Source organism: Phyllobates terribilis, unplaced genomic scaffold (assembly GCF_046119375.1).
Source record: "Phyllobates terribilis strain yellow unplaced genomic scaffold, ASM4611937v1 Scaffold_2__4_contigs__length_985480577, whole genome shotgun sequence".
Classification (NCBI taxonomy): Eukaryota; Metazoa; Chordata; class Amphibia; order Anura; family Dendrobatidae; genus Phyllobates; species Phyllobates terribilis.
This window is the reverse complement of record NW_027362762.1, coordinates 958501395-958789752: the sequence shown is the minus strand read 5'-3', so window position 1 is coordinate 958789752 and position 288358 is coordinate 958501395.

Genomic DNA, 288358 nt, shown 5'->3' with positions numbered 1-288358 from the left:
GCTCGGGGGTATAATACAGGATGTAACTCAGGATCAGTAATGTAATGTATGTACACAGTGACTCCACCAGCAGAATAGTGAGTGCAGCTCTGGAGTATAATACAGGATGTAACTCAGGATCAGTAATGTAATGTATGTACACAGTGACTGCACCAGCAGAATAGTGAGTGCAGCTCTGGGGTATAATACAGAATGTAACTCAGGATCAGTAATGTAATGTATGCACACAGTGACTGCACCAGCAGAATAGTGAGTGCAGCTCTGGGGTATAATGAGGATGTAACTCAGGATCAGTACAGGATCAGTAATGTAATGTATGTACACAGTGACTGCATCAGCAGAATAGTGAGTGCAGCTCTGGGGTATAATACAGGATGTAACTCAGGATCAGTAATGTAATGTATGTACACAGTGACTGCACCAGCAGAATAGTGAGTGCAGCTCTGGAGTATAATACAGGAGGTAACTCAGGATCAGTAATGTAATGTATGTACACACTGACTGCACCAGCAGAATAGTGAGTGCAGCTCTGGGGTATAATAAAGGATGTAACTCAGGGTCAGTAATGTAATGTATGTACACAGTGACTGCACCAGCAGAATAGTGAGTGCAGCTCTGGGGTATAATACAGGATGTAACTCAGGATCAGTAATGTAATGTATGTACACAGTGACTGCACCAGCAGAATAGTGAGTGCAGCTCTGGGGTATAATACAGGATGTAACTCAGGATCAGTAATGTAAAGTATGTACACAGTGACTCCACTAGCAGAATAGTGAGTGCAGCTCTGGAGTATAATACAGGATGCAACTCATGATCAGTAATGTAATGTATGTACACAGTGACTGCACCAGCAGAATAGTGAGTGCAGCTCTGGAGTATAATACAGGATGTAACTCAGGATCAGTAATGTAATGTATGTACGCAGGGACTGCACCAGCAGAATAGTGAGTGCAGCTCTGGAGTATAATACAGGATGTAACTCAGGATCAATAATGTAATGTATGTACACAGTGACTGCACCAGCAGAATAGTGAGTGCCGCTCTGGAGTATAATACAGGATGTAACTCAGGATCAGTAATGTAATGTATGTACACAGTGACTGCACCAGCAGAATAGTGAGTGCAGCTCTGGAGTATAATACAGGATGTAACTCAGGATCAGTAATGTAATGTATGTACACAGTGACTGCACCAGCAGAATAGTGAGTGCAGCTCGGGGGTATAACACATGATGTAACTCAGGATCAGTAATGTAATGTATGTACACAGTGACTGCACCAGCAGAATAGTGAGTGCAGCTCTGGAGTATAATACGGGATGTAACTCAGGATCAGTAATGTAATGTATGTACACAGTGACTGCACCAGCAGAATAGTGAGTGCAGCTCTGGAGTATAATACAGGATGTAACACAGGATCAGTACAGGATCAGTAATGTAATGTATGTACACAGTGACTGCACCAGCAGAATAGTGAGTGCAGCTCTGGAGTATAATACAGGATGTAACTCAGGATCAGTACAGGATCAGTAATGTAATGTATGTACACAGTGACTGCACCAGCAGAATAGTGAGCGCAGCTCTGGATTATAATACAGGATGTAACACAGGACCAGCAATGTAATGTATGTACACAGTGACTGCACCAGCAGAATAGTGAGTGCAGCTCTGGAGTATAATACAGGATGTAACTCAGGATCAGTACAGGATCAGTAATGTAATGTACGTACAGAGTGACTGCACCAGCAGAATAGTGAGTGCAGCTCTGGGGTATAATACAGGAGGTAACTCAGGATCAGTACAGGATAAGTAATGTAATGTATGTACACAGTGACTGCACCAGCAGAATAGTGAGTGCAGCTCTGGAGTATAATACAGGATGTAACTCAGGATCAGTACAGGATCAGTAATGTAATGTACGTACAGAGTGACTGCACCAGCAGAATAGTGAGTGCAGCTCTGGAGTATAATACAGGATGTAACTCAGGATCAGTAATGTAATGTATGTACACAGTGACTGCACCAGCAGAATAGTGAGTGCAGCTCTGGGGTATAATGCAGGATGTAACTCAGGATCAGTACAGGATCAGTAATGTAATGTATGTACACAGTGACTGCACCAGCAGAATAGTGAGTGCAGCTCCTGGAGTATAATACAGGATGTAACTCAGGATCAGTAATGTAATGTATGTACACAGTGACTGCACCAGCAGAATAGTGAGTGCAGCTCTGGAGTATAATGCAGGATGTAACTCATGATCAGTAATGTAATGTATGTACACAGTGACTGCACCAGCAGAATAATGAGTGCAGCTCTGGAGTATAATACAGGATGTAACTCAGGATCACTAATGTAATGTATGTACACAGTGACTGCACCAGCAGAATAGTGAGTGCAGCTCTGGGGTATAATACAGGAGGTAACTCAGGATCAGTAGTGTAATGTATGTACACAGTGACTGCACCAGCAGAATAGTGAGTGCAGCTCTGGAGTATAATACAGGATTTAACTCAGGATCAGTAATGTTATGTATGTACACAGTGACTGCACCAGCAGAATAGTGAGCCCAGCTCTGGAGTATAATACAGGATGTAACACAAGATCAGCAATGTAATGTATGTACACAGTGACTGCACCAGCAGAATAGTGAGTGCAGCTCTGGAGTATAATACAGGATGTAACTCAGGATCAGTACAGGATCAGTAATGTAATGTATGTACACAGTGACTGCATCAGCAGAATAGTGAGTGCAGCTCTGGAGTATAATGCAGGATGTAACTCAGTATCAGTAAAGGATCAGTAATGTAATGTATGTACACAGTGACTGCACCAGCAGAATAGTGAGTGCAGCTCTGGAGTATAATGCAGGATGTAACTCAGTATCAGTAATGTAATGTATGCACACAGTGACTCCACCAGCAGGAAAGTGAATGCAGCTCTGGATTATAATACAGGATGTAACTCAGGATCAGCACAGGATCAGTAATGTAATGTATGTACACAGTGACTGCACCAGCAGAATAGTGAGTGCAGCTCTGGAGTATAATACAGGATGCAACTCAGGATCACTATAGGATCAGTAATGTAATGTATGTACACAGTGACTGCACCAGCAGAATAGTGAGTGCAGCTCTTGAGTATAATACAGGATGCAACTCAGGATCACTATAGGATCAGTAATGTAATGTATGTACACAGTGACTGCACCAGCAGAATAGTGAGTGCTGCTCTGGAGTATAATACTGGATGTAACTCAGGATCAGTACAGGATCAGTAATGTAATGTATGTACACAGTGACCACACCAGCAGAATAGTGAGTGCAGCTCTGGAGTATAATACAGGATGTAACTCATGATCAGTAATGTAATGTATGTACACAGTGACTGCACCAGCAGAATAGTGAGTGCAGCTCTGGAGTATAATGCAGGATGTAACTAAGGATCAGTACAGGATCAGTAATGTAATGTATGTACACAGTGACTGCACCAGCAGAATAGTGAATGCAGCTCTGGAGTATAATACAGGATGTAACTCAGGATCAGTACAGGATCAGTAATGCAATGTATGTACACAGTGACCGCACCAGCAGAATAGTGAGTGCAGCTCTGGAGTATAATACAGGATGTAACTCATGATCAGTAATGTAATGTATGTACACAGTGACTGCACCAGCAGAATAGTGAGTGCAGCTCTGGAGTATAATACAGGAGGTAACTCAGGATCAGTACAGGATCAGTAATGTAATGTATGTACACAGTGACTGCACCAGCAGAATAGTGAGTGCAGCTCTGGAGTATAATGCAGGGTGTAACTCAGTATCAGTAATGTAATGTATGCACACAGTGACTCCACCAGCAGGAAAGTGAATGCAGCTCTGGATTATAATACAGGATGTAACTCAGGATCAGCACAGGATCAGTAATGTAATGTATGTACACAGTGACTGCACCAGCAGAATAGTGAGTGCAGCTCTGGAGTATAATACAGGATGTAACTCAGGATCAGTACAGGATCAGTAATGTAATGTATGTACACAGTGACTGCACAAGGAGAATAGTGAGTGCAGCTCTGGAGTATAATACAGGATGTAACTCAGGATCAGTACAGGATCAGTAATGTAATGTATGTACAGAGTGACTGCACCAGCAGAATAGTGAGTGCTGCTCTGGAGTATACTACTGGATGTAACTCAGGATCAGTACAGGATCAGTAATGTAATGTATGTACACAGTGACTGCACCATCAGAATAGTGAGTGCAGCTCTGGAGTATAATACAGGATGTAACTAAGGATCAGTACAGGATCAGTAATGTAATGTATGTACACAGTGACTGCACCAGCAGAATAGTGAGTGCAGCTCTGGAGTATAATGCAGGATGTAACTCAGGATCAGTAATGTAATGTATGTACACAGTGACTGCACCAGCAGAATAGTGAGTGCAGCTCTGGAGTATAATGCAGGATGTAACTCAGGATCAGTAATGTAATGCATGTACACAGAGACTGCACCAGTAGAATAGTGAGTGCAGCTCTGGAGTATAATACAGGATGTAACTCAGTATCAGTAATGTAATGTATGTACACAGTGACTGCACCAGCAGAATAGTGAGTGTAACATCCCTGGCGGCGTGCTTGCATAGTGCACCACCTCCCACTATGCAAGACCGCAATCTTACCTGTCAGTCCAGCCTGCAAATCTTGCTCCAGTTCATGCTGTGTACTTGTCTCTTGACTGACTGCTTAGGGCGGTGGCCCGGTTACTTCCTGATTCTTATAGCTGCTGTGGGCGCACCCCTAATGCGTCTCCAGCCTATTGCTGTGAGTCACTGGATATTTAAACCTCCTCCACCCAGTAGGAGCTGCCTGAGCAACACCTTCACTCAGTTTGTCTTTGCAACTGTATTGCCAGGTCCTGTCCTGTTATCTCTGCTTCTTGTCTGTGTCCACCTTCTCTGGGGGCTGCATACCCAGACCTGTTATCTGTGACTTCTTGTCCGTTTCCGCCATCTCTGGGGGCTGTATACCCAGGCCTGTTATCTCTGACTTCTAGTCTGTTCCGCCATCTCTGGGGGCTGTATACCCAGGCCTGTTCTTGTATCTCTTTACAGTAGCAGTTCCTGTCTGAACTGTATCCTAGCCTATTAACTGTTTGTCTCTATGTCCGTACCTTCCCTTTTTCTGCAGTATCTGAACCTGCACCTAACTCCAACTTGTAGTCTCTGTACTTCTGTTTGTGAGTTTTGTGTCCACTCGCTACTTTATAGGAAGTACCTTGTGTGTATCTGGTTCTGCTTGTCCCTTTTCGCTTCCTCCGTATCTTCCAGTATTTTCCAGTCTGTTCCATGTGAACAGAGCCCTGTCCTCTCTGCTTTGTCCACCGCACCTGCGGTTTCGCTCCGCTCTGTCTTGCCCACCGCTCCGGCGGTTTCCCTCTGCTCTGCCTTACCCACCGCTCTGGCGGTTTCTCTCTGCTCTGCCTTGCCCACCACTCCGGCGGCTTCCCTCTGCTCTGCCTTACCCACTGCTCCTGCGGCTTCTCTCTGCTCTGACTTGCCCACCGCTCCGGCAGCTTCTCTCTGCTCTGACTTGCTCACCGCTCCGACGGCTTCTCTCTGCTCTGACTTGCCCACTGCTCCGGCGGCTTCTTTCTGCTCTGCTTTGCTCACCGCTCCGGCGCCTTCTCTCTGCTCTGCCTTGCCCACCGCTCCGGCGGCTTCTCTCTGCTTTGCCTTGCGCACCGCTTCGGCGGCTTCTCTCTGCTCTGCCTTGCCCACCGCTCCGGCGGCTTCTCTCTGCTCTGCCTTGTCCACCGCACCTGCGGTTTCTCTCTGCTCCGCCTTGTCCACCGCCCCGGCGGTTCCGCTCTGCTCTGCCTTGCCCACCGCACCTGCGGTTTTCGCTCCGCTCTGCTTGCTCACCGCACCAGCAGTTCCTCTCTGCTCTGACTTGTCCTCCGCTCCGGCGGTTTCGCTTTACTCTGCTTGTCTACCGCATCTGCGGCTCTGTACCTGTCTCCCAGTCTGTACTGGACCCTATCCAGCCTGCGCTCCAACCTGCTAGTACCTCCCGGTCTGCACTCCAGCCGTGCTTGCCAGTATCTCCCTGTCTGCATACCAGCCATGCTTGCCAGTGCCCACCTGTCTGCATACCAGCCGTGCTTGCCAGTGCCCACCTGTCTGCATACTAGCCGTACTTGCCAGTACCCACCTGTCTGCATACCAGCCGTACTTGCCAATACCCACCTGCATATATGCCAGTCTAACCTGCCTGTTCCTGCATTCCCCGGTGTGGGTCAACAACTGTGACCGGGGTCTGACCTGGAGTTGCACCTGGTCCCTCTGCTCGGTTCCTCCTTGGTCCACGGAGTCGACTAGCCGCCGTGCGACCTTGGTCGGATTGGGTTGATACTTAGTTACGCCCCTCCAGGCACTCCTCGGTTCATGGTACAGTGGGAGCACTAATCACGCTCACGCCAGTCAGTCCGGGCGCGAGCGTAACAGTGAGTGCAGCTCTGCTGTATAATACTGGATGTAACTCAGGATCACTACAGGATCAGTAATGTAATGTATGTACACAGTGACTGCACCAGCAGAATAGTGAGTGCAGCTCTGGAGTATAATACAGGATGTAACTCAAGATCAGTACAGGATCAGTAATGTAATGTATGTACACAGTGACTGCTCCAGCAGAATAGTGAGTGCAGCTCTGGAGAATAATACAGGATGTAACTCAGGATCAGTAATGTAATGTATGTACACAGTGACTGCACCAGCAGAATAGTGAGTGCTGCTCTGGAGTATAATACAGTAACAATCTTACAGTATATGTAGAGTAACTCTGTTTATATTCTGTAATATGAGGATCCTATGCTGCGAGTTATGTTGAGATTTGTAGGCCATTGCAGGCGTTGTGTTTCTGGATAGCTACGTGTATAAAGTATGGTCTTTATGTTACATTACTCAGCATGGTCCCTGTGTACAGAACATTGAAGTGTGTGTATCCCAGCACTATGGGCTGATTCATCTCAGGAAGGCTCAGGGGGAAAATGTGGGGGAAGCGAGGAGTCTTGTGTAAAGTTTCTCTGTCTCCAGTGGTGAACTTCCCCTTGATGGATGAGGCGGTGTGCGCCAGGAGTCAATGTTAGAACATTTGGAAAGTGAAAATGAAGTATGCCAAACCTGAGCCGCAATCCCCTGCCTGTGTGAGCTGCCATCAATGCGAAACCCACTGAGCCCCTGGAGCCGAGCCACGATGTGGGGGGATATAACAGAATAGATAATAAGGTAAGAGGAGAGGCCATTAATAGAGAGCGATACAGACAGCGACAGAACAAAGGAGCAAAGACACCGACAGATGTGCTGCTCATATCTATCTGTATATAATCTATCATCTATCTATCATCTATTATCTATCATCTATCTATTATCTATCTATTATCTATCTATCATTAGTGTTGAGCCACCCCCGTAGTGTTCGAGTTCGGTTCGGTTCGTCGAACACCCGTGTGTTCGCCGAACTGTTCGTCGAACACCTTCGAACACCGTTAAAACCAATGGCAGGCAAACAAAAACACATAGAAACACATAGAAAACACCTTCAAAGGTGTCCAAAAGCTGACAAACTGCTCAGAAGACACAACTAACACATGGAAAAGTGACAAGTACATATAGTCATGCGAAAAGAAAAGAGGTGGAGGAGTAAAAGGAGGGGGAGACACAGATATAGGCATGTCATGCCCTTCTAAAATCCAAAAAGCGAGAAGCCGAGACGGCCAGTCCGCTCCTGCCCGTGCCACCTCCGTGTCGCCGGGTTTGTGCCAGAGCCGCGGTGAACCCTGACGGCCAGCCCCCCTCTCCCAATACTGGTGCCTGTCCGCTGGTGGGTCGAGCGAGCCCCCCTGTGGTGGAGGCAGCTCTAAGCTTTTTAATTTAAATTGTCTCTCTAATTTGAATGAATACACTTTAAATCCATTTACAAGGATCTATTGGAGGGCAAGTCTCATGCCAGCAGCCGCGTAATTCCAGCTCCAGTAGCGTCCACTAAAGCTGCTGCAGTTAAAAAGCTTTTATAAGGATCGAGCTCGGCTGTCCACCGCAAGGCATCCTACCGCCAGTCCCAGCCCCTATGCCTTGGGGTGCCTCCTGATGCTCTTCACTGAGTATCCCGTGGTCCCGAAGCATTTCCTTTGAAAAAATTAAGTGTCCAAACTACAGGTGGTGTAGCTTGCTTAACAGCCGGGATAATCCGCTGACTAGCAGACACTGCTACTAGGCACAAAGTATTTCCTGGGCTAGATGCAGTTAAAAATTTGTAATTAGATACTCTCGTTGGATGCTGAGAAAGCATTCCATAGAGTCTCCTGGCACGCCATATATGATTCTCTTAAAAAGCTTGGGGTAGGGGTCTAGGGGACCCTTTTATAGCCAAAATCACGGCCCTGTATCGCAATACGTCACCTAGGCTGAAGATAAATGGAACTGTAGCACCCTGAGGGCTCGGTTGCTACAGAGGTATTGCACCTCACCCAGAGGTGTGATATCTCACTCTCAGGTAAGGATGGAGTGTGGATCAGGACCCGACACCTGCATGCATTACACCACGTTGCCGTGGGGCAGGGCGACCAATATGCCTCTGAGATGGGGACGACAGTCCCTGTCCCTGGCTGGAGTGGGGGGAGGGAACACTGAGGAAGGGGAACCCTGTAGTGCAGGAGCAGGGAGGAAGCAGTTCCTGGGTGCATTGAGAAGGGAGTATAAAAGGTGGGCACCATGTTAGTTCAGTGCAGAGAAGTCTGAGCAGAAGTGGCAGGGAGCAGGGGCTCTGCATGAGCTCTGCTCCGGAGGCGGGCCTAGTAACAGAGGCCCAGGCCTGGAAGAGGGAGAAGGAAGGAAGAGGAGCGGAGAAGGCTCCAGGAACGAGGAACGAAGGGATCCCAGGGGTGCGGACGGGCGAGTCGCCACCGCACGCCCGAATCCACCTGCATTGAGGGGTCAGGCCAAAGGGGGAGACCGGTCCCCGAAACTAGTGGAGGCAGGAAACGACCCTCAGCTAGAAACCGGAGGCTGTGACATTTTATGTGGCGCAGCCCCTCGCTACACCCGCTAGGAAGGCACCACATAGGGTCAGGGAAACTGGCGCCAAGTTTACCAAGAGGAGGCCCGAGGCAGCCGGACAGAAGGGTTGGTAAGAAAGGCCAGACAAAGGACACACAAAGGGGGTCCTGTGAAGCGCTCCAAAGTTATCTGGGAGTTGTCTGAGCCCCTCACCTGGTGAGCACAGTACGACGTGGGCAGCCGTTACCTGCAGACGTGGTCTGGATAATAAGAACTGTGAGTAAAGGCCCTGGACTGCATCACTGACTCCGTGTCGTTACTGCTGCTGCCCTGCACCATCAACCCCATCCTCCGCATACACTGCCCTGAGGCTATACTCCTCCCGTGGGGAGTTATGCTACGCTCTGCTGCATCCACAACACCAGCCTCAGCGGTCTGCCCTGGAGCGGCGGTTCACTCTGACCGCAATCCACGGGTGGCGTAGTCGGACATTTAAACATCAAAACCACATAAATAGTTCCGCCACTGGTTTGACCGCCCTGAGCCACGGAACCGGGTCGCCGCCACGAAGACTACAACCACCAGCATCCACCAAAAAGGGTCCGGCTCCGGGTGTCCCAAGGCCCAGGGGGTGCGTCAGAACATTTTCATCACCTTTCACAATCACCAATGGGACAAGGCAGGGATGTCCTCTGTCCCCTCTCTTATACATCCTAGTGACGGAGCACCTGCTCTCATCAATTCACCATAACCCCAATATTAGGTGGATTGAGGTGGGAGGCACCGAGTACAAGTGCTCTCTATTTGCTGATGATGTCCTAGTATATATCACTCAATCACATATATCCATCCCTGCTGTTATGGCTGAAATAGATCACTTTGTTACATGGTCAAATTTTAAAATGAAGTCTGAGGCCCTCGATGTCTCCCTCCCCAAATCCATATAGGATTCCATCCAGTCCAACTTTCCCTTTGCCTGGCCCTCACAGGGTATCAAATACTTAGGAATTCCTATTCATAGAGACCTCTCCCATCTATGTTATCTTAATTTTGGGCCCTTTATTGAACAACTCCATACAGACCACGGTTGGCAAGTTAGAACTGTAAGATTCACTACGTGAACCACTGGTGTTTTGTGGAAAAGCACATGTACACCGCGTTCCAAATTATTATGCAAAAAGTGTTTAGGAGTGATAAGGGAAGAATTTGTTTGTTTGTCAGTTAAACTCATTGATGGTGATGTGTGTCAGGGCTCTTTATATCACTGTAAGCAATTGCAGACACCTGTGCTAATTAGTTTGGCAGGTGTGTCCAATGAAAGGCAAGACTACTTAAGAAGGCTCTCTCACATTATTAAGCAGCCTACATTTTCTGCCAAAATGGGAAAGAAAAAGGATGTGTCGGCTGCTGAGAAGCAACAAATTGTGGAGTGTTTAGGTCAAGGCATGACTACAATCAACATTGTGCGATGATCAGGATGAAGTGTCTTGGCAATCAAGAAGTATGTAGCTGATTCACAGTACACACGTGTGCATGCTGATAAGGGCAAATTGAGGACTCTTTCCTACAGGCAATTACGTCAGGTTAAAAGAGCAGCAGCAAAAAAGCCTTGTCATAGCAGCAGACAAGTTTTTGAAGCTGCTGGTGCCTCCAACGTCCCCCGAACAACAAGATGCAGGGTCCTTCAGAGGTTTGCAGCTGTGCATACGCCATCCTGTCGACCTCCTCTATCCACTTCACACAAGCAGAAACGGCTCCAGTGGGCCAAACATTACATGAAGACTGATTTCAAAACTGTTTTGTTCACGGATGAGTGCCGTGCAGCGCTCGATGGTCCAGATGGATGGAGTGGAGGATGGCTGGTTGATGGACACCCCACGCAAACACGGCTACAGCGCCAACAAGGAGGAGGTGGAGTAATGTTTTGGGCTGGAATCATGGGGAGAGAGATTGTCGGCCCCTTTAGGATCCCTGAAGGCGCTAAAGATGAACTCCATAATGTATGTGGATTTTCTCAAACAGCACTTCCTGCCATGGTTCAAGAAGGAGAACCATGTATTTCACAGCAAGATCATTTTTTTGCATGATAATGCACCATCTCATGCTGCACATAAAACATCTGCATCTCTGGCTGATATGGGCATAAAAGGGGACAAACTTATGGTGTGACCCCCATGCTCCCCTGACCTCTACCCCATTCAGAACCTCTGGAGCATCATCAAAAGGAGTGTCTATGATGGCGGGAGGCAGTTCACATCTAAGCAACAGCTCTGGGAGGGTATTCTGTCCTCATGCAAAACAATTGAAGCAGAAACCATCCAAAACCTGACAAATTCAATGGACGAGAGAGTTCAGAAGCTCCTTTCGAACAAGGGGTCCTATGTGAAAATGTAACATCACCTAGAATAAAGTTTTGAGTTGAAAACTGTTTGATTTCAGTTTCTAATAACCTGCTAATGCTTATAATTTCAAAAATGACCATTTTTTTGTCTTTATTAAAATGAAAAGGTTGATCGAAAAGTTTGGGGGATCTAAGAGTGTGGCAACCCAGTAGTCATGATTACTTCGAATTCTGACAATATGAGGGTCATGCTGCAGGTAGTGCAGCAAGAAGGCACTTATGTGTCTTGCGCATCTCGGAGCCCCAAAATTATTTTCTGGGCTAGATGCAGCTAAAAATTATTATTAATTTTAAATCTGGTGGAGCTTAGTATAGATGGCCTAATAGGATCAGTGCTGCACACTGCTACAAAGCCCAAATTATTTTCCAGTCAAGATACAGATAAACATGATTAGTAATTTTAAATCTGGTGGAGCTTATTATAGATGGCCTAATAGAATCAGTGCTGCACACTGCTACAAAGCCCAAATTATTTTCCAGCCAAGATACAGATAAACATGATTAGTAATTTGAAAGCTTAAAACGGTTGGTAGGGTGATTTTAACCAATCATCAAGCTTTTACTCTCCCCAGGATGACACAGGGGTAGAAAAGTCGTTTCGGATCCATGATTTGTTCATCTTTATGAACGTGAGTCTGTCTACATTATCAGTGGAGAGCCGCGTGCGCTTATCTGTCAGCACACCACCAGCAGCGCTGAACACACGTTCAGACAGAACACTGGCTGCGGGGCATGACAAGATCTCCAAGGCGTAAGTGGCTAGCTCCGGCCATTTATCCAGATTGGAAGCCCAAAAAGAGCAAGGGTCCAGTGACACAGTCATGGCTTCAATGTTTACTTGGAGATACTCCTGTACCATCGTCTCTAGGCGTTGACTATGTGTCAGACTTCTTGTCTCCTGTGGCCTTGCAAAGGATGGGCTAAAAAAGTGGTGAAATGATTCCGCAAAATTGATGTTACCAGCAGATACTGTGGTTCTGTTACGGTTTGAGTGCTGAACACTTGACGGTCCCACGGTTGGCAAGTTGGAACTGTGAGATTCACTACGTGCACCACTGGTGTTTTGTGGAAAAGCACATGTAAGATTCTGCAACAGTCTCTGCTGATACTCCTGCATGCGTGCATCCCTTTCTATGGCAGGAATAATTTCTGCAAATTTACTTTTGTACCGGGGATCTAACAGTGTGGCAACCCAGTAGTCAGGATTATTTCTAATTCTCACAATTCGAGGGTCATGTTGCAGGTAGTGCAGCAAGAAGGCACTCATGTGTGTTGCGCATCCAGGAGCACCAAGTCCCTGTTGTGTTGGTGGCGAGGTAACAATCATGCTTCCTTCCTCTGTCCTCTCCCCCCAACCTCGCACAACAGAAATGTGATCAAGGTCTCCCTCATCTGATGAGTCTTCCATCAGTTCGTCCTCCACTTCTTCCTGGGCTCCTGCACCTTCCTCACTAGTTTGGCTGCAACCATGTGCCCTGGTAAAACCATCTCCCCCACCCTCACATGCCTGCCGCCTTGGTGCTGCCGACCGTCTGGACCTTGCAGATGTTAGCCCTTCCGCATACAACTCCTCCTCCTCTACTTCCTCCACCTCCTCTTGTGCCACCACCTGACTCCGAATTCTGTTTAACATGTGCTCCAGCATGTAAATCACCGGAATAGTCATGCTGATAATGGCATCGTCAGCACTAAACATCTTCGTCGCCATTTCAAAACTGTGCAGAAGGGTGCATAGGTCCCTGATCTGAGACCACTCCTCCCGCGTGATTTGCCCCACCTCCGGATCTCGTTGGCCCAGGCTATACGTCAGAACGTATTGCACCAGGGCTTGTCGGTGCTGCCACAGTCGCTGCAACATGTGCAGAGTTGAATTCCACCGGGTAGGCACATCGCATTTTAGCCGGTGAAGTGGCAGGCCCAACGACTTCTGTAGAGATGTAAGTCGCTGAGCTGCGGGATGCGAACGGCGGAAGTGAGCACACAGCGACCGTGCCCTCTGCAGAAGGCCATCTAGTCTGGGATAGTGGGCTAAAATTTGCTGGACAACCAGGTTCAACACGTGAGCCATACAAGGCACGTGTGTGACATTGCCCCGGCGAAGGGCCGCACCCAGGTTTGCAGCATTGTCGCACACGGCCTTCCCTGGTTTCAGGTCCAGTGGAGACAACCATTGAAATTGGTTCTCCAGAGCTGACCACAACTCCTCAGCTGTGTGACTCACATTTCCCAGACATTTCAAAGTAAAAACCGCCTGATGTCATTGAGCCCTACTGCCAGCATAGTAAGGAGGTGTGCAGGATCCCTTCTGCGCAGTTAGAAAGCTTGTGGCATGACCAGACAGGCTTTGGGTGCAGGTAGAAGACCGAGAGGAGGTTGAGGAGGCAGAAGCAGTGGAGGAACTTTGACATAAAGAGGATTGACGCACAACTCGTGGGGACGGCAAGACTTGGACAGCAGCCCCTTGTCCTGCTGTCACCATAGTTACCCAGTGCCCAGTCAGCGACATGTAACGCCCCTGTCCATGCCTACTCGTCCAAGTGTCTGTGGTGAAATGCACCCTGTCACACACAGAGTTTCTCAAAGAAGCGGTGATGTTGTGTGCGACATGCTGGTGGAGTGCAGGCACACCTTTCTTTGAGAAGTAGTGCCGACTGGGCATCTGGTACTGGGGCACTGCGACGGACATAAGGTCTCGAAAATCCTCTGTGTCCACCAGGCGGAAAGGCAGCATTTCTGTAGCCAAGAGCTTGCAGATGGTGAAATTCAACCTCTTAGCTTTCTCATGGCTAGGAGGAAATGGTCTTTTACTTGTCCACATCTGAGGGTCCGAGGGCTGGCTTAGCACCCATGCGACCTGAAGAGCCACCACGACTTGTGGTGAGAGGCAGAGTTGTGTTTGAGGATGCAGTTGTTGACGTGCTTCCAGTACTACGTCTCTGTCCAGGAAGGCGCAACCTGACCTCGTCGTCACTAGCATCTTCCTCCACCTCCTCTGCTGACCTCATCTCTTGGCTGACTGTGGGTTGACAGTAAGTGGGATCTCCAACCTCATCATCATCACCCTGTGCGTTATCACACCCGTCGTCCTCAGAGCCAACCTGTTCCTGCCCTGACAAAAAACTAAAGTTGTCGCTCCAATCAGGTATTTGAGTCTTATCATCGTCTTCCTCATTGTCTCCACCAACAGGAGTTACAGTTTGGGAATGAGGGTCTACATTATGGTCAGAACCTTCTGCGTCTGGTCCTGGATCCGACTCATAAAGATTCTGGGCATCAGTGCAGATCATTTCCTCGTCTGGATTCACAGAAGCGCTGGAGTCGACCTCTGATTCCCAGGCTATAGTATGAGTAAACAGCTCTGCAGACTCAACCATCTGTTCTACCTCATACTCAGACGGGCAGCTGGAGATTTGGGAGCTGTGAGGAAGCAAGTGCGATTGGGGTGACACCTTTGAGGACTGGAGTATTTGTGATGTTGAAGTTGATGTGGAGGAGAGCCCACTTAAAGGAGCACTTGATATCCGTTGAAGCACCTGCTGTTTTTGTGCCTCATCTGGAATTTGTAGCGATTGGCGTGGCCGTAAGAAAGGGATCTTATCACATTGTCCGCTAAAAGAAGTAGACATTTTAGTTTGGCTGGAAGATGGTCTTTCTTCTGCAGATGTTACTGTTGCTTTAACACCTACCCCACGGACACAACCTTTTTTCCCCTTCCCAACACGCCTATTCCCCTTTCCACCAGCAGCAGGCCTTTTTCCACTCATTTTGGTGGTTAACTAATTCACAACTCTGGAGTTGTTTGCACAAAAAAACAATGGATGGGAACCGAGCAGAGCTGAGTGGCCAAACTGTGGTATTAGGCCAAAACTATTGGCTGGGTTAGATGCAGAAAAAAATATATTCAGTTTGCAACCTGATGGAGGTCAGTATAGATGGACTAATAGACCAAGTCCCACACACCGCTAGAAGCCCAAATATTTTTTCAGAGGTAGATGCAGAAAAAAAATATATTCAGTTTGCAACCTGATGGAGGTCAGTATAGATGGATTAATAGGACAAGTCCCACACACAGCTAGAAGGCCAAATATTTTTTCAGAGGTAGATGCATAAAAAAATTATATTCAGTTTGCAACCTGATGGAGGTCAGTATAGATCAGGGGTCTCAAACTCGGCTGGGTATATGGGCTGCACATGGAAAAAATTTGAATTTGGGGGGCCGCATTCTTTGTTCAATGTGACATTTTTAGTGATACCATTTTTTTTGTATACACCTTTTGAACATTTTTGCCGTGTTTATTTTTTTATGGCTTGGGTCGTTATGGATGTGGCGATAATAAACGTGCACTTTTTTGTGTTTACTTTAGTTTACATATAAAACAGCATTTTTAGTGCCCAATATTTTTTCATGCTTTATTTTATTTTTTATACAATTTTATTTCCCCCAATTGGCCACATACAGTAATATTGTCTTACAATTAGCATCATATAGTAATAATGGAAAACATCTTGTAGTAATGTTCCCCATCCAAGTCCCCATCTTGTACTAATGTGCCTCATCCAGGTCCCCATCCTGGGGCTATGTGCCCCATCCAGGTCCCCATCCTGTGGCTATGTGCCCCATCCAGGTCCCCATCTTTTGGCTATGTGCCCCATCCAGGTCCCCATCTTGTGGCTCTGTGCCCCATCCAGGTCCCCATCTTGTGGCTCTGTGCCCCATCCAGGTCCCCTCTTGTGGCTCTGTGCCCCATCCAGGTCCCCTCTTGTGGCTCTGTGCCCCATCCAGGTCCCCTCTTGTGGCTATGTGCCCCATCCAGGTCCCCATCCTGTGGCTATGTGCCCCATCCAGGTCCCCTCTTGTGGCTGTGCCCCATCCAGGTCCCCTCTTGTGGCTATGTGCCCCCTGTGTTGTTCTTCACACACATAAAATAGAAAAAAAAAAAGATGATTCTCACCTGTCCTCCGTTCCCTCGGCGGCCTTCCTGCAGATGTGGCCCGCAGGCACCACAGAGTCCGACCCCTTGACGATCCCGACCTGGTCCAGGAGGAGCCGCCGACAGCAGCGCTGAATTGCCGCACAGAGACTGTTTCCCAGCACTGCATACCAATGTCAGCCGCCGGCCAATCAGAGGCCAGCAGCTGACATCTGCATATGGCAATGACGTCATACTCGCTGCGCCGACACGCAGATATCAGCTGCTGGCCTCTGATTGGCCAGCGGCTGGCATTGGAAATGCAGTGCTGGGAAACAGTCTCTGTGTGGCAATTCAGCGCTGCTGTCGGCGGCTCCTCCTGGACCAGGTCGGGATCGTCAAGGGGTCTGTGCCTGCGGGCCGCATAAAGCAGCCTCAGGGGACGCATGCGGCCCGCGGGCCGCGTGTTTGAGACCCCTGGTATAGATGGACTAATAGAGAAAGTCCCACACACTGCTAGAAGGCCAAATATTTTTTCAGAGCTAGATGCAGACAAAAAATTATTTTCAGTTTGCAACCTGATGGAGGTCAGTATAGATGGACTAATAGAACAAGTCCCACACACAGCTAGAAGCCCAAATATTTTTTCAGAGGTAGATGCAGAAAAAAATTATATTCAGTTTGCAACCTGATGGAGGTCTGTATAGATGGATTAATAGAACAAGTCCCACACACAGCTAGAAGCCCAATATTTTTTCAGAGGTAGATGCAGAAAAAAAATATATTCAGTTTGCAACCTGATGGAGGTCAGTATAGATGGATTAATAGAACAAGTCCCACTCACTGCTAGAAGGCCAAATATTTTTTCAGAGGTAGATGCAGGAAAAAAATATATTCAGTTTGCAACCTGATGGAGGTCAGTATAGATGGACTAATAGAGAAAGTCCCACACACTGCTAGAAGGCCAAATATTTTTTCAGAGGTAGATGCAGAAAAAAAATATATTCAGTTTGCAACCTGATGGAGGTCAGTATAGATGGACTAATAGAGAAAGTCCCACACACTGCTAGAAGGCCAAATATTTTTTCAGAGGTAGATGCAGAAAAAAAATATATTCAGTTTGCAACCTGATGGAGGTCAGTATAGATGGACTAATAGAGAAAGTCCCACACACTGCTAGAAGGCCAAATATTTTTTCAGAGGTAGATGCAGAAAAAAATTATATTCAGTTTGCAACCTGATGGAGGTCAGTATAGATGGACTAATAGAGAAAGTCCCACACACAGCTAGAAGCCCAATATTTTTTCAGAGGTAGATGCAGAAAAAAAATATATTCAGTTTGCAACCTGATGGAGGTCAGTATAGATGGACTAATAGAGAAAGTCCCACACACTGCTAGAAGGCCAAATATTTTTTCAGAGCTAGATGCAGAAAAAAATTATATTCAGTTTGCAACCTGATGGAGGTCTGTATAGATGGACTAATAGAACAAGTCCCACACACAGCTAGAAGCCCAAATATTTTTTCAGAGGTAGATGCAGAAAAAAATATATTCAGTTTGCAACCTGATTGAGGTCAGTATAGATGGACTAATAGAGAAAGTCCCACACACTGCTAGAAGGCCAAATATTTTTTCAGAGCTAGATGCAGATAAAAATTATATTCAATTTGCAACCTGATGGAGGTCAGTATAGATGGACTAATAGAGAAAGTCCCACACACAGCTAGAAGCCCAATATTTTTTCAGAGGTAGATGCAGATAAAAATTATATTCAATTTGCAACCTGATGGAGGTCAGTATAGATGGACTAATAGAATGATGCTATGCCCAAAAGATTTTACTTCACTAGGTGCAGTAAAAAAATTGGTATTCTATACACAGGTGGTGTATCTTGCAACACAGATAGGCTACTCCACTGACTAACACACTCTGCAATAGGCCAAAAAGGATTAGCTTTGCTAGATTCAGCCAAATGCTGTGAAAAAAACTTGCACAGCACTGGCAAAGACCTGCCTGGCAAAAACTGATAGGAACTGATGTAACCTAGTCCTGAAAAGGACTGCAATTACAATTAGTCTTTACTCCCACAATCTATCTATTTAAGAGCACAGACCTGCCTGATAAAAGTCGTAGGAAATTCTGTAACCTAGTCCTTAAAAGGACTGCAATCACAACTATTCCCTACTCCCAAGCTATCTGTAGATTTGTGCGAAAATTGGCTTGAAATTAACAAGGTATAGCGCACACAGCAACAGCGGTGCCGTCTAACACGCAGCTGCAGCAGTGAGAAAATGGTGGCGACGGGGAAAATGGCTGGGTCTTATAGGGCAAGGACATGTGACATACACTGCCAATGACACATGCCCTTGCTTGTGTGAAAAAAAGCACTTCGCTCCGTGTGTGCGCTGCTGATAGGCTGACAGATTGCACCTCCCCACTGTAAATGCGGGAAAGAGAAAAAAAAATGGAGATCTTCATTGTTCCTGCAGAGATCCATCCCCTGCCCCTCCCCCCGCCCCGCTGTACACTCAAACTGCGTATTAACATTAATTTTCATCATTACTGAGAAAAAATCCAGTTATGATTTTGGTGCACGAACAGTTATCGAACATAACCTCGAACAGCCGAATTTTTCTCAAATCGTTCGTGTTCGCCGACCGGCTCGAACACCGCCCAAAACAGCTCGAATTTGAGATTGGCGAACAGTTCGAGTAGAACAACGCTCATCTCTATCTATCATCTATCATCTATTATCTATTATCTATCTATCATCTATCTATTATCTATCTATTATCTATCATCTATCTATTATCTATCTATTATCTATCTATCATCTATCTATTATCTATCTATTATCTATCATCTATCTATTATCTATTATCTATTATCTATCATCTATCTATCATCTATCTATTATCTATTATCTATCTATCATCTATCTATTATCTATCATCTATCTATTATCTATTATCTATCTATCATCTATCTATTATCTATCATCTATCTATCTATTATCTATCATCTATCTATCATCTATCTATTATCTATCATCTATCTATTATCTATCATCTATCTATCATCTATCTATTATCTATCATCTATCTATCTATTATCTATCTATTATCTATCATCTATCTATTATCTATCTATTATCTATCATCTATCTATTATCTATCTATTATCTATCTATTATCTATCATCTATCTATTATCTATCATCTATCTATTATCTATCTATTATCTATCTATCATCTATCATTTATCTATTATCTATTATCTATCTATTATCTATCTATCATTTATCTATTATCTATCTATTATCTATCATCTATCTATTATCTATCTATTATCTATCATCTATCTATTATCTATTATCTATCATCTATCTATTATCTATCTCTCTATCTATCTATTATCTATATATTATCTATCTATTTTCTATCTATTATCTATCATCTATTATCTATCTATCATCTATCTATTATCTATCTATTATCTATCTATTATCTATCTATCATCTATCTATTATCTATCATCTATCTATCATCTATCTATTATCTATCTATTATCTATCTATCTATTATCTATCTATCTATCATCTATCTATTATCTATCATCTATTATCTATCTATCATCTATCTATTATCTATCTATCTATCTGTATATAATCTATTATCTATCTATTATCTATCTATTATCTATTATTTATCTATCTATCATCTATCTATCATTTATCTATTATCTATCAATCATCTATTATCTATCTATTATCTATCTATCATCTATTATCTATTATCTATTATCTATCAATCATCTATTATCTATTATCAATCTATTATCTATCTATTTATCTATCTATCATCTATCTACTATCTATCATCTATTATCTATTATCTATCTACCTATCTATCTATCATCTATCTATTATCTATCTATTATCTATCTATCTATCTATTATCTATCTATCATCTATCTATTATCTATCTATTATCTATCAATCATCTATCATCTATTATCTATCTATTATCTATCTATTGTCTATTATCTATCTATTATATATTATCTATCTATTATCTATCTCTCATCTATCTATTCTCTATCATCTATCTATTATCTATCTATCCATTATCTATCATCTATCTATCATCTATTATCTATCTATTATCTATCTATTATCTATCTATTGTCTATTTTCTATTATCTATCTATCATCTATCTATTATCTATATATTATCTATCTGTCCATCAATTATCAATCTATTCTATCTATACAATGGCATGCGAAAGTATTCACCCCCTTGGCTTTTTCCTATTTTGTTACATTACAACCTGTGTGTAAATATTTTTGTAATCCGCCGTGTGTGATGCATTAGAGCTAAAGAGTCTAAGTTAGTGAAGTGAGAAAAATATAAGTATAAATAAAACTTATGGGATCAAATTACTAATAATTGTCATGTTCATATGTATTCATTCCTTTTGCAGTGAAGCCCGTAAAAATTTCTGGCGCAAGCAATTCCCTTCATTAGTCACATGCTTAGTGACAGGACGTCCCCCTGTGTGCAATCTAATGTCACATGTCTATCAGTATATACACTTTACCTTTTCTGAAAAGTCACAGAGGCTGCAACACCATTAACGAGAGGCTCCACTAACCAAACACCATGAAGACCAAGGAGATCTCCAAACAACACCATGAAGACCAAGGAGATTTCCAAACAACACCATGAAGACCAAAGAGATCTCCAAACAACACCATGAAGACCAAGGAGATCTCCAAACAACACCATGAAGACCAAGGAGATCTCCAAACAACACCATGAAGACCAAGGAGATCTCCAAACAACACCATGAAGACCAAGAAGATCTCCAAACAACACCATGAAGACCAAGGAGATCTCCAAACACCACCATGAAGACCAAGGAGATCTGCAACAAGTCAGGGACAAAGTTGTTGAGAAGTACAAGTCAGGGTTGGGTTATAAAAAAAAACATCCCAATCCCTGATGATCCCCTGGAGCACCATCAAATCCATTATCATCAAATGGAAGGAACATGGTACTATAACAAACCTGCCAAGAGTGGGCGCCTACCAAAACTCTCAACCCAGGCAAGGAAAGTATTAATCAGAGAGGCAGCAAAGAGACCAAAAATAATACTGAAGGAGCTGCTGAGTTCCCAAGCAGAGACTGGAGTATCTGTCCATACAACCACAATAAGCCATACACGCCATAGAGGTGGCCTTTATGGAAGAGGGGACAGAAAAAAACCTTTACTCACACACAAAAATTGTAAGGCTCGTTTGAGTTTTGCCAAAAGACATGTGAGAGACTCCCCAAATGTATGGAGGAAGATGCTGTGGTCAGATGAAACCAAAATTAAACTTTTTGGCCACAAAGATGAATACTATATCTGGTGCCAAACCAATACAGCTCATCACCCCAAGAACACCATCCCCACAGTGAAACATGGTGGTGGCAGCATCATGCTGTGGGGTTGTTTTTCAGCAGCAGGGACAGGGAAAATGATCCGAGTCGAGGGGAAGATGGATGGTGTGAAATACAGGGATATTCTTGAGCAAATCCTGTTTCAGTCTGTCAGTGATTTGAGACTGGGCGGAAGGTTCACCTTCCAACAAGATAATGATCCAAAGCAAACTGCTAAATCAACAAGTCAAGTGGTTTCAGGAGAAATGTGTAAATGTTCTGGAGCGGTCGAGTCACAGCCCAGAAGTTAATCCAATGGAGAATCTGTGGTCAGACGTGAAGATCGCTGTTCACCAGAAGAAACCATCTAACCTGAAGGAGTGGAGCAGTTTTGCCATGAGGAATGAGGAAGAATCCCAGTGGCCAGATGTGGAAAGCTCATAGAGACATATCCAAAGCGAATTGTAGCTGTAGTTGCTGCAAAAGGAGGCAGGCTCCACAAAGTTTTAATTATTTACTTACAGCAGGCAGGGTACATCTTCATTTTGGTGATGGATCTAATGTCTAAAAGTGAAGCAATTGCTGAGTCTCACAATTCTAATTTGTGCATCTGAATATTGGAAGCCTGAGAATCAAGTCCTGGCAACTGGGTTCCATTCAAGATTTGGGGGAGCTTCTGATTTTATTTTATTTTTTCCTATTAAGTAGACGTATTTCAGTGTCTATTGTGTAACACAGTATTATTGACTTTTGGGTCTGTCAAGAAAACCAAAAAATTGCAGAGAATGTTGATTTCAGCTCTGAAGCCTGCAGCTTTGTAAATGCATGCCTGGAGTTTAATATAAGCAGTAACCGAGCCTTTTACGTATCATCATTTATGCTCTGAAAATTCTACAACAGATGTTCGGAACTCAACCATCTAGATCATCTCCACGTTACGTTCCTCCTCATATGATTTCTTCAAGGTCAAGATTTTTCGGAAGACGCTTCATATTATTAGATGAGGAGGGAAATGATCAAGATTCCTGTAGAAGAACTTTAAAATTTTCACAAAGCTCTGTCGGAGATTGAAGAAAAAAAGAGACCCATCGGGGGAATTAGCGCAACCTCATTATAAAGGCAGAATTGAGGTCATGATAGGCAGGGATTGAAATAACGCGGAGAATGAGGCTCTCCGCTCGGCTGAGCTGGGAATGATGCTTGTGTACAATGTAGCAAAGCAGAAACCAGTTATGTGAGCCTAATGGACCGGAGTTGTTGTTTTTCATATGTTCCTGTGGATACTTTTTAAATTTTGTTTTGTAACTTTTTAGTTTGTTTAATTTACTTTATGGTTTTTCTGCTTTAGAATATTTTTTTTCAACCGTGGTGTCTTTTTTTTTTTTTTTTTGTTTAAGCATTAACCCTTTGATGACCAACAATACACCTTTTAATTGACATGAGATATAAGAGCATAGCCTTCCCTGATGGGTGAAAGTGCAGCTGATGTCAGACGCATGCTATAGCCGACATCCTGCTGTATTGGCCACTATCAGTGTTGGCACCAATCATTGTCAATTGACCCCCTAAAACCTGCTGTCAATAGCAACAGCAACTCCCTCTTTAACCCCATTGGCACCCTTAGATTAGGATTATACAATCTTAATGATTCCCATGGCAATACGTGGCCACCTAATGGCCTCAGGGTCTTCCACCAATGGTGACCTGTTAGGGTGTAAGTGGAAAAAAAATATAATATTCCATTCAATCAAATCTGCATTAATCCCTGTGAGGCACCTGAAGGGTTAACTACCTTATAACAATTTTGAATACTTTGAAGGGTGCTGTTCTTAAAAGGGTGCTAATTTTTGGGGGTTTGTCCAATATATAGGCCTATTAAAGTCACTTCAAAACTGAAAACAATAAAAATTTTGTTCTCTTGTGTAATCTGCATGGAACAGCAAATGCAATAAGGGGTGAGCTGCAGTACCCAATAATGGCCACTGTACGAAGTATAAAGCTCTGGTGCTTGTGAAAGTTTCACGTCTGGTACCAGCTGATGGCTGGGTGGTAATTCCATTGATCCAATGATGACCTATCCCAATGCTAAGTCATCAATATCAAAGTCCTGGACCACCCCTTTAATGTAACACGGATGGAGAACAGAGAAAAGAAGAGTACACAAAGCACCTGCAGTCAAAGCTGCCATCTCTGTCCTCACCTTTGGACAGGTGACGCCAGCTGTGGCTGCTCTCTGACTTCCTCTTGATGTTCCTATGGCGAAAGGCGGGAAAAATGATACCGGAGCTGATTGGGCGCAGGGCTCACGTGACATAACAACCTCATGTGAGCCCAGGGAAGGCGATTGCCGACACCGCTGGAACAATGTATGCACAGGAGGTGAGTATAGGTGTTTTTATTTTAATTGAGGCAAACACTCAGATTGAGAAGAGGTTGAATAAGTAGTGGACAATTCCTTTAAATGTGTTATCAGGCTCCCCATAGAAGCCTATAGAGTAAAAAAGCTCACACAGTTCAACAATGTCTATCAGATCCATCGACTTAGACAGTTAAACGCAGCAGATTTCTTCAAAAATAAGCAATATTTATGCTATGTGGGAACATGGCCATAAAAGGGTTTTAAAGGTAGAACAGAAAAAAAGTGTGGCTGACTGTAAGAAGTTCCCAAAATTCCTTTACCTTTTATTCTTTATTTTTTTCTGCTCTCACACTCCCACCCTCAGTGGCCGTACACTCCTCTTACAAAGCACCATCCTGAGACTTCTGTACAGTCTCATGATGGATGACATTGACCAGTTTCTCCTTCCTAACATTCTTCCCACTTAGTATATGCTACCCTGAGACGCTCCTGCAGTCCAGAATCTTCCCAATGATCGCTGCTCACACCCCCATGACATTCCCATTCAATGCAGCTGCTGGCTGAGCCCCGCCTCCTGCCTGCAGGGCTGTGTTTGATTGACAGGTTACATTCCATTCTAAGCACAGACAGGAAATCTCTGTACTCTGTGCTTTGACAGGAGGTCACATGACCACATATGAAATCTCAGGCACACAGCAGAATTCTAAAGGTAAGAGTAAATTCTGAAGTTTCTTCATTCGAGAAAGGTCGAACTTGATGGAACTAGGTCTCTTTTCAACCTATGTAACTATGTAACATTTCTCACGCACTTTACAATGGTTTAATAATCCATGTACCCAGAAAACCCTTTTAAGTAATACATTATATGATACAGTCAGACAGGAGCAGCAGGTGGGGAGCGGTTCGGCAGCGGTGTCCATAGACAAGCAGTGACCCCGAGTTCATCGCTTACAATGGATAATTTGCTGTTGTCAGGGAGCGGGCGGAGAGCGTGAGCGGTGCGGAGATGAAATGGGACAGATCCAGGTAATGGGAAATATAGAGACGGTCACTTTACCTAAGAGACAACATTAGGGAGAGGAGGACAGAATCCTCTCTGTAATGTCTCCGGGCCGCCCACGCACCGCGCCATTCATGCTCCAACAGAATTATCCGTGCTGAACAAGCAAATAATCCACCTCCTCCCGACGGCTCTTATTTATACTCCGTACATGGGAGGAAATGAGAAATCAGGGACATAAATCCATTCACTTATTTGGCTTATTTTGCTACAATTTCACAGCAATCGGTCTGAACTCGCTACTGGCCGCTTCACATTTACATTTACTAAAGTCTTTCTCAGAGTTTCCATTAATATCTGCCGCGCCGCTCTCATTAATACGTCACGAAGACCCAAAACACAGCGGTACATGGATACAGGGAAAAGAATAGTCACAGGTTAACACAATATCTATGGGACAGGCGTCCAGAAACTGTCTCCTGCAAATGAAGACCCGGCGTGGCTTATCACTACCTGTCCAATATATAGGGGTGCTAGATACAACCTCCAGGAACATAAAGGAAAGGAGACCCTGTCTACCTCCAAGCTATGCACTGGAAATGATAGAGTTAAAAAATTCCACAGTTGGCAGAAAAATATCTCTATAATTAGAATATTTATTATCAGGGATGTCAGATGGATGACATCGGGGAGATCACGCAATATCCCACCGCTGCCGTCACTCTGTCAGGATTTGTCAGGGACGTCAGGGATTCGCGCACACACGATCCCGATTACTCACTATGTAGCTATTGGCAAGCAAGCAGAAAGAGTATCGCGTCACACCTCCGGATTCCAACGCATGGAATATGTGTATACGCCCCCATACGGTCACTGTCGGCTTCATGATAGCCCAATTAATATTATTCGCTGCCACCACCGATCGATTTTAAGATATAATACAGGCCTGATCGGACGCCTGCTTTCTGGTAGTGTATGGCTTCAGGGGAGGGAACGATTACAGAGCAAAAGAAACAAAACTATTACATTTTATATTTAATAAAAAAAGGGAGGCAGTGTTTCTGAAAAATATATAAAAGGTTTTACAAAGAGAGACATTACAACACATATGCAGTTACACGAAAATAAATGGGGTTAAAGACGATCTTACTTGACAGATCGTAGAAACGATTCAGTTTAGCTGGAGGGAAGCGCTCCTATGCCCGTTCAGCGAACGTTACCCTGCTTACACAAATATGTAACTTCCAACATGAGTACTGACCCATCCTCGGCTGAGTCTTTTATGTCGAACCACACCCCCTGTGACAACATCACATGGGCTGGGCTCCACCCTTCATATTTTTATTAAAATCTCTAACTTCTGGGATAACTTCTCGCTGGTTGATCGCAGAAGTTTGCAAGTGACACCATATTCTTTATTATGAATTTACCTTTCCTTAGAGACTACACATGGTATAGCTGCGGTCCGTTATTCAGGTACTTTTGCGCCACAGCTCACCGAAGTGGCCCACAGCTACGGAAAACTATGCATATTGTTCCTTAGCTGACCCTGCCGCTAAAAATGTGTCCCATTATTATCGAAAGTATAGAACTTCCGATATTCCATATTTCGTGTCGGTGCCAGCGAGACTGCAGATTGAATGCATATGCAAATGGAGATGTCTTGGTGTGAGGGAGGACTCCTTTGAAGCATAGAAGCTGCATCCTCCTCACCCAGGTGTAGTAGCTCTGCTACTACAAGCTCCATTAGTATGGTAATGAGTTTGCCACGTCTGGCCTGTTCTGCTATTTGCATTGAAGCAACTGGTTAAAGTGTCAGCTCTTCTACTCTGACAAATGGTAGAAGGGAGAGGGAAGAGCGATTTGGTGGAAAAAAGAGAGGGAAGGATCACAGGGAGAGAGAGATTTTCAATATTTCTATGACATTTATCTATTATCCATCTGAGGTGAGGCCAGGGACTGGAAATTCATATTCCCAGTTATGAAGGTCTCAGCTGGAATGCTAGTCTGTCTGACTTCAAAGGACCCCAGGGGAAATGGTGTATTCCCCACAGTCCGGATATGACTTAATTACCATTACGTTACTATGCCGGCTCCAAAAGGCCATTACCAAAAGGATGCTATTCCCAGGAGAGAATTGAATACAGGTTAGCTAGGATATATACCTTTGTAGTGCAAAAGCCTATTCCTGACAAGAGTATGGGGGAGCTAATTGAATCATGGCAATGAGGAATAGCTAATTGAATTACCTCTGAAGTGAGGGGAAGCTCCTGTGTTAGATCAATTACCATGCGCACCTTACAATGAGAAAATTGCTGGGAAATGGATTATGAAATGTCTGATAGAAGGGAAGAGGAGATTACATGTAAATCGCCTATTTTCTGCCCTGCCCAAGGTACATATAAATGTGTCCCTCTGTGAGAGAGGAGGGGTCTTCTGTTGAGGGTCACCTGTCGCTACAGATGAGCAGAAAGACATAAGGAACCACCCTGGACCCATGACAGCACCCTTCCTGCCGTGTCCAGAGACCTTAGATGAAAGTGTGGTATATTCACTTTTATTCCTTTTAATTTTACTGTATCGTATTACTGCTTCCTTACTGTATTTGTCTGACTAGTGTATATATATATCTTGTAACCGCTTGTATATATTGTACCTAGCATCGCTCTTTTGAGTAAATAAATATATAAAATTTATAAGCTCGCTTCACATTATCCTAAACCTGGAACTCATGGAAGTTGTGAGGAAGGATCAGGGGCACGTGGCTCCGATCGGTTCGTGACAATTGGTGGCAGCGGTGGGATTTGGATATCTGTGAACTGAGCTCGGTGCTAGTTAGTAGATCAGACATAGTATAGAGTGAAAGCGTGTGTACGATACTGTACCCTTCCTCCTCTTAGTTTTCTGTCCTATCTTTTATTTGGCTACGGTCTCTGGTGGATGGCATACTGCCTCAGAAGCAAAGGTTCCCAGATGAGTGCTACCAGAGGGGACGCTGAGCAGATGGAAGGTGGCAGTGTGGTGCCAGTCGCTGATCAGACTGAAGTGTCAGAGGAGGGTGGAAGTGCCCCCGACACCCACAAAAATCCTGGACATTCTGTTATGCAATCCACAGCTCCAGCTGGAGGGGCCAGTATCCCGGCCCTGGACGCTCTTATGCAGGCCTACCTCCAGGCTCTGAGAGATGGACAGCAGGAGCAGAGCCAGGCCGTGCTCCACATGTGGCAAGCTGAGCGAGATGCCCAGGAAAGAAAGGACGAGAGGCAGTACCAGCTACAGTTAGCCCAGCTGCGGAGCCGGCAGGACCCATCGGCTCAAACAGCACAGACTCCAGCAGCCCCAAAAGCTAAGCTGCGCTCAGAGGATCTGCCTGTCCTGGAATCGGACGGAGACCTGGACCTTTTCCTGAAAGGATTTGAACAGGTGTGTCTCCAGTACCAGGTACCCAAGGCAAACTGGGCACGCACCCTGTCCACCAGGCTAAGAGGGAGAGCCCTGGACGCTTTCTCATCTCTCCCTGCAGCCCAGCACCAGGACTATGACCTCATTAAAGCTGCGCTGATCCTGAGGTACCGTCTCACGCCCGAGGTGTACAGAGTGAAATTCCGCAGCCTGAGGAAACGACCGACCGAGAGCCACCTAGAGACTCTGCTCCAGATGAGTGTCCAGCTTCACAGATGGGCAGAGGGAGAGATAGACAATCCCGACGAAGCAACCTTGGATCTGTTCCTCAAGGAGCAATTCTTAAACATTTGCTCGGAGGAAGTGCAACAATATGTCCTGGACCGGAAACCCTAAGATGCCAGAACTGCTGCTGAGCTAGCGGATGAGTACGTCGCCAACCGGACGTCCTGGAGACCCGTCAGCACCGGCTGGAGGGGGAGTAACATCAATTCTGTTGCGGGTAACCCTGCAATTTCCCCTGAGACTACCCCCGCCCAAAAACCTATGGGCCCCATTGTTCCCCCTTCCAAGCCCCAGGGAGAACCCCCTCGATGTCACGCCTGCAATCAGCCGGGACATTACAGGGCGAACTGCCCTAGCCGGAAGAGGAACCCCCCTACTTCCCAAACCCCAGCAGCGGGTCCAACAGTTTATGTGGTGGGGAGGGGTGGGGCCAGGCCCAATGACAATCTCCAGCAAGTGACTGTGGGGAATAAAGTGGTTATGGGACTAAGGGACACGGGGGCCAATGTGACCCTAGTACAGCCTGAACTGGTACCCCCGGAGAGTATCATCCCTGGAAAGACGCTGACCATCAGCGGGGTTGGTACGGAGAAGATAACTCTACCCATGGCTTGTGTGCATCTGGATTGGGGTGTGGACAAGGGGCTGGTAGATGTCGGGGTTACATCTCGTCTCCCTGCTAATGTCTTGTTGGGGACAGACTTGGGGCCTCTCACCTCTCAGTATGGGAAGAGAGCAACCCCACTGCCCCGTGGTAATGTATCTGTAAGTGATATTATACTTTGTGGTACCATACATGCTGATCCTTGTAGTGACGTGCCAGCTGACTGGAGTGCAGCTGGGGGGGATTTAGCCCCTCTTCCTGCTCTCTCAGCTGACATGTCCAGCTCTGAACTTTTCAGTGAGAATGCTAATGTAATTCATTGTCGTGCTAATGAACTCTCTGGCTTGGCTGAGATGCTGGTGGGGGCCTTGCTTGCCCCTCCCAAGTGTCAGCTTGCACATGATCCCTCCAGCAGCTCAAAACCTAGTGAACCTGTCAAGTGTGTATCACATGTTGGGGCAAACCACAGTGACCCCACAACCCATCCAGGTGAGGGAAGGGGACCGGGACTCCCTGAGTAGACCCCGGGCATTGCTGTGGTCACCCGCAGCAGGAGGGCTCAGGAGGCAGAGGCCGCTTTGCACCCTGACTCCTCCACCCCATCACCTGGGTCTGGGCCCACTGGTGTTAACCCCCCAGCACCGTTCCCTGAGGGTTCCGGCGAGCATGCGGCCTTCAGGTCCCTGTTAGCGGGCTCCAGCCAGAAGTTCCAGGCGGCTGTCCAAGCCGACAGCAGCCTGGAAGCCTTGAAGGAACGCGCAGGTAAGCCCCCCTTGGAGACAGACAAGGACCGCTTGTTCTGGGACCAAAGGAGGCTGCTTAGGGAAACACTGCCCACAGATGGACAAGAAGGTTGGCGCGGCGAGAGGCACCTAGTGGTACCTCGGCCGTACCGGGCTGAGCTGTTACGGCTCGCGCATGAGATTCCGTTGGCTGGTCACCTAGGGGTCGCTAAGACCAAGGCTCGGCTAGCCCACTTGTTTTATTGGCCTAAGATGGGGACAGCAGTAGCTGCCTACTGCCGTTCATGTGTCACCTGTCAGAGGATGGGGAAGGCGGGGCTAGGCCCTAAAGCCCCATTGATACCTCTGCCCATAATAGGTGAGCCTTTCCAGCGGATTGCTGTGGACCTCATTGGGCCGCTGCCCATTCCCAGCAGCTCCGGGAAATGCTACATACTAACGGTAGTGGACTACGCTACTAGGTACCCAGAAGCTGTCGCGCTGTCCTCCATCCGGGCAGACGTAGTGGCCAAAGCCCTGCTGGAAATCTTCACCCGTGTTGGTTTCCCCCAGGAGATGCTCACGGACCGAGGGACCCAGTTCATGTCTGACTTGATGCAGAGCCTGTGTAAGCAAACGGGTGCAACATCTGGTGTCCAGCCCGTATCACCCACAGACTAATGGCCTGTGTCAACGGTTCAATGGCACGTTGAAACAGATGATCCGAATGTTGGTCGAGTCCCAGGGAAGCGACTGGGAGCGACACCTCCCACATCTGTTGTTTGCTTACCGGGAAGTGCCTCAAGCCTCGATGGGGTTCTCCCCCTTCGAGCTCCTGTATGGAAGACGGGTACGGGGACCCCTCGCTCTCGTGAGGCAATCCTGGGAGGAAGAAGCAGCCACCCTGGGCGTTTCAGTCGTGGAATTTGTCTTGCGATTCCGTGACAGAATGCAGTCTCTGACGCAGCTGGTGCATGACAACATGGTCCAGGCCCAGGCAGAGCAGAAGCGCTGGTATGACCAGAATGCTTGAGAGAGGACATACCAGGAAGGGCAGAAAGTATGGGTCCTAGTCCCTGTGCCCCAGGACAAGCTTCAGGCAAGATGGGAGGGCCCTTATGACGTGCATCAGCAGCTCAGCAAGGTCAATTACCTGGTCACAATTGACCCGGTCCGGAACAGGCAGAAGGTCTTCCATGTCAACATGATGAAAGCGCATCATGGCAGGGAAGCCTGTGCCTTTCCGGTGTGCAGCCTGCCGGAGGAAGGGGAGGAGGAGGACCTCATGGATCTGCTCGCACATGCCCGTGCGGGAGGGTCCATGGAGGATGCCCCATGAACATCCTTTTGTCTGAGGACCAACGGTCCCAGCTGAAGGAGGTCATGCGCCCTTTCCATGGCCTCCTCTCGGGAAAGCCCGGGCGGACAAAGCTGGCAGTCCACCGAGTGGACACGGGGAATCACGCCCCTATCCGGCGAACGGCATATCGCGTCTCCTTGGAAGTACAGGAGCAAATGCGGAAGGAGATTGCCGAGATGCTGGAGCTGGGGGTGATCCGCCCGTCCACCAGAGCATGGGCCTCACCTGTAGTCCTCGTACCCAAAAAGGACCGGACGACCCGGTTCTGTGTGGATTACAGGGGGCTCAATGCCATTACCGCCGATGACGCGTTCCCCATGCCGCGCATCGACAACCTGCTTGACCGGTTGGGCAAGGCTCAGTACTTGACCATCATGGACTTGAGCCGAGGATACTGGCAGATTCCCCTGTCCCCAGAGGCACAGGAGAAATCAGCCTTTATCACTCCTTTTGGACTGTATGAGCTCACTGTCATGCCATTTGGCATGAAGAATGCCCCCGCCACTTTCCAGCGGATGGTCAACACCTTGCTGTCAGGGTGCGAAGGGTTCGCAGCTGCGTACCTGGATGACATTGCCGTCTTCAGCCCCACTTGGGAGGAGCACCTTCGGCACCTGTCAGAGGTGCTGGGGCGGATCCATCGGGCAGGCTTGACCATCAAGCCGGGAAAGTGTCAAATGGGCATGACCGAGGTCCAATACCTGGGACACCGGGTAGGTTGGGGGGAAACTGAGACCAGAACCCGGGAAGGTGGATGCAATCACGACCTGGCCCGCCCCAAGGACCAAGAAACAGGTGATGTCTTTCTTGGGTACGGCCGGGTACTATAGGAAGTTCGTACAGGACTATAGTGCCCTGGCCAAGCCCCTGACAGACCTCACCAAGAAGAAGCTGCCGCAAGCTGTCAACTGGACAGCGGACTGCGAGCGCTCCTTCCAGGCCTTGAAAGCTGCCCTGGCGGCAGCCCCTGTACTCCAGGCGTATGACGACTCCCGGCCGCTTGTAGTACAGACTGACGCCAGCACCTACGGACTCGGTGCGGTGCTGAGCCAACCTGACTCAGCAGGTCAAGAGCACCCTGTTCAATACCTCAGTCGGAAACTTCTGGCGAGGGAAGTGGCCTACTCTACGGTGGAGAAGGAATGCCTGGCGATCGTGTGGGCTCTGCAGCATCTGCAGCCATATGTGTATGGGCGCCATTTCACCATGGTGACGGACCACAACCCCCTCACTTGGCTATCTCGAGTAGCCGGTGAGAACGGAAGGTTGTTGCGTTGGAGCCTAGCTCTCCAACACTACAACTTTGATGGTTGGTATAAGTCTGGCCGGGCCCACGGTAACACAGATGGGTTATCCAGGCAAGGGGAGGCAGCTGAAGTGCTTGCGGATGATGACCGATGAGGTCTTCCTCCGAACGCACTCTAAAAGGGGGAGGTGTGGTGAGGCCAGGGACTGGAAATTCGTATTCCCAGTTATGAAGGTCTCAGCAGGAATGCTAGTCTGTCTGACTTCAAAGGACCCCAGGGGAAATGGTGTATTCCCCTCAGTACGGATATGACTTAATTACCATTACGTTACTATGCCGGCTCCAAAAGGCCATTACCAAAGGATGCTATTGCCCAGGAGAGAATTGAATACAGGTCAGCTAGGATATATACCTTTGTAGTGCAAACGCCTATTCCTGACAAGAGTATGGGGGAGCTAATTGAATCATGGCAATGAGGAATAGCTAACTGAATTACCTCTGAAGTGAGGGGAAGCTCCTGTGTTAGATCAATTACCATGCGCACCTTACAATGAGAAAATTGCTGGGAAATGGATTATGAAATGTCTGATAGAAGGGAAGAGGAGATTACATGTAAATCGCCTATTTTCTGCCCTGCCCAAGGTACATATAAATGTGTCCCTCTGTGAGAGAGGAGGGGTCTTCTGTTGAGGGTCACCTGTCGCTACAGATGAGCAGAAAGACATAAGGAACCACCCTGGACCCATGACAGCACCCTTCCTGCCGTGTCCAGAGACCTTAGATGAAAGTGTGGTATATTCACTTTTATTCCTTTTAATTTTACTGTATCGTATTACTGCTTCCTTACTGTATTTGTCTGACTACTGTATATATATATCTTGTAACCGCTTGTATATATTGTACCTAGCATCGCTCTTTTGAATAAATAAATATATAAAATTTATAAGCTCGCTTCACATTATCCTAAACCTGGAACTCACGGAAGTTGTGAGGAAGGATCAGGGGCACGTGGCTCCGATCGGTAGTGTGACACCATCTATCTACCTCTCTATTATTTTTCTCTTATCTATAATCTATCTATTATCCATCTATTATCTACAGTATTTATTATCTGCTCATTATCTATCATGTATCTATTATCTATCATCTAGCTATAATTATCTATTATCTATCTATTATATATCATCTATTATCTATTATATATCATCTATCTATTATCTATCTATTATCTATCATCTATCTATTGTCTATTATCTATTATCTATCTATTATCTATCTATTATCTATCTACCTCTTTATTATTTTTCTATTATCTATAATCTATCTATTATCCATCTATTATCTACAGTATTTATTATCTGCTCATTATCTATCAAGTATCTATTATCTATCATCTAGCTATAATTATCTATTATCTATCTATTATATATCATCTATCTATTATCTATTATATATCATCTATCTATTATCTATCATCTATATATTATCTATTAATCTATTATCTATCTATTTATTTATTATCTATCTATTATCTAGCTATTATCTATCTCTCTATTATATATAATTTCTATATTATCTATCTATTATCTATCATCTATCTATTATCTATCTATCTATCATCTATCTATTATCTATCATCTATCTATTATCTATCATCTATCTGTTATCTATCATTTATCTATTATCTATCTATCTATCATCTATCATCTATCTATTATATATCTGTTATCTATCTATTAGCTATTGTATCAGAGTCAGGTAGGACAAGGTTAAATCCTTACACTGTAGGTCTTGATTAGATGCGCCTGGCCAGCTTTAACTAAGTACAAGGGCCTATATTCACTAGAGGCACTAGAAGCAGAGTCGAGTGTCCTGAAGATGGTGAGTGTCCAGCCAAAATGTGAGCTGTAGCCGGAAGATAGACGTGCAGTGACCTCTCTGAATGGAGACTGCACGGGTCAGCTAGGAAAGCTGAGCAGTCTGTGTGTTGGAGCTGCAGAGAAACGTGTGGAAGCTGCAGCCTGTTCAGTGTGAACTGTGCATGGAGATGAACACGTTTGTTTGGCTCTGGAAGCTACTGGGACTCGGGCTGAAGGTGATACTGAGACTGGTGGGATCGGGTCTCCTCTGTGCATGAAGCTTGCTCCTGGAGAAAGGACAGTAATCTGTTGGGGTGAGCAGCACTGACATATATGTGCTGCGGAATGAGCTGTACATTTACTGTGATATCTTTGTGCCCAGAAGAGACTGTTTGAATCCCTTGTGAAAGCAATAAAACTGCACCTGTTTGGTCCAAACTGCTTTGCCTGTGAGAATGCTATCTAATGTCTACCTGAGAGCATGAATCTATGTATTTATCTATTTGTCTATCACCTGTCTGCCTTTACTTTTTTGTGAACTTCATTACCAAATCCAATTTCTCAAGTTACATATTTAATACATAATTAATTAGAACATGCCAGCAAAATTCTCAGCAAGCCGCAATCCACAAAGCAACCACTGGGTGGCCACATATAGACTCATATAGTACAAACTTTCCCAGACAGAATATCACAAAATCATGTTTTTTTTTTCTTTCTTTTTCAAGGCTGTCCACAATTATGAACTAAGCGAAAGGTAAGGGTTGACACATCGGTATTACTTTGCTAAATGTTCATTCTCTTGCTGTTTTGCTCACAGGAAACATTATTTATGCTGTAAAGCATTTGGGGTATTTTTTTTTTCCTTTTTTTTTTCTGCTATGGAAATGTCACCTGCCTCAAAGGATGAAAAAAGAATAATAATCAGCGCCTGGTATAATTAAAGTGTAATCACAGATTTCAGGCAAACAGCAAGGACAGCCTTTTGAAAGGAATTTAACAATCTAATTATCTTAGTTATCTAATTGGTTCAGTAACCAAAGACTTTGTCTCTTGTGTTTCTGAATATTAATAGCAAAAGACGCGTCCCGCCGTTGCGTTAACATTTGTCAGATGTTTTGCGTTTGAAGTGAGCATTTTTTAACGTAATTGCGATCACGCCATTGTTAATTTCTGCAACATTAAACATGATTGAAATTCATAAAAATGTCTAATATTGTGTTCTAAATAGTGTCAACCAAGGGTTCTGCAAAATTTTTATTTCAGTAATTCAATAATCATTCTTTCAGGTTATGTTCACATTATGCAATCGTGGTGCAATTTTTTTGTCACATTTTTCCAAACTTCAGCTAAATTTATGAAAAAATGTGACGGTTTTTATTACAAATTTAAGAAAGTATTTGCAATTGCATTGTTTGAACATGCAAATTTAGGCAATTTTTGGTCTGATTTTTTTATGCATATTTAGGATCAGTTTTTTATTTTGTTTTTGGTGCCTTTTTCTTATTTATTTTTTTGAACATTTTAAAGCTGATTTTTGTGCAGTTTTTGTTCCTTTTTCAATGCTGTTTTTGATGCTACTTTTAGTACCATTTTGGTGCAGTTTTCAGCGCCATCTTTGATGAAACTTTTTGAGGCTGATTTTGATGCAGTTTTTGGGACAGATTTTTTTTTTTTTGCAGTTTGTCATGCCGGTTTTGATGCTAAGCAAAAGAAAATGCAAAAGGACTGGGAAATGAAAAAGAAAAATAAGATGCATTGAACAAATAAAAAGAATGAATTTACTCTAAGTTCCCATGGAATACATTTAATGCACATCTTCTGCTGCGAAGAGGAACAGCACAAGTCACTCTCTGGATGGTAAAGGGTCAGATTTGCACTGACATTTGCAGCATTACTTGACGTGCTGCAGATGTCAAACCCGAAGCTTTTGTCAATTTACACTGTGGATTGTTTTAGCAAGTAGTGCATGAGATTTATCAAAGCCTCACGCACTGTGCACTATGCTGGCACTGTGCACTATGCTGGCACTGCAAAACGTAGAGATTCTGATGCATTTTTGATACATGAGAATATTTCCCCCTTGCTGGATTCATTTCTGGCTTTTTCTGCATCTATATTATTGCTTTACAATAGTAGCAAAGTTTAGATTATTTTACTTACTTCTCATTCATGATCTGCGTAAAAAAAATGCACAAAAATTGACCTGAGATAAAGATTTAAAATATGCAGCGTGTCAATTTATTTTGTGAAATTTCATTGGCGATCCCACACTTGCCGCAAGCAGGGTGAAATCTGCTGCAAATTTGCAACAAAATCTGCAACAAATTCACATGTAATACATGAAGTTTTTGCTACAGAGTTTTAGCAAAAAACAGTGTCTGTGAATTACCGTTCTAGCTGGATGCAACCAGATGTAGCAGAGTTGGGGATCGTCGTAGGACATCAGCATTATGGATTATTGGCGGACAGGTGAGTATAAATTTGAATTTTTAAATTGATAAATGAGAAAAAGCGGGTTATTGTGGTGGAGTGTTTATTTCAATTAAAATACTTTTTTTTTGTTTGTATCTTTCTTATTTTTGATTATGGGGTTAGTAATGGGGGTGTCTTATAGATGCCTCTCCATTACTAACCCCTGCGCTTGGTGTCAGCGGACATAAAACAGCTTACATCAACCCCAAAAGTATTACCCCACTTGCCACTATACCAGGGCAAGTTGGAAGAGTCAGCTGCGCCTTTTCTGGAGAGGCTTTGGGCTGCTATTTTTAGGCTGCGGAGGGCCAATATCCATGGCCCCTTCCCAGTCAGAGAATACCAACCCCCAGCTGTCTTCTTTAGCTTAGCTGGTTATAAAAAATGGGGGGGACTCCACGCCATTTTTGAAAATTACATATTTAAATAATTTTAAAAAAATGGCATGGGGACCCCTTATTTTTGATAACCAGTCAAGATAAAGCTGACAGCTGGGGGCTGCAGCCCGCACCTGTCAGCTTTACTTGTGCTGGTTATCATGAATAGAGGGGACCCCACGCCATTTTTTTTCTTTTATTTATTAGCTAAATACTTGTACAGTAAAATCCACATGCACTGCACTAATTATCTCACTGACATTTTTATTGCAATGCATGGGCACCGGCTGTTGAATACTCATGGCACTTCAAATCATCGGCAGGATCTGTGCCGGAGGAGGAGAGTGAAGTCTGATCTGAGCATGTGCGTACAGACTGCTGTCAATCACAGAGGAAGCCCTACCCCCACCAATGATGGGCACTACTCAGTTCATCCGATTCTGGATTCCAGACCGGAAATAGCAGAGCAAGAATCACAACAGAGGACTATATCACCCACATCGAGATAAGCTTACAGGAGAGCAGGGCAGGTAAGAGGAGTATATTAAACTGATACGAACACTTATCACATGAAGGGGGGGGGGATTTGTTTTGGAAAACCTCTTTATTAAGTGATTTATCTAACCAAAGGCATGGATTCACAGCTACTCTGCTCAATCCTGCTGCTTAATGGGGCCCAAGAGGTAAGGGGGCCTATTTCCACCTCCAAAGCAGGTGGAATTGTGCATTATAATGAGCTATTGAGCTGCAAAGGGCCCATATATTGTTCTTGAATAGGGGCCTTTTCTCTGTCTGCCAGTGGATAAAGTGTTCTGTCTTATCAAGAACAAGATTCACAGCACCACTGCTCAGTACAGCTATATAATGTTCTCAATGCTACTACTTTCTAATAAGTGTTTTATCTGACAACATTGCTGGAATCATAGCTGCACGGCTAAGTTTGGCTAAGTATACAATGTCCTCCATGCTGCTGCTTTCTAGTAAGTGTGTTATCTTACTCGGAATCTGGATTAACAGCAACACTGTTCAGTTATATATTGTTCATCATCCTACTGCTGCTTTCTATCAAGTGTTTTATCTTACTCAGAACTGGATTCACAGGCACACTGCCCAGTACTGCGCAGAACCACTGCATAATGTCCTCAATGCTAGTACTGTTAGAACCTTGCTGTTAGGTTTTTTTTCCTTTGCTGGTCACATGACCTTGTTGGCCTATTTAATCCTGCTCCGCCATTCTGGCTTTGCTGGACTTCATTGTATATCTACTTTCTAGCTAGCCTGTGCTCTGTATCTAACTCTGTTAGTTTGCTTGGTCTACGGACCTCTATGTTCTATCTATTTTGTTTGTTCGTCTGTCTGCTACTATTTCTGTTAGGAGGTGTCCCATATTCCTCCCAGTCCTTAGTACTTGTAGGGATTCCCTCCCCACATCTATAGGTCTTCGTACAGACTAGATTAGGACTTTAGCAGGTCTGATCGCAGGATCAGGTTCCCTGTTACATCGTAGGGATTCAGCTGAGTCTCATAGTAGGGACAGATCTCCTCTCTTTCCTTAGCTTTGGTAGCAGAACATAACAGTAAGTCCAGCCAGCAAATTCTCTAAGGAAAGATTTTTTCTGTTCCATCATGGTGTCGGTTCAGGATTTGGCTCATCGCCTGCAGGGACTCTCTCTGGAGGTGGCCGAGCTCCGTCAGCACGTGAGTAACTGTCCTGGAGCACATTTCTTGGAGCCTAAGGTATGTTTGCCGGATTTGTTTTTTGGTGAACACCGAGAATTTTTTTCATTTAAAAATGCTTGCTTATTGTATTTTCGTTTGAGACCTAAGTCCTCTGGGGATGAATCCCAGCGCGTAGGGTTCATAATGTCACTTTTGCGCAAAGAGCCTCAGGAGTGGGCCTTTTCTTTGCAACCTAGTGATTCATGCTTCAGATCAGTGGATAGTTTTTTTTCTGCTTTGGGACTATTATATGATGATCCTGACCGTGTCGCATCAGCTGAGACTGAGTTGAGACGTCTAAAACAAGGATCGGGTAATGTGGAAAAATATTGTACACATTTTCGTCGTTGGTCCACTCAAACAGGGTGGAACGATTCTGCTCTGAAAAGTCTATTTCTTGCTGGGCTCAGTGAAAGGGTTAAAGACCTGCTAATTGCTTATCCTACACCTGAAGATTTGCAACAGGCTATGCAATTAGCTATACGGGTGGATAGAAGACTGCGTGCTAGGGTTAATGAGAGCAAATCCTCTGCTATGTCAGTTTCTGGTTATGAGAATGTGTGTACTAACAGTGGTGAACCGATGGAGATTGGATCGGTGGCACCTCGCTCTCAAGAAAAAGACCGTCGTTTTTCGCAAGGCTTGTGTTTCTACTGCGGAAAATCTGGTCATTTGATTAAAGGCTGTGAGCTTCGGATGAAGAAAGAAAAAAAAATGGTCAGTCACGCCCGTATTGCCTGTTTAAATTCCAAGGGTATATTTTTAGCTGCTTCCACGATTGCTCAGGAAAAATTAATGGAATTTCGGGTGTTTGTTGATTGCGGGTCTACACTGAATGTAATTGATGGGGGATTCGTGGAAAAACTCAATTTAAAACCTGAACCTTTGTCATCCCCCATTGCTGTGGTTTCTGTGGATGGCTCCCCTTTGAAGAATATTACTCTCAAGGTCAGTGAATTTCCTCTCACTATTAATGGTGTTCACCATGAGAAATTGGATTTGGTAGTGTTGAATAACTTGCCTTCTCCAGTAATATTGGGTTTGCCCTGGTTAAAATTTCACAATCCTGTACTGGATTGGTCTACCAGTGAAATTAAATCCTGGAGCCATAAATGTTATGACAAGTGTTGTAACGGGCGTATTGCAGCTTTGGATAGGGGAGAATTGCCTGTTCCTATTCAGGATTTTTGGAGAGTTTTTTCTGAGAAGGAATCGCAGGTTTTGCCTCCCCATAGAGACTATGATTGTTCTATTGAATTTGTCCCTGGAGCGACTCTTCCTAAAAGTCGTTTATTTAACCTTACTATTCCTGAGAGGAAGGCTTTGGAGGAATACATACAGACAAGTTTGGCCGCCGGTCACATTAGGCCCTCTAAGTCTCCTGTGGCGGTTGGATTTTTTTTTGTAAAAAAAAAGGACGGCGGTTTACGTCCTTGTCTGGATTTTCGTGAGATTAACAAAATTACGGTACGCAATCCTTACCCACTGCCATTGATTCCTGATCTGTTTAACCAGTTATTGGGGGCCAAGTGGTTCTCTAAAATTGACCTTAAGGGGGCATACAATCTGTTGCGCATGAAGGAGGGTGATGAATGGAAGACTGCTTTTAACACTCCTGTGGGTCATTTTGAGAATCTGGTTATGCCTTTTGGTCTCACTAATGCTCCTGCATTTTTTCAGAATCTGATTAATGACATCCTTAGACCTTTGATCGGTAAAAATGTGGTTGTGTATTTGGATGACATTTTGATTTATTCGCCAGATCTGGAGTCTCATTGGCGGAGCGTGCGTGAGGTATTACAGTTATTAATGGACAATTCGCTTTTTGCTAAGCTGGAGAAATGTGAGTTCGCTGTACAGAGAATTAGTTTTTTGGGTTACATTATCTCCAGTGAAGGTTTTGAGATGGATCCGGTTAAGGTTCAGGCTGTGCAGGAATGGCCTAGGCCTATTGGTTTGAAATCGATACAGAGGTTTTTGGGTTTCGCCAATTACTATAGAAAGTTCATAAAAAATTTTTCTAGTATTGTCAAACCTCTGACTGATCTCACCAGGAAAGGTGCTGATGCGGTTCAGTGGTCTTCTGAGGCCATTGAAGCTTTTGTGTATCTCAAGGAGAGGTTCACCTCTGCTCCCATCCTTATGCAGCCTGATGTTACTAGGCCGTTTTTGGTTGAGGTTGATGCTTCCTCTGTGGGGGTTGGCGCAGTATTGTCTCAGGATAACGGGGATGGATTACATCCCTGTGCCTTTTTTTCAAAAAAATTTTCGGAGACTGAATTGAATTACGATATTGGTAATCGGGAATTATTGGCTATTAAACTCGCATTTGAACACTGGCGCCACTTCTTGGAAGGTGCAGAATTTCCCGTTCAGGTTCTTACGGATCATAAAAATCTGATATATCTTGATGCTGCCAAGCGCCTGAATGCCCGTCAGGCTAGGTGGGCACTGTTTTTCTCGCGGTTTAATTTCTCCGTTACTTACATCCCTGGTACTAAGAATGTTAAGGCGGATGCCTTGTCTCGCAGTTTTTCTCCCATAGTCGGTGCTGAGAAAGAGGAAAACATTTTACAAGAAGGTGTTGTGATAGCTGCTTTAGACTCCGTTTTGGAAGATGAGATTCTTAAAGCTCAGGAGAATGCCCCATCTAACACTCCTCATGGGAGGTTGTTTGTGCCTGAGACCTTTAGGAGAGATTTGTTTGTTGAGTGTCACGAATCTCGGTTGGCAGGTCATCCCGGAATCTCTGAGACCAAGAGACTGGTGGGTCGCAGTTTTTGGTGGCCTGGATGGCAGAAGGAAGTCATTAAGTGGGTGCGTCAATGTACTATATGTGCTAGATCTAAGTCCTCACATACTCCTGCTGCGGGGTTGCTTTGTCCTTTGGAGGTCCCCAGTGCTCCTTGGACACATTTGGCTATGGACTTTATAACTGACCTTCCCCCCTCTGAGGGTTTTACTGTCATCTGGGTGGTCGTGGACCGCTTTAGCAAGATGTGTCACTTGGTTCCCTTCGTCAAACTGCCCTGCGCTAAAACTCTCGCTAAGGCCTTTGTCAAGGAAATTGTCAGACTTCATGGCGTTCCTACTGACATTGTTTCTGATAGGGGTCCTCAGTTCGTGGCTCGTTTTTGGCGTGCCTTTTGTGACAGGTTGGGAATTCATTTGTCGTTTTCGTCCGGATATCATCCTGAATCTAATGGCCAGACAGAAAGGAAAAACCAGGATGTTGAGCAGTTCTTGCGTTGTTTTGTGGCAGACAATCAAGAGGGGTGGTCTGAGTTTCTGCCACTTGCCGAATTTGCTCTGAACAATCATACATCTTCTTCTGCTGGTTGTTCGCCTTTTTTTTGTTGTTCTGGGAGACATCCGTCGTTTGGGTCGTTCTCCAAGTTGGGATCTGCCGTGCCTGAGGAGGAGAATTTTTCCGGTGATTTGGAAAGAGTTTGGACGGATGTGCGTGGTAATCTTCAGGAGGCCAACAGAAAATCTAAAGACTACTTTGATAGGAAACGACAGGAGGTTTTGTTCGCTGTTGGTGACATGGTTTGGTTGTCCTCTAGGAATCTGCGGTTGAGGATTCCTTCTAAGAAATTGGGTCCCAAGTTTGTAGGGCCCTTTAAGGTGCTTCAGGTTGTCAACCAATCTGCTGTTAGGTTGGAGGTTCCTACCTCCTGGAGAATTAATCCGGTCTTTCATGTCTCTCTGTTAAAAAAAGCTGTTGTGTCGGATGGTGACGCCTCTGCCTCTGTTCCTCCGGTGGTGGAGGACGGGGAATATGAAATTTCTCGCATCCTTGACTCTAGACGGTATAGAGGTAGTTTGCAGTATCTTGTGGCCTGGAAAGGTTTCGGACCCGAGGATAACTCTTGGGTGAGGTCAGATGATGTTTCCGCGTCCAGACTTATCAGAGCGTTTCACAGGAGATTTCCTGATAAGCCTGGTCCTAGGGGATCCGGAGGATCCTCTTAGAAGGGGGGGTACTGTTAGAACCTTGCTGTTAGGTTTTTTTTCCTTTGCTGGTCACATGACCTTGTTGGCCTATTTAGTCCTGCTCCGCCCTTCTGGCTTTGCTGGACTTCATTGTATATCTACTTTCTAGCTAGCCTGTGCTCTGTATCTAACTCTGTTAGTTTGCTTGGTCTACGGACCTCTATGTTCTATCTATTTTGTTTGTTCGTCTGTCTGCTACTATTTCTGTTAGGAGGTGTCCCATATTCCTCCCAGTCCTTAGTACTTGTAGGGATTCCCTCCCCACATCTATAGGTCTTCGTACAGACTAGATTAGGACTTTAGCAGGTCTGATCGCAGGATCAGGTTCCCTGTTACATCGTAGGGATTCAGCTGAGTCTCATAGTAGGGACAGATCTCCTCTCTTTCCTTAGCTTTGGTAGCAGAACATAACAAGTACTTTCTAGAATTTATTTTTTATCTTCCATCAGTGCTGGCTCCACTTCTACACTGCTCAGTACCGTTGAACGACGTCTTCATGCTGCTGCTTACCCCAAAGCTGGAGTCATATCTACACTGCTCAGTACCGTTGAACGACGTCTTCATGCTGCTGCTTACCCCAAAGCTGGAGTCATATCTACACTGCTCAGTACCGTTGAACAATGTCTTCATGCTACTGCTTACCCCAATGCTGGAGTCGTATCTTCACTGCTCAGTACCGTTGAACAATGTCTTCATGCTATTGCTTACCCCAATGCTGGAGTCGTATCTACACTGCTCAGTACCGTTGAACAACGTCTTCAAGCAGCTGCTTACCCCAATGCTGGAGTCGTATCTACACTGCTCAGTACCGTTGAACAATGTCTTCATGCTACTGCTTACCCCAATGCTGGAGTCGTATCTACACTGCTCAGTACCGTTGAACAATGTCTTCATGCTACTGCTTACCCCAATGCTGGAGTCGTATCTACACTGCTCAGTACCGTTGAACAACGTTGTCAAGCTGCTGCTTACTCCAATGCTGGAGTCATATCTACACTGCTCAGTACCGTTGAACAACGTCTTCATGCTGCTGCTTACCCCAATGCTGGAGTCATATCTACACTGCTCAGCACTGTTGAACAACGTCGTCAAGCTGCTGCTTACTCCAATGCTGGAGTCGTATCTACACTGCTCAGTACCGTTGAACAATGTCTTCATGCTACTGCTTACCCCAATGCTGGAGTCGTATCTACACTGCTCAGTACCGATGAACAACGTCATCAAGCTGCTGCTTACCCCAATGCTGGAGTCGTATCTACACTGCTCAGTACCGTTGAACAATGTCTTCATGCTACTGCTTACCCCAATGCTGGAGTCGTATCTACACTGCTCAGTACCGTTGAACAACGTCTTCAAGCAGCTGCTTACCCCAATGCTGGAGTCGTATCTACACTGCTCAGTACCGTTGAACAATGTCTTCATGCTACTGCTTACCCCAATGCTGGAGTCGTATCTACACTGCTCAGTACCATTGAACAATGTCTTCATGCTACTGCTTACCCCAATGCTGGAGTCGTATCTACACTGCTCAGTACCGTTGAACAACGTTGTCAAGCTGCTGCTTACTCTAATGCTGGAGTCATATCTACACTGCTCAGTACCGTTGAACAACGTCTTCATGCTGCTGCTTACTCAAATGCTGGAGTCATATCTACACTGCTCAGTACTGTTGCATAATGCCTTCCATGCTGCTGCTGTTTCTGAATATATACTATATAGACACAGGAGAGCAGGAATCCCTCATGTCTGTGTGTGCTGTGTATGGGGGACACCATAGCAGCAAGTCTCCACCCACTAGCTCAGAGACAACTAAAAATTTGAAAAATGCAAGAAATAAGTCCCATAAAGGCCAGAAATAGCATTTATATCATTACAGTTGTAGCACCCCGAGGGCTCGGCTGCTACAGGGGTATTGCACCTCAAACCAGAGGTGTGATATTCCACTCCCGGGTAAGGATGGAGTGTGGACCAGGACTCGTTAGGCTGCATGCACCACACACACCCCATTTCCGAGGGACAGCTCAACGGTGCTCCCACTAGACAGAAGTGCAGGCACGACAGCATCTGTTCCTGGCTGGAGTGGGGAGGGGGAGGAAAACCCAGTGGTGTAGGAGCAGATAGGGGTGGGTCTCTGGGCATAGGTAGGAGCCCATTGGTTGCTAGTCACCTGGGCTCTGGTGTCAGAAGGAGGTATAAAAGGTGGGCACCATCTTAGAACAGTGTTCAGTGCAGTGCAGAGAAGAAGCTAAGAGTGAGAGGAGAAGACAGGAAGCAGAGCCCCTGCATGGGCTCTGCTCCGCAGGCAGGCCTTGTCAGGAGGCTGGAGCCTGGGAGAGAGAGAAAGGAGAAGGAACAGAAAGGAAAGTAAGAAAGGAAGCAAGGAACAGGAACACAGAGAAAGGCCCAGAGACACGAGTGAAGAAGGAACCCTAAGAACCCACGAGATAACGGGTGAAGGGTTGGCAGAGCAGGGTAACGGATCCCAAATTGGTGGAGGCGACTAATCCTCAGCCAAAACCGGAGGTTGTGACCACATCTTGGTGCGACCCCTCACTACATCCACCAGGAAAGCATACCACATAGGGTCAGGGAAACCGGAGAGAGGTTTCGCCGACAGAAGGCCCGAGGAAGCTGGAAAAAGGTGGGTCACTGGTGGGGATGGCCAGAGAAAGGAAAGGAAGGGAGTCCTGTGCCACGCTCTGGAATTGCCTGGGAGTTGGTCGAGCCCCTTGCCTGGTGGACGCAGCACGGCTTGGGCAGTCACCGCCGGTACCGAGGTGACTAGGACCAGTAAAGAGCTGTGAGTAAAGCATTGGAAACTGCAACACACGTCTCTGTGTTTCATCGCCGCACCAGCACCATTAGTACTGGGACGCTCACACCATTACCACCATCATCCACATTAACTGCCCTGAGGCAATACTTCTCCCGTGGGGAGTTATCCCATACTTGGCTGCGCATACAACACCAGCCTCAGCGGTCTGCAGCGCAGCGGCGGTCCCCACTGACCGCAATCCACGGGTGGCGTAGTCGGACACTTATTACAACACAAATAGACTGCCACTGGTTTGACCACCCTGGGCACGGACCGGGTCACCGCCACGGAGAACTACAACCCCCAGCGATCCGGCTCCGGGTATTCCCCCTGCACAGCACAGGCCCAGGGGGCGCGTCACAGTCACCAGAAATGACAGGCACACTTTAGCTCAGTGATAATAGGGCAATAGATATACTTCAGAATCAGCTCTGCTACATGATGTCTGACAGCGCGGGATAAAAGGAGACATCTGTATCTTGTTTAATCCTCCTCACACATACGGTCGTCTCGATCATTTTATATCATTTTTCCATCTTGCCCCAATTAAATCCGACTCTACACTGAAACCTAAAGTGATGAGTTAAGTGGAGAAATCTTCAGCTTTGCTGCAGCATCCGCTTCATGTGGCTGTCACTGGGCAGGCGAGGCTTGTTAGCCCGGCTTTGTAGCCAGAATATAAATGGCTGCAGCCGGTGTCGTCATTTCAATCAGCGCAGAGTCGGAGTTGACCTTTAGCCTTGCATAATATGTCAGTCTCCACTGCCAGGCATGGCATTTGTGAAGCTGCAGCTAATCAGATACCTTATTGCAGGGGGAGATGTTAGGCTGATATCAAATCCTTTACATAAAGGCTTCTTCCTTCTGAAGAATTTATATTTCGGAGGACCTTCTGCTTTTACATCGGGGCCCGGCTTCAAATCAGATTTCATTTCCTTCTCACTTTTCTTGCTCCTTGTCTTTTTCATCATTGTATCCTGCCGCTGTACCTGTCAGAACAAGTGGGCCCTGGAGAGCGGCCCCTCTCATATTTGCACTTTTCTCTGCAGTGTAATCAGATGGTTGGTCTGGTGCGAGGTAAAGCCAAGTACAGACAAGACAGACAGCTCTCATGGCCGGAGAGGAGCGAGAGCCGAAATGTCAATCTACCACCAGGGAAGAGCGCCGCGCCTCGCTGCTACTTCTACTGGCCGGGGCTTTGTGTGAGACCAACAGCAGCTTACTTTGGGGACAGAGTCTTAAAGGGTTTGTCTAAGACTTCGGAGAGACATATTGTTCCCTTTGTGCTGCCGGTTTGGTCCTGGTGGTTTAACGTAAATGTCCCAGTTTTGACCATTGCAATGTGGGTAAGTATGGTGGTGACTTTACTCCACACAAGCTTGTTGGGTACCAAAACCTCACCAGGTGGTGGACACCATGATGGCTCTTCAGCAGGGACACCGCTAAGTGCACATGGCGTTTGTTGGAGGTGTTGCAAAACTGTAAATTTTTCTTTGTTTCTTGAAGAGTTTTTGAAATGTTTTGGAAAAGTTATTTTCCTAAATCATTTTTTTGCAACCTTTTAGAATTTGTGCAAATGGCATCTTTTTTTTCCGGTGGCAGGGCCGCTGAGTTTTTTTTAGCTAAAGCTGCTTCAGCAAGACTCCGGCTTCTCTTGCGTTTCTGCCGTCGTTTTTGCTGCCATCTGTTGTCTATGGTACATTCGGAAACCACATTCGGAATGAGCATAGTCATTATTTTAACTGCTTCACGGTCTCTGAATTCTGAAGTGGTTAAAAGAAGTAGAGAAGGACTGAACAGTGCTGGAATCACAGCTACACGGCTAAGTACTGATATTCAATGTGTTAGAACCCTCCTGTTTGTTTTTTCCATCTTGTGTTTTGCGGTCACGTGACCATCTGCCTTTATATTCCAGGTCCGCCCTTTTGGCTGTGCTGGACTTCAGTGTTTGACTGTTTCTCTAGCCTGGTGCTTCGGTGCCTTTCTCTGTCAGTTCGCTTGGTCCTTCTGGGACTTCTAGTACCTTTTATCAGTTTGTCTTTTTGTGTTCTGCAACTACTTCTCTGTTTAGGAGGTGTCCCATTTTTTGTCCCAGTCCTTAGTTCTTTTAGGGACCCCTCCCTTTATTCTATAGGTCTTCGTTCAGACTAGCCGAGGACGAAGGCGGGTCTGTTCGCTAGGAACAGGCAGCCCGCTACATCGTAGGGATTCAGCTTAGTCTTACTGTAGGGACAGCCTTCCCCTATCTTTTCTTAGTTCATGTTGCAGATCATAACACAATGTCCTCCATGCTGCTGTTTTCTGTACACAGCGATATTGTTTTTACTTTGCTCTGCACCAAGTTCGTTTTTTTTGCAGCGATTTTGCTGCACTTTTTCTGGCAGATTCAAGGCAGATGTCGAGTTCACAAAGCCGTAATTAGACTTCCCCTAATTTGGAGCAGATTTTATCAGGCTCCGCTGCAAGGAAGCGATATGCACTTTTTTTCTAATGCCTTTTTAGAAATCCTAAGAAAACTCTTCTACATAAGACAAGGAGGATTGAAATGAATTGAAAAAATGTTTCAAGCAGTTTTTAAGCATTTTATGACTTTTTTTTTGCTTTTGCACACTCCACAGCCTGTGGCGTAACATTACTATAATTACCTATCGGCGGTTGTTTCATAGACTATGTGGACAGGCTGACCTGGTCAGTAACACATCGCTTTGTGCACACAGGTTGCCTTTTTCTCGGTAACACAGATCCTGTTTACACCTGACGATCTGCTGCCAAGAACGATGACCCTTTAAGTTGACCCAAAGAATATTTAGCGTTTTGCTCGTTCGTCCGGTGATCATCAGCTTGTTTATACTGTATGATTACTGGGAAATGAGCGTTTTGAGGAACACTTGTCCCCAACAATCCTGCAGTGTGATTGTTCCCCTACAAGCCACAAAAGTTTTTCATCTGGAGACATTTCTAGCTTCACCCATGGCTCGATAACCATCTCATAATATGTTTGGTATTTCTTCTATTTGGAATATCTGCACCTATCTTAGCTGGGGTGAGTGTTTTGGGTACAGGCCGCTTGTTGGGTGCCTTTTCCGTCACTCATCCTACGGTCTCTTCCGCGGCGCGCTCTACATCTGACCTCAGCGTTGCACAGGTTCCATCACTTACATTGACGAAGCTCTTGATATAGCACCATATTTACCACAATTCTCCGGATGTCACTCTCACAATGCAGCTGCCCTTAGGTTTCTGGATAAGGGCAGAGCATCCAGATTATACCCCAATGACTTCTGTTACCCAAGGAGCTGGGCGTCATTACTCCACAGTGTCCTCCTCTTTCTTTATTTTCTTTACGTCCCCAATGTCTCACTATACGATCTCAATCTAATATCACAATATGCCAGCAAAACACTGCAATTCACATCACAGCCACTGGGTGGCCACATATAAATATATATATACAGTCATGGCCAAAAGTATTGAGAATGAGACAAATAGTAATTTTTCCGAAGTTTACTGCTTCATTTTTTGTAATGGCAATTTGCATATACTCCTGAATGTCAAAGAGTGATCAGCTTAACAGCAATTACTGTACTTGCAAAGTCAATATTTGCCCAGAAAATGAACTTTAACCCCCAAAACACATTTCAACATTACTGCAGTCCTGCTTTAAAAGGAGCAGCTAACATCGTTTTAGTGATTGATCCATTAACACAGGTGTGGGTGTTGATGAGGACAGGGCTGGCGATCAATCAGTCATGATTACGTAAGAATGACATCACTGGACACTTTAAAAGGAGGCTGGTTCTTGGTATCATTGTTTCTCTTCAGTTAACCATGGTTATCTCTAAAGAAACACGTGCAACCATCATTGCACTGCACAAAAATGGCCTAACAGGGAAGAGTATCGCAGCTACAAAGATTGCACCTCAGTCAACAATCTATCGCATCATCAAGAACTTCAAGGAGAGAGCTTCCATTGTTGTCAAAAAGGCTCCAGGGCGCCCAAGAAAGACCAGCAAGCGCCAGGACCGTATCTTAAAACTGTTTCAGCTGCGGGATCGGACTACCAGCAGTGCCGAGTTTGCTCAGGAATGGCAGCAGGCTGGTGTGAGTGCTTCTGCACGCACTGTGAGGCGGAGACTGTTTGAGCAAGGGCTGGTTTCAAGGAGGGCAGCAAAGAAGCCACTTCTCTCCAGAAAAAACATCAGGGACTGACTGATATTCTGCAAAAGGTACAGGGAGTGGACTGCTGAGGACTGGGGCAAAGTCATTTTCTCTGATGAATCCCCTTTTCGATTGTTTGGGACATCTGGAAAACAGCTTATTCGGAGAAGAAGAGGTGAGCGCTACCACCAGTCTTGTCTCATGCCAACTGTAAAGCATCCTGAAGCCATTCATGTGTGGGGTTGCTTCTCAGCCAAGGGAATCGGCTCACTCGCAGTCTTGCCTAAAAACACAGCCATGAATAAAGAATGGTACCAGAATGTCCTCCAAGAGCAACTTCTCCCAACCGTCCAAGAGCAGTTTGGTGCCCAACAATGCCTTTTCCAGTATTATGGAGCACCTTGCCATAAAGCAAAGGTGATAACTAAATGGCTCATGGAACAAAACATAGAGATTTGGGGTCCATGGCCTGGAAACTCCCCAGATCTTAATCCCATTGAGAACTTGTGGTCAATCATCAAGAGACGGGTGGACAAACAAAAACCAACAAATTCTGGCAAAATGCAAGCATTGATTATGCAAGAATGGACTGCTATCAGTCAGGATTTGGTCCAAAAGTTGATTGAGAGCATGCCAGGGAGAATTACAGAGGTCTTGAGGAAGAAGGGGCAACACTGTAAATATTGACTTGCTGCATTAACTCATTCTAACAGTCAATATAACCTATTGGTCCTCATAATATGATTGCAATTATATTTCTGTATGTGATATAAATATCAGACAAACACTAATAAAAACCAGAGGCCAGCAGATCATGTGAAAATATAATTTTGGTGTCATTCTCAAAACTTTTGGCCATGACTGTATATAGCATAAACATCTCCTGGCAGAGTATCACAAAATCATGATTTCTTTTTAAAGTTGGCCATTCATCTCAGGATAAGTTACAACAAGAGGAAAGATAAGAAAGGATATGTCTGTATCAACAAGATGGAAGGAAACCATCAAAGTGCCAGAGATGCCGGTACATGGGTACAATATAGAGCTCAACTTCATTTAAAGCCACAGTACTACCTGTAAATAATATATGGTGATAGCACCACAACAAGTCACATTCTCCCAAGAGGCAGTAAATATCTTCACTATACCGGTGCACCCCTTTGAACTTAACGGTGCACTTCGTGCATCCACTTTCCACCATAGGAGCCATGCTATATGCTTCTGCAAGAAAATGCATGCACATGAGCAAATTCTGTGTGTAAGGATTAAAGAGAGAGTTCTCACATAATTACACAACCTGGAAGTAAGTCAATGTTATCAGTCCCGATATCGCTGGGTCTGGGGCAGGACCTCCCGTTGGTCGGTGTTCACCACTGGGTATTGGCACCAGTAAGTTCTCTTTGCTATGGACTAGGAAAGAAGAACAGAAGACCATGATCCCCTATCACTTGTTAGCAATGGATTTCCAACCTCATGGTGTTAAATTAAAGCCACGGCGTCCACATATGATAGACGTCTCTAGAGTATTGATGTCCATTGACTTCGCGAGAGATTCGTCTTGAATAAACCCTACACTTGAGATTGAATGGTGCTAGAAACGTTCTCCACGGCTAATTCACTGTTCCTTGGGATTTCATTAGTCTCCTAAATATATTTTGATCAATCCAATTACTGAATCACGACCATTTGGGTTATTTATGCTCTTGTGAGTGCGGGAGCATTGATCCCTGGGTAAGAGTCCTATCCGTCATCACCTTTCTGTACTTCCAGCGCTTGGAGTCTAATCCTAAGGTCAATGCACATCTAAATTGTCCTTTCTGCTGCGCCGGCGACCTGTCAGCGGGCTCTAAATATAAATTATTATAATATATGGTAAAAAATAATTCTGCGTTGCCCATGAATATTTATGATCCTCTGTTATTAAATGTATGCCACAGTGTCTGTAATTAGTCATGAGAAGTTATTACTTAGTAAATTAAATGAGGGCTGCGAGCTCTTGACCTTCATCAACTCCGTTGTTTTTCTCTACAGCCTGAAAGACGAGGGCGAATGATCCTAAAAAACGATTTAAAGCCACAAGTGCGTCAGGAGGGCGATGGCGACTTTTTACTGACGTCTTACTCTGTAAACAAGAGCTTTTCATAGTTACTTTAGAGCAAAGCTTCACTTGCTCAAATTTTTAGACCGCTCCGCCACTAGGATTCCTCCCTGCTTCTTACAAACCGCACATTACCATAGATTAAAGGGTCTCATTCTGGTATATGGTTAATTGCAACTTTGCCATTTACTTCTTAGTCCAAATCCCCTCCTTTGTTAAAAATGATATCATTTACTGCTTGTTTTGCTAGGTTACCGTCTACCTCTGCAGTCTATCAACCATGGCCAGACTCCTAGGTAAGTTTTTTTCTATAAAGCTTGTAAGTGCTGCTGTAAAGGTGGTAGGATCACGGCATCTGTCCAGCTTCAGCCCCTCTCACGCTGCAGTGACCAAGCTGTCTCTGTATCACGGGTGTGTCAGGTGTAATAGACAGTCGCTCTGGATCTGGCTGTAGAAGGTCACTGCATTTGGCACTGCAGACACCTTCTTAATTCTTCTTCCTTTAAGACCCAGCGGTGACCTCCCTCCTGCTGCTGATTGACACACCCTTGCATTGGAGTTAAAAACTCTCAGTTTGCTCCAGGCAGTTGCCGGTGACACTTCTAGGTTATTTTGTGCATGCTTGGAGCACTAGCTGTTGGCTGGCTTTGTCTCTGGTGCCCTTGGAGGACAGTTGGCATTACTCCTCTGGTGTCTGCTTAAACTAAGTGTATCCCCTTTGTTTGTCTACCTTGTTGTCTTTAGTTTGTAGTGGGGCCTAACCAGTGCTCACCCTTACCCCCCCTATCTAGGGCCAAGCTCTAGGGATATACAGGGTTTAGGGTCCTGCTCAGCAATTGGTGTGGAACCAATATAGGGAGGGTAGCGTAGGCAGGGTATATTAGATCTGCCTAGGAGTCTCCACTCGCCCTTTCCCTAGTGTTTGGGCATCGGAGAGCTGAATCAATGCGGCTCAATAAATGCGCTGGTCTAAACTGTCCGGAGAGCATTAAGCCAGGAGGCAAAGGAGTGGTGTGCTCCTGTAGAAGTTGTAGGGATTCCAGCTCTCTGCCAGCTGTTAGGGTACACACAGGCGCTGGGTTCTTGTGTAAAACAGTGTAAGATTTATTATATCTCAAACTTCCACAGCACTCAAATAAAAAGAAATAACAGATTTTTTTTCAGCACAAACAAATATCAATTCAATCCTTTCTCTTGTTAGGCAAAAATATGTCAAAATGGTCTCAACCAATTAGTTTTTAATCCAACTCTCAGACTCTGGCAGAAATTGTCCATCATTAATGGTCTTTTCCATCTGCAAACACCACAGACACTGCTAAGCTAGTCCAGCTGCCTGATATTAGACAAGCAAACCCCGGGCTAGAGTGTATGGGAGCAACCATTCCCACCCAGGCTCTTTTGGTCACTCCTAAATCCCGGACCCAGAATCCGCTCAACTAACAAATCCTCTCAGTGACATGTTGTTACATGTTATACTTTCTTCTGGGAATTACACCACCGAGGCCAGCCACCTCGGTGATACATATCTGCCATCCAGAACTTTACCTCCTGCTTCCCTACAATGTAAGATGAGAAACTTCTTTTAAACTTTACTTGGGGGCAAGTTTTGTATTAAGATAAATCAGGCCAGTAAATGGATATTTACCATCTTTTTATGGGTCTATATGTAGTAGGAAATTTAAGAAAATCTAATAAGGTTCTTAAAGGAATTGTCCAGGTTACAATAAAGCTTTATTTCATTTTATTTTAGCCTTTAACATTTGTCTTTGTCTTTTCTCCATTTGTTGCATCCTATAACATGAGCCAGACAAGAACAAATAGTGGTATTGTCTGGACGCTGCTGTGGATAGAATGACATTAGAGCAAGGTAAAATTGGATTACGCATTTTGGGCACGATCCATTCCCTTTCCTTAGGGATGGAATGTCCATAAAACGCGTACTCCAACTCACCTTCCAGACTCCCCAGCCATTCATCGACACCTCAAGTCATGTTGTAATGGGTGTGTCAGGAGTGACAGACAGTTGCTCTGGATCCAGCTGTAGAAGATCACTGCCCTTGGCACTGCACACGCCTTCTTGATCCTCTCATCTCTGTGGTGTAGCTATATTCTTCTTCCTTTGGGACCCAACAGCGACCTCCTCCTCCTGCTGCTGATTGACACAACCTTGCTTGGTAGTTAAAAACTCTCAGTTTCTCCAGAGAGTCGCCGGTGATAGCTCTTTGTACCTCTGTGCAGGCTTGGAGTACTAGCAGTCAGCTAGTTTCTTCTTTAGTGCCCTTGGAGGACAGTTGGCGTTATCTCTCTGGTGTTTGCTCAAGCTAAGTGTATCCCCTTTGTTTGTTTACCTTGTTGTCTTTAGTTTCTAGTGGGGCCAGACTAGTGCTCACCCCATTCCTTACCTATCTAGGGTCTAGCTCTAGGTACATTCAGGGATTAGGTTCCTGATTGGCAATAGGTGTGGAACCTATATAAGGATGATAGGGTAGGCATGGTGATATTAGATCTGCCTAGGGGTCTCCACTCCCCCTTTCCCTAGTTGTTGGATTTCCTTCCCCTCTTCCCATCCTTGTGCACTTAGTCTTTCACTCACCTTGTGTGACACATGTCTTCCGAAAGTCTTCTCTCTTCCAGAGGATATATGACCATTGGGGCCAATCAGGGTAAATGGATTAGCTGCAGCCTTGACACTGCATCTGAAGAGTAGCTGCAGTGGTGGTCACATGACTTCCATGCCACTGGAAAAAGAAGTGAAGAGATGCAGTGCAGAGGAACAGCTGGGGTATTGTAGGTGAGGATATTAAGAAATGCCGTCTTGCTTCAAAGTATGGAAGGACATACAAAATCATTTACAATACCAATTAGACAATTGCTCAAAATATTTCCATACTATCCAAACTAATATAAAACATAATTTTTAATTGACAAATGGTAAATAATTATATTATATGGGCAGCACGGTAGTTCAGTGGTTGCCACTGTGGCTTTGCAGCGCTGAGGTCCTGGGTACAAATCCCACCAAGGACAACATCTGCAAGGAGTTTGTATGTTCTCCCTGTGTTTGCGTGGGTTTTCCCCGGGTTCTCCAGTTTCCTCCCACACTCCAAACACATCCTGATAGGGAATGTAGATTGTGAGCCCCAATGGGTACAGTGCCGATATTGTATGTAAAGCGCTGTGGAATTAATGGCGCTATATAAGTGAGCAAAATAAACAAATAAATTATATGTTGTATGTATAGGCCTGTGAGCCTTACTTCTATACCTGGAAAGATTTTTTTTTAAATTATTAAACAACATGTATGCAAGTACCTTTATGATAATGAAGTGATTAACCAGAACCAGCATGGGTTTGTAACTAATAAGTCATGTCAGACTAACTTAATTTCCTTCTATGACAGAATCACTGACTGGGTAGATCAGGGAAACACAGTAGATATAGTATATTTTGACTTCAGCAAAGCATTTGACAAAGTATCTCCTACCATCCTTATTGAAAAAATGACCAACTATGGAATGGACAAGGCAACTGTTAGGTGAATTCATAACTGGCTCAGTGATCGGACTCAAACAGTGGTCATAAATGGTTGCACATCCAGTTGGAAGAATGTCTCAAGTGTCTCAAGCCCGATAAAAACTCAGAATTAGTTTCACCCAAGCTCATGCTTCATCAGGGCAACATGCCTGTTAGTTGTCAGATAATAGTTTATGGGACATTAGTACATCCATGTTAGCCATATCTACTCAAATCTATAGAAAATAAATATTAAAAAGATATCAATGAGTAGTTTCTTAGCAATGTTCCACTTGTGAGCATTAAATCAAGAGATCAGTTCCATGTTTCTTGTGTCATCCTAATTCCCCTTACCTAGGGCCAAGCATGTTTAGGTGAATGCAATGCACTTCGAGTTATCGCGCCATTACAATAATAGGTGTACTAATACAGTGGTGCATTACCTTCATAGCACAGTGCTGTGGTATGGCTATGTTAATAGGGTGCCTTGATCTGGCTATTATTTTATTATCTGCTACATCTTTTCAATCATTGCCCAATGTCCAGTTCAACCACATAGGGCTAGATTATATGGGTGTCCTACTTAGGACACTGATGAGTACTAAGATCCAGTTTGGAGGTGTTTCGCCCAATCCCATGTCTTCAAGGAGCTCAAACAAGGGGAAATTGGGCATTGATTGTAATGGGTCAGAGTTTGGAAGCGGAGTGTACAGGAGCCAGAGGTGGACGATTTCCAAGCAGTCGCATCTCAACTCTTCTTCCATTGGTAACATGTTCTTGGGAAATAACATAAAGGGCAAAAAATGTAAACTTTTTGAGTTGTCTCTTGAAGAATCAGTTTTTTTGTAAAGCACAAAAATGGCGCCATTCCTCAAAACAGCAGAAACACAGACATTTCCCATTGGGATTAGGGCGTAGATCAATGTTATGAGTCAGGATCAGAGTTAGGTCAGCTTTATTGCTTCCACTGAAATTATGGGATAGGCTCTTAGGGCTATATTATTACATCTCCTATTAAAATAAGATAGATGAGATGGATGGGCGATGGATATAAACAATGTTGTAAATTGCTCATAGAGACAACTAATAGATCAATGTCCATGTCTGGAAAGGATTTACGGCTAACGGTCTTGTAAACCTTGTGGGATGAGTCACCGCTTGCAGGAATTGTCCTATAAATTATTAATAAACATTAGATAATAACCTGGGGGAGGGCTACGGTCTACACAATGAAGTTTTACAATGCCCGCGATTTCTACTCTTTGACATTGTTGCGCTTTTCACCAAGGTCAGTGTCATATTGAATCTGGATTTTGCACTCGGTACCATCTGCACGGGAAATAAAATAATGTTGCCATATTATAAAACATAATAATTAGAGTTTCCCCGGCAACTAAGTACTTCAAAAACATATTTTGTTATTTATGTCTGCAGGAAAACAAGAATTCAAGTTGACATTGCGCGTAGATGGGTTAATTGGGAAGTTGGATTTTTGCCCCGAGTGTTGTTTTGTTTGGCTAATGATGACTGCTTAATTAGATAATAAGAATGATTGGTAATTACTGGATGAGATTAAGATCGAGGACTATGGTAAATTAAAATGAGTGACTACCAGGTGTACCCACCTAAAAATAACATGTTGAGAGAGTCATTGTGTGCCGAGAGTGTTGCGTTGGTTTTACTAGGAGTTGGAGATACGGCCGCCAAGGCTAGAATGGTAGGTGGATTCATAATGTGGAATAAGTATCGTCTTTTGGATCCAGAAACAGAATGATAAACTCAGCTCGGAAAGAGAACCCAGTCATTGGCTCATCAAGAATTATTTTTATGGTCTGGAGGGATATTTAGCTCTTGGTTCTAGAAATAGAACATGACACCAAGACTCGAATATAAGGTGGAGATAATACATGGATAAAGTTGCATCAATTGGATCTAGAAAAAGAATGAGAAAAAAAGTTCTAAAGAAGAACCAGTGGGTTACACACATGTCCTGGGTCTGGGCTCTGCCCCTTGTACCCCAGTCCGCTAAACCTTCTTGTGCTCTACTTTGGGCTTTGTAAGTAGTCTGGCATGCTCCTATGTGCTGAACTTCCTAGGCCCATATAATGCCTCCCAAGACACACACCTATGTCTGTCTGATTTTAAGACTTTCTAGTGAGACATTTAGTTTGACTGTGCATGTCTCCTGACTGCCTGTGGCTTCCAGTCCCTGAGTTAGCTGTATGTGCCTTTCAGTACCACTGCTACCTGTCTGCGATCTCCAGGACGTCTCCTGCCCACCTGTGGCTTCTATGGTATTCAGACTTTCTAGTCACTCCGGAGATTTGTCTGCTACCTGTTCCTGGCCTTCCAGGACATCTGCTACGTGTCCTCCTGTGGTTCCATGGTATTAGGACTTTCTAGTTACTCCGTAATTTTGTCTGCAACCTGTCTGTGTTCCTCAGGACATCTCCTGTCTGTTTGTGGCTTCCGCTATTTCAGTTACCTTTCTACCTGTCTGTGGTCTCCAAGATGTCTCCTGTCTGCCTGTGGTTTTCAGTAACCTTGCTACTTGTCTGCGGTCTCAAAGAGGTCTCCTGTCTGCCTGCATCTTCCAGTAACCCTGCTACCTGTCTTCAGCCTTCCGGACATCTCCAGTCCACCTGCGGCTTCCAGAAACTCGGCTACATGTTTCCAGTGTGCAACACCTGCCATCTGCACTGACACCTAAGACCTATGTGCTCACCCGGACCTTGGGCTTGGAGGATCCGCCTCACCTAGTGAGCCCTTGTCACACAGTTATTTGGATCTTTAACCCCTTTATCCCCGAGGGTGTTTTGCACATTAATGACCAGGCCAATTTTTACAATTCTGACCACTTTCACTTTGTGAGGTAATAACTCTGGAACGTTTTAACTGATCCCACTGATTCTGAGATTGTTTTTTCGTGACATATTGTACTTAATGATAGTGGTAAAATTTCTTCGATATGACTGGAGTTTATTTGTGAAAAAATTGGAAATTTGGCGAAAATGTAAAAAATTTCGCAATTTTCAAAATTTGAATGAGATGTGTGATATGTCACACAAAAAAGTTAATAAATAATATTTCCCTCATGTCTACTTTACATCAGCACAATTTTGGAAAAAAAATAAATTTTTTGTTAGGAAGTTATAAGGGTTAAAAGTTGACCAGCGATTTCTCTTTTTTCCAACAAAATGTACAAAATCATTTTTTTTGGGACCACATCACATTTGAAGTCACATTTGAGGGGCCTTTATGACAGAAAATACCCAAAAGTGACACCATTCTAAAAACTGCACCCCTCAAGGTGCTCAAAACCACATTCAAGAAGTTTATTAACCCTTCAGGTGCTTCACAGGAATTTCTGGAATGTGGAAGAAAAAAATGAACATTTAACTTTTTTTCATAAAAATGTTACTTTAGACCACAATTTTTTTATTTTCACAGGGGTAACAGGAAAAAAAGGACCCCAAAATTTGTTCTGCAATTCCTCCTGAGCATGCTGATACCACTGTTTGGGGACACGGCAGGGCTCGGAAGGGAAGGAGCGCCTTTTGACTTTTTGAATGTAAAATTTGCTTAAATAATTAGTAAACAGTGGAAACCCCCCACAAGTGACACCATTTTTGGAAACTAGACCCCTCAGGGAACTTATTTAGATGTTTGTTGAGCACCTTGCACCCCCAGGTGCTTCACAGAAGTTTATAACATTTAGCTGTAAAAAAATTTTTTTCACATTTTTCCAACAAAAATGTCTTTCAGCCCCCAATTTTGCATTTTCATAAGGGTAACAGGAGAAATTGCATCATGCAATTGGTTGTGCAATTTCTCCTGAGTAAGCAGATACCCCATATGTGGGGGAAAACCACTGTTTGGGCGCACGGCAGGGCTCGGAAGGGAAGGAGCGTCAATTGACTGAATGTAAAATTTGCTTGAATAATTAGCGGACGCGATGTTGCGTTTGGAGAGCCCCTGATGTGCCTAAACAGTGGAAACCCCCCCAGGTGACTCCATTTTGGAAACTAGACCCATCAAGGATTTTATCAAGGGGTATAGTGAACATTTTGAACCCAGAGGTATGACGCAGAATTTGATAACATTAGGTCATCATATTGAATAAGTTGTCATTAGTCTTGAGCACAAGTGCTCGCTACTTGAGTTTGCATCGGGTACTCGGGTATGCACCAAGTATCACGCGTGCTCAAGTGACATGCTCGAGTCCCCGCTCGCATGTTTCACGGTTGTAGGCAGTCCTGCAAGGTTTTTTTGGCTGTATAACAGCTGCAAAACATATGGGGCAGAGACTCGAGCATGTCACTCGAACACCCGCGATACTCAATGCATACCCGAGCACCCGATGCAAACTCAAGTAGCGAGCACTTGCACTTAACACGAGTCGCCATATCGTCATCATTTTTTTTTATTAGTTTTGAAAAAATCCCAACCCCATCACAACCCTAACCCTATCCCATCCCTAACACAACCCTAACCCTAACACAACCCTAACCCTAACACAACCCTAACCCTAGCCCAATCTTAACCCTAGCACAACCCAAACCCTAGCCCAACCCTAACTGTAACCATAGCCCAACCCTAACCCTAGCACACAACCCTAAACATAACCCTAGCACAACTCTAACCACAACCCTAGCACAACTGTAACCGCAACCCTAGCACAACCTTAACCCTAGCAGAACCCTAATCCTAACACTAGAGTTTATTTTTAACACCGTTCCTCATGCGGTATAAGGTATTTTTTTGCAAAGACTAGTTTTTGCATCACCATATTTTGAGAGCTATAATTTTTCCATATTTCGGCCGACAGTCATGTGATGGCTTGTTTTTTGAGGGACAAGTTGATGTTTTTATTGTTGCCATTTTCTTGCACGTGACATTTTTTGATCACTTTCTATTCTTTTTTTAGGGAGGCAGAATAAACAAAAACCAACAATTCAGTAATTGTTTTTTTTTTTTCTTTTATGCTGTTCTGCATGTGGTAAAATTGATAAGGCAGCTTTATTCTTTGGGTCAGTACATTCACACCGGTACCACATTTATATATTTTTTTATGTTTTGGCGCTTTTACGCAATAAAAAGTATTTTATAGAAAAAATATGTTTTTTTGTATCACTTTATTCTGTGAGCTATAACTTTTTATTTTTCGTCCGTTGGAGCTTTTTTTTTTATTTACCGTGTTCACTAAAGGGGTTAACTAGTGGGACAGTTTTATAGGTCAGGTCGTTCCAGAAATAGCGATACCACATATGTGTACTTTTATTGTTTTTTTTTTATATTTTTTTCATAATAATATTTATTTATGGGTACAAGTATATTTTTATTTTTTTGGATTATTTCTTTTCATTTTTTTTTTTTATTATTTTTACTTTTTTGTTTTTCACTTTCTGATACTTTTATTTTTACTTTTATACTTTGTCCCACTATGGGACTTTCACTTTTTGCAATCTGATCGGCTGTATAGAATAGGGATGCATCAGCATCTTTATGCTATACAGCCTGTCAGCGCTACACAGGGAGAAGTTACTTTGATCGCGCACTGCGCATGATCAAAGTAGCTTCTTGCTGTCTGGTGACTCGGATGTCCAGGTCACCATGACAGCCACCGGAACCCGGCACAGAAAGCAAATATAAGAAGATAATGGATCCAGAAATAAAAGTAAAAACTCAGTTCTAAAGGAGAGACAGTTATTGGGTCTTGAATAAGAACAATTTACTTGGTCTGGAATATTATTTATATTTTCCCATTGATTCCAGAATGAGAGCTTGACAACAGGACAGGATTAGAAGGTGCATAAGGCATATGCAATAAGTATCATGTTTTGGTTCCAGGAATAGAATGGTTAACTCCATTAGAATATCCAATAAAAAAAACATTTACTTGGCTTGGAACGATATATAGGCAGTAAAGTTGGTTGGTACGAATCAATTTATATCTATTGGGCATGTCAGTAATCTGTGGCTACTGGTCAGGAGGTCGAAAAATTGCCTCTTACCTGCCAGAATCACCCGCTCCTTTTCTGATTAAGAGGCCTGGGCCAACATCATAGTTGTGGTGGGAACAGATCCTGTGAATCAATTTGCACCAACTCTAATATCGACTGGTTGTATAATAGCTGCATGACCCCCGGGAATAAATTATAAGGCATACTGGATACCTTATTTGAAAGAAGTTACATGAATTTTTTTCCAAAAGAAACATGATAAACTAAATTTTGAATGAGAGCTAATATTGGATTTTAAGTAAGAACCACCTTCTTAGCTTGGAGTAATGAGTAGAATGAGATCTGGATGCTAGGACTCGAATGATAAGGAATGGAATAGGAATGGATACATTGTATAGAGGAGGTTCCATTGGATCCAGAATAGAATCATGAACTCAGGTCTGAATAGGAACCAGTGACTTAGTCCTGAATGTGAAAATATTAACTTTTTTTTGGAGCGACACAAAGCCATTGTTTCTAGAATGGGAGACTGCTACCAGGATTAGAATATGCTGCTACGCTGAAATGTTACATCCATTGGATCAAGAAATACAATGATAAATTCCCTTTTTATTCAGATCCATCGGTATTTGCATAAAAAAAACACTTTTATTTGGAATAATCTTTATCCATTGTTTCTAGAATGAGAACATGATATGCAGGAAATAGAAAGTGAGTCCAGGAAAAAAAAGAAACAATTTTGAAGAATCTAGAATTCAAACAAAATATTTGGCTTTAAATAAGAACAAAATGAAAACAAAGCCGAAAATGAGAATCAGCCAAGTGTTGATTACAAACTAACCATCAAGTGGAAACTAATACTTAGATATGTGTCCTAGAAAGATACACTAAGATACGCAGGATGCAAAGAATAGACATATTTTTTTCAGTCTAGACAGTGTCAATTTTTACTGTTACCAATCTCAAAAAAAAACAAACAAGATGGTAGAAAAAAAGCAAACAAAAATCTCCATAAATGATACAAGTAATGAAATCCAAAAAGAATAATAAAGTTTGTCTTAGAATTAATATGACTCCCGGGAAGTCTTTTGAACCAAAGAGGAACAAAATGAATCTATCGTGAAAGTTGATCTCATAAAATGAAGGTAAAAAAAAAATGCAAAAAAACACATTTGATAAACAAACAGGGTCAAAATAAATAAAAATGCTATTAACTGAAAGCTCCATCTTTACTTTGCCCTTTCCAAAAAATTTTGGCCATATAAAGTGTCTCGACCTGGTCTGATTAAAAGCCAAGAAGGCTCGGAAAAGTAATTGCATCTTAATTATATCTTCCATACCCTGACCTAGTTTACTAAGGCAATCTATATTCTAATACCAGTCAACAGGTCATCAGTTAATAAAAATACCATTAACATCCCCTTGTGAGGACAGCGCTCAGATATCCATCAAGAGAGAGCACCAAGGAAATGTAATTTGCACGGTTTTTAGTGTAATTAACTGCACTGGGCACAGAGATTTCCCTGGAGGACGGACGAGGTAAGGGGGGCGACGACCTTGAAACCGGTAACGGCTGGGCACTGCGAGGTGGATAGAACGACCTTGACAGATGCGAGCCGTGATTCAGTTCAGCCAAGACTTGGTCGAGATGCCACAAGGATTTAACAAGCAATTTGTTTTGCCTGGTCTGACGGGAACATTGAGCCGTGATGTTTTTGAGACTTTATTTTTATTACTTTTCTAGCTACTTGTCCATACAGGTTCACGTCTACCAGATGTTCTGCTGATAGGAGCAATATCTTCTGCCCAAGCCAACACTATATTAATGCCATTGTCCTATCATAAATGCAATGTTTCCGTTCCTTAGTCCACATTTGCCTTATTTACTCATCCCCCTTACTTTGAGTCTCTTTATGACTTTTTGTCTTCTGCAACTTTCCCATAATAACCATTGATCTTCGTGGTCACATTGATGTCCACTACAGAGGGGACAAACTAGTTTTTAAAGCCAATGCATTGTGCAATAATTGAAATCAATTCAGGTTGAAGTTGCCCAAAGATTTTGGAAAGTTCCCCCAGAAACCAAATGGACTCAGCCTTGAAATCTTTCATGTTCTTTCTGGTTCTAAAATGTAGTTATAGACAGTGCAGAGATAGAAGTTGCTTATGGTCCTGGTGACTAAAGGTGACAAAGATGCTTCTGCTACATCAAAGGGAACCAGTATTATAAAGGGCATCTATTAGCTGGGGGAGGGGGGGGTCGCTAAATATTTTACAGTCGAGGCCAGAAGCTACAAGTTCTGCCTTACACAACAATTATTTTTGCTGTATCTGCCGACATCACTACCACTGCCGACAATTGCCTATCAGGCTATGTGCCCACGTTGCATTTATGAAGCAGAAAATTTCTGCTTCATTTCTGCAAGTCCTCTCCCGGAAAAACGCATGCGGAATTCCGCACGCGTTTATCGCGCATTTTGCGCGCGTTTATCACGCGTTTTCCACATGCGGAATTGCCTTGCGTTTTTTATGCATTGGACAAAGGCAATTCTGCATGCGGAAACGCAAAATTAAATGACATGCTGCGGATTTTTGAACGCAGCATAAACGCTGCGGAAAAATCCGCAGCATGGGCATTGACATTGCGGAATCACATTGGGGACCATGGGGTGCGGATATACATGCGTTTTTCAAGCGTTTACGCTGCGGAAATTCCGCAGCATATACGCTTGAAAAATGCTACGTGGGCACACAGCCTCACTGCTGCCGAAAGATAATCAGCAAAACTTACTTCGATGTAACTGGTCCGGAAATGCACAGTGAGTGGTGTGAAAACGTTTCAGGAAGGTGTGGAAAAACCACTGCAAAGTAAGAAAGTTTTCAATTATAGAAATGTTAATAGTTTATTTTTTATCAATTGATAAAATGCAAAGTGAATGAACAAAAGAGAACTGTAAATTCCATCAGTATCTGGTGACCGTCCGTCACCTCCATCAACAGTATCTGGTGACCTCCCGTTGCCTCCATCATCAGTATCTCATGACCGCCTGTCACCTCCATCATCAGTGGCTGGAGACCGCCCATCACCTCCATCATCAGTATCTGGTGACCGCCTGTCATCTCCATCATCAGTATCTGATGACTGCCCGTCGCCTCCATCATCAGTATATGTTGACCTCCCATCTCCTCCATCATCACTATCTGGTGACCGCCTGTTGCCTCCATCATCAGTATCTGCTGACAGCCCATCACCTCCATCATCAGTATCTGGTGACTGCCCATCACCTCCTTCATCAGTATCTGGTGGCCGCCCATCACGTCCATCATCAGTGTCGGTTGACCACCCGTCACCTCCATCATCAGTATCTGGTGACCGCGTGTCACCTCCTTCATCAGTATCTGGTGGCCGCCCATCACGTCCATCATCAGTGTCGGTTGACCACCCGTCACCTCCATCATCAGTATCTGGTGACCGCCTGTCATCTCCATCATCAGTATCTGATGACTGCCCGTCACCTCCATCATCAGTATCTGGTGACCGCCCATTGTCTCCATCATCAGTATCTGGTGACTGCCCATTGTCTCCATCATCAGTATCTGGTGGACTGCCCGTCTCCTCCATCATCAGCATCCAGTGACCGCCTGTCGCCTCCATCATCAGTATCTGGTGGACCGCCTGCCATCTCCATCATCAGTATCTGATGACTGCCCGTCGCCTCCATTATCAGTATATGTTGACCTCCCATCTCCTCCATCATCACTATCTGGTGACCGCCTGTTGCCTCCATCATCAGTATCTGCTGACAGCCCATCACCTCCATCATCAGTATCTGGTGACTGCCCATCACCTCCATCATCAGTATCTGGTGACCGCCAGTCACCTCCTTCATCAGTGTCTGTTGACCGCTCATCACCTCCATCATCAGTATCTGGTGGACCGCCTGTCATCTCCATCATCAGTATCTGATGACTGCCCGTCGCCTCCATTATCAGTATATGTTGACCTCCCATCTCCTCCATCATCACTATCTGGTGACCGCCTGTTGCCTCCATCATCAGTATCTGCTGACAGCCCATCACCTCCATCATCAGTATCTGGTGACTGCCCATCACCTCCATCATCAGTATCTGGTGACCGCCAGTCACCTCCTTCATCAGTGTCTGTTGACTGTCCGTCACCTCCATCAACAGTATCTCGTGACTGCCCGTCATATTCATCATCAGTATCTGGTGACCACCTGTCACCTCCATCAACAGTATCTCGTGACTGCCCGTCATCTTCATCATCAGTGTCGGTTGACCACCCGTCACCTCCATCATCAGTATCTGGTGACCACCTGTCACCTCCATCGTCAGTATCTGTTGACCATCCATCCCCTCCATCATCAGTATCTGTTGACCGCCTGTGGCCTCCATCATCAGCATCTGTTGACCGCCTGTGGCCTCCATCATCAGTATCTGTTGACCGCCTGTGGCCTCCATCATCAGTATCTGTTGACCACCTGTCGCCTCCATCATCAGTATCTATTGACCGCCCGTCGCCTCCATCATCAGTATCTGTTGACCATCCATCCCCTCCATCATCAGTATCTGTTGACCATCCATCCCCTACATCATCAGTATCTGGTGACCGCCCGTCGCCTCCATCATCAGTATCTGTTGACCACCTGTCGCCTCCATCATCAGTATCTGTTGACCATCCATCCCCTCCATCATCAGTATCTGTTGACTGCCCGTCGCCTCCATCATCAGTATCTGTTGACCATCCATCCCCTCCATCATCAGTATCTGGTGACCGCCCGTCGCCTCCATCATCAGTATCTATTGACCTCCCGTCGCCTCCATCATCAGTATCTGTTGACCATCCATCCCCTCCATCAGCAGTATCTGTTGACCGCCCGTCGCCTCCATCATCAGTATCTGGTGACCATCCACCCCCTCCATCATTAGTATCTGGTAACGGCAGGATGTTGGGGGTCGTTGTCCGGCTGCAGAATAAATTTGGAGACAATCAGACGCCTCCTGATGGTATCACATGATGGAGAAGTATCTGTCTATATAGTAATGGTCGTCTCTCATTAGCTTGGTCTTCATAACGAATGTTAATCTTGTAAATGTCTTCTGCTGACAATTCCAGCTCCGGAGTTTTACATGAGGATTAATCCTCCAGTGCAAAAAACAAGTAGAAAGTTGTGTGGTTCCAGAAGATATGGGGCTTGTTGTTTGTTACCCAACAGCTTGGACCATCACTAGATCCCTGTGATACATTGTATCCATGACTTGCTACACAATTACTCTTCTGGCATGAAGGGACAATAGTTAATAACACAGAGAAAACTTTCACGACTTGTTTTCCTCCCTCCAGGGGATCAGAATAAGTTGGTGGCGAGTTTCCATCTGATGTCTATAGTCAGTCGCTTGGTTAATAGCGGTATATAAAGTACGAGGCGAGTGGGTACGACCCTGGAAGAAGCGCTGTCGCCGGAGCGTTCACCTTGTGTTCTGCATTACAATACAAAAGCGAAGCTGCTCACCCAGAACAAAGCACCGAGCGCCCGAGTTCCGAGCGCCCGACCAAGAACATCACCAAAAACAATCCGAGTTATATGGACTCAGCAATAATGCAGCGAGGAGGCGCGGAGCACTCAGAGAGGGCTGCGGCAAAAAGGGCTGGGGGTCTCACAGGGTTAAAATGTCATAATAATAGTAACAATAATAATAACAATAATAATAATAATAATAATAACAATAATAATATGGCAATATAAGAAAAATGGATTTTATCATGAAATTCTGTAACATTATTCACGGTTCTCTGAGATACTATCACACACCAAGGGCTTAGATACACCGGCCCGTATGTGATAATAGGGGGAAGGCTGAGCAGATCACATCACACATCACAGAATTAGATACAAAGTCACAGCAGACAGTATCACAAATTATAGAATTAGATACACAGCTTAGCAATTAGTATAATAAAGGTAAGGATTAGATACACCTCTCAGCAGACAGTATCACACAGGATAGGATTAGATACATCCACAGCTCAGCAGACAGTATGACACAGGATAGGATTAGATACACGGCTCAGCAGACAGTATCACACAGGATAGGATTAGATACACGGCTCAGCAGACAGTATCACACAGGATAGGATTAGATACACAGCTCAGCAGACAGTATCACACAGGATAGGATTAGATACACAGCTCAGCAGACAGTATCACACAGGATAGGATTAGATACACAGCTCAGCAGACAGTATCACACAGGATAGGATTAGATACACAGCTCAGCAGACAGTATCACACAGGATAGAATTAGATACACGGCTCAGCAGACAGTATCACACAGGATAGGATTAGATACACAGCTCAGCAGACAGTATCACACAGGATAGGATTAGATACACAGCTCAGCAGACAGTATCACACAGGATAGGATTAGATACACGGCTCAGCAGACAGTATCACACAGGATAGGATTAGATACACGGCTCAGCAGACAGTATCACACAGGACAGGATTAGATACACGGCTCAGCAGACTGTATCACACAGGATAGGATTAGATACACAGCTCAGCAGACAGTATCACACAGGATAGGATTAGATACACAGCTCAGCAGACAGCATCACACAGGATAGGATTAGATACACGGCTCAGCAGACAGTATCACACAGGAGAGGATTAGATACACGGCTCAGCAGACAGTATCACACATGATAGGATTAGATACACAGCTCAGCAGACAGTATCACACAGGAGAGGATTAGATACACAGCTCAGCAGACAACATCACACAGGATAGGATTAGATACACGGCTCAGCAGACAGTATCACACAGGATAGGATTAGATACACAGCTCAGCAGAGTATCACACAGGATAAGATTAGATACAGCTCAGCAGACAGTATCACACAGGATAGGATTAGATACACGGCTCAGCAGACAGTATCACACAGGATAGGATTAGATACACAGCTCAGCAGAGTATCACACAGGATAAGATTAGATACAGCTCAGCAGACAGTATCACACAGGATAGGATTAGATACACGGCTCAGCAGACAGTATCACACATGATAGGATTAGATACACGGCTCAGCAGAGTATCACACAGGATAAGATTAGATACAGCTCAGCAGACAGTATCACACAGGATAGGATTAGATACACGGCTCAGCAGACAGTATCACACAGGATAGGATTAGATACACGGTTCAGCAGACGGTATCACACAGGATAGGATTAGATACACGGCTCAGCAGACGGTATCACACAGGATAGGATTAGATACACGGCTCAGCAGACAGTATCACACAGGATAGGATTAGATACACAGCTCAGCAGACAGTATCACACAGGATAGGATTAGATACACAGCTCAGCAGACAGTATCACACAGGATAGGATTAGATACACAGCCCAGCAGACAGTATCACACAGGAGAGGATTAGATACATGGCTCAGCAGACAGTATCACACAGGATAGGATTAGATACACAGCTCAGCAGACAGTATCACACAGGATAGGATTAGATACACAGCTCAGCATATAGTATCACACAGGAGAGGATTAGATACACAGCTCAGCAGACAGTATCACACAGGAGAGGATTAGATAGACAGCTCAGCAGACAGTATCACACAGGAGAGGATTAGATACACAGCTCAGCAGACAGTATCACACAGGATAGGATTAGATACATGGCTAAGCAGACAGTATCACACAGGAGAGGATTAGATACACAGCTCAGCAGACAGTATCACACAGGAGAGGATTAGATACACGGCTCAGCAGACAGTATCACACAGGATAGGATTAGATACACGGCTAAGCAGACAGTATCACACAGGATAGGATTAGATACACGGCTCAGCAGACAGTATCACACAGGAGAGGATTAGATACACAGCTCAGAAGACAGTATCACACAGGATAGGATTAGATACACAGCTCAGCTGTCAGTATCACACAGGATAGGATTAGATACACGGCTCAGCAGGCAGTATCACACAGGATAGGATTAGATACACAGCTCAGAAGACAGTATCACACAGGATAGGATTAGATACACGGCTCAGCAGACAGTATCACACAGGATAGGATTAGATACACAGCTCAACAGACAGTATCACACAGGAGAGGATTAGATACACGGCTCAGCAGACAGTATCACACAGGATAGGATTAGATACACAGCTCAGCAGACAGTATCACACAGGATAGGATTAGATACACGGCTAAGCAGACAGTATCACACAGGATAGGATTAGATACACAGCTCAGCAGACAGTATCACACAGGAGAGGATTAGATACACGGCTCAGCAGACAGTATCACACAGGATAGGATTAGATACACGGCTCAGCAGACAGTATCACACAGGATAGGATTAGATACACGGCTCAGCAGACAGTATCACACAGGATAGGATTAGATACACGGCTAAGCAGACAGTATCACACAGGATAGGATTAGATACACGGCTCAGCAGACAGCATCACACAGGATAGGATTAGATACACGGCTCAGCAGACAGTATCACACAGGATAGGATTAGATACACGGCTCAACAGACAGTATCACACAGGATAGGATTAGATACACGGCTCAGCAGACAGTATCACACAGGATAGGATTAGATACACAGCTCAGCAGACAGTATCACACAAGATAGGATTAGATACACGGCTCAGCAGACAGTATCACACAGGATAGGATTAGATACACAGCTCAGCAGACAGTATCACACAGGATAGGATTAGATACACGGCTCAGCAGACAGTATCACACAGGAGAGGATTAGATACACGGCTCAGCAGACAGTATCACAGAGGATAGGATTAGATACACAGCTCAGCAGACAGTATCACACAGGATAGGATTAGATACACGGCTCAGCAGACAGTATCACACAGGATAGGATTAGATACACGGCTCAGCAGACAGTATCACACAGGATAGGATTAGATACACGGCTCAGCAGACAGTATCACACAGGATAGGATTAGATACACGGCTCAGCAGACAGTATCACACAGGAGAGGATTAGATACACGGCTCAGCAGACAGTATCACACAGGATAGGATTAGATACATGGCTCAGCAGACAGTATCACACAGGATAGGATTAGATACACGGCTCAGCAGACAGTATCGCACAGGAGAGGATTAGATACATGGCTCAGCAGACAGTATCACAGCGGATAGGATTAGATACACGGCTCAGCAGGCAGTATCACACAGGATAGGATTAGATACACAGCTCAGCAGGCAGTATCACACAGGATAGGATTAGATACACGGCTCAGCTGTCAGTATCACACAGGATAGGATTAGATACACGGCTCAGCAGGCAGTATCACACAGGATAGGATTAGATACACAGCTCAGCAGACAGTATCACACAGGAGAGGATTAGATACACAGCTCAGCAGACAGTATCACACAGGAGAGGATTAGATACACGGCTCAGCAGACAGTATCGCACAGGAGAGGATTAGATACATGGCTCAGCAGACAGTATCACAGCGGATAGGATTAGATACACGGCTCAGCAGACAGTATCACACAGGAGAGGATTAGATACACGGCTCAGCAGACAGTATCACACAGGATAGGATTAGATACATGGCTCAGCAGACAGTATCACACAGGATAGGATTAGATACACGGCTCAGCAGACAGTATCACAGCGGATAGGATTAGATACACAGCTCAGCAGACAGTATCACACAGGAGAGGATTAGATACACGGCTCAGCAGACAGTATCACACAGGATAGGATTAGATACATGGCTCAGCAGACAGTATCACACAGGAGAGGATTAGATACATGGCTCAGCAGACAGTATCACACAGGATAGGATTAGATACACAGCTCAGCAGACAGTATCACACAGGAGAGGATTAGATACACGGCTCAGCAGACAGTATTACACAGGAGAGGATTAGATACACGGCTCAGCAGACAGTATCACACAGGATAGGATTAGATACACAGCTCAGCAGACAGTATTACACAGGAGAGGATTAGATACACGGCTCAGCAGACAGTATCACACAGGATAGGATTAGATACACAGCTCAGCAGACAGTATCACACAGGATAGGATTAGATACACAGCTCAGCAGACAGTATCACACAGGATAGGATTAGATACACGGCTCAGCAGACAGTATCACACAGGATAGGATTAGATACACGGCTCAGCAGACAGTATCACACAGGAAAGGATTAGATACACGGCTCAGCAGACACTATCACACGGGATAGGATTAGATACACGGCTCAGCAGACAGTATCACACAGGATAGGATTAGATACACGGCTCAGCAGACAGTATCACACAGGATAGGATTAGACACACGGCTCAGCAGACAGTATCACACAGGAAAGGATTAGATACACGGCTCAGCAGACAGTATCACACAGGAAAGGATTAGATACACGGCTCAGCAGACAGTATCACACAGGAGAGGATTAGATACACGGCTCAGCAGACACTATCACACGGGATAGGATTAGATACACGGCTCAGCAGACAGTATCACACAGGAGAGGATTAGATACACGGCTCAGCAGACAGTATCACACAGGATAGGATTAGATACACGGCTCAGCAGACAGTATCACACAGGATAGGATTAGATACACAGCTCAGCAGACAGTATCACACAGGATAGGATTAGATACACAGCTCAGCAGACAGTATTACACAGGATATGATTAGATACACGGCTCAGCAGACAGTATCACACAGGAAAGGATTAGATACACGGCTCAGCAGACAGTATCACACAGGATAGGATTAGATACACGGCTCAGCAGACAGTATCACACAGGAAAGGATTAGATACACGGCTCAGCAGACACTATCACACGGGATAGGATTAGATACACGGCTCAGCAGACAGTATCACACAGGAGAGGATTAGATACACGGCTCAGCAGACAGTATCACACAGGATAGGATTAGATACACGGCTCAGCAGACAGTATCACACAGGATAGGATTAGATACACGGCTCAGCAGACAGTATCACACAGGAGAGGATTAGATACACGGCTCAGCAGACAGTATCACACAGGATAGGATTAGATACATGGCTCAGCAGACAGTATCACACAGGATAGGATTAGATACACGGCTCAGCAGACAGTATCGCACAGGAGAGGATTAGATACACGGCTCAGCAGACAGTATCACAGCGGATAGGATTAGATACACGGCTCAGCAGGCAGTATCACACAGGATAGGATTAGATACACAGCTCAGCAGGCAGTATCACACAGGATAGGATTAGATACACGGCTCAGCTGTCAGTATCACACAGGATAGGATTAGATACACGGCTCAGCAGGCAGTATCACACAGGATAGGATTAGATACACAGCTCAGCAGACAGTATCACACAGGAGAGGATTAGATACACAGCTCAGCAGACAGTATCACACAGGAGAGGATTAGATACACGGCTCAGCAGACAGTATCGCACAGGAGAGGATTAGATACATGGCTCAGCAGACAGTATCACAGCGGATAGGATTAGATACACGGCTCAGCAGACAGTATCACACAGGAGAGGATTAGATACACGGCTCAGCAGACAGTATCACACAGGATAGGATTAGATACATGGCTCAGCAGACAGTATCACACAGGATAGGATTAGATACATGGCTCAGCAGACAGTATCACACAGGATAGGATTAGATACACGGCTCAGCAGACAGTATCACACAGGATAGGATTAGATACATGGCTCAGCAGACAGTATCACACAGGATAGGATTAGATACATGGCTCAGCAGACAGTATCACACAGGATAGGATTAGATACACGGCTCAGCAGACAGTATCACACAGGATAGGATTAGATACACGGCTCAGCAGACAGTATCACAGCGGATAGGATTAGATACACAGCTCAGCAGACAGTATCACACAGGAGAGGATTAGATACACGGCTCAGCAGACAGTATCACACAGGAGAGGATTAGATACATGGCTCAGCAGACAGAATCACACAGGATAGGATTAGATACATGGCTCAGCAGACAGTATCACACAGGAGAGGATTAGATACATGGCTCAGCAGACAGTATCACACAGGATAGGATTAGATACACAGCTCAGCAGACAGTATCACACAGGAGAGGATTAGATACACAGCTCAGCAGACAGTATCACACAGGATAGGATTAGATACACGGCTCAGCAGACAGTATTACACAGGAGAGGATTAGATACACGGCTCAGCAGACAGTATCACACAGGATAGGATTAGATACACAGCTCAGCAGACAGTATCACACAGGATAGGATTAGATACACAGCTCAGCAGACAGTATCACACAGGATAGGATTAGATACACGGCTCAGCAGACAGTATCACACAGGAAAGGATTAGATACACGGCTCAGCAGACACTATCACACGGGATAGGATTAGATACACGGCTCAGCAGACAGTATCACACAGGATAGGATTAGATACACGGCTCAGCAGACAGTATCACACAGGATAGGATTAGATACACGGCTCAGCAGACAGTATCACACATGATAGGATTAGATACACAGCTCAGCAGACAGTATCACACAGGATAGGATTAGATACACGGCTCAGCAGACAGTATCACACAGGAAAGGATTAGATACACGGCTCAGCAGACACTATCACACGGGATAGGATTAGATACACGGCTCAGCAGACAGTATCACACAGGAGAGGATTAGATACACGGCTCAGCAGACAGTATCACACAGGATAGGATTAGATACACGGCTCAGCAGACAGTATCACACAGGATAGGATTAGATACACAGCTCAGCAGACAGTATCACACAGGATAGGATTAGATACACAGCTCAGCAGACAGTATCACACAGGATAGGATTAGATACACGGCTCAGCAGACAGTATCACACAGGAAAGGATTAGATACACGGCTCAGCAGACAGTATCACACAGGATAGGATTAGATACACGACTCAGCAGACAGTATCACACAGGATAGGATTAGATACACGGCTCAGCAGACACTATCACACGGGATAGGATTAGATACACGGCTCAGCAGACAGTATCACACAGGAGAGGATTAGATACACGGCTCAGCAGACAGTATCACACAGGATAGGATTAGATACACGGCTCAGCAGACAGTATCACACAGGATAGGATTAGATACACGGCTCAGCAGACAGTATCACACAGGAAAGGATTAGATACACGGCTCAGCAGACAGTATCACACAGGATAGGATTAGATACACGGCTCAGCAAACAGTATCACACAGGAGAGGATTAGATACACGGCTCAGCAGACAGTATCACACAGGATAGGATTAGATACACGGCTCAGCAGACAGTATCACACAGGATAGGATTAGATACACGGCTCAGCAGACAGTATCACACAGGAAAGGATTAGATACACGGCTCAGCAGACACTATCACACGGGATAGGATTAGATACACGGCTCAGCAGACAGTATCACACAGGATAGGATTAGATACACAGCTCAGCAGACAGTATCACACAGGATAGGATTAGATACACGGCTCAGCAGACAGTATCACAGCGGATAGGATTAGATACACAGCTCAGCAGACAGTATCACACAGGAGAGGATTAGATACATGGCTCAGCAGACAGTATCACACAGGATAGGATTAGATACATGGCTCAGCAGACAGTATCACACAGGAGAGGATTAGATACACGGCTCAGCAGACAGTATCACACAGGATAGGATTAGATACACAGCTCAGCAGACAGTATCACACATGATAGGATTAGATTCACGGCTCAGCAGACAGTATCACACAGGAGAGGATTAGATACACGGCTCAGCAGACAGTATCACACAGGAGAGGATTAGATACACGGCTCAGCAGACAGTATCACACAGGATAAGATTAAATACAGCTCAGCAGACAGTATCACACAGGAGAGGATTAGATACATGGCTCAGCTGACGGTATCACACAGGATAGGATTAGATACACAGCTCAGCAGACAGTATCACACAGGATAGGATTAGATACACGGCTCAGCAGACAGTATCACACAGGATAGGATTAGATACACAGCTCAGCAGACAGTATCACACTGGATAGGATTAGATACACAGCTCAGCAGACAGTATCACACAGGAGAGGATTAGATACACGGCTCAGCAGACAGTATCACACAGGATAGGATTAGATACACGGCTCAGCAGACAGTATCACACAGGACAGGATTAGATACACGGCTCAGCAGACAGTATCACACAGGACAGGATTAGATACACGGCTCAGCAGACTGTATCACACAGGAAAGGATTAGATACACAGCTCAGCAGACAGTATCACACAGGATAGGATTAGATACACGGCTCAGCAGACAGTATCACACAGGAGAGGATTAGATACACGGCTCAGCAGACAGTATCACACATGATAGGATTAGATACACAGCTCAGCAGACAGTATCACACAGGAGAGGATTAGATACACAGCTCAGCAGACAGCATCACACAGGATAGGATTAGATACACGGCTCAGCAGACAGTATCACACAGGATAGGATTAGATACACAGCTCAGCAGAGTATCACACAGGATAAGATTAGATACAGCTCAGCAGACAGTATCACACAGGATAGGATTAGATACACGGCTCAGCAGACAGTATCACACAGGATAGGATTAGATACACAGCTCAGCAGAGTATCACACAGGATAAGATTAGATACAGCTCAGCAGACAGTATCACACAGGATAGGATTAGATACACGGCTCAGCAGACAGTATCACACAGGATAGGATTAGATACACAGCTCAGCAGAGTATCACACAGGATAAGATTAGATACAGCTCAGCAGACAGTATCACACAGGATAGGATTAGATACACGGCTCAGCAGACAGTATCACACATGATAGGATTAGATACACGGCTCAGCAGAGTATCACACAGGATAAGATTAGATACAGCTCAGCAGACAGTATCACACAGGATAGGATTAGATACACGGCTCAGCAGACAGTATCACACAGGATAGGATTAGATACACGGTTCAGCAGACGGTATCACACAGGATAGGATTAGATACACGGCTCAGCAGACGGTATCACACAGGATAGGATTAGATACACGGCTCAGCAGACAGTATCACACAGGATAGGATTAGATACACAGCTCAGCAGACAGTATCACACAGGATAGGATTAGATACACAGCTCAGCAGACAGTATCACACAGGATAGGATTAGATACACAGCTCAGCAGACAGTATCACACAGGATAGGATTAGATACACAGCTCAGCAGACAGTATCACACAGGATAGGATTAGATACACAGCTCAGCATATAGTATCACACAGGAGAGGATTAGATACACAGCTCAGCAGACAGTATCACACAGGAGAGGATTAGATAGACAGCTCAGCAGACAGTATCACACAGGAGAGGATTAGATACATGGCTCAGCAGACAGTATCACACAGGATAGGATTAGATACATGGCTAAGCAGACAGTATCACACAGGAGAGGATTAGATACACAGCTCAGCAGACAGTATCACACAGGAGAGGATTAGATACACGGCTCAGCAGACAGTATCACACAGGATAGGATTAGATACACGGCTAAGCAGACAGTATCACACAGGATAGGATTAGATACACGGCTCAGCAGACAGTATCACACAGGAGAGGATTAGATACACAGCTCAGAAGACAGTATCACACAGGATAGGATTAGATACACAGCTCAGCTGTCAGTATCACACAGGAGAGGATTAGATACACAGCTCAGCTGTCAGTATCACACAGGAGAGGATTAGATACACAGCTCAGCAGACAGTATCACACAGGATAGGATTAGATACACGGCTCAGCAGACGGTATCACACAGGATAGGATTAGATACACGGCTCAACAGACAGTATCACACAGGATAGGATTAGATACACGGCTCAGCAGACAGTATCACACAAGATAGGATTAGATACACGGCTCAGCAGACAGTATCACACAGGATAGGATTAGATACACAGCTCAGCAGACAGTATCACACAGGATAGGATTAGATACACGGCTCAGCAGACAGTATCACACAGGAGAGGATTAGATACACGGCTCAGCAGACAGTATCACACAGGATAGGATTAGATACACAGCTCAGCAGACAGTATCGCACAGGAGAGGATTAGATACACGGCTCAGCAGTCAGTATCACACAGGATAGGATTAGATACACAGCTCAGCAGACAGTATCACACAGGATAGGATTAGATACACGGCTCAGCAGACAGTATCACACAGGATAGGATTAGATACACGGCTCAGCAGACAGTATCACACAGGATAGGATTAGATACACGGCTCAGCAGACAGTATCACACAGGATAGGATTAGATACACGGCTCAGCAGACAGTATCACACAGGATAGGATTAGATAAAAAGCTCAGCAGACAGTATCACACAGGATAGGATTAGATACACGGCTCAGCAGACAGTATCACATAGGATAGGATTAGATACACGGCTCAGCAGACAGTATCGCACAGGAGAGGATTAGATACATGGCTCAGCAGACAGTATCACAGCGAATAGGATTAGATACACGGCTCAGCAGACAGTATCACACAGGAGAGGATTAGATACACGGCTCAGCAGACAGTATCGCACAGGAGAGGATTAGATACATGGCTCAGCAGACAGTATCACAGCGGATAGGATTAGATACACAGCTCAGCAGACAGTATCACACAGGAGAGGATTAGATACACGGCTCAGCAGACAGTATCACACAGGATAGGATTAGATACATGGCTCAGCAGACAGTATCACACAGGAGAGGATTAGATACATGGCTCAGCAGACAGTATCACACAGGATAGGATTAGATACACAGCTCAGCAGACAGTATCACACAGGAGAGGATTAGATACACGGCTCAGCAGACAGTATCACACAGGATAGGATTAGATACATGGCTCAGCAGACAGTATTACACAGGAGAGGATTAGATACACGGCTCAGCAGACACTATCACACGGGATAGGATTAGATACACGGCTCAGCAGACAGTATCACACAGGATAGGATTAGATACACGGCTCAGCAGACAGTATCACACAGGAAAGGATTAGATACACGGCTCAACAGACAGTATCACACAGGATAGGATTAGATACACGGCTCAGCAGACAGTATCACACAGGATAGGATTAGATACACGGCTCAGCAGACAGTATCACACAGGAAAGGATTAGATACACGGCTCAGCAGACACTATCACACGGGATAGGATTAGATACACGGCTCAGCAGACAGTATCACACAGGAGAGGATTAGATACACGGCTCAGCAGACAGTATCACACAGGATAGGATTAGATACACGGCTCAGCAGACAGTATCACACAGGATAGGATTAGATACACAGCTCAGCAGACAGTATCACACAGGATAGGATTAGATACACGGCTCAGCAGACAGTATCACACAGGATAGGATTAGATACACGGCTCAGCAGACAGTATCACACAGGATAGGATTAGATACACAGCTCAGCAGACAGTATCACACAGGAAAGGATTAGATACACGGCTCAGCAGACACTATCACACGGGATAGGATTAGATACACGGCTCAGCAGACAGTATCACACAGGATAGGATTAGATACACGGCTCAGCAGACAGTATCACACAGGAAAGGATTAGATACACGGCTCAACAGACAGTATCACACAGGATAGGATTAGATACACGGCTCAGCAGACAGTATCACACAGGATAGGATTAGATACACGGCTCAGCAGACAGTATCACACAGGAAAGGATTAGATACACGGCTCAGCAGACACTATCACACGGGATAGGATTAGATACACGGCTCAGCAGACAGTATCACACAGGAGAGGATTAGATACACGGCTCAGCAGACAGTATCACACAGGATAGGATTAGATACACGGCTCAGCAGACAGTATCACACAGGATAGGATTAGATACACAGCTCAGCAGACAGTATCACACAGGATAGGATTAGATACACGGCTCAGCAGACAGTATCACACAGGATAGGATTAGATACACGGCTCAGCAGACAGTATCACACAGGAGAGGATTAGATACACGGCTCAGCAAACAGTATCACACAGGAAAGGATTAGATACACGGCTCAGCAGACAGTATCACACAGGAGAGGATTAGATACACGGCTCAGCAGACAGTATCACACAGGATAGGATTAGATACACGGCTCAGCAAACAGTATCACACAGGAGAGGATTAGATACACGGCTCAGCAGACAGTATCACACAGGATAGGATTAGATACACGGCTCAGCAGACAGTATCACACAGGATAGGATTAGATACACGGCTCAGCAGACAGTATCACACAGGAGAGGATTAGATACACGGCTCAGCAGACAGTATCACACATGATAGGATTAGATACACGGCTCAGCAGACAGTATCACACAGGATAGGATTAGATACACGGCTCAGCAAACAGTATCACACAGGAGAGGATTAGATACACGGCTCAGCAGACAGTATCACACAGGATAGGATTAGATACACGGCTCAGCAGACAGTATCACACAGGATAGGATTAGATACACGGCTCAGCAGACAGTATCACACAGGAAAGGATTAGATACACGGCTCAGCAGACACTATCATACGGGATAGGATTAGATACACGGCTTAGCAGACAGTATCACACAGGATAGGATTAGATACACAGCTCAGCAGACAGTATCACACAGGATAGGATTAGATACACGGCTCAGCAGACAGTATCACAGCGGATAGGATTAGATACACAGCTCAGCAGACAGTATCACACAGGAGAGGATTAGATACACGGCTCAGCAGACAGTATCACACAGGATAGGATTAGATACATGGCTCAGCAGACAGTATCACACAGGAGAGGATTAGATACACGGCTCAGCAGACAGTATCACACAGGATAGGATTAGATACACAGCTCAGCAGACAGTATCACATAGGATAGGATTAGATACACGGCTCAGCAGACTGTATCACACAGGAGAGGATTAGATACACAGCTCAGCAGACAGTATCACACACGATAGGATTAGATACACAGCTCAGCAGACAGTATCACACAGGAGAGGATTAGATACACAGCTCAGCAGACAGTATCACACACGATAGGATTAGATACACAGCTCAGCAGACAGTATCACACAGGAGAGGATTAGATACACAGCTCAGCAGACAGTATCACACAGCATAGGATTAGATACACGGCTCAGCAGACTGTATCACACAGGAGAGGATTAGATACACAGCTCAGCAGACAGTATCACACACGATAGGATTAGATACACAGCTCAGCAGACAGTATCACACAGGAGAGGATTAGATACACGGCTCAGCAGACAGTATCACACAGGAGAGGATTAGATACACGGCTCAGCAGACAGTATCACACAGGATAGGATTAGATACACGGCTCAGCAGACAGTATCACACAGGAGAGGATTAGATACATGGCTCAGCTGACGGTATCACACAGGATAGGATTAGATACACAGCTCAGCAGACAGTATCACACAGGATAGGATTAGATACACGGCTCAGCAGTCAGTATCACACAGGAGAGGATTAGATACACAGCTCAGCAGACAGTATCACACAGGATAGGATTAGATACACGGCTCAGCAGTCAGTATCACACAGGATAGGATTAGATACACAGCTCAGCAGACAGTATCACACAGGATAGGATTAGATACATGGCTCAGCAGACAGTATCACACAGGATAGGATTAGATACACAGCTCAGCAGACAGTATCACACTGGATAGGATTAGACACACGGCTCAGCAGACAGTATCACACAGGATAGGATTAGATACACGGCTCAGCAAACAGTATCGCACAGGATAGGATTAGATACACAGCTGAGCAGACAGTATCACACAGGATAGGATTAGATACACAGCTCAGCAGACAGTATCACACAGGATAGGATTAGATACACAGCTCAGCAGACAGTATCACACAGGATAGGATTAGATACACGGCTCAGCAGACAGTATCACACAGGAGAGGATTAGATACACGGCTCAGCAGACAGTATCACACAGGATAGGATTAGATACACAGCTCAGCAGACAGTATCACACAGGATAGGATTAGATACACAGCTCAGCAGACAGTATCACACAGGATAGGATTAGATACATGGCTCAGCAGATAGTATCACACAGGATAGGATTAGATACACAGCTGAGCAGACAGTATCACACAGGACAGCATTAGATACACGGCTCAGCAGACAGTATCACACAGGATAGGATTAGATACACAGCTCAGCAAACAGAATCACACAGGATAGGATTAGATGCACAGCTCAGCAGACAGTATCACACAGGACAGCATTAGATACACGGCTCAGCAGACAGTATCACACAGGATAGGATTAGATACACAGCTCAGCAAACAGAATCACACAGGATAGGATTAGATACACAGCTCAGCAAACAGAATCACACAGGAGAGGATTAGATACACGGCTCAGCAGACAGTATCACACAGGAGAGGATTAGATACACGGCTCAGCAGACAGTATCACACAGGATAGGATTAGATACACGGCTCAGCAGACAATATCACATAGGATAGGATTAGATACACGGCTCAGCAGACAGTATCACACAGGATAGGATTAGATGCACGGCTCAGCAGACAGTATCACACAGGATAGGATTAGATACACAGCTCAGCAGACAGTATCACACAGGATAGGATTAGATACACGGCTCAGCTGACAGTATCACACAGGATAGGATTAGATACACGGCTCAGCAGACAGTATCACACAGGATAGGATTAGATACACGACTCAGCAGACAGTATCACACAGGAGAGGATTAGATACACAGCTCAGCAGACAGTATCACACAGGATAGGATTAGATACACGGCTCAGCAGACAGTATCACACAGGATAGGATTAGATACACGGCTCAGCAGACAGTATCACACAGGAAAGGATTAGATACACGGCTCAGCAGACACTATCACACGGGATAGGATTAGATACACGGCTCAGCAGACAGTATCACACAGGAGAGGATTAGATACACGGCTCAGCAGACAGTATCACACAGGATAGGATTAGATACACGGCTCAGCAGACAGTATCACACAGGATAGGATTAGATACACGGCTCAGCAGACAGTATCACACAGGATAGGATTAGATACACAGCTCAGCAGACAGTATCACACAGGATAGGATTAGATACACGGCTCAGCAGACTGTATCACACAGGATAGGATTAGATACACGGCTCAGCAGACACTATCACACAGGAAAGGATTAGATACACGGCTCAGCAGACAGTATCACACAGGAGAGGATTAGATACACGGCTCAGCAGACAGTATCACACAGGATAGGATTAGATACATGGCTCAGCAGACAGTATCACACAGGAGAGGATTAGATACACAGCTCAGCAGACAGCATCACACAGGAAAGGATTAGATACATGGCTCAGCAGACAGTATCACACAGGAAAGGATTAGATACACGGCTCAGCAGACAGTATCACACAGGAGAGGATTAGATACACGGCTCAGCAGACACTATCACACAGGATAGGATTAGATACACGGCTCAGCAGACAGTATCACACAGGAGAGGATTAGATACACGGCTCAGCAGACAGTATCACACAGGATAGGATTAGATACATGGCTCAGCAGACAGTATCACACAGGAAAGGATTAGATACACGGCTCAGCAGACAGTATCACACAGGATAGGATTAGATAAACGGCTCAGCAGACAGTATCACACAGGAGAGGATTAGATACACGGCTCAGCAGACAGTATCACACAGGATAGGATTAGATACACGGCTCAGCAGACAGTATCACACAGGATAGGATTAGATACACGGATCAGCAGACAGTATCACACAGGAAAGGATTAGATACACGGCTCAGCAGACACTATCACACGGGATAGGATTAGATACACGGCTCAGCAGACAGTATCACACAGGATAGGATTAGATACACAGCTCAGCAGACAGTATCACACAGGATAGGATTAGATACACGGCTCAGCAGACAGTATCACAGCGGATAGGATTAGATACACAGCTCAGCAGACAGTATCACACAGGAGAGGATTAGATACACGGCTCAGCAGACAGTATCACACAGGATAGGATTAGATACATGGCTCAGCAGACAGTATCACACAGGAGAGGATTAGATACACGGCTCAGCAGACAGTATCACACAGGATAGGATTAGATACACAGCTCAGCAGACAGTATCACACATGATAGGATTAGATACACAGCTCAGCAGACAGTATCACACAGGAGAGGATTAGATACACGGCTCAGCAGACAGTATCACACAGGATAGGATTAGATACACAGCTCAGCAGACAGTATCACACTGGATAGGATTAGACACACGGCTCAGCAGACAGTATCACACAGGATAGGATTAGATACATGGCTCAGCAGACAGTATCACACAGGAGAGGATTAGATACACGGCTCAGCAGACAGTATCACACAGGATAGGATTAGATACACGGCTCAGCAAACAGTATCACACAGGATAGGATTAGATACACGGCTCAGCAGACAGTATCACACAGGAGAGGATTAGATAAACGGCTCAGCAGACAGTATCACACAGGATAGGATTAGATAAACGGCTCAGCAGACAGTATCACACAGGATAGGATTAGATACACAGCTCAGCAGACAGTATCACAGGATAGGATTAGATACACAGCTCAGCAGACAGTATCACACAGGATAGGATTAGATACATGGCTCAGCAGATAGTATCACACAGGATAGGATTAGATACACAGCTGAGCAGACAGTATCACACAGGACAGCATTAGATACACGGCTCAGCAGACAGTATCACACAGGATAGGATTAGATACACGGCTCAGCAGACAGTATCACACAGGAAAGGATTAGATACACGGCTCAGCAGACACTATCACACGGGATAGGATTAGATACACGGCTCAGCAGACAGTATCACACAGGATAGGATTAGATACACAGCTCAGCAGACAGTATCACACAGGATAGGATTAGATACACGGCTCAGCAGACAGTATCACACAGGATAGGATTAGATACACGGCTCAGCAGACAGTATCACAGCGGATAGGATTAGATACACAGCTCAGCAGACAGTATCACACAGGAGAGGATTAGATACACGGCTCAGCAGACAGTATCACACAGGATAGGATTAGATACATGGCTCAGCAGACAGTATCACACAGGAGAGGATTAGATACACGGCTCAGCAGACAGTATCACACAGGATAGGATTAGATACACAGCTCAGCAGACAGTATCACACATGATAGGATTAGATACACAGCTCAGCAGACAGTATCACACAGGAGAGGATTAGATACACGGCTCAGCAGACAGTATCACACAGGAGAGGATTAGATACACGGCTCAGCAGACAGTATCACACAGGATAAGATTAAATACAGCTCAGCAGACAGTATCACACAGGAGAGGATTAGATACACGGCTCAGCAGACAGTATCACACAGGATAAGATTAAATACAGCTCAGCAGACAGTATCACACAGGAGAGGATTAGATACACGGCTCAGCAGACAGTATCACACAGGATAAGATTAAATACAGCTCAGCAGACAGTATCACACAGGATAGGATTAGATACACAGCTCAGCAGACAGTATCACACAGGATAGGATTAGATACACGGCTCAGCAGACAGTATCACACAGGATAGGATTAGATACACAGCTCAGCAGACAGTATCACACTGGATAGGATTAGACACACGGCTCAGCAGACAGTATCACACAGGATAGGATTAGATACACGGCTCAGCAAACAGTATCACACAGGATAGGATTAGATACACGGCTCAGCAGACAGTATCACACAGGAGAGGATTAGATACACGGCTCAGCAGACAGTATCACACAGGAGAGGATTAGATACACAGCTCAGCAGACAGTATCACACAGGATAGGATTAGATACATGGCTCAGCAGATAGTATCACACAGGATAGGATTAGATACACAGCTGAGCAGACAGTATCACACAGGACAGCATTAGATACACGGCTCAGCAGACAGTATCACACAGGATAGGATTAGATACACAGCTCAGCAAACAGAATCACACAGGATAGGATTAGATGCACAGCTCAGCAGACAGTATCACACAGGAGAGGATTAGATACACGGCTCAGCAGACAGTATCACACAGGAGAGGATTAGATACACGGCTCAGCAGACAGTATCACACAGGATAGGATTAGATACACGGCTCAGCAGACAGTATCACACAGGATAGGATTAGATACACGACTCAGCAGACAGTATCACACAGGAGAGGATTAGATACACGGCTCAGCTGACAGTATCACACAGGATAGGATTAGATACACGACTCAGCAGACAGTATCACACAGGAGAGGATTAGATACACGGCTCAGCTGACAGTATCACACAGGATAGGATTAGATACACGGCTCAGCAGACAGTATCACATAGGATAGGATTAGATACACGGCTCAGCAGACAGTATCACACAGGATAGGATTAGATACACAGCTCAGCAGACAGTATCACACAGGATAGGATTAGATACACGGCTCAGCTGACAGTATCACACAGGATAGGATTAGATACACGGCTCAGCAGACAGTATCACACAGGATAGGATTAGATACACGACTCAGCAGACAGTATCACACAGGAGAGGATTAGATACACGGCTCAGCAGACAGTATCACACAGGATATGATTAGATACACGGCTCAGCTGACGGTATCACACAGGATAGGATTAGATACACGGCTCAGCAGACAGTATCACACAGGATAGGATTAGATACACGGCTCAGCAGACAGTATCACACAGGATAGGATTAGATACACAGCTCAGCAGACAGTATCACACAGGATAGGATTAGATACATGGCTCAGCTGACGGTATCACACAGGATAGGATTAGATACACAGCTCAGCAGACAGTATCACACATGATAGGATTAGATACACAGCTCAGCAGACAGTATCACACATGATAGGATTAGATGCACGGCTCAGCAAACAGCATCACACAGGATAGGATTAGATACACAGCTCAGCAGACAGTATCACACAGGATAGGATTAGATACACAGCTCACAGCTCAGCAGACAGTATCACACAGGATAGGATTAGATACACGGCTCAGCAGACAGTATCACACAGGAGAGGATTAGATACACGGCTCAGCAGACAGTATCACACAGGATAAGATTAAATACAGCTCAGCAGACAGTATCACACAGGAGAGGATTAGATACATGGCTCAGCTGACGGTATCACACAGGATAGGATTAGATACAAAGCTCAGCAGAAAGTATCACACAGGATAGGATTAGATACACGGCTCAGCAGACAGTATCACACAGTTAAGGATCAGATACACGGCTCAGCAGACAGTATCACACAGGAGAGGATTAGATACACGGCTCAGCAGACAGTATCACACAGGATAAGATTAAATACAGCTCAGCAGACAGTATCACACAGGAGAGGATTAGATACATGGCTCAGCTGACAGTATCACACAGGATAGGATTAGATACAAAGCTCAGCAGACAGTATCACACTGGATAGGATTAGACACACGGCTCAGCAGACAGTATCACACAGTATAGGATTAGATACATGGCTCAGCAAACAGTATCACACAGGATAGGATTAGATACACGGCTCAGCAAACAGTATCACACAGGAGAGGATTAGATACACAGCTCAGCAGACAGTATCACACAGGATAGGATTAGATACATGGCTCAGCAGATAGTATCACACAGGATAGGATTAGATACACGGCTCAGCAGACAGTATCACACAGGATAGGATTAGATACACAGCTCAGCAGACAGTATCACACAGGATAGGATTAGATACATGGCTCAGCAGATAGTATCACACAGGATAGTATTAGATACACAGATCAGCAGACAGTATCACACAGGACAGGATTAGATACACGGCTCAGCAGACAGTATCACACAGGATAGTATTAGATACACAGATCAGCAGACAGTATCACACATGATAGGATTAGATACACGGCTCAGCAGACAATATCACATAGGATAGGATTAGATACACGGCTCAGCAGACAGTATCACACAGGACAGGATTAGATACACGGCTCAGCAGACAGTATCACACAGGATAGGATTAGATACACGGCTCAGCAGACAGTATCACACAGGATAGGATTAGATACACAGCTCAGCAGATAGTATCACACAGGATAGGATTAGATACACGGCTCAGCAGACAGTATCACACAGGATAGGATTAGATACACGGCTCAGCAGACAGTATCACACAGGATAGGATTAGATACACAGCTCAGCAGATAGTATCACACAGAATAGGATTAGATACACGGCTCCGCAGACAGTATCACACAGGATAGGATTAGATACACGGCTCAGCAGACTGTATCACACAGGATAGGATTAGATACACGGCTCAGCAGGCAGTATCACACAGGATGGGATTAGATACACGGCTCAGCATACAGTATCACACAGGATAGGATTAGATACACGGCTCAGCAGACAGTATCACACAGGATAGGATTAGATACACGGCTCAGCAGACAGTATCACACAGGATAGGATTAGATACACGGCTCAGCAGACAGTATCACACAGGAGAGGATTAGATACACGGCTCAGCAGACAGTATCACACAGGATAGGATTAGATACACGGCTCAGCAGACAGTATCACACAGGATAGGATTAGATACATGGCTCAGCAGACAGTATCACACAGGATAGGATTAGATACACGGCTCAGCAGACAGTATCACACAGGATAGGATTAGATACACAGCTCAGCAGACAGTATCATACAGGATAGGATTAGATACACGGCTCAGCAGACAGTATTACACAGGATAGGATTAGATACACGGCTCAGCAGACAGTATGACACAGGATAGGATTAGATACACAGCTCAGCAGACAGTATCACACAGGATAGGATTAGATACACGGCTCAGCAGACTGTATCACACAGGATAGGATTAGATACACGGCTCAGCAGGCAGTATCACACAGGATGGGATTAGATACACGGCTCAGCATACAGTATCACACAGGATAGGATTAGATACACGGCTCAGCAGACAGTATCACACAGGATAGGATTAGATACACGGCTCAGCAGACAGTATCACACAGGATAGGATTAGATACACGGCTCAGCAGACAGTATCACACAGGAGAGGATTAGATACACGGCTCAGCAGACAGTATCACACAGGATAGGATTAGATACACGGCTCAGCAGACAGTATCACACAGGATAGGATTAGATACATGGCTCAGCAGACAGTATCACACAGGATAGGATTAGATACACGGCTCAGCAGACAGTATCACACAGGATAGGATTAGATACACAGCTCAGCAGACAGTATCATACAGGATAGGATTAGATACACGGCTCAGCAGACAGTATGACACAGGATAGGATTAGATACACAGCTCAGCAGACAGTATCACACAGGATAGGATTAGATACATGGCTCAGCAGACAGTATCACACAGGAGAGGATTAGATACACGGCTCAGCAGACAGTATCACACAGGATAAGATTAGATACACAGCTCAGCAGACAGTATCACACAGGATAGGTTAGATACACAGCTCAGCAGACAGTATCACACAGGATAGGATTAGATACACGGCTCAGCAGACAGTATCACACAGGAGAGGATTAGATACATGGCTCAGCTGACAGTATCACACAGGATAGGATTAGATACACAGCTCAGCAGACAGTATCACACAGGATCGGATTAGATACACGGCTAAGCAGACAGTATCACACAGGACAGGATTAGATACACGGCTCAGCAGACAGTATCACACAGGATAGGATTAGATACATGGCTCAGCAGACACTATCACACAGGATAGGATTAGATACACAGCTCAGCAGACAGTATCACACAGGATAGGATTAGATACACGGCTCAGCAGACAGTATCACACAGGATAGGATTAGATACACGGCTCAGCAGACAGTATCACACAGGATAGGATTAGATACATGGCTCAGCAGACAGTATCACACAGGATAGGATTAGATGCACGGCTCAGCAGACAGTATCACACAGGATAGGATTAGATACACGGCTCAGCAGACAGTATCACACAGGAGAGGATTAGATACATGGCTCAGCAGACAGTATCACACAGGAGAGGATTAGATACACGGCTCAGCTGACAGTATCACACAGCATAGGATTAGATACACAGCTCAGCAGACAGTATCACACAGGATAGGATTAGATGCACGGCTCAGCAGACAGTATCACACAGTGTAGGATTAGATACACGGCTCAGCAGACAGTATCACACAGGATAGGATTAGATACACGGCTCAGCAGACAGTATCACACAGGAGAGGATTAGATGCACGGCTCAGCAGACAGTATCACACAGGATAGGATTAGATACACGGCTCAGCAGACAGTATCACACAGGATAGGATTAGATACACGGCTCAGCAGACAGTATCACACAGGATATGATTAGATACACGGCTCAGCAGACAGTATCACACAGGATAGGATTAGATACACGGCTCAGCAGACAGTATCACACAGGATAGGATTAGATACACGGCTCAGCAGACAGTATCACACAGGAGAGGATTAGATGCACGGCTCAGCAGACAGTATCACACAGGATAGGATTAGATACACGGCTCAGCAGACAGTATCACACAGGATAGGATTAGATACACAGCTCAGCAGACAGTATCACATAGGATAGGATTAGATACACGACTCAGCAGACAGTATCACACAGGCTAGGATTAGATACACAGCTCAGCAGACAGTATCACACAGGAGAGGATTAGATACACGACTCAGCAGACAGAATCACACAGGCTAGGATTAGATACACAGCTCAGCAGACAGTATCACACAGGAGAGGATTAGATACACGACTCAGCAGACAGTATCACACAGGCTAGGATTAGATACACAGCTCAGCAGACAGTATCACACAGGAGAGGATTAGATGCACGGCTCAGCAGACAGTATCACACAGGATAGGATTAGATACACGGCTCAGCAGACAGTATCACACAGAATAGGATTAGATACACAGCTCAGCAGACAGTATCACATAGGATAGGATTAGATACACGACTCAGCAGACAGTATCACACAGGCTAGGATTAGATACACAGCTCAGCAGACAGTATCACACAGGATAGGATTAGATACACGGCTCAGCAGACAGTATCACACAGGATAGGATTAGATACACGGCTCAGCAGACAGTATCGCACAGGAGAGGATTAGATACACAGCTCAGCAGACAGTATCACACAGGATAGGATTAGATACACAGCTCAGCAGACAGTATCACACATGATAGGATTAGATATACGGCTCGGCAGACAGTATCACACAGGATAGGATTAGATACACGGATCAGCAGACAGTATCACACAGGATAGGATTAGATACACGGATCAGCAGACAGTATCACACAGGATAGGATTAGGTACATGGCTCAGCAGACAGTATCACACAGGATAGGATTAGATACACAGCTCAGCAGACAGTATCACACAGGATAGGATTAGATACACGGATCAGCAGACAGTATCACACAGGATAGGATTAGGTACATGGCTCAGCAGACAGTATCACACAGGATAGGATTAGATACACGGCTTAGCAGACAGTATCACATAGGATAGGATTAGATACACGGCTCAGCAGACAGTATCACACATGATAGGATTAGATATACGGCTCGGCAGACAGTATCACACAGGATAGGATTAGATACACGGCTCAGCAGACAGTATAACACAGGATAGGATTAGGTACACAGCTCAGCAGACAGTATCACACAGGATAGGATTAGATACATGGCTCAGCAGACAGTATAACACAGGATAGGATTATATACACGGCTCAGCAGACAGTATCACACAGGATAGGATTATATACACGGCTCAGCAGACAGTATCACACAGGATAGGATTAGATACACGGCTCAGCAGACAGTATCACACAGGATAGGATTATATACACGGCTCAGCAGACAGTATCACACAGGATAGGATTAGATACACGGCTCAGCAGACAGTATCACACATGATAGGATTAGATACACGGCTCAGCAGACAGTATAACACAGGATAGGATTAGATACACAGCTCAGCAGACAGTATCACACAGGATAGGATTAGATACACAGCTCAGCAGACAGTATCACACAGGATAGGATTAGATACACGGCTCAGCAGACAGTATCACACAGGATAGGATTAGATACACAGCTCAGCAGACAGTATCATACAGGATAGGATTAGATACACGGCTCAGCAGACAGTATCACACAGGAGAGGATTAGATACACAGCTCAGCAGACAGTATCACACAGGATAGGATTAGATACACAGCTCAGCAGACAGTATCACACAGGATAGGATTAGATACACGGCTCAGCAGACAGTATCACACAGGATAGGATTAGATACACAGCTCAGCAGACAGTATCACACAGGATAGGATTAGATATACGGCTCAGCAGATAGTATCACACAGGAGAGGATTAGATACACGGCTCAGCAGACAGTATCACACAGGATAGGATTAGATACACAGCTCAGCAGACAGTATCACACAGGATAGGATTAGATACACGGCTCAGCAGACAGTATCACACAGGATAGGATTAGATACACGGCTCAGCAGACAGTATCACACATGATAGGATTAGATACACAGCTCAGCAGACAGTATCACACAGGATAGGATTAGATACACGGCTCAGCAGACAGTATCACACATGATAGGATTAGATACACAGCTCAGCAGACAGTATCACACAGGATAGGATTAGATACACGGCTCAGCAGACAGTATCACACAGGAGAGGATTAGATGCACGGCTCAGCAGTCAGTATAACACAGGATAGGATTAGGTACACAGCTCAGCAGACAGTATAACACAGGATAGGATTAGATACACGGCTCAGCAGACAGTATCACACAGGATAGGATTAGATACACGGCTCGGCAGACAGTATCACACAGGAGAGGATTAGATGCACGGCTCAGCAGTCAGTATAACACAGGATAGGATTAGGTACACGGCTCAGCAGACAGTATAACACAGGATAGGATTAGATACACGGCTCAGCAGACAGTATCACACAGGATAGGATTAGATACACGGCTCAGCAGACAGTATAACACAGGATAGGATTAGATACACGGCTCAGCAGACAGTATCACACAGGATAGGATTAGATACACGGCTCAGCAGACAGTATCACACAGTATAGGATTAGATACACAGCTCAGCAGACAGTATCACACAGGATAGGATTAGATACACGGCTCAGCAGACAGTATCACACAAGATAGGATTAGATACACGGCTCAGCAGACAGTATCACACATGATAGGATTAGATACACAGCTCACAGACAGTATCACACAGGATAGGATTAGATACACGGCTCAGCAGACAGTATCACACATGATAGGATTAGATACACGGCTCAGCAGACAGTATCACACATGATAGGATTAGATACACAGCTCACAGACAGTATCACACAGGAGAGGATTAGATACACGGCTCAGCAGACAGTATCACACAGGATAGGATTAGATACACGGCTCAGCAGACAGTATCACACAGGATAGGATTAGATACACGGCTCAGCAGACAGTATCACACATGATAGGATTAGATACACAGCTCAGCAGACAGTATCACACAGTATAGGATTAGATACACAGCTCAGCAGACAGTATCACACAGGATAGGATTAGATACACAGCTCAGCAGACAGTATCACACAGGATAGGATTAGATACACAGCTCAGCAGACAGTATCACACAGGATAGGATTAGATACACGGCTCAGCAGACAGTATCACACAGGATAGGATTAGATACACAGCTCAGCAGGCAGTATCACATAGGATAGGATTAGATACACGGCTCAGCAGACAGTATCACACATGATAGGATTAGATACACAGCTCACAGACAGTATCACACAGGATAGGATTAGATACACGGCTCAGCAGACAGTATCACACAGGATAGGATTAGATACACTGCTCAGAAGACAGTATCACACAGGATAGGATTAGATACACGGCTCAGCAGACAGTATCACACAGGATAGGATTAGATACATAGCTCAGCAGACAGTATCACACAGGATAGGATTAGATACACAGCTCAGCAGACAGTATCACACAGTATAGGATTAGATACACAGCTCAGCAGACAGTATCACACAGGATAGGATTAGATACATGGCTCAGCAGACAGTATAACACAGGATAGGATTATATACACGGCTCAGCAGACAGTATCACACAGGATAGGATTATATACACGGCTCAGCAGACAGTATCACACAGGATAGGATTATATACACGGCTCAGCAGACAGTATCACACAGGATAGGATTAGATACACGGCTCAGCAGACAGTATCACACAGGATAGGATTATATACACGGCTCAGCAGACAGTATCACACAGGATAGGATTAGATACACGGCTCAGCAGACAGTATCACACATGATAGGATTAGATACACGGCTCAGCAGACAGTATAACACAGGATAGGATTAGATACACAGCTCAGCAGACAGTATCACACAGGATAGGATTAGATACACAGCTCAGCAGACAGTATCACACAGGATAGGATTAGATACACGGCTCAGCAGACAGTATCACACAGGATAGGATTAGATACACAGCTCAGCAGACAGTATCATACAGGATAGGGTTAGATACACGGCTCAGCAGACAGTATCACACAGGAGAGGATTAGATACACAGCTCAGCAGACAGTATCACACAGGATAGGATTAGATACACAGCTCAGCAGACAGTATCACACAGGATAGGATTAGATACACGGCTCAGCAGACAGTATCACACAGGATAGGATTAGATACACAGCTCAGCAGACAGTATCACACAGGATAGGATTAGATATACGGCTCAGCAGATAGTATCACACAGGAGAGGATTAGATACACGGCTCAGCAGACAGTATCACACAGGATAGGATTAGATACACAGCTCAGCAGACAGTATCACACAGGATAGGATTAGATACACGGCTCAGCAGACAGTATCACACAGGATAGGATTAGATACACGGCTCAGCAGACAGTATCACACATGATAGGATTAGATACACAGCTCAGCAGACAGTATCACACAGGATAGGATTAGATACACGGCTCAGCAGACAGTATCACACATGATAGGATTAGATACACAGCTCAGCAGACAGTATCACACAGGATAGGATTAGATACACGGCTCGGCAGACAGTATCACACAGGAGAGGATTAGATGCACGGCTCAGCAGTCAGTATAACACAGGATAGGATTAGGTACACAGCTCAGCAGACAGTATCACACAGGATAGGATTAGATACACGGCTCAGCAGACAGTATCACACAGGATAGGATTAGATACACGGCTCAGCAGACAGTATCACACAGGATAGGATTAGATACACGGCTCGGCAGACAGTATCACACAGGAGAGGATTAGATGCACGGCTCAGCAGTCAGTATAACACAGGATAGGATTAGGTACACGGCTCAGCAGACAGTATAACACAGGATAGGATTAGATACACGGCTCAGCAGACAGTATCACACAGGATAGGATTAGATACACGGCTCAGCAGACAGTATAACACAGGATAGGATTAGATACACGGCTCAGCAGACAGTATCACACAGGATAGGATTAGATACACGGCTCAGCAGACAGTATAACACAGAATAGGATTAGATACATGGCTCAGCAGACAGTATCACACAGTATAGGATTAGATACACAGCTCAGCAGACAGTATCACACAGGATAGGATTAGATACACGGCTCAGCAGACAGTATCACACAGGATAGGATTAGATACACGGCTCAGCAGACAGTATCACACATGATAGGATTAGATACACAGCTCACAGACAGTATCACACAGGATAGGATTAGATACACGGCTCAGCAGACAGTATCACACATGATAGGATTAGATACACGGCTCAGCAGACAGTATCACACATGATAGGATTAGATACACAGCTCACAGACAGTATCACACAGGAGAGGATTAGATACACGGCTCAGCAGACAGTATCACACAGGATAGGATTAGATACACGGCTCAGCAGACAGTATCACACAGGATAGGATTTGATACATAGCTCAGCAGACAGTATCACACAGGATAGGATTAGATACACGGCTCAGCAGACAGTATCACACATGATAGGATTAGATACACAGCTCAGCAGACAGTATCACACAGTATAGGATTAGATACACAGCTCAGCAGACAGTATCACACAGGATAGGATTAGATACACAGCTCAGCAGACAGTATCACACAGGATAGGATTAGATACACAGCTCAGCAGACAGTATCACACAGGATAGGATTAGATACACGGCTCAGCAGACAGTATCACACAGGATAGGATTAGATACACAGCTCAGCAGGCAGTATCACATAGGATAGGATTAGATACACGGCTCAGCAGACAGTATCACACATGATAGGATTAGATACACAGCTCACAGACAGTATCACACAGGATAGGATTAGATACACGGCTCAGCAGACAGTATCACACAGGATAGGATTAGATACACTGCTCAGAAGACAGTATCACACAGGATAGGATTAGATACACGGCTCAGCAGACAGTATCACACAGGATAGGATTAGATACATAGCTCAGCAGACAGTATCACACAGGATAGGATTAGATACACAGCTCAGCAGACAGTATCACACAGTATAGGATTAGATACACAGCTCAGCAGACAGTATCACACAGGATAGGATTAGATACATGGCTCAGCAGACAGTATAACACAGGATAGGATTATATACACGGCTCAGCAGACAGTATCACACAGGATAGGATTATATACACGGCTCAGCAGACAGTATCACACAGGATAGGATTAGATACACGGCTCAGCAGACAGTATCACACAGGATAGGATTATATACACGGCTCAGCAGACAGTATCACACAGGATAGGATTAGATACACGGCTCAGCAGACAGTATCACACATGATAGGATTAGATACACGGCTCAGCAGACAGTATAACACAGGATAGGATTAGATACACAGCTCAGCAGACAGTATCACACAGGATAGGATTAGATACACAGCTCAGCAGACAGTATCACACAGGATAGGATTAGATACACGGCTCAGCAGACAGTATCACACAGGATAGGATTAGATACACAGCTCAGCAGACAGTATCATACAGGATAGGGTTAGATACACGGCTCAGCAGACAGTATCACACAGGAGAGGATTAGATACACAGCTCAGCAGACAGTATCACACAGGATAGGATTAGATACACAGCTCAGCAGACAGTATCACACAGGATAGGATTAGATACACGGCTCAGCAGACAGTATCACACAGGATAGGATTAGATACACAGCTCAGCAGACAGTATCACACAGGATAGGATTAGATATACGGCTCAGCAGATAGTATCACACAGGAGAGGATTAGATACACGGCTCAGCAGACAGTATCACACAGGATAGGATTAGATACACAGCTCAGCAGACAGTATCACACAGGATAGGATTAGATACACGGCTCAGCAGACAGTATCACACAGGATAGGATTAGATACACGGCTCAGCAGACAGTATCACACATGATAGGATTAGATACACAGCTCAGCAGACAGTATCACACAGGATAGGATTAGATACACGGCTCAGCAGACAGTATCACACATGATAGGATTAGATACACAGCTCAGCAGACAGTATCACACAGGATAGGATTAGATACACGGCTCGGCAGACAGTATCACACAGGAGAGGATTAGATGCACGGCTCAGCAGTCAGTATAACACAGGATAGGATTAGGTACACAGCTCAGCAGACAGTATCACACAGGATAGGATTAGATACACGGCTCAGCAGACAGTATCACACAGGATAGGATTAGATACACGGCTCAGCAGACAGTATCACACAGGATAGGATTAGATACACGGCTCGGCAGACAGTATCACACAGGAGAGGATTAGATGCACGGCTCAGCAGTCAGTATAACACAGGATAGGATTAGGTACACGGCTCAGCAGACAGTATAACACAGGATAGGATTAGATACACGGCTCAGCAGACAGTATCACACAGGATAGGATTAGATACACGGCTCAGCAGACAGTATAACACAGGATAGGATTAGATACACGGCTCAGCAGACAGTATCACACAGGATAGGATTAGATACACGGCTCAGCAGACAGTATAACACAGAATAGGATTAGATACACGGCTCAGCAGACAGTATCACACAGTATAGGATTAGATACACAGCTCAGCAGACAGTATCACACAGGATAGGATTAGATACACGGCTCAGCAGACAGTATCACACAGGATAGGATTAGATACACGGCTCAGCAGACAGTATCACACATGATAGGATTAGATACACAGCTCACAGACAGTATCACACAGGATAGGATTAGATACACGGCTCAGCAGACAGTATCACACATGATAGGATTAGATACACGGCTCAGCAGACAGTATCACACATGATAGGATTAGATACACAGCTCACAGACAGTATCACACAGGAGAGGATTAGATACACGGCTCAGCAGACAGTATCACACAGGATAGGATTAGATACACGGCTCAGCAGACAGTATCACACAGGATAGGATTTGATACATAGCTCAGCAGACAGTATCACACAGGATAGGATTAGATACACGGCTCAGCAGACAGTATCACACATGATAGGATTAGATACACAGCTCAGCAGACAGTATCACACAGTATAGGATTAGATACACAGCTCAGCAGACAGTATCACACAGGATAGGATTAGATACACAGCTCAGCAGACAGTATCACACAGGATAGGATTAGATACACAGCTCAGCAGACAGTATCACACAGGATAGGATTAGATACACGGCTCAGCAGACAGTATCACACAGGATAGGATTAGATACACAGCTCAGCAGGCAGTATCACATAGGATAGGATTAGATACACGGCTCAGCAGACAGTATCACACATGATAGGATTAGATACACAGCTCACAGACAGTATCACACAGGATAGGATTAGATACACGGCTCAGCAGACAGTATCACACAGGATAGGATTAGATACACTGCTCAGAAGACAGTATCACACAGGATAGGATTAGATACACGGCTCAGCAGACAGTATCACACAGGATAGGATTAGATACACGGCTCAGCAGACAGTATCACACAGGATAGGATTAGATACACGGATCAGCAGGCAGTATCACACAGGATAGGATTAGATACATAGCTCAGCAGACAGTATCACACAGGATAGGATTAGATACACGGCTCAGCAGACAGTATCACACATGATAGGATTAGATACACAGCTCAGCAGACAGTATCACACAGTATAGGATTAGATACACAGCTCAGCAGACAGTATCACACAGGATAGGATTAGATACACAGCTCAGCAGACAGTATCACACAGGATAGGATTAGATACACAGCTCAGCAGACAGTATCACACAGGATAGGATTAGATACACAGCTCAGCAGACAGTATCACACAGGATAGGATTAGATACACGGCTCAGCAGACAGTATCACACAGGATAGGATTAGATGCACAGCTCAGCAGACAGTATCACACAGGATAGGATTAGATACACAGCTCAGCAGACAGTATCACACAGGATAGGATTAGATACACGGCTCAGCAGACAGTATCACACAGGATGGGATTAGATACACAGCTCACAGACAGTATCACAAAGGATAGGATTAGATACACAGCTCAGCAGACAGTATCACACAGGATGGGATTAGATACACAGCTCACAGACAGTATCACAAAGGATAGGATTAGATACACGGCTCAGCAGACAGTATCACACAGGATGGGATTAGATACACAGCTCACAGACAGTATCACACAGGATAGGTTAGATACACGGCTCAGCAGACAGTATCACACAGGAGAGGAATAGATACACAGCTCAGCAGACAGTATCACACAGGATAGGATTAGATACATGGCTCAGCAGAGTTTCACACAGGATAAGATTAGATACAGCTCAGCAGACAGTATCACACAGGATAGGATTACTGAGATAGAAGGTGACAGTTGGTGCTCATAAAGTTCTCTGGACCTTGCAGCAGAATGTGGGTGTTTTTGCCTCTAGCTCCTCCCTCTAACCCTTCACCATAGAGTTATAAAAGCACAAACTGCACCCATGTCAGTAATGGGAAAGTGTGGCTTCACTGAATTCCGATTTCACTCATGAATTTAGAGTGATGGATCAATCTGGTCTTCCGAATCTGTGGAGGTTATTGTGCATGCGCTCTCACTTTGGCGACTCACATCATAATGCCGGGATGCGCAGTGACCACTAAAGCTTAGTCAACCTGGAAGTGTTAAGGGAGGGCAATAACCCTTCACGGTTGACCAAGTGAGTGTCAAATTATTATGTTGATTGCGCAATCCACAGAAAACCAAACGGAGGCAATGCGTGCTCTGTATTGGGAGGATTCAAAGAATCTCTGATCCCGTTTATTTTGCTTAGCATTTTATATTGTTTTGAGTATATCAAATAGCCAATCAACTCTACAGCCATACTACAATACTATAGGCTAACTGATGTTAGTACAATTATTACGGAAACACATATATGGTCATATTATCATTTTTAGTTTGAAGCACTCTGGAAATTTTACAAGGTCAAACCTGGCCTAAACAAGTTAGATAACAGAGTGTCTGACAAAATGTTCTCTTGAGAAAAGGTTAGTGTGAGATAATTTCCATGGGAAGAGAAAGAAAGAATGTATGTTATGCAAGGAGTGATAATAACATGATTTTAAAGCAAGCAGACAAAATGGAGTTGCTCTAGCATGAATATCAATATGTCCTTTACAGAAGAACAATGGAGAGAATCTGTGTAAGAAGGGAGAAGAAGCGGCGTCAAGGACCGGGCAGAGGGACGCAGAGAGGGGAGTACTTTTATTTTTCTTAACTATTTATTTGGCCATCTGGCATCCGAAAAATCCACATTCTGGAAAATAAGAATTTGTGAAAAATTTGAGTAGAATTAAATTCCCCCGAAATAAATTTGCCGATCTCTAGTTGGGATCTTACAGACAATATTTCTTGGACCTGTACTTTAGCTATAGCCCTTTGTTTCTTCGAGTGTGAGGGACCCAAAACAAGTCTGTGCCACACAGAGAGGCAGCACATTGCACAGCACCCAAATATCATGTGGCTCCAGGTGAGGAAGTGGTGGTCACCTAGACAGCAGGTTGCAGACCACCTAAGCTCACAGTACGGCGGAGCACACGATCATTCCTTGGGCGTGCCGCATTAAGGAGATTGAAGAATAATTTCGGTGATTTTGATTTTTTTTCTTTAATTGGAAATGATTTTGCTATTCTATTACAACTCTCCAATCAGTTCCTAATTAAATTAATTTGTGAGCTCACTTCATCATTAACCTCGGTCAAGCCTTCGTCTTAATTTGGAAAATATGAGAACGTCTGTTTCCGTGAACCTGGTATTAACCCCGGTTGGTTTGTTCTGTGTCAGGAACCTGTTGCTTAAAGGAGAAAAAAATAGGATAGAATCGTAATCAGGATTTTTTTTTTCTTCTTTGTATTATTAGAAAGCTGATAAAGAACATCTACTATTAACTCCTTAATGGCTGACAATAGACCTTTTTATATCCAGTCATTATCTATGCAAATGATGCAGAGTCCATTGAAGAGAATCCATCAGCACGTTTTTGTTATGTAATCTGAGAGCAGCATGGTCTCAGGGTAGAGACCCTGATTCCAGGGATGTATCACTTACTGGGCTGCTTGGTGCAATTTTAATACAATCCATGTTTTCTCTGCTGTAAATGTGGCAGTGCTCGGAATGCTGAGCTGTGTATAATCCCGTCCATACCACTGATTGGCAGCTTTCTGCGTACATTGTCAGCAAGCTGCCAATCAGTGATGGGGGCGGGGTTACACAGTTTAGCTGGACTGGCCTGCACGAGTCCTAGTCCTGTAGTGATAATCTCCTGCTGATAAAACACTGATTGTATTGAAACTACAACACACAGCCTAGTAAGTGACATATCGCTGGAATCAGGCTCTCTTACCATGTATTTTGCTGCTCTTAGATTAGTCTCCCTGCACCAGTAGTCCATGACAGGTGGACAACAGAGTCTCCCTGCATTCAAAGTCCATGGAAGGTGTACAGCAGTGTCTCCCTGAATTAGGAGTTCATGGCAGGGGGGAAAGAGAGTCTCAGTGAATTAAGAATCCATGGCAGGTGGACAACAGAGTCTCCCTGCATTAGAAGTCCATGGAAGGTGGACAACAGAGTCTCCCTGCATTAGAAGTCCATGGAAGGTGGACAACAGAGTCTCCCTGCATTAGAAGTCCATGGAAGGTGGACAACAGAGTCTCCCTGCATTAGAAGTCCATGGAAGGTGGACAACAGAGTCTCCCTGCATTAGAAGTCCATGGAAGGTGGACAACAGAGTCTCCCTGCATTAGAAGTCCATGGAAGGTGGACAACAGAGTCTCCCTGCATTAGAAGTCCATGGAAGGTGGACAACAGAGTCTCCCTGCATTAGAAGTCCATGAAAGGTGGACAACAGAGTCTACCTGCATGAGACGTCCATGGAAGGTGGACAACAGAGTCTCCCTGAATTAGGGTTCCATAGCAGGTGAAGAGTAGAGTATATGTCTGCATTAGAGTCTGTGGCAGATGGACAACAAAGGCTCCTTGTGTTAAGAGTCCGTGGCCAGTGGACACCTGAGTTGGCCAGTGTTAGGAGTCAATGACAGATAGAGCTTAGAGTATCTATCTATATTCGGAGTCCATAGCAGGTGGAAAGCAGAGTCTCTCTGTATTAAGAGTCCATAGCTATTGGCAAAGCGGAGTTCCTTACCTTAGTAGACCCTTAGGAGACCCTGGCACCTGGCATGTGAAGAGCAAAGTCTTCCTTCATTAGAAGCTCATGTCAAGTGAAAATCAGTATTTTCCTGCTTTAGAGGTCTATATTACAGATAAAGAGCAATGTCTCCTTAATTGAGATGGTAGGCAGGTAAAGAACAGAGTTTCTCCTCACCATGAGAGAGTGAGGTCTACAGAAGTTTTACCCTATGACTTTTTCCTGAGTAACTTATTAGACTTAACGAGGAGGTCATCACTACAAAGCTGATTGTTGTCACAGTCTTGCACTTAATTCTGTTTTAGTACTGTTCCCCTCAGAGAGCACTATACAGCAGGAATGCCTCATTGAAGTTGTAACCATAAAGCAGGAATGCCTCATTGAAGTTGGAACCATTAAGCAGGAATGCCTCATTGAAGTTGGAACCATAAAGCAGGAATGCCTCATTGAAGTTGGAACCATAAAGCAGGAATGCCTCATTGAAGTTGTAACCATTAAGCAGGAATGCCTCATTGAAGCTGGAACCATAAAGCAGGAATGCCTCATTGAAGTTGGAACCATATGTTATGCACACGCCCGGGCTAAGCGGCGTGTGCGTGTGATTGGTAGTGATTCCACTGGACCGTGCCGGAGAGTGAATGCCTGGAGGGGCGTGACTAGGTATTCACCCGATCCGACCAGGGTCGCACGACGGCATACGACGCCAGTGCACCAAGGAGGAACCGAGCAGAGGGACCAGGTGCTACTCCAGGACAGACCCCGGACACGGCTGTTGACCCACACAGGGGAATACAGGAACAGGCTGGTAGGCTGGCACACAGACTGGTGGGTATAGGCAGGCACGACTGGTATGCAGGCAGGCGGGTATGCAGGCAGGGGGGTAAAGGCAAGCACAGCTAGAGTGCAGACAGGGAGACACTAGCAGGTAGGAACACAGGCGGGATAGGACCCAGTACACACCGGGACTCAGGAACAATACAGGCAGAGGGTTACAGGCAGGGCAGGACAGGACTGCCGGAGCAGCGGGCAGAAGCAGGGCAGGACAGGACTGCCGGAGCAGCGGGCAGAAGCAGGGCAGGACAGGACTGCCGGAGCAGCGGGCAGAAGCAGGGCAGGACAGGACTGCCGGAGCAGCGGGCAGAAGCAGGGCAGGACAGGACTGCTGGAGCAGCGGGCAGAAGCAGGGCAGGACAGGACTCTGTTCACACGGAACAGACAGGAAGGGAAAGACAGAGCCAGATACTCACACAGTACTTGCAGAGACAACAAGCAGGAGTTAGGTACGAGTTCAGACTCTGCAGAAAAAGGAAGGGAACGGACATAGAGGCAAAACAGATAAAGGACAGGAGAGAGTTCAGACAGGAACTGAGTGTACGGAGGAGACCGACACTGCAGAGGGATACAGGAGCGGGTCTGGGAATACGGCCCCCAGAGAGGCGGAACGAACAGGCAAGGAGCGTGTTCAGACAGGACAGACCAGACACAGGAGCGGGTCTAGGAAATCGGCCACTAGAAGGCGGAACGAACAGGCAAGGAGCGTGTTCAGACAGGACAGACAAGATACAGGAGCGGGTCTAGGTAATCGGCTCCTAGAAGGCGGGAGGAACAGGCTAGGAGCGTGTTCAGACAGGACAGACAAGATACACAGAAAGGACTCAGTTCAGACACGGGAACTAATACCGCAAAGCAGGAGACATACAGGACTTAGTTCAGACACGGGAACTAATACTGCAAAGCAGGAGACATACAGGACTTAGTTCAGACACGGGAACTAATACCGCAAAGCAGGAGACATACAGGACACAGTTCAGACACGGGAGCTGATACCGCAAAGCAGGAGAAATACAGGACTCAGTTCAGACACGGGAACTGATACAAAAAGCAGGAGACATACAGGACTTAGTTCAGACACAGGAACTAACACCGCAAAGCAGGAGACATACAGGACACAGTTCAGACACGGGAGCTGATACCGCAAAGCAGGAGACATACAGGACTAAGTTCAGACAGGCCTGGAAATACAGCCTCCAGGATAGGCAGACAAGGAAACAAAGACGGGACCTGGCACCTTCAGAGTGCAAGCACACACTGAAGGAAAACACTATGCTCAGGCAGGGATAGAAGGGAGCTGCTGAGCTATATACCAAGTGTCAGACAGCAATAGGCTGAGGACGCACAAGGGGTGTGACCCACAGCAGGTACAAAAAGCAGGAAGTGATCGGGCGCCGCCCTTAAGCAGCAGAGACAGACACAAACAGACAGCATGGAGGGAAGCCAGAGAGACATTCTGGACAGGAGATCAAGTGCGCGCTCCTGCACAGTGGGAAATGGACCACTATGCAAGGACGCCGCCAGGTATGTTACAGTACCTCCCCCCTTACGCCCCCTCTTCTTCAGGCCTGCCAGAATCTTCCGCAGGGAATTCGAGGACCAGTCGTTCACTGGGTTGGAGGGGGACAGAGACTTGAGGGTAATCTCTGCTTCGAGGTACATCTTGTCAAGCTCACAGGAAAAAATAGACGGGTTATCAGGTACATAATGAGGAAAAGTCACTGTCTCTTTGTTATCTGGTGGTATCCCGGAGGATTCAGGAAACAACTGGAGGTCCTCCGCTGGGTCAGAAGAGTGCAGAGGCTCAGAGAAAACAACTGCTTCAGAGTACACTAGGTCGGACTCACTGGAGGAAGCAGGCGAGGTATCGGGTACCGAGTATAGGAAAGTCTCTGTCCATTCACCACCAGGTGGAACCCCGAAGGGTTCTGAACACAACTGGAGGTCCTCCGCCTGGTCGGAGGGGTGTAGAGACTCAGGAGTAACCTCTGCTTCGGAGTACACTAGGTTGGACTCACAGGACGAAGCAAGCGAGGTATCAGATCCAGGATATAGGAAAGTCTCTGTCCATTCACCACCAGGTGGCACCCCGAAGGGTTCAGGAGACAACTGGAGATCCTCCGCCTGGTCGGAGGGGTGTAGAGACTCGGGGGTAACTACCACTTTGGGGTACCCATTGTCAGGCTCACAGGACGAAGCGGACAAAGTATTGAGTACCGGGTGTAGAGAAGTCTCTCTCCATTTGTCATCGAGTGGTATCCCGGAGGATTCAGGAGGCAACAGGGGATCCTCCGCCAGGTAGTAGAGGTGCACAGACTCAGAGGTAACCACAGCTTTGGAGCATCCTTGGACATGCACACCGGTTAAAGAGAGAGAAGCATCTGATGCCGGGTGCAGGAAGTTCTCCTGTGTGGAGTCTGGATGGGCAGAAGTCTCTTCGGGCAGGAGAACTGGTGCACTACCCACGCACATTACCCATTGGGGTTTCTCCGGGATACAGGGAGATGAAGCTTCAGTAGGGACTTCAAGGTTGGGGTCAGGAGGTCTCAGGGAGGACAGACCCTGGTGTGACGGCTTGCCTCTAAGTCTAGCACGTCTGGACTGCCTCTTGAGGTTGAGAGAAGTATTCCGGAAAGCGTAGTCACCCTGTGAGGATTCTGGGTGGGCAGTAGTCTCATTGGGCTGGAGGACTATTGCGCTACCCACACACATTACCCATCGGGGCTGCTCCGGGATATTGGGAGGTGAAGCTTCAGCAGGAGCCTCCGGGTTAGGATCATCGAAGACCATTAGAAAGGCCACCAGGAAGGCCATTAGGTCCCGGAGGATCGGATCCTGTGTTTCATATAGGGGGTTGATCCATTCCAAGGCATCACCCGCCAGGTAAGACATAATAAAGGCCACTTTAGCCCAATCGGAAGGAAAATAGAGAGGGTAGGCCTTAAAGTGTAGCATGCATTGCTCCACAAATGCACGACACTGTCTTGGATCCCCATAGTAACGTGGCGGATCCGCAGGAACGAGAGCTGATAGATCCATCTGGACGGTGCGTAATTTCGCCTGGAACTCAGCTAAGAGAAAAAAAAATTTATTTATTTATTTTAATGCATATATTCACTGGAAAACTTCTCAGAGGGCGAAGGCCGTGGGGCTCAACGGGAACCATGGCCTGAGCATGCTGTTATGCACACGCCCGGGCTAAGCGGCGTGTGCGTGTGATTGGTAGTGATTCCACTGGACCGTGCCGGAGAGTGAATGCCTGGAGGGGCGTGACTAGGTATTCACCCGATCCGACCAGGGTCGCACGACGGCATACGACGCCAGTGCACCAAGGAGGAACCGAGCAGAGGGACCAGGTGCTACTCCAGGACAGACCCCGGACACGGCTGTTGACCCACACAGGGGAATACAGGAACAGGCTGGTAGGCTGGCACACAGACTGGTGGGTATAGGCAGGCACGACTGGTATGCAGGCAGGCGGGTATGCAGGCAGGGGGGTAAAGGCAAGCACAGCTAGAGTGCAGACAGGGAGGCACTAGCAGGTAGGAACACAGGCGGGATAGGACCCAGTACACACCGGGACTCAGGAACAATACAGGCAGAGGGTTACAGGCAGGGCAGGACAGGACTGCCGGAGCAGCGGGCAGAAGCAGGGCAGGACAGGACTGCCGGAGCAGCGGGCAGAAGCAGGGCAGGACAGGACTGCCGGAGCAGCGGGCAGAAGCAGGGCAGGACAGGACTGCCGGAGCAGCGGGCAGAAGCAGGGCAGGACAGGACTGCTGGAGCAGCGGGCAGAAGCAGGGCAGGACAGGACTCTGTTCACACGGAACAGACAGGAAGGGAAAGACAGAGCCAGATACTCACACAGTACTTGCAGAGACAACAAGCAGGAGTTAGGTACGAGTTCAGACTCTGCAGAAAAAGGAAGGGAACGGACATAGAGGCAAAACAGATAAAGGACAGGAGAGAGTTCAGACAGGAACTGAGTGTACGGAGGAGACCGACACTGCAGAGGGATACAGGAGCGGGTCTGGGAATACGGCCCCCAGAGAGGCGGAACGAACAGGCAAGGAGCGTGTTCAGACAGGACAGACCAGACACAGGAGCGGGTCTAGGAAATCGGCCACTAGAAGGCGGAACGAACAGGCAAGGAGCGTGTTCAGACAGGACAGACAAGATACAGGAGCGGGTCTAGGTAATCGGCTCCTAGAAGGCGGGAGGAACAGGCTAGGAGCGTGTTCAGACAGGACAGACAAGATACACAGAAAGGACTCAGTTCAGACACGGGAACTAGTACCGCAAAGCAGGAGACATACAGGACTTAGTTCAGACACGGGAACTAATACCGCAAAGCAGGAGACATACAGGACTTAGTTCAGACACGGGAACTAATACCGCAAAGCAGGAGACATACAGGACACAGTTCAGACACGGGAGCTGATACCGCAAAGCAGGAGAAATACAGGACTCAGTTCAGACACGGGAACTGATACAAAAAGCAGGAGACATACAGGACTTAGTTCAGACACGGGAACTAACACCGCAAAGCAGGAGACATACAGGACACAGTTCAGACACGGGAGCTGATACCGCAAAGCAGGAGACATACAGGACTAAGTTCAGACAGGCCTGGAAATACAGCCTCCAGGATAGGCAGACAAGGAAACAAAGACGGGACCTGGCACCTTCAGAGTGCAAGCACACACTGAAGGAAAACACTATGCTCAGGCAGGGATAGAAGGGAGCTGCTGAGCTATATACCAAGTGTCAGACAGCAATAGGCTGAGGACGCACAAGGGGTGTGACCCACAGCAGGTACAAAAAGCAGGAAGTGATCGGGCGCCGCCCTTAAGCAGCAGAGACAGACACAAACAGACAGCATGGAGGGAAGCCAGAGAGACATTCTGGACAGGAGATCAAGTGCGCGCTCCTGCACAGTGGGAAATGGACCACTATGCAAGGACGCCGCCAGGTATGTTACACCATAAAGCAGGAATGCCTCATTGAAGTTGGAACCATTAAGCAGGAATGCCTCATTGAAGTTGGAACCATAAAGCAGGAATGCCTCATTGAAGTTGGAACCATTTTGCGTTTGTGCCTCTTTGGAGAAACAGTAACATTTGCTTGAGTTATGATCTCTGAGACGTTCCTTACCCTCCTCTGCTTGGCGTAGCACACATTCCACCATCTTTACCATCATTAATGATTAAACCCCTATTGCAAATCTTTTGTTTTTGCACCTTCCCTTTACACAGTTTTTCTAGTGTAACACCTGCACATGGAACTGTCAGAGCAGCTACCGGTATACTGGAACTTACAGACACTAAGAAGAGCTTTGCAGCTGCTGTTAAACACGGACCTACAGACATTAACCGTTTTTCCCCTGAGCTGCAGTGGACTACAATTCCCAGGGACCCTTGTTTCAGTCAGATGACACAGCCTGGAAGGATAGAAGGAGAGAGAGTGGATTGGATGAGGAGGGACCTGGGGGAGGGAGCTGGGCAGGAAGTGAAAGTGAACGTTCAGAGGAGAAGGAGCGTGGCAGCTATCTGTGAGAGACGGAGCGGAGTGGATCTGCATTCCTCTACACTGCCGAGTGTGGTGGCCCCCTCTGAGATACCCGCGCTGCTGGAGAGAGCGCGGTCCTGTCACCCTCTGAAGCAAGTTACATCAAGGACTCGGAGAGTTCTACCGGCACTCCCACCGTATAAAGGCCTGAATCCTGCCGCCCCCAGCTGGTGTCCAGAGAACCATCCGACCGTTTGAGACACACAGTGAGTGCCCTTCTGAGACTTGTGGTTCTACCAGCACTATTTACAGTGAGTACACTACAACCCAGACTATTGACATTAATATTCATCTAAGTGCACCAACGGTTCTAATTTGCACGCCAACATCCGCGGCAATTGGGCCCCAACGTTTGGACTGAGTTAATACAAAAAAAGGGAAAACCTGCTACGCTATATTTGCAGGGTCGGAGTAGAAGTAGATTGTGATGTATATATGACTTTTATAGAGCACCGTTACTTGTATTGTATGTTATTCCTTTACACCCACCTCAATTCTGCTGCATAGTAATAAACCAGTTAAAAGGTTTTACTCCTGTTCCCTGTGTGTGTACTGAGCTGTGACAGGGGCTTCCCGAATCAGCCCCTGGCAAAAGATAACCTTCCTTCCGCAGTCCCAGAGAGAAAGCTTCAATCAAGATTCGGGTGGAATCACTGCGCCCTAGAGAGGTGAGACCCCCCATAACACCCAGTGTACCGTGGTAGTCCTAAAGGGGTGTTACAGTGGAGGCACTGCTGAGATCCAGAAGTAACACAGGAGTATTTACTATGGAGACTTTAACAGAGCAAGAAGTGTATTTGTGGTGTGAAGAGATGGATGTTACAGCTAAACAAAGCTTTGCAGTGAGTGGTGAGCTCTGTGATGCATCTGATGAAGAGATACTGAAAATAGTTAACTGACTCACTGAACTTGCCCACCCTAAAGTGGTCGACCGCAGGAAGGACAAGGGGGGACAGTTACCCACAGCCCTGATCTCAACCGGGCAGATCTTGAGGAAAGAATACTTCCCATCCATGATAGCCGTGTCGCCAGAGTATGGTCGACAATGGAAGATCACTTGGCCTACTGAGTCCGAAGTTGAGACCCGGCAACAGGAATCAACCACTCAGCCTAGAAAGACTAGTATATGTCCGCCCTCTACTCCACTTAGAGCCAGTCCTGAAGAGACAGCGGCCCCAGCTGATGTGCTTATGACAGCTATGGAAAAGTTAGTCAGTCAGTTTGCAAAGATGCAGCCAGAAGGGAACTACCGTCGTCTAAGAACTTTCTCGGGTGCCCTCCCCACCCCTGCTGGAGAAGAAGGATATGATACTTGGAGGGATGTCACTTTACTGTGCTTAGAAGAGTGGCAGTGCACTGATGCCATGAAGAAGCAGAGAGTAGTAGAAAGTTTGAAGGGTACTGCTATGGAAGTGGTGCAGGCTGCTTGGCGGAGCAAGCCACTAGCAACTTATCAAGATTATATGAGTGCTTTAGAAGATGCTTTTGGATCCCCTGAAGATGCTACTGATCTACTCTATAAACTCCGTACCACCTACCAACTGCCAGATGAGAAGATGTCCAACTATCTATACCGACTAGATAAGCTGGTTCATAGAATAGTATCTAAAGGTGGAGTCAGCCCTAAAGAAGTTGATCAGTGTCGTCTGGAACAAGTACTCAGAGGAGCTCTCATGCATGATCCAATGGCCCAGCGGATGAGGTCTTGTGATAGAGAGAAAATTCCTGGTTCTTTTCATGAGTTGCTTAAGGAAGTTCGCAAGGAGGAGGTTATTTTGGCCGCAAGATAGAAGACATCCCCTCGGGTGACTACTGTTGCCCTGAAGCCAGCAGCCGACTGCCGAGAGATGGAACTGTTGAAAGTCATCGAGAAACAGGGGGAGCAGGTTACACAATTGTTAAGTGCCCAGGCCAAGACAACACAGCGGCTACAAAGTGCTGCAGAGGTAGCCGAGAAGCAAACCCTGGCTTCAGGAAGCGAGAATGATGACCTCTGTAGAGTAGAGAGTAGGAAACCAGAAGGGTGCTTTGTCTGTGGGAGTCCAGGCCATATAGCTTGTCAGTGTCCAAAGAGGTGGAGCTCAAAGAACTCTTCACATCTTCCCCATCACACTCAGAGGCAGTCGGGAAACGGGAAAGGGGGGGCAGTAGAACCCCATACTGAAAGGAGAAGAGAGGAGGCTGGTCATCGACGGCATGCTGATGCAGGGGGCTGCTTTCTCTTTAGGCGAATGGGACATGGGCCTCGCCCAAGGAGTAGAGCATCGCATTCGGTTGAAGGATCAAAAGCCTTTCTGAGAGAGATCCCGAAGATTGGCCCCAGCGGATATCAAAGATGTCAGGCAGCATCTATGAGGTATGTTAGACACAGGAGTCATTATAGAGTCTAGTAGCCCCTATACTTCCCCCATCGTGATAGATCAAAAAAAAAAATGGAGCTATTCGGATGTGTGTGGATTATCGTACCTTGAACAAACGTACAGTCCCTGACCAGTACACTGTGCCCCGAATCGATGAAGCTTTGGATTGCCTGCAAGGGAGCCAATGGTTTTCTGTGTTAGATCTCCGGAGTGGCTACTATCAGATACCCATGTCAAAAGAAGATCAAGAGAAGACTGCTTTTATCTGCCCCATTGGGTTCTTCGAGTTTCGGAGACTGCCTCAAGGTCTGACAGGTGCTCCGGCCACTTTTCAGAGATGTATGGACAAAGAAGTGGGGGACATGCACTTACATGAGGTCTTGGTTTATCTAGATGATCTTATTGTTTTTGGGAAGACTCTGGAAGAACACAACCAGTGGTTGTTCAAGGTGCTGGATCGGTTGAAGGAGGCTGGGTTGAAGTTGTCCCTTGACAAGTGCCGGATTTGCCAGACGACTGTGAAATATGTGGGGCACATAGTCAGCAGAGAAGGAATTTCCACCGACCCCGCCAAAGTGGAGGCTGTTGTAAACTGGCCTAAGCGCACCAAACTGAGGGAGCTTAGGTCCTTTTTAGGATTTTGTGGATATTACCGAAGATTTGTACCCCAGTATTCTCGGATTGCGAAGCCGTTAACTGCCCTTACCCAGGGGTATCCCCCTTCCGGGAGGACAGCCCATTCCTCAAGGTCAGGAAAGAGGATCTATTTCCGAGTTAATGAACTTTTTGGGAAAAGATGGACACCTGTATGCGATGAGGCATTCGAGAAACTGAAGTCATATTTGACCCAAACTCCAGTGTTGGCTTATGCAGACCCCAGTAAACCATATGTGTTACATGTAGATGCTTCTCTCGATGGACTAGGAGGGATTCTCTACCAGGACTATGATGGCTGTCTGCGTCCCGTTTACTACATTAGTCGAGTATTGACTCCCAGTGAACGCAACTACCCAGCTCACAAACTGGAGTTTCTGACTCTGAAATGGGCTGTAGTGGACACGCTGCATGACTACCTCTATGGGTTACACTTCGTGGTTCATACCGACAACAATCCATTAACCTACGTGAGAACCACAGCAAAACTGGATGCCACGGGGTACCGGTGGCTTGCCGCACTCTCTTTGTACGATTTCAGCTTAAAATATCGACCAGGGATCAGTAACATTGATGCAGACACACTCTCTCGCCTGCCTAGGGAACCCTTAAATGAGGAAGAAGAAGGCGGATGGATAGAGGTCCCTACCCCTGAGGTGAAGACTCTGTGCCATACACATGAAACTAATGCCCTCCCTATGCAGTGCTGTGCTAAATTCTTAGGAGCGCTCCCGTTGTTGTACTGCCGAGTGACAAATGTAACCCCAGACTCTCTCCCTCAACTGACTCGTAATCAAGTCAGAAAGGCGCAGCAGGAGGATCAGTCGGTGGGGGTAGTCCGATGGTGGGTTAAGAGGGGCTGGAGGCCCGAAAAGAATGCATTAAGAACAGAGGAGTCTGTCCTGCTGACTCGGCAGCTAGAGTCGCTAGTAGTAAGAAATGGACTACTATACCGGGAGGCAAAGCGCCAGAAGGGAGGAGTCCGTAGACAGCTGGTGTTACCCACCCGATTTCGGAGGATGGTCATGAAGTCCCTGCTTGATGATCATGGACATCTTGGCATCGAGAAGACCATGGGTCTTGTGGTCGACCGATTTTACTGTCCTCGAATGGAAGCGGATATTGAAGAATACTGCAAATCATGCTCCCGGTGTGTGTTGAGAAAAACCTTGCCTTTGAGAACAGCCCCCCTTGTGAACATTACCAGTGATGGCCCACTTGAGCTAGTGTGCATTGATTTCCTCTCCATCGAGCCTGATGAAAGCAATGTCAGTAATGTGTTAGTGGTCACTGACCATTTCACCCGATATGCCCAAGCTTACCCCACAAAAGATCAAAGGGCAATTACTGTGGCAAAAACACTAAGGGAGAAGTTCTTCGTACATTACGGGCTGCCAGCCCGCATCCATACCGATCAAGGAATAGATTTCGAAAGTAGTCTAATCAAGGAGCTATGCGCCATCTGTGGGATCAAGAAATCCAGAACCACACCCTATCACCCCCAAGGGGACCCACAACCTGAGAGATTCAACCGTACCCTTCTGAACATGTTAGGCACTTTGGATCCCAGGAAGAAGGGACACTGGAGCAGTCATGTGAGTCGGTTCATGCCTACAATTGCACCACAAATGAGTCAACTGGATACTCGCCTTATTTCCCCATGTTTGGAAGAAAAGCCCGGCTACCAGTGGATATTAGTTTTGGGACATCCTTTGACAGTTCTAATGGGAAGACCTACTTAAAATATGTGTCCCAGCTACAAGAAGATTTGAAAAAAGCTTACAGATTGGCAGAGCAGGCCTCTGGTTGGTCAGGGAGGAGCAATAAGACTCGCTATGACTGTAGAGTTCGAGAAAAAGTTTTACTGCCTGGAGATAGAGTCCTTATTCAACTTCTGGGCCTTCCCGGGAAGCACAAGCTTGCTGATCGGTGGTGTCCTGACCCTTATGTGGTGATGGAGAAGCAGCCCGGTGTCCCGGCCTACAGAGTGAAGCCCGAGAAAGGGGGTGGAGCTGTCAAAACCTATCATCGACACCATCTGTTGCCTGTGGGAAAAAACATCCCTTTACCACCATTGCCAACCCAAGGAGGTCATACCACCCTTCCGTGTAATAGGAGAAGTCGTAGGTGTGAACAACCACCCCAGCCTGGGGTTGCCTCAGGAGGAAGTGACAGCGAGTCTGGGGATGAATGGGGACCCGACGGTCAACGGAGCTACAGATGGACTGAGGACCCATGCCCCATAGGCGCGGACCCTGTAAACCAGACTCCTGAAGTGGAAACACGAAAAAAGGACATTTGTCAGGAGGCGAGTGCGCTCTGCCCAGAATTGGGGGAGAGTTCAGAAGAGGGACATTTATTGAATGAAGAGATCCATCTGGAGGAGCCCGTTTTTGAGAGACAAGAGTCGAGGGCTGAGGAGGGGGCCCCCTCGGTACACACTCATCCCAAAGGGGACACTAGGCCACCCATGATGCTGGCCTATGATAGAATGGGACATACCACTGAGGTCCCCAGGCTGATACACCCTAATTCAAATTCTGTTTGGCCATATTTCTCGGTATCTCCCATGTGTCCAGGTGGTGGTTTGTGTGCATGTAAAAGTGGTGTTATTCAGGATGCCTTAACCCCTATTCATGTTTCAGGTGGTGAGTCCTCATGTCGTGATGGGACACTTTCAATGACTCACCAGGGGGAGAATGTAACACCTGCACAGGGAACTGTCCGAACAGCTACCGGTATACTGGAACTTACAGACACTAAGAAAAGCTTTGCAGCTGCTGTTAAACACGGACCTACAGACATTAACCATTTTTCCCCTGAGCTGCAGTGGACTACAATTCCCAGGGACCCTTGTTTCAGTCAGATGACACAGCCTGGAAGGATAGAAGGAGAGAGAGTGGATTGGATTAGGAGGGACCTGGGGGAGGGAGCTGGGCAGGAAGTGAAAGTGGACGTTCAGAGGAGAAGGAGCGTGGCAGCTATCTGTGAGAGACGGAGCGGTGTGGATCTGCATTCCTCTACGCTGCCGAGTGTGGCGGCCCCCTCTGAGATACCCGCGCGGTCCTGTCACCTTCTGAAGCAAGTTACATCAAGGACTCGGAGAGTTCTGCCGGCACTTCCTCCGTATAAAGGCCTGAATCCTGCCGCCCCCAGCTGGTGTCCAGAGAACCATCCGACCGTTTGAGACACACAGTGAGTGCCCTTCTGAGACTTGTGGTTCTACCAGCGCTATTTACAGTGAGTACACTACAACCCAGACTATTGACATTAATATTCACCTAACTGCACCAACGGTTCTAATTTGCGCGCCAACATCCGCGGCAACTGGGCCCTAACGTTTGGGCTGAGTTAATACAAAAAAAGGGAAAACCTGCTACGTTATATTTGCAGGGTCGGAGTAGAAGTAAATTGTGATGTGTATATGACTTTTATAGAGCACCGCTACTTGTATTGTATGTTATTCCTTCATACCCACCTCAATTCTGCTGCATAGTAACAAACCTGTTAAACGCTTTTACTCCTGTTGCCTGTGTGAGTACTGAGCTGTGGCAGGGGCTTCCCGAATCAACCCCTGGCAGAAGATAACCTTCCTTCCGCAGTCCCAGAGAGAGAGCTCCAATCAAGAATCGGGTGGAGGCACTGCGCCCTAGAGAGGTGAGACCCCCCATAACACCCAGTGTACCGTGGTAGCCCTATAGGGGTGTTACACTAGTATCAGCACCAGAGGAGGAAGCGTGGAAGTGTTCTGCAGGCTGCCAGGTTACTTATCTCAGAGCTGATCTCACCATCCAGAACATGGAGCAGAATTCCTTTGTGTCGAATCACATCTTAATCCTGTTCTGCCGCCTCCATTTAACAGCGACAATGGAAAATACCTAACTTTGATTGATCAGACAGTGGTGAGCGCTCGGCCTGTACAAACTGGAAACAATTCAACGTTCACTGAGCGGAATATGAGACGTTCACACCAAAAATCAATATTATCTTCCTGGGATTTGCCGGAAGCATTGAAACTCTCAAGAGCTACAAAAAGTGTAATAATGTGAGCGGTGAAGTCTAAGACCCCGGATCAGCGAGTGCGACCGGCTCTGCGCCAACATCTCAGAGGAATTCCTTCCAAGGAGATTTATGTCTCCAGATGATACTTGGTGTCTATTTAAACGATACTATTTTTATATATTGTATCATATTAAGTTTTATCATTTTCTGTATTTTTACCCTATCATACTCTCTCGTTTTACACTTTATTCCCGTTTTATTATAGTAGTTTAGCTTTTCATTTTTTTTTTTATATTATATATTCTTTTAAGCTAAGAAACAGTTTATCCTTTTTTATTTTTTGTATTCTCTTTTTATACATGTGTTTTCCAATTTAGATATTATTAAAGTTTTACATTTTTTTTTTATTTTTGTGGGGTTAATTTGAAAGATCGTTCTTGTGGGGGAAATATATATATATATTTTTTTTACCTTTCTATTATGTAAATTGGCCAAAAACCTTTTTTTCTTATAAAGGTAATAAACTCGCAGTGTGCTATGGCTTTTTACAATAATATGACAATAATATGACACTTAGAAAACTTTTTAAAACCTTAACGTACCATACAGAATTTAGTCATGTATTTATTTTCATATCGTGGCATAAAAACTATTCAAGCAAATCCAGAACTAAAAAATGGTGCCTTGTCACATGGGGCACCAATTTATAAAAATGATATGCAGGCAATACAGATGTGCCCTTCATTACCATTCCTCTTTGCTTAATATTAGATGAGTGATGTGTGATGACCATATATGAGAAAAAATTATTTTGTGATACTATGTGTCACGCAAGGTGTGGAAAAGACTAAGTGCAACAGGAAGGGAAGAGGGGGAGGAAGCCCAAACACTAGGGAAAGGGGGAGTGGAAGCCCCTAGGCAGATCTAATAACACCCTGCCCACCCTACCGTCCCTATATAGGTTCCACACCAATCGCTGAGCAAGAATCTAAACCCTGGATGACCCTAGAGCTTGGCCCTAGATAGGGAGGGAGAGGGGTGAGCACTGGTCAAGCCCCACTACAAACTAAAGACAACAAAGTAGACAAACAAAGGGGATTAACTTAGCTTGAGCAGACACCAGAGGAGTAATGCCAACTGTCCTCAAAGGGCACCAGAGAAGAAGCCAGCCAACAGCTAGTTCTCCAAGCATTTACAAAAGAACATTGAAGTATCATCAGCAATTGTCTGGAGCAAACTGAGAGTTTTTAACTCCCATGCAAGGATGTGTCAATCAGCAGCAGGAGGGAGGTCACTGCTGGGTCTTAAAGGAAGAAGGATTAAGAAGGTGTCTTCAATGCCAAGCGCATTGACCTTCTACAGTCAGATCCAGTGCGACTGTCTATTACACCTGACACACCAGTAACACTCTGTCAGGAGATGCTTGAGCTATGTGTGTCTATATATGGCCACTCGGTGGTTGTGATGTGAGTTGCAGCCTGTCAAAGATTTTGCTAGCATATTGCAATATTATATTGAATTTGTATGATGAGAAATTTGATTTCTTAACCTGATTCAGGAAAAGTTAAGGGTGGAAACAACAGAGTATTGATATTTTTATGATACAAAGTCACAGGGATGCAGATTTATGCGCTTTATGAACACGGCTCCATTGTCTAACTCTAGTGAAGCAATTTGTCCTAGAATTGCTCAGTTTTTTTCATAACTGAAGCACATGATAGTAACTAACAATAGGCACTTGTCTGATATTATCTTATGCTTGGCAGGTACTTCAGGCTCCAATGAGACCCGGGAGCACCGTGACCTTACAGGAGCATGCGCAGAACCGGGGATTTCTGAGCTCGCAGTGATCATCAGAAGATGCTGTGAGGACCAGACAGGTCACGTTGAAGAGCAAAAGTGAATGGAGAAATTTTATTTTATTTTTTTTTAACCTTTTGATGGCTCTTTTGTGGTTTAGAAAAAGGACAGCCAGTTATCAACATTTTTCTGAATCCAGGAAAAAGTGAATTACAAAAAATCTCTATTTTAACAAATGTGGATTTTTTTAAAAATTTGAGTAAAACGAAATTCAACTCAAATACATTTACTCTTAAAATGAGAAGTATATAAAGAAATCGTCTCTGCCTGAGCTCCAGCATGTCCTCATTCCCCTCCTCACTGTGCTGTGTGTGGCTGCAGCAGGAGCCTCCCCCCCTCTGCCATGTCTGTGATAGGTGAAAAAAGGAATAAGCCCGCCCTCTTGACTGAAGAGGGTGACTTCAGACAGCCACCAGTTCAACATGGAACTAATCGGAGAGAGATTAGCAAATATTTCTACAAAAACGGACTGTTCCAGGGTCATCCAGAAAATTCTGTGGACTAACAAGCAGTGAGGACTATTATATTTTTTGTTTAATTTCACCATTATTTTTAGGTTTAATGACAATTCTTTGCGAAAAAAAAAACAATATATGCCTCACCATGCATTTAATCCATCCTGCTGCTCATATCTTCTGGGCTCAGACCCACAATCCCGTGACTCTCGGCCAGTGTACATAAAGAGAAAGTGGGAAAAGTCTCCAATAAAAAATAATTCTCACTTTATTGGTGCAAAATATTAAAATATATAAAAGTCCAAGATAGCGGAGATGCAATCTTGACGCGTTTCTGGCTTACGCTCTTAGTCAGTGATCCTTAGTCAGTGGAGACTTTTCCCACTTTCCTTTTATGTATTTCTTGCTTTACTCATTCTTAGAGATGAGTGAACCCGAATTTATACATTCGGCGTTCGTACCGGACACATACTGTCCAGTGCTAAACGCTGAATACAAACTGTCCCCGGAAGTCCGCTGCAATGTTCACAGTTCTGGGAGAATTCCGCTGCAATGTTTGGAGTTCTGGGAGAATTCCGCTGCAATGTTTGGAGATCTGGGAGAAGTCCGCTGCAATGTTCGGAGTTCTGGGAGAATTCCACTGCAATGTTTGGAGTTCTGGGAGAATTCCGCTGCAATGTTTGGAGTTCTGGGAGAATTCCGCTGCAATGTTCGAAGTTCTGGGAGAAGTCCGCTGCAATGTTCGGCGTTCCGGGGGAAATCCGCTGCAATGTTCGGAGTTCTGGGAGGAGTCCGCTGCAATGTTCAGAGTTCTGGGAGAAGTCCGCTGCAATGTTCAGAGTTCTGGGAGAAGTCCGCTGCAATGCTAAGAGTTCCGGGGGAAGTCCGCTGCAATGTTAAGAGTTCTGGGAGAATTCCGCTGCAATGTTCGGAGTTCTGGGAGAAGTCCGCTGCAATGTTCGGCATTCCGGGGGAAGTCCGCTGCAATGTTCGGAGTTCTGGGAGAATTCCACTGCAATGTTCACAGTTCTGGGAGAATTCCGCTGCAATGTTCGGAGTTCTGGGAGAATTCCGCTGCAATGTTCGGAGTTCTGGGAGAATTCCGCTGCAATGTTCGGAGTTCTGGGAGAATTCCGCTGCAATGTTCAGAGTTCTGGGAGAATTCCGCTGCAATGTTCAGAGTTCTGGGAGAATTCCGCCGCTGCAATGTTCAGAGTTCTGGGAGAATTCCGCTGCAATGTTCGGAGTTCTGGGAGAAGTCCACTGCAATGTTCAGCGTTCTGGGGGAAGTCTGCTGCAATGTTCGGCGTTCTGGGAGAAGTCCGCTGCAATGTTCGGAGTTCTGGGAGAAGTCTGCTGCAATGTTAAGAGTTCCGGGGGAAGTCCGCTGCAATGTTAAGAGTTCCGGGGGAAGTCCGCTGCAATGTTAAGAGTTCTGGGGGAAGTCCGCTGCAATGTTCGGCATTCCGGGGGAAGTCCGCTGCAATGTTCGGCATTCCGGGGGAAGTCCGCTGCAATGTTCGGAGTTCCGGGGGAAGTCCGCTGCAATGTTCGGCAAACCGGGGGAAGTCCGCTGCAATGTTCGGAGATCTGGGAGAAGTCCGCTGCAATGTCCGGCATTCCGGGGGGAAATCCACTGCAATGTTCGAAGTTCCAGAGGATGTCTGCTGCAATGTTCGGCGTTCCGGGAGAAGTACTCTACAATGTTTGGCGTTCCGGGGGAAGTCCATTGCAGAGAGACAAGAGAGACAGAAGAGAGACAAGAGAGAGATTTTTTCTGGCTCAGAAGTCCTGGTGACCAATGGTTTGCAATGGAGTTCAGGTTCTGGTTCAAGTTCTGGTACCTAAACCAAACTTTGGAATAAAGTTCGGGTCGGGTACCAGAATCCGAACTTCCGCGGGTCCGCTTATCCTTACTCTTTCTTTAAACAACTTTTTATTTCCTTCTTTAACATTGTTTTACACAGGTGCAAGTAAAAAACTGATAACCTGAGATGAAGTGCGAAGAAAACTTTTCAGTGATTGGAAAGTGAGAAATGATCCTTCAAAAAAGAAAAAATCCCTTATCATCCGGAATAATTTACCGTCATTCGCTTCCTGCAAATCCGGTGACAAATAACCCGGAAGGTGTGAATATTACAGAGCCTTGTTTATGGGAACCACGGTTCACATTCTGCTGAGAGATTGTTCTAAGCAAAGAGATGGAAATAATCTGTAGTGATACTTTATAACCGTATTACGCTTTGAGTGGCGGCCATAAGTCTTTATACACAAAACGGATAACTAGGTTAGGGAGATGCGGGGAGCGCGGCTGAGAAATCACACATCATAAAGGCACTTTCAGAAAACTATCATCTTCCTATCTGCCCTATAAATTACAAGGAGTGTCAGTATGGCGCAGCGAGGGGGATCAGGCGTCGATCTCCGGCAGAGAATCGCAAAACCGCTTCTGCTGTGCATACTAAAATGCTGAATAAAGGGAGAGATTTATGGACCTTTGCTGCGCTCATATTTCCCTCAAACCTCAGTGCATTGCAAACAAAATGGCTTAAACAAACAGCTTAATGCAAAAGCGGAACATTTCCATACACGAGCATCAAATAAAACCTCATAGTCTCCAGAATAGAAAAGGGTTTCATAAAAGTAAAGGCACCTGGAAAGCTCCAGCCGTGACTAACATGGTCTGTATACTCAGCAAATGTCACATTCAGCATCTTCATCATGTATCTTTAATATTTTGTAGGCCGTCTACACTTTTACTTAGCCCCTTTTTTCAGAGAAGAAGAAAAAATTGTTGCTAGGTGAAAACTGTCAGCAGGCGGCCTGGATATATTTATTGAAAATAGCTACTTTTATCACATCTGTTGAGTATTTCGTGCTATTATTGCATTTTCTATAATAAAGCATCGGAAAAAAAGTTCCTATTGGTACTTGGAAACCATCAACAAGTTGCTCTTGATGGATCTGATAGTCTTATTATGTTACTTTGTATATACAGTAGTCTTCAGCCATAAAGGGACAAGGCAAACACTGCTCTCATGTGTAGGCGATGATCACAGGATACGATGAGCTGCACTTCTTTCCTAAAGTTTGTTGTCATACTTATTTTGGAAACCATCAACAAGTTGCTGTTAATGGATCCTCCAATATTTAAAATATTTGTCTCCTTTTACTGTTTTGCTTAAAAAATGATGATTTTTATGTGAATGAGGTTTTTGTTAACTTTGTTAATAAGGGCGAATTAAATTTGCTTTGAATTTAAAAAAAAAGTTGGATTTGTCAAAATTAGATTTTTTTTATGCTATAACAATTAGGGATGAGCGGATCCCTGGAAGTTTTGGTTCTGGTACTCAACCAGAACTTTATTCCAGAGTTCGGTTCAGGTACAAGAACTTGAACCAGAACCTGAACCCCATTGAAAGCAATGAAGACCCATACCCGTTCTCCGGAACTCTAAACAATACAATGGAATTCTGCTAGAATTCGAGAATTCCACTGACTGTCCGGTACGAACCCCGAACTTTTAAGTTTGGGTTCTCTCATTTCTAATAACAATGCATCTAATATAAAACTGTAAATGGTGACAGAATAGAAAGGAAAGGAGAGGAGGGGAGAGGAGGGGGATGTGTAGCACCCTGAGGATTCGGCTGCTACAGGGGTATTGCACCTCAACCCAGAGGTGTGATATTCCACTCCCGGGTAAGGAAGTAGTGTGGAACTGAGCTCGGTAGGCTGCATGCACTACACACATCCCATTTCCGAGGAGCAGACCGACGGTACTCCCACTTAGAAATGTGCAGGTACGACCGAGTCTGTTCCTGGCTGGAGTGGGAGGGGGGTGGTACATCCCAAGTAGTGTAGGGGCAGATAGGGGGAGCAGCCTGGGTAAAGATAGGAGCTCATTGGGTGCTGGTCACCTGAGCTCACACATAGAGGGTGTATATAAGGTGGGCACCAACTAAGAACAGGGTCAGTTGCAGAGAGAAAGTCAGCGAGCGGAGGAGAAGAGAGACCCAGAGTGAGAGAGGAGAAAGAGAGACCCAGAGGGGGAAACAGAAGAAAAGGACTCCAAGAACCCAACTTAAATCCCCGGGTGAAGAGTCGGCACAGGGTACCGGAACCCAAGCTGGTGGGGGCAAAAACACTCCCCAGCCAGAGACCGGAGACCGTGGGCAGCGTTTGCCACGGTCACCCACCACATCCACCACGAAGGCATACCACGAGGAGGGTCAGGGAGCCCAAGGCCAAGGGTCTTCCAACAGAAGGCCCGAGGGAGCTGGACCTGGGTGGATCAATAGTGGGGACGGCCAGAGAAAGGACAGAAGGAGAGCTCAGGGTCACGCTCCGGACTTATTTGGGGGTTGGCTGGATCCAGAACCTGGTGGACGCAGCACGGCTCGGGAGGTCACTCGAAGCTGGAGTGACCAGAACATCAGCAGTGAGTAAACATCCTAAACTGCATAACCCGACTCTGTCTCTGATTGCCGTCTACACTGCATCACCACAACTCCCATCCTCTGCACCTGATCCCCCTGAGGCTATACCCCACCCGTTGGGGGTTATACCATCAATAGCTGCACCTACACCATCAGCCTCAGCGGACCCTGCTGCAGCGGCGGCCATAGTGACCGCAATACAACGGGTGGCGTAGTCGACATTAAGAACTTAGTAACATCTGTAGGACTGCCACATACAACTGAGTTTGACACCCTGGGCACGGACCGGGTCACAGCCACTCGGAAGACTACAACTCCCATCTGATCCGGCTCCGGATATTCCCCCTAAAGAATATGGCCCAGGGGGCGCGTCAACTTTGGCGTAGTCGGCAGGATTACGTGCCCGCAACACCCGGGTACTGCGTGCCTGAAGGAAAGTGCAAGTTTACCTCAAGAAGAAGTCTCCTGCCGGTTCCGGAGGGTCCCCGCCATCGGACCCCATCACCAGTCGATTCCCGCCGGTTGTCCGCCATTGGCGGCTTTTTCCCGCCGTCTGCAGAGTTTCCCGCCACTGGGAGGCGATTCCCGCCATTTCCAAAGGTTTCCCGCCTTGGAAGAGCGGACGCCATTATGGGCGTGCCAGAGGGTGGCGAGAGGCCACCTCCCATCGTGGGCCAGGACCGAAAATGGCGCCAAAAGTGGAAACCGCCCCCACCAACAGAGACTGTGATGCTAGAGGTGTCTGTCAGCGTGAAAGAACCGCCCCTGGAGCTGACAGTCACCCAGTGGCCCCGGGACCGCCCTCGAAGTGGGAGGAGACGAAAGAAAAGAACGAAGATGGGTGCCGCCTGGAGCAGTCTGGAGCGAGCGCACCCGGAGGCAGGAAGCCTGGAGAAGAGTAGCAGAGAAGCTCACCCGGAGATGGCGAGAGAGCAGAGCAGCACCGGCCCGCTGGCCAGGAGCCTGCTGGAAGAAGAGCAGAGCAGCACCGACCCGTTGGTCAGGAGCCTGCTGGAAACCACGACCCCACTAGGCCTAGTGGAGGTCCTTGCACAGCTCCCCCGAGACCGGGAGTGTGCACAGACTGCCCTGGAGGGCCTCGCAAGGAGGATGGCCCGGGTACAGCGAGAGACATTGGCGGAGTGGAGCCGAGAGATGGCCCAGCAAACCAAGACCCGGAGCACGCCAGCCAAGATGAGGAGACAGACCGCCTCTGAGGATGGCGCGGGAGGACCCAAGGCCGGAGACGGCGCCGAGAAGGGAGCCGAACGCATGGAGGCAGGTAAAGGGGACGTCTATACCCCAAACCGGGACACCGCTTACCTGCCCCAGCTCCCCGTCGCAGAGCCCGAAAGTCCCCCTGCTGTGCCCGAAAACGCCATGTCACCGACGCAGACTAGGCCCCAACCGGAAGCCGCCGCCGCGACCCCTGTGACGCCATGCGCACCGACCCCGAGCGTGGCAAAACAGGAAGTAACACCAGCCTGGTCGCAGGGCCTAGAATTTCCGGGCGTCGCATCACCAACAGCGCCCCCTACCTCCGCGGAGCCTCCGGCCTGGCCGCAAGGCCAGGTAGCCCAGGGCGCCGCCGTCCTAACGGTGCCCTTCACCTTCCAGGTGCCCCAGGCCTGGCCGCAAGGCCTGGGCAACCCGGGCGCCACCACCACCGCGCCCGCACCCGTAAAACCAAGGGTGCCGCGTCTGGGAGAGGACTTGTTTGCCCAGCACACGTGGCCGGACGGGCAGCCTTTCATCTGGCCCCAGAAATATTATGAACTGGAGCACCAGAGGAGAGTTGGGGCCATGTGTGCACCCCTGATTCCGGCTCCGAAGCCCGTGATAAGGATCTCGCCCCCGCTTGAAGAGACCCAATTTGAGTGGGACCCCACCGGAGAAGACCTAATGGGGTTCACTCAGGAAACCAGGGCAGCTGCAGCGGAGCGTGCTGAGTGCTGCCGACAGCAGCTCGAGGAGTTTGCGAGGGAGCGGAGAGAGAGGCGGGTCCGGGAACAACAGGCCCAAATAAGGAGCGCCGAGCAGAAGAGCCGAACCAGGAGGGACCCCCGTGCAGCGCACAGTCCCCGCACCACCGGGACTGTAATTAAGTTCAATATGCAGCATGGGTGGGGCTTCATCAGAGACCACAACACCCCCGGCGACGTCTTTGTCACGCGCAGAGATGTGGAGTCCCATCTGCCGGAGGGGCACAGAGGTCGTGACCTTTATATCGGGGACGAGGTCACCTTTACCCGGCACAAGTGTGCCAAAGGACCTTACGCCCTCCATGTGCATCGCCTGACAGAGGAGGAGCTGCGATGTGAGGAGGAAGAGCAAGAGGATCCGGACGGGTCTGAAGCTGAGATCCCCAAAGAAGGAGCAGGAGGAAGACGTTGTTGAGTACAGCGGAGTAGGTGCTGTAAATAGTTACCCGATCGGGGTATAAAGAAACTGTTATTGCTAATATAGTCCCCGTTGGGACCAGCTGAGTGAACTGTTTACCCGTTTACCCTTAATCCCACAGGCTGAGGACTGTGAGCAGCCATTCCCTTTCCCTCCTTAACTGGCCGAGGACTGAGAGCGGCCATATCCCTGTATATAGTTGCGCGTCCTAAAGCGCCCCCTACCGGTTTTATAGGAAAACCATTTTTCTAGAAAGACTGTCGCACTTTGCCCGGTCAACAGTTGCCCAGTGACCGAAGGAGGAACAAGAGACGACGAGAATGTTTAATGCTGCTAATTTATATAATGTTTTATATGTTTTATATGTTTATGAAAAATTTTGTATGTGATGTGATGTTTTTGTCTTACAGCCCGAGGACGTGCTGTGATTTACCAGGGGGGAATGTAGCACCCTGAGGATTCGGCTGCTACAGGGGTATTGCACCTCAACCCAGAGGTGTGATATTCCACTCCCGGGTAAGGAAGGAGTGTGGAACTGAGCTCGGTAGGCTGCATGCACTACACACATCCCATTTCCGAGGAGCAGACCGACGGTACTCCCACTTAGAAATGTGCAGGTACGACCGAGTCTGTTCCTGGCTGGAGTGGGAGGGGGGTGGTACATCCCAAGTAGTGTAGGGGCAGATAGGGGGAGCAGCCTGGGTAAAGATAGGAGCTCATTGGGTGCTGGTCACCTGAGCTCACACATAGAGGGTGTATATAAGGTGGGCACCAACTAAGAACAGGGTCAGTTGCAGAGAGAAAGTCAGCGAGCGGAGGAGAAGAGAGACCCAGAGTGAGAGAGGAGAAAGAGAGACCCAGAGGGGGAAACAGAAGAAAAGGACTCCAAGAACCCAACTTAAATCCCCGGGTGAAGAGTCGGCACAGGGTACCGGAACCCAAGCTGGTGGGGGCAAAAACACTCCCCAGCCAGAGACCGGAGACCGTGGGCAGCGTTTGCCACGGTCACCCACCACATCCACCACGAAGGCATACCACGAGGAGGGTCAGGGAGCCCAAGGCCAAGGGTCTCCCAACAGAAGGCCTGAGGGAGCTGGACCTGGGTGGATCAATAGTGGGGACGGCCAGAGAAAGGACAGAAGGAGAGCTCAGGGTCACGCTCCGGACTTATTTGGGGGTTGGCTGGATCCAGAACCTGGTGGACGCAGCACGGCTCGGGAGGTCACTCGAAGCTGGAGTGACCAGAACATCAGCAGTGAGTAAACATCCTAAACTGCATAACCCGACTCTGTCTCTGATTGCCGTCTACACTGCATCACCACAACTCCCATCCTCTGCACCTGATCCCCCTGAGGCTATACCCCACCCGTTGGGGGTTATACCATCAATAGCTGCACCTACACCATCAGCCTCAGCGGACCCTGCTGCAGCGGCGGCCATAGTGACCGCAATACAACGGGTGGCGTAGTCGACATTAAGAACTTAGTAACATCTGTAGGACTGCCACATACAACTGAGTTTGACACCCTGGGCACGGACCGGGTCACAGCCACTCGGAAGACTACAACTCCCATCTGATCCGGCTCCGGATATTCCCCCTAAAGAATATGGCCCAGGGGGCGCGTCAGATGCAGCTGCAGATTCCTTCTCTCAGTATATATTTGGGACTACCTGCTGTGAAAGTGGATGAGGGTGAAAGGGGTTAAGACATCTGACTGGTCAATGCATGCAGCACCGAAGTAACATCATTTCCCAAAAAACCCAACAACAGGAATGCAGGACCAGGGAAAGAAAATGCAAAAGAATAGAAAAAGATACAAAATATCTTTACATAAATATACCTGATATTTCTATTTCTAATACTTCTAATGACTAACATTAGATTTTAACAAATATTTGTCTGTTATAAAAAATATTTTGATCTTGGATTTTTAGAAATGAATCTTTTTGTTGTGATTAAAACCAATAAAATGTAGACATTTGTGCGATGGTTGTAGAAATCTGCAGTCGCGTTGCTAGCGTTATGTAAGTCTGTGCCGTCACGAGCAGCGCGGGTCAGTGTATTCAGGCTGTGAGCGCTTTCCATTGACTTTGTTACGCGTGTTCTTCCAAGGTTAGAACATCAGCGACAAGAACGGCGGGATGACCTTCACTTGACCTTGACATTTTCTACTTTAGTTTTCAAAAGGTCAAAATCTGAATTACTAGGAACGGTATTTTTTCGCCCAAACTTTAATAAAACACGGTCTCCGAGATGGAATTTTATGTTCTGCTGCTAAATTGTTTAATAAAAACAGCAATGTCCTTCTCGGCCTTTATTTCGGCAAAGCAACAGAGTAGCCGAATGAGATAGGATCTAGGATTTGTTTTTCGAGGGCTGAAAAGCTTCACTTGTCGAGTTGAGTAAGTACCAAATGGACACAGACATAATAATCACTTGGTGAGTTTATGGTCTATGATTTACCATGGGAGTTAGACCTGGTCTAGTAATAATCCTCCTCCAATTAGTTTTGTCTTCTTCTGAATCCTTGCGTTCCATGTCAGTGTTATACCCCTAGCCAATACCTTATTAAGGTATCTGTATCAAATCATTACTGAGTGCAATTGGGACTGGAGATTACTAAATCGATTTGATGCGCATCAAATTTGTGTCCAATTTTTTAGGAATTTGTTCAACCAAACAATTTGCTATTCACTTTGAACAAAAATAACTGTCTCCGTTTTACACATTGCAGAAGAATACATCAGTCAGAGATGGCTCCCATGACCTCGAGTGTGGCCGGGCTATGTTACTCAAAGTGTAATATCACATGGAAATGCAAGGCTAATCAAGAGAGACTCATAGCCTGTATAAAAGCTGAGGCAGGGAATGCAGCAACTACTTTGTGGTGAATCTGTTTAGAAGGAAGATGTCACAGCTTGGCCAGAAAGGTAGGGAGACAAAAGAATAAAGAACTGAATAAACATTCCAGATAGTGTGTGACAGCATAGCATTGATAACCAGCTACCATCTGTTTACCCATAGCCCGATAGTAATGTAAAAGTGACCTCACCCTAAAACTGTAGGCTAATATCTTAAAATGAGTATGAAAGAGTCCAAGGAGACCACAGATTATTATACAAGTCTACAGGGTAATTGAAATACTTCTAATTTGTCAAGAATCAACTTTTTAGGAGAAATTCAACCAAAAATTACGATTTTGAATTTCAAAATATTTGTTTATTAGCTGTGTTACATAAAATGTCTCGTTCTGAAGTTCCAGTGTTTTTCCAACAGTCACAAGGATCAGGTGAATCTTTCCCCATACAACCTTGGCAACTTCGCAACCAGAAGAAACTCCCCAAAAAGGTGCTCGCTTTATCAAGCCCCTAATTGACTCTTAACGGGGACATTTCAAAAGTACAGTATTGGTCTCAATGTCGGACGTAACACACAAATACTCCAATTCTTAAAATTCTACTCCAACAAGAGGCCATCTTACTCCTACATCAATACTTTATTGTGACTTTGTAGCAAGTTTGTGATTGATTTTCTTTTTGGGCTTAAATTTGAGTTGACTTTAAGTTTAGATTTCTTATTCGGAGACCTCAAAAAACATCAACTATGATGGCCACCAAGAGCACAAAGTCATAAAATTAACCAATTATACAATCTATCGACATGAAATATACAGTAGATTGAGTAACATCATTATTGATGGTCTCTAAAGGTTATAGACCAAAACAACCAACAAACCACCCAACATGTCAACTGAGCGACACCGAACTCAAGCTGAGGCTTATTCTGATCAAACATTGGGTCAACGTTGACCAATGAGATCACAGCTTATTGCATCAAATATGTCACAACCGAAAGTTATTAAAGTATCACATGAAGCCATAAGTACAGGAAAGGTCCATGCGAAGTAATTCCACATAATAGTCAATCTCACCCAATAGTCGGGACGGAGAATGGAGGAATCAGACTTACCTAGAAGACAAAAGTAGAACAATATATAAGACTTACATGTTTTTCTTGTTCATAACTTTTATTACATCACATTGTGCTCAGGGACTGATGTTTAACTGACAAATTAAATTTACAATTTACATTTTTGATAGAAAGGTTCATCAATTCAAAGCTGATCACTCCATGTTGTGTTGTGATCTATGGTAATCTGATGGAGAACTTGAAAACAGGTTTTCTATTTACCTATGGCGCCACCTACCAACCAATGCAAAGCAAATGCAACATGTGTGAGTAATCTGTGACGCTGACTCACTACTCACAGACAATCAGTAAGGCAGGGAAGTCAAGAGATACCCAGAGAGCTCATCATCAGCAGAGGGGTGAGACAAAGGTGTAGTCAGGTCACAATCCAGGGTCAGAATTTCACGAAAGTAGCAGAATAAGACAAAAGGGGCTAGGCAAACAGATGGTCAAAGGTAAGGTTCAAGTTCGGGCAACAAAGATCAGAATACAGGAACTTAGAGCACAGAGAAAACGCAAACCACGAGAGGTAAGCTTCAACTGGCAGTAATCTGAGGCAGAAAGCCAGCAAAATAGCTAGACAATCACCCAGAATGTGTGACATCTGGAAGACCCTGCAGGCCCAACCAAATGGGGCAGCTGGGCTGTCAATCAAAATACCGACAACCCAGCACTATTGGGAGATTCCGCTGTCACTCATAATAATGACAGCTCAATACACCACACACTACACACACTACCTTACAGAGTGGGTGAGCTATCACTCACAGCGTGGTGGAATCGTCACAGAATCCATTTTGATTGTATGACCTACCTTCCCTTCACTCTATATACCTATAGGAAATAATCTAAAATATCAACGAAATTGTGAATAACAAAGACAATTGAATCCATTGTATGTATTTTCTAGAAAAAGTTTATTCACTTTGAAGAACAGTGAATTATTTATCCTATAATGATCCAGTATTATACTCCAGAGCTGCACTCACTATTCTGCTGGTGCAGTCACTGTGTACATACATTACATTACTGATCCTGAGTTACATCCTGTATTATACTCCAGAGCTGCACTCACTATTCTGCTGGTGCAGTCACTGTGTACATGCATTACATTACTGATCCTGAGTTACATCCTGTATTATACCCCAGAGCTGCACTCACTATTATGCTGGTGCAGTCACTGTGTACATACATTACATTACTGATCCTGAGTTACCTCCTGTATTATCCTCCAGAGCTGCACTCACTATTCTGCTGGTGCAGTCACTGTGTACATACATTACATTACTGATCCTGAGTTACATCCTGCATTATACTCCAGAGATGCACTCACTATTCTGCTGGTGCAGTCCTGAGTACATACATTACATTACTGATCCTGAGTTACATCCTGTATTATACTCCAGAGCTGCACTCACTATTCTGCTGGTGCAGTCACTGTGTACATACATTACATTACTGATCCTGAGTTACCTCCTGTATTATCCTCCAGAGCTGCACTCACTATTCTGCTGGTGCAGTCACTGTGTACATACATTACATTACTGATCCTGAGTTACATCCTGTATTATACTCCAGAGCTGCACTCACTATTCTGCTGGTGCGGTCACTGTGTACATACATTACATTACTGATCCGGAGTTACATCCAGTATTATACTCCAGAGCTGCACTCACTATTCTGCTGGTGCGGTCACTGTGTACATGCATTACATTACTGATCCTGAGTTACATCCTGTATTATACCCCAGAGCTGCACTCACTATTATGCTGGTGCAGTCACTGTGTATATACATTACATTACTTATCCTGAGTTACCTCCTGTATTATACCCCAAAGCTGCACTCACTATTCTGCTGGTGCAGTCACTGTGTACATACATTACATTACTGATCCTGAGTAACATCCTGTATTATACTCCAGAGCTGCACTCACTATTCTGCTGGTGCAGTCACTGTGTACATACATTACATTACTGATCCTGAGTTACATCCTGTATTATACTCCAGAGCTGCACTCACTATTCTGCTGGTGCAGTCACTGTGTACATACATTACATTACTGATCCTGAGTTACATCCTGTATATTATACTCCAGAGCTGCACTCACTTTTCTGCTGGTGCAGTCACTGTGTACATACATTACATTACTGATCCTGAGTTACATCCTGTATTATACTCCAGAGCTGCACTCACTATTCTGCTGGTGCAGTCACTGTGTACATACATTACATTACTGATCCTGAGTTACATCCTGTATTATACTCCAGAGCTGCACTCACTATTCTGCTGGTGCAGTCACTGTGTACATACATTACATTACTGATCCTGAGTTACATCCTGCATTATACCCCAGAGCTGCACTCACTATTCTGCTGGTGCAGTCACTGTGTACATACATTACATTACTGATCCTGAGTTACATCCTGTATTATACTGCAGAGCTGCACTCACTATTCTGCTCGTGCTATCACTGTGTACATACATTACATTACTGATCCTGAGTTACATCCTGTATTATACTCCAGAGCTGCACTCACTATTCTGCTGGTGCAGTCACTGTGTACATACATTACATTACTGATCCTGAGTTACAACCTGTATTATACTCCAGAGCTGCACTCGCTATTCTGCTGGTGCAGTCACTGTGTACATACATTACATTACTGATCCTGAGTTACCTCCTGTATTATACCCCAGAGCTGCACTCACTATCCTGCTCGTGCTGTCACTGTGTATATACATTACATTACTGATCCTGAGTTACCTCCTGTATTATACTCCAGAGCTGCACTCACTATTCTGCTGGTGTAGTCACTGTGTACATACATTATATTACTGATCCTGAGTTGCATCCTGTATTATACTCCAGAGCTGCACTCACTATTCTGCTGGTACAGTCGCTGTGTACATACATTACATTACTGATCCTGAGTTACCTCCTGTATTATACCCCAGAGCTGCACTCACTATCCTGCTCGTGCTGTCACTGTGTATATACATTACATTACTGATCCTGAGTTACCTCCTGTATTATACTCCAGAGCTGCACTCACTATTCTGCTGGTGTAGTCACTGTGTACATACATTATATTACTGATCCTGAGTTACATCCTGTATTATACTCCAGAGCTGCACTCACTATTCTGCTGGTGCAGTCACTGTGTACATACATTACATTACTGATCCTGAGTTACCTCCTGTATTATACTCCAGAGCTCCACTCACTATTCTGCTGGTGCAGTCACTGTGTACATACATTACATTACTGATCCTGAGTTACATCCTGTATTATACTCCAGAGCTGCACTCACTATTCTGCTGGTGCAGTCACTATGTACATACATTACATTACTGATCCTGAGTTACATCCTGTATTATACTCCAGAGCTGCACTCACTATTGTGCTGGTGCAGTCACTATGTACATACATTACATTACTGATCCTGAGTTACATCCTGTATTATACTCCAGAGCTGCACTCACTATTATGCTGGTGCAGTCACTGTATACATACATTACATTACTGATCCTGTACTGATCTTGAGTTACATCCTGTATTACACTCCAGAGCTGCACTCACTATTCTGCTGGTGCAGTCACTATGTACATACATTACATTACTGATCCTGAGTTACATCCTGTATTATACTCCAGAGCTGCACTCACTATTCTGCTGGTGCAGTCACTGTGTACATACATTACATTACTGATCCTGAGTTACATCCTGCATTATACTCCAGTGCTGCACTCACTATTCTGCTGGTGCACTCACTGAGTACATACATTACATTACTGATCCTGTACTGATCCTGAGTTACATCCTGTATTATACTCCAGAGCTGCACTCACTATTCTGCTGGTGCAGTCACTGTATACATACATTACATTACTGATCCTGTACTGATCTTGAGTTACATCCTGTATTACACTCCAGAGCTGCACTCACTATTCTGCTGGTGCAGTCACTATGTACATACATTACATTACTGATCCTGAGTTACATCCTGTATTATACTCCAGAGCTGCACTCACTATTCTGCTGGTGCAGTCACTATGTACATACATTACATTACTGATCCTGAGTTACATCCTGTATAATACTCCAGAGCTGCACTCACTATTGTGCTGGTGCAGTCACTGTGTACATACATTACATTACTGATCCTGAGTTACATCCTGTATTATACTCCAGTGCTGCACTCACTATTCTGCTGGTGCAGTCACTGTGTACATACATTACATTACTGATCCTGTACTGATCCTGAGTTACATCCTGTATTATACTCCAGAGCTGCACTCACTATTCTGCTGGTGCAGTCACTGTGTACATACATTACATTACTGATCCTGTACTGATACTGAGTTACATCCTGTATTATACTCCAGAGCTGCACTCTCTATTCTGCTGGTGCAGTCACTGTGTACATACATTACATTACTGATCCTGAGTTACCTCCTGTATTATACTCCAGAGCTGCACTCACTATTCTGCTGGTGCAGTCACTGTGCAGATACATTACATTACTGATCCTGAGTTACATCCTGTATTATACTCCAGAGCTGCACTCACTATTCTGCTGGTGCAGTCACTGTGTACATACATTACATTACTGATCCTGAGTTACATCCTGTATTATACTCCAGAGCTGCACTCACTATTCTGCTGGTGCAGTCACTGTGTACATACATTACATTACTGATCCTGAGTTACATCCTGTATTATACCCCAGAGCTGCACTCACTATTCTGCTGGTGCAGTCACTGTGTACATACATTACATTACTGATCCTGGGTTACATCCTGTATTATACCCCAGAGCTGCGCTCCCTATTCTGCTGGTGCAGTCACTGTGTACATACATTACATTACTGATCCTGAGTTACATCCTGTATTATACTCCAGAGCTGCACTCACTATTCTGCTGGTGCAGTCACTGTGTACATACATTACATTACTGATCCTGAGTTACATCCTGTATTATACTCCAGAGCTGCACTCACTATTCTGCTGGTGCAGTCACTGTGTACATACATTACATTACTGATCCTGAGTTACATCCTGTATTATACCCCAGAGCTGCACTCACTATTCTGCTGGTGCAGTCACTGTGTACATACATTACATTACTGATCCTGAGTTACATCCTGTATTATACCCCAGAGCTGCACTCACTATTCTGCTGGTGCAGTCACTGTGTACATACATTACATTACTGATCCTGAGTTACATCCTGTATTATACCCCAGAGCTGCACTCACTATTCTGCTGGTGCAGTCACTGTGTACATACATTACATTACTGATCCTGAGTTACATCCTGTGTTATACCCCAGAGCTACACTCACTATTCTGCTGGTGCAGTCACTGTGTACATACATTACATTACTGATCCTGAGTTACATCCTGTATTATACTCCAGAGCTGCACTCACTATTCTGCTGGTGCAGTCACTGTGTACATACATTACATTACTGATCCTGAGTTACATCCTGTATTATACCCCAGAGCTGCACTCACTATTCTGCTGGTGCAGTCACTGTGTACATACATTACATTACTGATCCTGAGTTACATCCTGTATTATACCCCAGAGCTGCACTCACTATTCTGCTGGTGCAGTCACTGTGTACATACATTACATTACTGATCCTGAGTTACATCCTGTATTATACCCCAGAGCTGCACTCACTATTCTGCTGGTGCAGTCACTGTGTACATACATTACATTACTGATCCTGAGTTACATCCTGTATTATACCCCAGAGCTGCACTCACTATTCTGCTGGTGCAGTCACTGTGTACATACATTACATTACTGATCCTCAGTTACATCCTGTATTATACCCCAGAGCTGCACTCACTATTCTGCTGGTGCAGTCACTGTGTACATACATTACATTACTGATCCTGAGTTACATCCTGTGTTATACCCCAGAGCTACACTCACTATTCTGCTGGTGCAGTCACTGTGTACATACATTACATTACTGATCCTGAGTTACATCCTGTATTATACCCCAGAGCTGCACTCACTATTCTGCTGGTGGATATACTGAGTACACAGAAGTGCTGTTTAAAGAAAACAATATAACTTATATCTACCATGAAGTCTTGTAGCAATTTTTGTAAGACATTTTCTGGAAAGTAAAGCGTTACTAGACCTAGGTAGACATTCTCTTCAGCATGGAAAGCGCAGAAGCAGCATTTTTGGCAGTAAATATATAATTAAACTTATTACTTTAAAGGGGGCTGAATCTTTTCAAAGAAACTAATTACACTAATTTGTTTTATTGTTTGTACCCGGAGAGTGGAGCTTCCTGCAGAACTCACAGCTGCATTCTCCGAGGCTTCTCGCTATTGGCTGAGCTCTGGTGGATAATAATGACATCTGCGGAGCTTGTCGCTCATCCAGATTATTGCGCCTGCATATGCTTTAATGAAAAATCCTTCATCTTAACAAATTTGAGGGGCGTAAGTACATAAGACAGAACATATGTACAGAGAGAGTGACAGGCAGCACAATTGGAGAGTTTAACAAGAGATGGCAAAGCCCAGTATAAAAGAATGCCCCGTGTCACAAAGATAATAATCAGGGGACATCATCTACACTTCTTCTACATATAAATAGCAATATATGTGTGCTTTAATATATGTAGACACGAGGTCAAAATTGTTGGTACCCCAACAAGCAATGTCTGACTTTCATTTGTTCATTTTCATAGATTTTTAATTTATTATTACTTTTGTCAGATTCAAGTTATTTCTGTGACCATTGTGGGTTTTTCTGTCATTAAACGAGGGGCACCAACAATTTTGACCACGTGTGTAAAACCTTACATGTATTACAGAATGCATCACATAAGCTATAAATGAAAATCAAATTCTGATTGGCTTATTTGTTAGAGAGATGACATTTAATTACAATAATACTGCTCCTATGTACAAGAATATAACTACTATAATACTGCTCCTATGTACAAGAATATAACTACTATAATACTGCTCCTATGTACAAGAATATAACTACTATAATACTGCCCCTATGTACAAGAATATAACTACAATAATACTACTCCTATGTACAAGAATATAACTACTATAATACTGCTCCTATGTACAAGAATATAACTACAATAATACTACTCCTATGTACAAGAATATAACTACTATAATACTGCCCCTTTGTACAAGAATATAACTACTATAATACTGCTCCCTATGTACAAGAATATAACTACTATAATACTGCTCCTATGTACAAGAATATAACTACTATAACACTGCCCCCTATGTACAAGAATATAACTACTATAATACTGCCCCCTATGTACAAGAATATAACTACTATAATACTGCACCCTATGTAAAAGAATATAACTACTATAATACTGCTCCTATGTACAAGAATATAACTACTATAATACTACTCCTATGTACTAGAATATAACTACTATAATACTGCCCCTATGTACAAGAATATAACTACTATAATACTGCTCCTATGTACAAGAATATAACTACTATAATACTGCTCCTATGTACAAGAATATAACTACTATAATACTACTCCTATGTACAAGAATATAACTACTATAATACTGCTCCTATGTACAAGAATATAACTACTATAATACTGCTCCTATGTACAAGAATATAACTACTATAATACTGCTCCTATCTACAAGTATATAACTACTATAATACTGCCCCCTATGTACAAGAATATAACTACTATAATACTGCTCCTATGTATAAGAATATAACTACTATAATACTGCTCCTATATACAAGAATATAACTACTATAATACTGCCCACTATGTACAAGAATATAACTACTATAATACTGCTCCTATGTACAAGAATATAACTACTATAATACTGCCCCTATGTACAAGAATATAACTACTATAATACTACTCCTATGTACAACAATATAACTACTATAATACTGCCCCCTATGTATAAGTATATAACTACTATAATACTGCTCCTATGTACAAGAATATAACTACTATAATACTGCTCCTATATAAAAGAATATAACTACTATAATGCTGCTCCTATGTACAAGAATATAACTACTATAATACTGCTCCTATGTACAAGAATATAACTACTATAATACTGCTCCTATATACAAGAATATAACTACTATAATACTGCCCACTATGTACAAGAATATAACTACTATAATACTGCTCCTATATACAAGAATATAACTACTATAATACTGCCCCTATGTACAAGAATATAACTACTATAATACTGCCCCAATGTACAAGAATATAACTACTATAATACTGCCCTGTATGTACAAGAATATAACTACTATAATACTGCACCCTATGTAAAAGAATATAACTACTATAATACTGCTCCTATGTACAAGAATATAACTACTATAATACTACTCCTATGTACTAGAATATAACTACTATAATACTGCCCCTATGTACAAGAATATAACTACTATAATACTGCTCCTATGTACAAGAATATAACTACTATAATACTGCTCCTATGTACAAGAATATAACTACAATAATACTACTCCTATGTACAAGAATATAACTACTATAATACTGCTCCCTATGTACAAGAATATAACTACTATAATACTGCTCCTATGTACAAGAATATAACTACTATAACACTGCCCCCTATGTACAAGAATATAACTACTATAATACTGCCCCCTATGTACAAGAATATAACTACTATAATACTGCACCCTATGTAAAAGAATATAACTACTATAATACTGCTCCTATGTACAAGAATATAACTACTATAATACTACTCCTATGTACTAGAATATAACTACTATAATACTGCCCCTATGTACAAGAATATAACTACTATAATACTGCTCCTATGTACAAGAATATAACTACTATAATACTGCTCCTATGTACAAGAATATAACTACTATAATACTACTCCTATGTACAAGAATATAACTACTATAATACTGCTCCTATGTACAAGAATATAACTACTATAATACTGCTCCTATGTACAAGAATATAACTACTATAATACTGCTCCTATCTACAAGTATATAACTACTATAATACTGCCCCTATGTACAAGAATATAACTACTATAATACTGCTCCTATGTATAAGAATATAACTACTATAATACTGCTCCTATATACAAGAATATAACTACTATAATACTGCCCACTATGTACAAGAATATAACTACTATAATACTGCTCCTATGTACAAGAATATAACTACTATAATACTGCCCCTATGTACAAGAATATAACTACTATAATACTACTCCTATGTACAAGAATATAAGTACTATAATACTGCCCTCTATGTATAAGTATATAACTACTATAATACTGCTCCTATGTACAAGAATATAACTACTATAATACTGCTCCTATGTAAAAGAATATAACTACTATAATGCTGCTCCTATGTACAAGAATATAACTACTATAATACTGCCCCTATGTACAAGAATATAACTACTATAATACTGCTCCTATGTACAAGAATATAACTACTATAATACTGCTCCTATGTACAAGAATATAACTACTATAATACTGCCCCCTATGTACAAGAATATAACTACTATAATACTGCTCCTATGTACAAGAATATAACTACAATAATACTGCCCCTATATATAAGAATATAACTTCTATAATACTGCCCCCTATGTACAAGAATATAACTACTATAATACTGCCCCCTGTGTACAAGAATATAACTACTATAATACTGCCCCCTATGTACAAGAATATAACTACTATAATACTGCTCCTATGTACAAGAATATAACTACTATAATACTTCTCCTATGTACAAGAATATAACTACTATAATACTGCCCCAATGTACAAGAATATAACTACTATAATACTGCCCTGTATGTACAAGAATATAACTATAATAATACTGCTCCTATGTACAAGAATATAACTACTATAATACTGCTCCTATGTACAAGAATATAACTACTATAATACTTCTCCTATGTACAAGAATATAACTACTATAATACTGCCCTGTATGTACAAGAATATAACTATTATAATACTGCTCCTATGTACAAGAATATAACTACTATAATACTGCTCCTATGTACAAGAATATAACTACTATAATACTTCTGCTATATACAAGAATATAACTACTATAATACTGCCCTGTATGTACAAGAATATAACTACTATAATACTGCTCTTATGTACAAGAATATAACTACTATAATACTGCCCCCTATGTACAAGAATATAACTACTATAATACTCCTCCTATGTACAAGAATATAACTACTATAATACTGCCCCCTATGTACAAGAATATAACTACTATAATACTGCCCCTATGTACAAGAATATAACTACTATAATACTGCCCCTATGTACAAGAATATAACTACTATAATACTGCTCCTATGTACAAGAATATAACTACTATAATACTGTTCCTATGTACAAGAATATAACTACTATAATACAGCTCCTATGTACAAGAATATAACTACTATAATACTGCTCCCTATGTACAAGAATATAACTACTATAATACTGCTCCCTATGTACAAGAATATAACTACTATAATACTGCTCCTATGTACAAGAATATAACTACTATAATACTGCTCCTATGTACAAGAATATAACTACTATAATACTGTTCCTATGTACAAGAATATAACTACTATAATACAGCTCCTATGTACAAGAATATAACTACTATAATACTGCTCCCTATGTACAAGAATATAACTACTATAATACTACTCCTATGTACAGGAATATAACTACTATAATACTGCCCCTATGTACTAGAATATAACTACTATAATACTGCTCCTATGTACAAGAATATAACTACTATAATACTGCCCCCTATGTACAAGAATATAACTACTATAATACTCCTCCTATGTACAAGAATATAACTACTATAATACTGCCCCCTATGTACAAGAATATAACTACTATAATACTGCCCCTATGTACAAGAATATAACTACTATAATACTGCCCCTATGTACAAGAATATAACTACTATAATACTGCTCCTATGTACAAGAATATAACTACTATAATACTGTTCCTATGTACAAGAATATAACTACTATAATACAGCTCCTATGTACAAGAATATAACTACTATAATACTGCTCCCTATGTACAAGAATATAACTACTATAATACTGCTCCCTATGTACAAGAATATAACTACTATAATACTGCTCCTATGTACAAGAATATAACTACTATAATACTGCTCCTATGTACAAGAATATAACTACTATAATACTGTTCCTATGTACAAGAATATAACTACTATAATACAGCTCCTATGTACAAGAATATAACTACTATAATACTGCTCCCTATGTACAAGAATATAACTACTATAATACTACTCCTATGTACAGGAATATAACTACTATAATACTGCCCCTATGTACTAGAATATAACTACTATAATACTGCCCCCTATGCACAAGAATATATCTACTATAATACTGCCCCTATGTACAAGAATATAACTACTATAATACTGCCCCTATGTACAAGAATATAACTACTATAATACTGCCCCTATGTACAAGAATATAACTACTATAATACTGCCCCTATGTACAAGAATATAACTACTATAATACTACCCCTATGTACAAGAATATAACTACTATAATACTGCTCCTATGTACAAGAATATAACTACTATAATACTGCCCCCTATGTACAAGAATATAACTACTATAATACTGCCCCCTATGTACAAGAATATAACTACTATAATACTCCTCCTATGTACAAGAATATAACTACTATAATACTGCCCCCTATGTACAAGAATATAACTACTATAATACTGCCCCTATGTACAAGAATATAACTACTATAATACTGCCCCTATGTACAAGAATATAACTACTATAATACTGCCCCTATGTACAAGAATATAACTACTATAATACTGCTCCTATGTACAAGAATATAACTACTATAATACTGCCCCCTATGTACAAGAATATAACTACTATAATACTGCCCCTATGTACAAGAATATAACTACTATAATACTGCCCCTATGTACAAGAATATAACTACTATAATACTGCTCCTATGTACAAGAATATAACTACTATAATACTGTTCCTATGTACAAGAATAGAACTACTATAATACTGCCCCTATGTACAAGAATATTACTACTATAATACTGCCCCTATGTACAAGAATATAACTACTATAATACTGCCCCTATGTACAAGAATATAACTACTATAATACTGCCCCTATGTACAAGAATATAACTACTATAATACTGTCCCTATGTACAAGAATATAACTACTATAATACTGCCCCTATGTACAAGAATATAACTACTATAATGCTGCTCCTATGTACAAGAATATAACTACTATAATACTGCCCCCTATGTACAAGAATATAACTACTATAATACTGCCCCCTATGTACAAGAATATAACTACTATAATACTCCTCCTATGTACAAGAATATAACTACTATAATACTGCCCCCTATGTGCAAGAATATAACTACTATAATACTGCCCCTATGTACAAGAATATAACTACTATAATACTGCTCCTATGTACAAGAATATAACTACTATAATACTGTTCCTATGTACAAGAATATAACTACTATAATACAGCTCCTATGTACAAGAATATAACTACTATAATACTGCTCCCTATGTACAAGAATATAACTACTATAATACTGCTCCTATGTACAAGAATATAACTACTATAACACTGCTCCTATGTACAAGAATATAACTACTATAATACTGCTCCTATGTACAAGAATATAACTACTATAATACTGCTCCCTATGTACAAGAATATAACTACTATAATACTACTCCTATGTACAAGAATATAACTACTATAATACTGCCCCTATGTACTAGAATATAACTACTATAATACTGCCCCCTATGCACAAGAATATATCTACTATAATACTGCCCCTATGTACAAGAATATAACTACTATAATACTGCCCCTATGTACAAGAATATAACTACTATAATACTGCCCCTATGTACAAGAATATAACTACTATAATACTGCCCCTATGTACAAGAATATAACTACTATAATACTGCCCCTATGTACAAGAATATAACTACTATAATACTGCTCCCTATGTACAAGAATATAACTACTATAATACTGCTCCTATGTACAAGAATATAACTACTATAACACTGCTCCTATGTACAAGAATATAACTACTATAATACTGCTCCTATGTACAAGAATATAACTACTATAATACTGCTCCCTATGTACAAGAATATAACTACTATAATACTACTCCTATGTACAAGAATATAACTACTATAATACTGCCCCTATGTACTAGAATATAACTACTATAATACTGCCCCCTATGCACAAGAATATATCTACTATAATACTGCCCCTATGTACAAGAATATAACTACTATAATACTGCCCCTATGTACAAGAATATAACTACTATAATACTGCCCCTATGTACAAGAATATAACTACTATAATACTGCCCCTATGTACAAGAATATAACTACTATAATACTGCCCCTATGTACAAGAATATAACTACTATAATACTGCCCCTATGTACAAGAATATAACTACTATAATACTGCTCCTATGTACAAGAATATAACTACTATAATACTGCCCCCTTTGTACAAGAATATAACTACTATAATACTGCCCCCTATGTACAAGAATATAACTACTATAATACTCCTCCTATGTACAAGAATATAACTACTATAATACTGCCCCCTATGTACAAGAATATAACTACTATAATACTGCCCCTATGTACAAGAATATAACTACTATAATACTGCTCCTATGTACAAGAATATAACTACTATAATACTGTTCCTATGTACAAGAATATAACTACTATAATACTGCTCCTATGTACAAGAATATAACTACTATAATACTGCCACTTATGTACAAGAATATATCTACTATAATACTGCCCCTATATACAAGAATATAACTACTATAATACTGCTCCCTATGTACAAGAATATAACTACTATAACACTGCTCCTATGTACAAGAATATAACTACTATAATACTGCTCCTATGTACAAGAATATAACTACTATAATACTGCTCCCTATGTACAAGAATATAACTACTATAATACTGCCCCTATGTACAAGAATATAACTACTATAATACTGCTCCTATGTACAAGAATATAACTACTATAATACTGCTCCTATGTACAAGAATATAACTACTATAATACTGTTCCTATGTACAAGAATATAACTACTATAATACTACTCCTATGTACAAGAATATAACTACTATAATACTGCCCCTATGTACTAGAATATAACTACTATAATACTGCCCCCTATGCACAAGAATATAACTACTATAATACTGCTCCCTATGTATAAGAATATAACTGTAATATCCCTATAATATGTGACGGTCGTATTGGGGGATTGTATCCTGGTTTTGCGGTTCACACCTCTCACATCTACATTCTGTACAAGCAGCAACTTCATGTATAAATCCAATTTATGTACCCGGTCGCTGTGATAAACGTTTTTATCAAAGCAAATGTACTCCGACGGTATATTTGTACTGGCAACACAAAGTCAGTAATGCATTTTCTTGTCAGCTTTGAAGTATTTTAGAGCTTTGAGTCTATCCATACTTGTTTTAAGCATTTAGTATTGCTGACTTGGGAATTTGAGTGTTTTATAGTCCTTTTCTAGAATTGGGCCAGCTTGGTGTGTGCGGAGATGGCTGAGATCCTCCAGATGGGAGAAATGAAAAGCGATAAGTTTTGGTTCATTAGGATCAGTCTTATTCCCATGTATAATTTACTCAGCTTCATCTTATGTCCTACAACTGAGAGAACATTGCAGGGGATGTAGCACAAGAAAGTGACCTATTGTGTGAATCAGATTGTCGTGGTAAATGTAGCTTTTCAATATCATTAAGGTTATTTTACAGATCTTAATTTATATGTATAAAAAAGTGAATCTTGTAGTTATGACGCCTGACACAGGCTTTTTTTGACTCGTAATTCTTGTATTTTTTGGATGAGTTTTCAGCAGCTTACTTATCACCAGAGTCAGGATTGCAATGAGACCTTTATACACTCCAGATAACACATAATCCACCAATCACAACAGACAATGTCACAGCTCGCCTCCTCCTACCATCTGCACACATTTATTAGATGCTTTGATACAAAATAATGAATCAGTCTATTACTGCTAATGTTTAATTGCATTTCCCAAAAAGAAGAGTCCAGGGTAAAAATGTCAAGATTTCTAACTTTTGTTTTGAATACGGAACATAATATGAAAAAAAATATATAAAAACCTGATTAAACAATTGGTTATTTTCTAATGAAACATTCCCTTTAACAGTTACACTAGCGAGCCATCTAGGGCTTCCTGAGCAAAGGAAAGTCCAATTCAGCAGAGCTTACAGTCTAATATAGTGATATGACTGATCACAGACATATTTGGAAATCCCGCCATCTAACTCTGTAGAAAGCATTATGTAGTGTGATCAATTCTTAGGGTAGGGGCATCGATATGACATACACTGGACAATCTCAAGTTTTCATAGCGATTCTCCTTCTTTTGCAAATTTGTGCCATAATAAAGAAAAAGGGGCCTGCTAGCCACATATCCTCCCACCCTGCCATCTACAGTCTCCCTGTTGCTTGCAAACAACGCCCCTAGCCACCTACTGCCTCAACCTATCAGGGGCTCTGGAGAGCAGGTGGTTTCTACCCTTGCGGATCCTTCCTTCCATGCTACTTATTTCCCCCTTCTTCAAACCACAGATCCCTGTCCCATAATGTCTCCATCCTCCTCCCCAATGGAGCCACTTCCCTCTGACTGTGCCCCTTTCTGTCCTTTAGTAGTTGCTTTAACTGATTGTTTGCGCCACTTCTCCTTTTACCTCCTTGCTGCTTTCTGCTCCCTCTCGACAATGAGATCTGCACCTAATGTCTTTTATTGCCTCTACCAGCCTGCGTCTTACCCTTTCATTGTCACCTAGTGTTTCCTTCCTGCTTCCCAACAGAACCATTCCCCTACTGTCATCTCATCTGCCCCTCCATTGCTGCTTTAACTGATTGTTTGCGCCACGTCTCCTTTTACCTCCTTGCTATATTCTGTTCCCTCTCGACAAGGAGCCCAGACACCTAATGTCTTTTCTTGCCTCTGTGACCTTGCGTCTTACCTCTGCTCTGTCACCTAGCATTTCCTTCCTCCCCCCCAACAGAGACATTTCCCTCTGACTGTCATCTCATCTGTCCCTCCATTGCTGCCTTAACTGATTATTTGTACCACTTCTCCTTTTACCTCCTTTCTATTTTCTGTTCCCCTTGACAAGAAGCCCTACCACCTAATGATTCACCTTGCCGCTGCCAGGTTGTGTCTTACCCCTGCCTTCTCTCCTGAGACTTTCTTTCTTGCATCCCCAACCCCACTATCGTCCAACACTTTGAGTTCTCCAACACCCCCCCCATAGAACCTTCCTCCTCGTGTCTCTCCCTTGCCCTCCCTTACCTTTTGTCTCCCAAAGCCTTACCATGCCTCCCTCACCCCCCCTCTTCTCCAAGACAGAACCCAGAAATTCCTAATGGCTGACTTGACTTCATATAGAATTACGCAAAGCACCTCCAACACATCCTCGGCACATTGTGAGCTCTTCTCCCTCCCTTACAATATCCTTCTGCTTTGCCTATAGTCTCGTCTCCGAACAAGTCTTTTTATAAAACTTTAAAAAGTTCCACCAGAGAAGTCTCTGAAGACTCCAAGAAGATGGACTCTCTTCAGCCTCCTTCTCCCGGCATTGAAGTGCTTTATAAATAAGAATGTAATCATGTCTAGCTCCCTGCAAGAAGAAGATGAGAAGAGCCATTTAGCTCCTTTATCTGATCTCAAATTCATAGGCACCAAGAGGGAGAGAGACTAATAAACAATCAACAGCAAATTAAGCCTTATAAATGCATGGAAAGGCTCCGGGTCCATCTCCACTGTCGCAGTCCGAATACCTCCCTCCCCACCCGTGGCCGAGTCATCTCCAACAAAATCAGATAGGAAAGAATGCAGAATTGTATTCATTTCATTTATTGCAGATCATATTATCTCTACCGGGCACTCGGCATCTATTTCAGGTAAAAAACAATTGCAAATGCTTCAATTTCCACACGGAATACCGAGTATCTCAATGTTTTCTTTTAGAGCTTAGTGGAATAAAGAAAAAAAAAAAGAAAAAAATGAAAATGAATCATTCTCCGCACAACGTAGGCAACCCACATTAACATCTTAATTGGCTGACAAATTGCAAAAAAAGTGGGTAGGTGGCAAAAGAAAAAACAAAAAAATAACAAAAAAAATGACTCGATGCTTTGCTGTTTCATTCCCGGAGCAAATTATCCGAGAGATAGTTAATCAAAATCTAGGAGTGAGAAATGTTATTACAGCAGCGAGATTGACATTGCAAAAAAATAGGTGAACGTGAAAATGATATTCAATTTTTGGGGGTTTTGGAGACGATCTTACCCTGAGGCATCAGGAGCATTAATAATAATTTAGGAGTTGATCTTCCGTAGTGTCGTGTTTTTGAAGGCAGGATCGGAGATTAGATGGGGTGTGGAGGTGGCTATGCCTTCAGCCGCTCCAAATCTTTTCAGCTTTTAAGGATTAATGTACCTGAAAACAGGACACTTAATTGTGCGCAATATTTCATGCTCCTCGACATATCACATTTTCACGGCTTTTATTCTCCACAACAAACTTTAAGGAGGTGAAATAAATACTGGATGATTTCACATGAGCCATAAAAGTTGTCACGTTCTTTATCGAATGCAATCAGGACCGTGGAAATATCAAAATCTCTTGATTTGTGGGACTGTGTTAGAGGGAGGCAATTTGGGAAATTGTCCAGGATCCTCGATCCCAGGAATCCAAAGATCAACCTAAAGGTACCTACTATTGTTTGGCATTGTGGGGCAGTATTGCTTAAAACCTGATCTGTATCAGTATCTATGCCTGAGTTCTTTAAAGGGGTGTTCCATTTGCAAAAAAGTTATCCCGTATCTCAGGGGTCCTCAAACTTTTTAAACAGGGGGCCAGTTCACAGTCCCTCAGACCATTGGAGGGCCGGAATATAGTTTTTTAAAAAAACTATGAACAAATTCCTATGCACACTGCACATATCTTATTTTGAAGTAAGAAAAACAATACAGGAACAAATACAATATTTAAAATGAAGAACAAGTAAAGTTAAATCAACCGGTATTTCAATAGGTAGGTAACTGTACCCAATAGGCAGCATAGGTCCCCAATAGGCAGGTAAATATCCCCAATAGGCAGGTAAATGTCCCCAATAGGCAGGTAAATGTCCTCAATAGGCAGCAAAGGTCCCCAATAGGCAGCATAGGTCCCCAATAGGCAGCATAGGTCCCCAATAGGCAGCATAGGTCCTCAATGGGCAGGTAAATGTTCCCAATAGGCAGGCTGTTTCCCCCTTATAATGCCATATGCAGGCTGTTCCCCCCTTATAATGCCCCATGCAGGATGTCACCCCCCATATAATGCCCCATGCAGGATGTCACCCCCCATATCATGCCCCATGCAGGATGTTACCCACCATATCATGCCCCATGCAGGATGTCACCCCCCATATAATGCCCCATGCAGGATGTCACCCCTCATATAATGCCCCATGCAGGATATCACTCCCCTGTCTTTATAATGCCCCATGCAGCATGTCACCCCCCCCATATAATGCAGCATGTCACCCCCCCCCCATATAATGCCCCGTGCAGCATGTCACCCCCCATATAATGCCACATGCAGGATGTCACCACCCATATAATGCCCCGTGCAGCATGTCACCCCCCATATAATGCCACATGCAGGATGTCACCACCCATATAATGCCCCATGCAGGATGTCACCCCCCCAAATAATGCCCCATGCAGGATATCACTCCCCTGTCTTTATAATGCCCCATGCAGCATGTCATCCCCACATATAATGCCCCATGCAGCATGTCACCCCCCATATAATGCCCCATGCAGCATGTCACCCCCCCATATAATGCCCCATGCAGCATGTCACCCCCCCATATAATGCCACATGCAGGATGTCACCCCCCCATATAATGCCCCATGCAGCATGTCACCCCCCCCATATAATGCCACATGCAGGATGTCACCCCCCCATATTATGCCCAATGCAGCATGTCACCTCTCCCCCCATATTATGCCCCATGCAGGATGTCCCTTTCCCCCCATATCATGCCCCATGCAGGATGTCACCCCCCATATTATACAACATGCAGGATGTCACCCCCCCATATTATACCCCTTGCAGGATGTCACCCTCCATATAATGCCCTATGCCTCCATACATTAAAAAAAAAATAAAATCCAATACTCACCTCACTTGCTGCCGCTGCTCTGGTCTGCACTCCAGCGTCGCGGCGGCGGTGTCCCGCTCTGCGCTGCCTGTGACAGCACTCGGGAGGGCGCGGTGTAAAGACGTCACCGCGCCCTCTGACCTGAGACGTCACAGGAAGCGCAGAGCAGGAAGACAGCGGATCTGCAGAGGCACGGGGAGAGGTAAGTATCCGGCTGCCGGGGCCCTGAGCAAGCGGGGGGAAGGGCGGGCAATGGCACCGCTCTCCTCTCCTCCGCCCATAGCCCAGCGGGCCGGATGAAAGTCCTCCACGGGCCGCATGTGGCCCGTGGGCTGTAGTTTGAGGACCCCTGCCCTATCTGGTAAAAAAGTGATAACTTCTCGATTGGAGGGAGTCAGATACTTGGGACTCTTACTGACCACCAAAATGGACCATTTTATCCCTTTTATAGAGCAGAAGTGCAAATGCTCGGCCGCCGGTCCTTTCATTCTCTATGGGACCACAGGATAGCTGTATTCAGCTTTCTCTGACAGTCCCATAGGCAAGGAATTGAGCCGTTGTTGATCATGCACACTTTTACTCCATCCTGAATGCTATATCTGAGGTAGCCAAGCTGTGCACTGTGGGTAAATTACCATAGAATAGTCATCTGGGTGGCTCCAGATCAGGAACAGTCACACTCCGAAGTCCATCCCTCATGTGTCACGCAAGGTGTAGGAAAGACTAAGTGCAACACGAAGGGAAGAGGGGAAGGGAGCCCAGACACTAGGGAAAGTGGGAGTGGAGACCTCCTAGGCTGATCTGATATCACCCTGTCTCCACTAACATCCCTATATTGGTTCCTCACCAATTGGCACACGGGAACCTAAACCCTGTATTTCCCTAGAGCTTGGGCTTGGATAGGGAAGGGGGGATGAGCACTAGTCAGTCTCCACTAACAACTGAAGACAACAAGGGAGACATACACGGGGGAAAGTAACTTAGCTTGAGCTGACTTCAGAGAGGTTACTCCACACGTCCTCTTAGCACCAGAGAGGAAGTAAGCAGACTGCAATAGCTGCAAGCCTTCACAAGGAAACATGTGAATATCACCGGCACCTCCCTGTAGCAAACAGAAAGTATTTAAACCCCCAGGTCTGGGAGTCAATTAGCAGGAGGGAGGTAGCCGCTGGGTCCTAGAGTGAGACAGATCTAAGACAATGTCTGTAATGCCAAACGAAGAGATCCAACTGCAAGGCGACTGTCTGTCACATCTGACACACCCGTGACATCATGGCTTGATTGACATCTCTGTCGTGGAGGCTGCTAGTCACCTGCACAGCTCAGCGAGATGCCAGTCAGGAAGAGTTGGGGTTGGAATCACTGCCAGCTCCAGGGTTGTGTGCGCACTTGGGCAATAGAGACCCAGTGGGCTCCTCCATTTTGGGTTCTTCCTCCTCTTCTTCCAAGAGTTATGTCAGTGTGCGTTATTGCCGTAGTTGTTATTATTACTATATTGTGATCCAAAAATTTTCTGATCTCTTTTCATTTCATGACCAAAAAACAGCTATTTTTTTTTTATTTTCCACATTTGCTGTATGCAATAACTATCTTGGTATTAAATGAGTTTGGACACTTCCGCAAGTAGCTATAGCTAAGAATGAGCGGATCCATGGAAGTTCAGGCTCTGGTACCCGACCCGAATGTTAGTCCAAAGTTCAGTTTGGGTTCCAGAACTGTATCCAAACTTGAACCAATACAATGAGGACCCGAACTTTGAAGCAGGAAAACTTTATATCTCTCTATCTCATCCGGACTTCCCCGGGAACTCCGGACATTAAAATGGATTTCGTGGAGAACTGTCCAGTACAAACCTTGATCTTTAAAGTTCGGGTTTGCTCATCTCTATTTATAACAAAAAGTTTTTATTACGCTATTTACCTTCCAGGAAAAAAAAAAAGTGAGGAATGATATGAACAAATATATATATATATATACACATTTAAAAAAAAATATTTTTCTATATTTTTTTATTGCCAGAAGAAACACCTTCACCCATTTCCAATCTCATAAATGCCGCTGTAACAGTAGGTAGACTCAGGTATATAGCGCAGTTCCTGGAGCAGATCCACACATGCCCGGTGCACATCCACACACTTGGGCACAGTGGTCTCGTTGGCACCGTGGGCTCCAGCATTTGACCTGGTTGGAATACTGACGTCATATCTAACTTTAAGAGGTTTTAAGGTGATGTCCTGAATAAGAAAAAGGGGTCTAGTTTGTTTAAAAAAAAAAAAAAATCAAACTATTCTGGTCTATCCATTTACTGGGGTCGTGAAAAAGTGCAATACCAGATATGACCTATGGATAAAAGAGGCGCTGTCGCACTGGAAATTGGTCAGCCTGGGTATAATTTGCACGGGATTACATTTCTGTCTCCGTCTCGCTAGCAGACTGTTTTAGGTGATTTTCAGAGCATTGTATAACATAAGTCAGAACCTGCGACACATTGAATCACTTCCCATTTCCAGATCCTGAAATGTAATGTCCGCTTCAGTAATAGGTAAAACGATGAATGAAGAAGTATGAATTTTGCATCGTCTCTTTGATACGATTTTTAAATATTCAGTTCTTTCTACGGTGAGAAGGGAATGACTCCACCAGGCACAGCGCTCCACCTGTCATCGGCCCATTCCCAGGTCTTAATCTACTGAGACTCCATCTGTATTATGGCAGGTTTTATTCCAGCAGTCCTCATACTGAGTCCGGACCTCGGTGCTTCATGAAATATGAACAGTCTTCATCCTCAGACCGGTCTGTATTCGCTCCACCAGGTCTCCTTTCAGACTTAGTCTCTGTTCACAGATCGCACATAACTTGTCAACTCTCTTCTTCTTATCTTCCTAATTTCTACCTTTCCTGGATGATTCCTTGTGTTTCCTATACTTCCTGGGAGGTGCCTGATACAAGTCTGTGAAGAACGGAGAGGCAGTCCCTTGTACATCAGATAGAACTTTCTGTGACCACTTTAGTGAATGTAGCAATATGAAACCAGTGGTTACTATGCAATATAAACAAAACACAGCAAGAAAACCAAGAAAGGGATAAGATGTCTTTACTTTATTAGATGAGGGGGGCAGTTTGTTTGCTGAGTTGGGAACGTGGGCGTGCCGTGTGGGCGTGCCATGTAAGCATGCTCTGTGGGCATGCTCTGTGGGTGGGCATGCTGTGTGGGCGTGCTCTGTGGGCGTGCCGTGTGGGCGAGCTCTGTGGGCATGTCGTGTGGGCGTGCTCTGTGGGTGGGCGTGCTGTGTGCGTGTGCTCTGTGGGCGTGCCGTGTGGGTGAGCTCTGTGGGCGTGCTCTGTGGGTGGGCATGCTGTGTGGGCGTGCTGTGTGGGTGTGCTCTGTGGATGTGCTCTGTGGGTGTGCTCTGTGGGCGTGCCATGTGGGCGTGCTCTGTGGGCGTGCTCTGTGGGCGTGCTCTGTGGGCGTGCCGTGTGGGCGTGCTCTGTGGGCATGTCGTGTGGGCGTGCTCTGTGGGCATGCTCTGTGGGTGGGCATGCTCTGTGGGCGTACTCTGTGGGCGTGCCATGTGGGCGAGCTCTGTGGGCATGCTCTGTGTGGGCGTGCTCTGTGGGCGTGCCATGTGGGCATGCTCTGTGGGTGTGCCGTGTGAGCGTGCTCTGTGGACTTGCCATGTGGGCTTGCTCTGTGGGCATGCTCTGTGGGTGGGCGTGCTGTGTTGGTGTGCTCTGTGGGCATGCTCTGTGGGCGAGCTGTGTGGGTGTGCTCTGTGGGTGTTCCATGTGGGCGTGTTCTGTGGGCATGCTCTGTGTGTGGGTGTGCTGTGTGGGCGTGCTCTGTGGGCATGCTCTGTGGGTGAGCTCTGCGGGCATGCTATGTGGGCATGCTCTGTGGGCGAGATGTGGGCATGCCATGCGAGCATGCTCTGTGGGTGAGCTGTGTGGGCATTCTCTGTGGGCGTGCTCTGTGGGTGAGCTGTGTGGGCGTTCTCTGTGGGCATGCTCTGTGGGTGAGCTGTGTGGGCATTCTCTGTGGGCGTGCTCTGTGGGTGAGCTGTGTGGGCGTTCTCTGTGGGCATGCTCTGTGGGTGAGCTGTGTGGGCATTCTCTGTGGGCGTGCTCTGTGGGTGAGCTGTGTGGGCGTTCTCTGTGGGCATGCTCTGTGGGTGAGCTGTGTGGGCGTGCTCTGTGGGCATGCTTTGTGCTGCCCTCATCTATTGCCAGCGGTGGATCCTGTAATATTTGCCTCCAGCTTTATTATAGATGTATTAGGCTTAGCGCTCGCGGCATATGGACTTTATGTTTGCAGCATATACCACGAAGATCAGAAAAGAAAAAAAGAGAAGCTGATCGGAGAACCAATTGGGGAGCAGCAGTGGGACAGGTATGGGCTGAGGAGAGGTAAGTATAGCCATTTATTACTATTTTTTAATCCCTTTCCGACTTTTTGAATCCAACAAAATATCAGCTAGCTGCCGTGTTGATGGATATGAGCAAAGTGAAAAAATTTGCAAAAATATTCAGACTTGACTGAATCTACGAATTTTGTGAAATTGTAAACAAATTCAATCTATCTAGAATCAATTCGCTCCTCTCCAATTTGTTCCTCTATGAGGAGGACAAGCACAGATAAAGTCAATATATTTCCAAGATGACCGTACTGCGAAATACCACACAGACTCTAACCCTAACCTTAACTCCTTAACCTTAACTCCTTAACCCTAATTCCTTAACCCTAACTCCTTAACCCTAACTCCTTAGCCCTAACTCCTTAACCCTAACTCCTTAACCCAAACCCTAACTCCTTAACCCTAACTCCTTAACCCTAACTCCTTCACCCTAACCTTAACTCCTTAACCCTAACTCCTTAACCCTAACCCTAACTCCTTAACCCTAACTACCTAACCCTAACCCCTTATCCCTAACCCTAACTCCTTAACCCTAACCCTAACTCCTTAACCCTAACCCCTTAACCCTAAACCTAACTCCTTAACCCTAACTCATTAACCCTAACCCCTTAACCCTAAACCTAACTCCTTAACCCTAACCCTTTAACCCTAACCCTAACTCCTTAGCCCTAACCCTAACTGATTAACCCTAACTCATTAACCCTAACTCTTATTGATATAAACACCAGCATTGTTGCCATTTTCATAGCATTTATGGGTGAAAAGATCCATGGTCTACAAAAAAGCAATATAGCTGTAATTCTGTCATTAGTTACAGTAAGTAAAGTTGAGGGGGGTCTCACCATAAACCAGGGACGTTATAGAACGTGTGGTCTACAGTAAAGACAGTAATATGATATAATATACAGTATTTCACTACCTATTATACAAAGAAGCTCTACTTTTAGCAAATTATTGGATTTTGCTGCACAAAATGCATAAATAAGATAAAGAACCCCCGCACCCTTCCTTAATAACTTAACCACAATGAGGAATAATTGACTTACAGTCCGAGCCGAGATCTTCCAGATCTGGTGTAATGGGGATGCGGTGAGGTTTGTAGCTTACAGTATTAACCCGAGGTTATTTCTCCCAATGAAGATTTCTCCGAGCGCTTTGTAATCTGTACTTAAAGTAATTAACCTTTGACCAGCTCATTTTTACTTAAAGGTTTCCGAACTAGAAATACTAAGCACAGAGCAAAGGACGAGTCCGGAGTGGTCAATGGTTATTACAGAGATGCGAATAAGAAGATACGAGGGAAAAGAAATCAAAATATCGAGGAGCGCTGTAATTACTGTCCTAAACTGCATAAAACTAGAAGAGAAGCTGCGCCAAATGTATGGTGGAGCCCACGCTGCAATGTCAATATAGGTACCTTTCTCTTCCTGTTACATCTTTTCACCAAAGATTTGCACTAACAAATTGGCGCACACCATTAATAAATCTGGAGCATTTTACAAGTATTATCCACTTTTTCTCTGGGCACTTCTCAAAACTGTTTAGTGGGGCGTAAAAGAAGTCTAAACCACATAATACAAAGTTTTGGTGAAATATGAACCAAAATTGGTGCATTTTCTTAATAAATATTTTAGAGATGAAAATCTTTAGAAATTCTAATTTACCAGTTTTCCGAAAAAATGTGATTAGTGATGAATGAATTAGTTGTGAATCACAAATACTCTTAATTGCCCTGCAAAGACATGTAACACCCCGAGGTCGCATGAAGTAAAAATATCCAGCTTCATAAAATGCAAACTTTTATTTAGAGAATAAATTAATAGAATTCCATATCATGATTATCAAAAGCAACGCGTTTCGAACACAAGCTGCGTTCTTTGACAAAGCGTTTGAAACGCGTTGCTTTTGATAATCATGATATGGAATTCTATTAATTTATTCTCTAAATAAAAGTTTGCATTTTATAAAGCTAGATATTTTTACTTCATCCATTTTATCATTTGGTCCTATAGATTTCTCGCTTCTACACGTCTAGAGCGTTGGTGAGCTGTATTTTTTTTTCTCTACTTAAACACTCTGAGGTCTCCTAGGTCTGCATTCAAATCTGTCAAGTTCTTTAGTTTTAAGTAATGTCAAAGTGACCTCAAGATTTAGGGCTATGAGTGCATGGATGGTAGTCACTCTTCTCTGCTGTGCTATCACTCACTATCTGTAATGTTTATTCAGTATTTTATGGCTATGTATTACTATCTCTATGTCTAAGTTGTGACTTTCTCCCACTATTCAGATTCACCATAACATGGCTGCTGCATTTCCTGCTTTGGCTTTTATAAAAACTGTAATAGTTGCTCCTGATTGGCTGTGATGTGATATCTGCAAGGTTTTATGAGGAACCTATTCAGCTGTGCCTGAGGTCATGTGAGCCTTCTCTGGATGATTCAAATGTGTAAAATGGCAGAGTCCATTTTCGGTGATTTGGAAAGAGTGCAGACTCTTTATAGTGCCGCTCTCCAGTCCTTCGGCAGAAAATTGACTTCTGTCACAGCCAGATATTTCACATTTTAACTCATCGGTCCAGAGCACCAGGGCCTCCAGGGCCTCTGTATAAGTCCAGATCCTTGTACAGAGGTTAGAGTCATGGAGGAGGCTGCTGGCTGGTGGAGCAAGTTGACCAATAAGAAGGGTCATCACGCATATTCGTTGCCAGGAGTTCAAAATCATAAGCAGAATCATGAGGCATGAGAATCATCAGAAAATGGGCTTAGGTCAGAACCGGAGAAAACAGACTCCAGATAACCATAGTAGTATCCACTGTAATTAGCACTGGAAACTGACTCTCATGAGCTTAAATAGAGAGAAGCCCGGCACATAGCTGACAGCAAGGAGGAACATTAAACAGCCTGGAATTAACCCCCAAGCTTCCAGTCTGGGCAGAACCACAAGGGAATCCCAAAAGTAAAATAGGGCTACTTTTTTGTCATTCTGTCACCCACCAACTGAAGGAGATTAAAAGGGGACAGGTACTGGCATGAATGTCACAAGTTGATTCACTTGGCCTTGTTTCTATGACAAAAGTATAGTTTTTGGCCTCAATTCTTCAATGAAAATGAGTTCTGCTGAGACTTCTCTTAACAGTAGATGGGTGTAGCTGGTCCCACTGGTTGCTGCCAGTTCTGAGCTGATGGCACTGCTGGACATTTTCCGATTTTAACTACGTTTTCTTGATCGACCACTGTAATCAATAATGTCATCACTTGCTTGCTGCTTCATTCAAAGAGCTTGACCAGCACATCCTGAAATCACAGTCTGCTTTGAAATGTTTACCTGGGAGAAACCTTGCCGATGCAGTATAACTACCTTGTGTCTTGTTGCTGTACTCATTCTTCCCATGGTGTATGACCTGTGACATGAAACCATCCTCTATACCACGGGTCCCAAACACGCAGCCTGTGGGCCGCATGTGGCCCCTGAGGCTTCTTTATATGGCCTGCAGGCACCATAGACCCCTTGGTCCCCATCCAGGTCTCCATATGGTGGTTAGGTCCCCATATGGTGATTAGGTCCCCATCCAGGTCCCCATATTGTGCCGTTCTTCACATACACATAAAAGAGAGGGAAAAAAAAGATTCTTCTCACCTGTCCTCTGCCGTCCAATCAGAGACCAGCAGCTGACCTGGGAGACCTGGATGGCAACCTAACCACCATATGGGCACGTGCATGGGGATCTAACCACCATATGGGGACCTGGATGGGGACCTAACCACCATATGGGGACCTAACCACCATATGGGGACCTGGATGGGGACCTAACCACCATATGGAGACCTGTATGGGGACCTAACCACCATATGGGGACGTAGATGGGGACCTTCACCATATGGGGACCTGGATGGAGACCTAACCACCATATGGGGACCTGGATGGGGACCTAACTACCATATGGGTACCTGGATGAGGACCTAACCACCATATGGGGACCTAACCACCATATGGGACCTGGATGGGGACCTAACCACCATATGGTGACCTGGATGGGGACATAACTACAATATGGGGACCTGGATGGGGACCTAACTACACTATGGGGACCTGGATGGGGACCTAAATACCATATGGGAACCTGGATGGGGACCTAACTACCCTATGGGGACCTGAATGGGGACCTAATTACCCTATGGGGACCTGGATGGGGACCTAACCACCATATGGGGACCTGGATGGGGACCTAACTACCCTATGGGGACCTCGATGGGGACATAACTACAATATGGGGACCTGGATGGGACACATTACTACAAGATGAGGACCAGGATGGGGTATTACTATAAGAAGGGGACCTGGATGGGACACATTACTACAAGATGAGGACCAGGATGGGGATATTACTACAAGATGCGGACCAGGATGGGGACATTACTACAAGATGGGGACCAGGATAGGGGACATTACTACAAGATGGGGACCAGGATAGGGGACATTACTACAAGATGTTAGCCAGAATTACTATATGGTGCTAATTGTAAGGCAATATTATTGTATGTGGCTAATTGGGGGAAACAAAATTGTAAACATTAAAAAAAAATTCTAAATAAATCATGAAAAAATATTTTGCCTCTAAAAATGGCGTTTATTATCGAAAAACATCCATAGCGACCCAAGCTACAAAAAAAATAAAATAAACACAATAAAAATGTTCAAAAGGTGTATAGAAAAAAAAATGGTATCACTAAAAATGTCACATTGTCCTGCTAAGAATGCGGCCCCCCCAAATTCAGTTGTTTTCCATGTGCGGCCCATATACCCAGCCGAGTTTGAGACCACTGGTCTACACCTTCACCTTTGTAGCTAATGGCTTTTCCTCACCCAGTTTTAGACTCCTACACAGCTGTTTCTGTTTCAGTTAATTACTGTGTTTAACCTACATATGAAAAGGTTGATCATTGTCACCTGTTTGGTATAATTGATTCCTCATACACCTGATTATAATCCTACAAATCCCCTGACTGTATAAGTGTACCGAAAAGACTTGATGAAGGCAATGGGTGCTCACAGTAATTACTGATTTGATTTAAGTTTCTCTTTTGTTCATTCACTTTACATTTTAATAATTGATAAAAATAAACTATTACTACTTCTATTCCGGAAAGCATTCTTACTTGGAGGTACTTTTTTCACACCTGCCTATAACTTTTGCACAGTGCTAAAACATAACGAAAATTGTGACGAAAATATGTAAATAGTTCCTCACAAAAAGCATTTTATTAGACACGTTACATAAAACAATAGCAACTAAACATACTGAGAAGATAAAAGACTAAACAAACCAGTTACTTTGCCAGTTCTTTAAAAATGCACAATTAAGAAATCGCATTTCTATATACTGTAATAAAAAATAAAATAAAATAAATATAAATGACACAGTCAGTTCTGTATATTCTCAAATAGAAATGAAAAATTATACAATTTCCCCTGCACATAAGGACGTCTCTTACTGCTACATCAGTGAAAAAATAAATATTAAAACCTAATGTCCAGAAGTCCCAGCCAGTTTCAAGCTTAATCTAGCTCTCTGTATTTCTATAGGCAGGCTTGGACTGGCCCTCAGGAGAACAGGAAAATCCCCTGGTAGGCCCCAGTGCAAGAGTAAATCACTTACACCCCAACTTGAGCAGTAGTTGGCCCAATACATTTAGTTCACTATCAGGGTCGTACATAGCAATCATGGGGCCCCATAGCAAAAGTTTTATTCACCCTCTCACCAGGGCCGGCGTCAGCACCCGGCGTACCCGGGCAAGTGCCGGGGCCCTGAGCAGACGGGGGGGCCCACTTGCAGTCGGGCACCCCGCCGGCTATGGGCAGAGGAGAGCGGTATCAGCGCCCGCCCTTCTCCCCCGCTTGCTCAGGGCCCCTGTCTTCCGGCTTTGCGCTCCCTGTGATGTCTCAGGTCAGAGGGTGTGGTGACGTCTTTACACTGCGCTCTCTCCTGAGCCGTCACAGGCAGCGCAGAGCGGGAAGACGCCGGCGACGCTGGAGTCCGGACCTGAGCAGCGGCAGCAGGTGAAGAGGAGTGAGGTGAGTATTTTATTTTATTTTATTTTTTTTTTGTATGGAGGCATGGGGCCTAATATGGGGGGATGACATCCTGCATGGGGCATTATAAAGAGGGGGGATGACATCCTGCATGGGGCATTATAAAGAGAGGGGGTGACATCATGTGTAGCACCCTGAGGACTCGGTTGCTACAGGGGTATTGCACCTCGACCCAGAGGTGTGGTATTCCACTCCCGGGTAAGGATGGAGTGTGGAACTGAGCTTAGTAGGCTGCATGCACTACATACATCCCATTTCCGAGGGACAGAACGACGGTACTCCCACCAGTATATGTGCAGGTACGACAGCGTCTGTCCCTGGCTGGAGTGGGAGGGGGGTGGAACATCCCAGTAGTGTAGGGGCAGATAGGGGGAGTAGTCTGGGTAAAGCTAGGAGCCCATTGGGTGCTGGTCACCTGGGTTCACACATAGAGGGAGTATATAAGGTGGGCACCATCTTAGAATAGGGTCTTTAGTCAGAGAGAGAAGAAGTAGAGACAGAGAAAAGCAGCAGATATAGGAGAAGAACATCAGGAGCTCTGTGGGAGCAGTGTTATAAGGAGTCAGGGGCTGGCAGCTGCAGAGCTCGCCCTGACTGAGAAGCTATCACCGGACCCGGAGTCCGAGGCTGTGGGGACTAATCTTTACCCAGCAGCAGAAACCGCCCGGCAGGGGATTTCAGGTCCTCTGGCCAAGAAACCCGAAGGCACGGTCACACGCGTGTGACCAGCACCGTCGTCGTGGAGCGGACGCCACTAGAAGGCCCCGAGTCACCGGCCATACGGGTGAGCACCACACGGTACACTCAGGGACGTGGGCTACTTATACCCGCCTCTAGCAAGGTAGCCAGAAGAGTACAGTCAGTTTGGGAGGCCTACAACTCCGCCTGGCCAGGGGAGATCCCATCTGCTCAAGGACTGACCAGGCCCCGATCGCTAGCCAGTACTCCGGGAGGGTCTATCTTTATCACCAGTAAAGGCCCTGAACTACACCGCATCGTCTCTGAGTGATTCCTGCTACCCCCATCATCCACGTCGGCTGCCCTGAGGCCATACCCCTCCCGTTGGGGGTGATACTACCACGCTGCACAATCCTACCACCGGCCTCAGCGGTCTGCCCTGCAGCGGCAGCTCCTTCGCTGCATTCAACGGGTGGCGTAGTCGTCCAACATCTACCGCTAATACAACGCCACTTAGTCTGACTCCCTGGGCACGGACCGGGTCACCGCCACGAGACTACAACCCTCAACAGATCCGGCTCCGGGTAAGCTCCTGCATGCGCAACGCTGTGCGACACAGGCCCAGGGGTGCGTCAACTTTTGGTGTAGTCGGCAGGATTTCGTGCCCGCAACCACCGGGTACTGCGTGCCTGAAGAAAAGTTCACATTTACCTCAAAAAGAAGTCTCCCGCCGGTTCCGGAGGGTCCCCGCCATCGGACGCCATCTCGGATCGGTTCCCGCCATTTGCCCGTCATCTGCAGTCTTTTCCCGCCATCTGCAGTGTTTCCCGCCACTGGGAAGCGGTTCCCGCCATCTGAGAAGATTTCCCGCCTTGGCAGAGCGGACGCCATTATGGGCGTGCCAGAGGGTGGCAAGAGGCCACCTCCCATCGTGGGCCAGGACCAAGAATGGCGCCAAAAACGAAGACCGCCCCCACCAGCAGATACTGCAATGATTGAGATGTCCGTCAGCGTGGGGGGTCTGCCCCTGGAACTGACAATCACCAAGTTGCCCCGGGACCACCCTCAGTATGGGCGTATAGAGAACAAAAGAGAGAAGATGGGAGCAGCCTGGAGGAGTCTAGAGAGATCGCACCCGGAGATGGAGGGAGAGTCAGGCAGCACCGACCCTCTGGTCAGGAGCCTGTTGCAAGCGACTACCCCAGAAGGCCTGGTGGAGATCCTGGCGCAGCTCCCCAGAGATCGGGAGCATGCACGGACCGCACTGGAGGGCTTGGCTCAGAGGATGGCCCGAGTGCAGCGAGACGTACTGGCCGCGTGGAGCAGAGAAATGGCCCAGCAGGCTGGAACCCGCCAGCAAAAGACACCGCCAGCAGCGAGGAGCACGCCTGCCCTTGAAGGAAGAGCAGGAGGGACGAAGGCCGGACACGGCGCCGTGGAGGGAGCTGAAGTAACGGAGGCAGGTAATGGGGACGTCTACACCCCGTACCCAGAGGCCGAGAACCTGCCCCAGCTCCCCGTCGCAGAGCCCGAAATCCCGTTCACTGCGCCCGTCGCTGCACCGCCACTGCTCCAAACTAGGCCTCAAGCGGCAGGAGCCGCGGCCGCGCTCCCCGTGACGTCACGCGCCTCAAATCAGAGTGCGACCAAACAGGAAGCGCCATCGGCCTGGTCACAGGGCAGAGTACCCCCGGGCGCAGCCGTCTCCACAGTGCCCTTCACATTCAGAGTGCCCCCGGGCGCCGCGGCAATCATCGCGCCCGCAACCTCCATCATGCTACCACTGGGAGAAGACTTGTTTACCCAGCATACTTGCCCGGATGGGCAGCCCTTTGTGTGGCCGCCGGAGTTCGTCAATCCCCGACTCCGGAGGGAACGGCCTCTGGATGAGCCCCTGATCCCGGCTCCGGCGCCCGCCAAGATCACCCCACTCTCGTTGGAGGAGGCGCAGTTCGCGTGGGACCCCACTGGAGAAGACCTCATCGGGTTCACCCAAGAGACCCGGGCGGCCGCAGCCCAGCGTGCAGAGTGCTGCCGACAGCAGTTAGAGGTCTTCGACAGAGAAAGGAGAGAGAGGCGGGTCCGCGAGGAGCGGCTGCAAATCCGGAGTGCAGAGCAGAAAAGCCGGACCCGACGGAACCCCCGTGCAGCCCACGGTCCCCGTGCCACCGGGACTGTAATCAAATTCCAACTGCAGCACGGTTGGGGCTTCATCAGGGATCACAAAACCCCCGGTGACGTTTTTGTAACCCGCAGAGATGTCGAGTCTCACCTACCGGAGGGACACCGTGGTCGTGACCTGTACCTGGGTGACGAGGTCACCTTCACCCGGCACCAGTGTGCCAAAGGACCCTATGCCCTTCATGTACATCGCCTGACGGAAGAAGAGCTGCGGTGTGAGGAGGAACAAGAGGACCCGGACGGGTCTGAAGCCTACCCTCAGGAAGGAGCAGGAGGGCATCGTCACCATTAAGAGGTGAACTGAAACTGTATATAGTTACCCGTAAGGGTATATGCCATGCTGCTTAATTAAAATGAGTTCCCCGTTGGGACAAGTGTGAACTGTTCCAGTGTGTCCCATCTCCCCACAGGCTGAGGACTGTGAACAGCCATCCCTATTCCCCACTGGCCGAGGACTGAGAGCGGCCATATCCATTGTATATAGTTGCGCTTCCTAAAGCGCCCCCTACTGGTTTTATAGGAAACTGTTTTTTTTTTCTACAAGAGACTGTGGCACTTACCTGGTCACAATTTGCACAAGTGGCCAGAGGTCGAAAATGTTTTACATGAAAAGTTTTATTATGCTGAAAGAGTTAATATTATTTTATGATGTGTCTGTAACATTTTAAGAGAGAAGTACCTCCCATAAAGGGATGGGTTGAAAGTTATATTTTATATGTAAGTGCACTTTCAAAAATTTGTATGTTTTATGTTTTGCTCTTTTACAGCCCGAGGACGTGCTGTGATTTACCAGGGGGGAATGTAGCACCCTGAGGACTCGGTTGCTACAGGGGTATTGCACCTCGACCCAGAGGTGTGGTATTCCACTCCCGGGTAAGGATGGAGTGTGGAACTGAGCTTAGTAGGCTGCATGCACTACATACATCCCATTTCCGAGGGACAGAACGACGGTACTCCCACCAGTATATGTGCAGGTACGACAGCGTCTGTCCCTGGCTGGAGTGGGAGGGGGGTGGAACATCCCAGTAGTGTAGGGGCAGATAGGGGGAGTAGTCTGGGTAAAGCTAGGAGCCCATTGGGTGCTGGTCACCTGGGTTCACACATAGAGGGAGTATATAAGGTGGGCACCATCTTAGAATAGGGTCTTTAGTCAGAGAGAGAAGAAGTAGAGACAGAGAAAAGCAGCAGATATAGGAGAAGAACATCAGGAGCTCTGTGGGAGCAGTGCTATAAGGAGTCAGGGGCTGGCAGCTGCAGAGCTCGCCCTGACTGAGAAGCTATCACCGGACCCGGAGTCCGAGGCTGTGGGGACTAATCTTTACCCAGCAGCAGAAACCGCCCGGCAGGGGATTTCAGGTCCTCTGGCCAAGAAACCCGAAGGCACGGTCACACGCGTGGGACCAGCACCGCCGTCGTGGAGCGGACGCCACTAGAAGGCCCCGAGTCACCGGCCATACGGGTGAGCACCACACGGTACACTCAGGGACGTGGGCTACTTATACCCGCCTCTAGCAAGGTAGCCAGAAGAGTACAGTCAGTTTGGGAGGCCTACAACTCCGCCTGGCCAGGGGAGATCCCATCTGCTCAAGGACTGACCAGGCCCCGATCGCTAGCCAGTACTCCGGGAGGGTCTATCTTTATCACCAGTAAAGACCCTGAACTATACCGCATCGTCTCTGAGTGATTCCTGCTACCCCCATCATCCACGTCGGCTGCCCTGAGGCCATACCCCTCCCGTTGGGGGTGATACTACCACGCTGCACAATCCTACCACCGGCCTCAGCGGTCTGCCCTGCAGCGGCAGCTAGTTCGCTGCATTCAACGGGTGGCGTAGTCGTCCAACATCTACCGCTAATACAACGCCACTTAGTCTGACTCCCTGGGCACGGACCGGGTCACCGCCACGAGACTACAACCCTCAACAGATCCGGCTCCGGGTAAGCTCCTGCATGCGCAACGCTGTGCGACACAGGCCCAGGGGTGCGTCACATGTATGAGGCATAATGTGGGGAGGTGACATCCTGCATGGGGCATTATAAAGAGAGGGGGGTGATATCCTGCATGGGGCATTATAAAGAGAGGGGGGTGATATCCTGCATGGGGCATTATAAAGAGAGGAGGGTGATATCCTGCATGGGGCATTATATAGAGAGGGGGGGGTGACATCCTGCATGGGGCATTATAAAGAGAGGGGGTGACATCCTGCATGGGGCATTATAAAGAGAGGGGGTGACATCCTGCATGGGGCATTATAGAGAGAGGAGGGTGATATCCTGCATGGGGCATTATAAAGAGAGGGGGGTGACATCCTGCATGAGGCATTATAAAGAGAGTGGGTGACATCCTGCATGAGGCATTATAAAGAGAGGAGGGTGATATCCTGCATGAGGCATTATAAAGAGAGTGGGTGACATCCTGCATGGGGCATTATAGAGAGAGGAGGGTGACATCCTGCATGGGGCATTATAAAGAGAGGGGTTGACATCCTGCATGGGGCATTATAGAGAGAGGAGGGTGATATCCTGCATGGGACATTATAAAGAGAGGGGGGTGACATCCTGCATGAGGCATTATAAAGAGAGTGGGTGACATCCTGCATGAGGCATTATAAAGAGAGGGGGTGATATCCTGCATGAGGCATTATAAAGAGAGTGGGTGACATCCTGCATGAGGCATTATAAAGAGAGGAGGGTGATATCCTGCATGGGGCATTATATGGGGGGGTGACATCCTGCATGGGGCATTATATGGGGGTGGTGACATACTGCATGGGGCATTATAAAGAGAGGGGGGTGACATCCTGCATGGGGCATTATAAAGAGAGGAGGGTGACATCCTGCATGGGGCATTATAAAGAGAAGGGGGTGACATCCTGCATGGGGCATTATAAAGAGAGGGGGTGACATCCTGCATGGGGCATTATAAAGAGAGGGGGTGGTATGTGTTAAAGGGGCCCACTGAGACTCTTTCGCCCGGGGCCCAGAAAAACCTGGAGCCGGCCCTGCCTCTCACCAATAAAAGAACAAAACCTTAATATTTGATGAGGTCACAGAAGAGCACATCTCACAACTTTGCAGCCCTTACAAAGTAATTTTCCTCCTATATAGTTCTCCATACAGAATAATGGGCCCCACATAGTCCTCTATACAGTATAATGGCCCCACATAGTCCTCCATACAGAATAATGGCCCCACATAGTCCTCTATACAGTATAATGGGCCCCACATAGTCCTCCATACAGTATAATGGCCTCACATAGTCCTCTATACAGTATAATGGGCCCCACATAGTCCTCCATACAGAATAATGGGCCCCACATAGTCCTTCATACAGAATAATGGACCCCACATAGTCCTCCATACAGCATAATGGCCCCCACATAGTCCTCTATACAGTATAATGGGCCCCATATAGTGCTCCATACAGTATAATGGGCCCCACATAGTCCTCTATACAGTATAATGGGCTCCACATAGTCCTCCATACAGTATAATGGGCCCCACAATGTCCTCCATACAGTATAATGGCATCACATAGTACCCCATACAGTATAATGGGCCCCACATAGTCCTCCATACAGTATAATGGCCCACATAGTGCTCCATACAGTAGAATGGGCCCAAATAGTCCTCCATACAGTATAATGGCCCCACATAGTGCTCCATACAGTATAATGGGCTACACATAGTCCTCCATACAGTATAATGGCCCACATAGTGCGCCATACAGAATAATGGGCCCCACATAGTCCTCCATACAGTATAATGGTTCCACATAGTGCTACATACAGTATAATGGGCTCCACATAGTCCTCCATACAATATAATCGCCTCACATAGTACTCCATACAGTATAATGGGCCCCACATAGTCCTCCATACAGTATAATGGCCCCACATAATGCTCCATACAGTATAATGGGCCCCACATAGTCATCCATACAGTATAATGGCCAAACATAGTGCTCCATACAGTATAATGGCCTCACATAGTCCTCCATACAGTATAATGGCCTCACATAGTGCTCCATACAGTATAATGGCCCCACATAGTACTCCATATAGTATAATGGGCCCCACATAGTCCTCCATACAGTATAATGGCCCCACATAGTGCTCCATACAATAAAATGGGCCCCACATAGTCCTCCATACAGTATAATGGCCCCACATAGTCCTCCATACGGTATAATAGCCAAACATAGTACTCCAAACAGTATAATGGCCCCACATAGTGCTCCATACAGTATAATGGGCCCCACATAGTCCTCCATACAGAATAATGGGCCTCACATAGTCCTCCATACAGTATAAGGGGCCCATATAGTCCTCCATACAGAATAATGGCCCCACATAGTCCTCCATACAGTATAATGGGCCTCACATAGTCTTCCATACAGTATAATGGCCCCACATAGTCCTCCATACAGAATAATGGCCCCACATAGTGCTCCATACAGTATAATGGGCCTCACAAAGTCCTCCATACAGTATAATGGCATCACATAGTACTCCATAGAGTATAATGGGCCCCACATAGTCCTCCATACAGTATAATGGCCCCCATAGTTCTCCATACAGAATAATGGCCCACATAGTGCGCCATACAGAATAATGGGCCCCACATAGTCTTCCATACAGTATAATGGCTCCACATAGTGCTCCATACAGTATAATGAGCTCCACATAGTCCTCCATAGAGTATAATGGGCCCCACATAGTCCTCCATACAGAATAATGGCCCCACATAGTGCTCCATACAGCATAATGGGCCCCACATAGTCCTCTATACAGTATAATGGGCCCCACATAGTCCTCCATAAAGTATAATGGGCCCCATATAGTCCTCCATACAGTATAATGGCCCCACATAGTCCTCCATACAGTATAATGGCTCCACATAGTCCTCCATACAGTATAATGGGCCCACATATTCCTCCATACAGAATAATGGGCCCCACATAGTCCTCCATACAGAATAATAGGACCCACACAGTACTCCATACAGTATAATGGCCCCACATAGTCCTCTATACAGAACAATGGCCCCACATAGTCCTCCATACAGTATAATGGCTCCACATAGTCCTCCATACAGTATAATGTGCCCCACATAGTCCTCCATACAGAATAATAGGCCCCACATAGTCCTCCATACAGTAAAATGGCCCCACATAGTCCTCTATACAGAATAATGGCCTCACATAGTACTCCATACAGTATAATGGGCCCAACATAGTCCTCCATACAGTATAATGGCCCAACATACAGTTAGGTCCATATATATTTGGACAGAGACAACATTTTTCTAATTTTGGTTCTAGACATTACCGCATTTAATTTTAAACAAAACAATTCAGATGCAGTTGAAGTTCAGATTTTCAGCTTTCATTTGAGGGTATCCACATTAAAATTGGATGAAGGGTTTAGGAGTTTCAGTTCCTTAACATGTGCCACCCTGCTTTTAAAGGGACCAAAAGTAATTGGACAGATTAAATAATTGTAAATAAAATGTTCATTTCTAGTACTTGGTTGAAAACCCTTTGTTGGCAATGACTGCCTGAAGTCTTGAACTCAGGGACATCACCAGACGCTGTGTTTCCTCCTTTTTGATGCTCTGCCAGGCCTTCACTGCGGTGGTTTTCAGTTGCTGTTTGTTTGTGGGCCTTTCTGTCTGAAGTTTAGTCTTTAACAAGTGAAATGCATGTTCAATTGGGTTGAGATCAGGTGACTGACTTGGCCATTCAAGAATATTCCACTTCTTTGCTTTAATAAACTCCTGGGTTGCTTTGGCTTTATGTTTTGGGTCATTGTCCATCTGTAGTATGACACGACGACCAATCAGTTTGGCTGCATTTGGCTGGATCTGAGCACACAGTATGGCTCTGAATACATCAGAATTCATTCGGCTGCTTCTGTCCTGTGTCACATCATCAATAAACACTAGTGACCCAGTGCCACTGGCAGCCATGCATGCCCAAGCCATCACACTGCCTCCGCCGTGTTTTACAGATGATGTGGTATGCTTTGGATCATGAGCTGTACCACGCCTTCACCATACTTTTCTCTTTCCATCATTCTGGTAGAGGTTGATCTTGGTTTCACCTGTCCAAAGAATGCTCTTCCAGAACTGTGCTGGTTTTTTTAGATGTTTTTTAGCAAAGTCCAGTCTAGCCTTTTTATTCTTGATGCTTATGAGTGGCTTGCACCATGCAGTGAACCCTCTGTAGTTACTTTCATGCAGTCTTCTCATTGTGGTAGATTTGGATATTGATACGCCTACCTCCAGGAGAGTGTTGTTCACTTGGTTGGCTGTTGTGAAGGGGTTTCTCTTCACCATGGAGATTATTCTGCGATCATCCACCACTGTTGTCTTCCGTGGGCACCCAGGTCTTTTTGCATTGATGAGTTCACTAGTGCTTTCTTTCTTTCTCAGGATGTACCAAACTGTAGATTTTGCCACTCCTAATATTGTAGCAATTTTCTCGGATGGGTTTTTTCTGTTTTTGCAGCTTAAGGATGGCTTGTTTCACCTGCATGGAGAGCTCCTTTGACCGCATGTTTACTTCACAGCAAAACCTTCCAAATGCAAGCACCACACCGCAAATCAACTCCAGGCCTTGTATCTGCTTAATTGAGAATGACATAACAAAGGGATTGCTCACACCTGTCCATGAAATAGCCTTGGAGTCAATTGTCCAATTACTTTTGGTCCCTTTAAAAACTGGGTGGCACATGTTAAGGAGCTGAAACTCCTAAACCCTTCATCCAATTTTAATATGGATACCCTCAAATGAAAGCTGAAAGTCTGAACTTCAACGGCATCTGAACTGTTTTGTTTAAAATTCATTGTAGTAATGTCTAGAACCAAAATTAGAAAAATGTTGTCTCTGTCCAAATATATATGGACCTAACTGTAGTGCTCCATACAGTATAATGGGCCCCACATAGTCCTCCATACAATATAATGGGCCTCACATAGTCCTTCATACAGTGTAATGGGCCTCACATAGTCCTCCATACAGTATAATGGCCCCACATAGTCCTCCATACAGAATAATGGCCCCACATAGTGCTCCATACAGCATAATGGGCCCCACATAGTCCTCTATACAGTATAATGGGCTCCACATAGTCCTCCATACAGTATAATGGGCCCCACAAAGTCCTCCATACAGTATAATGGCATCACATAGTACCCCATACAGTATAATGGGCCCCACATAGTCCTCCATACAGTATAATGGCACACATAATGCTCCATACAGTAGAATGGGCCCTAAATAGTCCTCCATACAGTATAATGGCCCCACATAGTGCTCCATACAGTATAATGGGCCACACATAGTCCTCCATACAGGATAATGGCCCACATAGTGTGCCATATAGAATAATGGGCCCCACATAGTCCTCCATACAGTATAATGGCTCCACATAGTGCTACATACAGTATAATGGGCTCCACATAGTCCTCCATACAATATAATCGCCTCACATAGTACTCCATACAGTATAATGGGCCCCACATAGTCCTCCATACAGTATAATGGCCCCACATAATGCTCCATACAGTATAATGGGCCCCACATAGTCATCCATACAGTATAATGGCCGAACATAGTGCTCCATACAGTATAATGGGCTCCACATAGTCCCCCATACAGTATAATGGCCTCACATAGTCCTCCATACAGTATAATGGCCCCACATAGTGCTCCATACAGTATAATGGCCCCACATAGTACTACATACAGTATAATGGGCCCCACATAGTCCTCCATACAGTATAATGGCCCCACATAGTGCTCCATACAATAAAATGGGCCCCACATAGTCCTCCATACAGTATAATGGCCCCACATAGTCCTCCATACGGTATAATAGCCAAACATAGTACTCCAAACAGTATAATGGCCCCACATAGTGCTCCATACAGTATAATGGGCTCCACATAGTCCTCCATACAGTATAATGGGCCCCACATAGTCCTCCATACAGTATAATGGCCCACATAGTGCTACATACAGTAGAATGGGCCCCAAATAGTCCTCCATACAGTATAATGGCCCCACATAGTGCTCCATACAGTACAATGGGCCACACATAGTCCTCCATACAGTATAATGGCCCACATAGTGCGCCATACAGAATAATGGGCCCCACATAGTCCTCCATACAGTATAATGGCTCCACATAGTGCTACATACAGTATAATGGGCTCCACATAGTCCTCCATACAATATAATTGCCTCACATAGTACTCCATACAGTATAATGGGCCCCACATAGTCCTCCATACAGTATAATGGCCCCACATAATGCTCCATACAGTATAATGGGCCCCACATAGTCATCCATACAGTATAATGGCCAAATATAGTGCTCCATACAGTATAATGGCCCCACATAGTCCTCCATACGGTATAATAGCCAAACATAGTACTCCAAACAGTATAATGGCCCCACATAGTGCTCCATACAGTATAATGGGCCCCACATAGTCCTCCATATAGTATAATGGGCCTCACATAGTCCTCCATACAGTATAAGGGGCCCATATAGTCTTCCATACAGTATAATGGCCCCCATAGTTCTCCATACAGAATAATGGCCCACATAGTGCGCCATACAGAATAATGGGCCCCACATAGTCTTCCATACAGTATAATGGCTCCACATAGTGCTCCATACAGTATAATGAGCTCCACATAGTCCTCCATAGAGTATAATGGGCCCCACATAGTCCTCCATACAGAATAATGGCCCAACATAGTACTCCATACAGCATAATGGGCCCCACATAGGCCTACCATACAGTATAATGGGCCCCACATAGTCCTCCATACAGTATAATGGGCCCCATATAGTCCTCCATACAGTATAATGGCCCCACATAGTCCTCCATACAGTATAATGGCTCCACATAGTCCTCCATACAGTATAACGGGCCCACATATTCCTCCATACAGAATAATAGGACCCACACAGTACTCCATACAGTATAATGGCCCCACATAGTCCTCTATACAGAACAATGGCCCCACATAGTCCTCCATACAGTATAATGGCTCCACATAGTCCTCCATACAGTATAATGTGCCCCACATAGTCCTCCATACAGAATAATAGGCCCCACATAGTCCTCCATACAGTAAAATGGCCCCACATAGTCCTCTATACAGAATAATGGCCTCACATAGTACTCCATACAGTATAATGGGCCCAACATAGTCCTCCATACAGTATAATGGCCCAACATACAGTTAGGTCCATATATATTTGGACAGAGACAACATTTTTCTAATTTTGGTTCTAGACATTACCGCATTTAATTTTAAACAAAACAATTCAGATGCAGTTGAAGTTCAGATTTTCAGCTTTCATTTGAGGGTATCCACATTAAAATTGGATGAAGGGTTTAGGAGTTTCAGTTCCTTAACATGTGCCACCCTGCTTTTAAAGGGACCAAAAGTAATTGGACAGATTAAATAATTGTAAATAAAATGTTCATTTCTAGTACTTGGTTGAAAACCCTTTGTTGGCAATGACTGCCTGAAGTCTTGAACTCAGGGACATCACCAGACGCTGTGTTTCCTCCTTTTTGATGCTATGCCAGGCCTTCACTGCGGTGGTTTTCAGTTGCTGTTTGTTTGTGGGCCTTTCTGTCTGAAGTTTAGTCTTTAACAAGTGAAATGCATGTTCAATTGGGTTGAGATCAGGTGACTGACTTGGCCATTCAAGAATATTCCACTTCTTTGCTTTAATAAACTCCTGGGTTGCTTTGGCTTTATGTTTTGGGTCATTGTCCATCTGTAGTATGACACGACGACCAATCAGTTTGGCTGCATTTGGCTGGATCTGAGCACACAGTATGGCTCTGAATACATCAGAATTCATTCGGCTGCTTCTGTCCTGTGTCACATCATCAATAAACACTAGTGACCCAGTGCCACTGGCAGCCATGCATGCCCAAGCCATCACACTGCCTCCGCCGTGTTTTACAGATGATGTGGTATGCTTTGGATCATGAGCTGTACCACGCCTTCACCATACTTTTCTCTTTCCATCATTCTGGTAGAGGTTGATCTTGGTTTCACCTGTCCAAAGAATGCTCTTCCAGAACTGTGCTGGCTTTTTTAGATGTTTTTTAGCAAAGTCCAGTCTAGCCTTTTTATTCTTGATGCTTATGAGTGGCTTGCACCATGCAGTGAACCCTCTGTAGTTACTTTCATGCAGTCTTCTCATTGTGGTAGATTTGGATATTGATACGCCTACCTCCAGGAGAGTGTTGTTCACTTGGTTGGCTGTTGTGAAGGGGTTTCTCTTCACCATGGAGATTATTCTGCGATCATCCACCACTGTTGTCTTCCGTGGGCACCCAGGTCTTTTTGCATTGATGAGTTCACTAGTGCTTTCTTTCTTTCTCAGGATGTACCAAACTGTAGATTTTGCCACTCCTAATATTGTAGCAATTTTCTCGGATGGGTTTTTTCTGTTTTTGCAGCTTAAGGATGGCTTGTTTCACCTGCATGGAGAGCTCCTTTGACCGCATGTTTACTTCACAGCAAAACCTTCCAAATGCAAGCACCACACCGCAAATCAACTCCAGGCCTTGTATCTGCTTAATTGAGAATGACATAACAAAGGGATTGCTCACACCTGTCCATGAAATAGCCTTGGAGTCAATTGTCCAATTACTTTTGGTCCCTTTAAAAACTGGGTGGCACATGTTAAGGAGCTGAAACTCCTAAACCCTTCATCCAATTTTAATATGGATACCCTCAAATGAAAGCTGAAAGTCTGAACTTCAATGGCATCTGAACTGTTTTGTTTAAAATTCATTGTAGTAATGTCTAGAACCAAAATTAGAAAAATGTTGTCTCTGTCCAAATATATATGGACCTAACTGTAGTGCTCCATACAGTATAATGGGCCCCACATAGTCCTCCATACAATATAATGGGCCTCACATAGTCCTTCATACAGTGTAATGGGCCTCACATAGTCCTCCATACAGTATAATGGCCCCACATAGTCCTCCATACAGAATAATGGCCCCACATAGTGCTCCATACAGCATAATGGGCCCCACATAGTCCTCTATACAGTATAATGGGCTCCACATAGTCCTCCATACAGTATAATGGGCCCCACAAAGTCCTCCATACAGTATAATGGCATCACATAGTACCCCATACAGTATAATGGGCCCCACATAGTCCTCCATACAGTATAATGGCACACATAATGCTCCATACAGTAGAATGGGCCCTAAATAGTCCTCCATACAGTATAATGGCCCCACATAGTGCTCCATACAGTATAATGGGCCACACATAGTCCTCCATACAGGATAATGGCCCACATAGTGTGCCATATAGAATAATGGGCCCCACATAGTCCTCCATACAGTATAATGGCTCCACATAGTGCTACATACAGTATAATGGGCTCCACATAGTCCTCCATACAATATAATCGCCTCACATAGTACTCCATACAGTATAATGGGCCCCACATAGTCCTCCATACAGTATAATGGCCCCACATAATGCTCCATACAGTATAATGGGCCCCACATAGTCATCCATACAGTATAATGGCCGAACATAGTGCTCCATACAGTATAATGGGCTCCACATAGTCCCCCATACAGTATAATGGCCTCACATAGTCCTCCATACAGTATAATGGCCCCACATAGTGCTCCATACAGTATAATGGCCCCACATAGTACTACATACAGTATAATGGGCCCCACATAGTCCTCCATACAGTATAATGGCCCCACATAGTGCTCCATACAATAAAATGGGCCCCACATAGTCCTCCATACAGTATAATGGCCCCACATAGTCCTCCATACGGTATAATAGCCAAACATAGTACTCCAAACAGTATAATGGCCCCACATAGTGCTCCATACAGTATAATGGGCTCCACATAGTCCTCCATACAGTATAATGGGCCCCACATAGTCCTCCATACAGTATAATGGCCCACATAGTGCTACATACAGTAGAATGGGCCCCAAATAGTCCTCCATACAGTATAATGGCCCCACATAGTGCTCCATACAGTACAATGGGCCACACATAGTCCTCCATACAGTATAATGGCCCACATAGTGCGCCATACAGAATAATGGGCCCCACATAGTCCTCCATACAGTATAATGGCTCCACATAGTGCTACATACAGTATAATGGGCTCCACATAGTCCTCCATACAATATAATTGCCTCACATAGTACTCCATACAGTATAATGGGCCCCACATAGTCCTCCATACAGTATAATGGCCCCACATAATGCTCCATACAGTATAATGGGCCCCACATAGTCATCCATACAGTATAATGGCCAAATATAGTGCTCCATACAGTATAATGGCCCCACATAGTCCTCCATACGGTATAATAGCCAAACATAGTACTCCAAACAGTATAATGGCCCCACATAGTGCTCCATACAGTATAATGGGCCCCACATAGTCCTCCATATAGTATAATGGGCCTCACATAGTCCTCCATACAGTATAAGGGGCCCATATAGTCTTCCATACAGTATAATGGCCCCCATAGTTCTCCATACAGAATAATGGCCCACATAGTGCGCCATACAGAATAATGGGCCCCACATAGTCTTCCATACAGTATAATGGCTCCACATAGTGCTCCATACAGTATAATGAGCTCCACATAGTCCTCCATAGAGTATAATGGGCCCCACATAGTCCTCCATACAGAATAATGGCCCAACATAGTACTCCATACAGCATAATGGGCCCCACATAGGCCTACCATACAGTATAATGGGCCCCACATAGTCCTCCATACAGTATAATGGGCCCCATATAGTCCTCCATACAGTATAATGGCCCCACATAGTCCTCCATACAGTATAATGGCTCCACATAGTCCTCCATACAGTATAACGGGCCCACATATTCCTCCATACAGAATAATAGGACCCACACAGTACTCCATACAGTATAATGGCCCCACATAGTCCTCTATACAGAACAATGGCCCCACATAGTCCTCCATACAGTATAATGGCTCCACATAGTCCTCCATACAGTATAATGTGCCCCACATAGTCCTCCATACAGAATAATAGGCCCCACATAGTCCTCCATACAGTAAAATGGCCCCACATAGTCCTCTATACAGAATAATGGCCTCACATAGTACTCCATACAGTATAATGGGCCCAACATAGTCCTCCATACAGTATAATGGCCCAACATACAGTTAGGTCCATATATATTTGGACAGAGACAACATTTTTCTAATTTTGGTTCTAGACATTACCACAATTAATTTCAAACAAAACAATTCAGATGCAGTTGAAGTTCAGACTTTCAGCTTTCATTTGAGGGTATCCACATTAAAATTGGATGAAGGGTTTAGGAGTTTCAGTTCCTTAACATGTGCCACCCTGCTTTTAAAGGGACCAAAAGTAATTGGACAGATTAAATAATTGTAAATAAAATGTTCATTTCTAATACTTGGTTGAAAACCCTTTGTTGGCAATGACTGCCTGAAGTCTTGAACTCAGGGACATCACCAGACGCTGTGTTTCCTCCTTTTTGATGCTCTGCCAGGCCTTCACTGCGGTGGTTTTCAGTTGCTGTTTGTTTGTGGGCCTTTCTGTCTGAAGTTTAGTCTTTAACAAGTGAAATGCATGTTCAATTGGGTTGAGATCAGGTGACTGACTTGGCCATTCAAGAATATTCCACTTCTTTGCTTTAATAAACTCCTGGGTTGTTTTGGCTTTATGTTTTGGGTCATTGTCCATCTGTAGTATGAAACGACGACCAATCAGTTTGGCTGCATTTGGCTGGATCTGAGCACACAGTATGGCTCTGAATACATCAGAATTCATTCGGCTGCTTCTGTCCTGTGTCACATCATCAATAAACACTAGTGACCCAGTGCCACTGGCAGCCATGCATGCCAGCGCCATCACACTGCCTCCGCCGTGTTTTACAGATGATGTGGTATGCTTTGGATCATGAGCTGTACCACGCCTTCACCATACTTTTCTCTTTCCATCATTCTGGTAGAGGTTGATCTTGGTTTCACCTGTCCAAAGAATGCTCTTCCAGAACTGTGCTGGCTTTTTTAGATGTTTTTTAGCAAAGTCCAGTCTAGCCTTTTTATTCTTGATGCTTATGAGTGGCTTGCACCATGCAGTGAACCCTCTGTAGTTACTTTCATGCAGTCTTCTCATTGTGGTAGATTTGGATATTGATACGCCTACCTCCTGGAGAGTGTTGTTCACTTGGTTGGCTGTTGTGAAGGGGTTTCTCTTCACCATGGAGATTATTCTGCGATCATCCACCACTGTTGTCTTCCGTGGGCGCCCAGGTCTTTTTGCATTGATGAGTTCACCAGTGCTTTCTTTCTTTCTCAGGATGTACCAAACTGTAGATTTTGCCACTCCTAATATTGTAGCAATTTTCTCGGATGGGTTTTTTCTGTTTTTGCAGCTTAAGGATGGCTTGTTTCACCTGCATGGAGAGCTCCTTTGACCGCATGTTTACTTCACAGCAAAACCTTCCAAATGCAAGCACCACACCGCAAATCAACTCCAGGCCTTGTATCTGCTTAATTGAGAATGACATAACAAAGGGATTGCTCACACCTGTCCATGAAATAGCCTTGGAGTCAATTGTCCAATTACTTTTGGTCCCTTTAAAAACTGGGTGGCACATGTTAAGGAGCTGAAACTCCTAAACCCTTCATCCAATTTTAATATGGATACCCTCAAATGAAAGCTGAAAGTCTGAACTTCAACGGCATCTGAACTGTTTTGTTTAAAATTCATTGTAGTAATGTCTAGAACCAAAATTAGAAAAATGTTGTCTCTGTCCAAATATATATGGACCTAACTGTAGTGCTCCATACAGTATAATGGGCCCCACATAGTCCTCCATACAATATAATGGGCCTCACATAGTCCTTCATACAGTATAATGGGCCTCACATAGTCCTCCATACAGTATAATGGCCCCACATAGTCCTCCATACAGAATAATGGCCCCACATAGTGCTCCATACAGCATAATGGGCCCCACATAGTCCTCTATACAGTATAATGGGCTCCACATAGTCCTCCATACAGTATAATGGGCCCCACAAAGTCCTCCATACAGTATAATGGCATCACATAGTACCCCATACAGTATAATGGGCCCCACATAGTCCTCCATACAGTATAATGGCCCACATAATGCTCCATACAGTAGAATGGGCCCCAAATAGTCCTCCATACAGTATAATGGCCCCACATAGTCCTCCATACAGTATAATGGGCCACACATAGTCCTCCATACAGTATAATGGCCCACATAGTGTGCCATATAGAATAATGGGCCCCACATAGTCCTCCATACAGTATAATGGCTCCACATAGTGCTACATACAGTATAATGGGCTCCACATAGTCCTCCATACAATATAATCGCCTCACATAGTACTCCATACAGTATAATGGGCCCCACATAGTCCTCCATACAGTATAATGGCCCCACATAATGCTCCATACAGTATAATGGGCCCCACATAGTCATCCATACAGTATAATGGCCAAACATAGTGCTCCATACAGTATAATGGGCTCCACATAGTCCCCCATACAGTATAATGGCCTCACATAGTCCTCCATACAGTATAATGGCCCCACATAGTGCTCCATACAGTATAATGGCCCCACATAGTACTCCATACAGTATAATGGGCCCCACATAGTCCTCCATACAGTATAATGGCCCCACATAGTGCTCCATACAATAAAATGGGCCCCACATAGTCCTCCATACAGTATAATGGCCCCACATAGTCCTCCATACGGTATAATAGCCAAACATAGTACTCCAAACAGTAAATGGCCCCACATAGTGCTCCATACAGTATAATGGGCTCCACATAGTCCTCCATACAGTATAATGGGCCCCACATAGTCCTCCATACAGTATAATGGCCCACACAGTGCTACATACAGTAGAATGGGCCCCAAATAGTCCTCCATACAGTATAATGGCCCCACATAGTGCTCCATACAGTACAATGGGCCACACATAGTCCTCCATACAGTATAATGGCCCACATAGTGCGCCATACAGAATAATGGGCCCCACATAGTCCTCCATACAGTATAATGGCTCCACATAGTGCTACATACAGTATAATGGGCTCCACATAGTCCTCCATACAATATAATTGCCTCACATAGTACTCCATACAGTATAATGGGCCCCACATAGTCCTCCATACAGTATAATGGCCCCACATAATGCTCCATACAGTATAATGGGCCCCACATAGTCATCCATACAGTATAATGGCCAAACATAGTGCTCCATACAGTATAATGGCCCCACATAGTCCTCCATACGGTATAATAGCCAAACATAGTACTCCAAACAGTATAATGGCCCCACATAGTGCTCCATACAGTATAATGGGCCCCACATAGTCCTCCATACAGTATAATGGGCCTCACATAGTCCTCCATACAGTATAAGGGGCCCATATAGTCCTCCATACAGTATAATGGCCCCCATAGTTCTCCATACAGAATAATGGCCCACATAGTGCGCCATACAGAATAATGGGCCCCACATAGTCTTCCATACAGTATAATGGCTCCACATAGTGCTCCATACAGTATAATGAGCTCCACATAGTCCTCCATAGAGTATAATGGGCCCCACATAGTCCTCCATACAGAATAATGGCCCCACATAGTACTCCATACAGCATAATGGGCCCCACATAGTCCTCCATACAGTATAATGGGCCCCACATAGTCCTCCATACAGTATAATGGGCCCCATATAGTCCTCCATACAGTATAATGGCCCCACATAGTCCTCCATACAGTATAATGGCTCCACATAGTCCTCCATACAGTATAATGGGCCCACATATTCCTCCATACAGAATAATGGGCCCCACATAGTCCTCCATACAGAATAATAGGACCCACACAGTACTCCATACAGTATAATGGCCCCACATAGTCCTCTATACAGAACAATGGCCCCACATAGTCCTCCATACAGTATAATGGCTCCACATAGTCCTCCATACAGTATAATGTGCCCCACATAGTCCTCCATACAGAATAATAGGCCCCACATAGTCCTCCATACAGTAAAATGGCCCCACATAGTCCTCTATACAGAATAATGGCCTCACATAGTACTCCATACAGTATAATGGGCCCAACATAGTCCTCCATACAGTATAATGGCCCAACATACAGTTAGGTCCATATATATTTGGACAGAGACAACATTTTTCTAATTTTGGTTCTAGACATTACCACAATTAATTTTAAGCAAAACAATTCAGATGCAGTTGAAGTTCAGACTTTCAGCTTTCATTTGAGGGTATCCACATTAAAATTGGATGAAGGGTTTAGGAGTTTCAGTTCCTTAACATGTGCCACCCTGCTTTTAAAGGGACCAAAAGTAATTGGACAGATTAAATAATTGTAAATAAAATGTTCATTTCTAGTACTTGGTTGAAAACCCTTTGTTGGCAAAGACTGCCTGAAGTCTTGAACTCAGGGACATCACCAGACGCTGTGTTTCCTCCTTTTTGATGCTCTGCCAGGCCTTCACTGCGGTGGTTTTCAGTTGCTGTTTGTTTGTGGGCCTTTCTGTCTGAAGTTTAGTCTTTAACAAGTGAAATGCATGTTCAATTGGGTTGAGATCAGGTGACTGACTTGGCCATTCAAGAATATTCCACTTCTTTGCTTTAATAAACTCCTGGGTTGCTTTGGCTTTATGTTTTGGGTCATTGTCCATCTGTAGTATGAAACGACGACCAATCAGTTTGGCTGCATTTGGCTGGATCTGAGCACACAGTATGGCTCTGAATACATCAGAATTCATTCGGCTGCTTCTGTCCTGTGTCACATCATCAATAAACACTAGTGACCCAGTGCCACTGGCAGCCATGCATGCCAGCGCCATCACACTGCCTCCGCCGTGTTTTACAGATGATGTGGTATGCTTTGGATCATGAGCTGTACCACGCCTTCAACATACTTTTCTCTTTCCATTATTCTGGTAGAGGTTGATCTTGGTTTCACCTGTCCAAAGAATGCTCTTCCAGAACTGTGCTGGCTTTTTTAGATGTTTTTTAGCAAAGTCCAGTCTAGCCTTTTTATTCTTGATGCTTATGAGTGGCTTGCACCATGCAGTGAACCCTCTGTAGTTACTTTCATGCAGTCTTCTAATTGTGGTAGATTTGGATATTGATACGCCTACCTCCTGGAGAGTGTTGTTCACTTGGTTGGCTGTTGTGAAGGGGTTTCTCTTCACCATGGAGATTATTCTGCGATCATCCACCACTGTTGTCTTCCGTGGGCGCCCAGGTCTTTTTGCATTGATGAGTTCACCAGTGCATTTCTTTCTTTCTCAGGATGTACCAAACTGTAGATTTTGCCACTCCTAATATTGTAGCAATTTTCTCGGATGGGTTTTTTCTGTTTTTGCAGCTTAAGGATGGCTTGTTTCACCTGCATGGAGAGCTCCTTTGACCGCATGTTTTCTTCACAGCAAAACCTTCCAAATGCAAGCACCACACCTCAAATCAACTCCAGGTCTTTTATCTGCTTAATTGAGAATGACATAACAAAGGGATTGCCCACACCTGTCCATGAAATAGCCTTGGAGTCAATTGTCCAATTACTTTTGGTCCCTTTAAAAACAGGGTGGCACATGTTAAGGAGCTGAAACTCCTAAACCCTTCATCCAATTTTAATATGGATACCCTCAAATGAAAGCTGAAAGTCTGAACTTCAACTGCATCTGAATTGTTTTGTTTAAAATTCATTGTGGTAATGTCTAGAACCAAAATTAGAAAAATGTTGTCTCTGTCCAAATATATATGGACCTAACTGTAGTGCTCCATACAGTATAATGGGCCCCACATAGTCCTCCATACAATATAATGGGCCTCACATAGTCCTTCATACAGTATAATGGGCCTCACATAGTCCTCCATACAGTATAATGGCCCCACATAGTCCTCCATACAGAATAATGGCCCCACATAGTGCTCCATACAGCATAATGGGCCCCACATAGTCCTCCATACAGTATAATGGGCCCCACATAGTCCTCAATACAGTATAATGGGCCCCATATAGTCCTCCATACAGTATAATGGCCCCACATAGTCCTCCATACAGTATAATGGCTCCACATAGTCCTCCATACAGTATAATGGGCCCCACATAGTCCTCCATACAGTATAATGGTCTCCACATAGTCCTCCATACAGTATAATGGGCTCCACATAGTCCTCCATACAGTAAAATGGGCCCACATATTCCTCCATACAGAATAATGGGCCCCACATAGTCCTCCATACAGACTAATAGGTCCCACATAGTCCTCCATACAGTATAATGGCCCCACATAGTCCTCTATATAGAATAATGGGCCCCACATAGTCCTCCATACAGTATAATGGCTCCACATAGTCCTCCATACAGTATAATGGGCTGAAGCCGGCTCTTGCTTCCGCTTACGTTACGACTCTTTGCGGCTGCAGCCAGGGGTCTCCTGTTCCGCGTTCCATGGTGAGTGACAGGTTGTGTGCAGGGTTATCCCCCATCGCGTCACACCCGGCATCCACCGCGGGCTCTCTCAATGAATGGGCGCGCGGTGGATGCCGGGTGTGACGTGATGGGGGATAACCCCACCCACTCACCGTGGAACGCGGAACAGTAGACCCCCGGCTGCCGCCACAAATAGTCGTGACGTAAACGGAAGCAAGAGCCGGCTGCAGCCGATAGCGCTGCGCACAGGCAGTATTGGCAACATGAGGTATTTACGAAATTCATTAGGGGCCCCGGGGGGATAAATTGGAGGGTTAATTTAAAGTAGTGGACAACCCCTTTAAACCCCGCTTCGCTGATTGGTCGCGCCCGTCTGGCCACGACCAATCAGAGATATTGGCGCAAAATTTAACCCCCAGTCACAGCGCCACGTTTACTGGACAAGTTCTGTCAGTCACCGTGCCACGTAGTTCAGTCACGTTTACTGGACAAGTTCTGTCAGTCACAGTGCCACGTAGTTCAGTTACGTTTACCAGACAAGTTCTGTCAGTCACAGTGCCACGTAGTTCACTTACATTTACTGAACACGTTCTGTCAGTCACAGTGCCACGTAGTTCACTCACGTTTACTGAACGTGTTCTGTCAGTCACAGTGCCACGTAGTTCACTCACGTTTACTGGACAAGTTCTGTCAGTCATAGTGCCACGTAGTTCACTCACGTTTACTGGACAAGTTCTGTCAGTCACAGTGCCACGTAGTTCACTCACGTTTACTGAACAAGTTCTGTCAGTCACAGTGCCACGTAGTTCACTCACGTTTACTGGACAAGTTCTGTCAGTCACAGTGCCACGTAGTTCACTCACGTTTACTGAACACGTTCTGTCAGTCACAGTGCCACATAGTTCAGTCACATTTACTGGACAAGTTCTGTCAGTCACAGTGCCACGTAGTTCACTCACGTTTACTGAACACGTTCTGTCAGTCACAGTGCCACGTTGTTCACTCACGTTTACTGGACAAGTTCTGTCAGTCACAGTGCCACGTAGTTCAGTCACGTTTACTGGACAAGTTCTGTCAGTCACAGTGCCACATAGTTCACTCACGTTTACTGAACATGTTGTGTCACAGTGCCACGTAGTTCACTCACGTTTACTGAACACGTTCTGTCAGTCACAGCGTGCTGAACAGATACTTCTTTACTGTACGCTATCACGATTTACGCTTCCTGTCTTCCAATGGGTCGTAAGCGAAAATACGCCAATGAGGATGACAGAAAAGCAGCAGCAGCAAGGCAGCGACAACGTCGAGAGCAAGAGACACTTCAACAAACTGCTGCCAGACAAGCCCAGGATGCGGAATCTCACAGACAACGTCGTCAACAGGAAACACCACAACAAACTGCCACACAACAGGTACAAGTAGCTGATTCACAGAGACAACGTCGGGAACAGGAGACACCACAACACACTGCCGCTAGGCAGGAACACGATGCGGAATCCCACAGACAACGTTGGGTGAATGAATCTCCACAATCCAGGGCAAACAGACAACAACACGATCGCCAAATTCATAAAAAACGAATGCTCTACCAACTAAGGCAAGCCCAGCAGAATAGTCAACAACTTGCACGTTACGTAACAGACAACGAAACTACAATTATTGAACACTACTGTGGGAATATGAATGCTGTTTAAAATTTTAAACTGGAACACTTCACCCAGAAATAGGACAACCACCAAAATTTGCACAATTATACATCCTTGAAACAAATGAGGCTACAGAACAAAGGATGAACATGAAAGAAAACGAAAAGTGTGATGCTGAACTGACGAACCAAATTGCCGTACATTTACAAAAACTCAGCCCATTTGCTGCCGCATATCGAAAGCTAAAAGATGTCGAAGCTGAGAAGGAACAGAGGGCTATACAAAATGGGACTGAAATGCCTTCTATTATCATGGCCATTAAACAAGAACGTAAACAGGATCCCCGACTTTACAACAAGCCACGTGTAAGTGAGGTCGCAGTTGTTTTTCAAAATGATGAAGGAGAGCCTCCTTTTCAAAGGGATTTATTAGTCCATCTTAAGCCAGACCAAAACAACCCTTTCGTTCCTATTATTAGCATTTTGCACAGCAACCTTGATGCTCTTCTGCATCCGCTATTCTTTCCAAGAGGTGATCAAGGGTGGCATGAAAACCTACACCAGCAAGGAACTTCAAGAAGAATTACACAAATGCAGTACTACTGTTTTCTTCTGTCTGTCTGAAGTTACTTCAATCCGATTTTAAACGGTGGGAAACTGACACAACAGTACTTAGTCGAAGCATACGTTAAAATTGAAGCTTATCGTCTAAATTTCATACGAATATACCAAAAACAACTTAAAGTTGAAGACTACTGCGTTCTTCAAGAATATTTGCAAAAACAATCAATTGAAAAGGGAATTCCAATTGGAAAAAGAGTAATTCTCCCATCGTCGTTTGAAGGTAGCCCCCGCAACATGCAACAGCGTTATCAAGATGTAACGGCAATAGTAACAAAGTATGGAAGACCTGACATTTTTGTGACAATGATCTGTTTTCCTAATGGCCGGAAATTACCGAAAATCTAGAACCCTGGCAACAAGTTGAACACAGGCCGGACTTAGTCGCACGCGTATTTTCACTGAAACTCAGCAGCCTTTTGAAAGACATCAAAAATGGGCTTTTTGGAACAGTCGTAGCAATGGTACACGTCATAGAGTTTCAGAAACGAGGTCTCCCACATGCGCATATACTAATTATCTTAGACACGGATTCCAAGTTTCGCACGGAGGAAGAAATCGACAACATAGTGTGGGCTGAAATTCCTAACCAAGAAAAGTATCCTGAACTGTATAATATTGTAGTCTCTCATATGGTTCATGGCCCATGCGGTTTAGCAAATCCAAAACGTCCATGCATGGAAAACGGAAAGTGTACAAAAGGGTTTCCAAAGGAGTTCAAACAGCACACTGTTAAAGACTTGGATGGCTACCCATCCTACCGGCGGCAACACATTGATAACATTGTTTGCAACAAAAAAATTATAAATAACTCATGGATAGTTCCATACAACCCGTACTTATCAAACCGCTACAACTGTCACATCAACGTAGAAATCTGTGCTTCAGTAAAAAGTGTAAAATATCTTTTCAAGTACATCTACAAGGGGCATGACAAAGCTAACGTCCAAATACAACAGAAAACAGTCAATCACGATGAATCATCAACTTTTGTTGAATCAAGATATGTGAGTGCTTCAGAAGCTGCTTGGAGGATATTTGAGTTTCCAATGCATCCACAGTCCCATGCCATTATACGTTTAGCTATTCATTTACCAAATCAACAGCAGCTTTATTTCTTTGAAGATGCTCAAGTTGAAGATGTCTCGAAAACTTTAAGCACGATGTCAACATTAATGGAATGTTTTTTGCTGAACCAACGTGACGAAAACGAAGGCAGTATTTGTATCGAGAGATTCCAGAGCATTACGTTTGGAATAAAACTTGAAATCCAAGACAACGAGGACTTAGCAGAATAATTGGACGTATGTATACTGTTACTGTCAAGGATCAAGAAAGATATTGCCTTCGGCTGTTACTACTGCATGTCAAAGGAACCTGAAGTTACGACCATTTGAAAACAGTTAATGGAGTATTGCACGATACATTTAAAGCTGCAGCTTTGGCTTTAGGACTTCTATTGGATGATACTGTTTGGAGACTTACTTTAGAAGACGCAGTTACCCTAAATATGCCTAAGCAACTGCGTGAATTGTTTGCCTACATCTGCGTATTTGGACCGGCTACAAATCTGGCTCATCTTTGGACAAATTTCATAGAACATATAATCGAGGACTACTGCTTACGTCTTCACAACAGAAGTGGAAATTGTCAAAATTGCGAATCTTATGCCATGCAAGATGTCCAAAATGTCTTACTACTGCATGGAAAAACATTTTCAGACTTTAATTTGCCACAGCTTGCAATTCAAGTTCCACAAGTTCCAGAGTATGACAAAGATTACGAATTATTGTTGGCAACAGAGAAGAGAAACTCCTTAAATGAACAACAACGGATTGCATATGACACTATTGTGAGCGCTATAGAAAACCAAGCAGATGCAAGGCCAAAATGTTTCTTTATTGATGGTCCAGGAGGGAGCGGTAAAACATACCTCTAAGAAGTTTTAATGCATCACGTTAGAGGAATGGGAAAAGTCGTATTGCATTCGGCTACAACAGGTATTGCAGCAAACCTTTTACGAGGAGGTCGCACTATCCATTCACTCTTTGGGATACCAGTTCCAGTCAACGAAATCTCCGTTTCCAGAATAAAACAAGACACATTTGCAGGAAGACAGTTAAACAATGCAAATCTTTTGATACTTGATGAGTGCACCATGGCACCCAAATACACTTTGAGCTTAATTCACAGACTTCTGCGTGAAGTAATGACTACAAATGTTGCTGAAAAAAATGAATGTTTTTGTCATTGGCGGAGATTTTAGGCAATGCCTTCCAGTCATACCAAACGGATCAAGAACAGATGTTATCGAGTCCAGCTTAAAAATAGCTGTTCTTTGGAAAAAGTTTAATAAACTCCAACTAATTAACAACATGCGATCTTCTGACCCAGAGTACAGCAAGTGGCTTCTTAAACTTGGTAATGGTGAACTTAGCAACGAATACAACCTTGGAGAAGACATTATTGAAATACCAGAAGACATGTTGTGCACTGACTGCATCGTAAGTGATGTTTTTGTACAATGTGTTGAAACTGATGTGAACGACCAAAGCGGTGTTGAGAGGGCCTCTTCCCATGCAATTTTCTGTCCCAAGAACAATGACCGTGGCTCTGCTAAATTCCCGTGTGATGGATAGAATACCTGGAGAGTATAAATTGTACAAAAGTGATGATTCGGTGGATGTAGACAATGAAGATGAACGAGAGCATTATCTAGTTGAATTTTTAAATAGTGTTACGCCATCAGGAATGCCATCCCACAGACTACAACTTAAAGTTGGAACAATCGTAATGTTGCTGCGGAATCTAAATACCGTTTTTTGTCATGGACAACTCTACGTTGCATTTTCAAGAGTTAAAATGAGATCCAACGTCAAGATGCAAGTTCTTCATACCCCGTTACAAGGAAAGTTGCTTATAGATAGTCAAAAAGTATTCACAAGAAATGTAGTGTACAAAAATATTTGGGTTGATATTGTTAACAAATATATTATAGTGTCGATGTACAGTTCTTCTTTCGCCCGATGATTTATTTAAATAAAGTTAGATATTCATGTAATTGTTTATATATTTGGATGATCTGTTTAATAATTTCGTTCAGTTGTATTAAGTTCTATGAGCAATAAAATTTAATGATAATGTATATATTTAACCCGGAAAATCCTGTGTATTCAATGCATTATTCTTAAATCTTCATGAATAAGCTACATACATATTCAAGAATACCCGATGCGTTAGAATCGGGCCACCATCTAGTACAGTATAATGGGTCCCATATAATGCTCCACACAGTATAATGGGCCCATATAATGCTCCATACAGTATAATGGCCTCACATAGTCCTCCATACAGTATAATGGGCCTATATAGTCCTCCATACAGTATAATGGCCTCACATAGTGCTCCATACAGAATAATGGGCCCACATAGTCCTCCATACAGTATAATGGCCTCACATAGTGCTCCATACAGAATAATGGGCCCACATAGTCCTCCATAAAGTATAATGGCCTCACATAGTCCTCCATACAGTATAATGGGCCTATATAGTCCTCCATACAGTATAATGGCCTCACATAGTGCTCCATACAGAATAATGGGCCCACATAGTCCTCCATAAAGTATAATGGCCTCACATAGTCCTCCATACAGTATAATGGGCCCATATAGTCCTCCATACAGTATAATGGCCTCACATAGTGCTCCATACAGAATAATGGGCCCATATAGTCCTCCATACAGAATAATGGGCCCCACATAGTCCTCCATAAAGTATAATGGCCTCACATAGTCCTCCATACAGTATAATGGGCCCATATAGTCCTCCATACAGTATAATGGCCTCACATAGTGCTCCATACAGAATAATGGGCCCATATAGTCCTTCATACATCAAAAAATAAACAAATACTCACTTCTTCTAGTTCCCTTGCTGCTCCAGTCTCTGGTCTTCTGAGCCTCAGCACTGCTCAGCACAGACATCAATGAGCAGACGCTCCCTCTTTCATCATTATTTCCAATTTTATAGGCATCCAGGATGCCGAAACAGTTAAAAGTACGATGCGGAGGGAAAACCCCGTGCCGGCGCTGGCACCGGGCCCTCCCAACTCACGGGTCCCATAGCGGCCATGTGGTCTGCCGCCATTGGTGATACGTTACTGTTCACTATGTATAGACCAAAGCAACATCTCATCATTCATCTAACAAACCAGGATTATTATTATATAGAAGCAGAGATTAATTTAGTAATGTAATATTTGAATGAAGCTGAACAGAGACCCCCAGAGTCAATGTTACTGGAGGGCTCTTACCACCTCAGTCCAACACTGACTGTAAGAGTTATGATATGGTATATGATCCTATGCAGAGATGAGCAAATGGCTGGCTGACATTTTCCTTGATTATGTTTGTAGCTGGAAAGGGGTTAAAAAAAACCCATTCTAATCATTCTATGCATATGACGCGCCCCCTGGGACATATTCCTTTTTGAGGGGAATACCCGGCACCGGATCAGATGGGGGGTTGTAGTCTCCGAGCGGCTGTGACCCGGTCCCGTGCCCAGGGCGTCAAGCTCAGTGTGATGTGGCAGTTCTACAGATGTTACTAAAGTTCTTTTGTGTCGACTACGCCACCCGTTGTGATGCGGTCACTGTGGCCGCCGCTGCAGCAGGGTCCGCTGAGGCTGATGGTGGGTGCGCAGCTTGATGAGATAACCCCCAACGGGAGGGGTATAGCCTCAGGGGGGACAGGTGCAGAGGATGGGGGTTGTGGTGGTGCAGTGCAGACGGCAATGAAGACAGAGTCGGGTAGTGCAGTTAAGGGTGTTTACTTACTGCAGATGTTGTACTGGTCACTCCAGCTGCGAGTGACCACCCGAGCCGTGCTGCGTCCACCAGGTCCTGGATCCAGCCAACCCCCAAACAAGTCCGGAGCGTGGCCCTGAGCTCTCCCTCTGTCCTTTCTTCAGCCGTCCCCACCAGTGATCCACCTAGGTCCAGCTCCCTCGGGCCTTCTGCTGGGACACCCTTGGCCCCGGGTTCCCTGACCCTTCATGTGGTGTGCCTTCGGGGTGGATGTGATGGGTGACCGTGGCAGACGCTGCCCACGGTCTCCGGTCTCTGGCTGGGGTGTGCTTTCTGCCCCCACCAGTTTGGGTTCCGGTACCCTTTTGCTGACTCCTCACCCGGTGCTCTAATTTGGGTTCTTGGGTCCCTTCAGTCTTCCCCCTCTGGGTCTTTCTCTGCTCCACTCTCTCTCTCCAGGGCTGCTGTTTCCTTCTCTCTGCTGATTTGTTCTCTGCATCAGACAGGCTCCTCTCCAACTGACTTGTTCTCTACAACTGACCCTGATTCTAGTTGGTGCCCACCTTATATATCCCTCTATGTGTGAGCTCAGGTGACCAGCACCCAATGAGCTCCTATCACTACCCAGACTGCTCCCCCTATCTGCCCCTACACTACATGGGATGTACCACCCCCCTCCCACTCCAGCCAGGAACAGACTCGGTCGTACCTGCACATTTCTAAGTGGGAGTACCGTCGGCCTGTTCCTCGGAAATGGGATGTGTGTAGTGCATGCAGCTGACTGAGCTCAGTTCCACACTCCATCCTTACCCGGGAGTGGAATATCACACCTCTGGGTTGAGGTGCAATACTCCTGTAGCAGCCGAATCCTCAGGGTGCTACACATATGTCCTGGCATTGCATTTCCCCACCTAGTCCTCCGCTGGTTCACTCTTTCCCTTCGGCTCCAGTCTAACCTTCCAACTGTCTCAGGTGACGTCATGATGTCTTGGAGCAATGCGCGTGCTAACATCATGCGAGGCCGACTGAGCACCAGAGAGGTTGAAGAGTGAAGAAGACTCAAGACAGAAGAGAAGACAGAAGCCAGGAGGAGGACCTGATCCAGCAGAAGACTGCTAGGACAAGTGAGGGGTGACGAGAGGTGAGTATAATATTTATTTTCTAACTCATCATTTTATATTGTTTCCGGGTCTAGAGAGACCTGACATAATAAACAACTTTAACCAGAAATTCAACCTGCATTCATTCAAATTTTTTCGGATTTTATGTGTCCAAATCGAGGTAATCTGGTGAATCGAATATCGTCAGATCCGCTCATCTCTAATGCCATACGGGCCACATATCTATATTCACAGTACTTTCTTTGTATTTAGGACAGAATTCAATCACATGTGATCACTTTTTACTTTTTATTCATTAGTATTATCAACGCGGACATTTTATACTTCACAGCTGGACGCTTCCTCAATCTTCGCCCGGCTCTGCTTGGTCCATATGGGTTGCTGCCACCATCCAAGTATCTCTCAAACAATGAAATAGCTACTCTGATCCATAATTCATAGAATTTGTTGAATTATTTGTGTAAAGAGTCATAAGATGGGTCAGTGGGGAGGAAATAAAATATTTCCAGATTTTACAAAAGTCTGTTAATCCACATCCATTTATGTGTCATTGTGAACATCAGGACATCTGGAAAAAGGCTGATATGGGAAGGAGATTTCATTGTGTCGTCAAACATCTGTTCTGTAGAAATGTGTCTACTATTTTCTGAATCCAGGAGAAAGAAAATGATATTAACCATTGCGCGGGAACTTGTAGAAGAGAATCTGTTCTAACCAAAGAGGAGCACATAGATATCTTACAATAACCCCTTGTCCAGTCCAAGAGTTGACATATTATCAAGAAGAAGTTTGTAGAAAGTGGCCAGAATCTGGGAAATGTTTAGAGAGCTCGACTGTGGCATCAATAGTCTTGAGTTTCTGCTCGCGAATGAGCTTCGACCATCAATAAGAAGCAGACAAATCCAAAAGAACGGATAACTCATAGCCTTTTGGAGCGTGTTGGTGGTCTAAATGAATGGCCAACCATGGATGAAACAGGTCTAGTAGAGTAGAGCATGAATAGCTCAGTCTCCTGTGGCTCACAGATGGGTGTCTCAAAGAAAGGGGCTCCTTTTATAATATCCATAGACTATATACACTGCTCAAAAAAATAAAGGGAACACTGAAATAACACATCCTAGATCTGAATGAATGAAATATTCTCATTGAATACTTTGTTCTGTACAAAGTTGAATGTGCTGACAACAAAATCACACAAAAATCATCAATGGAAATCACATTTATTAACCAATGGAGGCCTGGATTTGGAGTCACCCGCAAAATTAAAGTGGAAAAACCCACTACAGGCTGATCCAACTTTGATGTAATGTCCTTAAAACAAGTCAGAATGAGTCTCAGTATTGTGTGTGGCCTCCACGTGCCTGTATGACCTCCCTACAACGCCTGGGCATGCTCCTGATGAGGCTGAGTATTGTGTGTGGCCTCCACGTGCCTGTATGACCTCCCTACAACGCCTGGGCATGCTCCTGATGAGGCTGAGTATTGTGTGTGGCCTCCACGTGCCTGTATGACCTCCCTACAACGCCTGGGCATGCTCCTGATGAGGCTGAGTATTGTGTGTGGCCTCCACGTGCCGGTATGACCTCCCTACAACGCCTGGGCATGCTCCTGATGAGGATGAGTATTGTGTGTGGCCTCCACGTGCCTGTATGACCGCCCTACAATGCCTGGGCATGCTCCTGATGAGGCTGAGTATTGTGTGTGGCCTCCACGTGCCTGTATGAATGCCCTACAATGCCTGGGCATGCTCCTGATGAGGTTGCGGATGGTCTCCTGTGGGATCTCCTCGCAGACCTGGACTAAAGCATCCGCCAACTCCTGGACAGTCTGTGGTGCAACGTAACGTTGGTGGATGGAGCGAGACATGATGTCCCAGATGTGCTCAATCGGATTCAGGTCTGGGGAACAGGTGGGCCAGTCCATAGCTTCAATGCCTTTATCTTGCAGGAACTGCTGACACACTCCAGCCACATGAGGTCTGGCATTGTCCGGCATTAGGAGGAACCCAGGGCCAACCGCACCAGCATATGGTCTCACAAGGGGTCTGAGGATCTCATCTCGGTACCTAATGACAGTCAGGCTACCTCTGGCGAGCACATGGAGGGCTGTGCCGCCCTCCAAATAAATGCCACCCCACACCATTACTGACCCACTGCCAAACCGGTCATGCTGAAGGATGTTGCCTGCAGCTGATTGCTCTCCACAGCGTCTCCAGATTCTGTCACGTCTGTCACATGTGCTCAGTGTGAACCTGCTTTCATCTGTGAAGAGCACAGGGTGCCAGAGGCGACTTTGCCAATCCTGGTGTTCTGTGGCAAATGCCAAGCGTCCTGCACGGTGTTGGGCTGTGAGCACAACCCCCATCTCTGGACGTCGGGCCCTCATACCACCCTCACGCAGTCGGTTTCTAACCATTTGTGCAGACACAGGCACATTTGTGGCCTGCTGGAGGTCATTTTGCAGGGCTCTGGCAGTGCTCCTCCTGTTCCTCCTTGCACAAAGGTGGAGGTAGCAGTCCTGCTGCTGGGTTGTTGCCCTCCTACGGCCCCCTCCACATCTCCTGGTGTACTGGCCTGTCTCCTGGTAGCGCCTCCAGCCTCTGGACACTACGCTGACAGACACAGCAAACCTTCTTGCCACAGCTCACATTGATGTGCCATCCCGGATGAGCTGCACTACCTGAGCAACTTCTGTGGGTTGTAGAGTCCGTCTCATGCTACCACGAGTGTGAAAGCACAACCAACATTCAAAAGTGACCAAAACATTAGCCAGAAAGCATTGGTACTGAGATGTGGTCTGTGGTCCCCACCTGCAGAACCACTCCTTTATTGAGGGTGTCTTGATAATTTCCATCTATTGTCTATTTCATTTGCACAACAGCATGTGACATTGATTGTCAATCAGTGTCGCTTCCTCAGTGGACAGTTTGATTTCACAGAAGTTTGATTTACTTGGCGTTATATTCTGTTGTTTAAGTGTTCCCTTTATTTTTTTGAGCAGTGTAGAAAGGGGTCGTCAAGGTGAGACAACACCATTGATAGTTTGTAAAAGTTTATCATCTTCTCTTATTTTGGAAATTGGTTTTGTTGGTTTCCGAGAAGAGATATCAGGAAGCTGAGGAAGCATTTTGAATCTATAAGTTTTAAAAAAGGACACAAGTGTGAGAAAGAAAAGGATTGTTGATTTACTCATTGCCCCAATATAAGGTCTGCATCCCAGTGAGCATCCACCATTTTTAATAGCCTGACCCTTTTCTTCTTCCTGTTCCCCCACCTTTCGAAAGTGACTCGCAAACATGTTAAATGTAGTTCTACTCCTGCTTCTAAATCCTGACAATTTTTGATCAAGGTTTTGGTTGGTTGTAAGGTTACTACTTACTATACCTGGTATTTGTAACAGTATAACTGGTCCTGATTATCAGATTGTTCCAGACTTTGCTTCAATTTTCATATCGTGACCTTTTGCATACTGATCTCTCTCATGCTGATAACCCTTTGCTCCAATCCCAATTGTGATTTGCTCCAACAATTTCCACTGCAACCACGTTTCCAATTTATTACTATCCTGGGTCCAACAAATTCCCCTTGCAGCAAAGTCCACACCTCTGTTTGGCAGATAAGGGTGAAAATCAGAGGGTTACTTAGACTCCAATCAAGCCAGGGTCAAACATATGGGTCCACATTCTGGTACGTGGTCATCACATGCCGTGCATATCCATTAGTGCCACATTTATTATGTATCCACTATAACTTTTTCTTTTATTTGAAACATTTTTATCACCATTTCTTTGAGTATCCAGCATCACAGGAAACACCAACTGAACTCAGAACCTGCAGCTCCACCTGAAGAAATATCAGTCTATTCCCTGAAAATGGACTGAAACTATTGAACCTTCAGGTGACAGCATGAAGTAGAAGATTATTCAAAATTAGTCATGTGATTGATTAATTGATTTATTAATTGATTGAATAGTTATGGATGACATTGTATATATTAATGTTTATTGGGTCAGTTGACATTTGCCTCATGCCATTATCTTTATATTTGGAGTTACTGTTAATCTTTTAATCTTTTTATTGAAGCATTATTTTAACTTATCAAAAAAAGTGTGTATGGAAACATCCCACTTATACTTAATTTCAGTAATGGCTCATTAACGTGCCACTATGGATTGGTGGAAGGAACCTTATTATTCTTGGAGAATTATAAATTGTCTACCCACGATTAACCTACTTACTCTATTATTGGACAATCTGAAGAGGACATTAAAAGCTCATCTGTAAAACCATTTATTAAAATTACCTGTAAGAGCTTTATGATGAGACGTTATGTAACCATGTATGAGAGCGCTGATTGCATCAGGATTGTAGCCAAGTGATGACCGCTCTTTCCTCAAGCATGCCCCGAGTGTCATATAGGTAATATCTCCGCTCATATGCATTGGTCTAGGTGGCTGATCCAGATATGTGCAGCTTTGGGTCGGAGCACAGACCCTAGTCGAGGGAAAGTAGGACCTGTAAAAAAGACTGTTTTCACGTTGCATTTTGTAGTCTATCTGAGCTGTTCATTGGGAGAATGTCATGCCATATACTTCCAAACTATGTCACCTATAGATACCATTGTATAAGGAGAAAGTGATTTTTCTTACCATGGTAAAAACCCTATACAGCATGGTATACATTTTTAATAACGCCAACTGTGCTACTCCATAAACAGAAAAAAGGTTTATCGACGACATTCATGTAAACAGGGGCCTATGGCTAAAACGTACACAGCAGAAGCTTACCCATCAAATGGACACTCAAAAAAGCAGAGAGAATGCAGCTTAAGAAAATAGCTCTTGGCCCAATAGACATTTTTCAATCTCTACTCCTCAAAATTGTCAGGCCATTGTAGTTCACTCCTTGATTTAGTCTGGCACCTTCCATATTGGACTTTTTGATATTGACTTTGGCTCTGTCTTTTGTCTACACCTCTACCATGACCATGTCATGACCTCTCGACATGACGTCTATAGGTGACCTCTCTGGGAGACTTTATCCCATTATGAAGGGTTAAAGGGTAAACAGAGAGATCCCTTGGACCCTGCGCCCTGATAAGTCATCCATAAACCCAGAGGTCATACAGTATCTTGAGCTCTATAACTAACAGGTTGCCTATTTAGCTGATTTCACAGTTCAGATCAACGTGAAGGCCAAGAACATGGCTGTCTATAGGGAAGCAATGAATGTGGCTGATGACTACTCCATAATGCACAACAAGTCGATGCAGGGTTTTTGAAAAACAACTTATCATTAATTTATCATTCTCACTTGTAACAATGGAACTGTAGGGGGCTTGAAGACGAGTAGACATATCACCAGCTGGTATTGTTGGAGAAACATCTGTACTGTATATCTGGAGAAGAGCTGGAGGCCTCCCAAGCTTCCTCCTCCGCAGATATCTCCAGGGAAGATGCCCACTGGTGCTCATTGCGAGAGTGAATCTTAATAAAGTATTTTTCTATTCTTCTAGTAAATATATATATTTTATAAATATGGAGAAATGTTGAAATAGCCAGTGGGTGTCGGCAAAGATCAAAGAAGACATTTCTGTTTGGTACGGAAGGCTTTGTTTAAAAAAAAATAAAATAAAAATAATAATAATAATAATATTTTGGGTCTTAAGGATACTTAGTTGTTTTTTTTTATTCATTATTAAATTTTAATGAAAATTTTTATTTTCTGTCAAGATAACAGACTTTATGATATTTTTTTGAGCGACGAGTTGTATTCGTTATGTTATTGTGGTATTGTAGTATTTTTTTAATCTTTTAATTTTCGGGAATGTATGTAAAGAAAATCAATGTTTTCTTGTTATTTAAAATGCAGCAAAAATAACAAGTTTATTTTATATTGTGAGGCAACTATTGCAAAATAAAAAGGGGTATATATATATATATATATATATATATATATATATATATAAGTTTATATATACACAGATTTTTTAACATTTTAATGCTTTTATACAATTAAAACATGTCTTATAGTCATTTTGTAGCCATATATCCATCAATGTAAATAATAAAAAATATAACATTTTAGTTGGAATTTTTTAAACTTTATTATTTATGTGCACAAATACAGATGAGTCCACCTCCTGTTGTTTTCAAAAGTTTTGAACAAAGTTTGTTTTTCACAAAGTTTCCTGCTTTGTTTTTTTTTTTTTAGATCTTTTTGTTATTTATTTCTATGGTTACTGAAGTACAATTCTAACCATTTCTAAAAGTTTTTAAACTTCAGATCTGAAGCCTCTGTCACTCCAGCTCTATTCCCCACCCAGCGCCGCCTCCTCCTCATTACTCCTCTGCCTGAAGTCACACAGCACAGAGGCAGGAAGAGGTGGTGCTGGGCAGAGAATAGAGCTTGAGTGACAGAGGATTCAGATCTACCATATAGTCCTTTAGCCTAATTTGTTTATCAATTGAAATGGTGATTTCTCAATATCGGATGAATGTAAAAAGTATTTCTGGACTTATGTTTAAAAAAGTTACATATAAAGAGTTTGGGGGGGGGGGGGGGTGAAATCCTGCCGACCGATACATTTAAAGTCGTTCATCTAGTGACACTTATTAAGGGAGTATGCTGAGCCAAAATAAGGACAAATCTGTAATAAATGTTAATATTGTTACATAGTAAATAAGAACTTTTTATGACAACGATTTGGAAAAATAAAGCCTAAAAGCCTAGCATCAGAAGAAAGTTTAGTAAACGGACACATAAATTCATTATACGGCCGTGGTTAGGTGGTTAATGTCCTACTGTCACCTAGTGAGATAAGGGCACAGAGAGAAAAGCTTTTCTTTCATACTTAATGAATATTTATTGAAAACTTGTGTCTGGGCGATTTTCAAGGCGTTTCTACATTAGCCGTGCTGCTTGTCTGTTCAATGTTCTGCTTTATCTCACCGGGTAATTGTGAGAGTCAGGTAAATGTTGATTTACATGTAAATAGGTTTTACTAAACTCGTCGTTAAGTGATACAAGACTGGGATATAATTTTTTCTCATTAGGTTTTTACTGGCAACGGCTGGAAAATGCAAATGAATACATTGTATTTGTAAATATCAGGCAATTTGTAATGTGTATGGTTCGGTAATGGAATTTCCATTTGTAGCGGTGTAGAAATAATATAATCAAGTAACACGCCGGTCATGGAGGTCAGATGAAGGGAACATGGACACCTAGAGCAGGTAAGAGCCCAATCAGAAGTCTAGAGGCAACTCGAACCAATCACTCCACAATTATCTCCATCTCCTTCTAGCAGCGCACTCAATAAAAGCGGTAATGACACAAGTCTGTCCAAACACTTCAAATTAAATTTACTATATCTGAAGAACACAGTGTCCTTTTACTCGGGGACGATGGATTGACAGGTTAATAAAAGCTATAAGGATGACGGTTTCCAACTTCCTTTTGAAAATATCTGATTAAGTTAAGTCTTCCTTAATCCTTGTCAACATTAAAGTGAATTTCCAGATACATGTCAAAAAAACTTTGCAAAGAGTGCAACAGTGTTGTGCTATATTTGTATCCTTTTTATTCCATGTTTTTCACTATTACTGTAGCAATTTATTCTCTAAAATGTATAAAAATCCTAAGAGAAAGACAATACTATACTAGATCCCATGATGAATATCATGGCACCCAGGTGGGGAAGGAGATTGACTGAAATTACTCTGGACTGTACTTATGGCTGCCAGAGGAGAAGGAAGCTGACTGGGAAATACTGGCATGCAATTATATTTAAGGATGAAAGATTTGGCAGGGGGCTATATTTTTGGTTGCCAGAGGGGAAAGGAGACTAATTGGAAGTTTGCTGCCAGAAGGGGAAGAGGACAGACTAAGATCTTACTGAGGACTTGATTTATTAGAGATGAGCGAATGGATTTGATGTTCATCAAACTAAAGTCAAATGTTTGGTGTCAGCAAATTCGGGCGAATTCAAACAATCTATGTTTCGCTTCACTCAAATCGCCAAAAATGGCCACAGCCATTTAATACATTGCAAAAGATAACATCATCAAGAGGAAGAATTATATGATGTCGGTGGGTATGCTTTACCATAATGCCTTACAGCTATCACATCACATGATAAACCACAGTCAATTAGAAGAGACTATCTTGCCTATATACATACCATCTAAGGGAATGCAGCAGTCATTTTGTTGTGGACATTGAAAGGACATAACAGCACACGGCTTAGCCATAGAGGTAAGGAGAAAAATCCATAAAACACTGAAGGAACTAAACAGATAGTGTGTGATAGCATAGCAGAGAAGAAAATTAGTGTGTGGCAAACAGGCATCACTCGAGGGAGCGTCTTGTGTACAGAGATACATGATAAGATTCTGTCCACAGTCACCACTAGGGGGAGCTCCCTGTATACAGAGAAACATGATAAGATTCTGTCCGCAGTCACCACTAGGGGGAGCTCCCTGTATACAGAGATACATGATAAGATTCTGTCTGCAGCCACCACTAGGCGGAGCTCCCTGTATACAGAGATACATGATAAGATCCTGTCTGCAGCCACCACTAGGGGGAGCTCCCTGTATACAGAGATACATGATAAGATCCTGTCTGCAGCCACCACTAGGGGGAGCTCCCTGTATACAGAGATACATGATAAGATCCTGTCTGCAGCCACCACTAGGGGGAGCTCCCTGTATACAGAGATACATGATAAGATTCTGTCTGCAGCCACCACTAGGGGGAGCTCCCTGTATACAGGGATACATAATAAGATTCTGTCTGCAGCGACCACTATGGGGAGCTCCCTGTATACAGATATACATGATAAGATCCTGTCTGCAGCCACCACTAGGGGGAGCTCCCTGTATACAGAGATACATGATAAGATCCTGTCTGCAGCGACCACTATGGGGAGCTCCCTGTATACAGATATACATGATAAGATCCTGTCTGCAGCCACCACTAGGGGGAGCTCCCTGTATACAGAGATACATGATAAGATCCTGTCTGCAGTCACCACTAGTGGGAGCTCCCTGTATACAGAGATACAAGATAAGATTCTGTCTGCAGCCACCACTAGGGGTAGCTCCCTGTATACAGAGATACAAGATAAGATTCTGTCTGCAGCCACCACTAGGGGTAGCTCCCTGTATACAGAGATACATGATAATATTCTGTCTGCAGCCACCAGTAGGAGGAGCTCCCAGTATACAGAGATACGTGATAATATTCTGTCTGCAGCCATCACTAGGGGGAGCTCCCTGTATACAGACATACATGATAAGATCCTGTCTGCAGCCACCACTAGGGGGAGCTCCCTGTATACAGAGATAGATGATAAGATTCTGTCTGCAGCCACCACTAGGGGAAGCTCCCTGTATACAGAGATACATGATAAGATCCTGTCTGCAGCCACCACTAGGGGGAGCTCTCTGTATACAGAGATACATGATAAGATCCTGTCTGCAGCCACCACTAGGAGGAGCTCCCTGTATACAGAGATACATGATAAGATCCTGTCTGCAGCCACCACTAGGGGGAGCACCCTGTGTACAGAGATACATGATAAGATCCTGTCTGCAGCCACCACTAGGGGGAGCTCCCTGTATACAGAGATACATGATAAGATTCTGTCTGCAGCCACCACTAGGGGGAGATCCCTGTATACAGAGATACATGATAAGATTCTGTCTGCAGCCACCACTAGGGGGAGCTCCCTGTATACAGGGATACATGATAAGATTCTGTCTGCAGCCACCACTAGGGGGAGATCCCTGTATACAGAGATACATGATAAGATTCTGTCTGCAGCCACCACTAGGGGGAGCTCCCTGTATACAGAGATACATGATAAGATTCTGTCTGCAGCCACCACTAGGGGGAGATCCCTGTATACAGAGATACATGATAAGATTATGTCTGCAGCCACCACTAGGGGGAGCTCCCTGTATACAGGGATACATGATAAGATTCTGTCTGCAGCCACCACTAGGGGGAGCTCCCTGTATACAGAGATATATGATAAGATTCTGTCTGCAGCCACCACTAGGGGGAGCTCTTTAGTATACAGAGATACATGATAAGATCCTGTCTGCAGCCACCACTAGTAGGAGCTCCGTAAATATACAGAGATATATGATAAGATTCTGTCTGCAGCCACCACAAGGGGGAGCTCCCTGTATACAGGGATACATGATAAGACGCTGTCTGCAGCCACCACTAGGGGGAGCTCCCTGTATACAGAAATACATGATAAGACTATGTCTGAAATACCATAACTGACATTCTATGAGGACACTGTGATTAAAAAAAAACAACCACATTTTTGCATCCTCAAAGTAAAAAAAAAGAAGAAAATGTAGTATATACAGCTGAAATCAGAAGTTTCCATACACTATATAAAAAGACACATCGGCAGGTTTTTCTCACTATCTGACAAGAAATCAGAATAAACCTTTCCCGTTTTAGGTCAATTAGGTCTTCCATCGTTTTAAATTTTTTTTTGTCAAATGCCGGAATAATGAGAGAGAGAGAACTTTTTAAGGCATTTTTATTACTTACTGCAAAGTCAGAAGTTTCCATGCACTAAGATTACTGTGCCTTTAAACAATTCTGGACGGCCCATATGATGATGTTATGTGTTTGGAAGCTTCTGATAGTTTCTTTTGCAACATCTGAGTTAATTAGAGACACACCTGTGGATGTATTTTAATGCACACCTGAAACACACTGCTTCTTTGTGTAGCATCATGGGAAAGTCTAAAGAATTCAGTCAAGATATCATTAAGATAATTGTGGACTTGCACAAGTCTGGCTCATCCTTGGGTACAATTTCAAGATACCTGAAGGTGCCTCGTTCATCTGTACAAACAATTATACACAAGTACAAAAAGGATGGGAATGTCCAGCCATCATACCGCTCAGGAAGGAGATGGGTTCTGTGTCCCAGAGATGACTGTGCTTTGGTCCCACATGTACATATCAACCCAAGGACAAAAGCAAAAGACCTTGTGAAGATGAAGGTGGAAGCTGGTAAGATTGTGTCAATAACCACAGTGAAATGAGTACTGTATTAACATGGGCTGAAAGGCCACTCTGCCAGGAAGAAGCCATTACTCCAAAAGAAACATAAAAAGCCAGATTAATGTTTGCAAATGCACACAGGAACAAGGACCTTCATTTTTGGAGACATGTCCTGTGGTCTGAAGAAACTAAAGTTTAACATTTTGGGCATAATGGCCATTGTTACGTTTGGAGGAAAAAGGGAAAAGCTTGAAAACCCAAGAACACCATCCCAACTGTGAAACACGGGGGTGGCAGCATCATGTTGTGGGGTTGTTTTGCTGCAGGAGGGAATGGTGCACTTCACAAAATAGATGGCATCATGAGAAAAGAAGATTATGTGACAATACTGAAGCAACATCTCAAGACATCAGCCAGGAAGTTAAAGCTCAGGAGAAAATGGGTCTTCCAAATGGACAATGACCCGAAGCATACTGCCAAAATGGTAACAAATGGCCTTAAGGATAAAAAAGTCAATGTTTTGGAGTCGCCATCACAAAGCCCTGATCTCAATCCTATTGAAAATTTATGGTCAAAGCTGAAAAGGCTGCGAGCGCAGAGCATGGCGACCTACAAACCTGGATCAGTTACACGAGTCTTTACAGGAGGAATGGGCCCAAATTCCGACCAACTATTGTGAGAAGCTTGTGGAAGGAAATCCCAAACGTTTCGCCCAAGTCATTCAGTTTAAGGGCAATGGTACTAAATACTAACGAAATGTATGGAAACTTCTGACTTTACAGTAAGTAATAAAAATGCCTTAAACGTTCTCTCTCTCTCTCTCTCATTATTCTGGAATTTGGCAAATATTAAAAATGATGGTAATCCTAATTGACCTAAAACGGGAAAGGTTTATTCTGATTTCATGTCAGATAATGGGAAAAACCTGCAGATGTATGTTTTTATATAGTGGATGGAAACTTCTGGTTTCAACTGTATATAAAACACAGTAACAGACTTGTACTTAATGGGCTGAGAATACAACCTCCTGGAAATTAGGTGTTGTTATAAAAATAGAAAATTTACTTATAAAATCCTCTCCTCAATCCCCTTCAATCTAAGATCAGCATTCATGATGACTGTATATGGGATGTGTTCTACATTTTGGAAAATGCTTAAATGCTGATCTATAATTTCACATTAATCTTTTTACCCTGCGTGTAACACATACATAAATAAAAAAGTAAAAGTAAAATATAGTAAAATGTTATCCTCATTTTGAATCAAATGTGGATGATATTTCCGCATACGCTTTGATGCAGTTTTTAGACTTTCACATGGGATCGTCTTCCATAGTTTCCAGTAATGTAAGTAATATATATTCATTGCTGCTTGTAGACAAAAACAATTTCACAAAAATGTCATTATACACACGATATGATATTTACTCCTTGACTATTGATCGCGCCATTTACATGTATCTGTAGCAGCGCACGGCCGATCTCAGCTCTGGAGCGCTGGGCTTATATTAAAGGGTAAGACGAGGTCTCATCCAGCTTTATTGATTGCCTTCTACATAGTATGTTAAAGCTACAGAATACAAAAAATAATCTAAAACACAATAATTGAATCAGGTTCACAGTCCCCAGAAGGGTCCACTGAAGAACATTTAGGAGCTCAGCAATATTCCAATGTTTCCTGAGGGGCTGAGTTCATCAGCTACAAATATGCTTCAAAAAATACAACTTTCATGAGGTATAAGATGCAAAACATTATTATAAGGGAATTTTAATGTCTGCATTAAGTCCAACTTATCTGATTTTAACTTTTTATCCTCTACTAATCTTGAATTGCAACCTGTATAATACTCAGAGCTGCACTCACTATTCTGCTGGTGCAGTCCCTGTGTACATACATTACATTACTGATCCTGAGTTACACCCTGTATTATACTCCAGAGCTGCACTCACTATTCTGCTGGTGCAGTCACTGTGTACATACATTACATTACTGATCCTGAGTTACACCCTGTATTATACTCCAGAGCTGAGCTCACTATTCTGCTGGTGCAGTCACTGTGTACATACATTACATTACTGATCCTGAGTTACATCCTGTATTATACCCCAGAGCTGCACTCACTATTGTGCTGGTGCAGTCACTGTGTACATACATTACATTACTGATCCTGAGTTACATCCTGTATTATACTCCAGAGCTGCACTCACTATTCTGCTGGTGCAGTCACTGTGTACATACATTACACTACTGATCCTGAGTTACATCCTGTATTATACTCCAGAGCTGCACTCACTATTCTGCTGGTGCAGTCACTGTGTACATACATTACATTACTGATCCTGAGTTACATCCTGTATTATACTCCAGAGCTGCACTCACTATTCTGCTGGTGGAGTCACTGTGTACATACATTACATTACTGATCCTGAGTTACATCCTGTATTATACTCCAGAGCTGCATTCACTATTCTGCTGGTGCAGTCACTGTGTACATACATTACTGATCCTGTACTGATCCTGAGTTACATCCTGTATTATACTCCAGAGCAGCACTCACTATTCTGCTGGTGGAGTCGCTGTGTACATACATTACATTACTGATCCTGAGTTACATCCTGTATTATACTCCAGAGCTGCACTCACTATTCTGCTGGTGCAGTCACTGTGTACATACATTACATTACTGATCCTGAGTTACATCCTGTATTATACTCCAGAGCTGCACTCACTATTCTGCTGGTGGAGTCACTGTGTACATACATTACATTACTGATCCTGAGTTACATCCTGTATTATACTCCAGAGCTGCACTCACTATTCTGCTGGTGCAGTCACTGTGTACATACATTACATTATTGATCCTGAGTTACATACTGTATTATACTCCAGAGCTGCACTCACTATTCGGCTGGTGTAATCGCTGTGTACATACATTACATTACTGATCCTGTACTGATCCAGAGTTATATCCTGTATTATACTCCAGAGCTGCACTCACTAATCTGCTGGTGCAGTCACTGTGCACATACTTTACATTACAGATCCTGAGTTAACTCCTGTATTATACTCCAGAGCTGCACTCACTATTCTGCTGGTGCAGTTAATGTGTACATACATTACATTACTTATCCTGAGTTACATCCTGTATTATACCCCAGAGCTGCACTCACTATTCTGCTGGTGCAGTCACTGTGTACATACATTACATTACTGATCCTGAATCACATCCTGTATTGTACTCCAGAGCTGCACTCACTATTCTGCTGGTGCAGTCACTGTGTACATACATTACATTACTGATCCTGAGTTACCTCCTGTATTATACTCCAGAGCTGCACTCACTATCTGCTGGTGCAGTCACTGTGTTCATACATTACATTACTGATCCTGAGTTACATCCTGTATTATACTCCAGAGCTGCACTCACTATTCTGCTGGTGCAGTCACTGTGTACATACATTACATTACTGATCCTGAGTTACATCCTGTATTATACTCCAGAGCTGCACTCACTATTCTGCTGGTGTAATCACTGTGTACATACATTACATTACTGATCCTGTACTGATCCAGAGTTATATCCTGTATTATACTCCAGAGCTGCACTCACTATTCTGCTGGTGCAGTCACTGTGTACATACATTACATTACTTATCCTGAGTTAACTCCTGTATTATACTCCAGAGCTGCACTCACTATTCTGCTGGTGCAGTTAATGTGTACATACATTACATTACAGATCCTGAGTTAACTCCTGTATTATACTCCAGAGCTGCACTCACTATTCTGCTGGTGCAGTTAATGTGTACATACATTACATTACTTATCCTGAGTTACATCCTGCATTATACCCCAGGGCTGCACTTACTATTCTGCTGGTGCAGTCACTGTGTACATACGTTACATTACTGATACTGAGTTACATCCTGTATTATACTCCAGAGCTGCAGTCACTATTCTGCTGGTACAGTCACTATGTACATACATTACATTACTGATCCTGTACTGATCCTGAGTTACATCCTGTATTATACTCCAGAGCTGCACTCACTATTCTGCTGGTACAGTCACTATGTACATACATTACATTACTGATCCTGTACTGATCCTGAGTTACATCCTGTATTATACTCCAGAGCTGCACTCACTATTCTGCTGGTGCAGTCACTGTGTACATACGTTACATTACTGATCCTGAGTTACATCCTGTATTATACTCCAGAGCTGCACTCACTATTCTGCTGGTGCAGTCACTGTGCACATACATTACATTACTGATCCTGAGTTACCTCCTGTATTATACTCCAGAGCTGCACTCACTATTCTGCTGGTGCAGTCACTGTGCACATACATTACATTACTGATCCTGAGTTACATCCTGTATTATACTCCAGAGCTGCACTCACTATTCTGCTGGTGCAATCACTGTGTACATACATTACATTACTGATCCTGAGTTACATCCTGTATTATACCCCAGAGCTGCACTCACTATTCTGCTGGTGCAGTCACTGTGTACATACATTACTGATCCTGAGTTACATCCTGTATTATACTCCAGAGCTGCACTCACTATTCTGCTGGTGCAGTCACTGTGTACATACATTACATTACTGATCCTGAGTTACATCCTGTATTATGCTCCAGAGCTGCACTCACTATTCTGCTGGTGGAGACACTGTGTACATACATTACATTACTGATCCTGAGTTACATCCTGTATTATACTCCAGAGCTGCACTCACTATTCTGCTGGTTCAGTCACTGTGTACATACACTACATTACTGATCCTATAGTGATCCTGAGTTACATCCTGTATTATACTCCAGAGCTGTACTCATTATTCTGCTGGTGAAATTGATTAATATGAGAATAAGATGTAGCCATATGAGCTTGGATTTACGCCACATTGCATGGTCTTTATATATTTCTGGCATTTCTATAGCTGTATAGAATTTTTTTCATGATCGTTGCCTTCCTGAACTTTGTCGCTTTCCCTATAGAACTCTAATCCCACGAGGAACTAAGTCGAACACCAGATGGTACCAATGTCCCAGGATATTGGTCCTGCAGAGCAGGAGGGACTGATGAGGAGGAATACAAGTTGGAATCAGATTCTGTGTTGAGCCCTTTCTTTATCATGTTAATTATGACTCGGCCTCCATATATTCGTTATTATTAATAGTCATGGATATGTATTTTTATATATTTTGTATAGCTCTTTATTTGCACCACTGACTGTTCGTAAATCGCAACACATATTTTAGAGGTCACTTACTCATAGCCAGAGAAAAGTTTAATAGTTCTGTTTATTTCAATTTGGGTTTAATGAGGCCAAGTTACAAATAACATTTTTCAACTTTTGTTTTTCCTGCACTCTGAGAAATTTCTAACATCTGCCCCTCTCCTTCACCACAGGATGGCAACAACAACTCAGAATAGTTGCTTGTGACAAGGGAGCATAACGTCTCTCATTGACAAGGATTTCATTTTTTTTTCCTGTGGCTTGCTTCTGCTTTCTAGTGCATGAAGAATAAAGAAAAAAATGTGCAAGTGTAATTACAATTCGCATTACTGATCCATAACACTGAGTCTGGCACTGCTGCTGGCATCTATACTATCTCTCTCCCTCTATCAATTGAATCTTTATATTAGGGCTCGCTCGCACGAGTTTATAATTTGGACATGTGCTATCAGATGTTTTATCGGATAACACTCGGACCAATGTCATACTCTGGGGCAATGCAGATTTGTGTTTTTTTCTATAGACCGAATTGGTCTGTGGAAAATATTGCAGCATGCTGTGAGTGGCTCTGCAAATCAGATAACGTGCACCCATTGAAGTCTATGGGTTCGTGTACAACATCGGACTGCACTCGGATGCCAATTTACATGGACACAGACAATGGAGAAGATGGAGAAATCATGTCCTCCGTCTTCTCCACACCTGTGATTGTTTCATGCGAGAGAATTGGATCACAGGAAACTGACACTCGGACCAGAGTTTGAGCATTGTGTAATTACTATAACTGATCCAAGATTCTTCTGAGAGAATTAGTGATGAGCGAGCACTAAAATGCTCGGGTGCTCGATGCTCGGGTCGAGGACAATGTAATACTCAGGTGCTCGATCCGAGCAATGAGCCCAATGTAAGTCTATGGGAAACTCGAGTATTTTTCAGGCAGCTCCCCCCGGCGGTCTACAGAGGGCCTAAAAATTGCCCAAATCGATGGGAACAGTGCTCAAATGACATGGGAACAGCATGGGGAAGACCCCAGGAAGCATTTCTGACTCCCAGGTCACTGATGTCAACAACGTTGTCTGAGTATTACGCCACTTTTACGGACTCACAATAAAACATACAAAAACGAAACCAAGATGGATTTTCCTGGGAAATATGTTAAGGAACATCCTTTCCAGGGTAATGACTTGTATATAAGGCAAAATAAATAACCAAAACCAAAAATACTCCTCCACACCTTGGGCTATGTTCACACGTAGCGTTTTTGATGCATTTTTGCACTTTTGCCTAGCTTTCAACCGTGACAAATACATTCACCAGAAAATGTAATTTTAACATTTTACAACCTTATCTGGCCATGTGGTGTGTGAGATATCATCAGACACATCGTGTTTCATTTCTGAAGGAGGGACTCTGAAAGTCACAAAGCCTATTTTTATAGGGCCATCAGACGGCCTTTACTATTCTTAAAGGGACAGCAGTCAGCCCTCACTATTCTTAGAGAGCCATCAGGCAGCTATGTTTTATTGTTCCCATTACTAAAGAGTGGGTCTCCTATACTGTTATTGCATATGCAGTGAGTGGCAGGGCTGCACAATATTTGGACGCACCCCAATACCACTTTGAAAATTTGGACGCACCCCAATACCCCTTTGAAGAGACTTACAGGAGGGCCTCCTGAAAACAATGTTCCCATTATTAGGAAGTGGGTCTCCCATTGTGTTTGCCTTTTTGGGGTTATCGGCAGACTCGGGAAGACCAAACAATTGTACTGGCAACTTCCTTCGTGTTGATGTTATGGGGAACGGTTGCTTACCTTTTGTCTGCTGCCACCACACTGCTTCTTCCTGCCTGTGGTGTGCTCTGCCTCCCTCCCCTTGTGTGCTGCTGTCCTCGCTCTGCATGTCCTCCTGCCAGGTTGGGTCAGTTACTATATCATCCACCACCTCGTCTTCCACTTCCGCACCCTGGTCCTCCTTCTGACTTTCTGGCAATTATGTCTCATCATCGTCCACCTCTTGTGACACTTTCCCACCGTTGCCTTCATGTGACCGTGGCTGCTGAAATATTTGGGCATCGCTACATGTGGACCGGGCAAGAGGCCCGAATCTATAAATGGAAAAGTGAACAGCTCTTCAGAGTGTCCAAGTGTGGGGTCAGTTGTCTCTGGGTACTCGGCATGGTGGGAGGAAGGAGGATCAGGGAGAGGAATATGCGGTCCAGACTCACGGCTACTGAGACTTGACCGTGTGGAAGACAGGGTGGTGGTGGTGGTGGCTAAGTGACTGGAAGCATTATCCGCTATCCAACTAACAACCTCTTGACACTGCTCTGGGTTCAATACTGGTATGCTGCAGTCCCCTAGGAATTGGGACAGGAAGATCGGGCGAGAAGATGTGAGTGTTTGTTATGGCATAATTTCGGCTTGCCCACAGCCTCGGCCTCGTCCTCCGCATGCACCATTACCATCATGTCCAGTTCCCCATCCCTTGCCACACACCTTGCCTATTTTAAATGGAGGACAGTATCTTCCATGCTCACTAGAAATGGCTGAATTTGGAGCAAAGTTATATGTGATCCGTGTGATTGGGAAACGACAGTTTTAAATACCTGGCCTGTAGGTAACTATTTTGAACAGCAAACTGGTGCCAAAAAGTTTGCTGACACACTGAAAAAAAATTAGAATGGAGGCCAAAAATTGCAGTATTTTCAGCGCAATTATATGTGATCCGTGTGACGGACAAACCACAGTTTTAAATAGCTGGATTTCTAGCGCTGTAATATGGAAAGGACCTGGCTGTATTCTGCAGTGCCAACAAGCAAATGGCACAGAAAAGACGTGTTCTCTGGATTGCTTCTAAGCAAATAATGAGGATTAAGATCCCCAAAAAAGTATTCCTGGCCCCTGAGACCTGGGCCTTTGTATAGAAATATCTAACAGCACAAGCCGACAGAACTGGAATGGAGCCTCTTGTGCTATATGCACTGCAGTCTGCTTTATACCCTGCCTGCCGGCCTATACACCCTGCCTGCCTGCCTATATACCCTGCCTGCCTGCCTATATACACTGCCTGCCTGATATCTCTGCAGATGGATTAGTCCTCAGAAGGACTGTTTGTTAAGATGGATATGTGTAATGTACGGTTTTTCTCCCTACACTACCTAATACACGATTAAATCTCTCCCTGACACAGCAGCAGCAGCTCTCCCTACACTGTCTGATTCCGGAGTGACTGTGATGAGTATGGCGGCGCCAGGTCTGATATAGACCTGATGACGCTGTGCGGCCAGCCAATCACTGTAATGCCACAACCAACATGGCTACGGCATTACAGTGAGTGGCAGGCAATCCCTGCATGTTCATTGGCTCTCTAAAGAGCGCCAAACATGCAGGGAGGGGACCCGAGCTCCCGCCCGAGCATCCTGGAAATACTCGGCGAGCACCGAGCATCTTGAGTACTGAGATTCTCGGGCGAGTATTGAGTACTTGCAAGTATGCTCGCTCATCACTAGAGAGAATCATCAGTTGTATGAGCGAGCACTTATTCACAGACTACTACTCTTATCTTCCTAACTGATGCAGTTATACAACACATTGCTGTCTGGAGTGTTTACCAGAGAGGATGGAGAATTCAGCCATGAGGTGAGGATAAGGATTTGTCTTATTTTTTACACCTTATGTTTATTGTACTCTCAGATCTCTACGGAATAAGAGACATTAATTTTCCCTATTAGGCAACTTTGTATCTTGCCTGATTTGCTCATTTCTATCATCTGTCACAATGTCTTACACTGACCGCTTTGCCTCTGCACAAAGGGTGCGTTATCCACAGGTTTCCTTCCAGTAACACCCCCCTAAGAGAAGGCAATGCCATAATCTACCGCTACTTATAACTTCACCCAATTCCCATCACAAAATGTTCCACTTCTTTTTATTTTTCACTCTTTTTCCTCCACCTGAATATAATTTATCACAGATCTGTAGGAGTTTTTTCGGCACAATTACAGCGGCGATGGATCAGACGTATCATCATAATTCCTATCTGCGGGGAGACATTATTGAGAATGCATCATGTCACCTGCGGATCATATATTACCCCCGGCCAAAATTTATCCCATGAATTTCTGTACATAGACAATCTCCGCACAGCTTGATAAATCGATCCCTGAGTCGGCTTAATCACCATCAATTTGGGGAAGAGGACGGGAGCGGCAGCTGCCGACACTCTCGCCTCTTTAAATGTTCTGTCTGAGTGAGCGTAATAGGTCGTATTCACATCCAAGCCGTTTGTTTTCTACTTAAACAGCCAGGTTGGTGTACCGGCTTAGCTCAGCACATCTCCGAGGCGATTCCTCTCCCCGCAGGACACCGAACAGACGGCGCCGGGACGTGATTCCTATTAGAGCGCTTGGTTAGAGCTTACTGCATAGAAAATCCTCCAGTCTCTGCAACGTGGCCAAGCTCTGTGCACGCTGAGCACGCACGGCACCGCCATCACCTGCCCACCATGGAAGATGTCCAATAAAGGGTCAACGGGCAGCAGAAGGGGGCAAACATATACATTAAGGAGTCCATTTTTTGCTATCGAGGATCTATGGAGGCCAATGCTGCAGCAGATCATTTTGAAGGCCCCTTATTAGTGCACTTGCTCCTCAGCATTGACTTCATACACATCAATGCTGCCCCTCTATTCTGCGCAGCTCCTCTCCTCTACCTTACCCTTGACTATAGAGTATATTAGTCAATAAAAAAAGTGCAGCTTCTTTCTACATGATTCCTAGTGAAACTTATAATATTAATAGCTATAGTTACTTATTGCACTTGCTCCTCAGCCTTGACTTTTCTATACATCACAGTGCTGCTCCTCTCCTCTATCCAAGGCTGAGCTGTAGTGTAAGACTTCTTAGGGAAACTATAACAATATTAATAGCTATAGTTACTTATTTCACTTGCTCCCCAGCCTTGGTATCACATAAGAGTGCAGCTCCTCTCCTCTACCTTACCCTTGACTATAGTGTATATTAGTCATTAGAAAATGCAGCTTCTTTGAACATGATTCCTAGGGAAACTATAACAATATTAATAGCTATAGTTACTTATTGCACTTGCTCCTCAGCCTTGACTTCTCTATACATCACAGTGCTGCTCCTCTCCTCTATCCAAGGCTGAGCTGTAGTGTAAGACTTCCTAGGGAAACTATAACAATATTAATAGCTATAGTTACTTATTGCACTTGCTCCCCAGCCTTGGTATCATATAAGCGTGCAGCTCCTCTCCTCTACCTTACCCTTGACTATAGTGTATATTAGTCAATAAAAAAGTGCAGCTTCTTTCTACAGGATTCCTAGTCAAACTTATAATATTAGTAGCTATAGTTACTTAGTGCACTTGCTCCTCAGCCATGATTTCCTAAAACAAGACCATACAGCCTAACACTGAGCCTCATTCAATACTGGCTATAAGGGGAATGGTTTCTTCATATACTGCATCTAGTATCTCCATAATGCTATTTTCAGGTATGATTACTTATTGCAGTTGCTCCTCAGCCTTCATTTCAACAGGGCAATGCTGCTTCTCCCTTCCACACTGTTCTTCATTGTATATTATGATTTCCTCATACATGGTCTCCAGTTTCACCTTAATAGTGACTAGCACTACATTGGCGGATTGCACTTGCTCCTCAGTATTGACGTCTTCATACATGTCAGTGATGTTCCTCCTCTCTGTTTAGCACCATACATCAATTGATTAAAGGTATACAGTCTTCTCACATGGACCCTAATGTCACCATAATGGTGTTTGTGGGCATAGTTTCTTATCACACTTGCTCCTTAGCCTTGACTTCATAAATGACAATGCTGCTCCTCTCCTCTAGCTTACACTGAGCCATAGAGTATATTAGAAAGTGCAGCTTTTTTCTACATAATTCCTAGTAAAAATATAATAATATTAATAGAAATAGTAACTTGCTGCACTTGCTCCTCAGCACTGAATTCTTCAGCTAAGAACATGCTGCTTTTCCTATTTACTTAGCATTGTGTTTCATTATATGTTTACTATTATTGTTTTGGTTTCTTAAAATATAGTTCATAATTTCACCATCAAGGTGTTATCAGCCATGGTTATGTACTTCAGTTGCTCCTGAGCGTTGGCTTCATAAATGTCATTGCTGCTCCTCCACTCTGCGTAACACCATGGTGCAAGGCATTAGCTGTGTGATTTCCCAACACATGTTCTCTAGTGTCACTTTAAAGGCACAGTTATTTATTGCCCTTGCTCCTCAGCACTGACTTCATCTATGTCAGTGCTGCTCCTCCACTCTGCTTAGCCTCATGGTATAAGACATTAACTGCTTGACTTCTTCACACCTAACCACTAGAGTCAACGTAATGATGTTTGCAGGCAGAGCTACTCGTTGCACTTGCTCTTCAGCATTGATTTATTCAGCACAATCATGTTTCCAGTGAAAGTTACTTATTGCAGTTGCTCCTCAGCTTTGACTTCTTTTTTTTTTTAAGCAGGACCAAGCTGCTCCTCCCTTCTGTCTAGCACTGTCCATTATATATTATTATGGTTTCTTCATATATATAGTCCCCCAAAGTCACCAATGATGCTGGCAGTTGCTCCTCAGCCTTGCCTTCTTCATACAGTAACCATTTGTAATGAAATCAAGTTTAAAACTGATTAACCCGTAATTTTTTTTTTATTTACGCAATAAACACTTTTCCCACAAAGTATCTATACAGCTCTTATCATAGCCTTCGGTGGAGAAAAAGGATACAAGAACTATAATAAAGGCATCGGATTTTATAGTCCCAGTTTTTGATTGATCTTACATATTATTAATATCAGTTAAATAACGGTTATTATGTTCTGGAACAACCTCAGAAAATACCATCCTGAAGGAGCGAGGGCAGGAGGACACTCGGATTTTGACGCTTCAGCATGAATTCTTTCTTAAAGATAGAAAGAGAGAAGAAAGTAATTTATCTCACTGCAAAAGGTCTAAGATTTCTCCTGATTAGAAAAAGTGCAATTAACTCCGACAAAGTAAAAATATCAACATTTCTTCCCAAAGTAACAGAGAAAATGTGTAAATGGGGGAGTTTCATTCCTGCAATAGAGAATTGGTCAACAGGAACCCAATTACAGTATCAGCCGCATAGATACAAGGTTAACCCCTTCACCCCCTTGCGATTCTCCGCTTTTCTGTTTTTTTTTTTTTTGCTCCCCTTCTTCAAAGAGCTAGAATTGTTTTATTTTTCCGTCAACATGGTCATGTGAATGCTTGTTTTGTTTTGTTTTTTGTGGGACGAGTTGTAGTTTTTAATGACATCACTGATTTTACCATATCGTGTACTGGAAATGGGGAAAAAAAAAATCCAAGTGCAGTGAAATTGCAAAAAAAAAGTGCAATTCCACAATGTTTTTTTTTTTTTTTTTAATTTACCATGTTCAATAAATGCTAAAAATGACCTGCCATTATGATTCTCCATCTCTTTACTAATACGGAAATACCAAATATGTATAGGTTATATTTTATTTAAGGGGTGAAAAAAAAATCCAAAGTTTGTAATAAAAAAAAAAGTAGCGTCTCCATTTTTCAGAACCTGAGGATGGGTGGGGGCTTATTTTTTCGTCATAACATTTTGGGGTAGCTACGATGATTTTATCACCTTTTATTGCATTTTACTGCAATGTTGCGGCAACAAAAAAAATAATTCTGGTGTTTTCGAATTTTTTTTCTCGTTACACCGTTTACCGATCCTGTCCCCTATACACAAGAATATAACTACTATAATACTGCCCCTATGTACAAGAATATAACTACTATAATACTGCCCCTATGTACAAGAATATAACTACTATAATACTGCCCCTATGTACAAGAATATAACTACTATAATACTGCCCCTATACACAAGAATATAACTACTATAATACTGCCCCTATGTACAAGAATATAACTACTATAATACTGCCCCCTATGTACAAGAATATAACTACTATAATACTGCTCCTATGTACAAGAATATAACTACTATAATACTGCCCCTATGTACAAGAATATAACTACTATAATACTGCTCCTATTTACAAGAATATAACTACTATAATACTGCCCCCTATGTACAAGAATATAACTACTATAATACTGCCCCCTATGTACAAGAATATAACTACTATAATACTGCTCCTATGTACAAGAATATAACTACTATAATACTGCACAATATGTACAAGAATATAATTACTATAATACTGCCCCCTATGTACAAGAATATAACTACTATAATACTGCCCCTATGTACAAGAATATACCTACTATAATACTGCTCCTATTTACAAGAATATAGCTACTATAATACTGCTCCTATGTACAAGAATATAACTACTATAATACTGCCCCTATGTACAAGAATATACCTACTATAATACTGCTCCTATTTACAAGAATATAGCTACTATAATAATGCTCCTATGTACAAGAATATAACTACTATAATACTGCCCCCTATGTACAAGAATATAACTACTATAATACTGCCCCCTATGTACAAGAATATAACTACTATAATACTGCTCCTATGTACAAGAATATAACTACTATAATACTGCACAATATGTACAAGAATATAATTACTATAATACTGCCCCCTATGTACAAGAATATAACTACTATAATACTGCCCCTATGTACAAGAATATACCTACTATAATACTGCTCCTATTTACAAGAATATAGCTACTATAATACTGCTCCTATGTACAAGAATATAACTACTATAATACTGCCCCTATGTACAAGAATATACCTACTATAATACTGCTCCTATTTACAAGAATATAGCTACTATAATAATGCTCCTATGTACAAGAATATAACTACTATAATACTGCTCCTATGTACAAGAATATAACTACTATAATACTGCCCCTATGTACAAGAATATAACTACTATAATACTGCTCCTATGTACAAGAATATAACTACTATAATACTGCCCCCTATGTACAAGAATATAACTACTATAATACTGCTCCTATGTACAAGAATATAACTACTATAATACTGCACAATATGTACAAGAATATAATTACTATAATACTGCCCCCTATGTACAAGAATATAACTACTATAATACTGCCCCTATGTACAAGAATATACCTACTATAATACTGCTCCTATTTACAAGAATATAGCTACTATAATACTGCTCCTATGTACAAGAATATAACTACTATAATACTGCCCCCTATGTACAAGAATATAACTACTATAATACTGCCCCTATGTACAAGAATATAACTACTATAATACTGCTCCTATGTACAAGAATATAACTACTATAATACTGCTCCTATGTACAAGAATATAACTACAATAATACTACTCCTATGTACAAGAATATAACTACTATAATACTGCCCCCTATGTACAAGAATATAACTACAATAATACTACTCCTATGTACAAGAACATAACTACTATAATACTGCTCCTATGTACAAGAATATAACTACTATAATACTGCCCCCTATGTACAAGAATATAACTACAATAATACTACTCCTATGTACAAGAATATAACTACTATAATACTGCTCCTATGTACAAGAATATAACTACAATAATACTACTCCTATGTACAAGAATATAACTACTATAATACTGCTCCTATGTACAAGAATATAACTACAATAATACTGCCCCTATGTAAAAGAATATAACTACTATAATACTGCTCCTATGTAAAAGAATATAACTACAATAATACTGCCCCTATGTACAAGAATATAACTACTATAATACTGATCCTATGAACAAGAATATAACTACAAAAATACTGCCCCTATGTACAAGAATATAACTACTATAATACTGATCCTATGAACAAGAATATAACTACAATAATACTGCCCCTATGTACAAGAATATAACTACTATAATACTGCTCCTATGTACAAGAATATAACTACAATAATACTACTCCTATGTACAAGAATATAACTACTATAATACTGCTCCTATGTACAAGAATATAACTACAATAATACTGCTCCCTATGTACAAGAATATAACTACTATAATACTGCTCCTATGTAAAAGAATATAACTACAATAATACTGCCCCTATGTACAAGAATATAACTACTATAATACTGATCCTATGAACAAGAATATAACTACAAAAATACTGCCCCTATGTACAAGAATATAACTACTATAATACTGATCCTATGAACAAGAATATAACTACAATAATACTGCCCCTATGTACAAGAATATAACTACTATAATACTGATCCTATGAACAAGAATATAACTACAATAATACTACTCCTATGTACAAGAATATAACTACTATAATACTGCTCCTATGTACAAGAATATAACTACAATAATACTACTCCTATGTACAAGAATATAACTACTATAATACTGCTCCTATGTACAAGAATATAACTACAATAATACTGCTCCCTATGTACAAGAATATAACTACAATAATACTGCCCCTATGTACAAGAATATAACTACTATAATACTGCCCCCTATGTACAAGAATATAACTACTATAATACTGCTCCTATGTACAAGAATATAACTACTATAATACTGCACCCTATGTACAAGAATAAAACTACTATAATACTGCCCCCTATGTACAAGAATATAACTACTATAATACTGTCCCCTATGTACAAGAATATAACTACTATAATACTGCTCCTATGTACAAGAATATAACTACTATAATACTGCACCCTATGTACAAGAATATAACTACTATAATACTGCCCCCTATGTACAAGAATATAACTACTATAATACTGCCCCCTATGTACAAGAATATAACTACTATAATACTGCTCCTATGTACAGGAATATAACTACTATAATACTGCACCCTATGTACAAGAATATAACTACTATAATACTGCCCCCTATGTACAAGAATATAACTACTATAATACTGCCCCTATGTACAAGAATAAAACTACTATAATACTGCTCCTATGTACAGGAATATAACTACTATAATAATGCCCCTATGTACAAGAATATAACTACTATAATACTGTCCCTATGTACAAGAATATAACTACTATAATACTGAACCTATGTACAAGAATAAAACTACTATAATACTGCTCCTATGTACAGGAATATAACTACTATAATACTGCCCCTATGTACAAGAATATAACTACTATAATACTGTCCCTATGTACAAGAATATAACTACTATAATACTGCCCCTATGTACAAGAATATAACTACTATAATACTGCTCCTATGTACAAGAATATAACTACTATAATACCGCTCCTATGTACAAGAATATAACTACTATAATACCGCTCCTATGTACAAGAATATAACTACAATAATACTGCCCCTATGTACAAGAATATAACTACTATAATACTGCTCCTATGTACAAGAATATAACTACAATAATACTACTCCTATGTACAAGAATATAACTACTATAATACTGCTCCTATGTACAAGAATATAACTACAATAATACTGCTCCCTATGTACAAGAATATAACTACAATAATACTGCCCCTATGTACAAGAATATAACTACTATAATACTGCCCCCTATGTACAAGAATATAACTACTATAATACTGCTCCTATGTACAAGAATATAACTACTATAATACTGCACCCTATGTACAAGAATAAAACTACTATAATACTGCCCCCTATGTACAAGAATATAACTACTATAATACTGTCCCCTATGTACAAGAATATAACTACTATAATACTGCTCCTATGTACAAGAATATAACTACTATAATACTGCACCCTATGTACAAGAATATAACTACTATAATACTGCCCCCTATGTACAAGAATATAACTACTATAATACTGCCCCCTATGTACAAGAATATAACTACTATAATACTGCTCCTATGTACAGGAATATAACTACTATAATACTGCACCCTATGTACAAGAATATAACTACTATAATACTGCCCCCTATGTACAAGAATATAACTACTATAATACTGCCCCTATGTACAAGAATAAAACTACTATAATACTGCTCCTATGTACAGGAATATAACTACTATAATACTGCCCCTATGTACAAGAATATAACTACTATAATACTGTCCCTATGTACAAGAATATAACTACTATAATACTGCCCCTATGTACAAGAATATAACTACTATAATACTGCTCCTATGTACAAGAATATAACTACTATAATACCGCTCCTATGTACAAGAATATAACTACAATAATACTGCCCCTATGTACAAGAATATAACTACTATAATACTGCTCCTATGTGCAAGAATATAACTACAATAATACTGCCCCTATGTACAAGAATATAACTACTATAATACTGCTCCTATGTACAAGAATATAACTACTATAATACTGCCCCTATGTACAAGAATATAACTACTATAATACCGCTCCTATGTACAAGAATATAACTACAATAATACTGCCCCTATGTACAAGAATATAACTACTATAATACTGCACCTATGTGCAAGAATATAACTACAATAATACTGCTCCCAATGTACAAGAATATAACTACTATAATACTGCTCCTATGTACAAGAATATAACTACAATAATACTGCCCCTATGTACAAGAATATAACTACTATAATACTGCTCCCTATGTACAAGAATATAACTACTATAATACTGCTCCTATGTACAAGAATATAACTACAATAATACTGCTCCCTATGTCCAAGAATATAACTACAATAATACTGCTCCCTATGTACAAGAATATAACTACTATAATACTGCTCCCTATGTACAAGAATATAACTATAATAATACTGCCCCCTATGTACAAGAATATAACTATTATAATACTGCCCCTATATACAAGAATATAACTACTATAATACTGCTCCTATGTACAAGAATATAACTACTATAATACTGCCCCTATGTACAAGAATATAGCTACTATAATACTGCTCCTATGTATAAGAATATAACTACTATAATACTGCTCCCTATGTACAAGAATATAAGTACTATAATACTGCTCCTATGTACAAGAATATAACTACAATAATACTGCTCCCTATGTACAAGAATATAACTACAATAATACTGCTCCCTATGTACAAGAATATAACTATAATAATACTGCCCCCTATGTACAAGAATATAACTATTATAATACTGCCCCTATATACAAGAATATAACTACTATAATACTGCTCCTATGTACAAGAATATAACTACTATAATACTGCCCCTATGTACAAGAATATAGCTACTATAATACTGCTCCTATGTATAAGAATATAACTACTATAATACTGCTCCTATGTATAAGAATATAACTACTATAATACTGCTCCCTATGTACAAGAATATAACTACAATAATACTGCCCCTATGTACAAGAATATAACTATTATAATACTGCCCCTATATACAAGAATATAACTACTATAATACTGCTCCTCTGTACAAGAATATAGCTACTATAATACTGCCCCTATGTACAAGAATATAGCTACTATAATACTGCTCCTATGTATAAGAATATATCTACTATAATACTGCTCCCTATGTACAAGAATATAACTACTATAATACTGCTCCTATGTACAAGAATATAACTACAATAATACTGCTCCCTATGTACAAGAATATAACTACAATAATACTGCTCCCTATGTACAAGAATATAACAACTATAATACTGCTCCCTATGTACAAGAATATAACTACAATAATACTGCCCTCTATCTACAAGAATATAACTATTATCATACTGTCCCCTATGTACAAGAATATAACTACTATAATACTGCCTGCTATTTACAAGAATATAACTACTATAATACTGCCCCCTATGTATAAGAATATAACTACTATAATACTGCCCCCTATATACAAGAATATAACTACTATAATACTGCCCCTATGTACAAGAATATAACTACTATAATACTGCCCCCATGTACAAGAATATAACTACTATAATACTGCTCATATGTACAAGAATATAACTACTATAATACTGCCCCCTATGTACAAGAATATAACTACTATAATACTGCCTACTATATACAAGAATATAACTACTATAATACTGCCCCCTATGTACAAGAATATAACTACTATAATACTGCCCTCTATGTACAAGAATATAACTACTATAATACTGCCCCCTATGTACAAGAATATAACTACTATAATACTGCCCCTATGTACAAGAATATAACTACTATAATACTGCCCCCTATGTACAAGAATATAACTACTATAATACTGCCTGCTATATACAAGAATATAACTACTATAATACTGCCCCCTATGTACAAGAATATAACTACTATAATACTGCCCCCTATGTACAAGAATGTAACTACTATAAAACTGCTCCTATGTACAAGAATATAACTACTATAAAACTGCTCCTATGTACAAGAATATAACTACTATAATACTGTCCCTATGTACAAGAATATAACTACTATAATACTGCCCCTATGTACAAGAATATAACTACTATAATACTGCTCCTATGTACAAGAATATAACTACTATAATACCGCTCCTATGTACAAGAATATAACTACAATAATACTGCCCCTATGTACAAGAATATAACTACTATAATACTGCTCCTATGTGCAAGAATATAACTACAATAATACTGCCCCTATGTACAAGAATATAACTACTATAATACTGCTCCTATGTACAAGAATATAACTACTATAATACTGCCCCTATGTACAAGAATATAACTACTATAATACCGCTCCTATGTACAAGAATATAACTACAATAATACTGCCCCTATGTACAAGAATATAACTACTATAATACTGCACCTATGTGCAAGAATATAACTACAATAATACTGCTCCCAATGTACAAGAATATAACTACTATAATACTGCTCCTATGTACAAGAATATAACTACAATAATACTGCCCCTATGTACAAGAATATAACTACTATAATACTGCTCCCTATGTACAAGAATATAACTACTATAATACTGCTCCTATGTACAAGAATATAACTACAATAATACTGCTCCCTATGTCCAAGAATATAACTACAATAATACTGCTCCCTATGTACAAGAATATAACTACTATAATACTGCTCCCTATGTACAAGAATATAACTATAATAATACTGCCCCCTATGTACAAGAATATAACTATTATAATACTGCCCCTATATACAAGAATATAACTACTATAATACTGTTCCTATGTACAAGAATATAACTACTATAATACTGCCCCTATGTACAAGAATATAGCTACTATAATACTGCTCCTATGTATAAGAATATAACTACTATAATACTGCTCCCTATGTACAAGAATATAAGTACTATAATACTGCTCCTATGTACAAGAATATAACTACAATAATACTGCTCCCTATGTACAAGAATATAACTACAATAATACTGCTCCCTATGTACAAGAATATAACTATAATAATACTGCCCCCTATGTACAAGAATATAACTATTATAATACTGCCCCTATATACAAGAATATAACTACTATAATACTGCTCCTATGTACAAGAATATAACTACTATAATACTGCCCCTATGTACAAGAATATAGCTACTATAATACTGCTCCTATGTATAAGAATATAACTACTATAATACTGCTCCTATGTATAAGAATATAACTACTATAATACTGCTCCCTATGTACAAGAATATAACTACAATAATACTGCCCCTATGTACAAGAATATAACTATTATAATACTGCCCCTATATACAAGAATATAACTACTATAATACTGCTCCTATGTACAAGAATATAGCTACTATAATACTGCCCCTATGTACAAGAATATAGCTACTATAATACTGCTCCTATGTATAAGAATATATCTACTATAATACTGCTCCCTATGTACAAGAATATAACTACTATAATACTGCTCCTATGTACAAGAATATAACTACAATAATACTGCTCCCTATGTACAAGAATATAACTACAATAATACTGCTCCCTATGTACAAGAATATAACAACTATAATACTGCTCCCTATGTACAAGAATATAACTACAATAATACTGCCCTCTATCTACAAGAATATAACTATTATCATACTGTCCCCTATGTACAAGAATATAACTACTATAATACTGCCTGCTATATACAAGAATATAACTACTATAATACTGCCCCCTATGTACAAGAATATAACTACTATAATACTGCCCCCTATATACAAGAATATAACTACTATAATACTGCCCCTATGTACAAGAATATAACTACTATAATACTGCCCCCATGTACAAGAATATAACTACTATAATACTGCTCATATGTACAAGAATATAACTACTATAATACTGCCCCCTATGTACAAGAATATAACTACTATAATACTGCCTACTATATACAAGAATATAACTACTATAATACTGCCCCCTATGTACAAGAATATAACTACTATAATACTGCCCTCTATGTACAAGAATATAACTACTATAATACTGCCCCCTATGTACAAGAATATAACTACTATAATACTGCCCCTATGTACAAGAATATAACTACTATAATACTGCCCCCTATGTACAAGAATATAACTACTATAATACTGCCTGCTATATACAAGAATATAACTACTATAATACTGCCCCCTATGTACAAGAATATAACTACTATAATACTGCCCCCTATGTACAAGAATGTAACTACTATAAAACTGCTCCTATGTACAAGAATATAACTACTATAAAACTGCTCCTATGTACAAGAATATAACTACTATAATACTGCCCCCTATGTACAAGAATATAACTATTATAATACTGCCCCTATATACAAGAATATAACTACTATAATACTGCTCCTATGTACAAGAATATAACTACTATAATACTGCCCCTAGGTACAAGAATATAGCTACTATAATACTGCTCCTTTGTATAAGAATATAACTACTATAATACTGCTCCCTATGTACAAGAATATAACTACTATAATACTGCTCCTATGTACAAGAATATAACTACAATAATACTGCTCCCTATGTACAAGAATATAACTACAATAATACTGCTCCCTATGTACAAGAATATAACTACTATAATACTGTCCCCTATGTACAAGAATATAACTACTATAATACTGCTCCTATGTACAAGAATATAACTACTATAATACTGCACCCTATGTACAAGAATATAACTACTATAATACTGCCCCCTATGTACAAGAATATAACTACTATAATACTGCCCCCTATGTACAAGAATATAACTACTATAATACTGCTCCTATGTACAGGAATATAACTACTATAATACTGCACCCTATGTACAAGAATATAACTACTATAATACTGCCCCCTATGTACAAGAATATAACTACTATAATACTGCCCCTATGTACAAGAATAAAACTACTATAATACTGCTCCTATGTACAGGAATATAACTACTATAATACTGCCCCTATGTACAAGAATATAACTACTATAATACAGCCCCTATGTACAAGAATATAACTACTATAATACTGCCCCTATGTACAAGAATATAACTACTATAATACTGCTCCTATGTACAAGAATATAACTACTATAATACCGCTCCTATGTACAAGAATATAACTACAATAATACTGCCCCTATGTACAAGAATATAACTACTATAATACTGCTCCTATGTGCAAGAATATAACTACAATAATACTGCCCCTATGTACAAGAATATAACTACTATAATACTGCTCCTATGTACAAGAATATAACTACTATAATACTGCCCCTATGTACAAGAATATAACTACTATAATACCGCTCCTATGTACAAGAATATAACTACAATAATACTGCCCCTATGTACAAGAATATAACTACTATAATACTGCACCTATGTGCAAGAATATAACTACAATAATACTGCTCCCAATGTACAAGAATATAACTACTATAATACTGCTCCTATGTACAAGAATATAACTACAATAATACTGCCCCTATGTACAAGAATATAACTACTATAATACTGCTCCCTATGTACAAGAATATAACTACTATAATACTGCTCCTATGTACAAGAATATAACTACAATAATACTGCTCCCTATGTACAAGAATATAACTACAATAATACTGCTCCCTATGTACAAGAATATAACTACTATAATACTGCTCCCTATGTACAAGAATATAACTACAATAATACTGCCCCCTATGTACAAGAATATAACTATTATAATACTGCCCCTATATACAAGAATATAACTACTATAATACTGCTCCTATGTACAAGAATATAACTACTATAATACTGCCCCTATGTACAAGAATATAGCTACTATAATACTGCTCCTATGTATAAGAATATAACTACTATAATACTGCTCCCTATGTACAAGAATATAAGTACTATAATACTGCTCCTATGTACAAGAATATAACTACAATAATACTGCTCCCTATGTACAAGAATATAACTACAATAATACTGCTCCCTATGTACAAGAATATAACTACTATAATACTGCTCCCTATGTACAAGAATATAACTACAATAATACTGCCCCTATGTACAAGAATATAACTATTATAATACTGCCCCTATATACAAGAATATAACTACTATAATACTGCTCCTATGTACAAGAATATAACTACTATAATACTGCCCCTATGTACAAGAATATAGCTACTATAATACTGCTCCTATGTATAAGAATATAACTACTATAATACTGCTCCCTATGTACAAGAATATAAGTACTATAATACTGCTCCTATGTACAAGAATATAACTACAATAATACTGCTCCCTATGTACAAGAATATAACTACAATAATACTGCTCCCTATGTACAAGAATATAACTACTATAATACTGCTCCCTATGTACAAGAATATAACTACAATAATACTGCCCCTATGTACAAGAATATAACTATTATAATACTGCCCCTATATACAAGAATATAACTACTATAATACTGCTCCTATGTACAAGAATATAACTACTATAATACTGCCCCTATGTACAAGAATATAGCTACTATAATACTGCTCCTATGTATAAGAATATATCTACTATAATACTGCTCCCTATGTACAAGAATATAACTACTATAATACTGCTCCTATGTACAAGAATATAACTACAATAATACTGCTCCCTATGTACAAGAATATAACTACAATAATACTGCTCCTATGTACAAGAATATAACAACTATAATACTGCTCCCTATGTACAAGAATATAACTACAATAATACTGCCCTCTATCTACAAGAATATAACTATTATCATACTGCCCCCTATGTACAAGAATATAACTACTATAATACTGCCTGCTATATACAAGAATATAACTACTATAATACTGCCCCCTATGTATAAGAATATAACTACTATAATACTGCCCCCTATATACCAGAATATAACTACTATAATACTGCCCCTATGTACAAGAATATAACTACTATAATACTGCCCCCATGTACAAGAATATAACTACTATAATACTGCTCATATGTACAAGAATATAACTACTATAATACTGCCCCCTATGTACAAGAATATAACTACTATAATACTGCCTACTATATACAAGAATATAACTACTATAATACTGCCCCCTATGTACAAGAATATAACTACTATAATACTGCCCTCTATGTACAAGAATATAACTACTATAATACTGCCCCCTATGTACAAGAATATAACTACTATAATACTGCCCCTATGTACAAGAATATAACTACTATAATACTGCCCCCTATGTACAAGAATATAACTACTATAATACTGCCTGCTATATACAAGAATATAACTACTATAATACTGCCCCCTATGTACAAGAATATAACTACTATAATACTGCCCCCTATGTACAAGAATGTAACTACTATAAAACTGCTCCTATGTACAAGAATATAACTACTATAAAACTGCTCCTATGTACAAGAATATAACTACTATAATACTGCCCCCTATGTACAAGAATATAACTATTATAATACTGCCCCTATATACAAGAATATAACTACTATAATACTGCTCCTATGTACAAGAATATAACTACTATAATACTGCCCCTAGGTACAAGAATATAGCTACTATAATACTGCTCCTTTGTATAAGAATATAACTACTATAATACTGCTCCCTATGTACAAGAATATAACTACTATAATACTGCTCCTATGTACAAGAATATAACTACAATAATACTGCTCCCTATGTACAAGAATATAACTACAATAATACTGCTCCCTATGTACAAGAATATAACTACTATAATACTGCTCCCTATGTACAAGAATATAACTACAATAATACTGCCCCCTATGTACAAGAATATAACTATTATAATACTGCCCCTATATACAAGAATATAACTACTATAATACTGCTCCTATGTACAAGAATATAACTACTATAATACTGCTCCCTATGTACAAGAATATAAGTACTATAATACTGCTCCTATGTACAAGAATATAACTACAATAATACTGCTCCCTATGTACAAGAATATAACTACAATAATACTGCTCCCTATGTACAAGAATATAACTACTATAATACTGCTCCCTATGTACAAGAATATAACTACAATAATACTGCCCCTATGTACAAGAATATAACTATTATAATACTGCCCCTATATACAAGAATATAACTACTATAATACTGCTCCTATGTACAAGAATATAACTACTATAATACTGCCCCTATGTACAAGAATATAGCTACTATAATACTGCTGCTATGTAGAAGAATATATCTACTATAATACTGCTCCCTATGTACAAGAATATAACTACTATAATACTGCTCCTATGTACAAGAATATAACTACAATAATACTGCTCCCTATGTACAAGAATATAACTACAATAATACTGCTCCCTATGTACAAGAATATAACAACTATAATACTGCTCCCTATGTACAAGAATATAACTACAATAATACTGCCCTCTATCTACAAGAATATAACTATTATCATACTGCCCCCTATGTACAAGAATATAACTACTATAATACTGCCTGCTATATACAAGAATATAACTACTATAATACTGCCCCCTATGTATAAGAATATAACTACTATAATACTGCCCCCTATATACAAGAATATAACTACTATAATACTGCCCCTATGTACAAGAATATAACTACTATAATACTGCCCCCATGTACAAGAATATAACTACTATAATACTGCTCATATGTACAAGAATATAACTACTATAATACTGCCCCCTATGTACAAGAATATAACTACTATAATACTGCCTACTATATACAAGAATATAACTACTATAATACTGTCCCCTATGTACAAGAATATAACTACTATAATACTGCCCTCTATGTACAAGAATATAACTACTATAATACTGCCCCCTATGTACAAGAATATAACTACTATAATACTGCCCCTATGTACAAGAATATAACTACTATAATACTGCCCCCTATGTACAAGAATATAACTACTATAATACTGCCTGCTATATACAAGAATATAACTACTATAATACTGCCCCCTATGTACAAGAATATAACTAATATAATACTGCCCCCTATGTACAAGAATGTAACTATTATAAAACTGCTCCTATGTACAAGAATATAACTACTATAAAACTGCTCCTATGTACAAGAATATAACTACTATAATACTGCCCCCTATGTACAAGAATATAACTATTATAATACTGCCCCTATATACAAGAATATAACTACTATAATACTGCTCCTATGTACAAGAATATAACTACTATAATACTGCCCCTAGGTAGAAGAATATAGCTACTATAATACTGCTCCTTTGTATAAGAATATAACTACTATAATACTGCTCCCTATGTACAAGAATATAACTACTATAATACTGCTCCTATGTACAAGAATATAACTACAATAATACTGCTCCCTATGTACAAGAATATAACTACAATAATACTGCTCCCTATGTACAAGAATATAACTACTATAATACTGCTCCCTATGTACAAGAATATAACTACAATAATACTGCCCCCTATGTACAAGAAATAAACTATTATAATACTGCCCCTATATACAAGAATATAACTACTATAATACTGCTCCTATGTACAAGAATATAACTACTATAATACTGCCCCTATGTACAAGAATATAGCTACTATAATACTGCTCCTATGTATAAGAATATAACTACTATAATACTGCTCCCTATGTACTAGAATATAACTACTATAATACTGCCCCTATGTACAAGAATATAGCTACTATAATACTGCTCCTATGTACAAGAATATAACTACAATAATACTGCTCCCTATGTACAAGAATATAACTACAATAATACTGCTCCCTATGTACAAGAATATAACTACTATAATACTGCTCCTATGTACAAGAATATAACTACTATAATACTGCCCCTATGTGCAAGAATATAACTACTATAATACTGCTCCTATGTACAAGAATATAACTACTATAATACTGCTCCTATGTACAAGAATATAACTACAATAATACTGCCCCCTATGTACAAGAATATAACTATTATAATACTGCTCCCTATGTACAAGAATATAACTACTATAATACTGCTCCTATGTACAAGAATATAACTACTATAATACTGCCCCTATGTGCAAGAATATAACTACTATAATACTGCTCCTATGTACAAGAATATAACTACTATAATACTGCTCCCTATGTACAAGAATATAACTACAATAATACTGCCCCCTATGTACAAGAATATAACTATTATAATACTGCCCCTATATACAAGAATATAACTACTATAATACTGCTCCTATGTACAAGAATATAACTGCTATAATACTGCTCCCTATGTACAAGAATATAACTACTACAATACTGCCCCTATGTACAAGAATATAACTACTATAATACTGCTCCTATGTACAAGAATATAACTACTATAATACTGCCCCTATGTACAAGAATATAACTACTATAATACTGCCCCTATGTACAAGAATATAACTACTATAATACTGCTCCTATGTACAAGAATATAACTACTATAATACTGCCCCCTATGTACAAGAATATAACTATTATAATACTGCCCCTATATACAAGAATATAACTACTATAATACTGCTCCTATGTACAAGAATATAACTACTATAATACTGCCCCTAGGTACAAGAATATAGCTACTATAATACTGCTCCTATGTATAAGAATATAACTACTATAATACTGCTCCCTATGTACAAGAATATAACTACTATAATACTGCTCCTATGTACAAGAATATAACTACAATAATACTGCTCCCTATGTACAAGAATATAACTACAATAATACTGCTCCCTATGTACAAGAATATAACTACTATAATACTGCTCCCTATGTACAAGAATATAACTACAATAATACTGCCCCCTATGTACAAGAATATAACTATTATAATACTGCCCCTATATACAAGAATATAACTACTATAATACTGCTCCTATGTACAAGAATATAACTACTATAATACTGCCCCTATGTACAAGAATATAGCTACTATAATACTGCTCCTATGTATAAGAATATAACTACTATAATACTGCTCCCTATGTACTAGAATATAACTACTGTAATACTGCCCCTATGTACAAGAATATAGCTACTATAATACTGCTCCTATGTACAAGAATATAACTACAATAATACTGCTCCCTATGTACAAGAATATAACTACAATAATACTGCTCCCTATGTACAAGAATATAACTACTATAATACTGCTCCTATGTACAAGAATATAAGTACTATAATACTGCCCCTATGTGCAAGAATATAACTACTATAATACTGCTCCTATGTACAAGAATATAACTACTATAATACTGCTCCTATGTACAAGAATATAACTACAATAATACTGCTCCCTATGTACAAGAATATAACTACTATAATACTGCCCCTATGTGCAAGAATATAACTACTATAATACTGCTCCTATGTACAAGAATATAACTACTATAATACTGCTCCCTATGTACAAGAATATAACTACAATAATACTGCCCCCTATGTACAAGAATATAACTATTATAATACTGCCCCTATATACAAGAATATAACTACTATAATACTGCTCCTATGTACAAGAATATAACTACTATAATACTGCTCCTATGTACAAGAATATAACTGCTATAATACTGCTCCTATGTGCAAGAATATAACTACTATAATACTGCTCCCTATTTACAAGAATATAACTACAATAATACTGCCCCCTATGTACAAGAATATAACTATTATAATACTGCCCCTATATACAAGAATATAACTACTATAATACTGCTCCTATATACAATAATATAACTACTATAATACTGCTCCTATGTGCAAGAATATAACTACTATAATACTGCCCCTATGTACAAGAATATAACTACTATAATACTGCTCCTTTGTACAAGAATATAACTACTATAATACTGCCCCCTATGTACAAGAATATAACTACTATAATACTGCCCCCTATGTACAAGAATATAACTACTATAATACTGCCCCCTATCTACAAAAATATAACTTTGTCTGATATGAAGAAAATGTCATATTTTGGTGACACATTCCCTATAGAGTGCGTTTTTTCCTGTCCTTTATACTCCAGTACATCTTGCTCTGTGGTCCCTTCCCCTGTATTACGTTGGCTCGGACTGGCAATGATTAGCAGGTACAAACTGTTCCAGCACATTACTGGGGTCTCATAGGAGTAAAGACACATTTATTACCTTGCATAAGCAACCTGAAAGTGTCACCTCCTATCCAAAGTGTCAGTGCCCAGAGTGGAGCAGTCACATTAGATGTGGTGTGACATGGCTTCCTCTACCTGGCATTGATTTGCATCCCACTTTGGAATGATATTGTGCAATAAAGGGTTAATCTGAAGCGATGCAAGACCTGACATCAGGACAAAGCTTGTGACACTGACGTTGATGGATGAAGCTCTGTAGAATTAAATGTCACATGTAATTCAGAAACAGTAAATTGCTGAGTTTGGGATTTCAGAGAGTAAGTAATTAGAGAAAGGAATAGAAGTGTTTAAAGGGAATGTGTCATCAGAAAATGACCAATTGTTGAAATCAGGTTTTTGTGTTACATGTATTTTTAAAAGTATTAAGTGAATTTCTTTTTTTTACCCATATCACAATCGTTATTAAAAATAAAAAAAATATAGAAATCTTGCAATTTTCACATTATTTAATGGAACTTTTTTAGACTCTAACTTCCATTTTTTTTTTTGTATTGTGTTTATTGTTTCAGGAGATGCACATATACATTAGCAGCAATAGACGGACTCAGAGCCTATCTTTTGTACTGATGCATCTAATGAGCGTGTGCAAAGTTTAATTTTCTTGAAAGGGGGAGCTGTACTGTGATTGGTGGTTTTTTTTATAGTTAGCTATATATAAAGGTTTAACCCTGCCTCTGATGATAATGAAAATGTTGAAAAATCTTCCTTAGAGGACAGAGTGTATGCATCTAAAATGACCCAAGCGGCCAGTGTTAAAGTGGCAAGATTAGTATTTTTTTTTTTAGCAAAAATTATGATATGAGAAAAAGAATAATATCATTGTCAAAAATGTAAAAAAAACAAGAAAACAAAGGAACATAAGAATCTAATTTAAACAATAGGTTATTTTCTGATTGCAGATACGATTTAAAGGGACATGCACACAATTCATATTTTATCTATCATTTTCCATTAGAATTTATGGAATTGTTATTTATTTTACTATTACATTAACTAGAATGTATTGAAAATACACGGAATGAATAAATCTGAAGAGTGCCTTGTGCCTTATGCAGAGCCGGAGAGGGTGGAGCATGATGGGAATTCAGACCACCCAAGAGCACTTTCCATGCTCCGCCCCCTGGGAACCTACACTGAATATAACAATGCATTGGAAGGGCTCTAACTATGGAAAAGTGACAATCCTTATCTATTCTTTTGCTGTCCTTGTCTGTTTATCTTTAAAAAAAACAAGAACTTTGCTTTCTTCCTTCTCCCCAGGTCCAGAACTAAGTCTCTGCCGCTTCTCCCAGTGTCTGCAGTGCTGACGTCATGTTGACACCGCTGCTGCAAGTCACTAAGCTCAGCAGGTCTGAACGGCCCATGCTGGCAGATCGGACAGAGCCCCTGAGCTCTGTGATTGGCTGCAGAGCTGTCCATGAAACCTCAGCGCTGCAGACAATAACAGACACTGGGAGCAGCAGCGGAGACTCAGAGCTGGACCTGGGAAAGAGAGTGAAGCAAAGATTGTTTTATTAATACTAACCGCAGGCAAGAGACAAGGGGTTTATTAAGCAAAAAATAAAACTCTTTAAAGGGAATCTGTCATCAGGATTTCACCCCCCAAACTATTTCTATGCGCATGTAGCCCTTTCAAAGACAAGTCCAGAAATACCTTTATATGGCCGGACCGTTCCTCTGTTAATAAGAAATCAGCGTTAGAATGGATATGCAAATGAGTATTAAGTGCTTTCTCCATATGGAAGCACTTCTAAAACCTCTGTCACTCCGGCTCTATTCACCGCCCAGCACCGCCTCCTCCTGCTTGTCTAACAGCTTCTTTGCTCTGTGACTTAAGACATAGAAGCTGTCAGTCAAGAAGAAGGTGGCACTGGGCGAGGAATAGAGCCAGAGGGACAGAAGTTTGAGAAGTGCTTCCACGCCCCCAAAGCACTTCAGCCTCTTTTGCATTTAAACACTGATTTCTAATTTACAGAGGAGCAGACAGGCCATAAAAAAGTATTGCTGGACTGTGAAGAAGTAATACACACATATAAATAGTTTAGGGGTGAAATCCTCTGAAGGATTCCCTTTAGGGAGAAAATAATTATACAGAAGAAACAAAATAAAATTAGCTTGAATAGTAATAAAGAAAACCTCAAAATAAAAAGCTTCCAATGTATATCTATATAGATAGACCCATAGATAGACAGAGAAAGAAAGAAAGAAAGAAAGAAAGAAAGAAAAAGAAAGATATAAGATAGATAGATAATAGATAGATGATAGATAATAGACAGATAATAGATAGATGATAGATAGATGATAGATAATAGATAGATAATAGATAGGATATAGATAGATAATAGATAGATGATAGATAGATAGATGATAGATAATAGATAGATAATAGATAGATAACAGATAGATAATAGATAGATAATAGATGATAGATAGATGATAGATAATAGATAGATGATAGATAGATAATAGATGATAATAGATAATAGATAGATAATAGATAATAGATGATAGATGATAGATAATAGATAGATAATAGATAGATCATAGATAGATGATAGATAATAGATAGATGATAGATAGACAATAGATAGATGATAGATAGATAATAGATAGATGATAGATAGATAGATAATAGATAGATGATAGATAGATGATAGAGAATAGATAGATAATAGATGATAGATGATAGATAATAGATAGATAATAGATAGATCATAGATAGATGATAGATGGCTAGATAGATAATAGATAGATAATAGATAGATAATAGATGATAGATAATAGATAGATAATAGATAGATGATAGATAGATAGATGATAGATAATAGATAGATAATAGATAGATGATAGATAGATGATAGATAATAGATAGATGATAGATAATAGATAGATAATAGATAGATGATAGATAGATGATAGATAATAGATAGATAATAGATAGATAATAGATGATAGATAATAGATAGATAATAGATAGATGATAGATAGATGATAGATAATAGATAGATAATAGATAGATAACAGATAGATAATAGATAGATAATAGACAGATGATAGATAATAGATAGATAACAGATAGATAATAGATAGATAATAGATAATAGATAGATAATATATAGATGATAGATAATAGATAGATGATAGATAGATGATAGATAGATAATAGATAGATAATAGATAGATGATAGATAGATAGATGATAGATAATAGATATATAATAGATAGATTATAGATAATAGATAGATGATAGATAATAGATAGATAATAGATAATAGATAGATAATAGATAGATAGATGATAGATAGATAATAGATAGATAATATATAGATAATAGATAATAGATAGATGATAGATAGATGATAGATAATAGATAGATAATAGATAGATGATAGATAGATAATAGATAGATGATAGATAATATATAGATAATAGATAGATGATAGATAGATGATAGATAATAGATAGATAATAGATAAAAGAAATGAAAGCAGCACTCCATCAAGAATTAAAGGAATACTGTGATTTGATAGCCCATGGGGGCTCAGCAATGTTTCAGTTTTGTTGAGACTTTTTCTCAAGCCTCAAGGTTTGGAAATTGCCTGAAAGATTTTGCACCAGCATTGACTTTATGTTGCCTGCTAGTGCTGCTTCTGTTTTTCTTTTGATAAATAGATACAGTGGGGAAGATAAGTATTTGATACTCTGCCGATTTTGCAGGTTTTCCCACTTACATAGAATGGAGAGGTCTGTGATTTTTATCGTAGGTACACTTCACCTGTGAGAGACAGAATCTGAAAATAAAATCCAGAAAATCACATTGTATGATTTTTACATAATTAATTTGCATTTTATTGCAAGAAATAAGTATTTGATACAATTGAAAAACAGAACTTAATATTTTGTACAGAAACCTATGTTATAATTACAGAGGTCAGACATTTCCTGTAGTTCTTGACCAGGTTTGCACACACTGCAGCAGGGATTTTGCCCCCCTCCTTCATGCATATCTTCTCCAGATCTTTCAGGTTTCGGGGCAGTCACTGGGCAACATTGAGTTTCAGCTCCCGCCAAAGATTTTCTATTGAGTTCAGGTCTGTAGACTGGCTAGGCCACTCCAGAACCTTGAAATGCTTCTTACAGAGCCACTCCTTAGTTGCACTGGCTGTGCGTTTCGGGTCATTGTCATGCTGGAAGCCCCAGCCACGACCCATCTTCAGTGCTCTTTCTGAGGAAAGGAGGTTGTTGGCCAAAATCTCACAATACATGACCCCATTCATCCTCCCTTCAATACGGTGAAGTCGTCCTGTCCCCTTTGCAGAAAAGCAACCCCAAAGTATGATGTTTCCTCCACCATGCTTCACAGTTGGAACGGTGTTCTTGGGGTTGTTCTCATCCCTCTTCTTCCTCCAAACACGACAAGTGGAGTTGATACCAAAAAGTTCTATTTTGGTCTCATTTGACCACATCACCTTCTCCCATGCCTCCTCTGGATCATCCAGATGGTCATTGGGGAACTTCAAATGGGCCTGGACGTGTGCTGGCGTGAGCAGGGGGACCTTACGTGTCCTGTAGGATTTTAATCCATGACGGTGTAGTGTGTTACTAACGGCAATGTGTGAGACTGTGGTCCCAGCTCTCTTCAGGTCATTGACCATGTCCTCCCATGTAGTTCTGGGCTGTTTCTTGACCTTTCTAAGAATCATCCTTAGCTCAAGAGGCGAGATCTTGTATGGAGCACAGGACCGAGGAAAATTAACAGTCATATTGTGTTTCTTACATTTTCTAATAATTGTGCCAACAGTTGTTGCCTTCTCACCAAGCTGCTTGCCTATTGTCCTGTAGCCTATCCCAGCTTTGTGCAGGTCTACAATTTTGTCCCTGGAGTCCTTAGACAGCTCTTTGGTCTTGGCCATGGTGGAGAGGTTGGACTGTTATTGATTGAGTGTTGAGTGTATGGACAGATGTCTTTTATACAGGTAATGAGTTCAAACAGATGCAATTAATATAGGTAATGAGTGCAGAGTAGGAGGGCTTCTTAAAGAAAAACGAACAGGTCTGTGAGAGCCATAATTCTTGTTGGTTGGTAGGTGATCGAATACTTATTTCATGCCATAAAATGCAAATTAATTATGTAAAAATCATACAATGTGATTTTATGTGTTTTTTTTAGATTCTGTCTCTCAAGGTTGAATTGTACCTAAGAAAAAAATTACAGACGTCTTCATTCTTTGTAGGTGGGAAAACTTGCAAAATCGTCAGTGTATCAAAAACAGTGGTGTGAAAAAGTGTTTACCCTCTTTCCTGATTTCTTATCCTTTTGCATGTTTGTCGCACTTAAATGTTTCAGATCACAAAACAAATTTAAATATTGGACAAATATAACACAAGTAAATACAAAATGCAGTTTTTAAGGGAAAAAGAAATCCAAACTTACAGGGCCCTGTGTGAAAAAGTGATTGCCTCCTCCCACTTAAAACATAAGTTTACTGTGGTTTATCACATCTTTGGGAAGCTGAGTTTAATTTCCCTAGCCACACACAGGCCTGATTACTGCCACACCTTTACTCAATCAAGAAATCACTTAAATAGGACCTGCCTGACAAAGCGAAGTAGACCAAAAGATCCTGAAAAGCTAGACATCATGCTGCGATCCAAAGAAATTCAGGAACTAATGAGAAACAAAGTAATTGAGATCTATCAGTCTGGAAAAGGTTATAAAGCCATTTCTAAAGCTTTGGGACTCCAGCGAACCACAGTGAGAGCCATTATCCACAAATGGCAAAAACATGGAACAGTGGTGAACCTTCCCAGGAGTGGCCGGCCAACCAAAATTACCCCAAGAACAAAGTGACGACTCATCCAATAGGTCACAAAAGACCCCACAACAACATCCAAAGAACTGCAGGCCTCATTTGCCTCAGTTAAGGTGACTCCATTCATGACTCCACAATGAGAAACAGACTAGGCAAAAAGGGCATGGAAAATCACTGCAGAACATAAAGGCTCATCTCAGTATTGCCTAAACACATCTTGATGATTGTCAAGACTTTTGGGAGAATACTTTGCTCCTGACCTGTATGTGCAATATGATTGGAATCTGATTTTATGGAATAAAGATTGATTTTTGGAGTATTTTTGGAGCTGGAACTTTTCCCTTCCTTTTGGATTATTTGTGCGAGTGATTCCCCGTGTTCCACTCTCCGGGGTGCCCGGGTCCAAGTGAGCTGGTGCTTTCTATTATTTCTAGAATGCTCTATGGACTGACGAGACAAAAGTTTAACTTTTTGGAAGTTGTATGGCCCATTACATCTGGCGTAGAAGTAACACAGCATTTCAGAAAAGAAACATCATACCAACAGTAAAATATAGTGGTGGTGGTGTGATGGTCTGGGGCTGTTTTGCTGCTTCAGGACCTGGAAGACTTGCTGTGGTAAATGGAACCATGAATTCTGCGGTCTACCAAAAAATCCTGAAGGAGAATGTCCGACCATCTGTTCATGATCACAAGCTTAAGCGCACTTGGGTTATGCAGCAGGACAATGATCCAAAACACACCAGCAAGTCCACCTCTGAATGGCTTAAGAAAAACAAAATTATGACTTTGGAGTGGCCTAGTCAAAGTCCTGACCTTAATCCGATTGAGATGCTGTAGCATGACCTTAAAAAGGCGGTTCATGCTCGGAAACCCTCCAATGTGGCTGAATTACCACAATTCTGCACAGATGAGCGGCCAAAATTCCTCCAGAGTGTTGTAAAGACTCATTGCCAGTTATCACAAACGCTTGATTGCAGTTATTGCTGCTGTTCAGGAGAGCATTAGGATCAAATACTTAATTAGCCTCAAGATATAGGAGATTGAGAGAAAAGACCCATAAAGTGTATTATTTCACCTTACATAAGCTTGTTTACAGTAGATCAAAAGATGGCTGCCATTTCCTGTTTCATCACACCATGCTCTGTTATGCAAGATGACCACTGAACCTATGACTACATCCTGTTGTACATGTGGCAAAGGTGGAGACTTTATTTATGACTACATCCTGTCGTACAAGAAAGTTCCGGGAGGAAGCTGAATTCTATAGAAGTACTAACCAATCACAGAGCAACACGTCGCTTGGAGACACCCGATTGAGACCACGCCCCCTGATGACCTCATGGACCAACCCACCCTGATGACCTCATGGACCACGCCCCCTGATGACCTCGTGGACCACGCCCCTGATGACCTCGTGGACCAACCCCCCCTGATGACATCATGGACCACGCCCCTTGATGACCTCCTGGACAAACCCACCCTGATGACCTCATGGACCACGCCCCCTGATGACCTCATGGACCAACCCACCCTGATGACCTCATGGATCCGCCCATGGACTTGCCCATTGCCCAATCCATTAACCAATGAATACATCTGGTTACTCCCATTCTAGGGCTAACTGAGCCCCTATACAGAGTTTATATAAATCTATGTTCGGGTTGAATAAAGACACTTGGAGCTGTTCCATAGCTGATCAAGGAGAGCTTACATCCGACTGTGTGTCTGATGTTATTCTTTCTTGCATGCATTTGATCATATCCATTAGGCCAGGAACAGGCAACTAGTGAACATATCAAAGAGTTCACCCGAACACTGCTAAGGGCGACCCAACCAGTTATTAGGTTTAGGGGACAATCACTTTATCACACAGGGCCCTGTAGGTTTGGATTTCTTTTTTTCCCTTAATAATAAAGACCTTCATTTAAAAACTGCATTTTGTGGTTACTTGTGGTATCTTTGTCTGATATTTACATTTGTTTTGTGATCTGAAACATTTAAGTTATCAACATGCGAAAGAATAAGAAATCCGGAAGGGGGCAAACACTTTTTCACACCACTGTACTTATTTCCCCCACTATAGATAGATAATAGATAAATAATAACAAACTTCACACATTTGTTGCTGATTCTGGCTTTTTGTCTCTGTGTTACACGTGATTCTCTTTATTACAGAATGTGGATTACATATTTTATTCTTCCCATTATATTTTTTTCATTGACTGATTTATTATTTTTATTTTGCACATAAATCTTCATTTTTATTTGTATGTAAATTATATCCTTAATTAACTTATAAATTCCGGTATTGTACTGCACTATTCCTCCTCCCGGGGCTTCTGCCATTATGTAAAATATGAGTTTAATTACATTGTGACAATTTCTCATTGTATCCAGAAGTGAATGTGTGCGCCACGTTTTGTGTTCCATTTCCGTGTTGTTCTGCGTCGCCATCAGAAGATGAAAAGGTCGACTCTTCGGGGGACTAATTGGCAGTGAACTCTGGTCCCTGATTAGAAAGTCTTCCTGTTCTCACATTCAGCAGCAGAAAGGATGGCCGCAGCCGCTGTCACTGGATCGTTATTATAGCCAGCAGCAGATGTACTTGCAGTCCCATGTAAACCACTGACAATAGTAATATTATTAATGTGCATGGATGGGCGGCTGGGCTCATCCTCAACATCTTCCATGCTCCTTTTTATAATACTAGCATGTTCTGACTGCACACCTTCATTGCATAGTGGGTTGCAAGTAATAGATGTTTTTACCTTTCTTAAATGTGTCATCAGAAAATTACCTATGTTACATGAATTTTGTGAAAAGTATTTTTTTCTATGTTAAAAATATAAAATATAAATCTTGCAATTTTCATACAAGGTCACGTGGAATATTTTAGACTTCAACTTCCTTTTTTTTTTTTTTTATTTCGGGAAATGCACATGTACATTAGCAGCAATAGTTGGACCCAGAGCCTATATTTTATATTGTTGCATTTAAAGAGCGTGTGCAAAGGGAAAGTTATTTAATGTCCATTAACATTTTGCTGAATATGCAAGGAGGTAAATTACAAAAAAAATCCTCATTTTGGCAAATGGGCATTTTGAATTTTTTTTATAGAATTCAATTCCACTCTCATTTACTCACTCATCTCTAGCTGAACAGTTATCGACACATCACTGGAAACAGCCCTGATCGAGTGTATGGTGGTCTTGTGTTGCCTTTTGCGTTGAGCTGTGATCATGCAGGCTCGCTGACACAATGTCGGGAAATCTGTTTTTAGTGTTTGCATATCTGCATAGATGTTGGTAAGCAAACAGTTCATCTTAGTTACATGCACCTCCAATTTTTCTCCCTCGGCGGCGTCCATGATGAAGGCTTGGGTACACTGTTATGATACTGGCGTAGTACAGCTGGAAACCGGTAGTAGAAGTTCTTGGAGAACAGACTGGGTAAGAATGTTCAGGAGCTGGAGACTGAAGCTAAGCTAACAGCTAGACACAATTATTAAAGTGAACAATGGCGGCCACTAGTGGTCAAAATGTAAAAGGCAACAGAATTCCTGACACGCATACGGCTATCGCCATCAGACACACAGAAGTTTCCATTACAGACTTTTTTTTTTAACAAGTTTTAAACTTGCATTTAGGGGACTAGAGTGAAAAAAAATAGTGATCCCGGTTAGTTTGCTTTTGCCAACAGAAAATAAATTGCAAATAATATCAATTTTTTTTTATTGATTTTCATTTAAATTATTTTCTTGAATATTGATTTTAATCTAATTTATTTATGTATTTTTTTATGTTTTGGGCAACACAGACACTCATTATCCGTTTTCTCTCTCGCAACGTGCATAATAGGGATCCACCTTTTCTTTCAAGCTCTGTTTTATACGGCTTGATCAGAATGAATTATTCTGAAGTGTCGCCTCTGGTCTGGTTTCAGTTTTATTTCTTTTGCTAATGAAACATTGAAGGATTTTTTATTTTTTACTTTAATTGTCTAATCAGTTTGCAGAGGGAGGAAAATAAGCGGCTATTTTCGGGAAGAAGGGTTTAAATCTTGAGCCCCGTCTATTACGTGACTCGTGGTGTCTCCGGCTGACCTTGCTAAGGTCGCGCTCATCCCGGTCTATCATACCAGCTCCATTCACTTTCAATTAGTAATAATACACATTAGATTTTTTTTTTATTATTATGCTATTCCTTTTTATTACCGATTGGTAATTAGCTGTTTCTAATGAACTATATTAAGCCATACTTTTAGAAACCGAAAAAGGAATCAGCATTAAATGGCTTATTATAGGTTATCTTAATTACTATGTGGACTGAATAATAATGGAAAATAATCCATGTGGTGGAATGTAATTGTGAGCTCTGTGTGCGTACGGGATATTCTGAGTAAATATTAAAAAAAAAAATGCACGTTACAAAATCCGTTACTATTACACTTCTTAATTCTTTACTTTCCTGATCTCTCCTGCAACTTTAACTCATCCTGTATTAAAACCTACAGTGAAAGTTACGGCTGAGCCCTCCCGATAGATGTGACTGTCATTACTTTAACCTTCAAAAGAGACGTTTCTGTGTTTGATCAAAGATTATCCGCAGACACGGAAGGAGAAAATCAGAGTAAAAAATAAGTGGAAAAAAAAAGTTTATGAAATGTTAGAGAAAGATCGGGCTCCTAACAACCACTTGTTAGACCCCCAAAATAATCACCATCACGTGGTGTAAAGGCTGAAACCATTTATGTCTCCTGCTAGCACAAACCTCAGACCTGATGAAGCTGGTATACATACTTTGTAAATCAATGACAAAATGGCAGGACTAAGCTTATTTTATGTTAGGCAGGGAAACTTTCAGAAAGGATTGCACAGACATTCTTATATGGATTTCCAAAGTAAGTACATCAGTCTCATCAACTCTGACAGATCTAATCCATAATGCATCCAGTTTACATTTCAAAGTTTAGTGACAGATCAATAGGAAGGAATGGCTCCTAGTGTCATACCAGTGATTCAGTAACTGGATCACATACTCTGTGTCCTCCGCCGCCACTTATGGTGAGAGGTGCTGTGCCATAAAGTTTTGGACTGATATTTTATTGCTTTTATTTGTCTTTATTCTTTACTGGTTCTTCAGATGTGCCAAGTCCAAAAGAAATTTTTTAAATCCTTACTGTGACAAGGTAACCAAATAGTATGATAGCATAACACCATGGATAACTCAACTCTAAGGATAAATCAACACCATGGATCACTCTAAACTATACGTAACTCAACACCATGGATAACTCAACATCGTGGATAACTCATCTCAAAGGATAACTCAACACTATGTATCACTCAACTCTAAGGATAAATCAACACCATGGATCGCTCTAAACTATACGTAACTCAACACCATGGATAACTCAATATCGTGGATAACTCAACTCTAAGGATAACTCAACACTATGGATCACTCAACTCTAAGGATAAATCAACACCATGGATCACTCTAAACTATAGGTAACTCAACACCATGGATAACTCAACATCGTGGATAACTCAACACTATGGATCACTCAACTCTAAGGATAGCTCAACACTATGGATCACTCAACTCAAAGGATAGCTCAACACTATGGACCACTCAACTCTTAGGATAGCTCAACACTATGGATCACTCAACTCTAAGGATGGCTCAACACTATGGATTACTCAACTCTAAGGATAGCTCAACACTATGGATCACTCAACTCTAAGGATAGCTCAACACTATGGATCACTCAACTCTAAGGATAGCTCAAAACTATGGATCACTCAACTCTTAGGATAGCTCAACACTATGGATCACTCAACTCTAAGGATAGCTCAACACTATGGATGACTAAACTCTAAGGATGGCTCAACACTATGGATTGCTCAACTCTAAGGATAGCTCAACACTATGGATTACTCAACTCCAAGGATAGCTCAACACTATGGATCACTCAACTCTAAGGATGGCTCAACACTATGGATCACTCAACTGTAAGGATAGCTCAACACTATGGATCACTCAACTCTAAGGATAGCTCAACACTATGGATCACTCAACTCTTAGGATAGCCCAACACTATGGATCACTCAACTCTAAGGATAGCTTAACACTATGGATCACTCAATTCTAAGGATAGCTCAACACTATGGATAATCCAACACTATGGATAACTCAGCATTATGGATAACACAACTCTAAGGATAGCTCAAAACTAAGGATTACTCAACTCTAAGGATGGCTCAACACTATGGATCACTCAACTGTAAGCAAAGCTCAACACGATGGATAACTCAACTCTAAGGATAGCTCAACACGATGGATTACTCAACACTATGAATAACACAACTATAAGGGTAGATAAACACTATGGAAAACTCAACATTATGGATAATCCAACACTACGGATAACTCAACTTTATGGATAATCCAACACTATAGATAACTCAACCTTATGGATAACTCAACACTATGGAAGACTCAACTCTAAGGATAAATCAACATTATGGATAACTCAATACTAAAAGTATCTCAGCAATCTGGATCACTCAACTCTAAGCGTAACTCAACACTAATGATAGTCCAACACTATGGAGAACTTAGTACTATGGAAAACTCAACCCTATGGATAACTTAGCACAATGTAGAGCTCAATACTAACAGTATCTCAGTACTATGGATAACTCAACTCTAAACTAAACACTATGGATAACCCAACAATATGGAGAGTTCAATACTAAAAGTCAACTCTAAGGATAGCTCAACACTATGGATCACTCAACTCTAAGGATAGCTCAACGCTATGGATCACTCAACTCTAAGGATAGCTTAACACTATGGCTCACTCAACTCTAAGAATGACTCAACACTATGGATCACTCTAAACTATGGATACATCAACACTATGGATCACTCTAAACTATGGATACATCAACACTATGGATAACTCAAGATTATGGATAACTCAACACTATGGAGAGCTGAATACTAAAAGTGAACTCTAAGGATAGCTCAACACTATGGATCACTCAACTCTAAGGATAGCTCAACACTATGGATTACTCAACTCTAAGGATAGCTCAACACTGTGGATCACTCAACTCTAAGGATGGCTCAACACTATGGATCACTCAACTCTAAGGATAGCTCAACACTATGGATCACTCAACTCTAAGGATAGCTCAGCACTAAGGATCACTCAATTCTAAGGATGGCTCAACACTATGGATCACTCTAAACTATGGATACATCAACACTATGGATAACTAAATTTTAGGGATGGCTCAACACTATGGATTACTCAACTCTAAGGATAGCTCAACACTATGGATCACTCAACTCTAAGGATGGCTCAACACTATGGATCACTCTTAACTATGGATACATCAACACTATGGATAACTCAACTTTAGGGATGGCTCAACACTATGGATCACTCAATTCTAAGGATAGCTCAACACTATGGATCACTCAACTCTAAGGATAGCTCAACATTATGGATAATCCAACATTATGGATAACTCAGCATTATGGATAACACAACTCTAAGGATAGCTCAAAACTAAGGATTACTCAACTCTAAGGATGGCTCAACACTATGGATCACTCAACTCTAAGGATAGCTCAACACGATGGATAACTCAACACTATGAATAACACAACTATAAGGGTAGATAAACACTATGGATAACTCAACATTATGGATAATCCAACACTACGGATAACTCAACTTTATGGATAATCCAACACTATAGATAACTCAGCCTTATGAATAATCCAACACTATACATAACTCAACCTTATGGATAACTCAACACTATTGAAAACTCAACTCTAAGGATAAATCAACATTATGGATAACTCAATACTAAAAGTATCTAAGCAATATGGATCACTCAACTCTAAGGGTAACTCAACGCTATGGATCACTCAACTCTAAGGATAGCTCAACGCTATGGATCACTCAACTCTAAGGATAGCTTAAGACTATGGATCACTCAACTCTAAGAATGGCTCAACACTATGGATCACTCTAAACTAAGGATACATCAACACTATGCATAACTCAAGATTATGGCTAACTCAACACTATGGAGAGCAGAATACTAAAAGTCAACTCTAAGGATAGCTCAACACTAAGGATCACTCAACTCTAAGGATAGCTCAACACTATTGATCACTCAACTCTAAGGATAGCTCAACACTATGGATCACTCAACTCTAAGGATAGCTCAACACTATTGATCACTCAACTCTAAGGATAGCTCAACACTATGGATCACTCAACTCTAAGGATAGCTCAACACTATGGATCACTCAACTCTAAGGATAGCTCAACACTATTGATCACTCAACTCTAAGGATAGCTCAACACTATGGATCACTCAACTCTAAGGATAGCTCAACACTATTGATCACTCAACTCTAAGGATAGCTCAACACTATGGATCACTCAACTCTAAGGATAGCTCAACACTATTGATCACTCAACACTATGGATACATCAACACTATGGATCATTCAACTCTAAGGATAGCTCAACACTATGGATCTTTGAATCTCATTTTCACTCTTGGACCATATCAATAATATTCCATGGAAGAAAGTTTGACATAAAGGTTCAGCTATTCACTTTGTTTAGCAGATGATGCTGCGGTGGAATAACGTCACGCCACCTGGTAACACTGTTGCCTATGTAACTTGTGAACAGGCTTGTGATAACTGAGGCTCGCAACAGAGGTTTATTGTGTGCTACGTGTAATGACATGTACAGAATAAACAGATACAAGTAATAAACTTCATAGAGAATAATAAAGCGCAGTTTTCATAGAGCATTACTTTCTATGTGACTTCATTTTATATCCTGAAACCTCGTAGCCCTTGATGCTGCGCACTTGATAAGTTTTAGATTTGAAGACGTGCCATGTGTGACCAATTCGCATCACACTAAATTCTGCAAGTCTGCAATTCTTTTCAAGGCTGAACCCGAGGAGTTCAGGGAAACAAAATAAAATGTTTTTTGTCATTTTTAGAGCTTTGAGCTTGTAAAAAGTTCATACTAAACTGAACACGGACAAGATGGAAAACCTAAAAAGCAGTATCACGTTTATTGATTTGTAAATCGAGAGCGGGCAAAAGAGGTGTAAAGTTCCCTGGGACGATTGTTTTATTTCTTTGGCAAGAAGAAATGAATGATAAATATCACAGTACATAACAAAGCTGTAAAGTATCAACCTCAATATACCACGATAAACTGGCAAGTGATGGTGTTATAGGGTGCAATTATACATCACCCTATAACAACAACATACGGCTCTGAATTATAACACTACCATGCCATGCTGAAATAACAGGGCCATTTAGTGTAAACATAACAGTGTCATAGGGTGCTCTAGTATTAATACCGCCAAACAGCACCAAATAGTAGTACAATACAGTACGTACACACACTAATATTATTATCTGTATCTGGACCAACTAACAGTATCACCCGGCATGGACATGTTGTGGTTGTCAGCGTCTAGAGGGTGAGAGGCGCCAGCGTCTGGTTCCGCTATTTGTGAAATATCTTTCAGTATGTGACCTAACAAAGGCAATTATGTCTCTAATGAGATACAAAGTATTAACATCTACTATCGGGCCATGTGTTGTAATGTATCAGATAATGTAATCAATTCTGATTTAATATCAAAATGCTTAGTGTAATCAAATCTAATAATAATCATATGATAACATTTACATCGGATCTGGCGGTCTACTATAAGCGCAGCAGCGGTGGAGATGCTGAACTAGCAGATGTATAAATGACGGAGAGTCCTTCACTCCTGAAGCCTGTGAGTCCTCCTCTACCCACTAATTATACAGAAAGCCTGTGAGTCCTCCTCTATCCACTAATTATACAGGAAACCTGTGAGTCCTCCTCTACCCACTAATTATACAGGAAGCCTGTGAGTCCTCCTCCACCCACTAATTATACAGGAAGCCCGTGAGTCCTCCTCTACCCACTAATTATACAGGAAGCCTGTGAGTCCTCCTCTACCCACTAATTATACAGGAAGCCTGTGAGTCCTCCTCCACCCACTAATTATACAGGAAGCCTGTGAGTCCTCCTCCACCCACTAATTATAAAGGAAGCCCGTGAGTCCTCCTCTACCCACTAACTATACAGGAAGCCTGTGAGTCCTCCTCTACCCACTAATTATACAGAAAGCCTGTGAGTCCTCCTCTACCCACTAATTATACAGAAAGCCCGTGAGTCCTCCTCTACCCACTAATTATACAGGAAGCCCGTGAGTCCTCCTCCTCCCACTAATTATACAGGAAGCCTGTGAGTCCTCCTCCACCCACTAATTATACAGGAAGCCTGTGAGTCCTCCTCTACCCTCTAATTATACAGAAAGCCCGTGAGTCCTCCTCTACCCACTAATTATACAGGAAGCTCGTGAGTCCTCCTCTACCCACTAATTATACAGAAAGCCTGTGAGTCCTCCTCTACCCACTAATTATACAGGAAGCCTGTGAGTCCTCCTCCACCCACTAATTATACAGGAAGCCTGTGAGTCCTCCTCTACCCACTAATTATACAGGAAGCCTGTGAGTCCTCCTCCACCCACTAATTATACAGGAAGCCTGTGAGTCCTCCTCTACCCACTAATTATACAGAAAGCCTGTGAGTCCTCCTCTACCCACTAATTATACAGGAAACCTGTGAGTCCTCCTCTACCCACTAATTATACAGGAAGCCTGTGAGTCCTCCTCCACCCACTAATTATACAGGAAGCCCGTGAGTCCTCCTCTACCCACTAATTATACAGGAAGCCTGTGAGTCCTCCTCTACCCACTAATTATACAGGAAGCCTGTGAGTCCTCCTCTACCCACTAATTATACAGGAAGCCTGTGAGTCCTCCTCCACCCACTAATTATACAGGAAGCCCGTGAGTCCTCCTCTACCCACTAACTATACAGGAAGCTTGTGAGTCCTCCTCTACCCACTAATTATACAGAAAGCCTGTGAGTCCTCCTCTACCCACTAATTATACAGAAAGCCCGTGAGTCCTCCTCTACCCACTAATTATACAGGAAGCCCGTGAGTCCTCCTCTACCCACTAATTATACAGGAAGCCTGTGAGTCCTCCTCCACCCACTAATTATACAGGAAGCCTGTGAGTCCTCCTCTACCCTCTAATTATACAGAAAGCCCGTGAGTCCTCCTCTACCCACTAATTATACAGGAAGCCCGTGAGTCCTCCTCTACCCACTAATTATACAGGAAGCCTGTGAGTCCTCCTCTACCCACTAATTATACAGGAAGCCTGTGAGTCCTCCTCCACCCACTAATTATACAGGAGGCCTGTGAGTCCTCCTCTACCCACTAATTATACAGGAAGCCTGTGAGTCCTCCTCCACCCACTAATTATACAGGAAGCCTGTGAGTCCTCCTCTACCCACTAATTATACAGGAAGCCTGTGAGTCCTCTTCCAGACACTAATTATACAGGAAGCCTGTGAGTCCTTCTCTACCCACTAATTATACAGGAAGCCTGTGAGTCCTCCTCCACCCACTAATTATACAGGAAGCCTGTGAGTTCTCCTCTACCCACTAATTATACAGGAAGCCTGTGAGTCCTCTTCCAGACACTAATTATACAGGAAGCCTGTGAGTCCTCCTCTACCCACTAATTATACAGGAAGCCTGTGAGTCCTCCTCTACCCACTAATTATACAGGAAGCCTGTGAGTCCTCCTCTACCCACTAATTATACAGGAAGCCTGTGAGTCCTCCTCCACCCACTAATTATACAGGAAGCCCGTGAGTCCTCCTCTACCCACTAATTATACAGGAAGCCTGTGAGTCCTCCTCCACCCACTAATTATACAGGAAGCCTGTGAGTCCTCCTCCACCCACTAATTATACAGGAAGCCCGTGAGTCCTCCTCTACCCACTAATTATACAGGAAGCCTGTGAGTCCTCCTCCACCCACTAATTATACAGGAAGCCTGTGAGTCCTCCTCCACCCACTAATTATACAGGAAGCCTGTGAGTCCTCCTCCACCCACTAATTATACAGGAAGCCCGTGAGTCCTCCTCTACCCACTAACTATACAGGAAGCCTGTGAGTCCTCCTCTACCCACTAATTATACAGAAAGCCTGTGAGTCCTCCTCTACCCACTAATTATACAGAAAGCCCGTGAGTCCTCCTCTACCCACTAATTATACAGGAAGCCCGTGAGTCCTCCTCTACCCACTAATTATACAGGAAGCCTGTGAGTCCTCCTCCACCCACTAATTATACAGGAAGCCTGTGAGTCCTCCTCTACCCTCTAATTATACAGAAAGCCCGTGAGTCCTCCTCTACCCACTAATTATACAGGAAGCCCGTGAGTCCTCCTCTACCCACTAATTATACAGGAAGCCTGTGAGTCCTCCTCTACCCACTAATTATACAGGAAGCCTGTGAGTCCTCCTCCACCCACTAATTATACAGGAGGCCTGTGAGTCCTCCTCTACCCACTAATTATACAGGAAGCCTGTGAGTCCTCCTCCACCCACTAATTATACAGGAAGCCTGTGAGTCCTCCTCTACCCACTAATTATACAGGAAGCCTGTGAGTCCTCCTCCACCCACTAATTATACAGGAGGCCTGTGAGTCCTCTTCTACCCACTAATTATACAGGAAGCCTGTGAGTCCTCCTCCACCCACTAATTATACAGGAAGCCTGTGAGTCCTCCTCTACCCACTAATTATACAGGAAGCCTGTGAGTCCTCTTCCAGACACTAATTATACAGGAAGCCTGTGAGTCCTTCTCTACCCACTAATTATACAGGAAGCCTGTGAGTCCTCCTCCACCCACTAATTATACAGGAAGCCTGTGAGTTCTCCTCTACCCACTAATTATACAGGAAGCCTGTGAGTCCTCTTCCAGACACTAATTATACAGGAAGCCTATGAGTCCTCCTCTACCCACTAATTATACAGGAAGCCTGTGAGTCCTCCTCTACCCACTAATTATACAGGAAGCCTGTGAGTCCTCCTCTACCCACTAATTATACAGGAAGCCTGTGAGTGCTCCTCCACCCACTAATTATACAGGAAGCCTGTGAGTTCTCCTCTACCCACTAATTATACAGGAAGCCTGTGAGTCCTGCATTGCCCAGCCACTCATTAAAAAAGCAAGCTGTTCTTCCTCCTACTTATAAAGTCTGTGGGACTTGCTTCTTTGCCGCTAATGTAAAAAGCCTGTGAGTCCTGCTGTCCCTATACTCTCAAAGGGAAAGACTGTGAGTCCTTTGCATACTATACATGCCTATAAATAACAAGACTCGTAATCCTGCCTTACTTACTAATAGAGAAAACTTGTGTCCTGCTTCCACCTCCCTTTTTTCCACTAACTCAATGGACATTTTTTCTTTTTTGCTCTCTCTTTTTTCCCCCTTCTTTCCAAGAGTCATAACTTTTTTATTTTTACATCATCATAGTTGTATGAAAACTTATTTGTCTTATGATATGAGCGGATATTTTGAATGACACCATTCATTTTATGATATAATATAATGAAAAACAATGTACAAGTAAGGTGAAGAGTGTTTATTGTATGATTAAAAAAAGCCAACATGCTTTTCCAGGTCATTACGGAACAACAAAATTGTCATTTTTTTTTATTTAAGCGGTGAAAGAAGAAAAATGGAAATTTTTAAAGAAAACAAATTTGTTTCTGGCGTCACTTTTGGAGACTTGTAATTTGTTTATTCTCCTGTAGGTGGAGTAGTGAGAAGACTTTTTGTGTGTGGTGAGGCGACATTTCCATTGATATCGCTTAGAGGAACATGCAATGTATTCCTCACTCTTTATTTAATTTATTTAACAGTGTGCGATGAACAAAAAAAATCACAATTCTGGCAATTCCAATACTTTTTTTTTTTCACTTTTCAGCATTTATCCTACGGGTCGACTCTATATTTGTTAGCCACTGTGTATATACACTGCTGAAAAAAATAAAGGGAACACTTAAACAACAGAATATAACTCCAAGTAAATCCAACTTCTGTGGAATCAAACTGTCCACTTAGGAAGCAACACTGATTGACAATCAATGTCACATGCTGTTGTGCAAATGGAATAGACAATAGATGGAAATTATTGGCAATTATCAAGACCCCCTCAATAAAGGAGTGGTTCTGCAGGTGGGGACCACAGACCACATCTTAGTACCAATGCTTTCTGGCTGATGTTTTGGTCACTTTTGAATGTTGGTTGTGCTTTCACACTCGTGGTAGCATGAGACGGACTCTACAACCCACAGAAGTTGCTCAGGTAGTGCAGCTCATCCAGGATGGCACATCAATTCGAGCTGTGGCAAGAAGGTTTGCTGTGTCTGTCAGCGTAGTGTCCAGAGGTTGGGAGCGCTAGCAGGAGACAGGCCAGTACACCAGGAGACGTGGAGGGGGCAGTAGGAGGGTAACAACCCAGCAGCAGGACCGCTACCTCCGCCTTTGTGCAAGGAGGAACAGGAGGAGCACTGCCAGAGCCCTGCAAAATGACCTCCAGCAGGCCACAAATGTGCATGTGTCTGCACAAATGGTTAGAAACCGACTCCATGAGGGTGGTATGAGGGCCCGACGTCCACAGATGGAGGTTGTGCTCACAGCCCAACACCGTGCAGGACGCTTGGCATTTGCCACAGAACACCAGGATTGGTAAAGTCACCACTGGCACCCTGTGCTCTTCACAGATGAAAGCAGGTTCACACTGAGCACATGTGACAGACGTGACAGAGTCTGGAGACGCCGTGGAGAGCGATCTGCTGCCTGTAACATCCTTCAGCATGACCGGTTTGGCAGTGGGTCAGTAATGGTGTGGGGTGGCATTTCTTTGGAGGGCCGCACAGCCCTCCATGTGCTCGCTAGAGGTAGCCTGACTGCCATTAGGTATCGAGATGAGATCCTCAGACCTCTTGTGAGACCATATGCTGGTGCGGTTGGCCCTGGGGTCCTCCTAATGCAGGACAATGCCAGACCTCATGTGGCTGGAGTGTGTCAGCAGTTCCTGCAAGATGAAGGCATTGAAGCTATGGACTGGCCCGCCCGTTCCCCAGACCTGAATCCGATTGAACACATCTGGGACATCATGTCTCGCTCCATCCACCAACGTCACGTTGCACCACAGACTGTCCAGGAGTTGGCGGATGCTTTAGTCCAGGTCTGGGAGGAGATCCCACAGGAGACCATCCGCAACCTCATCAGGAGCATGCCCAGACGTTGTAGGGAGGTCATACAGGCACGTGGAGGCCACACACAATACTCAGCCTCATCAGGAGCATGCCCAGGCATTGTAGGGAGGTCATACAGGCACGTGGAGGCCACACACAATACTCAGCCTCATCAGGAGCATGCCCAGGCATTGTAGGGAGGTCATACAGGCACGTGGAGGCCACATACAATACTCAGCCTCATCAGGAGCATGCCCAGGCGTTGTAGGGAGGTCATACAGGCACGTGGAGGCCACACACAATACTCAGTCTCATCAGGAGCATGCCCAGGCGTTGTAGGGAGGTCATACAGGCACGTGAAGGCCACACACAATACTGAGCCTCATCAGGAGCATGCCCAGGCGTTGTAGGGAGGTCATACAGGCACGTGGAGGCCACACACAATACTCAGCCTCGTCAGGAGCATGCCCAGGCGTTGTAGGGAGGTCATACAGGCACGTGGAGGCCACACACAATACTCAGCCTCATCAGGAGCATGCCCAGGCGTTGTAGGGAGGTCATACAGGCACGTGGAGGCCACACACAATACTCAGCCTCATCAGGAGCATGCCCAGGCATTGTAGGGAGGTCATACAGGCACGTGGAGGCCACACACAATACTCAGCCTCATCAGGAGCATGCCCTGGCGTTGTAGGGAGGTCATACAGGCACGTGGAGGCCACACACAATACTGAGCCTCATTTTGACTTGTTTTAAGGACATTACATCAAAGTTGGATCAGCCTGTAGTGTGCTTTTCCACTTTAATTTTGGGGGTGACTCCAAATCCAGGCCTCCATTGGTTAATAAATGTGATTTCCATTGATGATTTTTGTGTGATTTTGTTGTCAGCACATTCAGCTTTATACAGAACAAAGTATTCAATGAGAAGATTTCATTCATTCAGATCTAGGATGTGTTATTTCAGTGTTCCCTTTATTTTTTTGAGCAGTGTATATATATATATAAAAACGTCAGCACTGAAGTCTTTTGAAATCTGAATTTGCCAGATTTAACAAATTTTCCGAACAATTTGATTTGCAATTAATGATGCAGGACAATTGTAACCTGTGTTGGTATAATAACTCCTAACAGCTCCCTCACTTTTACCAGCAATTTTATATTTTTTTACTAATCTATCCATTACCGTTGCCACTTTTTATTTTATTATACAATTTTGTATAAAACCATGATCAACCCACATGAGAATGGATGATTTTTCCTAACTTTTTTATTCTTCAATAGACATAGCCATATGAAGGCTTGTTTTTTGTGGGATAAGGTAGGGGGGAAGTATTCTTGTACATAGGAGCAGTATTATAGTAGTTACATTCTTGTACATAGGGGGCAGTATTATAGTAGTTATATTCTTGTACATAGGGGCAGTATTATAGTAGTTATATTCTTGTACATAGGGGGCAGTATTATAGTAGTTATATTCTTGTACATAGGGGGCTGTATTACAGTAGTTATATTCTTGTACATAGGGGGCAGTATTATAGTAGTTATATTCTTGTACATAGGGGCAGTATTATAGTAGTTATATTCTTGTACATAGGGGGCAGTATTATAGTAGTTATATTCTTGTACATAGGAGCAGTATTACAGTAGTTATATTCTTGTACATAGGGGCAGTATTATAGTAGTTATATTCTTGTACATAGGGGCAGTATTATAGTAGTTATATTCTTGTATATAGGGGCAGTATTATAGTAGTTATATTCTTGTACATAGGGGCTGTATTATAGTAGTTATATTCTTGTACATAGGGGCACTATTATAGTAGTTATATTCTTGTACATAGGGGCAGTATTATGGTAGTTATATTCTTGTACATAGGGGGCAGTATTATAGTAGTTATATTCTTGTACATAGGGGGCAGTATTATAGTAGTTATATTCGTGTACATAGGGGGCAGTATTATAGTAGTTATATTCTTGTACATAGGAGCAGTATTATAGTAGTTATATTCTTGTATATAGGGGGTAGTATTATAGTAATTATATTCTTGTACATAGGGAGCAGTATTACAGTAGTTATATTCTTGTACATAGGGGCAGTATTATAGTAGTTATATTCTTGTACATAGGGGGCAGTATTATAGTAGTTATATTCTTGTACATAGGAGCAGTATTATAGTAGTTATATTCTTGTACATAGGAGCAGTATTATAGTAGTTATATTCTTGTACATAGGGGCAGTATTATAGTAGTTATATTCTTGTACATAGGAGCAGTATTATAGTAGTTATATTCTTGTACATAGGGAGCAGTATTATAGTAGTTATATTCTTGTACATAGGAGCAGTATTATAGTAGTTATATTCTTGTACATAGGAGCAGTATTATAGTAGTTATATTCTTGTACATAGGAGCAGTATTATAGTAGTTATATTCTTGTACATAGGAGCAGTATTATAGTAGTTATATTCTTGTACATAGGAGCAGTATTATAGTAGATATATTCTTGTACATAGGAGCAGTATTATAGTAGTTATATTCTTGTACATAGGAGCAGTATTATAGTAGTTATATTCTTGTACATAGGGGCAGTATTATAGTAGTTATATTCTTGTACATAGGAGCAGTATTATAGTAGTTATATTCTTGTACATAGGAGCAGTATTATAGTAGTTATATTCTTGTACATAGGGGGCAGTATTATAGTAGTTATATTCTTGTACATAGGGGCAGTATTATAGTAGTTATATTCTTGTACATAGGGGGCAGTATTATAGTAGTTATATTCTTGTACATAGGAGCAGTATTATAGTAGTTATATTCTTGTACATAGGGGCAGTATTATAGTAGTTATATTCTTGTACATAGGGGGCTGTATTATAGTAGTTATATTCTTGTACATAAGGGGCAGTATTATAGTAGTTATATTCTTGTACATAGGAGCAGTATTACAGTAGTTATATTCTTGTACATAGGGGGCAGTATTATAGTAGTTATATTCTTGTACATAGGGGCAGTATTATAGTAGTTATATTCTTGTACATAGGGGGCAGTATTATAGTAGTTATATTCTTGTACATAGGAGCAGTATTACAGTAGTTATATTCTTGTACATAGGGGCAGTATTATAGTAGTTATATTCTTGTACATAGGGGCAGTATTATAGTAGTTATATTCTTGTATATAGGGGCAGTATTATAGTAGTTATATTCTTGTACATAGGGGGCTGTATTATAGTAGTTATATTCTTGTACATAGGGGCAGTATTATAGTAGTTATATTCTTGTACATAGGGGCAGTATTATAGTAGTTATATTCTTGTACATAGGGGGAAGTATTATAGTAGTTATATTCTTGTACATAGGGGGCAGTATTATAGTAGTTATATTCGTGTACATAGGGGGCAGTATTATAGTAGTTATATTCTTGTACATAGGAGCAGTATTATAGTAGTTATATTCTTGTATATAGGGGGTAGTATTATAGTAATTATATTCTTGTACATAGGGAGCAGTATTACAGTAGTTATATTCTTGTACATAGGGGCAGTATTATAGTAGTTATATTCTTGTACATAGGGGGCAGTATTATAGTAGTTATATTCTTGTACATAGGAGCAGTATTATAGTAGTTATATTCTTGTACATAGGGGCAGTATTATAGTAGTTATATTCGTGTACATAGGGGGCAGTATTATAGTAGTTATATTCTTGTACATAGGAGCAGTATTATAGTAGTTATATTCTTGTACATAGGGGCAGTATTATAGTAGTTATATTCTTGTACATAGGAGCAGTATTATAGTAGTTATATTCTTGTACATAGGGAGCAGTATTATAGTAGCTATATTCTTGTACATAGGAGCAGTATTATAGTAGTTATATTCTTGTACATAGGAGCAGTATTATAGTAGATATATTCTTGTACATAGGAGCAGTATTATAGTAGTTATATTCTTGTACATAGGAGCAGTATTATAGTAGTTATATTCTTGTACATAGGAGCAGTATTATAGTAGTTATATTCTTGTACAATAGGGGGCAGTATTATAGTAGTTATATTCTTATACACAGGGGCAGTATTATAGTAGTTATATTCTTGTACATAGGAGCAGTATTATAGTAGTTATATTCTTGTACATAGGGGGCAGTATTATAGTAGTTATATTCTTGTACATAGGGGGCAGTATTATAGTAGTTATGTTCTTGTACATAGGGGGCAGTATTATAGTAGTTATATTCTTGTACATAGGGGGCAGTATTATAGTAGTTATGTTCTTGTACATAGGGGGCAGTATTATAGTAGTTATATTCTTGTACATAGGGGGCAGTATTATAGTAGTTATGTTCTTGTACATAGGGGGCAGTATTATAGTAGTTATATTCTTGTACATAGGGGCAGTATTATAGTAGTTATATTCTTGTACATAGGAGCAGTATTATAGTAGTTATATTCTTGTACATCGGGGCAGTATTATAGTAGTTATATTCTTGTACATAGGAGCAGTATTATAGTAGTTATATTCTTGTACATCGGGGCAGTATTATAGTAGTTATATTCTTGTACATAGGAGCAGTATTATAGTAGTTATATTCTTGTACATAGGAGCAGTATTATAGTAGTTATATTCTTGTACATAGGGGCAGTATTATAGTAGTTATATTCTTGTATATAGGGGCAGTATTATAGTAGTTATATTCTTGTACATAGGGGGCAGTATTATAGTAGTTATATTCTTGTACATAGGGGCTGTATTCTTTCCTTCCCCCATTCTCCTTCTTAAGGAGACTTGAGACCAGGAGAAACATGAGCGACATTAGGAATAAATACAAGAAAATGATGGAAACTCATTTTTTGGGCATTTTTATTATATAACCTTGGTATTGTGACTTCAGCTGCTCTTTGCAGAAGGTCATTTTAGGCCTTCGGATCATAAACATGAGCACTAGAATCACTGATAGATAAAGGACGTTCTGTCTAATCTGATGGAAGCTTTCTAATTAGCAATCATGCACCAGACAATGTCGCTTGTATAGGCTTTAATGTAAAGTTTATCCCCGTAGCCATCTAAGGTCACATTGACGTTTATGGCCGAGGATGGAAAAGATCGAGCTTGAGAAACGCCGAAGCCATTATCCAAAAACATCCCATGAAAATATCCTCCATTGTGAGACTCGTCCTAGAAAAGAATAACTTTCCCCAGTCTCATTTTATTAATAAATCTTCAACATTTTAGCTACATTTAATGGCTTTAGAAGTTCTCCACATTTGAGTTCTCCACTAGGACACGAAATTCAGCTCTTAATGAGGAGCGAGGAAAATCCTACTTCATTCTGCAAAATTCCGGCAATTACTCGGAGGCTCGTCAGCTGGTGTCAGGAGGAATTTCAGCTGCACCTTGGTTAAAAGCGAAGCAAACAAGGATGGTAAGAAAAGACACAAAAATGATCTGCAACAGATGGTCGCCTGCACGGAAGCTCCTGGGCAGCAATATACAATCTTTCATAATTTACAATATGCCATTTATTTAGCAGCCCACGACTTGGGTGCACACCTTTGCAATCCTGTAGCCACAAACTGCACAGTCCTTGGGTCTTCCCAGATAATGGCCATGATTGTTTGCCAGGCAGCCTTAGCATTACACCTGTGGCTTCTACAGCCTCCAGCGATCACAGATTATATAATACAGCTGGTCATACATTTTCTCACTAGCGGCCACGGCAGGTGACTAGTGGTACTACATTTAGAAGGCTGAAAAATGTGATCTATGCATAACACTCTGTTACAAGCTGTGTCCTCTGCCTCACAGAAGAGGCTCATGAGCAGAGAAACCCACTCTGTGATGTCCAGTAGATATGAAGGGATTCCGGAAAACAGAGCAATAATTAGTAAAATTGTTGTTCATGTGTCCGTCCTTGTACTTTAATTATGGGCATGGCCGGCTCCAGGTTTTTCTGGGCCCCGGGCGAGAGAGTCTCAGTGGCCCCTTTAACACATATCACGATTCATGATGAACAGATACCGCAGAGAAATATATATATACAGTACAGACCAAAAGTTTGGACACACCTTCTCATTTAATGATTTTTCTGTATTTTCATGACTATGAAAATTGTACATTCACACTGAAGGCATCAAAACTATGAATTACCACATGTGGAATTATATACTTAACAAAAAAGTGTGAAACAACTGAAAATATGTCTTATATTCTAGGTTCTTCAAAGTAGCCACCTTTTGCTTTGATGACGGCTTTGCACACTCTTGGCATTCTCATAGTCATGAAAATACAGAAAAATCTTTAAATGAGAAGGTGTGTCCAAACTTTTGGTCTGTGCTGTATATAGTACAAGGCCAAAGATTTCACTTCTTACATTACATGAGTGATATCTATTGTAAATTCTACAACAGGTCAGAAACCGGTGAATCCTCACAGCGCAGACCAGACAGTATAGTCCTCCATACAGTATAATGGCCCCACATAATGCTCCATACAGGATACTGGTCCCCATATAACGCTCCATACAGTATACTGGTCCCCATATAACGCTCCATACAGGATACTGGTCCCCATATAACGCTCCATACAGGATACTGGTCCCCTTATAACGCTCCATACAGAATATTGGCCCCCATATAATGCCCCATGCTGGATGTCACCTCCCCCCCAATATAATGGTCCATGCAGGATGTCACCTCCCCCCCATATAATGGCCCATGCAGGATGTCACCCCCCATATAATGCCCCATGCAGGATGTCACCTCTCCCCGCCATATAATGACCCAAGCAGGATGTCACCTCTCCCCGCCATATAATGACCCAAGCAGGATAACACCTTTCCCCCCCATATAATGCCCCATGCTGTATGTCACCTCTCGCCCCCATATAATGTCCCATGCAGGATGTCATCCCCCATATAATGCCCCATGCAGGATGTCACCTCTCCTCCCCATATAATGCCCCATGCAGTATGTCACCTCTCCCCCTGTATAATGCCTCATGCAGGATATCACCTCTTCTCCCCATATAATGCCCCATACAGGATGTCACCCCCCCCATATAATGCCCCATGCAGGATATCACCTCCCCCCAATATAATGAATGAGCTCCCCCCCGCCAGCTCAGGGCCCCGCCACTTGCCCAGGTGCTGAAGCCAACCCTGATTATGAGGCGAGCTGTCAAAGATCGCAGCCAGGGGGGTCGTCATTTAACTTACCACGCTGCTATCTTTGGAAGAAACAGCTCTCTGCTGCCCCCTGTGGTCTGGACAATTACATGATTGGCCGAGGATTAACGAAGGAGGCCGCAAGCTGTTTGCACTAATGGGCCAGTTATCAGAAAACTAACAGTGAGTGTATGGTATATACTTCTCTGATTCCAAAGCATGGAATATATTTATGTACCCCCTACGGTCACTACCAACTCCACGATAACGCAAGAAAGATTATTAGCTGCCACCACCAGTTGTGTTTTATACAGGCTAAATGGAGGCCTGGTAGGTAGCGTATGGCTTTGAGGCGCGGCTTCCAAAACGAAGGGAACTGAACTATTACATTTTATATTTAATCCAAAATGAGGCAGTGTTTATGAAAAATATGCAAATGATTTTACAAAGGGGACAAAATAATACAACATATACAATTACAGAAAATAAAAGGGATTAACAAAAGAACTTACTAAGCTGCTCACAGAGATGAGTCAACTTAGCCAAAGGAGAGGACTTCGCCTGAGGATGTTCAGTGAACAGGATTCTTGCGTACATGATGCCTATCTCTCTAGAGGACCCCAGATCATAATTCGGCTTGATCTTTTATCAGACCCTGAGTTATATCCACACCCCCCCCCTTGATGACCTCACGTGGGCCGGGTTGTGGGTTGTTCTCAGCCCTTCAGGATTTTATAGGATTCTCAACTTATACAATAACTTATTTCTGGATGATCACAGAGGTTCGAGATCGCCGCCATATTTTTTATTGGAATTTTACCTTTACCCAGAGACCAAACATGACCTGGCTGTTGTCAGTGATCTGCCCTTTATTGATTTGTGGCTCATAGGCAAGGGTTACAATTATGAGAAAATATGCATCTTCTTCCCTGATTCACCCTGACGCTGAAAATGTACGTCTCATCAATATCGGATTTATACAAAGTTGCATCCTGCATGGACAAAAGCTATCTCTAAGAGGTGTGAGATATTCGCTTCATTCCTTTCAGAACTGAAGAAGCTTTTCCTACCTATTCTATACAGCAGTCATCAGTCTGTCACACAAAAGGCATCTTCATTGGCACTTCAAAAGGACTTGAATGGTTAACTACTCATATATCTAAATTGGTTTCTTCCACTTCCGTGTCTATGTCTCTATTGTTGTCCAACCCTTTGAAAAAGACTTCCCCTGGCTCAATTACCTATCCAAAATATAACTCTTTGTCTATACACAACAGACATCCTTGTTAGTGCTGCCGAGTCTTTTGTCCTAAAGGGAGCTCTTGCATGTTAATTAAGGTGTTTCAATTTCCAGCTACATCTAATTTGCTACTGGTCAACTGGGCATTCTACAAACGCCACTTAGACTGCAAGCTCTTGACTGACTGCTAATCTGTGTGATGGAGGAGGAGGGAGGGGGGTGAATGTCCTTGCACTACAGTGGCTGCAGAGATTTTAATATTTTTTATGACACAAGCAACTTATACAAGTTAGTAGCTTCTATGCTCTGCATCAATGTATGTGCTGTTTTTGCATCAGAAATGGGACAGTTATGTGACTTACAAAAAACTAATCAACCTCTCCCTCTTTATCATTTTAATTGTGAATGCAGCTCTGGAGCATAAAACGCTCTGTATATTGGTGACTCTACCAGCAGAATAGTGAGTGCAGCTCTGGAGTATAATACAGGATGTAAGTCAGGATCAGTACAGGATCAGTAATGTAATGTATGTACGCAGTGACTGCACCAACATAATAGTGAATGTAGCTCTGGTGTATAATACAGGATGTGGTCCCTTAAGCTGGCATCCTGTAGAATCCAAATCTGTATCCCTCTGTATAGCCAGCTAGCTTGTTGATCTGCAGAGCAATGGAAGACAAATATAGCTTGCCTTCCATTGCTCTGCAGATCAACAAGCTAGCTGGCCTGGTTCAATATGTAACCAGCATGTTAACAAACATCATTGCTCCATGACCCTCCAGAGATAACAGACAATAAGTTGCAGTAAATATCAACTCAAGTGTCAACATTCAGACTTAAACAAATAATAGTCTGTCCTTCTTCACCAACCAAAAAAAACCACATAAATTCAAAAGTCAACATAAAGATAATAGTGTATTTTTCCTGGCCTACTGAATTTAGACATCTGAATAATTAAGATTAAAAGCTGTGTCGTCACAGGAGCGTCGCTCTCTTTGAAAGCTGAATGAAGAAAAATGAAAAGCGGCACTCACCACATCCTATGGTTATAATTCCTTTATTCCGAGTTCCAGGACATAGATGCAGTGATCAGGGGGAGTGTGGGGTTGGAGTAGACGATGGCTAATTAGCGCATGTACGGGTCCAGTTAACGGCCATTGCCCACTCCTCCCCCGCACACCACATCTATGTCCTTGAACTCGGAATATAGGACTTTTGATTATAGGATATGGTGAGTGCCACTTTTCATTTTTCTTCGTTCAGTTGTCAAGTTTGATCTCAGCAGAGCACCATGGTTATTCCTCACCTACTGACCAAGCTCTCTATAGAGGGATGCAAATCAATCGTACATGTTAGTCTGGTCTCTCTTTGAATGTTTCATCCTGTTTTGTTCTATACCTACCGTCCACTGATTCGAACGCACACTGTGTAATAATTCATTTCACCTTCGGTGGCGCTACATTTTAATTAAACATTTTCAGGTTTCCTTGCACATCAGATCTGATCGCTGATGACCTCAGCAGGAGAACACTTTGTGATTTGCCAATGAACCCTTCTGATAAGTGGGGGGGGGTTGTCCATAACAGAGATCCCCTTTAATTCTATTTAACCCAACGTTTTCCACTTTGACGCCCCCCCATCTATTTGCTGCATGTTCTTCTCCTATTGAGGAACACAGCTACAGTTTTCCGTTTTGGCTCCCGAGGAATGACCCGTCTAAGGCAGAGATCTCTGCGCTGCTGTGTGCGCCACGATAATAGGAAGCGGAACAGAAGCCGCTCACAGTAAAGAGCTTTGGGGGATTTAGAGCTCAGGCTGAACAATCTGGCAGCGCAGACATTCTCGCCTCCTTAAAGCTGGGAGGATTTATACAACTATTACTAGTTTTGAGTATGTGTGTTTCACTTATATTTACCTAATGTCCTTCTGACTGCCGCTTTGCCTTTTTTTTTTTTCTGGCGGAAAATTCATTTATGGCGCTATGTGTTGTGGCTCATCACTGGAGACGTAGATCTCATTTAATGAACATATTGGGAAACACTTGGTAAAACTGTATTAATGTAGCTTTTTTTCGGGGAAAAATACATGAACATTTGTCTTTAGGTGCTGGAATCGAGTTTAAAATATGCAAAAATATAAAACATGAAAATAAAATGTAAATATTATACAAGCGGAAAAGCAAGAAATAAAACAAGTAGAAAAATAAAAATCAGAAGCACAACATATAAAAAATATCTATTAAAAAATACAAATAAAACATAAAAACAACTAGCAATATATAAATATATAAAAATGTGCAAAAAAAAAATAAAGTTTTAGGCAGGTGTGAAAAAAACACTGAAAATAAAAATGCTTTGCAAGCTAGAAGTGATAATAATTTATTAGCAAAATGCAAAGTACATGAACAAAAGAGAATGTAAATCCCATCAATATCTGGTGACCGCCCATCGCCTCCATAGTCAGTATCTGGTCACCGCCTGTCGCCTCCATCATCAGTATCTGGTGACCACCCATCACCTCCATCATCAGTATCTGGTGACCGCCAGTCGCCTCCATCATCAGTATCTGGTGACCGCCCGTCACCTACATCATCAATATCTGGTGACCGCCCGTCGCCTCCATCATCAGTATCTGGTGACTGCCCGTCGCCTCCATCATCAGTATCTGGTGACCGCTCATCACCTCCATCATCAGTATCTGGTGACCGCCTGTCGCCTCCATCATCAGTATCTGGTGACTACCTGTCTCCTCCATCATCAGCATCTGGTGACTACCCACCTCCTCCATCATCAGTATCTGGTGACCGCCCATCACATCAATCTTCAGTATCTGGTAACCACCTGTTGCCTCCATTATCAGTATCCAATAGAGTGATGGAGGCAACAGGCAGTCACCAAATACTGATGATGGAGGCCACGGGCGGATACCAGATACTGATGATGGAGGTGACAGGAGGTCACCAGATACTGATGATGGAGGTGACGGGAGGTTACCAGATACTGATGACGGAGGTGACAGGAGGTCACCAGATACTGATGATAGAGGAGATGGGCGGTCACCAGATACTGATGATAAAGTAGACGGGCGGTCAAGAGATACTGATGGGATTAACCAGTGGCGTACCGCCAATGGCGGCAGACCACGCAACTGCTATGGGGCCCGTGAGCCATGGGGGCCCTATAGCAGTCCAGGGGTGGACATACCGCCACCGGTGCAGCTGCGCCGGGTCCCCACCATGCAGCTGCACAAAGGGACCTTCAAGGTGCAGCTGCTCCCTGCATGCGGCGGTCAGGGAGCGATCCCTGCAGCTCCGCTGTTGTCAGGAGGAGAATAGCAGCGGAGCAGGAGGGTTCGTCCTCTGCTTCCTCCCTGACCCAGGCACGCACAGCTGGATTTCGCCATCATGCAGCGCGCGCCTAGGTCAGGAAGAAAGCTGCCGGCAACCAGGAGGATGCTGCTGCAGGGGAGGTAAGTTGTTGTTTTTTTTTTTTACTGAAATGCTGGGGAGGGGAGGTGGGGGGAGAGCAATGGTGGGATGGTGGGGCTGGGGAGAGGAATGATGGGGCTGGGAAGAGCAATAATGGGGCTGTTGGGACTGGGGAGAACAATGATGGGGCTGGGGAGAGAAATATTGGGGCTGGAGAGAGGGCTGATGGGGCTGGGGAGAGGAATAATGGGGTTGATGGGGCTGGGGAGAGGAATAATGGAGTTGATGGGGCTGGGGAGAGGAATGATGGGATGATGGGGCTGGGGAGAGCAATAATGGGGCTGATGGGGCTGGGGAGAGGAATGATGGGGCTGGGAAGAGCAATAATGGGGCTGATGGGGCTGGGAAGAGCAACAATGGGGCTGATGGGGCTGGGGAGAGGAATGATGGGGCTGGGAAGAGCAATAATGGGGCTGATAGGGCTGGGGAGAGCAACGATGGGGATGGTGGGGAAGGGGAGAGTAATGACGTGTTGCTGGGAGAGAGGAATGATGGGGGTGCTGGGAGAGAGCAATGATGGGGGTGCTGGGAGAGAGCAATGATGGGGGTGCTGGGACAGAGCAATGGTGGGGGGCTTGGAGAGAGCAATAATGTGGGGCTGGGAAAGAGCAATGATGGAGGTGCTGGGACAGAGTAATGATGGGGGTGCTGAGAGGAAATGATGGGGGTGCTGGGAGAGCGCAATGATGGGGGTGCTGGGAGAGAGCAATGATGGGAGTGCTGGGAGAAGCAATGATGGAGGTGCTGGGAGAGCGCAATGATGGGGGTGCTGGGAGAGAGCAATGATGGGAGTGCTAGGAGAAGCAATGATGGAGGTGCTGGGACAGAGCAATGATGGGGGCTGGGAGAGAGCAATGATGGAGGTGCTGGGACAGAGCAATGATGGGGGTGCTGGGACAAAGCAATGATGGGGCTGGGAGAGAGCAATGATGGGGGTGGTGGGACAAAGCAATGATGGGGCTGGGAGAGAGCAATGATGGGGGTGGTGGGAGAGAGCAACGATGAGGGTGCTGGGACAGAGCAATGACAGGGGTGCTGGGACAGAGCAATGATGGAGGTGCTGGGACAGAGCAATGATGGGGGTGCTGGGAGAGAGCAATGATGGGAGTGCTAGGAGAAGCAATGATGGAGGTGCTGGGACAGAGCAATGATGGGGGCTGGGAGAGAGCAATGATGGAGGTGCTGGGACAGAGCAATGATGGGGGTGCTGGGACAAAGCAATGATGGGGCTGGGAGAGAGCAATGATGGGGGTGGTGGGAGAGAGCAACGATGAGGGTGCTGGGACAGAGCAATGACAGGGGTGCTGGGACAGAGCAATGATGGAGGTGCTGGGACAGAGCAATGACGGGGGTGCTGGGACAGAGCAATGACGGGGGTGCTGGGACAGAGCAATGACGGGGGTGCTGGGACAGAGCAATGACGGGGTGCTGGGAGAGAGCAATTATGGGGGTGCTGGGAGAGAACAATGATGGGGGTGCTGGGAGAGAGCAATTATGGGGGTGCTGGGAGAGAACAATGATGGGGGTGCTGGGAGAGAGCAATGACGAGGGTGCTGGGAGAGAGCAATGATGGGGGTGCTGGGAGAGAGCAATTATGGGGGTTTCACTTTGCTTGTACTGTAAAGCCTTGTATATTTTCCGTGTGCACATAGCCTTACAGTTAATTGGGGAGAGTCACAGAGACTGGCCGGTGCAGATTATAGTTAATGGGGGGCACAGTGCTGCTTATCACTTTATATTTTGATTACTAAGTGGCTAATAGTATATTAATGGGGGATACATATCTGTATTCGAGGACGCAGAGCGGGGGAGACACATGTATGCATACAATATGTGACCTTGTTATTTTCTAGGCTGGAGATCATCGTGACAAGACGAGTCGTGGCTGGGAGATGTCGACATGAAGGTCTGACCAGATGGAGAAGAAGCAGCAGAAACCGTCTCTGATCAGATGAGACGTCAGCGGTAAGTGCCTGGATGTAAATATTATTCTGTATCTGCACTGTGTGACTTGGAGTGATAAATGATAATGTTATCTGTAAAATCCCTTAGGCTGCATTCTCACATTTGTGTGAAATGTCCGTGTGCTGCCAGATTTTTTCATCGGATGGTTCACGGACTCGTACAGTTTTATAGATCCATTCACACATCCATGAAAATCACGGATCTGAGAATGAGATCTAAGAGGGTCAGAGAATGTCCTGTTCTGATCCGATTTTGAGGATTAGAATAGGACATGCTCAATGCGTCTGTAAAAGTGGGCAGCACACCTACCCTGCACACAGATACAGCAATGTAGCCGTATTATGTATAGCATACTCCCTTAGTATATAGTGTACTCACTTATTATGTATAGCACAGTCCCTTAGTATATAGTGTAATCACTTATTATGTATAGCACAGTCCCTTAGTATATAGTGTAATCACTTATTATGTATAGCACAGTCCCTTAGTACATAGTGTACTCACTCATCCTCTTTTATTATGTATAACACCCTCCCTTATTATGTAACATCCTCTCTAGCGGCTCACAGTTGGGGGATCATACTGTGTTGGGGTCAGCATACTTTGCCCTTGGAGTTGAGGTGGGGTATAGTCGGGTCATTATACTGCGTATGTGGAGGAATACACCATGGGGGTATCATACTGTGTTTGGGGGGCCCTTTTATTGGCATCACACTTTATGGGGCAATGAAAGAGATCCAGGATGTCAGCAGGAGGAAAATTACTATGTAAAGGATGGAAAGTTGTGAGATCTGATCTTTGGTGACCCTGACAATTATTACATTTTTTTTTGGTGGGGGGGGGGGAGCCCAATTAGAGCTTCTGCTATGGAGCCCCATGATTCCTATGTACGCCCCTAGGATTAACATTTTTTATTTTGTTCACTTTTCATTTTATTAATTGATAAAAGACAAACTATTTGAATTTCTTTTTTTTTTTAAAAGCATTTCTACATTGCAGCTATTTTTCTAAACTTTTGCACAGTGCTCGATCTGTATGTTTATTCGGTTCGCTTATGTTTGTATTTTTACTTCATACACATATAAAATGCAAATAAATGAAATAAAAACTGAAGCAAAATTTATAAAATTAAATATAAAAGAAGTAAATAAGTATACAGTAAAATAATAATAATAATAATAATAATAATCCTAATAAAGTATTAAACAATAATAAATTGTTTAAGTTCTTGCGTCTTTTTCCTTTGAATGGTACATTGGGTAATAATCAATATGGCGGCTTCTCCAGCGTTTTGTAAGGAGCTTACTGAGTACGGGGGGTACCATTCGGCACTGGTCTCCTCCGCTATCAGCCCCCATAGCTGTGGCTTTGCCTGTGCCATTGGCAGTACAGTAATGGAGAAGGCACCAGTAGATATTGCCATGCAGGGCACCATCCAACATGATGGATATCCAGGGTGTAATGCACCTTTTGGCTATGTTCACACATTGTGTTTTTGCTGCGTTTTTTTGATACTTTTTGTTAATGCAAATTTTAAGCTGCATTTTACAGTGTCGGCAAAAGCTATGAGACTGCCTGATTTGGAAAACTGCTGAGTTTACGCAAACTGCAGCATGTCACTTCCTTCAGCGTTTTTGCATTGTTTTTTCATGGACAGGAAGGAATTAGTAAGTGCAAAAACAAAGCAAAAATGCAGTTATCAGGTATAGGTGCAAAAACCGAGGTACTTAACTCTATCAGCGTGCACAAGAGACAATAAAAATGCAGCAAAAAATGCTGCAAAAACGCAGCAAAACCTGCTTTTTGTAAGCAGCTTCTTTACTGCTAAGAGAGCAGGTTTTGCCTGCAGAAAAAAAGGCAGAAAAAACGCAACATGTGAACATAGTCTTATTGTGAAGTCAAACCATGCAGCTGCAAATAATTAAAGGGGTTGTCCTTCCCTTTGATACTGATGAACTATCCTAAGGATAAGATATTAGATCACTCCCACACCCCACCGATCCGGTGTTATCCGCTGTGGTGGCGCTACTCATTCACTAGTGGCCACTGTGGGTACTGCAGCTCAGCTTCAATTCCTATTCAAAATAGCGGAGGGCTCCTTTTAATGACAGTTGTAGCTCTACATACATGTAACATACATGTTAAAGTTCTGACACGTGAAAAAAAGCCAGATCCTAAATCCCGCTCAATCCTACAAATGTTTGCATTCTGTAATCCCCGGGATGGTAGGCTTTGTACGCAGGGCGTCCCCCCGCGAGGCCGGCTACCCAAAGCAGGCAGGAAGCAGAAAAGCCGCAGGCGTCCCCTCCGAGAAGCCTCCATCGATTGTCAGGGATAGAGGGTATCAATGCAGAAGATAAAAGCGCAGCCTTCAATAATACATCATTCACATCACTGGGACAAGCGCACAGAAGAGGATGGACGAAATACAGAAAGGCCAAAAGACTAAATCCATACAGGGGCTGCACACGGGGCGAGAAAAGCAAACACCCTCAGAGGGTCTTCTGGGGAGGGGGGGGCGACTGTCTGATCCCAGCAAGACCCATCGGTACATTCACAAGATTACATTGTATCACCCCGGGAGGTCAGAGCTGATACATTACTACACCACATTGCTCCAACTTTACCAGAACTACAACCCCTATCATGCCCTAACAGCCGCAGCTTGCAGAATACTACATAGTGATGGTAAGAACTACAAAGGCCAGCATGCCCCCTCAACTATGGCATTATTAGGAGAACATCTAGTATATGACATTAGACATCTGGATCTGGGAAAGCTGGGTGAGGCTATGTGCCCACGATGCAGAAATGAAGCAGAAAATTTCTGCATGTCCCTGGCAGAAAAACCGCAGGCAGATTGTGCATGCGTTTTTCCTGCAGAATACATGCAGATTGACAAGCGCTTTCCAGGCAATAGCATCACTTGGAAAGTGCTTGACAACTAGGTCACACTATATAAATCCATGCAAACAGCAAACAGCAAACAGCATGGATTTATATAGTGTGAACCGTAAAAATGAAAACAAATAAAGCTATACTCACCCCCGAGGCCCCGGCGTGGCTGCAGCGCTCGTTCCTGTCTGGTTCTCGGCTGCCGGCATATCGCGAGACAGAGCGGTGAAGGGCCTGCGGTCACATGACTGTGACGTCACCGCAGGTCCTCAAGCGATGCCGGCATTCAGAGAGAAGCTGCCGGACAAGTGAATATAACTTTATTTGTTATTTTATTCTTTTTTTACAGGTACAATGGTACCCAGGTCTGGATGAGAGTCTCCTCTCCTCCAGAACTGGGTACCATCCGCACATAGAGACGCATAGAAGCCGCTTGTAGAAATGTACAGTCGCGGTTTCTATGCGTCTCAATGCAAGTCAATGGCGGGAGTTCCGCTGCGCTTCCGCAAAATTAAGGCTGGGTGCCCACGTAGCGTTTTTCAAGCGTTTATGCTGCGGAATTTCCGCAGCGTAAACGCTTGTTAAACGCTAGGTAATCCGCACCCCATGGTCCCCAAGGGGATTCCGCATGTTCTATGCACATGCTGCGGAAAAATCTGCAGCATGTGCATAGAACATGCAGAATCCCCTTGGGGACCATGGGGGGCGGATTACCTAGCGTTTAACAAGCATTTATGCTGCGGAAATTCCGCAGCATTGACAATGAATATGGAGATCACCGTTACATCGCCAACAGCCGAGCTGATGTGCAGGGTCTGGGAAAGCTGGGTGACAATGAATATTGAGATCAGCGTTACATTTCCAACAGCCGAGCTGCTGTGCAGGGCATTGGGAAAGCTGGGTGACAATGAATATTGAGATCAGCGTTACATCGCCAACAGCCGAGCTGCTGTGCAGGGCATTGGGAAAGCTGGGTGACAATGAATATTGAGATCAGCGTTACAGCTCCAACAACCGAGCTGCTGTACAGGGCTCTAGGAAAGCTGGGTGACAATTAATATAGAGCTCACCATTACAGCTCTAGCAGCTGAGCTGCTGTGTAGGGCTCTGGCAAAGCTGGGTGACAATTAATTTAGTCTCTATAGGCATAGCTCTTATAGCAGATCTGGTAAAGATGGAAGACAAACCATAGGCTAACTTTATGAAGCAGGTTCGAAAAGCTAAATGGCAAGCCACATGGTAACTGCTGTAGGTCCCATGACAAATCTGCTGTGCAGGACTCAGGGAAAGCTGGGCGACAACCGATGTGGATATTAGCATTATTGCTCTCAGTGCAGAACCTGGGAAAGCTGGGTACAATTCATGTGATCACCAGTAAAGCTCCCTTGGTGTATTGGCTGTGGAGGAATCCAGGAATGTTAGGTTACAAACAAATTTGATCACTATTACAGCTTTTTAAAGTCATTATTATTGCCACCCAACTTTTCTAGATTCCTGAATGTCAAGTCTGTCTAATTATGCAGTGAAAAGTCACTTTTTTATCATGGCAACATCTAAGATTCTAGGAAAGCTGGGAGATAATCTCAGTAAGAGTTGCGCAACCCACCATGATTACTGTCATCCAGCTTTCCAAGAACCCTGTATGTTAAGTCTGCTTAGTTAATCACTAAATGATGCCTGCCTTTGTTACTAGTGTAGATATGCCATTTGGGACTCTAGGAAAGTTGGGTGAGGATCCCTGTGAGAGCTGACCAGGCAGCCATGTTGGTTGTCTCCCAGCATGCAGCCATATCAACTGTCACTCAGCTTTACTAGAATCCTGAATGTCAAGCTATGCACTGGCGGATATCCTCCTTCCTTATTGCTGCTGCAGATATATCATTTGGGACTGTAGGAAAGCTGGGTGATCACTTCTGCAAGGAGCCATGCAAGCAGCCATAATGGCTGTCATCCAGCTTTCCAATGAGCCTGAATGACAATTGTGCCCTGCTGAGTAGTAAGATGCCACATGTAGTCTCGCAATGGAAGATTTTTAAGACATTGGAAAAGTTGGATGTCGTCACACAAGTAGCTATATTAGCATTCATATTGTATATGTCACCCAGCTTTCCCAGAAACAGATAAATATGACTGAAGTCTTATACTGGAGTTTCTAATAAAATATATGTGCACTTGCGCTTTAAATGTCAGTATGATAATTTTCCAGGTGCGGGGATCGCTGCCGTCACCACGTGAATGGTCGGTGAGCAGCAGACTTTTCTGCTTATTAGCGCAGAGTATTTAAGAGGCGCACAAAAGGGGCACAGAAGGCGCGAGCGTCTCTGTGTGAACGGTGATAATTTAAAGGGAATGAAATGTATCAGTGAAGTGGAAATTTGACTTTGGCAGAAGTCTCTTATCAGACGCGGCGAGGAGCAGCGAAACTTGTTCTCATATGCAAAATACGGCGGAAAAAAAAAAATGGTCGGGAAATGTGCCGCCACTTAGCAAAATCTGTTCAGCACAATATTCTTCTCCTTGAAAGAGCAGAGCGGGATGATGGAAAGTAAAGAAGAAGACTACACAAGGCCGAGCGAGATAACATTGAGCGCCGAGGACGGCGGCGGACGGGGAGGATTATCACCTAACCCCCCTCGGCTGCCATGGCGGACCTTAAAAAAGGGATAATTACAGTAAGCTGACTCAGCCGTTACTGCGCTCAAAAAGTGGCTGAGAAAGGCAAAAGGATAAAGCTGTGATTAGGATTAAAGGGCAAGTCCATGACTCGAGCGACTGCGGTGAGACGGCGTATAATAAAAAAAATCTAAATCCTTACGTGTTCACTGTCACCTCAAGAAACTTTACATAAACCAATAGTACAAGCAGATAAAAGAAACAATGTGATATATCTTATCCGAGAATTCTGCTACTTTCCTCACTTATGAGCCACTTCTTCTCCGCACATTGCCCCCTACACTCATCGTTCATTCTGAAAAACTGATAAAATGTGTTTTATTCAAGACAAGACAGACTGTCAGTTCACTGAAGGTACAGATTACAGCGGCCTATTAAGGACTAAGAAGAGGGAAGGAGGGACATGGTGAACTCGAAAGCAAAGAGACGGTGCTGCTGCTTTCTAGTAAGTAGCTTTTCTCACCCAAATATACAGCTCAATGCTGTTATATACTGTCTTTCATGCTGCTGCTTTTTAGTAAGGGTTTATCTCATCACAGTGCTGGGTTCACAGCTACACTGCTCGGTACTGCTAAATAAAGTCCTTCATGTTGCTGATTTTTAGTAAGTGTTTATTTCAACCCAGTGCTGGCTTCACCGCAACACAGCTCAGTACTAATGTGTAATGCCAAACTTGTTGCTTTATAGTAAATGTTTTATCTCACTTATGCTGTGTGCCCACAATGCATTTTTGGTGCGTATTTTGGTGAGTATTTGCAGCGCGTAAACGCTCCAGAAACGCATTGCACATCTTATCCCATGACTTCCTATGACATTCTGCAAGTTCTGTGCACATGGTCCGTATTTTTTCTGCGCAGATTTTACTCGCAGAAAAAATACGGAGATGACCAATTCTTGTGCGTTTCAGCATGCAGATTTGCTTATACAATGCATTGGAAAAACGCATGGCAAATACGCATGCAAATACGCGTCAAATACGCATGTAAAAAACGCATGCGTTTTTCTGCTAAGGTGACGCAGAAATGCTCAGGAAAATTTCTGCTTCATTTCTGCATCGTGGGCACTAAGCCTTAGTCTTGGAATCGCAGCTACACTGTTAGTGCTATATAATGTCCTTTACGTTGCTGTTTTTTAATGAGCATTTTATCTCAATCTAGTGCTGAATTCACAGCAACTTTACTCAGTAATGCTGTAAAATATACTTCATGCTGCTGCTAGTAAGTGTTTATTTCACTCCAGTGCTGGATTCACAGCTACACTGCTCAACACAACAGTTTAATGTCCTTCATGCTGTTGCTTCTTCTGAGCAAGTGCTACATAGCGACAAGATAGCACAAATCCCTAATTATTTATTTTACTTATATAGCACAATCATCATTCTGCAGCGCTTTACATCACTGTGCCCACTGGGGCCCACAATCTAAATTCCCTATCAGTATGTCTTTGTTATTCCTCATAGGACATCTTATTCAGCAAGTCCGATTTAAGGATTTCAGATTGGTTACATTTTACTCAAATTTTTTGTATCCCTCTAGTTACATCTGTTTCTGTACGGCTTGTTGGCAGTAGATATAACGCCGCTTTCCCAGACCCCTGTTTGACAAATCTGCTCAGTTACAGTATATATTTGTAATGAATTGTATGAATCTTTAGATGTATCAAACCAAACAAGCCAGATGTGCTGGAGCCTAAGACGATGTTCACACATCATGTTTTTTTTCAGCGTTTTTTTTATGCATTTTTTAATGCAAATTTTCAGCAGCGTTTTGCCAGCACCAGCAAAGTCTATGAGATTCTAGAATTCTTAGTTCACACATCATGGTTTGATTGTTTTTTTGCTCAGAATTTTGTGCCTTTCATGTTTTTTTTGGAAAATAGAGCATGTCACTTCTTTCAGCATTTTTTCAGCGTTTTTTCACCCATAGGAAGTAATGGGTGGTGAAAAAAAAAACACTGAAAAAACGTACCAAAAACGAAGGTAACTTTTTTTCAGTATTTTTGATGCCAAAATAGAATGGTAATTTTTTTTCTCTGAACTTTATGTACACGCATAAAAAGAAACAGAAAGACAGTGAAAAAAAACATAAAAAAAACACCAAAACTGCAAGAAAAATCCTGAACAAACCTCCCTTGAGAGATCAGATTTTGCTGCAGAAAATTGACACCGAAAAAACCTAATGTGTGAACATAGCCTTAGAAAGCGAAGTGACTACCACTGTAACAGAGACAGCTATGTTGATTGTCATTGTTTTTTTTTTTACAAGGAAGGAAACAATGGCCTGAGAATGGATAAATGTAACATTTTTAGAATTTAATGGAACACTCCAGTCAAAAGTGCTACAATGTGTTATGCAATGTTTAGTCCAAGGTCAGAGGGGGAGCATGACATGGAGAATTTATACTTGTCAACAGTCCTGATTTGGCAGGATAATAAGGAGAACTGGAATCCAAAGGAGTGGAGTACAGCTAAGCCATGCCCAAATGCAATTTTTATGGGAAGCCCCTGGATGGGATATACATAACTTGAATTTTGCATCCCAAATGATAATTAGTATGGAATTTGAGGAGCATCAAAAAGCAAATATCTGACTGACACCGCCTCTCCAGGCCCTGAGAGAGACATAGCACAAGGAATCACATTGGAAGGGAGTATCCCTTTAAAAATTTGTTACTTAAAGGATATGACTTTTTTTTCTCATGACTCATCTATAAACATAAAATCTAACATAGGAAACATAAATCAATGGCCAGAGTATTAATACAGGTAAGAAAATCAACACTAACAATATGGTTAACAAAGACCCTGGTAGCCTCATTGACATTGGTGTTAAACCAATAGCCCCTCCCTCATTTTATTTTGAGGCTCTTCCATTTTTATTATGGCCCCTCCAATGTGCAGTCTGTGCTGTAGATATCTTATAATCCTTCGACTTTCTCTAGTGATTTAGTTACTGGTAGTACAGAATTATTCTGTGCTCGCAGAGCTTGTACTTCAACTGAGAAGCCAATCAGAACAATCAAAGCTGCAGTGTAAAGCATGGAGGAGTTATAGATCAGCATCCAGAAGTCTTAGAATGTGGATTTTAGACTACTATAGACACCAACAGACAATGCAGTAAAGCTAGTAAAGTTATAGCTTTAAAAAATGTGATTTTTTAAAAAAAATTTTTAGCAGAATGAATTATCTAAAAAATTGTTTGCAGAATGAAGTCTCTGTATGGATAAAAATACCGTATATCACATTGCAGAAGATTATTGCTGAAGATCTGTCATATAATATCAGAATGTCAGAAAGTGACAGATCAAAGGGTTAATGAGAAGCAGCGACCAGATCACAAAGGTCACTGGGTGCAGAAGATGTGAAAAATGTCAAGGAAGGACCTGATGGGTTGTCACCGCCCTTCGCGGAGGGGGCTGACATCTTGTCTCTTCAGTTCTGTACGTCAAGGAAGGAAGCAAGTAAAGAAGAAAGAAAGGCGCAGGAGTGACCTAAAATAACCCATGACCATCGCTCCATGCAAAGAAGGCAATTACCAAGCGGGAACATATCACAGGGACGGAGCATGGAGCGCCCCCTGGAGTTACAGCACTAGCTGGGATTGTGCTTGGCAAGCAGCAGTGGTGGGAAATTGTCCCAAAAAAGGTCCTGCTCCTAACATGCACCCCCCTGCCAGATTCTCTATCTTGTACAGAAAAATTCTAACATTTAGTAACAAGAACAAAATTCATGAAAAAATCTGCAATTTCCTAATATACTTTGTGTTTCAATCCCATTCCCAATTCTAGATATTGGCTTTCCGTCAGTATATAGTATATATTATATTTACAGCCGGGACAGGACAAACCACCCTGATGCCCATGGTGGTGATTGACAGAATGGGAATCTCCTCATTCCTCAACTCCCTGAAGTTCATTCATGTTTCCGCTTTCACACGTTTGACCATCATTCCCTAATGTTCTAACTAGTGATGAGCGAGTAAGTTCTGTTAACCCTTTCGGCTCGGGTGTTTTTCGAGTATCTAAGAAACAGGCATTCCTCACATGTATTAAAGCTGTCAATCAGTCGCAAATCATGAGCCCAGAGTGATTAAAAGATAACAACCAGAGCACGCTGAAGATACCCGGAAAACACCCAAGCATGCTCGTAAATTTCCAGCATGCTTGCTTATCACTAGTTCTAACTTATAATTGGAAATAATAATAATAATAAGAATAAGAATAATAAAAAAAAGAAAGAAAGAAATTCAAAGGAAACACATTGCATCCCAGCAACAACGCCTTAGGCGACTGCCTACTGTGCCCACCCCTGAAGTTCTTCTTTACAGAGAAAGTGGGATAATACAGTATATTATCCAATAAAGTCTTATGAATGCAGCAGGGCTATGTACCCACAGGCTGTAGGAAGACTTCTAGAGTCACTTTGACTTTTTAGTGCTACAGGGAGTCTAAGTGCTAAGGTGCTTTGCACAGAATCTTGTGCCCATCTAGTGATCGCTACAACACTTATCACCTTAGAAAGTTAGGAGGTGAAGTTTAGACTACCGTAAACTCTTATAGACAATGCACACAAGCTGCAGTCACATGGATCACAGCCTGTGCAGGGTCCGGTATGTCCATTGACCCTTCCCATTTTATAATGTAACATGTAGAGCACCAATAGTATCAGTGATCATCATCTATAATGGCCAAAGGATCCAATACAATAAACCTGGGAATGTAGAAGGATCCATGCACTTATCTCCCCCTAGGCACCAAGTGTGGAATGGGGGGTGTCCAGACAAATGGTCCATGTAGCGCCCACTGTGGCAGGAACAAGTGTTGCACCATGTCGCCGGCTCTCGGTGGATACATTGGGCTGACATGTAGAATTTATGAAACCAATATTGACTTTCCAATAATGGGCAGATGACTATAATCAGATCATAAAGTTACAGTCTTAGGTGGCATGGAGTCACCTTGGACCTCATTAGCATTGCTTAACATTCCCCATAACCTGTTCATTACCGCGGTGGGTCGGCTCCGCATCAAACCCAACTGCACCAATAATTTCAATTACTTTCCCTGACAAATTTTATGTTTCATGTATTTTAGTGGCCTGATAATTATGATTTCTTTCATTCCTCACTATCGAGCTTAATGGGTTCCAGTGCAAGTGTGCGGTTTCAAAAATGAAGTTCCACTTGGTTTCACAAGTTATTATCTACTCTCACTAATGGAATTGGAAGAAAAAAAAAAAAAGGGGGCGAGCGGAAAGATAAGGGATGAGTGGCGCTCAAAACAAGGGAAGGGATGGGGGAAGAAAGGGAAATGAGATGGGACGGGAGGCAGGAAACTCTTAGCATCGTGCCAGTAAAGTATTGTAAGAGCTGTGGTCTACAGGAGGCGGAGGACAAATCTAAGGAATAGGAAGAGGAAGGAATGCAAACAAGACTGAATCCTAGAGAATATTATTAATGGTATATTTAAGATTTAAGCAGGACAAGAAATTACATTTCTGGAGAATGCAGAATATTTAAAGATAATAAAAAATATCTTAAAATATAAAGAAAAAAAACAGGAATAATTCTGGCACTACATGCAAGAATATAACTACTATAATACTGCCCCTATGTACAAGAATATAACTACTATAATACTGCCCCTTATGTACAAGAATATTACTACTATAATACTGCTCCTATGTACAAGAATATAACTACTATAATACTGCCCCTATGTACAAGAATATAACTACTATAATACTGCTCCTATGTACAAGAATATAACTACTATAATACTGCCCCTATGTACAAGAATATAACTACTATAATAGTGCCCCTATGTACAAGAATATAACTACTATAATACTGCTCCTATGTACAAGAATATAACTACTATAATACTGCCCCCTATGTACAAGAATATAACTACTATAATATTGCTCCTATGTACAAGAATATAACTACTATAATACTGCCCCTTATGTACAAGAATATAACTACTATAATACTACTCCTATGTACAAGAATATAGCTACTATAATACTGCTCCTATGTACAAGAATATAACTACTATAATACTGCTCCTATGCACAAGAATATAACTACTATAATACTGCCCCTATGTACAAGAATATAACTACTATAATACTGCCCCTATGTACAAGAATATAACTACTATAATACTGCCCCTATGTACAAGAATATAACTACTATAATACTGTCCCCTATGTACAAGAATATAACTACTATAATACTGCTCCTATATACAAGAATATAACTGCTATAATACTGTCCCCTATGTACAAGAATATAACTACTATAATACTGCTCCTATGTACAAGAATATAAATACTATAATACTGCCCCTTATGTACAAGAATATAACTACTATAATACTACTCCTATGTACAAGAATATAGCTACTATAATACTGCTCCTATGTACAAGAATATAACTACTATAATACTGCTCCTATGTACAAGAATATAACTACTACAATACTGCTCCTATGTACAAGAATATAACTACTATAATACTGCCCCTATGTACAAGAATATAACTACTATAATAGTGCCCCTATGTACAAGAATATAAGTACTATAATACTGCTCCTATGTACAAGAATATAACTACTATAATACTGCCCCTATGTACAAGCATATAACTACTATAATACTGCTCCTATGTACAAGAATATAACTACTATAATACTGGTCCTATGTACAAGAATATAACTGCTATAATACTGCCCCTATGTACAAGAATATAACTACTATAATACTGCCCCTATGTACAAGAATATAACTACTATAATACTGCCCCCTATGTACAAGAATATAACTACTATAATACTGCTCCTATGTATAAGAATATAACTACTATAATACTGCTCCTATGTACAAGAATATAACTGCTATAATACTGCCCCTATGTACAAGAATATAACTGCTATAATACTGCCCCTATGTACAATAATATAACTACTATAATACTGCTCCTATGTACAAGAATATAACTACTATAATACTGCCCCTATGTACAAGAATATAACTACTATAATACTGCCCCCTATGTACAAGAATATAACTACTATAATACTGCCCCTATGTACAAGAATATAACTACTATAATACTGCCCCTATGTACAAGTATATAACTACTATAATACTGCCCCAATGTATAAGAATATAACTACTATAATACTGCCCCTATGTACAAGTATATAGCTACTATAATACTGCTCCTATGTACAAGAATATAACTACTATAATACTGCCCCTATGTACAAGAATATAACTACTATAATACTGCCCCTATGTACAAGAATATAACTACTATAATACTGCTCCTATATACAAGAATATAACTACTATAATACTGCTCATATGTACAAGAATATAACTGCTATAATACTGCTCCTATGTACAAGAATATAACTACTATAATACTGCCCCCTATGTACAAGAATATAACTACTATAATACTGCCCCTATGTACAAGTATATAGCTACTATAATACTGCTCCTATGTACAAGAATATAACTACTATAATACTGCCCCTATGTACAAGAATATAACTACTATAATACTGCCCCTATGTACAAGAATATAACTACTATAATACTGCTCCTATATACAAGAATATAACTACTATAATACTGCTCATATGTACAAGAATATAACTGCTATAATACTGCTCCTATGTACAAGAATATAACTACTATAATACTATGTGCAAGAATATAACTACTATAATACTGCTCCTATAATAATGCCCCTATAAATGGCATATCAATTGTATTAGCTGCTGGACATTTAAGGTGATTTATGGAATATTTATCATGGGCTCTGGAGCACGGTGTCAGGATAGATGTGTTATGTTTTCACACTTCTCTCCATTCATTTCTATGAATATTTAGGGCTCCGGTAGACGTCTTCATGTTGTGCATGCGCAGACACCTCTCCTTTCCTGACAGCATACGCCGGGGGGTCTATTCTTGAGATCTACACATGTTCTGTATCCATTAGACATTTACAGCATATCCTTTCCATATTTTATAAATGTCCAATTATCAATTACTATCATTTTTATTTCCATTTTTCATCATCGTAGTAACAGTTTGGTAAATTACGCACATTCCATTGTAGACATCCAGTGAAAATGTTACTTTTGGGTCCAGTTCTGGTTCTGAGGTCAGGGGACGCGTTTTCCCATTCATTGCAACCAACTAAATTACCATCTTCCATCGTATCTGGCAGGGGTGATAAATCTGCATATTGTCCGGGCACACATGCACCATTTACTGTATGTCCTAATATATGCTATGGGCTCTACTATACATCTGTCTTCATTTCCACTGTTCGGAAAGTCAGGCCAGCCGTAGTTGGGCAGACGTTGCTGTTGTCATGTGGAACTAATGGTCGGTCATTAAGCGTCCCGAGGCCGAGCTCTGGAAGGTTAACACACAGACAAAACAGACATTAACTGCAATAACAGCCGATTTAGGCACCAGATTTACCATCGTATCTCCTGCGGAGCCAGACGGCCATTCATTTATTGTCCTAATATGATATTAGTATTCATTTTAGAGTTTGGGCTGAAGAAACTGGAATCAGAAGACCACTAGTAAAGGCTCGATGTAGAAGATGCTCCATTCAGATGGTGCCCTTTATTGGAAAACAACTGGACTAAATTTCCCCTTTATTCATAAAAATTGGCCAATGTACAATCGTTCGGTGATGGCCAACAACACATCAATGATCACTTTATCCGATAATGGATTTTTTTTCTGCTGCAAATTCATCATTCAAAACTGGTGTTTTGAACATTTATGAATGTTCGTCGAAACAATTGAGCTTTTAGTTTACCGAACCAGCCAATGACCTCAAAACTTTAATGTGAATGGTCCTTCTAAATTACCAAACTGGATGCCATTCTGGTATCCCATATTTATCGTATGGAGCCAGAGCTTGGAAAGACCTCATCCTTCTCCTAAGATGAGCTGAGCAATGTCAAAAAGCTCCGAAAGAGTAAATTATATTGGGAGGTCCACTATTATAATAAAAAAAATTCTTAAGGTATTTGTGCATAATAATAAACCCCAAAGTCGCCTCCATCTGTTGCTGTTTTATGCTGGACCTTTTAGCATTTAAGATTGTATCACAGCCTGGACCCACGTGAGGGTCCTCGGGTACTTTGTTGGGTTAATCTGTAGAAAATGTATAGATGTGTCTTTCCTCTTTTTTCTTCTTGACGTATCATATCCTGAGCTGAGTGGTGTGAGGTGACCAGCTTTGAAAAAAAAAAAAAATAGTTTCTCAATACTTTGTCAGGAGATGTGTATGCTATTTCATAGAATCCTAGAATATTAGAGTTAGACGGGACCTCCAGGGTCATTGTGTCCAACCCCCGGCTCAATGCAGGAGTCACTAAACCATCTCAGACAGATGTCTGTTCAGCCTCTGTGTGAAGACTTCCATTGAAGAAGACCTCACCACCTCTCGTGGCCGCCTTGTGTCTAAATATGGCCACCTGGAAATCATATTGTGAATTGCACCTCACTGAGGATTTTGCTCACATTTCACAATAACATATTGATTTTTTAACATGAGAATTTTTCAAAAAGTTGAGGATGAACACATCTGTACCATAATTTTAGCAAACAAGTAAAAAAAAAATGGACCAGAATGCTTCTCATGTCATGATTTTTGGCAAATGGTATTATGCAATACTTTACTAAAGTGTGACTACAGCAATAACCACTGTGATTGCTTTGAGGGTCGACAATTGGTAAGGAAGAATAATGTCTAAGGGGTAATGTTTCTCCTTGCAGAGAGTGACATGCCGACCCATGGCATGGCAATTTAAGGAGACTTATACGCCTTGCATGCTCCTCTGGGAAATTAAATAAGCAAATTGCCTCTTCACAGAGGAAGAGGACTAGAACTCTAGAACAGGTGGCACTATGGAGTTCTAGTCCTCTTCCTGTCTGAAGAGGCGATTTGCATAGGGAAGAATATAAAACGCAAAAAGCAAACCTCACAACTGTTTCTCACTTTATTATCAAAGAACTGAAGAACCAAGCCATTATCAAAGAACCAAGCCATCATGCAAGTTGAGAAGATGTCCAACCAAGGTAAAGACTTTTAGGGGTTTAATAGTCCAATCTCAGCTATTAGTAGGAAAACACATTTATTTCACACATAAAAAAATGGTCAATGGTCAACATCATCCAACATTCACTATGAATTACTTTGGCCAACGTTTTGAGAGGCTGCTAATTAATTACCGGCTTTATTTTATCTTGAACCAAATCCATTCAAAATTCACCTTGTAAACATAGTTATAACTACTAATTTTACTCAGCTGGCTGCACTATGGTGGTCAAATCATCAGCAAGTGGAGTTCATGGTCCCATAGCCAATGAATCGGTAGGGCTTTAAAAGGTCTATCTAGAGTTGGTGTGAATCAATCAATTCGCATGACCAAGTCCACCGGTCACATCATTGATTTGCGGCTGCTGCATGGGTGACCTGAGAGACACTTTCCACCTTAAAGCATCCGTGACCTTTCTCTTGATTAGCCAGGATGGCACGATATCACATTTGCATCACACTACAATGACGTTGCCGTGCCAGTCTGGCTACTCAAAAGAGGAGACTGAGATGCCCTCATGTAAGAGACAGTTCTCAGGGCTTCCGTCCATTGGTCACAAATTACTGACGGGGACAATGGACCAGATACCCGGAATTAATTCTCACCGACACTAATTCTATTGGTGTAAAATTTCATCCAGTGTAACAAAAATAACCCAAACATCAGTCACCACTATTCAACATGCTACATTTTTGGTTCTATCATTCACATTGGCCAAACTATCCAGAGTGCTGGCTTTATGTTGTACCTCCAATATCCATCAATAGAACATGAATGTATCAGTCTTTCCACTTGGTTCTTGAGACCATGACTCACCACCAACATAGGAATTGGACTTTCATGGGTCTATACCAATCACAATAAATGCAGTAAGAAAGACCCAAATAATGGTCAACACAATCCAAAATGATACAATTTGTGGCTCCACTTTTATTGTCAATCACTATGGCCAACTATTGGAAAAGTCTGTTCCTGAGCTTCAGTGTTTCTAGAACCTGTATCTATCTGGAGAACATGAATCTAACTGTAATATTGCTTGGCTTGGCGTTTACTGGCTGAATGTGGCAGTGAAATGACAGGGTCATCAGTTTTCTCTGGTTGGGTTTATCTGATGCATGTCAATATAAGACAGTTTATTCCCAGGGAGAATCTATTTTCTTTCCGAGCAGCACAAACAATCCCGAGTGTTTAAGACCAGGGCGACTTATCTCAGGATCTTGCAGCTATTTATTTATCAAACACACGGTCCACGGTTTTGCTTTTATAGTGACTTCAAAGAATCACAAAATCAATTGGAAATTGTAACAAAATAACTTTCTGATGAAGACAAATCTAGATTCACACTGACAGAATTAGGAGCGTTTCATAGGGTAAAGCTTTTTCAATAACCGAGAAGAGATCAATGCTTGATTGATACTTGTTTTAGAGGTAGAGGATGGGGGTCTTCATCATATTTTATGGACTAGAGATGGCAGCAGTCCCATCATAATAAAACTTCCCTGTCAGCTGACATAAAATATCATAAAACAACCAAGCAAAGAAAATCCTGTAGCATACTTCATCACTTAGGAGGAAATGGACTCAACATCATGGTGGGCTCCTTTGACCATGGGAACCTCTCTTTCTGAGCTTTACATGTTGTAGGACAGAGCTCTGATTTAATGTTCTTTTTGACAAGGTTTCTCCTTGGCCCATTGCCAACCCGGCAATGTAACGCACTTTGTATGAATTGCGAAGACTAATATGGGGAAAGTGGAAAGGGGCAACTGCTGAGCCCACAAGACGACTACTCAAAGGTGATTCTCAGTTACTAAACCAATCAAGCCATTGCCTGCTCAAACTAAGCTAAGAATTTTTGCTAGACTAAGATACACTACTGTATAGGAAAAAAGTATTGGGGCACATAACTATTAGAATACTTTTCCTATGTAAAAAGAACAAAACAAAATAATATTATACCCTATGTAGAGGAATATTTCTGTTATAGTACTGCTTCCTATATGCAAGACTTTAACTACTATAATACTGCCCTCTATGTACAAGAATATAACTACTATAATACTGCCCTATGTACAAGAATATAACTACTATAATACTGCTCCTATGTATAAGAATATAACTACTATAATACTGCCCCTATGTACAAGAATATAACTACTATAATACTGCTCCTATGTACAAGAATATAACTACTATAATACTGCCCCCTATGTACAAGAATATAACTAATATAATACTGCTCCTATGTACAAGAATATAACTACTATAATACTGCCCCTATGTACAAGAATATAACTACTATAATACTGCTCCTATGTACAAGAATATAACTACTATAATACTGCTCCTATGTACAAGAATATAACTACTATAATACTGCTCCTATGTACAAGAATATAACTACTATAATACTGCCCCTATGTACAAGAATATAACTACTATAATACTGCCCCCTATGTACAAGAATATAACTACTATAATACTGCTCCTATGTACAAGAATATAACTACTATAATACTGCCCCTATGTACAAGAATATAACTACTATAATACTGCTCCTATGTACAAGAATATAACTACTATAATACTGCTCCTATGTACAAGAATATAACTACTATAATACTGCCCCTATGTACAAGAATATAACTACTATAATACTGCTCCTATGTACAAGAATATAACTACTATAATACTGCCCCTATGTACAAGAATATAACTACTATAATACTGCTCCTATGTACAAGAATATAACTACTATAATACTGCCCCTATGTACAAGAATATAACTACTATAATACTGCCCCCTATGTACAAGAATATAACTACTATAATACTGCTCCTATGTACAAGAATATAACTACTATAATACTGCTCCTATGTACAAGAATATAACTACTATAATACTGCCCCTATGTACAAGAATATAACTACTATAATACTGCTCCTATGTACAAGAATATAACTACTATAATACTGCTCCTATGTACAAGAATATAACTACTATAATACTGCCCCTATGTACAGGAATATAACTACTATAATACTGCCCCTATGTACAAGAATATAACTACTATAATACTGCTCCTATGTACAAGAATATAACTACTATAATACTGCTCCTATGTACAAGAATATAACTACTATAATACTGCTCCTATGTACAAGAATATAACTACTATAATACTGCTCCTATGTACAAGAATATAACTAGTATAATACTGCCCCCTATGTACAAGAATATAACTACTATAATACTGCTCCTATGTACAAGAATATAACTACTATAATACTGCTCCTATGTACAAGAATATATCTACTATAATACTGCTCCTATGTACAAGAATATAACTACTATAATACTGCCCCTATGTACAAGAATATAACTACTATAATACTGCCTCGTATGTACAATAATATAACTACTATAATACTGCCCCTATATACAAGAATATAACTACTATAATACTGCCCCCTATGTACAAGAATATAACTACTATAATACTGCCCCTATGTACAAGAATATAACTACTATAATACTGCCCCATGTACAAGAATATAACTGCTATAATACTGCCCCTATGTACAAGAATATAACTACTATAATACTGCCCCTATATACAAGAATATAACTACTATAATACTGCCCCTATGTACAAGAATATAACTACTATAATACTGCCCCTATGTACAAGAATATAACTACTATAATACTGCCCCTATGTACAAGAATATAATGACTATAATACTGCTCCCTATGTACAAGAATATAACTACTATAATACTGCCCCTATGTACAAGAATATAATGACTATAATACTGCTCCCTATGTACAAGAATATAACTACTATAATACTGCTCCTATGTACAAGAATATAACTACTATAATACTGCTCCTATGTACAAGAATATAACTACTATAATACTGCTCCTATATACAAGAATATATGCTATAATGCTGCCCCTATGTACAAGAATATAACTACTATAATACTGCCCCCTATGTACAAGAATATAACTACTATAATACTGCCCCCTATGTACAAGAATATAACTACTATAATACTGCCCCCTATGTACAAGAATATAACTACTATAATACTGCCCCCTATGTACAAGAATATAACTACTATAATACTGCCCCATGTACAAGAATATAACTACTATAATACTGCCCCTATGTACAAGAATATAACTACTATAATACTGCCCCCTATGTACAAGAATATAACTACTATAATACAACTGCTATGGATAATAAAATAAATCTGACAAGGAGAATATGCCTGAGTTGCTCTTTAACCACACGTTTTGCACCGTTTATATAGACTATTAAACCATGAACTCAATGAAATGCTTTTTTTGTATTTCCCCTGAAGACAGAAGTAATTGTTTTTCGATTGCTCCAGTGTAGAAAATACCACATGAATTTAGTTTTTAATAACCAGTACAAACACAATATCTGGAAGAAATACAGGGTCGAGAGCATTACACTAGTCGCCAGCATGTTCTGTACAAGTTACATTCTCCTCCTATTGGGTGATGTGAAGAATTTACATTTTCTATAGGACAGCGGATTGATTATTTTTTCCTGGGTCCATCTTATTGATGACCTCACCTAGACTAGGTCAACCCATTTTTGTGATGAGACTGAATGAAACAACAGTGAGCTTGAATCCAGTATCATCTCCGATAATATTCCATGACCTTGTGATGTTGTGGCACCCTGCTGTTCACAGGTACCACAGGACCCAAAAGGGTGCATGGATGGACTTCTCCACAAGAGGCCCTCGTTACAAACAAACACCTCCACCCTTCCAACCCATACCACCAGAGGGAACCCATTAGGGATATACAGTACAGACCAAAAGTTTGGACACACCTTCTCATTTAAAGATTTTTCTGTATTTTCATGACTATGAAAATTGTACATTTACACTGAAGGCATCAAAACTATGAATTACCACATGTGGAATTATATACTTAACAAAAAAGTGTGAAACAACTGAAAATATGTCTTATATTCTAGGTTCTTCAAAGTAGCCACCTTTTGCTTTGATGACTGCTTTGCACACTCTTGGCATTCTCTTGATGAGCTTCAAGAGGTAGTCACCGGAAATGGTCTTCCAACAATCTTGAAGGAGTTCCCAGAGATGCTTAGCACTTGTTGGCCCTTTTGCCTTCACTCTGCGGTCCAGCTCACCACAAACCATCTCGATTGGGTTCAGGTCTGGTGACTGTGGAGGCCAGGTCATCTGGCGTAGCCCCCCATCACTCTCCTTCTTGGTCAAATAGCCCTTACACAGCCTGGAGGTGTGTTTGGGGTCATTGTCCTGTTGAAAAATAAATGATGGTCCAACTAAACGCAAACCGGATGGAATAGCATGCTGCTGCAAGATGCTGTGGTAGCCATGCTGGTTCAGTATGCCTTCAATTTTGAATAAATCCCCAACAGTGTCACCAGCAAAGCCCCCCCACACCATCACACCTCCTCCTCCATGCTTCACGGTGGGAACCAGGCATGTAGAGTCCATCCGTTCACCTTTTCTGCGTCGCACAAAGACACGGTGGTTGGAACCAAAAATCTCAAATTTGGACTCATCACACCAAAGCACAGATTTCCACTGGTCTAATGTCCATTCCTTGTGTTCTTTAGCCCAAACAAGTCTCTTCTGCTTGTTGCCTGTCCTTAGCAGTGGTTTCCTAGCAGCTATTTTACCATGAAGGCCTGCTGCACAAAGTCTCCTCTTAACAGTTGTTGTAGAGATGTGTCTGCTGCTAGAACTCTGTGTGGCATTGACCTGGTCTCTAATCTGAGCTGATGTTAACCTGTGATTTCTGAGGCTGGTGACTCGAATAAACTTATCCTCAGAAGCAGAGGTGACTCTTGGTCTTCCTTTCCTGTTGCGGTCCTCATGTGAGCCAGTTTCTTTGTAGTGCTTGATGGTTTTTGCAACTGCACTTGGGGAAACTTTCAAAGTTTTCCCAATTTTTCACACTGACTGACCTTCATTTCTTAAAGTAGTGATGGCCACTCATTTTTCTTTACTTAGCTGCTTTTTTCTTGCCATAATAAAAATTCTAACAGTCTATTCAGTAGGACTATCAGCTGTGTATCCATCAGACTTCTGCACAACACAACTGATGGTCCCAACCCCATTTATAAGGCAAGAAATCCCACTTATTAAACCTGACAGGGCACAAGAGTGTGCAAAGCAGTCATCAAAGCAAAAAGGTGGCTACTGTGAAGAACCTAGAATATAAGACATATTTTCAGTTGTTTCACACTTTTTGTTAACTATATAATTTCACATGTGTTAATTCATAGTTTTGATGCCTTCAGTGTGAATGTACAATTTTCATAGTCATAAATACAGAAAAATCTTTAAATGAGAAGGTGTGTCCAAACTTTTGGTCTGTACTGTATATATATGGAGGGTGGAGCCAGGCAGTTCAGTCAGAGTCTCAGTCAGTCAGAGAGTGTGCTGCCACTGAGAGCAGTGAATACGCAGCACGTCTGCTGCTGTATTGAGGGCCCCGAGTGTGGCCGGAGGCAAAGAGGAGAAGAGAAAGGAGTTGCGGGGGCAGAGGTGCA